General features: G+C 35.6%; 12 protein-coding genes across 28 annotated transcripts in view; 5 read left to right on the top strand and 7 right to left on the bottom strand.

The window, feature by feature from the left end:
• Window positions 1–6,048: 6,048 nt before the first annotated feature.
• Window positions 6,049–39,320, bottom strand: LOC101889828 (protein Malvolio). Of its 6 annotated transcripts, none has more exons than XM_059118116.1 (12): window positions 39,189–39,320; window positions 28,914–29,134; window positions 28,654–28,838; window positions 28,413–28,577; window positions 28,207–28,345; window positions 23,452–23,607; window positions 23,181–23,339; window positions 22,668–23,104; window positions 22,391–22,506; window positions 22,174–22,265; window positions 19,805–19,875; window positions 6,049–7,494 (listed from the first exon to the last, which is right to left on the bottom strand). In XM_059118116.1, the coding sequence occupies exons 2-12, from the start codon at window positions 29,115–29,117 to the stop codon at window positions 7,440–7,442; spliced, it is 1,779 nt and encodes a 592-aa protein (XP_058974099.1). In that variant the 5' UTR covers window positions 29,118–29,134; window positions 39,189–39,320; the 3' UTR covers window positions 6,049–7,439. The 6 variants fall into 6 exon arrangements, with proteins under 6 accessions (XP_058974099.1, XP_058974101.1, XP_058974098.1 ...); XM_059118118.1 differs by lacking the exon at window positions 6,049–7,494 and adding an exon at window positions 11,224–11,310; XM_059118115.1 differs by lacking the exon at window positions 6,049–7,494 and adding an exon at window positions 14,634–15,023.
• A 1,556-nt stretch (window positions 39,321–40,876) lies between these two features.
• On the bottom strand, window positions 40,877–43,942 carry LOC101890336 (hematopoietic lineage cell-specific protein). Of its 2 annotated transcripts, none has more exons than XM_005188175.4 (5): window positions 43,784–43,942; window positions 43,399–43,577; window positions 42,507–42,921; window positions 41,525–42,448; window positions 40,877–41,465 (listed from the first exon to the last, which is right to left on the bottom strand). In XM_005188175.4, exons 2-5 carry the CDS (start codon window positions 43,557–43,559, stop codon window positions 41,370–41,372), a joined length of 1,596 nt encoding a protein of 531 aa, XP_005188232.1. In that variant the 5' UTR covers window positions 43,560–43,577; window positions 43,784–43,942; the 3' UTR covers window positions 40,877–41,369. The 2 variants fall into 2 exon arrangements, with proteins under 2 accessions (XP_005188232.1, XP_019893999.1); XM_020038440.2 differs by having other exon boundaries at window positions 43,780–43,939.
• Window positions 43,943–46,116: 2,174 nt separating this feature from the next.
• LOC101890505 (large ribosomal subunit protein uL13) lies at window positions 46,117–48,052 on the top strand. Its single transcript, XM_005188176.4, has 3 exons — window positions 46,117–46,264; window positions 46,767–47,007; window positions 47,575–48,052. The coding sequence occupies exons 1-3, from the start codon at window positions 46,244–46,246 to the stop codon at window positions 47,928–47,930; spliced, it is 618 nt and encodes a 205-aa protein (XP_005188233.1). The 5' UTR covers window positions 46,117–46,243; the 3' UTR covers window positions 47,931–48,052.
• Window positions 48,053–49,855: 1,803 nt separating this feature from the next.
• On the bottom strand, window positions 49,856–50,821 carry LOC101890676 (3-oxoacyl-[acyl-carrier-protein] reductase FabG). Its single transcript, XM_005188177.4, has one exon. It carries the CDS (start codon window positions 50,785–50,787, stop codon window positions 49,948–49,950), a length of 840 nt encoding a protein of 279 aa, XP_005188234.2. The 5' UTR covers window positions 50,788–50,821; the 3' UTR covers window positions 49,856–49,947.
• Window positions 50,822–51,690: 869 nt separating this feature from the next.
• Window positions 51,691–52,601, top strand: LOC101890849 (meso-2,3-butanediol dehydrogenase). Its single transcript, XM_005188178.4, has one exon. It carries the CDS (start codon window positions 51,768–51,770, stop codon window positions 52,530–52,532), a length of 765 nt encoding a protein of 254 aa, XP_005188235.1. The 5' UTR covers window positions 51,691–51,767; the 3' UTR covers window positions 52,533–52,601.
• Window positions 52,602–55,859: 3,258 nt separating this feature from the next.
• On the top strand, window positions 55,860–58,030 carry LOC101891021 (3-oxoacyl-[acyl-carrier-protein] reductase FabG-like). Of its 3 annotated transcripts, none has more exons than XM_011296147.3 (5): window positions 55,860–56,014; window positions 56,321–56,416; window positions 56,489–56,536; window positions 56,599–56,937; window positions 57,030–58,030. In XM_011296147.3, the coding sequence occupies exon 5, from the start codon at window positions 57,037–57,039 to the stop codon at window positions 57,808–57,810; it is 774 nt and encodes a 257-aa protein (XP_011294449.3). In that variant the 5' UTR covers window positions 55,860–56,014; window positions 56,321–56,416; window positions 56,489–56,536; window positions 56,599–56,937; window positions 57,030–57,036; the 3' UTR covers window positions 57,811–58,030. The 3 variants fall into 3 exon arrangements, with proteins under 3 accessions (XP_011294449.3, XP_011294448.3, XP_058974097.1); XM_011296146.3 differs by having other exon boundaries at window positions 56,474–56,536; window positions 56,599–56,932; XM_059118114.1 differs by having other exon boundaries at window positions 56,474–56,536.
• A 2,333-nt stretch (window positions 58,031–60,363) lies between these two features.
• Window positions 60,364–132,612, bottom strand: LOC101891306 (transforming acidic coiled-coil-containing protein 1). 7 transcript variants are annotated; one of them, XM_011296150.3, is made up of 13 exons: window positions 112,979–113,923; window positions 101,848–102,118; window positions 101,705–101,770; window positions 99,970–100,035; window positions 98,603–99,904; window positions 97,853–98,533; window positions 69,713–70,155; window positions 69,532–69,614; window positions 69,380–69,451; window positions 65,880–65,984; window positions 65,650–65,811; window positions 65,438–65,587; window positions 60,364–64,041 (listed from the first exon to the last, which is right to left on the bottom strand). In XM_011296150.3, exons 1-13 carry the CDS (start codon window positions 113,345–113,347, stop codon window positions 63,858–63,860), a joined length of 3,954 nt encoding a protein of 1,317 aa, XP_011294452.2. In that variant the 5' UTR covers window positions 113,348–113,923; the 3' UTR covers window positions 60,364–63,857. The 7 variants fall into 7 exon arrangements, with proteins under 7 accessions (XP_011294452.2, XP_011294453.1, XP_058974093.1 ...); XM_011296151.3 differs by lacking the exon at window positions 112,979–113,923 and adding an exon at window positions 132,317–132,612 and having other exon boundaries at window positions 97,853–99,904; XM_059118110.1 differs by lacking the exon at window positions 112,979–113,923 and adding an exon at window positions 127,264–127,470 and having other exon boundaries at window positions 97,853–99,904.
• On the top strand, window positions 106,123–110,798 carry LOC131800621 (uncharacterized protein K02A2.6-like). The gene is made up of 2 exons (XM_059118113.1): window positions 106,123–106,914; window positions 106,991–110,798. Exons 1-2 carry the CDS (start codon window positions 106,860–106,862, stop codon window positions 110,641–110,643), a joined length of 3,708 nt encoding a protein of 1,235 aa, XP_058974096.1. The 5' UTR covers window positions 106,123–106,859; the 3' UTR covers window positions 110,644–110,798.
• A 6,539-nt stretch (window positions 132,613–139,151) lies between the features above and the next one.
• Window positions 139,152–238,379, bottom strand: LOC101891605 (organic cation transporter-like protein). Of its 3 annotated transcripts, XM_005188182.4 has the most exons (8): window positions 207,417–207,915; window positions 204,127–204,846; window positions 141,859–142,925; window positions 141,635–141,789; window positions 141,409–141,577; window positions 140,308–140,380; window positions 139,792–140,179; window positions 139,152–139,731 (listed from the first exon to the last, which is right to left on the bottom strand). In XM_005188182.4, exons 2-8 carry the CDS (start codon window positions 204,694–204,696, stop codon window positions 139,214–139,216), a joined length of 2,940 nt encoding a protein of 979 aa, XP_005188239.3. In that variant the 5' UTR covers window positions 204,697–204,846; window positions 207,417–207,915; the 3' UTR covers window positions 139,152–139,213. The 3 variants fall into 3 exon arrangements, with proteins under 3 accessions (XP_005188239.3, XP_058974091.1, XP_005188240.1); XM_059118108.1 differs by lacking the exons at window positions 204,127–204,846; window positions 207,417–207,915 and adding an exon at window positions 238,271–238,379; XM_005188183.4 differs by lacking the exons at window positions 204,127–204,846; window positions 207,417–207,915 and adding an exon at window positions 217,705–218,308.
• Window positions 238,380–240,501: 2,122 nt separating this feature from the next.
• Window positions 240,502–242,531, top strand: LOC101891885 (RNA polymerase II-associated factor 1 homolog). The gene is made up of 2 exons (XM_005188184.4): window positions 240,502–240,656; window positions 240,723–242,531. The coding sequence occupies exons 1-2, from the start codon at window positions 240,589–240,591 to the stop codon at window positions 242,431–242,433; spliced, it is 1,779 nt and encodes a 592-aa protein (XP_005188241.2). The 5' UTR covers window positions 240,502–240,588; the 3' UTR covers window positions 242,434–242,531.
• Window positions 242,442–247,442, bottom strand: LOC101896655 (coiled-coil domain-containing protein 39). The gene is made up of 9 exons (XM_005188213.4): window positions 247,141–247,442; window positions 246,936–247,083; window positions 246,302–246,873; window positions 245,711–246,040; window positions 245,543–245,644; window positions 243,360–244,158; window positions 243,139–243,304; window positions 242,715–243,079; window positions 242,442–242,644 (listed from the first exon to the last, which is right to left on the bottom strand). Exons 1-9 carry the CDS (start codon window positions 247,360–247,362, stop codon window positions 242,532–242,534), a joined length of 2,817 nt encoding a protein of 938 aa, XP_005188270.3. The 5' UTR covers window positions 247,363–247,442; the 3' UTR covers window positions 242,442–242,531.
• Window positions 247,443–249,528: 2,086 nt separating this feature from the next.
• LOC101896835 (zinc finger protein 271) overlaps window positions 249,529–249,636 on the bottom strand; it is a 4,441-nt gene continuing 4,333 nt past the window's right edge. Inside the window, exon 3 of the mRNA XM_059118106.1 lies at window positions 249,529–249,636. This exon is cut by the window's right edge and continues 668 nt beyond it. Coding sequence (XP_058974089.1) covers window positions 249,616–249,636 — 21 coding nt within the window. The 3' untranslated portion in view covers window positions 249,529–249,615.

The following is a 249,636-nucleotide window of genomic DNA, read 5'->3' as shown; positions in this document are numbered from 1 at the left end:
AATTCGGCAGTTCACCACTTTCGGCCAAGCGAAGCAACTCTTTAGCTCTTTTGAGTCTATTTTCTTTCTGTTGCGGTGTAAGTTCTTGCACTTTTGGAATTTCAATGGCTCATTTTTCAATATTTGCCGAATGGAATATTGGGATATGTTCAGCTCATGAGCCATTTTTCGGCAATTGCGACGTTTCGCGGGTTTCGATTAAATCGATTCTTTACTTTTCGAACTATTTCTGCGGATGTTGCTGTTTTCTTCCGTCCTCTTCCTTGACTTCGAGTGGCTTAGAAATGACAGCAGTCTGAAGTTGGTTGCAGTTTTTTCATCTCACCCAGAATTCACCGAAAATGTTTGGTATTTGAAATTCAATTTAATTTTTTTTTTCAAGTTTCGCATTTGACTTTGACATTTTTTAACAGATTTTATTTTGCCAGAATTGCCAAATTTGTTCGAAATCGTAGAGGGTATTCAAAGTTCTGTCCGACCAAACTTACAGCTTCTTTTTTTGTACTTCTGGTAATTTTAGCAAAACTCTGTAGTATTTCCATGGAATCTGAACACCAATATCATCACATTTCAGAAGCCCTATTTTTTAATGGTCTGGCTCCGCACATTGTTCCAATGGTACACGAATTTCACTCTATAAATGGAGAAAGTTCAGCATCTGTTTGTTCCAAATACTCTAATACCAGAGCTCACTTTTTTTCGATTTTACTCACGAGTGAATAATACTCCCGAACGGGTATTGCCAAAGAGTGTGAGTTTTATACAAAGTTTACTCCAGGTGACTTCTGTTTTAAAAACTGTAATGGGATTCGAAATGCTCGAAATAGAGTAAGCGTTTACTCCAGGAGTAAATTTGGCTTAACGTCTCTGTAGGAGATAGATACTTTACTTTAGGAATCACCCCAACCTTCCCACATCACATACAACTCTGGGTAGTTATTGTCGTTATTATCACTGTCGAAGCCCCCAAGTTAAAAAGTCTCCTTAATTAAGTAAAATGCACATTCCTACACATACTACAACGGTATGACAAAAAATAAAAAGAAGCTCGATAAGAGTAGAATCAGCTCGATTTCGGGAGAATTTCACTCCCAAAAGTTTTTTTCTCTGAATTCCAGCGATTTTCGCCCTCTACTCGAATTCGAGCAAGCATTTCGGAGCATGATTTGGATGCGATACTAACACCCATCACATTTACTATTGAAGCCGTAACAAGGAAATCATAAATAAAGCCAGAAGAACGATGCTTCATGTACGGATTTGAATGCTTATAAGGCAGTCTCCAATAAGCACAAGACTGAACTGACTGTTTAGCATGGGACTTAAGTTGAGAATACATAGAACAAGTTTTTGCTGCCTTCACCTTTAGGTTAGTTTCAGTGCATCTAATGATGTTGCCAGTTTTTTTTTTAATACTGCCCAAGATCCCCCAATACAGTATCAAGCAAGATGATGGTACTTGGACTTAATCCGGCCTTAAGGCTTAATCTTCTCTCTGGCATCCACTTTTCCAGCCAATTCCCCACAATAGAAGATACCATTTTGATCTCTCGCTGTCCTTTAGTAGGCTTGTCTTTTAGTAAACTCTTGGATCCATTCTCATTCTGAACTCTAATAGTTCGCTTAGCTGGGTAACTTTGTTACGCCGTTGTAGTTGTGTAAAAAGCCGATTGAATCTGTGCAATTAAGAATTAGTAAATTAATCTTATTAACTTCGAAGGAATGCTTAACCACCCAATTCAGATAGAAAATTAATGCATTCACTTAGTTTTCCGTTAAGATTGCAAAACGTGCATTGTGTTTTTTTTATTCTAAAGGGTTTTGAGTCACATTAAATGGGCGCCTTGTAGTTCCCGTGTAATATGTATTTTAAAAGGCGAAACTTTCTTCTCACATTCTTACATAGAGTTCGTGTTTTTCATAATCAATTCATTTGCAAAGAATTGCAATTCTCTCTTAATTGTACTCTTTGTTTTAGGATTGAGTTAGGGAGATTTATTTGAAATGAACGAAATTGTGTCGTACTACGAAAGAGTAATAGATCATATATATTTCCGCCAAGCTTAATATTTAATCAATGAATAACTCAAGACCTGATATATGATTATAAAAGATAATAAGATGATATAAGTTATTCATTATTAATTGCTGAATTATGATTTATATTTCCATTTGCAATCGCTTTAAACTGTTTACGTTTTGTTGCACGTGGAAATATTATTTTTTTTCAAATGAATGTTTACGAGAACAACTCCGCCAGATCGAAACGTGCCACCAGATAAATTCAATACAATTTGTATTTAATACAAAACAATGACTTTGGATCATTGAACATACTCTCAGTTGTTGTTCAGACATCATTGAAGAGTTACTTGTTTTTATTTATTAGAATTAATCAGAAAAGAGAACTGGCAGAGAAAATCTATTTTTTTGGATTCTCATCAGTGCCTTTAAACATTTCTTAAAAATATTTCCTTTAGGAGTTATTTAAGACATCTTTTTATACCCTCAGCTATATGGCTAGAGAGGGTATATATAATTTGATACGGCCAAAACATGCCTCATCGAAATTACGGTTTTAGGCCCTAGGTCTCTTTATACCAAATCCGTTTCAGGACATTTGGAGTTAATCTAGCGATATCCGTCCGCGGTCTGGCTGGCTGGTGCGCACTCTCGAAGGGAGTATGTGCTGTGGTCCAAACTTGTTACATCGTAATATTATTATCAAATTTAGATCGAGTTCGGAGATAGGTAATATCGGTCCATTCCTTTTGGTACCTCCCCCACAAAAGTTCAACATTTCCAAAAAGAAGAGAGAAGGAGAAAGAGTAGTCCGATTTTACTCCAACTTTGCCTATCCTAATATTTAATAAAATCAGTGCTAGGTCTGGTGTGAAAATGGACCATATCGGTCCACTCCACCAAGTACCTTCCCCAAAAAGGTTCAAAATTTTGAATAATTATAACTTTTATCAAATGTTATGTAAGTGTCCGATTGTCTTTAAATTACACACATCATAATATTTTTTATTAATCCAAGATCTGGTGTAAAGATGGAATATATCGGTCCACTCCTTTTGGTACCTCCTCCACAAAAGTGTCGAAATTTTGAATGTTCATGAAACTCATAAAACGCCTAATTAACATTTAATTCCATACAGACTTTGTACATTTCAGTATTTTCATCAACACAAGATCTGTTATAAAGATGGTAGAGATCGGACCATTTCTTCTGTTACCCACTATTTTCAATACTTTAACCTGTCATAACTTTCGAAACAAGTCAGCGATGCTTTACAACTTGCTATATCTTAATATTTCTAAATATCTTTTGTTTTTTTTATATTTTTTATTATTCGACGTTAGACTCCCATCGCAGAGCCCCTCTGGGCTAATCTCGTTTAAGATGTAAAAAATAAAATCATTATTTTTATAGATTCCTGTTTATTTACAAATACATGTTTATTTTATATATTCAAATATCCATTACAATTTAAAAACTTAAATAAAATCTATACTTAAAATTATTATTGATAAGAAATTATTAAAAGTTACAACAGATTATAGACTCAGTTAACCGCATAGCAGTTTTGATTAAATGTTTTCAGATGTTTTATTAATCGATAGGTAACTACAATAGAGGAATACAAACTTCAATATAGGGGAACTTTTTTGTCACAGCCTTTACTATGTTTGTCTGGTTAACCACAAATTCGTAAGAATTGTTGGAAATTGGAAAAATAGAAAGCTCTGCAAAGGAGAGCGACTCTAAAGATAAATTATGACAAATCTTTTTCTGAGAGTTTTTAAGTTCTTGCGGGACAAGTTCTTTCTTACAATAGGTGTGATATTACTCAGCAAGTTTACAGAGATGTATTTCCCTCTCACGTCCAAATATTGTAACAAGTTCTCGAAAAACATTCAGAAAATTTTGCAAATCAAGTACATTCATATGCACTTGACAGACATTCCGATGTTTTTTGGCTGTAATTAAGACATTAGAGGCCAACCGTAAAATTTGCAACATTTTCTGATAGGAGGATTACTTTTACGCCACCTTGTATAAATACTTTACGAAATAATCGTAAAATTTATGACATTTTCTGATATGGAGATTACTTTTGCGACACTTCCAACACTACATTGGAATGACACCTACAAACATTTTGCATTAAAAAAGTCACATAGTAACGAGTCAGTCCTGTAAAAAGCCAAAAGTCAAATACCTGACCTTTCGTACCAAGTAAAATAATGACGTTTGTACAGAGTGTACGCATCCGAAGGTTGAAAGTTCGTGATTCAGGATCACCAAACGAAGGAAAAATATAATAAAATACTATGACATGTAAAAAGGAAACTGTCATTCTTAAAACACAGACAATTTTTGCCACTCATGTGTCGCCTCTTTTTGGCCATAGAATTAAATTATGGGTTAAATTAAAACATAATGGGTTAATTGGATAATTTGTATTTAGTTACGCCTGCCATTACTTGGTAATGGCTGTTTATGCTGGGTACATTTATAGCAATCCTATGATGTTTATATGGATTCAAGTTTAGATGTAGGCACAATTTAATGGTTCTATCCTGATTTTACAGATTCCTGCTACAAGTTTCAAGTGTTTTTATTTGATGTTTACTAGGTATGTCCTCCCTTTGCAAAAACTTTTCATTGTAGCTTCACTATATAGACCGGTGACGGTCTGCATTTAATATATTTTACAGGTTTCAGATGCAGATTCAGACCAATTTAGTTCTTATTTGGCAATTACAGGATCTCAGAGAAGAGATTAACCCTTCCTGCAAAATATTTCCAATATAGATTAAATATTCGATTCTTATATTTCTGTATTTGGAAAGTTTCAACCACAAATCGGTTTTTATTTGGGATATCGTATTCCTATTAAGAGATAATTTAGCTGTTTAAAATGTCCTGATCAAATTTTCCAATTGCAGTTTGATATTTTGAAATCTTCGTAAAATTTGTCAAATGTAGATACAGATGTCGGGTTTTTGGGTGTTTCAGGCACAATTACAAACCGAATTTACTTCAAATCGGGATTATGTGTTCCCAGAGTATAAGAAACATCCTTTCAGAGAACTGTCCATATAGGTCCAAATTTTGGTATAGATTTGTTGTTGTTGATTTGTGTCACAATTTTCACTGGATTTTTTTCCAAATTTCTTGTTTGGAGTTTTTGATGGGTATTAGCTTCAATGCCAGAAAATTTCCGGCACAGATCCACGCCTTCATAAAGGCCCCAAATAACGGTACCTCCCAATATTCGGTAGTTTGATGATTTTAGCTACATTTTTCAACAGAATTATCACAAACTTGGAGATCGTAATAGGCATCACCTTTTCTGGCAGATAATTGCCTGTAGAGATCCACGTTGTCGTATAGCCCATAGAAAATTAAAGAGGAATTTTTTACATTGTGCAAGTGTTTTTCAAATGGTGGAGACCGAATTATGGTGCTTATATGTGTACTTTGCCAGAAGTTTGGCTAAGTTCGTAAATGGGCCATGTTGATTCACGTTTTCGTATAGCCCCCATATAACGGAACCTCCGAATATTCGGTATTTTGATGATTTTAACGACATCATTCACCCGAATTGTTTCAAATTTCGTACTCAAAGTTCGTAACGGATTCTACAGCATATGCTCAAAAATTTCGTTCATGTCTTCGTATAGCCCCCATGCGGGCTTTTTTTTAAATTTTTACAAGTTCCTTCTAAATGGTGGGGGAACTTAGCTGCTTTTTTCCTTGTTACTTTTTTAAATTGTAATATCGCTCATAGCAAATTCCAAATCTTAAGTATTTTGAAGCCAACGAATTTGAATTAATTGGTTTTCCTATGACAGAAAGTAAAAAAGCTCGATTGGGCCGTACATGCGCCCTCTACTTGTTTATAAAAATCAAGTGTCAATTTTCATTTAAATTATCGATTTATCGTCTAAACCCATTTCCTATAAGGAGTTTTTGTAGAACTTTATGGTGGGAATAAATCAAAAGTTTTTTTTTTTATAGAAAACAATTTTTTAAAATATTATAATGCAGCATTTTATTGAAGAACAATATTCGGAAAATGAGAAGAGTATTGAAAGTTAAAAGAAAAAAAAAATATTGTAAAAGTATACATACTCATAATATAAACAGAGAGCAAAAATAAACATTTTTTTTAGAAAAAAATAAAAACATATGATAAACTTTTAAAAAACATTTGCCTTGTTTGTACATTAGCTATTAAAAAATTGATCCATTGAATATTGCACATTTCAATTATAATTTCATAACAAAAAATATATAATTGTAGGCATTATTTTAAGATCATTTCGATAGATCCAATTATAATACAAAATGGTATGAGGAAACAAAAAAAAACAATGAATATAATGCAATAGACTCCAAAAGATTTTGAAAAATTATAATTTTAATAAGTAACTTGTGGCAGTAAATCCATTTCTTTGAAATGTAATTTGGTTAGGATCAGCTGATTAAAGAATCAGCTGTTTTGTTAATTATTAACAAATAACAGGAACATTAGATTACATCCCAAAAGAAACTCATTTTTTACAAAATAAAATGTTTTCATTTATGTGCATAAATTTAAATATAAATTTCAAATGAAATTATGGCCAAATAATACTTTTTAAGACAATTTTCAAAAATACTTTTTTTTATAATTTTTTCAATTTTTTTTCTCCTGATAACATTTTTAAAACATTTTACAAATTTTTCAAAATCCTTTTCAAATCCTAAATGTTTCAAATACTTTCAACAAAATTTTCAAAATACTTTTTTTAATAATAACATGGAGTCGTTTGCTATATTCATTGTATTTTTTCCCTAATTTTCAATTAGACTACTTAAGTATTTATTAAATTAATCCTCAAGTCAATGGGCGGTTTTCAAAACAAATGTACAATTTTTAAAACTCGAACCTTTTGATAAGTATATATAAAAATTACAATTTTTTCTTTATTCAACACCATCACCACCTCCGACTCCAATGGCTTAAGGATTAACATTTAACTCTTATTTATTCTATGTTTACATGAGAGCTGTTTCTGTGTGTGTGTATGTCTGTGTTTGTTTTTTTTTTTTAACTTTGGTGTATATGAAAATTCCTAACATGATTTCCGATCTACATAGATCTTCTTTCTATACAACAATGATATTTTCAAATAATAAAAAAACAAAAACTATGTCTTTCTACGAATTTTGATTGGAATATTTGTCTGAGTGTCAATTTCAGTTGATGTTAGCTAAGAACGCTGCAGTGGTCGTTGTCATCTCCATGGCTGGAATGGAAAATGGGATGGACCTCAACATCACATCTGTATTGGTTTTGATGGAAATTTTGAAAATCTTCATCATTTGAATCGCTGTTACTGCTGCTGCAATCTTCCATTTCGGCGGTGCCACCGAGTAATGGCTACGCATCCTCTTCGTTGTTGATGTCAACCTCGGTATCAGGATTGGTGGATATTCTGTAAGAACAACAAAAAGAAGGTGAATTTTAATTATGTTTTATAGCATTGAATTTTAAAAAGTATAATTTTAGGTTAAAATGAAAACTTTGTGTTGTTCGTAAACTGACTGAGCACATTGAAGAAGCTTTCACCGGGAAAATATGGTTTGTAAAGAATATATATTTTTTTGTGTTCAAGCTTTTTATGTGGTGTTAGTCATTGTTTACAATTTTATCCAAGTTCATCAGAAGCTTTATTTAGTATAATGGAGTTAGTATAAGGCAAGCTTTTTTTGTTGTGCTAATCAAAGCAGGGTTGCCGTTTAAATTTGTTGCTACCCCTATTTAAACTTAATGGCGACAATCGACCAAAATTGTAATATCTCTGGAAACAAGAACTGTCTAACGCCTTCTGACCATTTAAGGAAAGTTGTAACTACATACAAATCTAATAGGTCGATTTTACAAGGGTTTAATGTGAAATGAACGCACACCATGTGCTGTCGTCGTTACTCATGATTGGGTAATGATAAAGTTATTATTTTTTTTTCCATATGTTTTCAATGACAAAGCCAGTAGAATATTTAATTTTTTGAAATACACTCTGGGGGAAATGCTTTTTTCAGAAACGTTAAAGAAGTAAAAAGTAAAAATAAGATGGTAGTCTTGCAAATTCTGCATTATCTTATATCTATCTAAAATATTTGCTTCTTTATGGTTAACAGGCATGGATTTTCTGTTAAAAAATGTAAAAATTTATGTAAGCGTAGTTGATTCTCATTCGGGATCGAATATTTTTCTATGCTACTGGTAATGGAAAAGGTAGTTTGTTCACAAAACGTAGTAATGGGCAATTCGGTTTATGTGGCGCCCAAATGTTTGATGGATTATTATGTTGTACTTCATTACCTACGCCATAAGTGAAAAGTGAAAGTCCCTAAATAAGGATACTTAAGTCGAATTTCAACGCCTCTTTTTATTATATTCGAATATGGTACATGTAGCAAAGTCGACTTTTCGTAATAGATTGTGAAACCAATTGATTTGGTCATACATGTCAAAAAATGCAATGCTTTACCAAATTTCAAATTCAAATCTTCTTTGAAAATTCAAAATAAACAATCAATTCTAACTAAAACAAAATCCTCAGCTGTTGAAAACAGCAAAATTTAAGGTGTAGACGATTGGGTGTAGCCCCCATATAAGGATGCAGATTTTCGATATTTCCACATAAATGCGATGTTATAAGGCAGTTAGAGTATGTAAAACCTTATGCTGAAAAAAATGCTCAACATAGGTCTTTTTGGAAAATTCGTTTGGAAAATTGTACAGTATAAGTCAATTATTAGGTTTATAAGTCAGTGCGATTTAATAATTCGAAATCATAATAAATAGAATCCCTCTTTAAATTTAGGTCCAGGAATGGCTTCCATATAACGATATCGTAAAATTGTAGATTTTTCAAAGTTCCTACTCATAAAATTCACATAAAAGAACTGGTCGTTGACGACAATTTTTGGAAATTCTCAAAAAATAATCGGCCTATGCTTTTAAATGTTAACAAACTTGAAATAAATATGATAAAAAAATATTATTATAATCAAAGTTTTGGGCTAATAAGGATGTTCCCCTTGCCATTTAATCTCATAAATGGCTCCACTATTTTCCATAGGGAGAAAATCTGTATATCCCATCATTTGGACTAGATCTAATATTGAGAAAAATATTTGGATATGCGGAAATCGGATACTGATTTCACATTTCCAAAAGTTATTATTATTGATTATTCAGAAAATTTTTGAAAAGGTTTAGGTGGTCTAGAACGACTTCGTCCACCTACGCCCTGGTCTTTGCCTTATAGAAATGCTCTTCGCTTTACATGAGATATATGATTTTAATGAACTTTAGTCCCAAGCTTAGAACTCGATCTATGTTTACTAAAAATATTACAATGTCCAAGATAGAAACAAATAGCATACTCCTTTCTAATGTCGTAATCATAAATCCATTTCAGAACCGTTTTGGGTGTCATCTAGAAAAATTAACGTTTCCATGTAAAATACACGAGAATTTGCATAACGTAGTTATTTCGGAGATTGCACGGTCCACCAGAACCCCCCAACCCGCGTATATCCTGACTTCCTTCGGGAAAATTCGTGGATCGACTCTAATTGCTCTGAAATGGATTATTCCCAAAGAGACATAATTAGGCCTTGTGCAATGAGCCATATTTTTGGCGATATCAAAAAATCACCTTTTATATATGACTAAAGGGTAATTTTTTAGCTATTAACTTTTTGGCAACATTGCCTTAAACAGCATCACTCACGTGTTTTGCTTCAGTGTCAAATATCTTCAGTTTGGTCTATAATTTAACCTTTAATCGTCTTACAAATGAACAGCGATTACAAATCATTGAGTTGTAGTATAAAAATGCCTACTCCGTCAATAAACTTAATCGCGAGCTTCTTCCACATTAAGCTAGTCTAATTTTTGGCTCAATGGGTACGTAAAAAAGCAACATTGTCAATTTTGGAATGAAGAGCAAGCAGAAGCATTGCAAATGCTATGAATGAATTCCGAAAAAGCCACAGTTTTGTGTGGCAAAATGGCATCATTAGACCATACTTGTTTAAACATGCCGCGAATCGTAATGTAACTGTGAATGATGAGCGCTACTGTGAGATGATATCCATCTTTTTTGTCCAAAATTAAAGACCGGAGCCGCATGCCATGCAGTACGCCTAATAATGGACTTATTAAAAGCCTAGTTCGATAATCATCTTATTTGACGTTCGGCTCGTCTGCATAGACATGAGTTTTAACATAGCCCCACAAAATGGCCACCTAGATTGTGCGATTAGACTATTTTGTGGGGCTATGTTAAAACTCATGTCTATGCAGACGAGCCGGCTTGACTCATTGAAAGACGTCATTGAAACATTTATTCGCGAAAACCCGGTATAAGAGTTGGAAAAAGTCTGCCAAAATTGGGCTAAGTAGATGGACCATTTGAGGCGCAGTCGCGGGCAACATTTATGTATATGTATCTTCAAACATTAAATTACATGGATCATACTCTCAATTCAAATAAAGATGTTGTTTTTGTCTTCTTCTTTCGCCAAGCCCATGCAGCCATATATAGGGGTATCGGTGCAATTTTTGTAAAAAAGTAGCTTCGTTTAGAATTTATTTTTTTCCCTTATTCAAGGAAACAATAAATTAGACACCTGATGTTTCTTCCTTTCTAGGGGGAACGTTATGAGTCTTATTTATCTGATTTAAACTTTCTTTCATTCCAATATATATTTTTCCTATCCTAACAAAGTAGGTCTGTTTTGATATTATTAAAAGTAAACTGGTTTAGAGCCTAACTAATTTTGAAATATCAATAAAATTTCATCTAAAAAAATTTCATCTGATATTTTTTACTTTTATTCAATAAATAATAATCAGAATAATTTTCGCATAAATTCTTATTATAACAAAATTCCAAATCTCATTTAAATGTCTATCGACTCTCTTGCTGGTCATTACTGATATAAACCGTTCAACAATGTTGTTCAAATATAAAAGCATTACCTTAACGATCATACTTACGCTATTTTTAACAATAAAATATATACATATTTACCAAATTATACAAGACATTATACAGGACTACAAATCAAATAAAAACTACTAATCTATAGACAAATGTTTTTGCAAACTTACAATTCAAACTACAAAAGAAAATGAAAGACAACACTACAATACAACTAAAAAAATAGTATATTTATTTTTATTTCATTCAGCAATTGTTTACAAACTTTAATCAAATAATTCATAAGCAGGGCTATAAAAAAGGAACAAAAACAATTACATATCAACTTTTTGGATAAAAACAAATAACTCAAAAATTAAAAAAATACATTTAAATGAAAATTCAAAAATTTGTAAAAGCATAACAAATGGAACTACGTTTATCTTTTGGGGGAAAAAAGTTAAGAGATTGGAAAGACATAAATTGAAGCAAAAGAAGACAAAAAACAGAAAATGTGTGTGAACATATTTTTGGACAAAGTTACATGAATATATACATATGTGAGAATCACTCTATGAATAATTATAACCCAAATCCTATGTCTATTGTTTATCAATTTTTTTTTAATTTTTCATAATTTTCCAATGTAAAAGTGTAAATAAAAGTGTAAATTTTAAATCCGCGGCATAAGCTGAGCCTTAAAATGACCATGTGCCAAAAACCTATAAAAACAGTCAACTCATTGGCGAACCTGAATTTCATACTGATCCAAAATGACGTTAGCATTCAAAATCAAAGCCAAATATGATTAATTTTATTACATCCAGTCAGTTTCGGTTAACTCAAGTTTCAAAAAAAAAAAAAAAAGCCTTAAAGATTTTTGCAACTCACGGAAATTTTTTAAGGTCGTCGAATGAATAAAAATTTGCTATTTTTACATTTTACCCAGCATTTTTGCAAGTATATGTTCCACACATAAGTCTTACAAAAATCAAATTAAGAAAACCAGCTCGGTTACAAGTTGAAGCTTACGCTTAACAGCACTCTGCCTCGGTAGTTTCGCTTTATCGGCTACTGCCTAATAAGGAACTGGTGGATTTGAGATCTTCCCAAATTAGTTGTCTTAACTGTCCTCTTCAAATACTAATAGACTCAGTTTGACTTGCTTGGAGCGATAGTCGTCATCTGTGTGGCTGAAGTTCATGGAGGACAACCAGTTATATCGAGACTCTCCCACCAGATCTGCTGACTGTCCGCGACTGCTCCACTATTCTAATATATCTATTGGGCGCTCCACTATTCTCTACCTATGGACGTGTCCGTTAGCAATCAGCTATGCTCCCCGTTAAAAACTTGTCTAAAATTATCAGAATATCTTATCCTCAGATATCGCCAAATTATAGACATTCACTCAAAAGAATGTGAGCAGGACCTGACCAATAATTTATAGGATTTCATGGGGCGATTCCGAATACTAGATCTACATTCCACTTATTTCATAACCTATTATACGGCCAATTCTTTTGAAAAGTGGAACTGAAACTTTCGCTATAGGAGGGCTTTATCATAAAAGGGACCTACGCTTAACCTTTTCTGCAGCGGCGGTTAATATAATCATGGAAACTGGAAAATGTCAAATTAAAATTAATTTTGTTGGAAAATTAGTCTAAAAGCTTTGAAAAACTCCAAATCTGGGGGATCCGTTATATGGGGGCAATGCTATTTAGTGAATCCATTGTGAATACTTCATTGCTGAAAGATATCCTACATACTAAGAACCCAAATTACAGGCAATTATGTTGAAGAAATTAACCTGAAACTCTTGAAATACCGAATATGAAGAAGTGCAGCATTATGGTACCTATACCTAATAGTAGACCCATATTGAAAATTTCCTATAATAAAAGATTTATATCCTCTGAGAAGCTTACATGCCAAATAAACAATTATTTGTCTGGAAAATGATCATAAGAACTTCAAAATCATTCGAATTCAAAGATGCGACAGCTTCAAATAGTGAACCCATATTATTTTTTTTGGCAGAATAAGATTCAACATACTGAAAGGGAATCAGGAATATCAAATCACAGTTCCTTCTGATAAAAACTCCACAATTTCGGAATCGGACTGTTATATGGCGCCTGTACCGAAAAGTGTGTCAATAGGTCCCAATTTCAAATCTAATTAAAAAGCTCTGAATGAAATAATGTGGTATCCATCTTGATTTCAACTGACAGATAAGGCGGACATTGCTAAATCGAATTAGAATTCTATGCCGATCGTAGGTTAGGTTAGTATCAGACTCAAAACTCCAGGAAGTGCAAATGGAATGACAAATTCCATTTCCAATTTGTGGGTATAACAGAAATGCCCAACATTTGGATGTTATTTGCGGACAGAAGGAAACTTTCTACTTTAGAGTCGGGTACCGAATGTGTTCGCATCAGAGTTCCAAGATGCTGGTTGAAATCGAGTTGACATTGAAATTTGCCAGAATTCGAGTGTACTCCATTAAGCTCTGTCAATTAAATTTTTCTCGTATCGAGTGGAAGTAAAATGCACTCAAAAACGAGCTGCATTGTCGCCTATCCAAAAAGTACTGTTATTTTTCCTCTCGATTTCACTCTTTTTCGAACATTTTGACTCCCAATTCTACTTTTCACAATTACCCACAAAAAACAAAGGAGTGGAGAAAAAACTTGTTGCAAAACTCTTGGAGTACAACAGTAAAAGGTACTTCTATATTGATAGAGCTTACACCGGACCATATATTTTTCCAGTACAACATTCACGGAAAGCATTTTCCTCGAGAGACTATTCCTCCCATCAGGAAAAAAAATTAGTGAAGATGTCAATGCGAAGGGGGTTTCTTTCATACCTTTTGCAAACTATGCTGAGCTCTCGTGAAAAAAAATTCCGCACGGAACTCTAATTCATGGTTGGGTTGAATGTCATTTTATAAATACTGTATCAAATATAAGGATTATACCAATACGAATCGAATGTTGAGCTTTCGTGGAGAAAAATTCCGCATGGAACTCTTATTCATGGTTGGGTTGAATGTCATTATATAAAGACTACATCAAATGTAAGGACTACAAATGAAACAGATGGGGATTCACATGTGGGAATTATTGACACACAATTATCCCAGTTCGGATCGAATGTTGAGCTTTCGTGGAGAAAAATTCCGCACGGAATTCTTATTCATGATTGGGCCGAATGTCATTATATAAAGACTGCATCAATTATAACATATGAAACTAGAAGGGGATTCACATGTGGGGAATTGGTTTTGGTTTATATTTTATTAAGCACGTAGAGACTATATATAAAATAAAATTCAAATCGGAATGGCGATACTTCTTTAACTTGTCTCAATCTGTCGTAAATCTTCTAAGCCAGATACAAATGTACACATACACACTTATTTGCAGCTAAGTATAAATAATTTCGATATCACAAGTTTTGATTGTCCTAAGTATATTACCTACTCTATCTAATAGCTATGAAGATTTATAGACAGAATGCAAAATTTCTGCTCTGAGAGATACTAAAATTCCACTCAAAAAAATAAATCAAATCTCATTTAATGGCCGGGATGGGGTGGATGGGTGAATTAAAACCACATTAAACCAAATATTCAACTATTTATTAACAAAATGTAATAATAATTAGATTTTAAATAAAGTTACAACTAAAAAAAATAATAATTAAGTACCCCAATATTACAACTATGTATGTAAGTTTATGTATATTTATAATATGTGAAAGGACAAGGAACGGAAGCAAAGAGAGTGATTTTTTTTTGTAAAACAGAAAAGGAAATTCTCTAAGTATGTAGGTGCGAGTAAAACAACGTTTTTTATACAGAGAAAATATAAATTTGTGTTTTTTTTTGTAATAAATTATTAAATAAATAATCACAAGAAGAAAAAAGAATAATAAATAAAAAATATTTTTTTTAATAATTTCGATATGATAACGAGAATACCGGTATGCCGCTGTCATGTAACGACAATTCACTGTACAGACACACCAGATAAAGGCATTATTTTATGTCAGGATCCATGGAATTTGTTGGGTTTGGTATATGTTGCATTGATGAGGTTTATGAGTATTTTATTGCCATGTATGATGAGTGGTCGATAAAGCCATTATTGTTATTAACAAATTTAGCAATTTAGCATCCATGATGATTGATTCCGTTGTTAAGTCCCAGACAAAAAAATTATGTTTCAATGTTAGATTTCCATTTCGAATGATTTCATTTCACGTTTTAGAAAAAGCCCCAATTATATGTGTTTTTTTTTTTTTGTTGTTATAATTGATTTCAATTAAAATTTGAAATTAGTTGGGTTTTCCATCATCATTGTCATTACGATCCATTTGTTTTTCAATGGCACGTGGCAGCATCAAGTCCAGATGATTTATTAGCAATAAATGATGTTTTTTTTTTTTCGATATAACGACGATATTGAAAATATAGAAAAATCAATTTAAATCCACATAAGTTCTCTTTTTTGCTTTCAAAAGGGTTTAATTTGTTTCCAACAACAACATACATTGATTAGAGACACTTGTGTTTTTATTATTTCATCATCTGGCTACAGTTTTTGTTTTTGTTTTGACCATAAAATATTGTTGGTTAGATTAAAGTAGAATGATATCGGGACGTTCGACTAGCACTTTTGGAAACTTTGCAAATTGTAGGATATACTTTTTGTTGTTATTAAGTTTCCAACCAAAATGCCACAAAAACACAAATAACAATTTATATTTTTTTATTTTGTTGTTAATCAAAACAAATATTTTTTGGTGGGGTGGGGGAAATTTTGGCATTGTGAGTTTATCAATTTCGTAATTATTTAATTTCCAAGAATTGTGTTTGCCAAAAAATACCAGGTGTTGAGAGATTGGTTTGTCCATTTTCCAAAATGTTTTTTTTTTTCAATTCCATTGTGATTAGTGCAATTTTGAATTTTAATTTAGCAGTAGTTTGTTTGGCCAAATTATAACACCAATCAATTGGGTTGGGAAAGCACACACACACACCAAAATACCAACAGATACAGAACAGAAAAACAGCAGTACAGAAATTAAATTAAAAAAATTATAGATGACATGAAACGGAAAACAGAGAAATATGTTTTTAATTAATTCAAATTTTTTATATAAATATTATTACACACACACAAAATACAAATTTTAAACAAAACAACCAAAACCATTGCACAATTATTTCAAAACACAGCCAAATAATGTACATAAATAAAAAACACGGAAGAAATACTTAGAAATCAAAATATTTAAAACATAAAGTCTATTTACAAGTATCTGCCTTCATATGTTTCTCCAGTGCCCACTTGACTTTTCCAGTAAGACAGATTTTCAATAATTCTCATGCATAAACTTCATGTGTTTCACCGACTTATTTGCAACATGCATATCAAATTGAAAAAAACTTTACTGAATGGTCACATACAAAGAGGATGCCCAAGAGAGTATTACTTCATAACCACAGATTTTTTATATTATGTCAAGATCCAAAGTTATATAAATCTTCCTGATCGATCCTAGACCCATGTTCCAAATTAAAAAAATAAAAAAAAAAAAACAATGAATAGGGTTTATCGAATGGGGCAGATTCCGATATTAATTATTCAAAAGACAGTGATGCATGGAGAGACTAAAAGACAACGAAACGCGGTGCAAGGTATCAAAACAAATATGGCTAGACATCTCCTAGCGTGGAACCTCGCCTCTACTACTCATGAATAAATCAATGTTACGAATAACAACAGACTCTAACTCTAACGTCGAATATTGCAAGCTGTGTGAGCATGAGGAAGAGAATAAAACGATTTAACACCTTTTATGCCACTGCCTTGCTCCGTTAAAGCAAATACTACAAGCTAAGGAGGAACATTCGACTCATAAACTCAGTGGGCATTCAGACACGGATCCCTTCGACATCTATCCATCCTTTCTAATTCTCTACGAAGATCTATCTCGGTTCATTTTTCTCAAGTTTTATTACTTCTTCCTCTTCCTTTTCACGAAGGAAAAGGAAGGAACTTCAATTGTAACTTCACATCCTTTAACCATAACCTATCATATGTAATCAATTATCCAGGATTCTGTTCTTCTTATTTTGTGTAAAAAAAAATGTGGCCGACTCTATGGGTCTGCAGTATCGAATGGAAAACGATCCATTGAAATTTTCGTCATGTCAAAGGAGGTCTCTGTTGTGACCAACCACGGTGGCTTTGAGTAATATTTCTCGGGAAAAATAACAACTAACAACTAAGCTTCGACAATGGAAATGGAAATTGACAACCATTTCACAGCTACCTTTCACATGAGACTACTAATTCAGATGGAAAAAATGTAAATACATAAAAATGTTTAGGGGGCTCTTCTTTACATAGTCATAGCAGATTATTATTCGACCTTTCACGAAGGGTGTGCTCCTTGGAATAAGTCAGTAGAATGCTTCCAATATTCTGTGGAATAACACTGAAATTGTAGCTCTTGTCAATAAAACTTAAACCCCAAGTCAGAATTATATAGTAGAAACTATTTGTGAACAGAGAAAATATAAAAATTTTCCTTAAGGAGCTTGCAGATTACCCAGCGTCAATTTTTAAGAAAGTATTTACAAGGCTACTCTGATAGAAAAAAACATTTCTCAAAAAGGTTCACAACCGATACAGCCGCTGACCGAAACTGGGATGTTCTTGTTTCTTATCTATTCGGTATCGTAGAACCCACTGCCCTGAGTATCGTAGAACATCCAGACCTGTCAGAATGCTGTTCTGAGAACTACGACGGTTTGCCTATTCATAACACCCATTGAAGTTCATATACTTTCGTTGCAGTACCTAACCCGTGGTAGTCAACAAAACCATCTTATGGTGGCTGCAGCTCTTGCTGACACACAAAAGTCCCCAAAAGGACCAGAGACAAAAAGATTGTAAAGAAGCAAAGAAAGGCCATGATTTGCTGGTTGACCAATGAAATTAATATTCTATATATCATTTTAGGTCACAAATAGGTGAAGGAATCTAAAAGGAAATATCCTTTCCAACAAGTTGCCATCCAGAGCAGGAAAGCTGCTGCTCTTTTCTAATTTTTCCGACGGAGACTTTTTGAAATTGGAAAAAGCTTTAAGTCTCTGCTAAAGCTTGAATAATCTAAAAACTAAAAATCTAAAAAACTCCACGGTATTCCGCCAAATAGCCATTTGGAAAAAAATGGAAGTGCAAAAAACTTTAAAAATAAGAAAATTGTAAAAAAGCTTGAGGCAATTTAAAAAAAAAACCTTCTCTACCAACTATGGTACAAGAATACAGGAGAATGCATCTATAAGATGCCGTTAGATAATAATCTTTTTAGTCTTTTTTTCAACCTTTTTATACATTCAAAAATTTTCTATTCTTTCATAAAAAGCTGAACAATCTAACAACCAAAAAAGTAAATTTCTCAATAGGCTCATACTGAACTAATTGGTTATATTCAGAGGTTTTCTAAACGCACAGAACTATTCAGAACTAACTTCTGGAACTGCTAACTTTTTAATTTTAGTTATTCTCTTTGTAGACGCCAGTTTTGTTAAATAAAATATAATACATTTATATAAGGACCCTTAAGGACAGATGCGCTCCGTAAATTCTTATTTTATTATCCTTATTCATTATTTTAGGTAGAAGAATAAAGCGCAAAAACAGTCGAATTCAAATGTCACTCTAGCAGATCATTATTATTTTACCAAATGGCTAAAATAAGTATGACTCTGTCTTATCAACATTTCCCAACTTTTGTGAATTGTGTGTTAAAACTTTGATATCCGTAACCCATTTTTGTACTAAGGAAATTGAGACTTATTTATTTTTTCCAAAACATATGAAACCCATTACAAAAATAAAAGATATTAATAAAAAACACAACTCAAATGATGATACAGATGGTTAATTAAAATTACGATTATAATATTTTGTACTTAATTCCATATACATAAAGCACATTTATACAAAGCGGTTATAAATATATAAATTATCACAATATGATATTACCTAGAGGTTATTTACAATGCTACAGTACTTTTTTGTATATCTTTTTATATTCTTACATATGTATGTTGTATATAAATATTAGCATATTTTATTAAATATTAACAAAATTAAAAACAAATGAAACATAACATAAAATATAATAATTAACAATTGTTTGTTATTTACAACATTTTTTTTTATTAATTATGTGTATTTGGTTTATTGTCTATTACATTTGGGTGGTTATTTAGTGTTGTTTTCTAGGGCTAAATAAGCGTTGGAGTTTTATGTTTTTGTTATTATTGGGATTATTGGATTTTTTCCGATACGGTGATAATGGGAGGTGGTAGACTGTTAGGTATATTTGCATTTACAATTTCTATTGAAACACCACTGTTAGAAGAAATAAGGACGAAGGAAAATTCGGGGTAGGAAATTTTCCCGAAAGTTAAATTAAAATTAGTAAATATTAAAAAGAGGTTGATTAGGATACATTCAGAGAAAGCATCTGATAGAAAAGACATACCAAAACGGAAGAAGAAGATAGTTTGAAGGGAGTAAATATTTGATTTTAAGATAGTTGAGATTCTTGAGGATAGTTGAACAATGGTGCAAGGAATTTAAATAAAAATAAAAAAGTTGTGCATTGTTAGAGATTCAACAGGGGTGCATCATGCTCAGCCAGATTTGTTTTGTGTGCATAGTTTTTTTTAATAGAAGTTGTTTTGGTGTTTGGTGCATTTGAAACTTACCTTGCATATGTGGAATTGGCATTCTTTATTGAGAAACTATTCTGACTTGGAAGTACCCACTTTTGGACCCACTGTAATTAAGGGAAAAATAAATTAATAAACGCTTTTTTAAAAAGATGTTACAAAGCTGAATAAATTAAGGCCAGTCAAGTTCAAAAGAAAAATTCCCTGTAAAATTAAAACACTTTCTCAGTTGCCCTTCATGGTGTCGATGTTCGCCGTAATATAATACAAGCATATCGATAAAAACGTCACCGACCTCGACTTTATTGAGAGCTTATATTATGGCCTTTCAAAGGTTTGAAGAAATACATTGCCGTATAAATAAGTACAGGGTGAGATGAAGCCACGCGCGCGAAAGCTAAGCCAACTGTGCGAAAGCTGTTAAAATTACTCCAGTGACAGCTCATTATATTGTTTACAAGCGTACAAAAGTATTTTGGTGAGAATTTTCCAAAAAAAGTTATTCGTGATGGAGTTCAAGGGTAATTTCTTTATATTTGGCTGGAAAACCACAAGTGGCTATCGTTAGAGCACTCCAACATTTAAATGTGAATAAATCTTTTGTGTCTCGTACCATCGCTCGTTACCGTGGTTCTGGTAGCCCGACGTCAAGGAAGTGGACAGAAGAAAACAGCAACATCAGCAGAAATGGTTCGAAAAGTAAAGAAGCGACTTGATCGAAACCCGCATTGCAGTGGCCGAAAAAATGGCTCGTGAGCTGAACATATCGCAATATTCCATTCGGCAAATATTGAAAAATGAACTCGGGGTAAAGCCATTGAAATTCCAAAAGTGCAAGAACGGAAAGAAAATAGACTCAAAAGAACGAAAGAGTTGCTTCGCTTGGCCGAAAGTGGTGAACTGTCGAATTTGGTTTTCTCCGGTAGGTAAACAAACAAAATTATCGTGTATACTTGCCAAAGAGGTCAGCTGAAGATGTGCAACTTCGGCCACCAGAAATCAAGCGCCGGCCATGGTGTGGGCCGCCATAACAGCCGATGTTTGCTGTCCACTCGTATTAATCGATTAAATGCCGAAATTTATCGCGAAGAATGGTAACAAAATGAGGTTCCTCGCTTCATTTCCCGCGCACAATGGTCACCGAAATCTCCGTATACCAATCCGTTGGATAATTGTGTCCGGAGTATTTTGGAAAGCAAGGTTGGCACTAAAAAATACCAAAATGTCGATCACCTCAAGCAAGCGCTACGCCGAGAATAGGACAAAATACCGCAGAGCAACATTCGGGCAGCGTGTGACGGTTTCATTGGCCGTTTGAAGGCAATAATTCGTGCAAACGTGACCAATTCGAACAAATCTAAACTTATTCTAAAATTTGATGCTATTTCCGACATTTATTGCTTTCATTCAATAAAATTTAAAAAGATGTAAAAATTATGGCGTTTGACCTAGATGCAGTTTTTTTATCTCATCCTGTTTATCAAGTGCAAAGGAGTGGGGCAAACTTCTTCGCCGGAAATTTTATTTTTATTTATTTGATTGTCAATTAATGCAGTTACCTACCCAATGGACGGTTCCTAACTTCTATACATGACTACTTTATGTATTAGACTCTGGAAAAAAAATGTCTTTTCATTTCCTTTCTTTGATTATTTTACCTTGAAAGGTTAAATAAGCGCCAGATATTCCGTATCGCAAAGCTTTAAAACAAAGTAGCCAGCCCAAGCATTAAATCATAGATTTCTGCAATAAATATTCCTCACTTGAATTCTGATAACAATTTAAGTATTCATTCGTTGAAGTTTTTCTTTTCGAATAATTTTTTTATATACACCTGTCAATTTAAATGACAAATTTCAAATCTTCAATCTAAATACTTTGTAATGTTGTGATATACAACCGAAACGAGAAGATAAAGTTAAATTATAAAGAATTTGTTATCTGTCTACGTGATTGCTGGCCGGCAAATGTGCAAATGTGTAATACCAGAAATATGAAGGTTGTGCACATATTGATATCAATTAGCACGTTAGTTTAATCAACATTTCGAGACTGAACTTGTCAAATGGATTTAAAGTAGCTGATTTCTGACTAATATGTAGGAGTAGGAGGAAACCCCCTTGATGTGTTAAGAAGGAGGGTACTGATAAAAAGAACCCTTATAACATTTCATTTATTTTGCTTAGAAACAGTAAAAAATTAAAAAGAAGAAATTATTTAAGTTAATCAAACAATTTCGTTGAAGAATTAATCCGGCATAAATGTCATACAAAAAAGGATTTTTTTCGAGAGAATTATCAGGGGACTTTACAATACGTTTTCTTTTATGAAAAGTCTTATTTTTGTACTTCCGTCAGTTATTAAGTTAAGGAATATAAATGATATTTTTGTCGAAATAAACTTACCCGATTATTCATAAAGCATTTATTGCCCATACACGCTATCATATGTATCACAAGGTATAAATTAAATAATAAATATAAAATGGCAAATATACCTGTAATGAAAGAGAACAAAATTAATTTTTTGAAAAAAGTTTTCGAAATAAAATATAGATCACTTGGTACATTATATAGTATATCAAGCAAGGGCTACGTATTCAATTATTTCATTAATACTTACACACTACAGCTAAAACGCCTCCTTCAATACTTAAAGCTTCAACTTGATTTATAACAAAATATAAATTAACAGCTATAACAACTACAGTTAATAAAATCGAGATAATTTTATTGCCTCTGTAAAGAAAAAAATAATATATTATTAATGAATGCATCGATAATAATTAAATTTTCTAGTTAATTGTTGAAAAAATCCCCTCACGTTTTCAAATATTTAAAAAAAAAAACATTAACTATAAATTTTAATTTCGCAAACTGTTTCCCCCAACAACACTTACACTCCATTAACAAATTCACCCATAATTGCTGAACACGATGTAAATGCAATGGTTGGTATGGCAGCAAATGGCAATTGCAATGACATGACAGCATTCAAAATATCATTCATATTAGTTAGATCTTCCATGCGACTGAAGAATGCCAAAAAGAAGGTGGGTATGATGGCAATGAGACGGGTGAATAGAACACGACGCCATCTGGGCCATTGGAGATTGAGGAAACCTTCCATTGAAAACTGGCCAGCGTAGGTGCCAGTCATTGTGGAACTTTGACCGGCTGCCAAAATACCAACACCCCATATGTACATGGCTGCAGCACCAAATGTACAGCCCAAAAACAGACCACCTTTATACAAATCAGCATCAATGATTTCGGTGTTATTGCCAAATGAATGGACGGCATCCTCATACATGGGTTGGTTTTCGCAGACTTGTAACTGTTGGAAAATTGCATAGAAAAAAACAGAGACATTTAATTAAACAATTCCTGCAAATCATGTCGTTTGTACTTACCACATCAGCGTTGGTTTTACCAAACATACCATGGGCAAATACGGCCACAACAAACAAATTGATAATAAAGGAAACGAATAGAGCCACAGAGGCTTCAATGAAAAAATAAAAATTGGCTTCACGCACTTTGGTTGGCTGGCGACGATCAACATCACGAGACTGTAAAGAGCAATGAAATATAAAATTAGAATATTTATTTTTTTTAAAATAATCGTTGGGTATGGCATTAAAGCCACCATAATTTCGTGGCATTTATATTTGTCGTTCATACCTTAACCAAAGCGGAATGCAAGTAAAGATTATGTGGCATAATAACAGCACCCACTACGCCTACTGCCTGCAGCAAAACTTGTGAGTTGCAATCCGTACACCATGGTATAAACATACCCTCCAGGACTTCACCTTGATTGGGAGCCGATACAACGTACTGGAAAAGAAGTGAAGCGATATTAAACAATTAAAAAAATCCTAAAAATTATATATTAAGGAGTAAAAGCAAGTCCCATTTTTTAAATAAATCTATTGACACTATGAATGCGAAATAGAGACAGGTTTCTAGATCCCCAAATAATCAACATCTTCACAACACTAGCAAGTTCATTAGGGCCATATTAAGCTGTCTTTTTTAAATCAAATCTTATTCCTAAATTCAGGAAATGTCATAAATTATTTATTTAAAACTTTAAATTTTCCAGGCAATTTTTATATTTTCAAGTCATATAAAGCCCAAAAGTAAATATTCACGTTGACGGTAAATCCCGGTTTGTGACATTTATAAAATCAGTTAAAGAAAATATGTGACACAAGTGTCATAAATCAAACAAAACTACTGGCTAATTATCTCAAGTGTACTCTTCTTTGCCACGAGAAGAGGAAACAGTGTCGCCGTAAACAAAACATTCACACCCACTCTAAATATTTGAGCAATAAATGAAGATGATTGTGAGACACATATACATGATGATATAGTAGTGTACATGTTTACATTATATGCAGATAACTAATGTGATGAATTTAGAATTGTTTTTTTTATGGTGGAAAGGAAAAAAACGAAAACGAAGAATAACTGTAAATGAAGGTCAACATGACGCCAATGTAACCGTTAATATTCTTTAGAGGTTGTTTGGTTTGTTCATTGCAGTAATGATAGGCAAAAGACAAGCAGTAAATGGGGGTTGTATTTAGGCGTTAACGACAACTTTAGACCCTACAAACCGTTTGACCTGAATTTAAAGGTGCGCACTATAACTCTCGAAGGAAGTATCCGATTTGAACCAAACTTGGTGCATCGTAATATTATTGTGAAACTTAGATCGAGGTCGAAAATTGGCAATATCCGTCCATTCCTTCTGGTAAAAAATGTACAAGCTGTTTGGAATGTTTGTCCCAAACCATTGAGGGCCTTGGTCAGACAAATTACATTAATTAGATTAGATTAATCTAGATGCTTCAGATTGTTGTAATTTCTAAGCCACTCGTCCGGCAGCTGTTAAAATGATTCCAGTGACAGCTCATTATATTGTTTACCAGCGAACAAAAGCATTTTGGTGAGAATTTTGCAGAAAAAAAGTTATTCGTGAAGGAATTCAAGCGTGATAGTGTGATTTCTTTATATTTGGCTGGAAAACCACAAGTGGCTATCGCTAGAGCACACCAGCATTTAAATATGAACAAATCTTTTGTGTCTCGTACCATCGCTCGTTACCGTGATACTGGCGCCGTAGCCCGACGTCAAGGTATTGGACGAAAGAACTTACACCTCAACAGAAAGAAAATAGACTCAAAAGAGCTATGGAGTTGTTTCGCTTGGCCGAAAGTTGTGAACTGCCGAATTTGGTTTTCTCCGATGAAAAAACATTCGTTGTCCAGCAGTTTGTAAACAAACAAAATGATCGTGTTTACTTGCCAAAGAGGTTAGCTGAAAAAGTGCACCTTCGGTTGGCCACCAGAACTCAAGCGCCGGCCATGGTGATGGTGTGGGTTGCCATAACAGCCGATGGTCGTTCTCCGCTCGTATTAATCGACCGTGGCATCAGAATAAATGCCGAATATTATAGCGAAAATGTTCTGGAGGGTGTATTTAAGCCTTTGGCACGCAAACATTTTGGCCGCAGACCTTGGACATTCCAGCAAGACTCAGCACGCGCCACCCAAGAATGGTTACAAAATGAGATTCCTCGCTTCATTTCCAGCGCACAATGGCCACCAAAATCTCCGGATACCAATCCGTTGGACTATTGTGTCTGTATTGTTTTGGAAAGCAAGCTTGGCACTAAAAAATACCAAAGGGTCGTTCACCTCAAGCCAGCGCTTTGCCGGGAACGGGCCAAAATGCCGCAGGACAGCATTCGGCAGCGTGTGAAGGTTTCATTGGCCTTTTGAAGGCCATAATTCGTGCCAAAGGTGACCATCTAAACTTATTCTAAAATTTGATGCTATTTCCGACATTTTTCGATTTCATTTAATAAAAATTCAAAAACAAAATGTAAAAATAATGGTGTTTGACAGTTTTTTTATCTCACCCTGTAGTTAGTAAATTACTCACATGTTACATTTGTTTGACTAAAAGTAAATATTATCTGTACCGCAAAATGCTGTATAGTTTGTAAAAACAAACAATAGATAAGAGTGCTTCACATGTACGTACGTGTGATGAATATAAATTTAAATAAATATGTCGCATTCTGTGATATATATTTTTTTTGCTTTCACTGAGTCAACATAGCAAGAAGGCAAATATGAAAAATTCTGCAGTGAGTAAACAACAGCTTTTCCTGGAAATTTTCAAACAAGTGCAAGGTAAAACCCCTATGGGAAAAAAGTACAAGAGACAGACTAATGCAATATTTGCATTATTGAGAAGTGCGGCATAATTTAATTGACGGCTAATGAAAATGTGCGTGTAATCTGAGGCTAAACAAAATTAATATTTCGGATTAATTGCTTTAAAATATATATTAAAAATATCTTTACTTGGGACTTTCGACTAAAACAAGCATTCATGTATTACTTATAGTATTGAGCTCTGGACTCGATATTCCTTGATTTAGGGACTGTTTCTATATGACGATACTAAAGTAAACCGGTTAAAAATAATTGCTCTATTCCAGTACCTACAATAATCTTCTAGTTTTGTAATTTTCTCAGTTATCATAAAGGGAAAACCGTCAGGGTCATTGTGGTAGAAACTTTTACATTCTTGCAGTTCTGAAACAGGCCAATTTTCTTCGACATCATTATAGAAAAATCTGTTAACGTAGTAGAAAATTTACATGCATGCAGTTCTGGAACATAACATTTTTTTAATTTTAATTTAATAATTTTTTTTCTTTTGTGATGATTTCGGAATCGCCATACAAAAGCCAGTCATTAGTTTGGAATTAGTTTTGATAAAAACAAAATAAATTCGATTTTATTCTATTGTCTTGAGCTAAACTAAAACAATCGAATGCTCAAAGACCTTATATTTTCATTTGCTTTTGCAGGACCCAACCTAAGAAGCCTAAACACCCTTTTCTACGCAGAAACTATTTTTTAATATGTTTTTACTAAATAATTATATAGTTCTTATCTTTTCAATGATATGGTCAATACGGTATTCATTGTTCTCTGTATGTCTTACGTCGGGTTTTCATTCTCACCGCAATTCTTATCTATGTTTGCATCTAATCATAATTTATAATTCATCAAATAATTTACAACATTCATTAAATCAATTCTCAAGTGGTTCTGTCTAAGCGGAATTCGTTGCTTCTGTTGGAAAATAGAAAGTTCACACATTCAAGTATTTTTACTGAAATTGAAAACAATAACAGCATCGGCTGATATCATATCTATGCACTGGCATACAAATACAGTAAAACCTATCATGGTGTTGGGCCCCGGTGTTGATGGCATGTGCGTAAGGTAGGAATATGAAAATATCCGCCCTAAACGGCCACACTATTTCCCACATGGTCTGCGGAAATGAGAAAAGAGCTGAATGTGCAGGTCGAGGGAAATATATTTCCTAACACCAACTCCTCCAAAATCCTAAGGATCACATTCAACAGCATGGTCAAGTCGTCCGAGCAAGTCACAGCTATCTGCGACAAAATGAAAAGTGGGAACAAAGTCCTCGAGTCGCTAGCCATTTGCACTTGAGGTGCAGACAAGGAGAGCTTATTGACCTCTTATAACGCAAAAGGTCCATCTGTGGTAAGCAATGTGGCCCCAGTGTGGTCTGCGAATACAAGTGCCACGCAGTAAATAAAAGATAATCCAGACCTGTCAAAATGCGAACTGCAACAGGGTGCCTCCTCATGACACCAGTGGACCATCTACATGAGGAGGCAAACGTGCTTGGATTTTTTTATCGTTGGAGTCATCTAAACCATCATATGGTGTATAAACCCCCAGGCGTATCAGGAAGGACATACATGATCTAGACTGAGAGTCTCTAAATCAAGAAGCCTATCAGTGGCATTCATTCTGATGTAGTCACAGATGACTTAAAAAACTGCAGTATGAGACTACGAACCGGCTAGAAATTAAAAAATTTTCACGGTAATCCGAGTATACATTTATCTAATGATTTACGCATAAATGAAACTGTCCAAAATAGGAATTCATCTAGACAATATGACTTATGAGCCGCTTAACTAACGGCGGAAGGCTTCGAACATTTGTTAGAAGCTCGGGACTACGTTAGATTCCAATTTCCAATGCCATATACTCAGGTCTTTAGTAGCTCAACTCGAAAGAGAAATTATCAAATATCCATGCCCAAATGATCCTCATCCCAATAATCCATAAATATCAATAAAATAACTATCCAATGTTGAAAGATTCAATTCAAGACAGTTTTCACTGTATACACAAGTCATCACTAAATCTATGAAAAAGTCATAAATATAACGAAACGAGACCATCTCAAATAGACGGAACACCACCTGTATCAAGACAAACAAACAAACAAGCAAATTCACATCGAATATAAAATGCAATTTTTTTCACTTGATAAGAACAAGCCCCAATAAATACATACCTCATAACCAAATGTCACAGCCATGACGGTGATAAGCAGTCCAAATAGAAATTCAAGTTTGCGTAGACCATATTTATCTAAGAACAAAAATGTAAATGTGTCCACTATGGTTATCAATACACCGCCCCACAAAGGAATGCTGCACACAAGGGGGAGAGAATAGATGAGCATCGATCGATAGCAAAGAAATTAAGTTATACACTTACACTTTATTAGATAGCAAATAAATAGCAATGGCTGTGCCTATAACCTCCTGCATATCGGAGCCAACGATAGCGATTTCAATCATTATCCATAATATAAAACGCGGCACTTTTTTGTATTGGCGATAGCACATCTCGGCTAAATGTAGACCGGTTACAACACCCAATCTAGGCGGAGAGTGGGGAGGAAGAAAGATAATTTTCACAAATTGTTTGTTACTACAACAGCGATTCCGGTGCCTACCTTGCAGCCAAGCGTTGCATCAACAAACCCAACACGGTCGCCCACAATAGAACCCATAGAATTTTGTATTTTGCTGCAGCACCACTCTGTAGATCAGATTCAATGTTACCCGGATCAAGATAAGCAATTGACATTAGAAACCCTGGACCGGTGAACGCCCATAATTTGCGCCAACTGAAACCAATCTATAAAAATGAGAACAGAAAGAAATTAATTAGCATCACATAATAAAATTGAAAATAGCAAATTTCAAAACTTGCCGTTTCTGTCTCGGGTATGAGAACTTTTTCATCACTGAAATATGCCTGCTTGGATTGACCCTTCAGGTGTGTAGCCTCATTGGGTACTATCTGTGGTTGTAGCCGTGTGCTGGATGAAGGCATTCTGCTGCTGCCAATATCATCCGATGTGGAAATGCCATTATTTGGATCCTCATTTCGATTATATCCATCATTTGATGACATTCTTTTGGTGGAATAATCTAAAACAACAAAACAAAAGTAAATATAAGAAGGGCTGTAACTTAGGCTTGATTATTTTATAATTTGTATGAATAATGGGATCTGGCTGGCCCTTAGTTTTCTATAGCAAAGGAAATGCCGCGTTGATAAGAAGTGTTTCAGTTGTTTTTTATGACAGCTATTTTCTGTGTTACAACTGAACGGACGAACGAACGAACGTCTTAAGGCGCTGATAACAAGAAAATGTTTAATGTGCTCTGACTATAAAAATGAAGATTTGGTGGAGAATTTTCAACAAAAAAAATTAAAATATCAGACGTGTGCGACAAATACTAGAGATTTCGGGGAAGTTTTCTCGGCGATTATTTGAAATGAATTAGGCTTAAAATACAGGGTGAGATAAAAAAACTGCAACAAAGTCAAACGCCATAATTTTTACATTTTTTTAAGTTTAATTGATATCGGTATGTCGAAAATTGCATCAAATTTTAGAATAAGTTTAGATTTGTTCGAATTGGTCACCTTTGGCACGAATTGTGGCCTTCAAACGCCCAATTAAACCATTACACGCTGCCCGAATGTTGCTCTGCGGTATTTTGGCCTATTCCCGGCGAAGCGCTTGCCAGAGGTGATCGACACTTTGGCATTTTTTGTAGTGCCAACCTTGCTTTCCAAAATCCTCCAGACACAATAGTCCAACGGATTGGTATCCGGAGAGTTTTTTGGCCATTGTGCGCTGGAAATGAAGCGAGGAATCTCATTTTGGTGACCATTCTTGAGTGGCGCGTGCTGAGTGCGATCGTGCTGAGTCCTGTTGGAATGTCCAAGGTCTGCGGCCAAAATGTTTGCGTGACCAAGGCTTTAATACGCCCTCCAGAATATTTTCGCGATAATATTCGGCATTTATTCTGAGGCCACGGTCGATTAATACGAGCGAAGAGCGACCATCGGCTGTTATGGCGGCCCAAACCATCGCCATGGCCGACGCTTGAGTTCTGGTGGCCAACCGAACGTGCACATTTTCAGCTGACTTCTTTGGCAAGTAAACACGATCATTTTGTTTGTTTACAAACTGCTGAACAACGACTGTTTTCTCATCGGAGAAAACCGAATTCGGCAGTTCACCACTTTCGGCCAAGCGAAGCAACTCTTTAGCTCTTTTGAGTCTATTTTCTTTCCGTTGCGGTGTAAGTTCTTGCACTTCTTGGATTTCCAATGTATGTAATATTGCGATAAGTTAATTATGCGATAAGTTCAGCTCGTGAGCCATTTTCCGGGTTTCGATCAAGTCGCTTCTTTGCTTTTCGAACCATTTCTGCTTATGTTGCTGTTTTCTTCCGTCCACTTCCTTGCCGTCGAGCTACGCTACCAGTAGCACTGTAACGAGCGATGGTACGAGACAGAAGATTTATTCAGATTTAAATGCTGGAGTGCGCCTAACGATAGCCACTTGTGGTTTTCCAGCCAAAAATAAAAAATTGCACTATCATGCTTGAATTCCATCACGAATAACTTTTATTCTAGAAGATTCTTACCAAAATGCTTTTGTACGCTTGTAAACAATATAATGAGCTGTCACTGGAATAATTTTAACAGCTGTCGGACGAGTGGCTTAGAAATGACAGCAGTCTGAAGTTGGTTGCAGTTTTTTCATCTCACTCTGTATTTGATCTATCCTGCACGAGTTTAGAAGGAACATATATCATTTTATGGAGCTATATTTAAAATTGTTTGCAGGAGGATTCCTCCATTAAATCCAAATTTGCAAAGCTGTAAATTCTGTTGCCCTTTAGTCTGGTTAAGAAGTTCTATGCAATCCACTAAATGCCAATATATGCTGAGACTTTATTTCAATTTTCAACACATTTTGTTCAGGTGTTAAGATAATAATAATTATTGTTATTAATAAAAATTAATTAATTTACTTTACTGCCATAAACCTAGCTGTAATCTTTGTAAACACAATATTCTCATGTCAACGGAGAAAGATACTTTTAAAAATTTGTGGTTAATGACTAACAATCAACCGATCATAAAACCATCTATTGTTGACATAACGACGATCTACTATCTATTGTAGATTAACTTTTAAAATGCATATGGCGATAACCTACCCTGAGGTGAGTGTGGGGTAATTATTTCTGGCTAATAACTTTGAAATGTTTGGAATGTGATAACATTTGTTGTTGAAACTTGTGCAAATTGTTTTGGAGAGGATTCTTTGAAATTTAAATCGAACAAACAAATTATACTAGATAAGTTTGGACAGTTAATAAAAACTTTACAGTTAATTGTTATCTGCTGACAGCTGTAAAAACCACCAGATTTGCAGATTTTCGTCAATTTGAAAATTATATCAATATTTATTTGATACTGTGAATTGTCAAATCTTTATCATCTCAGTGTGATTGATATATTTTGAGTAAATATGTTGATTTTCAAAAATACTGAAACACATCCAATAACTTTATTGTCCCGATACTTTGAATTGCCAAATTGTTTATATCTCGTTGAATTGATTTCAACGTCGCTATTGCCATATCTGTGATTGTCTTTGAGCACATGTGCCAGTTTATTGTTGTTGTTATTATTATTATTGTTGGTGTCTTCCAAACTAGACATCATAATTTTTTTATATTCCTTCAGATATCAGTTACAGTCTTACATCAAAAAACAACAATAGCAACAGCAAACATATTCATTGTCAATGGCGTGGCTGCTGCTCGTTGCTATAAAGTAGAGTCGCTGTAAAAAGACACCTTTACAAACAATCGGTGGAAAAATATGTGTGTTTCGTCATTTTCCGTTATTTATCTATTATTTGATTTTAAACAATTTTATTTTTTTTTTGTCAGAAAAGTACACTTTTCGGCTTTTATATCTTGCGAAATGCAAAGGAAGGGAACATTTTCGAAACGGGTGTATTGACAAAATTCAATTTTTCAATAATTATAGGAAAATCCCCAGTAGATTATGAAAGTAGAGCTAAAAATTGAAGACATGTATATTGGAATTTTGAAAGTTTACAATCCTCCATGGAGGGGAAAAGTACTGTATTCTTTGGTCTCTGCGTGTCTTAAGTAGATTATTTACTGTCTTCGCAATTCCTATCTATGTTTGCATCTAATCAAAATTTATAATTCATCAAATGATTTACAACATTAATTAAATCCACTCAAGTGGTTCTATCTAAACGGAATTCGTTGCTTCTGTTGGAAAATAGAAAATATAATTCAAGTTCACACATTACAATATTTTACTGAAACTCAAACAATAAAAGCATTAACTGATATCATATCTATGTACTAGCATAGAAATACAATGAAACCTCTCACAAAAAAAATATGAAAATTTTCCAAAGTTGGGATGGAACAAATTTTTCACAGTATTTTTCATATACACAGGGTGAGATGAAAAAACTGCTATAATTTTTAAGCCACTCGTCCGACAGCTGTTAAAATTATTCCAGTGACAGCTTATTATATTGTTTACAAGCGTACAAAAGTATTTTGGTCAGAATTTTCCCAAAAAAAAGTTATTCGTGATGGAATTTAAGCATGATGGTGTGATTTCTTTGTATTTGGCTGGAAAACCACAAGTGGTTATCGTTAGAGCACTCCAGTATTTAAATGTGAATAAATCTCTTGTGTCTCCTACCATCTCTCGTTACCGTGATACTGGTAGCGTAGCGCGACGTCAAGGAAGTGAACGGAAGAAAACAGCAACATCAGCAGAAATGGTTCGAAAAGTAAAGAAGCTACTTGATCGAAACCCGCGTCGCGTTGGCCAAAAAATGGCTCGTGAGCTGAACATATCGCAATATTCCATTCGGCAAATATTGAAAAATTAGCTCGCAACAGAAAGAAAATAGACTCAAAAGAGCTAAAGACTTGCTTCGCTTGGCCGAAAGTGGTGAAAAGCCGAATTTGGTTTTCTCCGATGAGAAAACATTCGTTGTCTTGCAGTTTGTAAACAAACGAAATGATCGTGTTTACTTGCCAAAAAGGTTCAGCTGAAAATGTGCATCTTCGGTTGGCCACCAGAACTCATGCGCCGGCCAAAGTGATGGTGTGGCCGCCATAACAGCCGATGGTCGCTCTTCGTTCATATTAATCGACCGTGTCATCAGAATATATGACGAATATTATAACGAAAATATTCTGAAAGGTGTATTAAAGCCTTGGCCACGCAAACTTTTTGGCCGCAGACCTTGGCCAACAGGACTCAGCACCATCGCACTCAGCATGCGCCACCCAAGAATGGTTACAAAATGAGGTTCCTCGCTTCACAATGACCACCAAAATCTCCGGATACCAATTCATTGGACTATTGTGTACATTTTGTGGAAATGTTTTCTCAACTTAACATTCCACACTCATTTGCGATGATTTTGATGCTAATTTGTTCAATGATTTTGCTGTTATTGTTGTTTGTACTACCTCTTTTGAGTGCGTTTAATTGACACCTTTACACTCACATGTATTATACAAAAAATAATAGTATTCAAGTATCATATGTCAATTTCCACTGTTTCCATGCTGCTATCATTGATTGAAATCAAGTTCAAGGGATCATCCCTAAAACAAGAGGCTTCTTTGGATTTCGTTGGCGAAGAAAATGAGTAGCCCTCCAGAGTTGAGCAAACTTTCCTAATCATTCTCAGTATGCCAGACCCATAGTTTAAAACGATGAAATAGCTGTTTTAATTGCCTCAACTTTTCCAACCATCCTCGTCTAAGTTTGTTTTGTGAAACCACACTGTTAATTTTTTCAATGCTTTGGGTTTTATTATTTGTAGTCTCCGCCGTTGTATGCGTTAAATTGGCATCTTCAAACGCCAACAAAACACTTGTCAAAATATTTTGATTTTTGTTTTTATTTAGTTGCGTTTCTTGCTTTATTTGCAAGCTGCTGCTGGATGGAGGTTCTTGAAAAATGTCAATATCCGCCCATTGAATATTAAAAATACAATTTTTGTACATTTGTACCTACCACAAAATACCATTGCCACATCCACAACACCCCTCTAATCGCTCGATTGTATCGTAATTGATTTCACAAGAAAAATCAATGGCGACTGAGTGGCCACTTCAACAGCACTTCAGTTGAGTGTTGAACCGGCAAATTCTTTGGCCAAAGATGTAATAGACCACAACTTAAATGTAACTTGAAGGCAAACGTGATTTTATTCCCGAAATAGGCATAATATTAATTATGTGGCACATTAGCCAAGTTTTACGTCATGCATTCGATTAAACATTGGAAGATTTCAGATAAACTTTGCATTTATCATCAGCTAACAAATAAATCCTTTGCTTTTAACTTTTAACTCATAATAATTTCATAAAAATTGTAAATATGGCCATAAAGACTAGAACTATATCACAATATAATTAAATTTTATTCAAATATAAAAATTTTCAAATTAAGAGGAAAACGCAACCAAAGCAAGTCCAATTTGATTCGAGCCAGTTTAACAGTTTCATTTCCACAAAAATTAAAAAAAATTCATCATTAGAACGTGTCCTAAAATCGATTTCAAACCTCAAACTCGATTTCAATTTCAATAAGCCAATGGCTGCATACCTTCGAAAATATTAATTCCATATAAGTGATGCAAAACAAAAACAATTTATTTTTCGATTGGAGTCTGTCATTGTTTCAATGAGCGTGTTGCAAAAATTATGGGACAATAATAACTGGTCGAAAAAAATTGTTCGTCACCCCTTCTTTCATTGTTTTGAAATCTCAGATATTCGTATGCACTTGGTTTGTTATGAAACAAAATTGCCTTATAACGGAAATAAAAAACAATTGCAGAATTTTTTCGTAAAAGGTTATTTCCCTTACCAAATATTTTACGGCACGTAGCTAATATAGACATTTTGTCGGAATATTTTTTAATATAATAATAAGCAAAATATTAACAACAAAAAATCCACAATGTAACAATAATTTATACACCGAAAGAAAAGCGGGATCAAATAAAAACAAGTAAAAAAAAACTGTAAGTTCGGCCGGACCGATCATTTGGCATTTTTCAAAATAAATAAAATCCGTTTAAAATTCTGTTATAATCTTAAAAATACGGAATGTAGCCGTTATATTAGGATATATATTGTAGATATATTTAAAAAAAATTGCGTAAAAATCTAATTTTTTTCAGTTGGTCCCTTGCCCCGAAATGCATTTGAAATGCTTTTATGGCTCCGTCCGATTCAGATGTCCATAGAACTGTAAAATGGACATATAACAACATAAACTTATATTATTTTCCTTTTTTGGATAACTTGCCCTAACTTTTCCCCAGTGTAGCCGGCAGCAAAAAAGTCTCAATTTATGAAAAAAAAAATGTAAAATCTTGATGATTCGTGCGAAAAACATCGACAAAAATCCATTGCAAATTGTAGGTGTCCGTCCATTGACTTATTGATAAGACAATCAAACGAAACAATGCGATCAACACACACACCACACGGCACAAAAAACCCTTTCCATTGCGGGCTATAATCATTTTGTTGCCTGCCTGCCTCTTCCCCTTACATGTTGTTATTCGTTGTTGTTGGTATTCCTTGTTTTACTCATGAAACGGAAGACGAGGCTGTTTTGTTATTTTATTTATAGTCATCAAATCAATTAAAAATTGTTGAGTCCAAATCATTTGTAATTGTCAAATGAATTTTTTCCGTTTTTTTTTGCAATGGCTATTGTTTTTGACTGGAGATTGGAGTGCATGTGTTTTATAATACACCGACTAGCATAAATAATTTCGTCGGAAAAATCCACCAAAAAATATAAATTAAAAACTGAAAATTATTTAAACTAAAGACCCTGAAAAGAGCTAAATAATGTGACGTTAAATAAATGTTAAGCACGTGCTCTTTTTTTCCACAAAAGGTAATTCTTTTTCTACAACTTTTTTCAAACTTAATGTAAATAATTGCTCTGTTTCAGAACTACAAGAATGTAAAACTTTTTACTACGATAAGCGAAATTTCCTTTATGATATCGAAAAAAAATTGCAAAACTAGTCGATTCTTGCAGGTTCTGGAACAGACCAAATATTTACCCAAGATCTTTCCTTGGCAAAAGCTACCTATATTTTTTTTCGTTGCATATTTCAGACCATTAAGCTCGCCTCGAAAGGGAAACAAACTTGAAATTTTTATTGGCCGGATCTAATTTGGTACCGATGGACCACCCTAATATATATTTCTACACACACTATTACTGACATGCACATATTCTATATCAATTCCATTAAATAATTGTTTTGCAGTCAACTGTTTCGCCACTGTTTTTTTGTTTATAATGTCTATTCGATATTAAATTGAATTGTTTAGAAAATTATCATTTTCAAATTTATTGTTTAACGAAGTAATCTTCCATAAACGTGCAAAAAAAAAAAAGAAATCGCTTACGCTTAGATGTGTGCGTGTGTACTTTTTTGTGTCAAACAATACAATGTCAAAGTCAAAGCGGGGCTTAATTCAAATAAATGAAACTTCATATGACAAAATTAAGTTTTGTTAGGATATATGAAGAAACTTATGTATTAAAAACTCAAAAAACTAATAATAATAATAATTATAATAAATCTAATTATGGATATATAACTAAATATACAGGGTGAGATGAAAAAACTGAAACCTAATTCAGACTGCTGTCATTTCTAAGCCACTCGTTCGACAGCTGTTAAAGCGTACAAAAGCATTTTAGTGAGAATTTTCAAGAAAAAATTATTCAAGATGGAATTCAAGCGTGATAGTGTCATTTCTTTATATTTGGCTGGAAAACCACGAGTGGCTATCGTTAGAGCACTCCAGCATTTAAATGGGAATAAATCTTGTATAATCGCTCGTTACCGAGATTCTGGTAGCGTAAACATTTTGGCAGCAGACCTTGGACATTCCAACAGGACTCAGCACCATCGCACTCAGCACGCGCCACTCAAGAATGGTCAAAAATGAGATTCCTCGCTTCAAAATTATGGCGTTTGAATTTGTTGAATTTTTTTATCTCACCCTGTATATGCGTTAATCTATGCCGATTCTTCATCATCACATCATCTACGGTAGTCAAACCTTTTATCCCGTTTTGACAAGAGGACGAATAAAGCTAGCCCTAAAATATATAGTTTGCTTTTGGCTCACATGTTCTGTAAAATATATGCACATGAAACTTATTTGGATTCGTATTACCTAAAACTATTTCAGACTAGAAACTTATTTCCGTACCCAAAAATTATATCCAAAACGTGTAGTATTATTATCAGATTCTCATTAACTGATCAGTTTTTTTTTTTTTTCAAATTTTACTGTTATCTCCTTCCTGTACTTATTTGGCAATGTAGATATCTCAAAGTGATTTCTGCATTTCAATATTTTAACTAGTTTTATCATTTAAAATGTACGGGAACATAGCCTATATATTGATATTAATGTAGTGTAGAATTATCTTAGAGAATAACATCAAAACAATTGTGTACAAATTTTTATCAGACAATTACTGAACTATAAACTCAAAGCATGAAGTTTCAAGATATATTGTTTTATTTTAACAAAACTAGACTTATCACCTTTTCACTCTGAGTCACATAATTTGTTTACAAAAAAAAAAATATGCATCACGTTTACTATAAAGCTAAAAACCTGTTCCCAATATTTCAAAGATGACTTTAAAATGAAGCCACATCTTGACCATCTTCTTTAAGAGTTGTTTTACTTTCAATGACACAACAAACCATAGCCGTGTTTTATCATAATAACAGCATTTTTATTCATATTTTATGGGTAAATTATTTTAGAATCAATAACCTAAATTCAAATGCCATTTATAACCACAAATAACCTACACAAACTGTTATTTCAAGAGCAAAAGAATTATTAATTGATTATTTTAATTAAGTTGCCACACTCTTTTTCTTTAATTGTCAACAAATAAACATAACATATTCGTATGAATCGACAGCATACTATCATTTCGAAACAATGCAAAGCAAAACAAAAACATCAATTCTTATCAGACAAAATGAAACAAAAACAAAAGTGACAAGTTCACATTTGGCAGTTACGGAGAGAACAGATATTGGGAGAAAGAGAATAATAAGAAATAAGGGAATTTTGGTTGCTACAAAGAGAGAAGAACGCAACGTGGATATTTTTGTAAATAAGCAACAGCAAATGGAAAACTATTTTCATGGTTAATGAGTCTTCAATAAACAATTATTTTCGATAAGTAAAGCCAAATAACATATTCGGCATAATTTGTCATACATAATATTCAATGAAAACCAATTTTCGTGTTGCTTTTTAAACAAATATTTTTGATAAAAATACAACTTAACGGATGCACTACCGCCACAATGACATTACGTTAACATTTGTTTAACCAATTCACAACAAATCCAACTCTCGCAGAAGAGAAAGAAAGTATTCCACAATAGAACAGAAGGAAAACAAAAATCTCATAAGCTGTTGGCACATAACACAAACACACACACATCTACATGGAGATTTGCAAACACATTTCTAGTCACTTCATATTGAAAACATGATTAAAAAAAACTTATTAAATGGCACATATATTTATTAAATTCTTTTAATAATTCTTACACTCACGTTTAAAATTTGATTTGGAATATAGTTAAGACAAAGGTGCGGAGCGTAATCCCTGAGCAAATGGCGTTGGTCGGTAGATATGTAAATTAAGAATTTATTTTCCTTTGTAGAATTATGTTAACAAAGTTCAATGTTGTTGTCTAGCTTTTTATTTGTTACAAATTGTACAAGATACACGTTGGCGCTCCTTTGTTCCGTGTAACAAGATAGAAAAAAAGAGTGGACTTTTATTTCCTATTTGGGTTAAACAACCAACCAAAGGTGAGGGAATTTTTTTCTTTTACCACACTCACACACATCAATCAATGAATGTCAAAGGTATGGTAAAAACACTTGTTTCAATAACTATTTTGGTGTCTTAGAATTTTCACTTCCCATCCACATCAACACTTCTCATTGCATTGAATATTTAATTTATACTTTTATTGATACGAAACCAATTGCAATATCATACTTTTTGTAGAATTTTTGTGGCGATTTTTATTATAGAAATATAAATTTGATGGTAAATTCTCGCGCAACAAACAAAATAAATCACACTTCACCACCACCGACGACGACAAATGTCAAACTGAGAGTATGTATTGACTTTTTGTCGCTTATATATGTTTTCTCTTCATAAAATACTTTGGCTCTGCTGGGCGAGTAAATAACTCGGATTAAGAGTATTTTTGTGCAATTGTGCCGTGAGAGCTAATTAGGGTTGCCAATTGTTTTCAAATGCCACAAATATGTGTTTTAAGGGGAGACTGATAAAGAATCAAAATAAAACTATTTTTTTATTGGACTTTATTATTAATATATATGTTCACGTACGAATAAAATGCAGAACTTTTCAAACAAATAATAGAAAAAATTGCAGATTCCGGAACAGGGAAATAACAATAAAAATTGTTTATTTTCTTTGTTCTAATGAGTAAAGAAGAAATTGCAAATTTACATCTATGTGACAGTTATATTATATCTTAACCGATTCCGACAAAATTTGGTACATATATTAAAAATGTGATATTTCTTACCGACATGATTTATAAATGGAATAAAACATATACAGGGTGAGATAAAAAACTGCAACAAACTCAAACGCCATAATTTTTACATTTTTTTAATTTTATTGAATGAAAGTAAAAAATGTCGGAAATAGTATAAAATTGTAGAATAATTTTAGATTTGTTCCAAACAACCAAATTCGTCGGTTCACCACTTTCGGCCAAACGAAGCAACTCTTTAGCGCTTTTGAGTCTATTTTCTTTCTGTTGCGGTGTAAGTTCTTGCACTTTCTTGAATTTCAATGACTTTACCCCGATCTCATTTTTCAATATTTGCCGAATGGAATATTGCGATATGTTCAGCTCACGAGCCATATTTCGGCCACTGCGACGCGGGTTTCGATCAAGTCGCTCCCACACTTTTTGACACATTTCAGACACTGGAAACTTTTTAATAGCTGTCGGACGGGTGGCTGTGAAATGACAGCAGTCTGAAGTTGGTTGCAGTTTTTTCATCTCACCCTCTATATTTTATGTCCCATTTGCAATGGATTTCGGTATTCTTTACCGGATTTCGGTACAGCTTTTCAGATTTATGTATAGCTTCCGTATCTAATTCTCTCATTTTTTGAGCATGGAATTAAGTAAAGACTATAAGAAAGTTTTCCAAGTCGAGTAGATATTCGAATCGTTAATAGAAACATAGCTATAAGTTGGCAATTTCTACTTTACTCATCAGGACAAACAAATTAAACTCAGGTCGGTATTTTTTTTTTTTTTAATTTTGAAGGTTATATTTAATTAACAACAATTGCAGTGTATGTAAATACGTATGTCTGTACCATGTCAAATATTAACATTTTTGACAACATAATGCGCGATGGATTAAACTTTGATTTGACAACACTTTGAGTAGGTGCTGTTCACCGCCAGCATGTCGTCTAGTAGCACGCATTTCTTATCAATAATACTACCACTCATACTTGCATTTAGAGACTCATCAAAAGTGACTATTTGATAGGGAGTATAGATAAAACCAAACTTTTTATTCTTTTCTTTGTCTTCGAAGTCTGGCAATCAAAAATCATAGATATAATCTTAAAACAAAGCATAAAATCAGTCGGAGACAAAACCATGTTAATAATACACACAATTTCTTTTCACTTTTCAAAGAGAGAACAATGTATATTTATTTGATTTAAGTTTTGTGTAATTTCATACAGTCTGTAAGTTGTTTTATTTTTTTTATTGATGCATTCGCTTCAGGATTTTTCAACATTTTGAAATAATAATATTCATTTTTGTATAATCTTGTTTAACTTCTTAATGCCTTTTTTTGTTGTGAAATGTTGCAATGTAAAAAACAATGTTACTGTAAAATAGTAATAATTATATATATGCTATGTTTGAAACATAAAACAAATACGAATGTTGTCCACACTTATTTAAAAACACAATGAAATGCATGTCAGTTTTTCAAAAATACATAAATACATATGAAAATGTAATCGTTGTTTCGCTAAAATACTTTTTTGTTTCTCCAAAAAAATTGGCAATTTTGGTATTAATTAATTTAGATGTTAGTCACATGTCTTAATTTTCTTTCTTTTTCTCTTTTGATATGGGTAGAGGTACATATCAAAAACTTAGGAAACATTTTTGTTGTTTATGACTTGCACATAGTTTGCTGGGAAGAGACCATAACGATTTTTACATAGACCACGCCACCAACCTTCATCAATCTAAAAAAGTAAAGGGCACAATTATTAATAAAATTCCCCAATAACTGCTGCTTACATACCATTTCAATGTGGGTAATAACATCATCTGGATCAAATGAAATTTCATCATCATCATTTGCCTGATAATCGTACAATGCAATTGCATGAATATTTGTGTCTTCAATGTAATCGGCTAAATTCTCAGAAGTAGCGGCGACCACTTCCTGTGATTCTTCAGCATCAGACTTTTGAGGGGCTGCGGCTGTTTCTGTCACAGAATACTGTACCTCAGCTTGATTTTGATATAATGGCTCTTCGACAGCGACCGGAGATGCTGCTACAACTGTTTCTACAGGCTCTGGAGAATGTATTTGCGGTGGGGTCGCCACTGTGTCTATTTCAATGGAAGGTATTAGATCAGGTGGTGGAGCCACAGGAGCAGCAACTTTTTGTTCCACAGGAGCTACAACATCAGCCACTTTTTGTTCCACGGTCGGCTCCTTTTCCTCCGCTTTGGCCTCGCTTTCTTTTACCACGCTCTTAACTGGTTCTCTGGGAATGTGTATGGGCTCCTTACGAACTGCAGGGGGATCTTCTTTAGTTGGCGATTGCATTTGATTAAATGCACTTATGGCATTGCCAATTCCGCCTTCGCGTCCAGTGACTATAGTTGAACGGGCACCCTTTGGAGGTGGTTGTTTTGCTTCATCTGACTGAGGTAAGGGTTGATTTTCCACAACAACCTTTTTGGCCGCCTCTTCGCGATCGCGCTTGTCTTTAGCTTCCCGTAAACGTTTTTGTTCTTCCGCCTTTTTGCGGTTTTCTTCCTCAGTCATTTTGGCCAGATTTTCAAATTTGGCACGTAAATTGGATGGTTTAACGCCCTCAATAACGGGCTTAGTCTTGGTATAATTTGTGCCCACTTTTTGTTTTTCACCATCGTCATATGCTACTGCTGAAGCATCCATCCTATCCTTTTGAACGCCAAATTTACCTCCAAAGCCCTGTGAAAAAATTTTCATAACAATTATAATTTCTTAAAAAAAAATTATAAGTACATACAATTTTATGATCCACTTGACTTTCATGTTTCTGCGGAGCTTCCCGATAGTCCCAGCCAACGGCCGAAACGTCTTTACGATCTTCCTGCACACCAAATTTGCCACCAAAGCCTTTGGCGTAATCTTTCTGGGAAGCATGTTTTTCCACCTTTTCGATGTGATCCCAACCAGCAGCCGATTTATCAACACGATCTTGTTGGACACCGAATTTACCGCCGAACCCCTTGGCGTAATCTTTTTGGGATGCGTGTTTTTCCACCTTTTCGATGTGATCCCAGCCAGCAGCAGATTTATCCACACGATCCGTTTGTACACCAAATTTGCCACCATAGCCATAACCAGGGTTTATTTCTTCCAGCTCCTTCTTCTTTTTAGCTTGATCGGCCTGTTCTGTTTCGGATCGAAGTTTTTCCATGCTAAACAAAAAAGAGTATGAAATTACATTAGTGTAAATAAGTATATAAAAGTTTTTGTCAGATAAGTATATATGTATTTGAAAAGTCCGCTAAAATCTTTTGGAGGAATAGTTATCAAATTTGTATCATACGAAAAAATGGTTTGTTGTTGCTTTTAATTTATGATTCATAGCATTATGAATAATAAAATTTTGCAACAATTTAGTGTCCTATCGCATATTATGTATGGTAAGAACAAATAACATTTTTATAAATTCAGAAAAATATACATAATCTGAATAAGGTTAAGGGCCTCCATCCTATATGCTTGAAAAATAAAGTATATAAAATAACAGGTTTGTAGGCCTGGCTGGACCTGTTTATAGGTGAAAGTAGGAAATACCGGCCGGACACCCACTTGAATTTGTTTTAATGATAATATGGATAAACTCAAGTTTACTGAGAATCATCTTAATTGTATTCATATTGCGCTCTTACTCTATTGCACCTGCAGTGCGACCACTGCCTTCTATTGTTTTCGATCCCCATCTTTGTTCCTGCTCACTGACATCGTTTACAAAATCTGGATCAGTTTCCCAGTCATCGTCCTCGGCAGTGTTGTCATTTTGTATTTGAATACCGGTGGTGGCCTTCCACATTTTGTTTTGTTAACTGTTCTGTAAAGATAAATGAAATGCCGATTAATGGTCGATTTTATTGAAAAACTTTAAAAGATTACTCATCGTATAAATCATTTGTGGGTCACAATAAAAAACAAGAAAAGATAACAAAGGCAAGTTAATCACTTGTTTCATTCCCGATATATATGGGAGTGGTCCCAAGGAATCTGGGGTGATCTTGAGAAAAATTATTACATACTTACTTTTTGTTGTAACAACTGAATAAATATAACAACAAAGTAATATATTTCTTTTAAAAAAGCAAAATGTTTAGAATGTTTATTGTTTTAAAAGAAATAATTTCTCTTTCCGTGCTTTCTGTGTACTCTGTACACAAACACATTGACAACTTTGTACAAGTACGCAGAGAGTTGCGAATGAGGGAAGAGGCAACACGCCGAATACGACGAATGGCAACACGCCGAGTGTGTAGAAAACGGAAGAGGCAACATGCCGCAACAGCTGTTTGTTCACGTGAATAAAAAAAGGGGCAAGGAGTCGTAGAAGAACACGTTCATATTGTTCACAGTGGCAATTTAAATCATTAAAAGCTGATTGCAAAAATACGACATTTTCGTGGTTTTCCAATGAAGTTAGTTTAACATTGAAAGAGAAAATGAAAAATGCAACTCTGTACTAAAGCCTTATTGTGCCAGAAAGATTTTTAAATTATGCAACAATTGGGTTTGCTAAATTTACAATTCGAAATTAATTTAGAATAAAACATGGCACAATAATTTTAAGGTAGGGTAAGTTGACTAAATGTGAAAAATACAAATTTGTAGCTACAACCATAAGAAAGGTTGCTCAACTTCAAAGAAACTAGAAAAATGGAACTCTGTGCTGGAGTTTTATAGTGTCAAATAGACTTTCATATATGCAACAGATGGCTTTTTTAATTTTTTCTAAACAATATTCTTTTATTGGAAAAACCCAGCAGAACAAGAAGGGCATTTCGGGGTTATTCCACAAGATTGAATCTGAAATAGTAGGACAATAAATTTTTATTACAAAATTGAACAGTTGTACATTTACGTTTAGATGTATCGAATTTACTAATAAAAGTACAAAAAGTTATTCTGTTTATTTGAATCTTTATTAAAAACTTTTTTATTTAAAGAAAATTTGTGAAAATTAATGGAAAGTCACAGATTTTTCACGGTTCCGATTTCCTAACAATTAAGGTATTCAGATGCATGGTACAATGAAGACAAGGTAGGCCATGGTACAATGAAGAGAAGGTAGGCTAACTTTGAAAAAATTGCATGTATAGAGGTCTACCTGTTTGGCTTGTAATGTCAGAATTAGTATCAAAACAATAAAAAATCCAACAACTTGTTGCATTTATTTTGAACAAATAACTGAAAACCGCGAAAACTGAATGAAAGGTCAACAATTCTTTTCAAAATCATGTTCTATATATCTCTAAAGGTTTATTTCGCTACAAAAACTGTAGATATTGTCGAGGCATACGTCGAAATAAACATTTTGAAAACACCCGAATTTGAATATTTTCTGAACAATTATTTTTGTTTTTATTGAAAAGAATAAAATATATAAAAGAATAACTTATATAAACAAATATAGTTGACACATTAAGCCAAGAAAATGAAAAAATTTAAATCTTATGGTATCATAGCCCTACCTTGATTTTATTGTACCATGGTTCTATATACCTCTAAAGATTTTTTCGTTACAAAAACTGTAAATTTTGTCCATGCATACCTTGCCATAAGCATTTGGAAAGCAAGGAATTTAACTACGAATACATAAAGAAATTAGGTTGTCATACTGAGCCATGGAAATAAAAAAATTAAAATCATATGGTTTCATAGGCCTACAATGACGAACGAATAATACTGAAAAAATTGTAAACATATGATTGCATGACTTTACTTTACAGAATAAGATCAGGTACAATTATATCAGGGTTATATGGAACTTTTTCCGATATAGCTCAGACTGATACCGCATCAGACGGGTGGACGGACATGGCTAAATCGACTTATTATTCGAAATTAAAGCATTCATTTTTTCCGGTGTCATCTTAACTCAAGCTCTATGAAAAGTGAAGTTGTACACTAAGTTGTATCGTTTGTGACAAAAACACAAAATTTGAGAACTCTCCAAGTTGTACAACCAGTTGTATCGTGTGTGGCTTGCATTACCATTGTAATTGTGCCATGTTGCCAAATTTGTTGTATTATTCGTTTTTATTTTTAATTATGAAACGATTAAAGAATATAAAGTCATTCCAGGCATGCAGAAGCAACTCTGCTTGCCCATGCAAATGATTAAAATTTGACAAAAGAGAACCAAAAAAAATTGTTTACTTTTTAGTCTAAACTAAATTAAACATTATAAAGTTTTTTTTTATTTATTAACACGACTTTTGCTGATGCCACTTGAAAAAAAGTGCGTGGTGCTGTTTTGTATAAATGACTCAACTACCATCAAAACCTGAATGTTAACTAATGTAAACGCTTTTTCGACGCACATCATTAAATTTTCGATCGCAGTGCCCCCTACACTTCATTGTTCTAGGGCAAGAAACTAACGACATACGTTGTACGTTGTGCGCCGATAAATGTCAAAATGCTTATGTCAAATTTTCAAGATGGCCGTTTCCGTCCGATGAATTTCTTTCCGTGCGGTTCTTAAACATGACTGGTTTAACGAATAGGGTAAGTGGTGATAATTTTTATAAAAATCACCAATTTTTAACGAAAAATTGTAAACAATTACATACAAACACCGCCCTAACTAACAGAGAATGGATAAAGCCTCGAAAATATAAAATTTGTAAAGAAACTCGTCCTGAAAATGTGTAAATAATAGAGTTCCTTCACACGTGCCCGTTCGTTTCTTATAAATGACATCTGTCAAAAGTGTGGTGTGGTGGATCAAACAATGTGAAAAGTGAAGCTGAGAAAATAGTTATAAATGCTTTAAATTTAACTCAGAAGACAATTTGTACACGCTTCAATCAATTTTAAAGCACTGTGCTTCTGTGGATTTCAGAAATATGCATTTTTTGTGTATAAGAAAATGTTAGTTGGTTTGTTTGTTGAGTGTGTGTTTGTATGTGATGTTTATGATTTGCCATAACCTCACACGTTTTCTTTCAATAGTCAAAGAATTTACTATTGTGGACTTCTTTTAATATATATTTTTTTATTTTTTCAGGCCGTTGTTATTGATGGTCGTGGCCACTTGGTTGGTCGCTTGGCTTCCGTCGTTGCCAAATACCTGTTGCAAGGTGGCAAGGTCGCTGTTGTCCGTTGCGAAGAATTGAACCTTTCCGGTCATTTCTACAGAAACAAGATCAAGTACTTGGCTTACTTGCGCAAACGTTGCAATGTCAACCCTGCCCGTGGTCCATTCCACTTCCGTGCCCCTTCCAGAATTTTCTACAAGGCTGTTAGAGGTAAGATCCGGCAATGTTATTGTCCATAAAAGTATTTGAAGCTAAAGGCGATTGTTTATGTATATAACTCCGAATGTAAATCCTTAAAGAATCAGTTTTCTTCTGTTTTCAACCATAGCACAATTGACAAGTAATTTGTTTTGTTTTTGGAACGAAACAAATGCTAATGTTAGGTCAATAATCTTTTCTTTATTGTTTGAAAAAATACGGAGTTCTATTCATAAACATTGCCATCCATGATGACCAATTTTCTTACCTACATTATTTGAAACAAGATATGTAACAAACATTTATAACTGACAACAGTTTATGAAGCACAACTTTAGAATTGACTTTCTTGCTGGATATATATTAATGTATTTTTTCTCTCTTTCTTGCAGGTATGTTCCCCTGGATTATAAAAAATACAACTTGAATATTTTTGTGATGAACATCAATTTATCTTACCTACATTATTTGATTGAAACAATGAAAAGATTCTACTTAACTGATACAACAGTTGAAACTAACAATCATTAAGTTTACATTGGAATATTATACTAATGTTCTTTTTTTCGTCTATTCCAGGTATGATCCCACACAAAACCAAGCGCGGTCAAGCTGCTTTGGCACGTCTCCGTGTCTTCGATGGTATTCCATCGCCCTACGATAAGCGTCGTCGTGTCTGCGTACCCATCGCTATGCGTATTTTGACCTTGCGCTCTGACCGCAAATACTGTCAATTGGGTCGCTTGTCCAGCGAAGTCGGCTGGCATCACCAAGATGTCGTCAAGAGCTTGGAACGCAAACGCAAGGCTAAGTTGCAAGTCACCTTGAAACACAACAGACTCATGAAGAAGTTGACAGTCAAGGCTCGCGAAAACATTGCCAAGCAAGCCGAACCCTTCAACAAAATCATCAAGTCCTATGGTTACGAATGTTAATTTTCGTATCTAACATTTAGAATAGTTTGTGAAAGAACAGTGTTTTTTTATTTAAAAAAAACGTATGAAGAAAATAGGACGGCCTGAAATGTTTTTAATAAAAAATATAAGTTAAAACAGTATTTTGTGTTGTTTTAATAATTTAAATATAGTGGAGTAGTTTGAAGTGGGTAGAATCAATTACCGACGAATGTCATCATATCTCCGATTTTCGGGATAAGCGTCATCACTAGAAAAAATAGTGTTTAAAAAGGAATGTTTACATTTCTGCAAATTCAAAGCTGTGTTTAAGATCCAATATTTTTCCTAGGTTATCTACAGTTGCATATTGATTCTTGAAACTTCATTGCGTATATTTTCCAAATGAACATTTCATTTACAATACACTAGAGAACAGACTTGAGTCGTTAAGGGGGACCGGAGATTCGCGGCGCAAATCGAATCACCTTTTTCTATACGTATAGAAAATGCACTGAAATTTAATTTACTTGGGAAAATATTCAAAAAGCGAAGAAATTTATATTTTTGATAAAAAAAAACAAGTATGAATACATTTTTATTTACTCCATTTACTTCAAAAAATGTGGGCATCATTGCACTGTTGTCCAAAACTTGTTTATTATTAGGTACTTATTACAAAATGTTAAAAGTTAAGTAAATATTTATTCTGCTATATTTTCTACAAATGTTCAAAACCAAAAACGGTTAGAACTCTCCGAACAGGGCGGGCCGTCTCTATGAAGGGGCTCAAACAAAACTCCGTCCAATCTTAACATTTTTTAAGCAAATGTTAAAATACGTGAATAGCGTAAATCTTAAACAAACAGCTTGTTGTATATGCATTACTTATACACTATCAGAACTCTTAATATTAGTCCGCCTGACAAGGAGAAATTCATTTAAAAAATCGACTTAAATTTTCATAAATTTAAAAAATGTTGGGTAAAACAATCTGTTCTTCACATTCAGTTGATTTCAAAATGCTTATTTCAACGTAAGCAGGGGAAAACATCTCAATTTTTGTAGCGAAATAAACCTGTAGAGATATGTAGAACATGATTTTAAAAATAATGAAAAAAATTAATGCCACAAGTTACATTTGCTTTGATAGTAATTCAGACATTGCAATCTATACAGGTAGACCTCCTTACGAGCAACCTTGTCTTCATTGTGCCGTGAATAGTCATAATTTATTTTTGGTTTATTATTATTATTATTTTTTTTTTTTTTTTTGGAAAATACTTGTAATTCAATTCAGCGGACTAGAGGAATTCAAATTACAGATTTAATTTGAATTAATGCAGGCATAATTCAGCGGGAGTCTCTGCATGTCGTGCTCTTGTTAAAGGGTTTTTTATTTTATAGGCCTAATAAGAAATATTACTCTTTTTTGTTCAATAAATACCTACTACCATGGTACAATGAAGAGAAGGTAGGCCAACTTTGAAAAAATTGCAAGTATAGAGGTCTACCTGTCTGGCTGGTAATGTCAGAATTAGTATCAAAACAATAAAAAAATCAAACAACTTGTTGCATTTATTTTGAACAAATAACTGAAAACCGCGAAAACTGAATGAAAGGTCAACAATTCTTTTCAAAATCATGTTCTATATATCTCTAAAGGTTTATTTCGCTACAAAAACTGTAGATATTGTCGAGGCATACGTCGAAATAAACATTTTGAAAACACCCGAATTTGAATATTTTCTGAACAATTTTTTTGTTATTGAAAAGAAAACACATAAATACATAAACAAATAAAGATGACATATTAAGCCAAGAAAATAAAAAAAAATTAAATCATATGGTATCATAGCCCTACCTTGATATCGTTGTACCATGCCTACTACTACTTCAGACCAAATTTGTACTCAGTACCAGTATATATTGCAATGTTTCTAGAATAAAAAGTGTGCCAACAACAATTATCTTTTGACGAGTATTTTATTTTTACATGTTTTGATACACATATAAAATAGTTTAACAACAAGCAATACACAAATGCAATAACAATGTCTTATCTGGGACACATGGCATGACGTCCACCATCAACTGGCAAGCTGGCTCCCGTGATAAAGCTAGCCTTATCACTGGCCAAAAAAGCAATTACTCCGGACACTTCATCTACTTGTCCGGGGCGACCCAAGGCATGTGTTGTGCGGGAGTGTTCCAAAAACTTGGCATATGTCGCTTCATCCATGCCTCCCCTCTTATGAATTTCAGTGATAATAACACCTGGGTTAACACAATTGCAGCGAACGCCCTTTGGTGCCAGTTCAAGGGCAACGCAACGTGTAAACTGATCAACGGCTGCCTTGGATACGTTGTATGCTAGCACACCGGGAAAGGAACGAATGCCATTAACACTCGAAACATTAACAATGGAACCTTTGGTCTTGATCAATTCCGGAACAGCCAACATGGTCAGCTGATAAACAGCTCTAATGTTTGTGTTCATGACACGATCGTATTGCTCCAAACTGGTATTTTCAATGGTGCCGGTCTCAAGAACCCCAGCATTGTTGACTAAGACATCAATTTTACCATATTTTGCCAGGGTTTCGGTGACAATACGTTTTACGTCATCCTCGTTGTTCATATCGGCTTTTACCAGAAGAGGAGCCTGCCCCTTTGCAGCCGTTATTTTATTGGCTGTTTCCTGGAGTTTATCAGCATTGCGTCCAACAATGGTTAGCAGAGCTCCTAATTCGGCAAAGTGCACAGCTGCACCGGCTCCAATGCCGGAACTTGCTCCAGTTACAATGACTACCTTGCCGGAAAATTCCATGATACTAAAGTGGTGATCGTCTAATTGATTGTTATGTATGGAATGTATATCTGTCGGGGGCATATACATACATATACGACATACATATATGGTTGTATTCCACAGGCACTTGAACACAATCGACGAAATGTCAAAGACAAGTTTGACATTAAATCTTCTGCGATACAGCTGTTCTTATACACCCTACATTATGGGGGAGAATTTATTAAGTTCATCATTCCATTTATAACACCCATCTATATATAAAACATATATTTTAGATAAGTTGTGAAATGAGTCTAAAATATTGTGCTACAGAATTGCATGTCCTTTTGCATTTGTTCGAAGGTGAGGTGATGAGATATAGTTAATTTTAAAATCCTCATAGAACCACTTTCTGAGTCGTTCTATGAATGTCCTCCTGTCTTCTCATGTTCGTAACACATCAAAGATGAGGTGTAAGTATAGTTAATTTTAAACTCCTAATAGAATTACTTTATGAGAAAGTTTGTCAAATCTTGGTTTGAATGAAGGTATAGCCTCCATATATATTTTCATCCAAAGTAATGTAAATAATGTAACAATCCTTCATCAGTTGTTCAAAAATATGAATTTTGAGTCGTGTAATCAAGTTCCGACTAGAATAAATTATATTTGATATGAAAATCACCTACACCCAAAAATTGGCCGATTAAATGTAGAGGAAATAAATTTATTTTAAATTTAAACCACTCTTAAGTCTTGGTCAGTCGAATAGTTTATTTTAGCATCGCCTAATATGAGTTTTCAAAAATTTACTTCTGAACTCACAGTCGAAGCTTTTATTATATAAATGTTTCGTGTTTAGATTCCTCAAAGCCATGGCATACTAGGGCCAAAACTAAAAACACCCTTTCTAATCGAACATTTGTTGATTTTAATGTATGGTAGAGTGCATTCAAAGTTCGATGCGAATTTAACATCGCTTTTGCTTGTTTATTACGACGCCTGCTAAACAGCTGACAAACTCCATAAATTGACAACCGGCAACGTTAGTTCAAACCTGTTAACCATTTTCCTTCCAACACGACATGAATTTTTCTGGAAAAGTTGTTCTTATTACTGGAGCCAGCTCTGGAATTGGTGCTGCAACGGCACAAGAATTTTCCAAACTTGGAGCGCAGTTGGTTTTGGTTGGACGCAATGTGGAAAAACTTCAGGAGACAGCGGCAAAATGCCTCAATCCAGAAAGTCATTTGCAAATTAAGGCTGAAATGACCGATGAAAATGATGTCCAACGGATTATCAAGGAGACCCTGGAGAAGTTCCAGAGATTAGATGTTCTGGTCAATGCCGCAGGCATCATCGAAAATGGCACCATAGAAAATACTTCATTGGAGCAATTCGATCGTGTCATGAATACAAATGTACGTTCCCTCTATCATCTGACCATGCTGGCAGTGCCTGAACTGAAAAAGACCAAAGGAAATATTGTGAACATTTCCAGTGTCTGTGGTTTGCGTTCATTCCCCAATGTTTTGGCCTATAACATCTCCAAGAGTGCTGTTGATCAGTTTACTCGTTGTGTGGCACTGGAATTGGCTGCGGCTGGGGTGAGGTGTAACTCCGTGAATCCAGGTGTTATTGTCACAGAGCTACATAAACGTGGTGGTATGGACGAGGAAGCCTATCAAAAGTTCTTGGAACATTGTAAGGCCACACATGCCTTGGGTCGGGCCGGTGAAGTGGATGAAGTAGCCGGGGTTATATGTTTCTTGGCCAGTGATAAGGCTAGCTTTATAACCGGTGTTAATATGCCGGTGGATGGTGGTCGTCATGCCATGTGTCCAAGATAAATGAAAAGATTTTGTGTATTTGTTTGTAAATATGTATGTTTTGTCAAATAAACGCATGTTTGTATGTAAGATGGAAGTATTTTAATGATAGAAAACAAGTCTAATTTGGCAAACCTGCCCGCATGAAATTTGTGTTTGTTTTGGTGATTTATGAAAGGATATCGTTTATACCAAATAAGATCGTTTCAATTTGACATCGGTTGAAACATACACATACTTATAAAAGAATCGATTTAAACTAAATTTAATGGTAGTATATCTGGTTTGTGGTATGTATATGGGTTATATCTGAGGGAATTATTATAAACCATTTATTATTATTATTATTATTATTATTATTATTATTATTATTATTATTATTATTATTATTATTATTATTATTATTATTATTATTATTATTATTATAAACCATACAATATTATGTAAAAAATTGCAAAACTTGTAGATTCTTAAAAGTTCTGGAACAGTTCATATGTCTTGCATATATCAAATTGCAACATTTTTAGACGATTTAACCCTGTTCGTCCGTTGTAATCACGCTAGAGTCAAAACGAATATAGATAGGAAGCTAAATTTTGTTGTCTTTTGTCTGCAGGCAGGTCAAGTTCGAAGATGGGGTATATCGGTCCTCGATATCGTCCAGCCCCCATATAACGGAACCCCCAATATTAGGTCTTTTGACAATTGTAGCCAAATTTTTCAATGAAATTGTCTGAAAATTCACAAAAGGTGTTCCTTCTGAGTACTTTACCACCTGGACTAGTATTTTCTGTATAGGTCCACGATGTCGTATATCCCCCATATAACGATAACTATCTAAATTCGGCATTTTGATGATTGAAGCTACATTTTTAAATGGAATTGTCTAAAAATCCATGCTAGAATAATGTCTATATAGGTCTACGATATCGTATAGCCCACATACAGCGGTACCCCTCCGATATTTGACGATTTTAGGGACATTATTTACCGGAGTTGTTTCAAAATTCGTATTTAGAATTCGTAATGGGTACTTCAGCCTATGACAAAAAATTGAGTATGCAGACCCATGTCTTCATAGAGACTCCAATATAACTGCTATATTCGGTATTCATAAGATTGTAAGGATTTTTTTACAATTTTCAAAATTTTCAATTTTTTAATTGTTATACTTGAAATAGGTAAAGGAGAAGCTAAAGCTATATGTGCATCAATATATACTGTTTTTAACAGTCGGACTTCTTGTATTAACTCAACTCTACATGTAATAACAGAATCTGACTATGAAGATAATCAAAAGTTGCTATAACTCCATCTAGTCACCTTTTTGTTGGAAATCAGTGCAGTGTAAGGTGTAACAATAGTCAAAAAAAAAACTTTTCCTTCATTCTCATTTACTAAGCTCTTCGTAAAAAGAGGATTTTTTGAAATATTTTTGAGGGACTATCAAAACATTCCTATATATTGTCTTAGCAGAACTGCAAGAATGTAAAAAATTTTACCACTATAACCGATTATACCTTTATGAAAATTGTAAAACTAGCATGTTCTGGAACCGATCAAAAGGCAAACGAATTAATTCTTGGAATATATAATTTCTGTTTTGTTCGTGTTTTTTGCTCGACAAAAATTTTCCTCAAATTCTTCATAAACATAATTCCATGACTTCGAATGTTATTTGCATTTTTTCGATATGGTTTCGAATTTATTTCTTTTTTGCTATGGAATAAGATTTTAAAGGTGCTACCCAGATCCAAAACCGCAAATGTGTTGCGGTTGAGTATTTAGAAGAGCTCCTGTAACCAAAAAAGGTTATAGTGGCAGTTTATGTGAATGATATGACTTCGATACGGATTATATTAAAAACCAGTAAAGAAAGTCTTAACTTCGGACGTGGCCGACTTTATGATACCCTACATCACTTTGCTAATTTAGTAGAGCTGCGCATAACAACTAAAAGTTTTTATGGGAGAATTCAATCATACACGCCATGATTATAATTATAATTATAATTTAAAGTTCAAAGGACTAAATATGCCGAAGCATTTGTATCTTTTAAATTCGGAAATCGGATAAAAATATATATGGGAGCTATATCCAATTCAGAACCGATCTCGATAAAATTTGGCAAATATATTTCTGAGCTGTATTTGATATATTTCCCTGAATATCGTTGTTACGGAGTGCATACTACGGTTGTGGGTAACAAATATAATAAATCAGATATATAATATGTATTCAATTCGGTCGTAAGTACCAAATTTCATCCCATTTGGAGAAATATTAGACATTTTGTGCACAATAAAATGTAAATCGGACGAAGTTATATATGGAACCTATAGCCAAATCTGAACCGATCTCGATAAAATTTAGCAAATGTATTTCTGAGCTGTATTTTATATATTTCCCCAAATAATATTGTTACAGAGTGCATATTACGGCTGCGGAGGACAAAAATAACAAATCGGATGAACAATATATATGGGAGCTATAGCTATATCTGAACCGATTTCGATCAAATTTGGCATACATATTTTCAGGCCTAATATGGGTGTATATGCAAAATTCCATACAATTCTGATATTACACGTTTGGTGCACAATAAAAGGCAAATCGGGCGAAGATATATATGGGAGCTACATCTAAATTTTGACCGATTACCACCAATTTCAATAGGGTTCGTCCTTGGGCCAAACAAAAGATCTTTGCAAAATTTCATCTGGATCGGGCAATAAATGCGATCTGTACTTTGTTTACAAAAATACAAGGAAAGACGGACGGACGGACATGCATAAATCGACTCAGAATGTGATTCTATGCAGATCAGGAACTATGGGTCTATCTCGTTTCCTTCTGCTTGTTACAAACAAATGCACAAAGACATAATACCCTGACCACCTTGTGGTGTAGGGTATAAACACATAAAATGCATAAAATCTGTATTTGAATGTAGTATGGTCATATCATGCAAAATTTGATCGCGACTGCCTGCGTTTGTGCTCCCTACCTGTGACAAAAATCAAAAACCTAAATACCAACTCTGCGCATGTTCTGTGCATTAATTTTTACAATTTATTCAATTTTTATTAAATGAAAATCGTTCCTGCAATTCTGAAAATTAAAAAATTAGTAGATACATGCAGGTTCTGAAACAGACAAATAGACTTCTAACGTAAACAACAATTGGTCTTATTTATTTCACAATTTCACAGCACATATGTGCTGTCACGTTTATTATTAACTTATGTCAAAATTTTCATTTCAAATGTGCTTTTATATTTTTGCACACCAAAACAAAGAAGACTTTTCATTATATATTATTTTGAATGTTCTTGAAGAATTGGGCGATGGAGAAGAAAGACACACAATAGAATTGAAATCTTATAATGGTATGCAAACCAATATCCAGAAGACTACAATTGAATCCACAACGAAAACTTCTGTTGCCATTGTTCCACCCAACACATTGAATATTAATGTTAAACCACAATCCGTTTTAAAAGGTCTGAATGAAAACATAGCTATCATTTATTTAAAAAGTAAAAGACTATGCGGATCTTCTTTAAGCAGAATTATTGATTTTTTTTTTTTGAAAATCTGATAGAAGATCTCTATACCTAATCATAGAAGATATTCTTACGAAAGTCCTGAATATCTGTTTGTTGCATAGATTAAAATCTTCAAACTTTCCCACACAATGCATTTAGATTTCGCCCATAGAAGATCTGTAAATCAACTCTTAGAATGAAGATCTTAAGATCTTCCTTTATTCCATTGCAATAATAATAATTTCTCTCAAACCATCGTAGGCTGTGATGTTCGTGTAAATGAAAATCCCATCAAAAGACCAGCACAAAATGTTTTTAAACAAAACGATGAACCGACAACATCAAAACGTCCAAAAGGTATATCTTAAAATAATAACAAATACAAATTATTGATATTAAAATTTTATAACACAGTTGATGCATTTACAGGTCAGCAGGAGGTAAATGGCGAAAATAGAAATGCACACATTAGCAAAGGTAGGCATATTTAATTTGAACAATAGTTCATATGACAACATTTCTTATTTTTCACATTTCAGGTGGCAAAGAAAGCTGTGGGAAAATTCTCTTTGAAAATTTATACAACAAAAAGGTCAAGCTATGTCCCGTAACAATATCGGAATTTCGAAAATACACCAATGTTGATGCTGTAGCAAATGTGTTGCACAGTGTTATTGGATTTTAAACCGGCTACTTACCCCCCATGAGCGTTCAAATTGAGTAATCAAAACAAACATGAATAGGAGACGAGGTAAAAGACGATGATGATGGCGGCGATAAGAGACAATCTATAAAAAATTATAATAATATACACCAAGAAAAAAGAAGAAAAAAAAAATCAGACGATCTCAAACAATTGTGGAGAAACGCACGGTACGGTAAGTATTATAAAAAAGAAACAAACAAACATATTACGCAATTGTATAATTAATGGGCTTTTTGAAATTAATTGTAATTCCGGATTTTTTAGCGATAAGATGAATTTTGCTGGCAAAGTAGTTCTTATTACCGGCGCATCATCGGGTATTGGTGCTGCCACCGCTGTGAAATTTGCCCAACTTGGTGCCACATTGGCTTTGAACGGAAGAAATGTTGAGAATTTGGAAAAGGTAGCCAAATTGTGTGCCAACGAAGGAAAGAAACAAACACCCCAGCTGGTGGTGGGCGATATTTCCAAGGAAACTGACACTGAACGAATTTGGCAAGAAACTTTGAAGAAACATCAACGTCTGGATGTGTTGGTCAACAATGCCGGCATCATTGAAACGGGAACAATTGAAAACACCAGTTTGGAACAGTTTGATCGTGTCATGAATACAAATCTCAGATCTATATATCATTTGAGCATGTTGGCTGTACCGGAATTAGTTAAGACCAAGGGAAACATTGTCAATGTTTCCAGTGTGAATGGTATTCGTTCATTCCCCGGTGTCTTGGCATATAATATTTCCAAAATGGGTGTTGATCAATTTACTCGTTGCGCTGCCTTGGAATTGGCTGCCAAGGGGGTGCGCGTCAACTGTGTAAATCCTGGTGTGACTGTTACCAATCTTCACCAACGTGGTGGCATGGATGCGGAAACATATGCCAAATTTTTGGAACATTCGAAGACAACACATGCTTTGGGCCGCCCCGGTACGGCTGATGAGGTAGCCAATGCTATTTGTTTCTTGGCCAGTGATTTGGCTTCGTTTAGTACCGGAGTTAGTTTGGCTGTTGATGGTGGTCGTCATGCCATGTGTCCCAGATAAATTCGGCGGCTTTCGTTGCGTTTTTATATTGTTTTTGTTATTTAAAGTGCCAACACGTTTTGATTATTGGAGGACAGTCTCGTTAATAAATTTGTGTATATAAGAACAGTCTTATGCTGATGTCTGAATTTTGCATTTAATATATTGTATTTTTGATACATTGCGATTTTATTAAGCAATTTAAATAAACTACCTATAAATATATTGTTTTCTTCGATCATTTTAAATCTTTTATATATTCTACATCAATTTACAGATTTCAGGAACATAGCCTTAAGAAAATAATGTTATGTTGTAGTAACGGGCAAAACAAGGATTTAAAAAAAAAGTATTTTGGAGAGACAATCGAAACATTCACCGTTTATTACCGAAAAAAATCGGATCAGCAGATGTCGCCTATGTCGTTTTAGGAGTGAAAATATTAAAGTCACTCAAATCTTAAAATTATTAACAACGGCAAAATGTATGCCAGGTAAAAAGTTCCATAATAAAATATTACAAAATGACATCGAAAAATACGGGAATAATCAATTGAAATTGGTTTTCGAAGTCGAGTTAGTCGACTGGCTTCATCACCTTGTTGACTAGGCGAAAGCATGCTGACAGCCATAAGACAAAAGTAACATTCCGTTTTGCTATATATTCAATAGTCTATGGCTATCCTATATAACACCAATCGCAGATTTTAGTTTGAAATTTTAGTATTGATTTTGTTAAAGGGCATAACAAGTTCAGAATGAGATCTTCAAAGCCTTCATTGGGTTTGACCAGGGGTAATGAACGATATTCCTAGGGAAGGGATTCAAGATATGCCTCTTCTTTTTTTTTCTCAATTCGAGGTATGCCATTTAATGGCTTAAAATCTCCTTAAGTCTTTATTGGGTAAACTTAGCTCAATTGACCCAGACAGCTCTTATCGGTACGATCTCACAAACATATTTGTTTGTTTTCTCTATCGTCATCAATTTCATAGCTCAACACTAGGAGTAGGCAAATATAAAAAAAAACAATGCAAAATAAAACGCTTTTGAACAATGTTTTCTCATGAATACATGCTGAGATTTAAGGAGGTTTAAATATTAATTTTATATGTGGAAAGTTACCATTAAAGTCGAGACCGGGCGATGTCATATACTGGAAATATCTAAAATCTCTATATAGGACAGTGCCAAAAGACTATTAATACAGTGTTCTATATTGAAATGTCAAATTACCGAAACAGCAACACAGTGGAAAATGTGACTTAATACTCCAGGTAGGCTTAAATTCGGTGGCACTTGATGTGGGGTTCAATATATATATATCAATGTAAAACCATATTGCAAAATGTGATTTCAACTGACAGGCTGGGTTTAATTGCAGCCTAAAAATATGCTATAATTTGCTATGTCAAAGAAAAGACAATTATGAACACACTCCACCATCAGATTCGTGGTAATTTGAATTTTGGGGATCTTATTGAGAGAAAAGCTTACCTACAAAACAGTAATTAATACTTCACATTTCACATAGCTACCTTTTGTATCTTGAGTTTGTACCCGGTAGCGGATTATCGGGCAAAATTATTCAGTATTTACTGACCCTAAAACATTTGCCATGTTACGATGGTTGACGGCTTTGTTCACCACCTCCACCTTGAAAAGGAGGGTATATTAACTTTGTATGAAGAATATATATACATGATCAGCATAAAATTCTAAGTCGATTTAACAATGTCTCCCTGTCTGTTGAAATCAGGATAGAGTCCACATTATTTGACGTAGAGCTTAAAATTTTGGCAGAACAATTTGTATTGTGTCTAGGATGGTTGGTATTGAAAATGAGATATATATCGGTCCACGTTTTGGAATATCCACCATATAACGGTACCCCCCGATATTCGGTATTTAGATGATTTTTGTCATATTATTCCACAGACTTGTCTAAAAATTGGTATTTGTTGGTCATCACGGGTTCTAGCTTCGGTGGCGAAACATTGTATGTATAGGTCCACGTTTTTGCATAGCCCCTATATAACACTACCTCCCGATATTTGGTATTTTGATGATTTTTGCCATATTTTTTTACCATTTTTTTCTAAAAATTGGTATTTGTTGGTCATATGGATTCTAGCTCCGGTGGCGAAACATTGTATGTATAGGTAAACGCTTTGGTATAGCCCTCATATAACACTACCTCCCAATATTCGGTATTTTGAGTATTTTTGTCGCATTTTTGCACTGATTGTCCAAAAATTGGTATTTGTAATTCGTAATGGGTTCTAGCCCCTGTGGCATATAATTCCTGGCGCATATATAACAATACCTAACGATACTCGGCATTTTTATAATCCTAGCCACATTTACCCACGAAATTGTTTCAAATTTTGTATTTAAGAAGATTTGGTAGATGACAGGTATAAAATTGCCTATATAGGTTCCCGATTTGGTATGTCATACAACGGCACCACCCACTTTAAGGTTTTTGAAAAGTTCAAAGTTCGTCCAGGCCGAACTTAATGTCCATTTTTATATCCAAAGTTTTCCATCAAGTCTCCACAAATAATACATCTGGTTTTTAGTATATAATGTATTAATATTTATTATATTTAGTATTTCTTTTCTTTTTTTTTGTTCAATAAAGTGTCTCTTTTTTTCTGGAGTAATGATTTTCTTTTGCAACTTTTTATTATTTAGTTCATCTTTGTCTTCTTCTTATCAACTCATTGGATTTATTTAAAACTAAATCTCGTCTATATAAAACTATACCGATGCTGTGTTTTTGTTGTTGTTGTTATTATTATTATTTTCTTCATCATATGAGGGAGGAGGTGTGCACATCTCGAACGTTTCTCTTTAAATTCTGAAACAGCTCAAGTTGTGCAAAGTTTTAATATACGTGTATATATTTTAAGAATTTATTAAATAATATTAATACTAAATTACATTGGTTTTATTGGTTTCAAGTGTTAATAATGTTGAAGTATGTGTCTGTGTGTAGGTTTGTTATGCATTTAACAATTATTGTAACTTAAAATCCAACTAATATATAGTCATAGATTTTTCATTTATATATTACAAATACAAAACAAGCAGTTAACTTAAATGTATATATATATTTTTTTGTTATTTTTTTCCATAGTTTTAAAGCTTCCATTTTGCCATAAAACTATTGTTTCCAGAAGCAGTCATTATAATTTGTTTTTGTTTTGTTATAGGTTGATAATTGGTTCCTCTACAAATAGGCATAAATATTAAATTATACATACAAATAGGATATACATAGGAAATTTAAATAGGATTTGTTTCCTTTTCCCGTTTAGTTGTTTTTTTTTTTTCAAATGAAGGATGAGTTGGTTTTAATGATGATTTATAGTGGTTTAAAAAATAGATGTTTTTTTTTTAATTTCTTCAATTTTAACAATGCGTCGTTCAAAAGGAGATGTTTTTTTCTTTATTATACTCTTCTTGCAAAAGCCAAAATAAATTAAAAAACAGAAATAAAATCCAATGCAAAGGTATGCCAAAACAACATTAATGTGTATTCATTTAAAAAAAGTAATTTTGGAAACAGGGCCATGTATACTGCAAATTGGTGAAATGATTTTCGTCAGCAATTACCTCTTATTTCGATATTATTTTCCAAATCTTTTTCGCGTTTTTCTAAAGAACTTTTAAAAATAATAATCCGTATGTTCTACATAACAACATCAACTAACTTTTTTATTCCGAAAAAATTGTTGAAATTGCCATATTTCTTTGTGGGGAAGGAATTACTCATACTTTCATTTAATTCGTTGCTCAAATTATTGAAATGAAAGTGAAATTCCATTTAATAGAATTGCATGTAGAAATTGCCACCCGGTGACCCTTAAGTGGCGTGCATTTAATTGGTGTGGGTTTTACAAAATCGCACATACCGTGGGACTACAAAAGAAAGTAAATTGTAGAGAACGTATTCGAATAATTTGTAGGTCAAATTATGAAAATTACACATTTATTAAATTTGAAAACAATTTGATTTGGAAATGCAATTATATTCAATTTCTTTTTGCAAAATAAATGAAGATTTTAAATTATGCGGAAATAACAAAACAAATTCGGTATCCCAAGTAAAGGCCAACACTATTCTCAATTCAAATTATTTGTATTTCTTTGGGAACAGAACATCGAAATGCAATCTATAAACATTTTTGAAATGACATGTGTGGATAAAGAAACATAGAAATTATAAGAACTCCAGATTTTGGGTTGAGAACTCAAGACACCAAATTTAGGATAGCATATCTCTCTAACTCGTGCCTACGTATGTTCTTTTCAAATTCATAGGTGTTGCACAAGTACGTATGAGACAGAATACAACTTGATCATATTTTACAAGATTGATTGAACATTAAAAACCTATTAATGTCATTTATGTATCGGAAAAAACTGATATTTTCAGACAACTCTGGTCTTAATATCCCAAGATATTAACCATTTTACCTCTATTTAGGTATATTGTCTTTACATTTTTGCGTTAATGGCTAAAACAGACTTCTGAGTCTGGGTTAAGATAAGACATACAGGGTGAGATGAAAAAAACTGCAACCAACTCGTATTAATCGACCGTGGCATCAAAATAAATGCCGAATATTATCGCGAAAATATTCTGGAGGATGTATTAAAGCCTTGGGCACACAAACATTTTGGCCGCAGAACTTGGACATTCCAACAGGACTCAGCACCCGCCAACCAAGAATGGTTACAGAATCAGGTTCCTCGCTTCATTTCCAGCGCACCACCAAAATTTCCGGATACCAATCCGTTGGACTGTTGTGTTTGTAGTATTTTGGAAAGCAAGGTTGGCACTAAAAAATACAAAAGTGTCGATCACCTCAAGCAAGCGATTCGCCGGGAATGGGCCAAAATACAGCAGAGCAACATTCGGTCAGCGTATGACGGCTGCATTGGCCGCATGCATGAAGTCCATAATTCGTGGCAAAGGTGATCAATTCGAATAAATCTAAACAAATTCAAAAATTTGATGCTATTTCCGATATTTTTTGCTTTCATTCAATAAAATTAAAAAAATATATATGTAAACATTTTGGCGTTTGACTTTGTTGCAGTTTTATTTTTATCTCACCCTGTACAGGTTGAGTTCATCATGACCTAAGATATTTTCCTATGAAAATAGAAATTCCAAAATATTCATTGAATGTATTAGATCAATGTATTTTTTTTATTATTGATTCTTTTTTTAAACTTTTCATTTAGTATTTTAAAAATTATTGGCTGTCTGTATTGCAATGGAAATAAAAAACAATACACATAAATGCTAAACAAAAACTAAAATAGAATGTTAAAAAACAAATTTAAATGTTAAATTGTTTATAAAATAAAAATCAGTAGCTAAGGTTGTTGAGTATCAACTTTATGAGAGGATGAATTAAAAAAGACAGAAGAAACAAAAGTACACAATAAAAATCGCCGAGACTAGCTTAACAAAAGATTGAGATTAATAATAGACATGCTAAAAATAAGAATTGTTTGTTGATTGTTTTCGAGTAAACTCCAAAGTTCTCTTGAGTAAATGATGATGTTTGTTTTGGTAGTATTTTTTTATATTTTCATTTTTATAGTATTTTTTGTGTTACTTATAAAATAACTTTATATTTAATGAGTTGAGAGTTTTCATTGTTTTTTGCCAACTAAACAAAGTATAGGTTTTTGTTTATTTCTGTTTTAAAGCGCCTTTTACGTTCTTTTTTCAAGGATAGTGTGTGAAAGGGAGAAAAAAAAACAACAACCAGAAACTCTATCCATACAAAATAATAATAAAAAAACAATAAAAAGTTCTATGTGCGCTTTAGTTTAGATTTCTTATTATTCGTTTTTTTGTTTGTTTTGTTGTTGTTTGTTTTTTTTTTTTAGTTAAATCATCGCTTAGGCAACTAAAATACAAATTAGAAAACATTAAATAAATTAATTAGTATTATTATTATTATAATGTAAAAAATATCATCTCTCATTGCGGACTAGATTTCAATTCTGCTAGAAATTGAAATCGAATCCTCGTGATTCTCTTTAACTTCCTTGGCCCGATATTAATTCATCACATATCTTAACAAGCTCTGCATTTTCTTTAGATTTTTGGGCCAGTTGCTCGCTCATAGATGATCGCGCAATCTCTTCTTTTTTAAGTAAGGCTTTCAGTTTTGTTGTCTCCAATTGATGCTCTCGTGCCAGAGCTTCTAGTTTTTTATTGGCTCTGGAAAGGAAAAACGAAAAAATAAATGGAAACAATCGCATTAATAGAAGAACACAATATCATTAATAAAAGAAGCATCCCAAAGGAATATTTTGAGCCACTGCTCTCCCCCCTGATATGGCTTCTGGTGATCAATAAAATAATTATGAGTTTCGAATAAGTTCGAATAAAGCCAGCCGAATATGTCGAGGACGTTGTGAGTTAGCATCAGGTGATCAATCAAATACTTATGAGTTTCGAATAACTTCGAATAAAGCCAGTCGCATATGTCGTAGTGGGTTAGATAAGTGGTAGATTTCTTCAAACTATTTCAGATCAAATGCATAGTGCACTAATACAGCTGTCTCGCTGGTTTTGCCCTAAACAATGGTCTTGGGGTTAACCCTGCAAAGACTGTATCTGCAAACAAGGATCTTATTGTGCTTTACGTAGGAACGCCATAGGGAAGAGTTGGAGACATAGACCAAAGTCATACACTGGATGTACGTCACAGTGGTCTTACCTGTTCTGACCTATGGGAGTCTCGTCTGGTGGCATGCGTTTGAATTCAGAACGTTCCTGTTTGCCGGAGGATGGATACTAGGTGAAGGTTATACAATTGGCGATCGCATGTCCAACATTTTCGACTTCAGTTATATTGACTTAAGATAAGTTATAGGGACACCTGGGCTGATGGTGAACCTCCTCTGGAATCTGGCCAAGAACCAATGACTATGTCGATTATTATGCGGTCCTTTAGGCTATCTAGACTTTTAATCGAGAGCCACTCTTGACTGCAAAGAAGCCCTCATTGAAATACGTGGTGGCTGATGAATTAGCTCAAGGTGGTTCCCAGTCAATTAATCTACCGATTGATGAGACTGTTTAACCACCAAAAAGCTTTCATCTCATCGGCTTCAAAAAACCTCTTATCAAAATAGTTGGAAGAATATGGCAGTTAGATATCGGTTGTAGAGTACCTAAGGCCATCTGGCGTTAATCTAGAGAAGAAGAACAAGCTCCCTTCCATCATTTAGTGAGTCTGATCTAAGAATCGCGGTAGGCAGGTATCTGACCTTAAGATGGGATGACAGTGTTTCTGACTACTATAGAATATATGAAGATGAAGAAGAGATAGATGTCCCATGCTATCCACCAAGGGATATAGGCTATTATTTTCAAAAAAAATATACCCCATCACCATCCACAAGTTTGCCAAACATTTTTCCTGGCTAAGCAGTCCACCCTGTTAACTGTACTGTACTCTCCCTATAAACCCTTCATCCTCTTTTTTCTATCTTTCTTCGAGTGAAGTAGTTGCGGATTTCCGTACAGCTGTCCATCTTAAAATCAAACCAAAGATTTCCTGGGGTATTACCCAGACAACCAGTCCTTTTACTTCTTTAAAACTACTTACATTTCCAATTGTTGCATTGCATGATTTTTCATTTTATCATATCGTTGCTCCTGTAATCGCAGATTTTCGGCATTTTTACGATTTTCTGCTATTAAGTTTTCTTCATTTCCTTTTAATTGGCAGGTCATTTCTTTGCTCTTTTCATATTTTCTACAAAGAACAAAACATATTATATTACAAACAAAAAATGTTTAAATGTTCAATATACTTACACATGCAAATCGGAAAATGTGGTTTCCAGTGATGTTAAATGATGATAATTTGAATCACGATCGGCCTTTACTTCGGCCAATTGTTTTTCATAATTCTGTATTAACTGTTCCTTTTCGGCAATTAATTCAGCTATGGCTTTTTCATATGCTTCAATTACCCCACTGTACAAAAAAAAAAAAAAGAGATTTGATTAACACCATTAAAATTAATTAAAAAAAGAAAAACTTACGTCATTTTCGCCACAGTTTTGTCTTTTTCTGTGATACGTTTTATTAAAGCTTCTTCCCTTTGTTCAGCTTCTCTCAGTTTCTTTTCAATATCCTCAGTTTTGAGACTGAAAAAATAGAAATAAAATTAATTTTTAATTACAATATTGTGTGGCAATTTTTGGCAATCCGCAAGTGAGCTAATGTATTACAAATATCAACAAGTTGTATATTCCATTATGGAGTGTTTAATTTGCACCAAATATGTACTCAAACAAATTGCTAAAAAAAAGATACACGAACCAATAATGAGTCATTTACAAGCAACAGAACAAGAATAATGCGACAGCAAAGGTCAGATTGCCGCAAACACTGTTTCCAATTTTTTTAGTTGTAATTATTTTCGAAGGCCAATAGAATGGCACTGTTGTAAAGAAAATAATTAAAAACAAAGGTAAAGGAACAAAGACCGAATGGAACAAGCTACCACCACCAGCTGGAAGAAGATCAATCATCTCTACCACAATTTGTAGCCATGCCAAAAAATTATTGTCAAGCTACCAGACCAATTTGGGATCTCTTTTTCATACAAAACGAGAAAACAATTGAAGGGTTTCTTAATCTATGATGACAACAATTGTTTATTATACAAGTATAGCCTCTACATTTCTTTGACCCTTTGGACTATTCCCAAGTTTTCAAGGTTATGTGCCATTAGTAGCAGCAACATGTCGGAAACAGTGTGCAAAAAGAGTGTGTGCTGACAACATGTGGAGAACGAACATCTCTGTACATTCATTCATTCAATACAAACAAAAATGACAAAAAATGTTGATGACACAAAACGAGAAAAAAAGCCAGGAAGAGTTTGATACATACAGAAAATCGATAGGGATGCAATATAGAAGATAAAGCTTGTGGTTTAGCTGTTGTGGGGCAGATATTATTCTAAATTATCCGCGATAAATTTATAAAATGGGCGATACATTTCCTAATGGGATTTAAAGGAATAAATCTTATATTTGGTATTCCAAAAAGTACTTGGTTAGGGCTACAACAATCAAAATTAATCCAGATTGCATATAAAAGACACAGCCTGTACAACGTAAAGAAGAATTTTATCAACAGATATATTTCATACGAACGTTGTTGTTTTTAGTTTTGGTAATAGCCAAAGTGTTTCGACTTCCACGGTAACGTTGTGAGACAGAATCTGTTAGAAACGTTCGATAAGATTGAAAATAAACAGGAAAATAGTTTCCTAGGGAAGGTATCACAAAAATTGGAAGGTTATACTTCATTTTGGGTGTGACGTAAGCTGCACCAAAAGAACTTCTCTAAGTGTGAAAAAACGCAGAATATGACACTAAAATACTAAGGGAAATTATGGGAGGATTCTTTGGAAATATGGTCCAACTCTCTTAATTTGTCTGGGCCCTAGAGTAATTAAAAATTGCAGGCATATGGACTTTGAATATAAATATATATACTTTGTTGGGGTTTTTTTTATAACAGTTGGTACTTTGGCATTCTAAAGAAAATGCAATTTTTGAAACAAGTGACAAGATCACAATTTTTTGATTAACATTTGCAATACCAAATTGCAAAATGGTTACCCTATGTCCTCTATAGAAGAAGTCGCATGTTGGCGGACTATTGTGACTAACATTTCGAGGGATAAAACGGCCCGGAAACTTTTGCTGTAGAAAAACAAGTAAAAAACATTAAATTCGACCGGGCCGAACTTTTAATACCCGCCACCATTGGGTAAAGAAAACATTTTTATATAAAAGTATTTGAATTCAAACTTATTCCACTTTAAACTACAAATACCCGATAATGCTGTTAAATTTTTCAAAAAACCTTAAAGTGGGTTAGGCCGTTATATGGGGAACATTCCAAAACGGGAACATCTATAGAAAATTTTATATTTCGTGGGTAAATGTGACTAGGATTATAAAACCTATACATACAATGTTTCGCCACGGGAGCTAGAACCCATTATGACCAACAAGGACCAATTTCTAAACAAATCCGTTACAAAAATTGGCAAAAATCATCAAAATGTCGAATATTGGGAAGAACCATTAATGGGGGCTATACAAAAACGTGGACCGATAAATCCTATTTTCCATACCAACCATCCTAGACACTATACAAACTGTTCGGCCAAATTTTGAAGCTCTACGTCATATAATATGGGCTCTATCGTGATTTCAAGAGACAGACGGATATCGTTATATCGACTTAGAATTTTATGCTGATCATGAATATACATACTTTATGGGGTCTTCGACGAATATTTAGGGATGTTAAAAACGGAATGACAAATTTAATATACCCTCCTTCTCAAGGTGGAGGGCATAATGAAGGTTCCGTTGCTTATCTGGCACGTAGCACCGAGTTTTTGAATGTAAAATTCGCCAAGTTCAATGACATTCAGTTTCGTCCATAAAACAATTATTAATCATATCTCGATAGCGAAATTCATTCACGGTTACCGTTAGTCCAATGACCCTGCCTGATCATAGACCACACCACACAGTCACACAACAGTGAGGTTGGGGAGGCGGCTTCACAATAAAAAGTTTTGTGATGTGTCCACCGAGGTGGTACTGGGCCTCAATAGTCTAGTTGAGTTTTTCAGTGGAAATAGGGGGTAATATTCTTATTTTTTAAGGATGTCATCAACAAAAAATACGTCGTTGTTCTTGATCAGCCGGCTTCAGATCTTCTGTTAACTCAACTATATAGAACCGAACAAGATTCAAATATTTATGCACAAGGCGGTTTGTGGAATGCCCATAGAATGTACAGGTCCGGGTTTTCTTCAACACTTTGGGTTAGGGCAGAAATATTCTCAGTTGTTATTGAGCAATGTACCGGTGTTTTATTCCACGCATTTTAAACTAATTTCAGCAGCTCTATTTCTATTTTAACAATATCTGTATTGCAGTTCGAAAAGTGCTTCACCACAACCCAAAAAATGGAATGGAATGGTGGAAGATTCCGAAAGAACAAGTAATACAAAAAAGCTCATTTCGTTGGAAACCCTTGTGGAATCCAAAATGACTTTGGATAATATAAACCTTCTGACAAACGAAATATACTCTACATACTATGGTGGAATTGAAAAAAGAAGCATTGGTAGTTCTTTGCTTATATTTTGTGATTTAAACGTTCATGAAAATATAAAAGGAATTAATATTGACCTGAATTTTGCTTATGAATGTGATCAATGCGATGACTGTACCAAGGACAATGTTACAGAAAGTTACAAGATACTGATTCCAAAACAATGTGTATTTAAATTTCTTCAGCACAATGAATATTTAGATCAGGGGCATTTGTGTTTGAGATTTATTGAAGTTTAACTTTCATGTTGGCTGCCATAAATGCAGTGGCCTTCTGTGGACAAGTTATAAAATTCCAAATGCAATCACAACATGCATCAAAAATACAACCCACACCCACGCATTGAAATAATTTTTTTTATGGGGACATACAGGTCATGAATACTTACACTTCATTTTTGACTTTCTTTTCAAGTTCATCCATTTTATAGTTGATCTGTTTATCATCGGGTTGTGTGGAACTATATAAAAGGGGGGAAAAAGAATTTTACACAAGGTTAAGGCCACAACCAATAGAAACGGAAATTCAAACGCAACTTACTTGGAATTTTCAAAGGTTTTATTGCAATCGTTATTATCTAAACTCATATCCTTAATCACATCGACACTCATTGTGGCATTCTTCTGCGAAAAAAAAGTTGAAACAAATAACATACCAAGATTAGGAAATGAATCATGGGAATAAAAAATGATATTATTCATAAAACTAAGTTATACCATACCTTTGTTCCAGGTTGGGGTAATTGACGTTTATTCTGTTGTTGTTGTTGTAGTAACAACTGTTGTTTGACTTCTTGTGACCGTTCCTTTAGCAATTTGGCACTTGAGGATAATGCAGGTCCTGTTACCGATGACCGACCGAAACCACCAACACCACCACTGCTACCTAGCGATGTCCTGGCGTTATCTACAACAAATGAACGATTTGTACTTTCGTTAAGCTCGTCCTCTTCTATGGTTGGACTTAGACAAGGATTATTATTGAGATTAGTGGGTATTTGTAGGTGCAGTTGTTGCTGCTGCTGTTGCGTTTGTTGTCCTTGATTGACCGGCACAGGGCAGCCGAGTAATGGATCAAATTTCAATAGCAACGAACTGCGATCCACTGGTGTATTGTTATTGCCCTTGGTTAGCAGATAATCGAAATCGGATGGATTCAGAATAACTGCGTTGGTTAGAGAGGTGGTCACATCACACACAGGCACACACAAAGTAGATGGATGAATGGTGGGTGTTAAGTGCAACAGAAAAATAAAAACAAACATAGAAAATATTATTTAATTAATTAATGATTAGTGAAATTTGGTTAACAAAAATAGTAATATTTATAAGTACAATCTGTTTGTGTTTATATATATTATATAAGCTGGTGAACACTCATCAGAACACGAATGTTAGTAATTCTACTTTGAATGTATTTAAGAACTATCCCCATACACGGCGGTATGGGGATCGCAAACAAATGTTGTAATCTTCTTATTATTTTGGTGGAACTAATCTGATATTCGAAATGTGGGAGGAAGATATCAACTTAAAAATAATTCAGTACCAAAAGAACCAAAGTAGGGCACTGTTGGCTATGTGATACCCTATACAGAGTGAGATGAAAAAACTGCAACCAACTTCAGACTGCTGCCATTTTTAAGCCACTCGTCCGAGAGCTCTTAAAATTATTCCAGTGACAGTTCATTATATTGTTTACAAACCTACAAAAACTATTTGATTTTTAGATATTTAATTCGACCTTTATTATATATTTTTACAAATTCAAATTTAATAAAAAATGAGCTCGAGGTCTTTGTTGTTGTTTAATTATTTATTATTTTCGATATTTCGTCCTCCAACGGAAGACATCATCAGGAACAATACTGTTTAAACATATAACAAAATTTTACAAAATATCGCTGAGCTTCGACGCCGACCTTGTGTTGCTGCCATCTGTTTTGTCACTGCAGCATTCCCTTCTTATTGTATATCTTTGTTTATTTTTCTAATCAGATGTCTGTAACTGTTTGCTAGATTCTCTGTGTCTGTTTTGTAGTTTATTCGTTGTGATGTTGGAGTATTCATTATGTGTAGAGTTTCCAACATAAGTCGCTTTTGGTAGTTGTTCTCGCACTGTAGCACTCTCACTCTCTCTAATTCTGGAATTAGAGAGAGTGAGAGTGCTACAGAATTAGAGAGAGAGTCCAGAATTAGAGAGAGTGAGAGTGCTACAGTGCGAGAACAACTACCAAAAGCGACTTATGTTGGAAACTCTACACATAATGAATACTCCAACATCACAACCAAAAACATTTTGGTGAGAATTTTCCAGAAAAAAAGTGATTCGTGTTTCGTTAGAGCACACTCCAGCATTTAAATGTGAATGTCTCGTACCATCGTTATCGAGATACTGGTAGCGTAACCCGATTTCAAGGAAGTGGACGGAAAAAAACAGCAACATCAGCAGAAATGGTTCGAAAAATAAAGAAGAGACTTGATCGAAACCCGCGAAAATGGCTCGTGAGCTATACATATTCGGCAAATATTGATACAAGAGCTCGGGATAAAGCCATTAAAATTTCAGAGAGTGCAAGAACTTACACCGCAACGGAACAGAAAGAAAATAGACTCAAAAGAGCTAAGGAGTTGTTTCGCTTGGTCGAAAGTGGTGAACTGCCGAATTTGGTTTTCTCCGATGAAAAAACATTTGTTGTCCAGCAGTTTGGAAACAAACAAAATGATGGTGTTTACTTGCCAAAGAGGTCAGCTGAAAATGTGCAACTTCGGTTGACCACCAGAACTCAAGCGCAGGCCATGGTGATGGTGTGGGCCGCCATAACAGCCGATGGTCGATCAGAATAAATGCCGAATATTATCGCGAAAATATTCTGGAGGGTGTACTAAAGCCTTGGGCACGCAAACATTTTTGCCGCAGACCTTGGACATTCCAACAGGACTCGGCACCATCGCACTCAGCACGGCCCACCAAAAAAGGGTAACAAAATGAGTTTCCTCGCTTCATTCGCACAATGGCCACCAAAATCTCCGGATACCAATCCGTTGGACTATTGTGTCTGGGGTATTTTGGAAAGCAAGGTTTTCCCAAAAAAACCTCAAGCAAGCGCTTCGCCGGGAATGGGCCAAAATACCGCAGAGCAACATTCGGGCAGAGTTTGACGGTTTCTTTGCCCGTTTGAATGCCATAATTGGTGCCAAAGACGACCAATTCGAACAAATCTAAACTTATTTTAAAATTTGATGCTATTTCCGACATTTTTTGATTTCATTCAATAACATTTAAAAATTGTTTTTTTTTCAGTTTTTTTTACCTCACCCTGTATATTAAGCAGATAAAGGTTGAGGGTATCAATCTGTCGACAAACCCGACTGATACTCTTTAACTTGTTTCTGTATCAAACTTAGGTCATTCAGGTCTTCATCCCACAAGAGAACACTATTTTGAATAATCATTACTCATATAAAATGTAAAATTAATATCTAGTTTCCAGCAGACTTAGAACAGCCCCATATTTTTTAGTTGTTATGTCCCTCATCAATAAGACGTAGGGTATATTTATCATTCGGTTTGCAAAACTTTTAAATTTTCCTTGGAGGCACCATAAAATAAATTTAGCCATTTCCGTCTGTATCTCTGTTTGTCGGTGTAGAGCTCCACTATTAAATATAATTTTAGGCAGGCATTGAAAGAAATCGCAAAGATAAATATTGAATGAAGCTTCGCACTTTGGTACCATCTGATTTTCGACATTTTGACCCAAATCATCTGTAATTTGTTATTTCAAGCACTTTAAGAGTGGTTTAACGTCTCTTTAAAATATTCAATGCTGTTATATAAAAAGTATCAAAAGTTCGTTCTAGCCAAACGCCAAGCCAATTTCACTTATTTTAAAAATATAAATTTCACCGTTCGATTAAATAAAGCCGCCAAGAAAAGAATTCCAGAGTAAATTTTAATTAAAAATCAAACAGGTGCCAAGATGTGCACCTCCCTGTATTTCGTAAAAGTAAATGTGAAAAGAGATAACGTAAATAAAACGGTGCGGTTAGACAATTCATGTTTTTGGCAAACACTCCCCATGTGAAGTTCTCGCACGTTGACATTAAAAGAGTACATAGAATGTTCTCTCTTTCTCTTAGACATATGTTTCCGCATTAGTAACATACTCATCGATATCTAATGATTGTATGGCGAATGCAGAACAATAAAGAAATCGAAATAAAATACCTCTTAACCGGAAGGAACAAAGAAATATCTTGACACACAAACACACGTACACTCTTATACAAAAAAGAAAAAATCAATTTGAACATAAATTAATACGTAGTAACTGTAGTAGGTGTCGGGGTCTATACACGACACTACCGAAGATACATAAGTAGATTTAACACTTGGGTCATGGGTGTAAAGAGTAGAATGGCAATATTGGATTTTGTTTGAGACTGCTGACTTATCTCAATTTGAGGTGTTTGTTCAAATTGTTTACTTTGCCAGGGGGCGGACAGCAGAACAACAAACGAAAGGAGGGCGCTGTGACGAGATGTGGTTGATTGGTTGTTTAGTGGCTTTTGTTCGCTTTGGCTACCGACATTTCATTAACATTTCCGCATAATTGTATGTGAGTCACATACGAGCGAGCGAGCGGCAGTAATAAAGTGACTCAAATACATAAACAAAATAAGAAACCCTTGATTTAACAGTTTAACAGCGAAAGGTCTTATTGGTGAGTAGACCGAAAAAAGAAGTATGACAACCAGCAAAAGTAACTGGAGAGATAACTACTCCAAAAATATCTAAGAAAACAGAGTCAGCAATTTATGTACAAGTTCTTATGGTACTACATTATTATTGAAGAGAGGAGTACCTATATTCTCGTTCGTAAATGGTTTGACAGGAAATGTTTGACAAATCGGGCAAAAAAGGCACTCTAATGAAAATTAATATTTAAAGCCCAGCAAACATTTTAATATAAAATTAGCAGATTTAATTTTGTAAAAAAGTTGCAGTCATAAATGCGAGAATATGTAAAACTTGGTTCATGAAATTTATAAAACCTCAAAATGTTTCTTTCTTTCTCATCTCTATTGAAAATAAGTTCTGCATTGAGAAAATTAAAAATCCCAATAAGCCACCTACTAACAGATGTAAAATGATGTAAAAATATAGCCGTTATACTGGGGTCTATACGACGACGTGGACCTGCAGAGGTAAGTTTTTCGTAAGACATTACAATATTCAAATACGAAACTAAAAAAAATCTGGTGAATAATGTAGTTATACGAAGACGTGGACCTGCATAAGCAAATCTGTCATAGACCATTAGGAATTCTAAATACGAAATTTTAAACAACTCAGGTGAATAATGTCTCTAAAATCATAAAAAATTATCGAATTTCTGGGGTAGTGTTGGGATATACGATATCGTGGACAATTCGAATACACCGAATATAGGGAGGTACCGGTATATAGGGGATATATGAGGACCTATATATAAACAATACTCTTCCAGGGGGTAAAGTAATCAGAAACTTAAAAACGGAATGACGAACTGGAGGGTATAGCCATACCAATTATGGTGGATGGTATAAAAAACATTCTCCCTACATTATTGGTTTAACGTACCCAATATTATGGTGTTTGAACCAACTCGATTGACGGACATCGCTATATTGAATCCAAATACTCTCAAACGAATATCATCCAAAAAGACCAAAACCGAAATAAGACTTTTAGGTTAGGTTAAAGGATACGTGGTTATTTGAACAACTATTCCACTTGGTGACCTGCTGGTCCATTGTGTTCATCCTACTTGAAGTAAAATTATTTAAGAAAGGAAAGAAGGAAAGGTAAGAAAATAGAAAAGAAAGAAGGAGTTGTGATCAGCGTGTTATCTTTAGCCATTTTAGTCTTTTTGGCTAACCGAAATATAACTGCTGGTTCGGGCAGAATTTGCTTACACAGTAGCCTCTGTCTAACTCCAAAGAGATTTGGACAGTGGCAGAGTAAGTGCTCCACCGTCTCGGTTTTCTCCTATAATTAGAGTCACCATAACCACCGATAATTAGAGCCACCATAAGCTCTGCTTCTTGGAGACATTACATCCCCTTATAATCAGCCAGTTCTGATTGAATCTCCCAAGGTAGTGGTTGTGTAATACTTTGAAGAATGGTGGTTTCACTGAGCTGTTGATCTCTAGATCTACTGACTCAGATCCGCGTCTGGCCAACTCATCTGCTGATTCATTACCATATATGTTATTATGACCAGGAACCCAACAAAGTTTACAAACGACTTTTCCAGAGCATTACGGTATTTCAGAACAGCCATAGATTTGATTTTAAAAGAATTAAGAGCCTTTGAGGCCGCCTGACTATCGACATATATAGTCAGCGGGTCTATTCAACTCATTGATTATTTTGTCCAGCATCTCCATGGCTTTCTTGATACCAAAGATTTCTGCCTGAAAAACGCAGCAATCACTGTTTAATTTAAAGGATCTCCGGATATTCATGTATTCACAGAAGACCCCAGCCCCCGTTCCACTTTCCATCTCTGAACCATCGGTATAGACGGCTATACCGTAAAAGGTGGAGTGGTCCGGGTCCAGGTGTCTCTGTTGGGTATATGGATCTCCAGTGATTCGAAACTTTGCGTAGGTGATATATAATCACTGGTTACAGCCCGACCTTCCAATGTTCTCCACATACTCAAGAATGGCAGAGTGTCCAAAGGACTGACTCCGTCATTTACCCAGTGCATTGAGCCGCAGGGCACATCTAACACATAAGGATTTTATATATTATCCTTATCTCAATGAAGCATGATGTAGCCATAATAATAAGAGCAACAATTACTGTTCTGAAATAATTGCTAATATTTGAACATATTGTTTGACTATACTAACCCATTTTCTAGTTAAGCTAATGACATACACGATAATTTCAATACCAATTACAAAGCGCTTATTGTATTGAATTTATCATCCAATCGATTAGATTTATTGAAATTGATTTGAATAAATTACTCAGTTTATTTCACACGATTTATATGCGTCTAACGACGACTTTTCTGTTTGAACTGTGTCCATGAAGGGAATATATTAAAAATTGTCATTATCATTACGAGAATAAACAATATAAACAAACAAATGCACCCAACCCTCATAAAATGAGTAAATCAAAAATAAATGAAAGCACACTCGCAGCAGATACATAAATTCAAATTCATTATTTTTTGTTTTATTTTCATTATTACAAATCGATATTTTTCATTTGTTTTTTTCTGGCTGTAATGACAAAAAATGATTCGCCATTCATTCCGAGTTGTGGTATTTGCTAGGCCACAACAAATATGTCAGCCAGCCAGCAATGGTAGCGGTGGTTCGTATTCAATAGATAAATGCATGCAGCACATGTCTGATTTGCAAAGGGCGGAAAACAAGGTTGGATAACAGAGACCAACGACGCAGAGATGGACGGTGTGGGGGTTGTTACAAATCTGTGTTATTCCCTTTATCTAACAGTTGGAATCGCCAACCCGGTTTACACATTTCAAATACACATGTAATTCCTAACACATATGGTGTACAGTAGGAGGCAATAATTTTCATCGAATGGGGAAAGTCTTATCTAAATGTAAATATATGAGTCAAGTGATGACTGTATGGTTTCGAGACGAAACGACTAAAATGTACTAAAAATGCAATACTTTTTATTGGACAAACGGAATCAGCTAGAGTTCTTAAATATGGAATGAGAGTCACTAATTAAGTTCAGGATAGATGTAGTAAAGGCTTTTTGGAAATTTCAACTTTAAGGTTACGAAAAGTTCTAAAATGGTACTAAATTCTTAAATTTTAATATTTGGTATTATGTGCACGAATAGAGCTAAAAACTTGAAATTAGATATGAGAATCAAGTTTGATATATGAAGGTGGTTTGGAAATGGATACCATATGTGCGAACTGTACAAAATGGTACTAAATTTGGAACAGTTTGATTTAGGGTGAACGGATGTAGCTGGAATTTTGAAATTTTGTATTGGGTCCCTGTTGGTGGTAGTTTTGCGACAAAGTGAACAGATATTGAGTCCCTGTTGGTGTTGGGTTTGTTATAAAGAGATTGTTTTGGAAAGAGGTGACTTGTAGTACAAGTGTATGAAAAGCACTAAATAGTACAAAATTTGGTTCAATTTAGTATTGGGTGAAAAGATAGTACTTGAAATCTGAAGTCTGTGTAGCCTGAACATATGGAGGTGGTTTCGGAATTGTGTACTATAAATTTGGTTTTGAGTGACGGTGGCTTTTCAAATAAGAACTATATTAGTACGAAAAGTACTTAATGGTATTATATTTGGTATTGTGTGAAGAGAGAGAGAGATAGTTGGAATCCAGCAATTTGACATGCCGGTCTCTGTTGTTGTATGGAATTGAGATTGAAATTGTGCAAAAAGTACTAAATTGTACTAAATTTGTTATTGGATGAAGAAAAACAGCTGAAATCCTGATGTCACTATTGCAGTCTGCAGTTGAGATATGGAGTTGGTCTGGAACTGTGCTCCATAATTGTACGAAAAGTACCAAATGGTACTAAAATGGGTATTGAGTGAAGAGAGAGAGAGAGAGAGAGAGAGAGCTTAAATCCTTAAATTTAACAATGAGGTATCTGATGTTATCTGGAATCGGGATATGAAGTTGGATTAGGAAATGTGTACTAAAATTGTACGAAAAGTACTAAATGGAACTAAATTTGGTATTGGGTGAAGGGTAGAGCTGAAATCCTGACATTTGATATAAATGTCACTATTGCTGTCAATGGTTAATATATGGAGGTGGTTTTGATATGTGCACCATAATTGTACGAAAAGTTATATGTGTTACTAAAATGGTTATTGGGAGAAGAGAGAGCTGAAATCCTTCAATTTTACATTCAGGTCTCTCTTGGTATGTGGAATTGAGATATGTAGGTGGTTTAACAAATACAATTGTACAAAAAGTACTAAATTGAACTAAATTTGGTATTGGGTAAACAAATAGAACTGAATTCCTGACATTTGATAAAGATGTCACTATTGTTGTCTGTGGTTGAGATATGGACTTTGTTTTGTAAATGTGCCCCATAATTGTACGAAAAGTTTTAAATGGTACGAAATTGAGAATTGGGTAAAGGGATACAGCTAGGATCCCGAAATTTTTTACTGAGGTCTATCTTGATATCTGGGATTGAGGTGGTTTTGAAAAAGCTGTACTATAAGTATAAGTAAAAGTACCAAAGAGTACTAAATTTGAATCACTGTTCTGGTATCTTCCCCAAAAGAGTAAAACGTTTCAAAAAAAAAAAAAAAACTCTAACTTGGTCCGTCGTATTATTTATTCCAGATTTAGCTGAGAAGCAAACATGGAAAATATTGGACCATTGATTCTCACATGTGAAATCAGTGTGCGTTTTTATTCAAACTTCGCATGAAAATGTAATGTGTCGGTCCATTTCTTCCGATACCTCTCCCAAAAAGGGTCAACATTTCAATCATCAAAACTCTCATAAATGTAGATCCAATCAGTATGGTACTTCCCCCACAAAAGGAAACTGTTCTTCTGCCTACAGGAAGAAACTGACCATGGCAACATTCTGATTTTGTTTTTAAGTTGTATACATATATCTATATGCTTTCTAGTATGTATATTTCAAAACTTGTATGTCTAACAACACTCATTTATGACTGCCACTGTATGTGAATGTTTACATTGAAAATCTCAAGATTATTTCTCTTGCCCTGCTCCCACGAAACTCAAACTCAGAACAGCTCTTTCCATCGTGGCATAAATCGATGACAGAGGCTGGTGATGCATTCCCAGAATACATTCATTCAACACACACAAATAAACAACTATCTTCCAATTAAAATTTGTTCCCATTTTGGGGAAGTTGATTTTATTATCCAAATTTAGTCGGGAGTTTCATTCACAATATTTCAGAGATTAATGAACTTCATTTTATGGTGCATTTTTTTGTTTATTTATTTTCTACCAAAAATTTTATTTTATTAACAAAACAATAAACATTTTTTGGATTTTTTTCTGTTAAATATTTTTAATTTTGGATAGCACATATACCTAATTGTTATGAATTTCTCTTGGGGGGAAGAAAGAAGGCGGGTTTTTGTTATTTACTCAAAAGATTTATTAAATCCCCAAGCATTTTGTTTTTGTTGTTGTTCTTTTACGTATGACATCATTGTCTAGTTTTGTCTTTTTTTTTGCGAATAATTTTTATATGCGAATGATGGCAGTAAGTTTGTCCACACGCCGCCGTCTTTGTGTAGCGGTGCGTGGAAGTAATAAAAAAAGGGAAGACATCAAATGCGGGTTGAGCAACATTCGTAGGGTTGCGGCGGGTGGTAAAGTCGTGGCGATATTCCATTGTGTGGATGAATGAATGAATGTTGGCTTGGTGGTTGTTTTGCGGGAAAGTGGATTTGTGATGGTGGTCTTAAAAATAAATAAGACAACTAATTTGTCAAATTTTTAATTTCAAACAAATATTTCATGGGCTATGAATGTATGGAAAAACAACAAATGCAAAATGGATGACGAAATCTATTAAAAAGGGAACATTTGAATGCTTTTTGATAGAAAAAATGTAAAACCTACCAGACCTACGAAAATATATTAACCATCAAGTAGTGAAGACGTTCCTTGGGAAGACGAAAGGATTAGATTTTTTCAATGACTAATTTTCAAAATTGTTTGCTAGCTTTACTAAGAATATCAAAAGCAAAACAAATTCTCTTATTTTTAAGAAACACCTCCATTTATATATTTATATCTATAAAACTGTGGTTTTCATACAATTTTAGATTTATGTAAAATCCATTTATTATAAAATGCGATTGCTAGACCAATGCCCTCTAAACCACAATATTTTTTTAGAAAAATTGATTTATTTTTTTTAGCATTGCAGATCTATTAATGTGAGGATGTGGATTATAACTGAACTTCATCATGGCAAGAATTGATTTTTGAAAATTATTTTTAAATACTTAATCATTTTGCAGACTAATTAGCAACGAATTCTATTAATAACCGTGTGCTGATATATCGAAAACAAAGCGGAAATATTTCTTGACAAGCAAATGCATTTTATTTATAGATGTTCTAGAACCAATGTTTATTCTGCTTTTTTGATACCCAATTTTCAGCAGCAGTGATTATTAATTAGACAGAATACAATTTTGAAAGAAATAGAAAATGATGGGTGATATGTCCTTAACCAAAATGGTATATTGCTTTTCAAACCCCTCAAGACTCAAATATAATCTAATCAGACCGATTTTTTTAAACATTTATTAAGAATTAAAACAAGAAGCAAAAACGAGGTTAAGTTCGACCTGAAAACTTGACTTGTAACCAAACCGACTGTCCTAAAAATACTAGCTAGTTATATTTTTTGTGAGGAGGAGTTGATATAGCCATAATGAATAACGTACAGCTAAATTGATAGGAAATTGGCGCCGGGGGCCATACCAAAAGTGTATCCAATTTGAAAAAAATAGGGCAGTTTAATTCTCTAATGAGAGGTGGAAATGTTAATTATAGTTGATTTAACTTAAAATTGGAAGCGGCTCCTTTAATATACCAAAAATCTTGAGGACTGGTATGTGGGGCTGGCTATTCCCAACTAGGACCTACACTGGATTTTTTTGCCAAGGAGTAAATTTACTCACCAAGAACTTACAATGCCAAATTACGGCTGATTTGGTAGGAAATCGGTAAATCAGGCGGGACTAGTATCAAAAAGTACACCTACATTAAATATTTTATGCAAGGAGTAAATCTATAAAAGCCACTGCACAATGGACCACATTATATTTTTCTGTCCAACGTCTCTATATCTCAATATTACATTTCAGAATAAACATAGTACAAATTTGGAAAACGGTTCCATGTCTCAATCCAAGACACCAACAGAGATCTCAATATCAAATTTTAAGATTCTAGCTTTTTCCTTCACCCAATACCAAATATAGTACCATTTTGTACTTTTCGTTTAACTATAGTACACATTTCCGAAACCACCTCCATATGTCAAGCCTACACGGGAAAAGCGACGATACCAAATTTCAGATTTAAGCACCATCTGTTAATCCAATACCAAATTGTATCAAAAAAGTACTATTTAGTACTTTTCGTGCACTTGGAATACCCATTTCCAAAACCAATTCTTTATCACAAACCTACCACCAACGGGGAACCAACACCAAAAATTTGAAATTCCACTTCCATCTGTTCACCCTAAACCTGTCTGTTCCAAATTAAGTACTATTTACGGCAGATTCGCACACTTAGTACATATTTTCAAGACCACCTTCATATATCAAAAATAGTTTCCAACTTTGATATTCATATCAAATTTCAAGTTTTTATCTATGTCCGTTCAAATGGTAACATTTTAGAAGTTTAGTACCATTTTTGAACATTTCGTAACCTTAAAGTTCGAATTGCCAAAAACCCTTTGGTACATTTATTCTGCACTCCATCGGTGATTTTCATTCCCCTTCAGCTACCCCATTCTTTTTATTTAAAGTCTTCAATTTTTTGTACATTTTAGTACTTTTCGTCCCTCTTTGTACGAATTTCCAACTTTGTACGAAGGCCCAACCTTCGATGGATTTACCACTGCAAAATCGGTTGAGATTTAGATATAGGTCTCATACATTTTTATATAACAACAAAAATAATCATTTGTCTAAACAAAAAGGGAGCCTATACGTTTTAGTTCCGGCTCCAATAAATGGTATTTAGTACAAGAGAACAGATACAGCCTGGGAATGCTTTTGTCAAATTTGGTAGAAATCGAATCTTCCATCAGACTTGAAATGTAAACAATCACAGTTGGTATAATTTACTTGACACAAATCCCCACTAGAAACATATATCTGCTACGGGAAGCTGTACAAACTTTTCAGAGTAGGAAATCATATGGACGGTTTCAGACTTGTCTCTTCTTTCCATACTGGTTATTTAGGACTTGGAACAAAAACTCTCTATTTTAAGTAGACCGTTTTTGTTTCTATCTGAAAAGAGGGTAGAAGTCTTTTAATCAGATTTTCAGAAAAATAATTCAGATGCAATATCCAACCACCCTTTTTTCCATTACGAATACCATATCCCAGCATTGTTAAAAAGAAATTCCCTCATACAAAGCAGCCTCTAGTTATGAGAGGAAAATACACAATAATAAGATAGGTAGCAAAACAAAAATATAACATTTGAGAATGGGCCACGAAGAGGAGATAGGTAAAAGAGTAAACAAAAAATACATAATCAAAGAAAGAATAGAATAGTGTGTATTTTGCTATAAAACACATTAAGAAAAGAGGTGGAAAAATTCTTAAGATTTTTCAAGTTTCAACACATTTGTTTTTTCTTTTCTTCATTTGCAATCTAAACATGGATGTCGTGGTATTAAAACTTTTATGAATCATGTTTTCATTCGAAGTGCAATTGCCTTTGTTGTTATTTTTGTTTGTTTGCCTTTGACACGCACATTACACTGAAGAGTATAAAGATACTCGATTCTCTCAATTTTATTTCTCATGTAATGAGGTTTGATTTTCATGTCACACACACACACTTCTCTATCGTTGTTGTTGCTGTTGTTTCTTTTTTGTATTACAAGAAGTTATTTTTTCCTTTCTTCTTTAATCAAATCGCCCACTTTAGTTTTTATTTTTCCTCGCGGTTGTTGTTGTTATTTAATTGAGATGAAAAGAAGCTACAACTTTCCGGGGAAAAAGATTAGTTTGAAATTTTAATCACAAAACATCAGCGGCCGAAAGACAAAAACACACACGCACATATACATTATCGTTCACTTTAAGAAAAGAGAAGCTTGGTGGTTCTTCTTCCGTAAGACTTCTATTTTTTGTTGATTTATTTTCCTTAATTTTTCCATAATACAAGAGAGATAAACTCATATGTGTGGCGAGCGAACGAGCCAGAGGAGAGCACACCAAGAAAAGTGGATTGGAGCAATACACACACATATAAACACCGAGGCAAACATAGCCATGCATACGTCACATAGATTTTGGGGGCCCCGACCGAGGAAGAGAAAGGGGAGTGGAGCAGTAGACTGCTGATGAAGATTAAAGTGTCACGACGACGTTGCGATTGTATGACGAGTTTTGTTGTAGTCACATTGAAAAAAAAAGACTGCTGGAATATTTTTTTTCCTTTACACAACAACGACGACGATACACCTGCATTAAATTTCTCAAATAATTTTTTGATTTTGGGTGCAAACTATGCATTTTTAATTCACAAAACCACAAACAATTGTAAAATAAACATTTTGTAATTATTTTCTAAATTGGTAAAATTACATTTCTTGAGGATTTCGAGACACTTTTTCTCTTTTTTTCTTGGTAAAGCACAAAAAGAAGAAATAGAAACGCACCACGGCGACGACGACGTCGAGACAACGGCCGTATGACAATTTTACTGCGACAACAAAAATTTACGAGCCAAACGATGACCACGAAAGTTGAAACTAACTAAAGTACAACGACGACGACGACTATTCTCGCGTTGATTCAATTCTCCAACCAATACTCCAAAAGCAGAAAATAGCCAGCCAACTAAATGGCTGGCAACAAACAGTCACTCATTCAGTATTGCATGACTATGAAATAAAGGGAACAAGAAGAAGAAGATTATCAGACAGAGCGAGAGAGCAATCAGCCACTGGAGTCGTTCAATGTTGGCAATTGCTCTGTTGTGCCCTGCTCTCAGAGAATTGGGGGGAGCAGCCCAATGACACCACCACGACTACGACTGCTGGCTGGCAATCCATCCACTCAATGCAACATTGCTGTGCGCATGGAAACAGAAACTCGGCACAAGAGAAACCCTTTCCACAACACGTCACAAAAGAGAAACGAAGAACTTGTTTCTTTTACCGTGCCCACACATCTTCCACCATACATCCACAGTCCATCCATCAATTATTTTATGTTTGGAGATGGAGGCCGTGACTAAGGTCGTACGTATAGTTATTTCATGTCATATTGGTGTTGTTGCTTTCACAAGACTGACGGTGGTGGTGGTTTCGTTTGTGTCGTTAAGAGATGTTTACATCTCTCTGAGAATAGGAAAACAAAAGAGAAAATCTCCGACACAATGCGCCAAAGTATGGGTTTTGTTTATTTTTGGAGACTATGGGGATGGACGGACGGACGGAATGTGTTGGAGAATATTTGCTTGCATTGCCAACAATGGCAACGGACTGACAAGCCCCAAAAAGAAACAGGGTTGCATATTGCCGTAGAAAAAGAGCAATAAATATATACATTATTTCGTTCAGTTTTTTTAAAAGACAGTAAAAATAGTGAATGAAAATTATGGCAAGGCAATTTTTTGAAAATAATAATATGTTTCTCGAGGAGCAAGAATCTACCACTTTTAACACTGACAACAGGTCTGTACGACAATTTATCTACTAAAAATTAGTGCCTTATCCGTCGATATTATTTGAGATGCACTTGGCGCTTTGATAAGGTTGGCATATTATGTGAAAAAAGTCCTTGAAAGAGAACTGTAACGAGCGACATCTATATTTTGCGGGCCTAGATATTAAAAAAAATAACATACTTTCATGCGAAAAAAATTTAGCAGTATTTGGATTCTAGCGTACCTTTAGAGGTTCTTTGAATTAAAAATAAACAACTTAATATACTTATCATATCAATGTGGTAAACGTATGTTATATAATATACTTTATATAGAATACCTTTTCTTTAATGGTTAAATATAGTTGTTAACACTGAAAAGTATGCTATAAAAATGCTAACATATAACTTTTAGAGAAAATGTAAACGGGTGTAAACATACGCCAAATTCAGGCTACTAATTTCGCTTAACTGTTTATGGGTTCAACGATAAGTAAAAAAAAGTATACTTTCAGGCAAAATGTATATAATATCGTGAAATTTAACACGAGGGTCAGTCTTGGTGCATAGGCGTGTAATAAGGCTGGTAATTGTACTAAAAGGGAACGAAATGTACTAAAATGTACTTATAATTGAATACTGTGTATTGAAGAGACTGAATGAGTTAGATTTCTGAAATTTGGAATGAAAACCACTGATGGATTGCAGGATAGATGCACCAAAGGGTTTTTTTGAAAATAGAACTTTAAGATTACGAAAAGTCCTAAACTAAACTACTAAACTTCCAAAATGGTATCATTTTGGTATTATGTGAACGGATAGAGCTAAAAATTTGAAAACTGGTATGTGAATCAAGGTAGAAAATTAAGTTTGATATATGAAAGTGTGTACTAAGTGTGCGAACTGTACTAAATGGTACGAAATTTCGAAATATGGGCGTTTCGGTTGAACGGATGAAGCTGGCATTTTGAAATTTTGTATTGAGGTCCCTGTTGGTGATAGGTTTGTGATAAAAAAGGTTGTTTTGGAAATGTGTACTAAAAGTGCATTAAAAGTACTAAATAGTAAGAAAGTACTAAATAGTATTATATTTAGTACAATTTTATATTGGATGAACAGATAGAGGTTAAAATCTAAAATTTGGTATTAGGATCGCCATTCATGTGTAGCCTGGACATATGGAGGTGATTTCGAAAAGTACTGAATGGTACTAAATTTGATATTGCGGAAGGGATAGGGCTGGAATTTTCTTTTGGAATTTAGAAATGAAATATGGAGGTGGTTTTGGAAATGTGTACTACACTACAAGTGCACGAAAAGTACTAAATAGTACTAATAGTACTAATTGGTACCATTTGGTATTGGACGAAGAGATAGTGCTTAAAATCTGAAATTTGGTATTAGGGTAACTGCTTATATGTAGCCTGGGCATATGTAGGTGGTTTTGGGAAATGTGTACTATAATTGTACGAAAAGTCCTAAATGGTACTTAATTTGGTATTGGATAAAGCGATAGAGACATAGAGGCTCACGAGGCCACTGGGCCACTGCGACGCGGGTTTCGCTTCCTTACTTTTCGAAGCTTTCTGCTGATGTTGCTGTTTTCTTTCGTCCACTTCCTTGACGTCGGGCTACACTACCAGTATCACTGTAACGAGCGATGGGACGAGACATAAAAGATTTATTCACATTTAAATGCTGGAGTGCTCTAACGAAAGCCACTTGTGGTTTTTCAGCCAAATATAAAGAAATCACACTCCTTAAAATGCTTTTGTATGCTTGTAAACAATATAATGAGCTGTCAGTGTAATAATTTTAACAGCTGTCGGACGAGTGACTTAGAAATGACAGCAGTCTGAAGTTGGTTGCAGTTTTTTCATCTCACCCTGTACGTATTTTTCTTAGAATATGTAAATTTAAATAAGAAGCTTTCAGATCGGAATTTTGGGTTTTCCTTTTTTTAAAATTTGGTTTTTTCAGAGCTTATTTCTTTGATTTCTGATTTCGGCTATCTATTCTAATGGAAGTCTTAATTAGACAATTATATATTGACTAAAGATGAAAATATTTTTACAAAATACGTCAGCATACGTTTTCAAATAAATTTAAATTATAAATATATATTTCAATCTATCGCGTGTTAATAATTTTCAATTATGAAAACGAGGTTGGCGTGACATGTCATGTGCTGTGAACGACAGTAGTGGAATTTCGCATGTTTCAATCTTTCCATCAAACGTCACAATGTCTTGGCAGCTCCATGCATGCATGGGCTTTACTTTTTGAAACAAATTAATAGCACTAAAGTAATTTTAGGAAAGGGTAAATTGGTATATATTTAATAGAATAAATATGACATAATTCGGCGTATAACCAATTGAATATGGTCAATCCTAATCCAATTATTCATATTTCTTTGGATACATAAATTGTTACTCAATCATAAAATTGATACAACTCCAAACTTAAGCACCAATAATAGAATTAAAACTGATATTTTAAATTCAATCAAAGGTATCGATGAACTTTCTGCTTGAGTAATGTTTGAAAATTTCACAGCTGAGTTCACTTTGTAACAACAACAATAACATTGCTTTTGAAAATTCTTATTGTAAATTTATCCTACTTCTACTTCTTCAATCGTTTACGCGCAGTGGAAAAATCGTTGAGCATTTAATAGATCATGGATAAATGTTATGTTTGCTACAAGAACATACACTCACACATATCTACAAACATACACACGTATTTTGTCTGGGGGAAAATGTTTGTAATGTAAAATAAATGAAATCAAAATAAAGTTTCCCCCTCTATTTTATTTTTGTTTTGATATATCAAAGGTCTGTTGGATTTTTTTACAAAAAGACAACAACGCTTTTTGGCCATTAAAATTGGCAGTGCCCTTACTTTTCCAAAAAAATAAAGGATACCAAAATATTGAACAATGTAACCCACCCATCCACCTTAATATTGAAATTTAATATATTACCTTACATGCAAATACGTATGGCCTCAGTGGATTTTGGATGTAAAGTGGGGGGAAAAACTTTGGGGACATTAGGTCAAGCGAGGATATGTCACTATATGGAACAGAGGTATGTGTTCGAAAATAAATAAATAAACGGATAAATAAACAAATAATAAACAACGTTTTTTTCTGAAAAAAATGCGAATTTTAGTAAAAAAAACATTAAGTTCGGCCGGGTCGAATTTTTAATACCCTCCACCTTTGGGTAAATAAAACATTTTTATATAAAAGTACCTGTAACGTAAAGTACTATTTGGATAATGCTGTTACAAAACGTGGGTGAGGCCGTTATATTCCAAAACGGGAACCTCTATAGGCAATTTTATACTTGAAGGATTGTGATGTACCACATCTTCTCAAATACCAAATTTTAAAAAATTGCATGTAAATGTGACTAGGATTATCAAAATTCCGGGTTTCGGCGCGGTATAGGGAAACATGGACCTGAATATTCAATATTCTGCCACCGAAGCTAGAGTCCATTATGAACTACAAAAGCTATTTTTGGACAAATACCGAATATCGGGAGGTACGCTTATATGTGAGCTATGTCAAACGTGAATCTATACATACAATGTTTCCCCTACCAATATCCAAATTTTAGACAAATCCGTGGAAAAATGTGGCAAAAATCATAAAAAATACCGAATATCAGGAGGTACCATTATATGGCGGCTATTCCAAAACGTGGACCGATATATTTCATTTTAAAAACCAAGCATCCTACCAACACAATAAAAATAGTTGTGCCCAATTTTGAAGGTCTACGTCAAATAATGAGAGCTTTATCGTGATTTCAACAGACAGGCGGACATCGTTATATCGACTTAGAATTTTATGCCAATTATGAACATATACAAGGTGAGATAAAAAAACTGCAACAATGTCAAACGCCATAATTTTTACATTTTTTTTTAATTTTAATGAATGAAAGCCAAAAATATCGGAAATAGCTACAAATTTTAGAATACATTTAGATTTGTTCGAATTGGTGACCTTTGGCACTAATTATGGCCTTCAAACTTCCAACGAAACCGTCATATGCTGTCCGAATCGCGGTATTTTGGCCCATTCCCGGCGAAGCGCTTGCTTGAATGGATCGACATTTTGGTATTTTTTAGTGCCAATCTTGCTTTCCAAAATACTCTAGACACAATAGCTTAACGGATTGGTATCCGGAGATTTTGGTGGCTCTTTTGAGTCTATTTTGTTTCTGTTGCGGTGTAAGTTCTTGCACTTTGTGGAATTTCAATGGCTTTACCCCGAGCTCATTTTTCAATATTTCCCGAATGGAATATTGCGATATGTTCAGCTCACGAGCTATTTTTCAGCCAGTGCGACGCGGGTTTCGATCAAGTCGCTTCTTTACTTTTCGAACCATTTTTGCTGATGTGGCTGTTTTCTTCCGTTGCAGTTTTTTCATCTTCCCTTTCCCAAGATTTTTCTGGGCATAAAAGACTTTCTTTCATTTTAGAAATAAAATTTTCATTTTTGATTATTGTTAAAATATTTTCTAAAACCAACAGCTACCTAAATTTTGTTTTTACCTCCCCACACATTTACCACTCACTGTAAATACTGCAATGCGGTCACCACTGGCATTAGCCATTACATATTTGGTAATGCAAAAAACAACAAAGCAAACAAACAACAACTACCATCAATAATATTGGCGGGTGTGGAGGTGGGGGGAGCTTTGTTGGAAGCACATTGCAAAAAAGCCTCCTTTAGGCGGAATGTTTACCATAGATGTTCATTCGCTAACAAACACACACACATTCCCGGTGCAGTAAGACAACAACAATAATAAATTATATTCAACCCCAATACCCAAATTCAAATCATAAATGTAAAGAACAAAAAAAGAAATATGTTTTCATAGGGTATCGCTTACAACAACAATACTGATTATGATTATGAAAGAAAAAGGGAGCAGCAGCCTATTTTTGTTTTCCTACAGCTGTGGAGAGTGCAGTGACTTCCAAGCGATGGTTTCTTTTGTTAAAAAGGAAATGGATAAATGAAAAATGGGATTTTAAAGTGAACTCAGAAAGCAGTGAGTTTCTTATTTCTATGGTATTTTGTGCGGCTTGAATTAATTAAATCAAAAACAAGTAAAAATAAAGTTAAATTTGGCCGGGTCAAACTTATGTTACCAGGGCCTATCAAAAAATCAGACAAGTGGTAAGTATATGAGAAAAAGATAATGACAGAAATCAATCCATGTGTTCCTCTTTGATATATCCCTAAAAGTTGAAAATGTGGTTAGGACATTGGTTGGTTTAAGAATGCGCAGCTGCAGGAGGGTCGGCAACTGCTACACTCGGAGACCTTTGGTCCGTCCATTGTGTTCATCCTAGAAGAATAAAGTTGTTGTTGACAGGAGAGATAGAGAAAGATGAGGAATGGCTTATAGAGAGAAGTGCATTAAGCTGGGTGGTCTGCTTAGACAGGGAATGTTTTTGGCAAACTTTCAGATGATAATGTTTGTAAAGAACATAAGATTTTCCATCTCCCAATTGCCAAATAGACTTTGTCTCTTGTTGGATGACATGGGACATCTGCAAAATCTATCTCTTCTAAATCTTCACATAGTCTACAATGGTCAGGAAAACTATTACTCCATCTTAGGGTCGGATATCTGATGCTGCAGAGGCCAGGCAGTAGGTATACCGCGATTCTTGGATCACACCTACTAAGTGAAAGAAGGGAGCTTTATTTTCCTATCGGGATTACCTTCCAGATGGCCTTAGATACCTTACAACCGGTCTCTAAATGCCAGCTTCTTCGATGAGAAAATGTTTGAAGCAGCTGGCATAATAGATTTCTGTTGGTTTAACAGTTTCTTCAATCTTTAGATTAACCGACTGGGAACCTCCTGGAGCTAATTCATCAGCCACCTCATTCTCCACTGTGTTAAAATGTCATGTAACTTAAGAGAGCTTAGTGCAACCACGCATTTCAATGAGGGCGTTCTTTCAGTCATGAGTGGCTCTCGATTTAGAGCCCGACTAACGACATATACAGGGTGAGATGAAAAAACTGCAACCAACTTCAGACTGCTATCACTTCTAAGCCACTCGCCCGACAGCTGTTAAAATTATTCCAGTGACAGCTCGTTATATTATTTACATGCGAAGAAAATCATTTTGGTGAGAATTGTCCAGAAAAAAAGTTATTCGTGACGGAATTCAAGCGTGATAGTGTGATTTCTTTATATTTGGCTGGAAAACCACAAGTGGCTATCGTTAGAGCCCTCCAGTATTTAAATGTGAATAAATCTGTTGTGTCTCGTACCATCGCTCGTTATCGTGATGCTGGTAGTGTTGCCCGACATGTGTCAAGAAGTGGAAAATATTCTGTAGGGTGTATTAAAACCTCGGGCACGAAAACATTTTGAGCCATCTAAAAATGGTTACAAATTGAGGTTCCTCGCTTCATTTCCAGCGCACAATGGCCACCAAAATCTCCGGATACCAATCCGTTGGACTATTGTGTCGGTAGTATTTTGGAAAGCAAGGTTAGCACTAAAAAATACCAAAGTTTCAATCGCCTCAAGCAAGCGCTTCGCCGGGAATGGACCAAAATACCGCAGAGCAACATTCGGTCAGCGTGTGACGGTTTCATTGGCGTTTGACTTTGTTGCAGTTTTTTTATCTCCCTTGTATTGAAGATATTCGGCAACTAGTTAATGTCCTCTGATAACTCGAAAGGCGCGTTTGAATTTAACAAATTCCTTAAACTGTTCTAATTGTTCTAAGGGTCGTTTTCCGATAAACGATCGAATGGAGCATTTCCATTATTTCAATCCGAGGTCGATGGAAAACAATGTGGTCCCATTGACTCTTTGTGTGTGCCTTGGTGTATCCATGTTGATGATTCCCATGCAAGCATGTGCAGCCCATTTTCCAAGGTAAGCTATTTCTTATTTGGAACACCTACAAATTAATTTAGTTCATGTCTTAATCCATGGTGGCAATGTGACAGCAGACAAGTTATACCACCTTCCATCTCCATTCAAGTCCATAAAAAACCCACATATCTACACATGTAGAAGAACGGTAACATTCTCAGTCGCCTGTATTGTTAAATAGACATCAGAGAAACCGCGCAAACACACACACACACTAACTAACCCTACCAGAGATTATTTATCCAATCCATGTAAAAGAAATAATTGCATTGTGGTTGTCTGTCTAGTTTTAAGTTGTTGTTGTTGTTGTTGTCGTCGTCAGCTAGACAGTTTGCTTTGACTGTCTGCCTTGTCTGTCTTTTATCCCCCAGTTACTGCTGATTGTAAGAGCGCTCATAATAAACACCCACTTTTTTCTGCCGTTTTTTTTTAATTCAAAATAGCGCGTGCTATATTTGTTGTTGTTGTTGTCGTTATTATTCCAGGGTGCGATTGCAATTTTCCTGACAACGTGTTTGAAACTTTTATTTGTTGTCTTTTTGAATTTGAATGGAGGAAGGAGTTCCTTTGCATAAACACATTTCAAAACAATAACAAACCAGTGACGCCAGAAATGGAATGCCGGTTATTGTTGAGACGAGAGGAGCAATCTATTTTTGCGATACGCAGTGTTAATGAAAACAAAAAAATCTCGAAATCGAATTTTGATCCCTAGAAAAAAAGACTTCTTTGGCAGAATCGATTTGGATGACTCGGGGAAGGTAGAATGGGATTCTGTTTTTGTAAAACCCAGTACCAGAAATCTGAAAGATTTTTATAATCTCTTATAAATTTTATGTAAAATTACCCTGCGACTTCTTATCCCGACCCTCGTAGCAAAATATACTTTTTATAAATCTATTTTTAAACTTCTTTGTTTTCTATCTCTAGATCATATTGCAGACCTTGAGGAGTGAAAGAATGCCAAAGCAATATGGTGCAATAAATATAACACCACCAACAGCAAAAAGCAAGTCCATGGTACTGTCTTCCTGTTTGGGGTTATCCATTCTAGCTGTTTTACAAACAATGTATGTCTGTGTGGTAATAACAATAAACATTTTCGCCTTCGTTGGTGGCAATTAGAGTTGGAAAGGTATTCAATGGGAAACCGGGTTTGAATATTGCCTGCATTGAAGCTAAACAATGGTGGATGAATTAATGATCCTTAAAGTTGGATAAATGATCTATGAAAGTGGATAAATTATCACAAAAGTTGGAAAATAAATAATACATAAACAATTTACACGATTGTAGAAAAATTGCCCAACATGACCAATTTATTGTTTATATCAATCCCTGAGCAGACTGGACAAAGATGAAATTGGGAAACCGGCCTGAGGGTATTCAGAAATATCGGGCAAAATCATCTTGCTGGGAAATTACAATGATGGCCAGACATGGATACCAGTAGAATATACTATGTAAAGATGAGAAGAAACTAGAAATGTTTGAACCCCTGCTTTGTAGTTGGCAGATACATAGTAGATCTTCAAAAAGTCCCTCATCGAAGAAGCCAGAAGAAGATGACACTTGGACACCGGTTGTAAGGTATCTAAGTCCATCTGGCCGGCAATCTCGAAATTACAAAGATGACCAGGCATGGATTGCAAGGTATCAATTAAGCTGAGTTTAATCTCAAATTTCGCAGAAAAAATTAGAACAAAGACTCACAGCGGGTTTGATTTCTAACTTCAAAATTGGACACCAGTGGAATATACTATGTAAAGATGAGAAGGAACCAGAGACGTTTGAACACTAGCTTTGTAGTTGGCCCAAACACAACATCACCTTTTCGGCAGAAACATAGCAAATCTTCAAAAAGTCTCCCATAGAAGAAGCCGAAAAACGGCACTTGGAAACCGGTTGCAAAGTATCTAAGATCATCTGGCCGGCAATCTCGAAAAGAAAAACAAGCTTCCTCCTATTATTTCGGAGGTCTGATCTAGGAATCGCGGTAGACAAACGGACTGGCCACTACAGTATCAGATATCTGACATAAACATGAAATAATAGTGTTCCTGACTACTGTAGACTATGTGAAGATGTAGAAGAGGTAGAGTCGATTAAACCCGTACTATTTGGGACGTTCTCTAACGTTCTTCTCAGACATAGATCCCAACATTATTTTCAACCAAACCAAAGATATGGGATATATAACTAAAGTCATGTGCATTTGCTGATCGGGTCCTTGAAATGGATTAAATCCAAACAAAATTGTCGTATTTGGGGCTCGGAAAACTCAACAGTTATTATGGATAAGCCTCCTCCTTCGAAAATGTGACTGATTGGTTCAGTTTCCACATCCTCAAGGATGGAGCTTACTTGGTCGTATCAATAGTTAGGTGAATGGAAAGCCCTGACTATCTAACGTAATCATAAGACTATCATTCGAAATCATAAAAAACATATTTTATTACTTCCCTATTTCATTATTTGTAAGACCTACTCTCCTCATCTTCACTCAAAGCTCTCTCTCTCACTCTCTCTCCATTATAAAATTTTCTCTATATAACATAGAATAAACACAATGGACCTCAGAGAGGAGCCATTGCGATCAAAGGCAACACTGTGTCCCTAAACCTTGATACGAGGAATCTTTTCACCTTTTCCTCTTTTTTTCTCTTATAAAGACTAGTTAGACTACCGCGATAAACACAATGGACAAGAGAGAAGATGCTATTCGGCAGATATGGGATATATAACTCAAGCCCCCCGATCATCAACAATGTCGTGTTTTTTTGATAAGAACTAACTCCATAATTTCGCTGACTCTAAAAATCATAGTGGGTTTGATTACAGGCCATTTTATGGTTAGAAACTTGAGACGGTTTACCATTCGCTTTGTCGATGTCTTGCAGCAAGAGTCTGGTTCGCTGTTTTTTTTTTATTAAATTTTTTGATTATTCCATTGTTGTCAGATATTTGAAATCTCATAGAGTATTCGGTTTAAGTGCAGCACAAAAAGAAAACAACAACAATAAACCCTTTATTGTCCAACAACTTCCATCCACATTGGATCAGTGACATTTGAACTTGAATTTTACAATGAAGCGGGGATCCTGATGACTTTTCACAAGCAGCAGTAACTGCCACATGGATTCACAATACGACAACAACAACAATAACAACACTTACACTTCATTTGCATTTTTATGAGAAATGTTACAACGTCACGTAATAGAATGAACTAAATGTACACGATACGGTGCTGTAAGTTGTTCTTGCCAGAACATGATTCTAAAAAGGTATATACAAACAAACATACCTACGATATAGGTATACATTTACATAAGTGAGAAGAAGAAGAAGGAAAAAAGCGTGGCACTCCATGAACAACTGAGGCCAACAGCAGGCGGTATTGGTGTTATGAAGGCTGCATTCAGCTTTTGTTAGACTGCATTTCCAATGGCGAGGATAATAAGCAATGGGGGAAAGTGGCAAAACACACAAAAATACTAGCCAAACTTAAAGCAAGATATGAGTTTATAATCCCAAAGATATTGAATTCATGTTCTATTGGGGAAATTTGTTTATTTTATGCCCCCTTATGTTTTTTTCTGTTTAAACTTTAGTTGTCGAGGTCATTACACTCCATGTGGAGTGGGGCATTGGCCAAACAGAGAGAGAGAGACAATAAAGTAAATCGGAAACAAAATGATTTTCCCCAAGAACAAAAGACATATGTTATGTGTATGGGTATGTCTGTCTGTCTGTTCATTCCCGCCGAGTGTCAACAGAACTGCATTGTAATGTTTACAATCAATTTGTCTTCTTCTATCTGTGTCACATGAAGAGTTTAGGCAAACACAACAAACCTACATTGAGCATTCGAGTTGCCTACAAAACACAAACGTCACATACATTGATCCCTATTTGATGTGGATAGCAGCAGCAGCAGCGGCAGCGGCACATTAAATACTCGTTATGTGTGACGTCATAGATGAAGTTTAAATTGTTGTGTTACAAAAAGAAACCCCCTTCCTATTTTGTTTCTAGGGCTGTTTCATGAAAGAATTTCCTTTTGTCATTGAATTGTGTGGCCAGGTCCATTTCCACTTCAGTTATTTTTTTTTTAATTAATGATCAACATGAGGGTCTTTCGATGTTTTTGTTGGGTATTTATGGTGACATAATCAGCTTTATTTTTTTAAGAGATTATTTCAATTGAATGACTGCGCACAATACAAATCAATTGGTTTTAAATTTCTTAAAAGCAAAAGTATGTTAACAAGATAGAAGAAATCAGTTGCTTTTTTACCTCATTTTTTTACTAATAATATTGCGAAGTTCGGAATTTATTAAAAATGTTGGACCCCTATGGGGTAGATGCTGGAAGATATGGGCTGATGCTGACGATTTTTACTTGATCTAATTTTATAGAAATATAGTGAGATGCGTGGTTTGATGAAAATCTCCCACTAATTTCTATTTTTATGAGAGTAGAATTTTTTAACATTTTAATCCGCTTGAGGATGATTAATATACAGGGTTTTCCAATAAAAGATTTGCACGTCGTTCAGGTACAATTTTATTTCTGTAGCCTTAAATGTTGACGACTGACTGTCCATTCTTCCTAGTTATTTGAAATATGTCATTCCACTGTGTATATGGCAGAATTGGGCCTTGAGGCTTTTAAAGTTAATCTAACACAAGAACCCTAATCCCCCGATCATCAAACAACGTCGTGTCTTTGCTGATCTTAAAATTCATGAAATTTATCCGGAATTCTTTCACATTGGGCCCTGCGGGAATATGCAAAATCATTACACATCATCATTACATCATTACATCTGGTGCTCTAAAACCCCAAGAGTTATTATTGAGAAGCCTTCCAATTCTCAACGTGTGACTGTTCGGTGAGGTATATGAACGGCGGAAACATTAGACCCTCTTAAAAAAATAAGGATGGATCAACAATTCCGTAAATTGGACTATAGTGACATAATTAATGATTCCTTATATCCGGAGTTGGCTGGAATTGATCTAAACAACTTCGCCACACAATTTGAGGACGGTGAGAATACTACCATCCGACCAAGTTTATAACGTGTGTATGGACGCCTGTCGTACAAGGAATTTCGAAACAAGAAGTCGAAACCACGTAGAGCAAAACATTGCGTTCCCCAAGTTGGGGTGAAATTTTCGAAATTTCTTAACCACAGATTGCATTGAGATCGGATAAGTTTTTTGATGACATATGTGTAAGACTGACCACATATCTCGATGAGCTTGCCGCCTTCTTTCAAGCGAGGAATATGAAAATATCCGTCACTACGTTAACGTTTATACATACACTGTTTAGTACGTGGGAAGATGAGAACACAGCTAAATGTACGTCTCGAGAGACTTTTAATTCCGTTTAAAAACTCCCTAAGATCTTAGGCGTCACATTCCGGTGCATCTTCAAGTCGTAAAGAACAATGTCCGTTAGGCACTAACACGCAGCACTTGTGGCGCAGACAAGGAGACCTTGATGACCTCTTGTAACACGAAAGGCCAATCTATAGTGCTTCGCAGTAGCAGAATATCCAGACCTGCCAAAAATGCTACCTTGTTAACAGAAAAAGGGTGACTTCACATGACACTATTGGACAATCTATATGAGAAACAGAACCTACTTGGGTATCAACATGGAAGTCATCCAAACAATCAAAGCTCCTCAGCACAGGCGTATCAGGAAGGACTTGCACGACCTAGAAAGGAAAGTCCAACGCTAGAATACTGATGCAGTCAACCGATGCCATTAAGAATTACAGCATGAAGTAGTCCCACTTATTTATTGCAGCTGAGGAACGACGGGTGCCTAGACGAATAGGGTATAATTGGCCCAAATACGATTTGGGCGGTGCAGCCGTCTTAATTCGAATTGAGAGCCAATTGATGAAGATGTGCAAAACGCTTGCCCAGCGTATGATACATAGCCACACACTACGCTGCACCTCTTTAGTTGCTCTGTCCGACCTATCCAACTCAATACTGGACATTTTTTGGCTACAGCGTCTGAAGGTAGCCGAATTTTTAAATTTGGAGTTAGAACCTGATTGAGAGAAATCGGTGCGTAACATGCCTTTTTGGTACAACTCGGAGTGTCCAACGGACATCACTAGATTGACCCCGATTGAGACTTATATTGTCTTAAATTACCCCAAAAATTTACCTATTTATTGAGATCCATAGCAAATATGAGTTCTTAAAGATTATTCATAGCTAGAAAAAAACATTTGGATTATTCCTTTAAACCATCTAGTTATAATGATGATGCTTTTAATTACAAAACCAATTGATAAACAATTTCTCCCCTTAACACAAATTGATGATTGCACAGAAGATTAATAACTCAATATCAAAAAAACCCGAATGAATACCTTATAAACACAAAACATGTAAAATGATTTAAACGTTAAAGAAAAAGGTGCGATTTTACTTACGATTACTATTGCCTTGGAACTCATCATCGGGTATCTGTTGACCCAAACTTTTATTTTGGGCTGATGTTGTGGGTGAGCTTTGATCGAAGGCCGAGAAACCCGATGTGTTGGTCAAAGTTGTAGAGGTAGCCGAGACAGCGGTGAACACTTCTTCCATGGGAGAAGGTGTTGACTTTTCATAATAAATATCTTTTTCATCTTTCATTTTGATGTTGGATTGTTCCTTTTCGGAGAGTACTTCTGCGTGAATGGATGGACGCTTTTGTATGAAATTTAGGGATTCGGAACTTTGATTAGCAATGAACTTGTTCTTCATACTAGCAGCGGGTAATGGTGGTGATTGTGAACGATTTTGCATTGTGGGTAGGGGTGGAGAATTGGATATTTTTTGCATAGTAGGCAAGGGCGGTGAATTGGCCAGGGCTTGATTTTGCAAAGCACGAGCTTGTAATGTAGGCAGGGAAGGTGATTGTGATCGAGTTTCATTGAATGCAGATGTCATCGCTTTGGTGACATCCAAAGCTGGAGAGTTGGATCTCGCCTCAATTGCCATTGTGGCATTTTGGGGCAAATTATCATCAACATCCATGGGTGCATAACTTGTGTCCATTGGTGTTGGCTCTTCACTGGATATATTAAATGTGCGCCTTGTCTTTGCCTCCTCCGTTTTGTTGGATTGTTCTGAAACATCATTAAGACAAAAAGTACGTCTAGTATTTTCCGATTTTTCTTTTGTAGGGAATGTAGTACCCAATTGTGGTGGAACTTCCTCGCCTTGTACATTGAAGGTTAAACGTTTGTTTTCTGCCGGCACATTATTAGAAGATTCATCCATATTAAATGTGAGACGCTTATTCTCTTCACGAACGGGCAGAACACTAGCCTGATCCACACCAAAAGTACGACGATTTGTATTCTTCCCTGGTGGTGCTGGGTGCACAAATGTTCCATTCATATCACCATTTCCACTAGCATCTTCACAGGCCTTACTTTCCAGGTTTGCTGTGTAGTCAGACTTCTCCAAAAACGTTGGTTTTGGAGAATCTATTTTTAATTTTGGAGACTGGGGGAAGGAGCTGTCACTTGTCGTTTTTTTAATGGGAAACGATGGCGAATTGGGGGCCGAGGATTTAAGGCTGCCCGTAGAAGTACTTAGAGATGTAGTTACATTTAATTTGGATGTTGGACTTTTGCATGAGACACTACTGGAGTTGCTGGTGTTCATAACATTAATGGTCAAATTCTTTTGATCCATGGAATTAGATGCTGTCGATTCTTTGGTAGTATCAAGATTTTCTTTTTCTCCAGCCTCCACTGTCGCACCACTTTCATTGTTGACTGTTGATATAACACATTCGGAACTCAATGTTTTGGATTTATTCAAAGGTAGTTCAATACTTTTATTCAAAGAAATATCATGATTGGATTTCTCCATTTCCAAATGTTGGACGACGTCTTTTGGTTTGTTTGGAATATTGGCTGGATTTATGACAAAGGTCATTTTTGAAGATTCCGTTGGCTTGGCAATGGAACCAATTATTTTTATTTCTACCTCCTCCTCCTTGTTCTCCGCTTTAGCTTCCATTTTGCTTGCAATTGGCTGGGTTGGTCCCTCCAGGTTTTGCAATATATTCTCGGCATGTTGTATGGCCTTTTCCACGTTTTCAATATTTTGGGCGGAATTTTGTATCATTTCCATGGTGGCATTCATATCCACATCCATGGGTTCCTCCTCATAGTCAAGTGAGGCAGGAATTTCTTGTTGTGGATGTGAGGCAATAGCTTCTTCGATAGCATGTGTTTGATAACCTCCTACATCCATTGTTGCATCTGCATCACCATCATCCAGCAAGGCACTTTCATAACATTCACCATCTCCAACTTCCACTGTGGTATTCAATGCAGGCTGTTCAGCGAATGTTGTGGCCAAGGGATCTCTATCTTCTACGCCATTTCCATCCTGACAATCGGCAAATGTCTCATTTGCCGATGACATGGAAGTGTTATCCCCTTCATTTGGCAATGAAAGGCGTACCTTTTTTGTTTGTAATTCTGTGAAGATGGTCAAAATGTATGTTTTTATTATTTGCAATTTTGGAAAGGAGAGAAAATGTTACCTTTTGCTTTCAGACTAGCTGTCAATGTTGGTATAAAACATTCTTCGAATGTTACATTGTATTGATCTATGAAAAATGCATAAGAAATAATTTGTCAAAAAGAAGCCTTTCGCTGCAATAATTTTGAAAAATCAAAGTTGTGTACCAATTACTAATCATGCTTTAGAAAAAGGGGGTTCATGTGCTTATACTGCAAAGCATTGAGTTGCCAATGCAAAAGCAGCATTCTATATAGTAAGCTATTTTTATGTTCTATATGATATCCCTAAGTTATGTGAAAAAAAGTAAGCTGGCTGAGGATGTAAGGATGAGGATGAGGATGGCCCCCACTTTGAAGTCCTGGCCCTTATGTTGCAGTGACCTACCATATGCTATTAGAGACTAGATCTACCACCTCTGGCCAATTCATTTGCTGATTCATTGCCTAATTGCCGAAGGTAGCTTTGTCCAAGCTTGCCACCATACTAGTCCCCCATAAATTAGTATTGGCCGAACAACTGATTCGTAAAACCATTTTATTATATGTGGCTTAATCCGATAGATTCAAACAAAAATGGCTAGATGAGAGGTGATGTAATGACCCTAAGAAAATCTGGTCTATAATCTCCGAGAAGAGAACAAGATCACTCATCTCCATGGAGGAATATGACCTAAAACTTGTGGTGGGTATCATGACGGTAACCAACACAGACCTTGCAGTATTTTTATACCCTCCACCATTCTATGGAGGGTATATTAACTTTGTCATTCCGTTTGTAACTCCTCGAAATATTCATAATAGACCCTACAAAGTATATATATTCTAGATCAGTGTAAAATTCTAAAACGATCTAGCCATGCCGTCTGTCTGTCTGTTGCAATCACGATATTTATCTATCACGATATAGAAGGCTTGAATTGAGATAGAAGGCTAAAATTTTGCATATATGAATAGTTTACCCGTAGGCAGGTTAAGTTCGTAAATGGGCCATGTCGGTCCACGTTTTCGTATAGCCCCCATATAATGGTACCTCCCGATATTCGGTATTTTCATGATTTTTGCGACATTATTTACCGGAATTATTTAAAATTTCTTATTTGAAGTTCGTAACGGGTACTGCAGCCTATGAAAACAATTTTTATATGTAGGTCCAGGTTAATGTTCGCATTGGGCACATGACAAAAAAAATTTCGTATGCAGGTCCACGTCTTCGTAAAGTCCCCATACAACGGTTTTCATTTAAGTGGTAGTTTTCGGGATTTCTTTTTTAAATTTCCTTCGAAATAGTGGAGGGTATTAAAAGTGCGGCTTAGATGATTTCTTACTTGTTTTAATTAGAAAGAAGATTAAAGTGGCTAAAGACGAAAAGATGATTTTTTTAGTCGTGGATTGCCATTTTCTTTAACTAACAGATCTCCGAGAACCCTAGGACGACCTCGTACAACGCGTCTACTGAATTTCGAAAAATCTTGTTAGCCAGATATGTATTTATTATACTTTATTTATTTGATATTTGATCATTTCCAAAATGCCGTCTGGTTTAAATTAAATCCAGCTGGACGAATTATGTCCTTCTAATTATAGTAATAATTAAGTGTTATTTATTCGGTATAGTAATTGTTAGGAGTTGACCAGTCGTCTTGTTATATACCAGGTTTAATAACTTTTTTGTTAATAACCATCAACATTTCGCGACCCCCATGATTAGTAACAGGTACATAAGTTACATTATGAGAAATTCAATAATCTACTTACCTTCAATATTAGGATTTAAATCTCCTGGTAATTCTGGTATTTTTGCCTCATCGAATTCCGTTAGACCTGTGTTGGAGAGCAGTTAAATATGTCAATTTAGTAAATTATTAAAAGACCAATTTGCCGCAGACAAAACAACATACCCACAAACTTATTTGATGATTTATTAGCAGCAACGCCCGATGTATTTTGCGATTCCATTGCGGCTGTCTGTTGTTGGTGGTCATCAAAGAGACCAGTTGCCAAATCTGGATCGACATGAAATTTATGCAAAGTTGAATTGGCCTCAAAGACGGCAGGCGATGTAGCAGCTGGACCAGCAGCTGTCGTTTGTTGTGGGGCTCCATTGTTGGTGGGAGTTTTTGGTGTGGTTTTAGAGTTGTTCAATGAGTTCTTTGAGGATAGGGGGCTGTGCTGTAAATACAAAGGGGAGAATATTTGTAAATATTGTTATTTAAGGTTTAAATAAAGAGGTATTTATAGTGGTTTCGGCAATTGTTTATGTATTAATATTGGCAAAATTTCGTTTTAAAATACAAAATAAATTCCTTTAAAACGAAAAATATTTCTCTTGTGAATCTCTTGGTTTGCATGTTGTTGTGGTGGGTTAAATCCGTTTATATTTAATATATTCAAAATCAATGTCATGTTCAGATATGCTTGCATGTTTGTTGTAGTTTATCCACCGTCTGGTAAAGAAAATCTTTTTTTCTTTCTCTTCAAACAACTAAATTTTCACAAATGAAAATGGAAAAAGGCAAACTTATCATCGTTGGTCCCTCCCGACTTCGACTTGGTGGTGCAGCATGGCCATGCAAACGAACGAACCAACTTTTTACAAAAAAAAAAAAAAAAATCTTAACGGCACGTAAATGCACATCAAATCACAAACATATATAATATACCCCCCAGAGGAACGAACAAACGTATGTACGGTACGGTACATATTAAGCAAATTATTTTTTTCTTTACAAATTTTGTTGTTAATTTTGCAAACATGACAAAACTAGAAATGCCACGATAAAGCAAATAAAATGTGGCTCTGCAACAGACCATTTCACAACGGATTGCTTTTCTGCCTAATAATCATGGGAATGTATTTGGACGTTGAAAAAAAGGGTTCATCTCATCGCGTCATGCAATCAGAATAAAATTAGATGACAAATTCTCAGAGGCACAACATGGGCCAACTACAGATTAATAAATTTATTTGAAATACATTCAACATTATATTATTAATTATATGTGACGTTGATTATTTTAGCAGCAAATGTTTTGTGGTGCCGTTATGAATAATGCGATTGCATTTGCAGTCGTTTCGTCCATAAACAAAAGGGATATTGTGGAAAGGTTTCAAGAAGAAGTGATAGAGATAATAGGGAAAGGTGCAAAATTTGAGGAAATACAATGAAATTAAAATAAATACTTTTTATAGTCAGGGATATTTTCAATTTTTTAGACATTCTTTACACCCGATGTTTTTATCCACATATGTACTTGACAGGGACGTATAGACTCGTAAGAAACGAGTATAGTATAGCGGCCTATACTGACGGTTCTAAGAAGGAATGTGGGACTAGTGCTGGTGTCTTCTGTGATAACCTTAGCATTAAAAATCCTATTCCCGATTGTAGGGGATTTCAGGCAGAAACCTTTGCGGCTAAAAAATCAAACAGGAACTGTGAAGATGACGGTCCGGCGACTATACAGGTTGAGATAAAAAAAAAACTGCAACAAAGTCGCAAAAATGTTTACATTTTTTTAAATTTTATTGAATGAAAACGAAAAACGTCGGAAATAGAATCAAATTTTAGAATGAGTTTAGATTTGTTCGAATTGGTCACCTTTGACACAAATTATTTCCTTCAAACGGCCAATGAAACCGTCACACTCTGCCCAAATGTAGCTCTGCGTCATTTTGGCCCATTGCCGGCGAAGCGTTTGCTTGAGGTGATCGACACTTTGGTATTTTGGTGGCCATTGTGCGCTGGAAATGAAGCAAGGAACCTCGTTTTGTAACTATTCCTGGAGAGCGACCCTCGGCTGTTATGGCGGCCCACACCTTTAAATTCTTCTACCATTAAATCTATGGCGGTTTTGAAGTGTTGAGAAGAAGAAGGAAAAAAACTAGGTTGTGCATCAAGTTCTTTTGATTTCCAGGCCATTGCAATACTCCAGGCAATAAGGCAGCAGTGTGATACACAAACACTACTCCGGGAGATTTTAACAAAAATGACTAGATGAAAGAGGATTTAATGTGCCTAAGAAGATCTGGCCTGTAAACCCTTAGAAAAAAATAAGGTCGCTCATTTTCATGGCAAAACCTGATCTGAAACTAGTGGTGGGTAGTATCGTCAGAGATCAATATATCGTAAGAACAATAACTTCTAAATGGTGTAGCGATGATACTGCATGCTGTAGTTTCTGCCAAAATGAGGAGGAAACTCCGACAGTCTCATCAATGTGAGACACAGGATTGTGGAAGGGCAAATAATACGCGATTTGTCCCTAACACAGAAGCAGCACAAATTCTTCAGTTAGCCAGAAGATTAAAGTGGCTAAAGCCGACACAATAAATTCTTGTTCGTGGATTACAATTTACGATTATTATTTTTTCATAGTTTTTTCTTTTCGATTGGAGCGTCCTTAAAACTAACTTTCAACCCGACCCGACGGCTTGGAAATTATTCATCACAAGAATTAAATAAATGTACAGAAATACGTGCAACGAGCAGATTTTGACGCTGATAGCAGCCACATTTAACGACGTAACGGTCACTGCTCCGAAGAGGTGCTGGAAAGTGATAGGGCGAAGCGAGGAGTACGGGAGTCGAATATCTTAGCAAAGTCCCAAAACCTGTCGTTAGCCACCCACAACACGGTTTCCGTCTACAGCACAGTACCACAACTGCATTGCACGCCACACCCACACATATTAGTCGAGGACTCAACCAGAACAGAGAGCAACGCAATGCAAAAGTACTAAGACCTGCCAGAATACCGCTCTGAAAACAGCAGAGCTGCCTGTTCATGTTTCCAGGGGACCATTTACATGCGAAGACTAAGGTTCTTACCTTAAGTCAGCATAAGCATAGGCTTTCGTTGCAGTACTTACTTGGGTATTACAGTGTGGATCATCATAACTATTATATGGTGGATAGAACTCCCTTACCCAGGCGTGTCAGGAATCACATACATGATCTAGAGAGGGAGGTGCAACGCTGTAAGAGAAAGCCTCAAGGTCAGTAATCCCATCAGGCAGGTCTGAGTAGCATTCATATTAATGCAGTCGCCGATGTAGTTAATCATTCAATCATCTATTGCAGCCGAAGAAAGTCGGCTGCTTAGATAAAGCAGGGAAGTTTTGGCGCAATTACGTTCAGTATGGTGCAGTCGTCTCAATTCGTATTAGGCGCGAATTGATCGAATTTAATCCAGAGGATTTTTAGCTACAGCCCATAAGAGTAGTTAACTACCTTAAACTGGACATTGAATCAGAACCCGATTAGCAGTTCATTAAACTCAACATATATTACTGCAACAAGAACAACAGCCACAACGAATACTCTTAATTACGCCATTGGGCAAGATTGACGAAGCTCTCTTAATCTATCTAAGCTTTAAAATCAAAGATCGACCGTACAATCGTCCACCTTAAATTCAGTCTACTCTCACTCTTTATGCTCTCAATGCTTAAAAAACGACAGACCACACAAAACAAGCCTGGTCTGCATATCCTTAAATTTAAATGAATTTTCGTATGCATTCCGTTGCATATGAACTTTCATGATAGTCTCTACCAAAACACATTCCAATGTGTTTCCTTGCCTTTCCACACATTAACCTTATAATTCTATAAACAAACAGGCTTTTGTTTGTTTACATTCTTTCAGCAGGGATACCATTGCCCGCTGCAGGTCAGTTGCCGGTGGTATGGTACTACTTTGTTGAATAATTTAGTTATTCGTTGTTGATGCTTTGCTCTCCACCAGCCAGAGTAGAGGTCATTGTGTTATTTAACAACATTAACATGGAAATAAATAAGGTAGCCACAGCTAGCCAGCCAGCCTATGCACCAGCAGCACAGCTGTTCCGTCCGATCGCCCACATTAGTCGTACGCCTTTCATTGTGTTTTTGCTCTGGAGTGCGGCAACATATTGCGGTGGCTGCTGAATGTTTAAACTTTGTTTTGTTTTCTAATTAAATTACGGAGGAAATTTGATTTAAAATGGCATTTAAACAATTAAAAAGCATGAGAGTGAGAGCACGAGTTGGGAGAAGTGAAAAAAAAATTGGAACATAAGAATATTGTCTACATAGAAATTGCCAGTTGCAGTCCGAGAAATAATTCAAATTTATAATTCAAATTCAAAACGGTATATAACTGTTGGGGCAACCCACATTAACAATATGGCATCTCATATTGCAACATCCTATACGGCAACGCCCATATAATAGGACGCCGTGCTACCGCCATTTTAGCTTGCTCAGTCTTGTTTTGTCTGTCACTCGAGTCTGACTCACTACATTGTAACTTCGACATTCTTTTTAAATTAGTAGCTGTGAACGCTCATCATCCAATAAATCTTTACACCTTTAGTATTAACAAACATTGGCTTTTATTTCAAACCATAAAAGCACAACAAAAGTGGCGACGAGGATAGTGGAAATTGATCAATAATTGCACACACAACAATCCGCAAAAATGTCTCAAGACATAATTCTACAATTGTTAACAGAGCAACAAAAAGCAATGTCGCAACAAACGCAACTGCTAAAGCATATGGCTGATCTTCTTCAAGCACAAGGAGCACCAAATTCACCACACTCACCACAAACATCAAATTCATCCAAAGCAGCACTAATGGAATCACTAGCACAGTCAATGACAGCATTCGTATACGAGCCAGAGAGCGGTCTGATATTTCAAGCGTGGTACAACAGGTTTGTGCATGTTTTCGAAAAAGAAGCAAGCTCACTCGAAGAACATGACAAAGTGGCCTTGTTATGGAGAAAAATGTCGAACCAAGTACATGAAAGATTTGCCAACTACGTATTACCAGCAAAACCTGAAGACATGACTCTAAAGGATACAGTAGAGAAACTCAAGAAACTCTTTGGTAAAACAGAAACACAAGTCTCACAAAGATACAAATGCCTTCAGCTAGCAAAAGGCGACAGCGAAGATTTCAGAGAATACGCAAGCAGAGTAAACCTACAATGCGAACTATTCAAAATGAAAGAAATGAAAATCGACCAATTCAAATGTCTCATTTTCGTCTTAGGACTCAAGTCAGCAAAGGACAACGACATAAGACTTCGCTTACTAAAGGTACTGGATGATGAAAACACTACAATGAACCTAGATCAACTAGTAGACGAAACACAACGAATTCTAGATCTCAAATCGGACAACATTCTCATTGAACATCAATCAAAAATCGTCTGTTCACTCAACAAGCACGCAAAAGACTTTAAGAAGCACAAAACACCCAATTCACCCTGTTGGTATTGCGGAGACCTTCACTACGTCAAATTTTGTCCTTTCCAGAAACATAAATGCACAACATGCAATCAAGTGGGTCATAAAAATAACTTTTGCAACATCGCTAAGACTGGTAAGAATTTCAAATCATCGTCTGAAAACAACCAGAACGAATTCAAGAAATACAGCAATTCAAGGAAATCATCCAAAACTAAGGCAGTTTTCAAAACACACAACATTAATTTCCGCGACTTAAGGAAATACACAACTGTCCTAATTAACAACAATCCTGTAAAACTTCAAATTGATACTGCATCAGACATATCAATTGTATCTATCAACACATGGAAAGCTATAGGTAAGCCTGAAGCCTACGAAACTTTTGACAACGCTAGCGACGCAAACGCAAACTCAATCAAGCTCCTAGCAGAATTTCAATGTGACGTCACAATCGACAAAACATCAAAAACATTAAAATGTTATATAACAGATATAGAAAAACTCAATATCATGGGAATCGATTGGATTCAAGCATTCAATCTATGGCAGAAACCAATAACCTCATGGTGTCATCAAATAAACTTCGTTGATGAAATAGCAGAATTGAAAACGAATTATCAATCAGTTTTTGATAACAGTACCCCAGGTCTGTGCAAAACAAAAGTCAACATACAATTATTGCCAAACACAAAAGAAATATTCGTTCCCAAACGACCAGTTCCTTTCGCAGCAAGAATGGAAATTGAAACAGAACTCCTCAGATTAGAAAACGCAGGAATAATCACACCGGTAGATTCATCGAGGTACGCAGCGCCGATAGTGGTCAGCAAACGTAATGGAAAAATTCGAATATGTGCAGACTATTCAACAGGACTAAACTCAATAGTAGAACCTAATCAGTATCCATTACCAACACCGGAAGAAATCATGTCTGATTGCCACAACTGTGTAATCTTTAGTCACTTAGATCTCTCAGACGCATACTTACAAGTCGAAGTTGACGACGAAAGTAAAGAGCTTCTCACCATCAATACACACAAAGGTCTATATAAGTTCAACCGTCTAACCCCAGGTATAAAATCAGCTCCGGGAGCATTTCAAAGGATCATGGATAAGCTATGCGCAGGCATAGAAGGAGCAAAAGCATATATAGACGACATCATGTTATCAAGTCCATCTATTCCGGAACATAAATTAAATTTAAACAAGCTTTTACAAAGAATTCAAGATCACGGATTCAAGCTGAAATTTGAAAAATGCCAATTCTTTCAAAAACAAATCAAATATCTAGGACACATAATAAGCAAAGATGGAATCAAACCTGACCCAATCAAAATAGCAGCCGTTCAAAATCTTAAAACACCAGAAAACGTCTCGGAAGTAAGATCGTTATTAGGCTCTATTAATCATTACGGGAAATTTGTAAACAACATGAGAACACTACGTAAACCTCTTGACGATCTACTAAAAAAGGACGCCAAGTTCGAGTGGACGTCACAGTGTCAAAAATCATTAAACGACTTTAAGAACATCTTGACATCAGATCTTCTTTTAACGCATTACAATCCGAACTTGCCTATACATGTAGCAGCCGATGCATCATCTCACGGAATCGGCGCGGTTATCTATCATATGTTTCCAGACAACACTATGAAGGCAATACATCATATTTCCAGATCACTCACACAAGCGGAAAAGAATTACAGCCAAATAGAAAAAGAAGGCCTAGCCCTTATATTCGCCGTTCAACGGTTTCACAAAATGTTATTCGGACGCAAATTTACTTTACACACCGATCACAAACCCTTACTCGCAATATTTGGTTCAAAGAAGGGAGTTCCAATTTACACAGCAAATCGTTTACAACGATGGGCCCTTATATTACTGGCTTACAACTTCGAAATTAAATACACAAACACAAAGGACTTTGGTCACGCTGATGTATTATCAAGATTAGTCAACAATCACGAAAAACCAGCAGATGACTTTATAGTGGCTTCAATATCATTCGAAGAAGACATACGTAACGAGATAAATGAAACTATGTCAGTTCTCCCAGTATCATTTAAAATGATCGTCGATGCAACAACAAAAGACACGGATTTACAAATGGTCCTCAAATACATTCAAACAGAATGGCCAGAAAGCAAGAAAAATATTAACCCATCAATTATTCAATTTTTCAACCGCAAGGAAAATCTTTCAACCTTCGATGGTTGTATTCTCTTCAATAATCGTATAGTAATTCCTAAATCATATCAGAGACAAATCTTACAACAACTTCACAGAGGACACTTATCAGCAGAACGCAGCAAAGCCATCGCCAGAAGTTATGTTTATTGGCCAAACATCGACAAACAAATTGAAGACTTTGTTCGGAAATGCAAAAATTGTCAACATGCGGCAAAAAGTCCAGTAAAAACAAATCTTTGCCCATGGCCATTAACTTCACACCCTCTTGAAAGGATACATATAGACTATGCTGGTCCAGAAAAAGGTAAATATTATCTTCTTATCATCGACTCGTATTCAAAATACCCTGTTATATACGAGACAACAACGACAACCACATATGCAACATTAAAAATGTTAAACGAATATTGTGCACTCTTCGGAAATCCTGAACAATTGGTCTCGGACAACGGAACACAGTTCTGTTCAGAACAATTTGAGAAGTGGTGCAGCAAAAAAGGCATTAAACACACAAGGACTGTTCGTTTTCATCCAAGTTCAAATGGACAAGCCGAGCGTTTCGTTGATACACTTAAACGTGCATTAAAAAAACTAGAAGGGGAAGAAACGCCTACGGAATCTCTCCAAACCTTCCTAGAAGTCTACAGATCCACACCAAATCCAAATGCACCAGAAGGTAAGTCTCCAGCAGAATCCTTCATCGGAAGAAAAATGAGAACGGTCTTCGACGTTCTAAGGAAGCAACAATCGCCTGAGTATAACGTCAATCACAAAATGGAACAGCAGTACAATACCAAACACGGTACCAAAAACAGAGAGTTTAGCAACGGAGAATTGGTCTATGCCAGAAACTTCAAAGGAAACAAAAGTTACTGGACAACAGGCGAAATAGTCGAGCGTAAAGGGAAAGTCATTTACAACACTCTAATCGACGTTGGGGACAGGAAAATTCTAGTACGAGCTCATACTGATCAACTTCGACATAGAGAATCGGTAGAGTCAAGCAGTCAAGAACGACAAAAACTACCATTGGACGTACTACTTGAAGAATTCGAAATCGCTTTGCCTAACCATCAAGAACATTTTGCAACTCCAACAGGTTCACCAAACTGGACACCTCAAAGAATAACAAGTCGCAGACAACCAGTCGAACCTATTTCAAGATCACCTTCTCATCTTAAGGAGGGAGATGTTGGGGCAACCCACATTAACAATATGGCATCTCATATTGCAACATCCTATACGGCAACGCCCATATAATAGGACGCCGTGCTACCGCCATTTTAGCTTGCTCAGTCTTGTTTTGTCTGTCACTCGAGTCTGACTCACTACATTGTAACTTCGACATTCTTTTTAAATTAGTAGCTGTGAACGCTCATCATCCAATAAATCTTTACACCTTTAGTATTAACAAACATTGGCTTTTATTTCAAACCATAAAAGCACAACAATAACAGTGAATAAAAATGAAAAAAATCAAACATTTGGGAGGGATGTTCACTCCTTCAAAAGCATCCGAGAGTAGATATACACACTTGATGTAATATTACCCCAAAGAATTGAGTGTTGTGGAATGGTAGTGCAAGGAGTGCTCGAAAAATTTCACCTGAGATAAGTTACATAAAAAACAAGTAAAACAGTATTAGGCGGTTTTGCCGACAGATTTATACCCACAGACAATGTTCGATTAATTGAATATATTTCCGCTTTTGTTATGATTATTTAAACTGCTGACCCTTTATGAGGAAAGTTCCGAAGCAGTTGGCCAATACTGACCAATTCGTAGTTGACCTAAGACTGATAAAAAAAAATTACATCGTGCCAGATTTGGACTAATTAGTATACTTTATATGAGATATGTAGGTGCAAATTTTCGGAAAATATGGAATATGCGTGAGGTAACAGATGTAGGGGACCATAACAGATCTTATGTTGAGGGAAATATTGAGAAGTACCCAGTCTGAATGGAACGAATGTTAATTTCGCGTTTTATGAGCTTTATGAATACTTAAAACTTTGACCCTTTGTGGGGGAGGTACCAGAAGGGGTTCGTAGATATATTCCATTTTTACACCAGGCCTTGGTTTTATAAAAATATTGTGATGTGTGTAATTTTTAGAGAAACGGGTGTTTATTTCGGATTTTATGATGGTTTTGGTTATTCAAAATTTTGACCCTTTATGTGGGAGGTACCAGAAGAAATGGTCCGATCTCTACCATCTTTATAACAGATATTGCGTTGATGGAAATATGGAGATGTGCCAAGTCGGAATAGATTTCGTGTTTTATGAGCTTAATGAATATTCAAAATTTTGACCCTTTGTGCCAGAAGGAGTGAACATATATATTTCACCTTCACACCAGACCACGGGTTTATAAAAATATTGCGATCACTGTAATTTGAAGACAATTGGATGCTTACACCACATGTTATAAGAGCTAAAATTATTCAAAATTTTGAACGTTTGTGGGAAAGGTACTTGATGGAGTGTACCGATATTGTCCATTTTCACACCTCACTTAGCACTGATGTAAATATTAGAATTTGCAAAGTTGAACCAAAATCGAATTATCCTTTCTCTTTATGTGCAGTAAATTAATTTCTTTGAAAATGTTGACATTTTGTGGGGGAAGGTACCAGAAGGAGTGGACCGATATTGCCCATCTCCGAAATCGATCTAAGTTTGACAATAATATTTCGATGTACCAAGTTTGGATCAAATCGGATACTCCCTTCGAGAGATATCGTGCGCACCAGCCAGCGAGACAGACGGACGGACGGACATCGCTAGACCGACTCCAAATGACCTGAAATGGATTTGGTCCAAAGAGACCTAGGGTCTAAAACCTTTATTTCGATGAGGCACTTTATACCAGAAGAAGTTGACCGATATTGGTAAACGTATTGCAATGAACCATGTTTGCTTCAAACCGCATAACGTACGCTATAGACAGACAGACAAATTGGCCTCAAATCGAACTCAAATTTCCAAAACCGGATATCGTTCAAATACACAATACTGGCGTCTCTTGATCTCTGTAGCAATAATGTTAAGGGTATAAACATACATATGTTTCCCATTGCAAATATCAAAACGTTTCCTTAATATTTGCCTCCCAAACAAATGCCGACCACACAACAAATCTGAAATTGCGTAGCATTTAAATTATATAAATATATATTATTTTATCAGATGAAAAATTAGAACAAAAGAGAATAGAAACAAAAACAAGAGGAGAAAAACTGAAATGAAAATTTGCATATTTCTGTTAATTTAATTGAAAGTGACAAATGGTTGTGAATGAAACGACGGACGGGACGACACACAAAAATAAGAACATTGACAATTAGAAGAAATGAATACACGACTGAAACAATTGCAAACAAAATGAGGCGCGAATGGCTGCCTAGCTAGCTAGCCATAGAAAAAACCATGGTCAATAGGCCAACGTCCAAGCAATTTGGCGAAAAGTGGACACACACCAAAATGCCCATTTTTCAAATTGTTGTGCACATCTACACTTTGGTTACAATGGTGCTAAAGGGGGAGAAGCGAGAGGTGCATTTTGTTAAAAACTAATTGCGTAAATTTACCTCAGATTTTTGAGGAGGCGATGCAATGGCCAAAACTTCATCATTAATACCGGCCAATGTGAGATTATCTGTAATTTCCGATAAAAGTTCATCAATGGTCTGTGACGCCGTCATTGATGAGGTGAGCACTGGGGGAGGTGGTGGTGGTGAAGGAGTCTGCGATTGCATACTGCTATCATCATCGGGTGGCAGAAGTAATGGCGGCGGTGGTGGTGGCAAATATTCTTCGTCGAATTCTTTTAGTATTTCCTCGGGAACTCCAATGAAATCGGTAATATTGCCATTCAACGAAGAGGTTAGGGATGTTATGGGACGTTCAGTGGCTTCTTGATGTTCATAGTAGGATATCTCTATTTGTGGTTTCGGCATTTCATCGCAACTGTTTGGAAGATCTTTATTGGTTTGTTGAAGTTCCTGTGGTTCGGCATTTGAATTGTTTTCAGATTGATTTTCTTGTGAACCGCGGTTAGGCTCAGATGATCCTTTTGAATTATCCTGAAGATTTAAGGGAATTTCCTCTGCTTTCTTCTCTTTGTCATTGGACTTTACTTCTGTTTGAGATTCTTCCAAAGTATTTTGGGTGAGAATATTTCCTTGTGCCTCATTTTCCTTTTGCTTGTTAATGTTTTCTTGAATTTGAGATTGTTGATGAGGACTGTTCAGATTCTGACAAGATTCTTGGTTATTTATAGCCGAAATATCTTCCAATTTTAGCTGCTGGGGAATTTCTTGTTCTCCTGCACCAGGTGAATTTATTATGTCCTCCTGTTTTTCTGAAGAGGCTTCTTGGGAATTTGGTAACTCTCGTTCAATAATCTTTACATTTGAAGGTATTTGAGAAATGCCTACAGCAGCTTTAGCTTCAACTTCTTCAGTTACATCTAGAACTTCTTTTTCTTCAGTGTTACTAGATGGAGCATCGGATTTTCGATTTTCAATATTTTGAGAATTTTTCGAATTGTTACTTTCTTCATTTTCTGTAGGAGTTTGCACGGACATTTGCCCTTGCTCCTCAGAGGCTGCACATTTTTTGAATTCCTCATTTGTATTGTCAATTTCCGTTGCTTTTTCTTCAGCTCTTTCCTGAGTAATATCTTCAACATTTATCTGGGGGTTTTCAGGATTGGTTTGGTTTTCCGATTCTTGATCTTTACTTTCTGTGCTCTGACAAATTTTATGCAACATATCCTTGTTAATTTCTTCCTGACTTATATTTTGTCCTTCAATGACCTTATCCTTATTATTCAAATCTGTACATTTCTCTTCCATAACATTATTTTGAAGATTTTCAGGATTATTTAGATTTTTAAATTCTGAATCTCTATTGTCTGTGTCCTCACAATTTTTGTCCGGAATATCATTTTTAAGATCTCCCTGTTTAACATCACTCACATTTTGACCTTCAAGGACTTGATCTTCATTTTTTAAATTCTCAGTTTTTCCTTGTTCAACATTCTTTTGAAGGGTTTCGAGATGTTTTTGTTGCTCATCACAGCTGCCACTATCCTTGGCGTGATTATTTAAATCAGGAGATTTTTCTTTTGTGACATTCTTATCCCCAGTTTCATTTTGGTTTAAATCACAGCCAATTGGATCTTGATTTTGATTTTGTGTTCTATTTGAATTTTCAACCACACAATTTTTCTGAGTAAACGCAATTTCTTCATGTTTACCATTCGTTTTGATTTGCTGCTTATTTTCCATTGGAACAACTCCTCCTCCTGCCTTTTGATGTACTTCCATATTTTCCATTTCCTGAACTCCCTTTACGAATGAATTTAACTCTTCCTGAGAGATTTCCATATTTTCCAAGGAATTAATTTTATTTTGAAGAATTTCCACATCTTCCAAGCTACCAATTGTGGTTGGACGGGATGTGGAATTGGGTCTTGGTGTACTATCATCAGCTGTAGTCTGTTGTTGTTCTTTTTCCATTTTTAAATCCTTTTCCTTATTTTCTTCATTCTCAAAGCTACCAATTGTTGTGGGTCGAGATGTGGGTGATTCCTGTGGCTTATCCGTGACCTCACCACCACCGCTGACTAAACTTACTGGTCGTTTGATTAAATTTGAAATGAATTCCATTTTTTTTAATATTCAAAAAGGGTGTGGAGTCTCCTCCTCAAGACTTTGAAAGATATGCTTGAATGCCCGTCTTTTTTGTTTTATTGCCGATTTTTTTCTAAGTTTGGAAAAATCAATTTCACTTTTTTTTTTGCTAAGAATTAAAAAACTTGAAAAATCACGTAATTATTTTACGCTTCACACACACACGCACATGTATTTTTTTCGTGATTTAAATTGATTACGCCGCTTTCTTAAATGATTTTAATATTCGGAACGAAGATGTGAGAACACTTATTTGTTTTGCTTGATTTACAACATTGACAATTGAATATTTTCTTTTCCAAATTAAAACATTTTGAGGAAAATTTGTTTTTTTTTTCTTGGATTCCCTTTCCTTTTTAATATTCCTTAATTATGCCACGATTTAAACGATTAGTTTGCTATTTTGGCTTGCCGATCTGCCAACCGCCGTATCCACACACGTTTCTCGGGCGTTTGAAATTCACATTCGATTCAATTTTTTGGTTGCTTTTCTTTTGGTTTTCAGAAATTTTGACTTTTCCCTCTTTTTCAAGTGTTTTCTCTGTTGCATGAGGCACTCGCTCTCACCCATATGTTTTCATTCCTCAGCTAGAGGCGGGGCGGCAGGCAAGTGAGGGTGGATGAATGGGTGGCAAGGAGCAAAGACTTGATCATTTCTTTCTCTCTACATATGAATGAATGCAACCAGAAACAAAAACAACAATAACAACCGCAAGTAAAATACTCTCATCAATGCCGGGAAAATTTAGTTTCATTTTTTCTTTTTGTTTAGATTCGAATCATATGGGGTTTGTTTTTGTGTTTATTTGAGCTATTTTGAATTTGCTCTTGATCTCATTGAACACACAGCACAACACGGTGCTGGCTGCTCATGTCTAATGATGGGTGTCGTCGGTCCTGTAGTTGGCGGCTGTTGTTTTTTTGCTGTGTCTGGCCTAATCTAAAATGTCTCGAATCTCCCTCAGGTTTCTTTGGGTGTTTTCTTTGAGAGGGGGTAGAGGAAGCATAACCTTTAAACATTTTTTTTGCTTATTTTTTTCTTAAAATGTTTTGGTGTCAAAAATATTTCGTTTTTGTTTAGAACATTTTTTTTTTGAGATTAGTGTCGTTTGGAGGATGATTATTCGAATAAATCTAAATCATCAATCTATTTTGTCCAATATTCCGGTTTTACTGTTTCCTTCTGTATTTTTATACCCTACAACACATAGTGGTAAGGGTATTATGTCTTTGTCCACTTGTTTGAGGATCTTCATAGAATCACTTTCTAAGTAGATTTATGCATGTCAGTCCGTCTGTCCATGTATTTTTGTGAAATAAATGCAGTTCGCATTTATTATCCGATTGAGATGAAATTTTCCAAAAAAATTTGTTTGGCCCAAGGACGAAACCTATTGAAATTAATGAGAATCGGTTCAAATTTAGATATAGCTCTCATATATATCTTCAACCGATTTCGGGTTAACTGTGCTCCAATGGGCCAATTCAGTCCAAATGGCCTAAATTTTGGCACATCCCAATAAATTCAATCTAGAAGCAAGTACATCAAAATCGGTTCAGGTATAACTATAGCTCCCATATATATGTTTTATTCGATTTGGAGTTTTAAGTCCCTCACATGCGTAATATGGCTTCCACAACAATGATATTTGGTACTTGATATCAGATACAGCTCAGAAATAAGTACCTAACATGTTGTCACGATCGGTTCAGATTTGGATATAGCTACCTTATATATCTTCAAACGATGTCGGGTTAATTGTGCACCAAATGGCAAATATCAGTTCAAATGACCTGCATTTTGGCACATCTGACCGAATTCTGCCTAGAAGCAAGTACGTTAAATTTAATGAAAATCGGTTCAGATATAGCTATACTCCCACATATATGTTTCATACGATTTGGGGTTATAAGTCCCTTACATGCGTAATATGCACTCCACAAGAATAATATTTGAAACCAGATATCAGATATAGCGCAGAAATACCTCTGTCAAATTTTATTGAGATCGGATCAGATTTGGATATACCTCCCATATGTATCTTTATCCGATATCAGATTTATTGTGCATCAAATGGCTAATGTCAGGCCAAATGGAATGGAATTTGGCACTTCCAACGGAATATTTGATACCGGACATCAGATACAGCTCGAAAAAACCTCTGCCAAATTTTATCGAGATCGGTTCAGATTTTTATATACCTGATAATGCACTATGCAACAATGTTATTTGTTGCTTTATATAATAGACAATTTTGTTCTCTACCTTCCGGCAATTATTCCCTTTGTAATTTTTAACAAAATATGTAGATTGATGTAAGGTACCATAAAGTGAGGATTTGCAGCTGCTTTACAAAACCATCTGATACGTTCTAGCTTGTTTCAAAATTCTAAACAGTTTTTCTTAAAATAAAACATCAACAGTAGAAATGAAAAATTCAACAGCTTCATTTTATCAAAACAAAATTTGAAAGCCAACAAAAAACCAAGAAGAAATGATCAAGTATAATCGTTTTCAATTGCACAATATTTTTTCAATCCCAATAAATGTCGTGATAAAACCAAAAGGAATTTCCATTTTTTTTTAAATAATTACAAATAATTTTAATAACGTTTTAGTGTTTTCTTTTCTAATTGGATTTAATTTAATTGTCGAACAGACAAAAGAAAAACAGCGGCACACACACGACCGGTAAATATAACCGGCTAAACAAAACTGAAACAAATTCAAACTAATGCCAATCGACAGACAACAAGAACAGCCAGCACCTTCACCATTAGATAGTCGCCGAGAAGCGGCTGTGGAAGAATGGTGGAGGAGCTCAATGGCAGATCTCTTATGCATAAAAAGTGCACAGCGTTATTTCCCAACCCCCTCCCCTCCCTCCTTGCTATCCAATATTCACAGTGCACCCAACACTGTTGGCTTGCAGCTGGAGCAATAAATTCGTTGTAAGACACCACCACAACCATGCCTGCATGCATCGGCAATAAAGTTATGCCCACAAGACCTACTCTGGATGTCTTGCAACACTGTTCATCATCATCATCAACAAAGACTAAAAAATGTAGGGAGCGAGAGATAGAAGGCTTCGCAGCTACAGACAGGCAGTATGGACATGGAGACATACTATTTATAAGAGAAAACGACATCAGCAGCAACACCGACTACAACAACTGACTGACTACTGCTGCAACAATAACCTATCACAAGTAATTAGAATTTTAAACTAGAACACGCTTAAAACACATGGAGGTGGGAGGTGGCAGCAGTGAGAGAGAACGAGGGGGAGGATGTGACTTAGAAATTACCTTATTAGATCATGTGGAAATAGAACAGAATGGGGATGGGTATAATAAGTTTGATCTAAATAGAAATGCGGTATAGTCACCACCACCTAGTCTATCTGGTGATTCTTTAATTTTCATCGAAGGATAAATCTGGAAGGCGGAAGCCGAAAAGTACTGGCGTCGAGTTTGTTTTCACCTTTGAATCCAAATATCAACACATTATACTACTGCAAATATAGGAAGCTCGACTTAATAGACTCACTAGGAGTCCAAGAGACTCTAAGATTAAAATCTCATTTTTCCTCTGATCTGGAAGGCCCCCAGTGATCAACCAGGCGGTATGCAAACCTAATCTGAGTCAATCGGCGGGCTCAGAACCATAATTCCAACGTAAAAGGATATGGAAATATGACACAATTTATTTTTCACTTCGGTTGGCGGTCATCATCTCATAAGCAGGCTTTACACGCATATGTAATTCGGCAGGCAAGCCTTTACAAGAACGTCAAGCTCATTTGTGGCGAAAAAAACCAGTAAGTGACCTTGGTGGCTTTAGGGAAGCTAATGAAATGGAAACTTTGTTACTAAGGGAAATGAAGAAAGAATCACTTTGATCTGGGATTGATACGACGACAGATTTCATATTTTTCCGTGATGAAGAGTAACAATGACAGAGCGGTATCAAAATCCAATCTGAGCCAAACGGCAGCTTCAACGTCACAACCACAAGACCAAAAGAAGTGGAAATATTATCGGATATATCTACACACTTTGGTTGGTGGTCATTATCCCGAGGCAAAGATTATTACTAGTTGGTATCTGTTGATTGAGGATGATGAGTAGGCTTCTTATAAATATGTAGCTCGGCTGTGCAAACCTTTGCAAGAAAGTCGAGGTCGTTTGTTGTGAAAATGGGGACCAAAATACCGCAGAGCAACATTCGGGCAGCGTGTGACGGTTTCATTGACCTTTGAAGACCATAATTCGTGCCAAAGGAGACCAATTCGAACACATTTAAACTTATTCTAAAATTTGATGCTATTTCCAACATTTTTTTTTTTTGTTTTCATTCAATAAAATTTAAAAAAAAAGTGTAGAAATTATGGCGTATGACTTTGTTGCGGTTTTTTTCACGCCTTGTACTTAATACCTTACAATTTAAATATGATACGGCTAAGGTTTTTTCATCAGGTCATAACATTTCGTGTTATACCATTTCATTGCACCCCTCCCTCGTACAACTTCCACATAAGAAAACTTAACCAAAAAGTAACAGAAGGAGGAAATCATTGTCAGAGAAGACAAGAAACAAGCACAAGAAAAGACAACATTTAGGAAGTCTACCTTTTTAAATAGCTAACACAAAAAATGAGGCGAACAACAAAAACAACACCAATACCCCAACATCCAAGAAAATGCATGCCGATGATGTGTGAATGGGGGAAATAATAGAGTAAAGAAATGTGGAGAAGGGAAATCTGCCCAGCTGTGTAACAAAGAGTGTCACACCACACAGCCCAAGACTGGTGGCGCTGTTTTGCGCCTTCGACTGACTGACTCGGTGTCTTGTTAAGGTTGAATAAATATTTTGCATAATTTTTATACGAGGCTTAACTAGGTTGCGTTTTTTTTTCTTTTGTGGGGTTCTTTTAGATTTCAGGTTTCTTTTATTTGCCATTTTCTAGGTCTCCCTTTTCTTGATTGTAAGAAATACCAACATCTTCGATTTCCATGTGGATTGTGAAATGTTGATTCACCACAACACAAATAGTGAATGATTGTAAGCAAATGGCGTAGCCGGGGCCTCGTTTGCTATGGGTGATAATATTCTGCAGAGCATACACAAAATCGTTCAGAAAGTGACTAATGGGTTTCAAATCCTTAAAGCAATTTTTGGTTTGTTTGATGCACTACTCCCCACAAAGTTTTTGTGGTCCACGTCCCTGATAGCTAGTCATTTGAATTGCACTTTTATTTTTTCATTTTACCTTTGTTTTAACTTGTTGTAAATACGTAGCTACATGTGTATTGCAACAATGAGCTAGATATGTTTGCCATTCACGATATTGAGTGGCATTTATGATGGACAAAGAATCGATTCGAATCGAATGTTGTTGGTCTTAATCGAATGTAGACTGACTATTGAGTGGTTTACATTAATGCACCGCCACCTCATACGGGCATTAACATGGAAATACCATTGCGTTACACAAATTAAGATATCAAAGAACGGAAATCTGAGCAATCCATTGAGGTAGGGTTGCCAATTGGCGAATGGCAGGATAGGGATTTAGTAAACGGAACTCAAAAAATGAAAAAAAAACAAGTTTTTTCCCACAGATGTATACCCCCAGCCTTGAGTTATGATTATCAAACTGTTGATCCTTTATGGGGGAGGTTTCCAAGCAGTTGGCCAATATTGACCAATTCGTATCTGACCTAAGACTGATATAAATATTACCACTTGCCATATTTTTACTATACTCGACTACTTCCTATACTTTATATGAGATTTTTGGAAAACGTGGAATATGCGTGAGGTGACAGATATAGCCGACCGATATTTCATCTAATACGGATAAAAATATTGGGAGGTAGCAGAAGGAATGGTCCAATCTATACCATCTTTATAACATATCTTTTGTTGATGTAAATATTGAGATGTAGAAAGCCTGAATAGAATCGGATGTTAATTTCGTGTTTTATGAGTTTTATGGATACTCAAAATTTTGACCTTTTGTGAAGGAGGTACCAGAAGGAGTGGACCGATATATCTCATCTTCACACCAGACCCTGGGTTAATAAAAATATTGTGATGTGTGTAATTTGAAAAGAACCGGATACTTATTTCGGATTTTATGATCGTTTTGTCTATTCGAAACTTTGACTTTTTGTGGGGAAGGTACCAGAAGGGATGGTCCGATCTCTACAATCTTTATAACACATGTTGTGTTTAGGTAAATATTGGGATGTGCCAAGTCTGAATGGAATCGGATGTTAATTTCTTGTTTTATGACCGTCACGATTATACAAAATTTTGACCCTTTGTGGGAAGTTACCAGAAGGAGTGGACCGTTATATTCCATCTTTACTCCAGACCTTGGGCCAATAAAAATATTGTGGTTTGTGTAATTTGAAGACAATCGGACACTTACATCACATTTTATAAAAGTTATAATTATTCAAAATTTTGACCCTTCGTGGGGTAGATGCTTGACGGACTTGACCGATATTGTCAAATTTCGCACCTAACCTATTACAGATGCAAATATTAGGATTCGCAAAGTTGGAGCAAAATCGGAGTATGTTTTCTCTTTCTGTGCAACAATTTGGGTGGGAGGTATCAGAAGGAGTGGACCGATATTGTTTATCTCCAAACTCGCTCTAGGTTTGACAATAATATTACAATGTACTACGTTGAGGTCAAATCGGGTACTCCCTTCGAGAGTTATCATGCGCACCATCCAGCCAGACAGACAGAGGGACGGACGGACGGACATCGCTAGATCGACTCCAAATGTCCTGAAATGGATTTGGTCCAAAGAGACCTAGGCTCTTAAACCATTATTTCCATAAGACACGTTTTGGCCTATCAAGTGATATATACCCTCTGTAGCCATATGGCTGAGGGTCTAAAAATACATAAAATGTGGCCTTTATGATAATTTGTATTCACTGAGGACCTGAAATGTTGAAATGAAGATGCAAAAGAACAAATAAGAGCTATTTCAATGAGAAATATGCTTGCCTTTCCACTGTCTGACGTCTGGTGTTCCAAGCGATATTAGTAGCCTCAAATAACATCAAACAGAATTAAATTACCTCATACATGCACACACAATACCTCAAGAACAAACAAGCTGAAAGATGCGAACGGTTAATTGAATTTATTCTCGTTTAAGTAAAAAGTAGCCAATCTCTTCCTTCTGGAACTCAAGCGTGCTCACACACCCCCAACCTCATCTAGACGAGATACACACATTTAAAATTAAAGGCAAATTAAATTTATGTTTTTCTTTTCCTTGGATCTCATTTATGGGGTAGAATGTGCACCCCCCTTCACCCTCCGCCTTCCCCGAGAATGTTTAAATTGCGGGGCTGTAGAGAGAAATTATTTACCCCCAAAAAACACACAACACATGTTGGCTTTTTGTGACCACTCTAACACACGCACATATCTCTAGAGCGAGTGAGTGGGGGAAACACAAGCAGAAAAATCAAATAACAGCCTAAAAATAGACCATTATTTTCTTTTATGAAAGAAAGCATAGTTCGACAGATACTTAAAGTTTTACGCATTCAATTGTGCAATGTGTTATGGGATGGTCTGTTGTTTGGCAGCTCAGTTTGGAGCAGACAAGTGGAAAAGCTATAATTGTTGTAATGAAAGGGTGGTGATGAATTGGCTTTAAAGATACTATAACACTTATTAACGACAAATTAAGAAAAATGATTAGGAAGAAAAATGCTAGTTGAATCGAAATTTCTGATGGCAAGTACGATTAAGTATATAATATAAGGATATTTTAATATATAAATAATTAAAAATTTAAATATAGTCTCAACATAGGACAAACTTTTGTAAAGGGCACATAGGTATAATGGTTTAGTAGCCAACTTTACGTTTGTAATTGTAAAGTTAATGCCTTGTCTGTAGACTTTTTAAACCCCCATTTATTAAAACCACTAGAAATGTACCTTGACGTATTTTCCAAGAACCTCTATTCCTTTCTCAAAATTGGTTTTTGCAAAAATACTATCAGTCAGTCGGTTTTGCCGACAGATGTATACCCCCAGCCTTAAGTTATGAATATTCACACCGTTAACCCTTTATGGGGGAGGTTCCGAAGCAGTTGACTAATATTGTCCAATTTGTAGCTGACCTAAGTCTGATATAAATATTACAACGTGCCACATTTGGACTATACCGTCTGCTTGCCACACTTTATATGAGATATGTGCGAATTTTTTGGAAAATGTTGAAATAGGAGGATTGAAATATTCCACTTCATCTAATAGAGATAAAAATATTGAAATGTGCAAAAATTTAAAGGAAATCGAACATTTATATCCAATTTTATACGAAATCATAAATTCCGATAAATTACATATTCATATCAGATTTCTGATAGAGAGAAATATTTAGATATAGCAAGTTGTAAAGAATCGCTGACTTGTTTCGCAAGTTATTACAGCTAAAAGTATTGAAAATTGTGAACCTTTGTGGGGAAGGTACAATGAGGGGCTGGCAGATATCTATCATCATTACAACAGATTTTGGATTAGCTAAACATTGAATGTTTGAAATTTGAAGAGAGTTGCATGCGTTTTGTTTTTCAAAATTTTAAACCCTTTTGGGGGAGGTACAAGAAGGAGTGCGCCGATATATCCCATTTTAACAGCAGTAGCAGTTAGTAGAAATAATGTCATGTTTGAAATATGAAGAGAACAGGGGTCTTATTTCGGATTTTATAACTGTTTTGGTTATTCAAAAATTTGACCCTTTGTGGGGAAGGTACCAGAAGGAATGGTCCGATCTCTACCATCTTTATAACAGATCTTGTGTAGATGGAAATATTAGATCCGCCAAGTCTGAATGGAATCGGATGTTAATTTCGTGTTTTATGAGGTTCATGGATATTCAAATTTTGACCCTTTGTGGGGGAGGTAACAAGAGGAATGGACCGATATATCCCATCTTCACACCCAACCTTGCGCTAATAAAAGTATTCTGATGTGTGTATTTTGAAGACACTCGGATTCTTACATCACATTTTATAAGAGTTATAATTATTCAAAATGTGGACACTTTGTGTGAAAGGTACTTGATGGTGTTGTCATCCATTTTCGCACCTGACCTAACACTGATGAAAATACTAGGATTTGAAAAGTTAGAGCAAAATAACTCCCTTCGAGAGTTATTGTGCGCCGACGGACACCCCTAGATCGACTCCAAATGTCCTGAAACGTATTCGGTCCAAAGAGACCTAGGGTCTCAAACCGTTATTTCAATGAGTGATGAATATATAATCTACCCTCTCTAGCCATATGGCTGAAGGTATAAAAATACAGAACATTCCCTATTTGCGACACCCTTTCGACAACATTGTAGTAAGTTTTATGATTTTTTCGGCAGTAAATTCATTTATATTTTTGTTTTTCCTCTCGGGATCGTTTTGTTTGGTATTTTGTTTTGGAGTATTGTGAACTTTCTGTGACTTTTCCGTAGGAAGTAAACAATTTCCTTCTCCTTTTGCATGCACGAATGAATGAATGAATGGAATATGGCAGTGAGGTCCATGAATTGTGTCTCAGTGTGTTAACAGACAAAGAAAACGATGACTACACACACACGGAGGACAGCAGTATCGCCTATTTTTTCTGCCTTTCTTTTTTGCGTCAGATATGGTGGCACTGTTGTTGTATTCCTTGGTGAGTGCAAAAGTAATTCAAATGTTCATGTACCATCGTCATCTACATGCGAACGGCACACATATGTGCGTGAGGACATTAGAGTGGGTAACACAACATGTTAAAAAAATATATTTGAGATAATGCAATACACGAAGTAGGAGTTGTTTATATTTCCTAATCGATTTTCAGAAATGGTACACAATTTCGAATTATTGATGATTATGTATGGGGGCTTCTGGGACTCAACTCTTGTTCTATGAAGTGAAATCAATGTCAAATTTATACAGGAAGTACTTTTCATTTCATAATTTCACAAAACAAAAATTGTCATCCAGTTTTATAATTTTTGTCGGCAGTAAATTCATCTATAATTTTGTTTTTACTCTCTGGATCGTTTTGTTTGGTATTCTATTTAGGATATATTTTCTTTGGAGTATTGTGAACTTTCAGTGACTTTTTCGTAAAATTCTAGTCCCTGGGCAGTTTGAAACTTTCTCTGAATGTGATTGTGTTACTCCCCAGGACAACGATGTGTCCAGTTAAATAGTATTATTTTCCTTGTCTTTTATAGTTTGGCAGAATATTGACCCTGATTCCTGACCCACTCTACCATCACACTTATACCATATAAATCTACTATATGCGAATATTGTTCATATGGAATTCGTTTTTTTCCTTTTTCCATAAAACATTTTATTGTTTATTATTTACGTTCCAATTTTAAAGTTGATGCACTGCTGGTGCGTTGTAAACAATCTGCCAAAATAATTCGGCATCATGTCAGAATTATGTGTGTCGTATACATATTTTGAGAATCGACACATTTTGGCCAAAAGAAAATTTCACAGATCTTAAGAAAAACAATTGCAATGTTTAAATTTTAAAGAATTTAAGGCTAAAGCGGAAAGAAATTAAAACAAGTTAAAAAGTATCAATCGGTTGCCGACGTATGTATACCCTCAGCTATTGTCGTTTTATTTAAACATATTTAAATATATTTTATTTCGCATTTTTAGGGCGTTTTGTTATTAAAAATGTGATCTCTCTGTGAGGGAGGTACCAGAAGGAGCAGATCGATATATCTCATTTTCACACCAGATATTCTGCTAACAGAAATAATAAGATGTGTGAAATTTTAAGACAGTCGGTTGCTTGTTTCACCTTTTATGAGATATAATTATTCAAAATTTTGATCCGTTGTGGGGGAGGTACCTGAAGGTGTGGTCCAATATCTACCTTCTTTATAAAAGACATTGTGTTAATGAAAATATTGATAATTTCGCGTTTTATGAACTCCATGTATTTTCAAAATTTTGACCCTTTGTGGTGGAGGTACCAGAAGGAAAGGTCCAATCTTTACAAATTTTATAACAAATTTTGTGTTGATGGAAGTATTGAGATGTGCTAAGTCTGAATGGAATCGGATGTTAATTTCGTTTTTTATGAGCTTCATTAATATTTTGACCCTTCGTAGGGGAGGTACCAGAAGGGGTGGACCGATGGATTAATAAAAATATTGTGATGTGTGTAATTTGAAGACAATCGGTCTCTTACAACACATTTTATAAGATTTCAATTTAATCAAAAATTTGACCCTTTGTGGGAGAGGTACCATAAGGAGTGAAACGATATTGTCCATTTTCGCACCTGAAGTAGCAATGATACAAATATTAAGATTTGCAAAAATGTTGACATTTTGTGGGGTATGTACCAGAAGTCGAGGACCTATATTGCCCATCTCTGAACTCAATCTGAGTTTGACAATAATATTACTATGTACCAAGTTTGAATAAAATGGGATACTCCCTTGGAGAGTTATCGTGCGTACCAGCCAGCCAGACAGATGGACGGACCAACATCGCTAGATCGACTCCAAATGTCCTGAAACGGATTTGGTCCAAAGAGACCTAGGGTCTAAAACCTTAATTTCGATAAAACAAATCATATACACCCTCTGTAGCCATATGGCTGAGGGTATAAAAAATATTAGTTTGTTCCACGTTTGGCCATAGCGGCTTCCGCGATTTGTTGTATTTGCCGGGTGCCTTTAGATCGTAAGTATGTAGGGTTTGCGAAAAAAAAACTTCGTCACCACGTGAACCTTCTGGTCGACCCTGATCTAAGCTCAATGTTTCAATGAGGAACTACTCCTTTCATGTGGAGAAACTACGGTGACGTGTTATTTTTTTTTTTTAATTCTCCTTTAAAATATGTTTCAAAATGAAAGAATGCATCAAAATTTTAACTTTTTTCAGAAGTTAGAACTTGAAAGATAATATTCAACCAAATCATCTTGCAACAACTTAACTTAATAGTTAGGGGTTTCACAACAATTTTTATATAGTGCACGTACTCTTATCGATTAATCACTAATTTATTTAAGTAAAAAATATACATTCACTTTCATAAAACCGATTAGTTTATTTTTACAATAAAAAACACACAACTACAAGTGATTGTTGTTGCCCTACCTTTTCATCGTTGGATTTTTGTTTTCCACCAGAATTTCCCATGGTCGGTTAGTTGGTTTATTGATGAGGCAGCAGATTTTGTTTTTATTTTTAATTGAATCGAAGACACTTTCAATTGCATTTAATTTGTGGGAGACTTCATTAAACCGAATTGCACTGCTACTATTCACAACACACGCCCACCGCTGATCACTTTGACAAGTGAAATTGAAAACACATCAACGAATTTTGAAAACATAGCACTCTCCCAAGGTAAAGAGAATAAAAATTACAATATTTTTCAATTGCAAATGGGACAAATTTTTTTCAATAGTTTTTTTATAATTTGAAATATAAAATATTTATAAATTTTTTTCTAACAAGTTGTGCGAAAACCCGGCGAATTTTTAATGATTTTTATCAGCCATTGTTTTGGTCAAAAGAAAATTATCGGCAGCGCCAACGATCGACAAAATGCAACGACGACGACGAAATAACGTCAACTAACAAATTTCAATTTGCTGAGCAAATTTCAAAAAATGATCGACGACGACTCACTGACTGACTAACTGAATGGCTGGACGTCAATAAACAATAGCCATAATTACAGAACTCAAAAAACAAGAGAAAGAAATGAAAGAAAACATCAACTGAAAATACACAAAAACCACAGATGGCCTGCTGGCTAGCGGGCTGGCTCTGCTTTTTAATCGATCGTCGTTGTAGTTTATTTTTCTGTTTTGGCTGAGCAAGTCCACGCCATAGAGCAGCAGAGGTTTCCACACCCCTAAAAAGAATAGCTCCCTAGAAGCTTTCTCTTGAGCTCTATGCTATGGGTTTTGTTTTCTTCCCGTCTATTTGAAATTATTTTAATGCTTTAGTTTTATTTGCGATATTTGAAGACAAAAAAAGAACACATTCTTGAGGAGGAGGTTAATTTTTTAATTAATAATTATTTGTCGACGACTCTCTGAGTGATAGACAGTTACTGTGAAGTACATGTCATTCCATCCAATGATGGTCAGGGATAGATCACACAGGAAGCGGGAACAACAAAAGTGCACACACAACACACGCAGTATTATATGGCATTGTTGCTGTTTTTGGAAAGTACAAAAACAAAAAAGTAATTAAATTATGAACAATCATTAAAGCGCTGCAAAGCACATTGAATATGGACAACAACAAAAATGAAGAAAAAAAAACAAAAAGAAAAGGAAAAACAACACAATATAGATAAATGTTTGTTGGTGTGTCTTTTCATTTCACCATTTAGCGATTTGTGCCAAAACCTAAATACGTCAGTGTTATGCTGCTCTAACTCAGATGAGTAGTAAGGCAAGCAATCCGTCATATAAAAACTAAACGATAAGCAAAGGTAATTGACAGAAAAAAATATTATGTTTGCCTGGGAGTACAATTGCTTTTAGGAGGTGTTGGCCGCGATTTGCCAAAAAAAAAGCAAAGATATCTCCCAAACCAATTTAAAACGATCTCACAGAAGAGAATGGTATATTGAAGATCTCTTGCACATATCTCTTCTAGGAAAACAATGATCATAGGAAACTTTTGTAAATAAAAATGTCTTCGTTAGTCAAATTTTATCAAATAGTATTTTTGTTTCGCTATAAAAATTTAAATATTTTTTTGAATGCCATTAGGCTGTTTTAATAAATTTTCTCATATATAAAAATAATCTGTGGGATCTATGTCTAATGAAAACCAAACCAGTAAAGAAAGTCTTAAAGCCGAGAAAGTCTTAGAGATGAGAATTAAATCATACCAAATATGAGTTATAATTTAAGGCCGAAAGGAACTAATATATGGGAGGAATATCCTCCTATGAATCGATATCTACCAAATTTGCAGAGGCATTTGTGCCTTTCAATTCGGGCTTGTATTACCAATTTGGTGCACAACTAACTTGAAATCGAATAAAGATATATATACTAAGCTATATAAAAGTCTGAACCGATCTCGATCAAATTTTGCAAAGGTATTTCTGAGCTATATTTGATATATTTTCCCGATTATCGTTGATACGAAGTGCATATTACGGCTGTGGAGAACAAATACAACAAATCAGATGAACAATATATATGGGAGCTATAGCTATACCTGAACCGATTTTCACAAAATTTGACATACTTGTTTCTAGATTCAATTTGGTCGTAAGTGCCAAATTCCATCCCATTTGGAGTAATATTACACGTTTGGTGTACAATAAAAGCCAAATCGGACGAAGATATGAGAGCTATATCCAAATTTGAACCGAACACGCTAAAATTTAGCAAAGGTCTTTCTGAGTTGTATTTAATATATTCCCTCAAATATTATTGTTACAGAGTGCATATTACTGCTGCGGAGGACAAAAATAACAAATCGGTTGGACAATATACATGGGAGCTATAGTTATATCTGAACCGAGTTCACAAAATTTGACACACTTGTTACTAGACTCAATTTGGTCGTAAGTGCCAAATTACATCCCATTTGGCTATTATTACACGTTTGATGCACAATGAAAGCCAAACCAGACGAAGATATGGAAGCTATATCCAAATCTGAACCAACCTCGCTAAAATTTAATATAGGTATTTCTGAGTTATATTTGATATATTTAAAATCATTTGATGGAAAATTGATTATTTCCTTGGACTATCCAAAAAATCAACAATGGAAATGGTGTAAAGTTGCTGCTAACAATAGCACACATTTCTTTCCTTTTAAAAATTTTCGATTAGTCATTAGCATACGCACCCAAACGCCGTGAGCCACATATTTTTTTTATAATTGCAATCGATGACCATTCAATAACTTAAAAACGTAAGTCCTACTATTTTTATTGTATTTTTATTTCTTTTCTCTTTTCTGTTATCATAATGAATGATTAATTGAAGACAGAAGAAAGTGAGTACCGATAATAGAATTGACCAATTCAATATTTGTTTATCAATCAATTTGGCAATTGATAAAATGGTTATGGGTGATAACCAAATTTGAGATTATTTGATTAGTTCTCACTCAAAATTTTCATAATACCTTGTACAAAAAGATAAAATTGTTTAATATTTTCAGTGCCAACATTCAGCAAATATTGAAAAATGAGCTCGGGGTAAAGCCATTGAAATTGCAAAAAGTGCAAGAACTTAAACCGCAACAGAAAGAAAATAGACTCAAAAGAGCTAAAGAGTTGCTTCGCTTGGCCGAAAGTGCTGAACTGCCGAATTTGGTTTTCTCCGATGAAAAACCATACGTTGTCCAGCAATTTGTAAGCAGAAAAAATTAACGTGTTTACTGGCCAAAGAAGTCAAATAAAAATCAGCATTTTGGCCGCAGACATTGGACATTCCAACAGGACTCAGCACCATCTCACTCAGGACGCGTCACCCAAGAATGTTTACAAAATGAGGTTCCTCGCTTAATTTCCAGCGCACAATGGCTACCAAAATCTCTGGATACGAATCCGTTGGACTGGAGTGTCGATCACCTCATCAAAGCGCTTCGCCGGGAATGGGCCAAAATACCACAGAGCAATATTCGGGCAGCGTGTGACGGGTTCATTGGTCATTTGAAGGCCACAATTCGTGCCAAAGGTGACCAATTCGAACAAATCTGGACTTATTCTAAAATTAGATGCTATTTCCGACATTTTTTGCTTTCATGCAATAAAATTTAAAAAAAAAAGTAAAAATTATGGCGTCTGACTTTGTTGCAGTTTTTTATCTCACCGTGTATATATTCTTGATCAGCTTAAAATTCTAAGTCGATTAAGTGATGTTCGTCTGTCTGTTGTAATCACGCTATCTTTCGAACGAATTGTGTCGATCCACGTTTTCGTATATCCAACATAAAACTTTAAATCCCGATATTCTGTATTTTGACGATTTAGATAACATGTTCAAACAAAATTTGTTAAAAAATTCGCCACATAGATTTTGTAACGGAATCTAGCTTCTGTGACGGAGCATTATCTGTATAGGTCCATGTTTTCCTATAGACGCCATAAAACGGTACCTTGCTATATTAGGTATTTTAGGAATTTAAATCACATATTTAAACGAAATTGTTTCAAACGTCATCTTAAACATTTTAAATAGGTTTTATTCTCCTACAGATTACTTGAAATAATAACATTCAGTACATTTACATGGAATATGATGCAAAGGGTTTGGGCTTAGCTTCAGGATGCATCCCACGAAATCCTGCTGCTAAAACTTAATGCTTATATTTTGAAATTATTTCTTTTCATTTCATCGTTGAAGATAAGATCGTGTTGTAGAATAGGTTCAAATCTGGATTTTTTAATTTTTAATTCTAACCTGTGGTAAAAATGTCGAGACTATTCGAGATTGGTTATTGGATAAACTCTGATTGATCCTAGCAGCCAACAAAAGGTATTGAAGTTGTTCGTTGTGGATTGGGTTTGGATTTAGGATGGATAGGGAATCAAAAATAATCAATTCGATACCCTACTGCTAAAACTTAATGTTTATATTTTGAAATAATTTCTTTTTATTTCATTATTGAAGATAACATCGTGATGTAGAATCGGTTCCGATATGGATTTTTATTGTGCTTTGGGTCTTAAAAATTCATTCCCGTAATCCAACAAAAGGTATTGATGTTGTTCGCTGTTGATTGGCCATCAGGGTAAAACTGTAAATCTGATATATGAAACATCAGCAAATGAAACCGTTTTCTTGGAATATGATAGCTCCCTAGTGAAAATATTTCATTTAATGAAATTATCGAAATTTATTTGTTTAGGCATCGCAAATCTATGCATACCACAGAGAAAGTGCGCGGGAACAGCCAAGGAAGGACATTTCATCATTTCGAGTCGATTTATTAGATTAGATTGCATGTAACGCTTTCTAGACACGCATCATTAAAAATTTTGTTTCCAATAATTTGCATTTAAGTAGCAAATTTCATTTCACATATTCCCTACAGGACATCTTTGCTATCGACAGATGAACTACTATGGCTGCAGCACATGATCATTTGGTGTTAACTTTAAGTAAATGCTTTTAAAAATACATTTTCCGTAAATGCACACACAATTACTTACCAAACCCTTATTATCGATGCTATTCAACTCCTTGAGGACGGATCTATTGGCAAATAATGAATTTGCTGTTGGTGTGACATTTGAGGAGGCTTCATTGCCGGCAGAACTACCAGCACCACTCACATTGAAGTCATTTGCCGCGGAAAAACTCATTGTTCTTTATTTACGATCTTTCACTGCAAAACACCAAACTTTTTCCAACACTAAGCTCCCTTTTGCTTTACTTCTCTGCAATTGTTTGTGTGTATACGAAGATTTTGCAAATTTCAGGTAATTTATTGAATAAATTGGCAATAAATTGGCTTCCTCATAAATTCCTATGCTGTTAGGATTTGAAAATGTAGTTTATGTGTTGGTTTGGTGTCGTTGATTCCCTTTTGTGTTCTATTCGTTTGATTTCAATGCATTGGCATGATTTTTGTGGTTTCTTTTTGTTTGCAAGTTATTGGCAGCATTTTTGTGAACAGGCATCACTTTAAAATAAGTGCAGGCCAGCCAATGTCAGAGGGCAAAAATAACTTGACGAAATGAAAATGGAGCACATGAGGTGTAGATGGCGCTGGATAGTGAAATATATAACTATTTAATACAAACTGTATATTTAGTAAAACCTTTTGTTGTGTAAGCAATACACATTTTGTAAACAACTAAATGTATTTTTGTTGTTTTCTGATCTTACTTTGGTAATAATTTTACAAAAATGTACTGTTCTTCATTAATACCACAGCTAGATGTCGCTGTAGCAATAAATAAAAATGGAGCCAAGTTTATATTTGCTAACCCAAAATGCATCACTGCAATGCTATTTGACGTCTACTCGACAGTCGTTGCAATAATTTTGTGCGGGAAATATTTGCCAAGTGCTTGCTGGCAGTAATAACGTTATTTAAGTCTGTAAAATTAACAAATAAAAAATAAAATGTTGTTATTAATGTTCCACATAAGTTGAGTGTCAAGAAATTTGTAAAAAATAAGTTGTGGAAATAGAAAAAATACGTAAAAATCATGTTAGTTAAAAATACATCGGCTACCGGCCGTTGTGTTTGCGTTCATGTATGTGTTAGTGAAGTTGTTTCGATGAGATTGAAAAACTCAAAGAGAGAATGATGTGCCATCTAAAGCGACAATAATAGCTGTAACGGCCAGTTAAGGAGATTTTGAATTTAAAATGAATAAAATATAAGTAAATCGTGAAATAAAAAAAAAAATGAAAAAATGAAAAACGAAAAATACCGATTCTATGTGTTTCATCAAATTTTTGAGTTTTATTTTACAAAAGAAAAAATTAATTAATAAAAAAAAACACCCACTTAGTGTTGCGAGCAAGCTGTGAGGCTGGATTTAATGTTTTATGGCAAATCATGGTAAATTAAAAGGGATTTAGCACATAAATCGAGAAAACGATTTAATAAAGGTATGTAAACGTACTCGAAATGTATTTTTATACACTCCACCCATAGTAGAAGAATACAGGTAGTCGCATAGACACAGTTGATGGGACAATGAACTGTCAAACCCATTTTGTAATTGAAATTTTTGAATGAAAAATTATTGAAATTTGTAAAATTTGAAAAAAAAAATGTATATCACTATTTATATACACTTTTCACCGAAATGTTTTTAATTTTAAATGTCTTATTTGAAGTTCGAAATCTGGTGCAGGTCCTCGTTTGCGTGTAGCGGTATTTTTCGACTAATTATACCCTCCACCTAGAAAAAAAGGGTATGGGTCCATCGGTCTGTTGAAATTACGATAAAGCCAAGAAGAGACATAGATCTTCAAAATTTAGGCAGAACAATTTGTATTGTGTCTAGGACGGTTGGTATTGAAAATGAGATATATCGGTCTACGTTTTGGTATAGCCACCATATAACGGCACTTCCCGACATTCGGCATTTTGATGATTTTTGCCACATTTTTTTACGGATTTGTCCAATTTGTTATAGGTCATAATAGATTCTAGCACCGGTTTTATCACCTGTTGCGGAACATATTATCTACAGGTCCACGTTTTTGTATAGCCTCCATATTACGGTACCTTCCGATATTCAATATTTTGATGGTTTTAGCCACATTTCCCTCGGATTTGTTTAAAAATTGGTATTTGTAGTTCGCTATGGGTTCCAGCTCCGGTTTTGGATTATTGTATATATAGGTCAACGATTTCGTATAACTCAATATAACGGTCCTGATATTCGGTATTTTGATGATTGTTGCAAAAATTTTTCTAACGGATTTGTCTAAAAAAAAGGTATTTGTAGTACGAAATGGGTTCTAGCTCCGATGGAGGAGCATTTTACAAATAGGTACACGTTTTCGTATAACCCCCGTATAACAATGACTCCCGATATTCGGTATTTTGATAGTTTTACCCACATTTTTCTACGGATTCGTCTAAAAGTTTGTACTTGTAGTTCGTAGTGGGTTCCAGCTCAGGTGGGGTCCAAGGTCCAAGTTTTCCTATAGCTCACATATATCGATTCCCGGAGATTCGGTATTTTGACGATTTAAGCCACATTTTCTAATAGATTTGTGTGAAATTTGGTATTTGTGCTTCATAATGGGTTCTACAACCGGCGTCAAAATATTGTCCGTTAAAATATTTGTCCCAGTCATCCTGTTTTAGTATGGCTCTCTATATAACGGCTCCCACCATTCTCCTACCTGGAGTTTGTAGTTTAAGGTAGAACACGTTTGAATCCAAATACTTTTCCATAAAAATGTTTTCTTTACCCAGTGTTGGGGGGTATTAGAAGATCGTCCCGAACTTAATGTATTTTTACTTGTTATAATATTATAGACATTATAAACCGGAATTGTTTCAAATTTGGTATTTAAAGCTCGTAATGGATACTTATGACAAACAATTGCGTATGAAGGTCCAGGTCTTCGCATAGCCCCAATATAACGATACCTCCCGATATTCAGTATTTTGTTGATATAAGCGATATTATACACCGGAATTATTCCAAATTTTGTAGTTGAAGTTCGTAATGGATACTTCAACATAGGACAAAAAGTTTTCTTTGCAGGTCCACGACTTTGTATAACCCACATATAAAAGTACCTGCCATTATTCGGATTTTTGGTGTTATAAGCGACAATATTTACCGGAATTCTTTTAAATTCCGTATTTGAAGTTCGGAATCTATACTACAGCCTATGACAAAAAATTACTTATGCAGGTCCTTGGTTTTTTTATTTTTTATTTTTTTTATTATTTTTTTTTTTTTATTTTCAAGTTCCTTCCAAATGGTGGAGGGTATTAAAAGCTGAACTTAGTCCCTATTTTTCCCCTTACCTTCTTGTATCCACATTTAACAAAAATTCACTTCTTTTTTCGCAAAAAATAACAATTTAAAAGTTTTATTTATTTATTTAACAATATTCGTCTATATTTTGTGTTTGTTTATTTGCTTTTGGTTTTAATTTACATTGAAAGTAATTAAAAACTTATTTTGTTTTTATTTTAAACGAGCGTCTTTTTTGGTTTTAGTTTTACTTTGTTTCAGTTAACCTTAAGTGAGGGGCTGTATAAACAATTGAACAAATATTCATGAGTTTTTTTCTCTTTACATAATTTGAATGTTTACAAATTAACTAAACTACTTAAAAATAATGTAATAGAGATGAACTGGGGCAATGTTTTAAAGAAAATTTTAAAACAAAATTTATAAAAAGAAAAATTATATAAAAATTAATAATTTGTTCATGTTGCTGTTATGTTAAAAAGGTCCCACGAGGACATAACGTAAAACTTTGTAAAAAAAGTCGAAGACTTAGCTATATAGGATTAACATTCCAGATCTCGATTCAAATGCTCGCATTCAATATGGAAAAAAATTCGATTGAAATGAATTCCTGTATGCCTATTTTAAATTAAAAAATGAAAATGTTGTTAAAAAAATTATACCATATTTTTAAAGCATATATTGACATATTAAAATTAATTTCGATCGATATTTTTTCGAAATCGAATTTGAGATTTTGGCCCCTGATCTTTCATGAAATAAAGTATTACGTATGTAGGTCCTCATGGGTCCTGTATACCTAGATATAAAACTGAATGACTGATGATTTGAAAGTTTACATGTATATTACAAATATTAATTGACAAAGCATTTAATTCTCAATGACTCTATAAGATTATAAGCAAATTGAGCATACTATGGTTTTGAAATCATTTTCATTTGTAGTTTTGAAGTGCTTGAGAAATTTTGAGATATTGTTTGAAGATTCACAATTCATTGGAAGAAATATTATCCTAATAAACATTTAAAAATTAGTTCGGATTGGGTGTGGAAGTGCTTCACAGGCGGGAAATCTTAGAAAATTTTCGACTGTGTGTGAATTTATATTTGGGAAATGATATTTAAGTTTGTGTCTCCTTTAAGGGTTTGATAGTATCTGAAAAAAACATTTTAAAATTAGTTCTGATAGGTATGGAAGTTTCCACTGACGGGAAATCTTAGACAATCTCTACTTGTTTGAATTTATATTGGGTAAATGATATTTGAGTTGATGTCTCCTTTAAGGGTTGGATCTCCACTACTCGGGGCCGATTAATATTTTATATTTTCAAATTTTGAAGCCCAATAAAATATTTCAAATTAAACATGTAAAATGGCGTTAAGGTCGTCCGGACCGAATTTTTAATATGTTCCTTTATAAATAAAATAATCGGTATAAAATATTGGGTCTACTTCCATTTTTGCCAGTGAAATCGGTTGGTAACCATGCCATAAAGTCGATTGTGACGATTTCCTGCTATAGTGATAGTTCTCTATTGCGAGATTTAAATATCAGACGTCTAAATCGACTTGGAATTTTACGCTGGTCAAGAATATATATACTTTGTTGGGTCTAACATCCTTCTTAATGTTCATTGGGCTCCAAATTTGGCTAACACATAAAAATTACCTCCAAAAATCTCAACATTTATATTTTTTCAAAAACCTTATTTTGTTTGGATGATAATGGAAATCCAAACGTATCTCAAATTCGGGATACGTAACTCGACTTCCTATTATCACCTCAAATTCCATTATAACATATTGGGCGCCATTCATGTTCCATAAAGGATTCCCAGAGATACGTATATATAATTAATCACCAAAAACGCCCAAATTGAAGATCCTCAAAAATCGAAGGACTTAAGATCTTTAAAATCCTTTAGTTTTCGTTGCACCCACAGTAGTACCACAAAAAGACACTTCAGGTGAGGGTACATAAGAAGCTTGGCATCATGGCTAGGCATATTAATGTCAAATTATAAAGGAAAACGACGGCAGAATTTGAGTGCGGCTCTGGCATCCCTTTACAATATGTCACAAAATATGCCATGCGAAGACTTCAAGCTGTTTATGTACTCTCACCTTTACATCATTTCTCAAATTAGGGATACGTAACTCGACTTTAGAATTAGCGATTGATCGATTTTTGGTAAGTCGACTTTTGTTGGTGATAAAAATCGCAAAGTCGATTTTCGACTATCGTTCATATATTTTTAAGAAGTCAAAAATATGTTACGAATAAAGGATTTATACTTGTGATCCTTTACTCCTAATAACACTCACAAAATAATTTATAAAATCGATTGTATCATCTTTTGATAGACTTAGGGGAGACACAAATCGAAAATCGATTTTTAGCCGATCGGAGAGAAAAGGTAGTCAGATAAGTCGATTTTGCCCTCAAAACTGTTCCCTAATCAGGAGTTTGATCATAAATGGAACACTTTTTTTTCCAAATTCCTCATTTTCAATTGCCATAGAGGAAATCCAGATTTTTATATCGTTTCTCAAATTCTGTATACATAAGTCGACTTTGGATTTGGCAACGGATCGACTATTCATAATCTACTGTCGATTCGCCATCATTTACTTTTGGAAGCCAAAAAGTATGCAATGATTTCAGATTTTCTACTCTTTACTATGCTCCCAAAATCGATAACATGATGTGTTATCCGTGGGTAAAAATAAAGATTAAATAAAAATTGATTTATGTCGACTTTGTTGGTCTGTTCTAGAATATAAAAGTTTTTAGAACGATAACCGATTTTCCCTCTATGATATCGAATAAAATTGCAAAAACAGTAGATTCTTGCAGCTACTAGAACAGAACAGGGTTAGGAAGTAAAATTCGACAATCGAATTTGAGTTGATCGTAGAAAATCGATAGACCGAAAAGTCGATTTTTTTGTTAAAGGCAAAAGTCGAAAGTTTCTCAACTACGTATCCATATTTCTCTCTTTATCAACGTTAAAACACATTTCTACGCTACATCTATGGAAGTTTGTTGTATTCTAAAAATTTCTTATTCCATTTCATAATTATTAAAAATTTCGATTTTCAAACTAAAACTCTAATGGAACAAAGGGAAATATTTCTCATATGTATATATATGTATGTAAGTACATATTTAAGCTTAATTCCTAATTATATATATTTAAAAAAGAATTTTGAAAAGCTTAGGTAAATCTGTAATTCCATAGTATTTGTCTATCACTACTAATTCCATTTTAATAATAATAAGGGGTTATGAAAAAATATTCTCTCTTGCTCTCTCAGTTTCTCTAACGTGACTCCTTACAATTCCTATAGGTTTTTGCGATTCGTTGACTTTCAATATCATCATCATCGTCATCATCTTGATTGGCTACCTTGTTTCTTTTCTTTTGATTTTTTATAGATCTCTAGTCTTCTAGCTTATTAAATTGGTGAGGGGAAGGGAAGGGGGGAAATTGCTTTTCATTTCATTTTCTTGGTATGAATTTCGAAGGTTGTCTTAATTGTTTTTCTTTTGTTATTGTTGCGCGTGTGTGTGTGCAATATTTTGTGTTTTTTGTTCTAAATTCGAGTTTAAAACACTCGAGATTCCAAAAAAAAAGTTGGCTATTATGCTGGCGGTAAGCTTGTATTTGTGATGCCATCCTCCAGACTTTTGGTCGTCCAAATACCAGGCATCATTGGTGGAGGTAGATTCGATTGAGATTTATTAAATTTACTGCTAATACTACTAAATATGGGTCCCTTGGAGAAGGCTTTGTTGTCGATGCCACCCTCGTTGTTGAGCTGTGTGGCTGTGGCCATGTTGTTGAGACCATGTGAGGCCCGCTTCTTGGGTATTGTGCGTGGACTAGAGATAAGGGAACTGAGCAGGCCACCCGTAATGGCCAGAGAGGCGAACGCGGTCTGGGGCACCAATTGACCAAAGACCACAGTGGCACCAATAAACGGTGCACCCAACAGCCAAAAACGGGCCCAGCAAATGGTGGAGAAAGCGCAGATTTTCTTCTTCTCATTGCTGACCAACTCCACGGTACAGGTGGTCAGAATGGCCAGCGTACAGGATATTGCTATTTTGGAAATCATAGCCGTCAGCATCAGCAAAGCGACTCGTGCATTGAAGGGAACTGCAAAGAAACCCCAAAATGTTTTAAGTACTTCTTGTATTAAGAACCTTTCCTACTTACTATCTTGCGGCACCAGCCATGCCGTGTATGCAATACAGCCCGCCAAAATGTTAAACAGCCCCGTCCATATCCATTTTCGGGTTGTCTTTAAAATTAGAAACAGACCAATAAATGTGCCGATGATTTCTGAAATACCGGCTATCACAGTGTTGACTTGTAAGTGTTCTCGACTAAAGGAACGAATGTTCAAAAGCATGCCATAGTAGACCACAATGTAGATGGACCAGCACAGGTGGACACACACCATGTGACGCACAGCCTTTTCGCCCTTCCACAGTGACCACCAGCCGGCTGGCGGTGGTGCATCCATGGCCGTTTGGGCCTGTAGCTCCAATTGTTGATCGATGTCATGGGGAAGACTGTGACGAGTGCCGTTGTATTCGGCGCACTGGTGAAGAGAAACAGATGAAGAAGAAAAAGAAGACGAAGAAGAAGTAAATAAAGAGAGAAAAGAAGTAGAAGAATACGAAAAAAATTAAGTTCTGATTTTCAATTTTGTTAAGCCATAATTATTACCTCTATTAAAATTTGTTTGGCTTCCATAACTCGGCCTCTGGCCACCATCCATCTGGGAGAATCTGGAATCCATCTGGAAGAAAAAAGGAGGTTGTAGCAAAATCGGACCCAAATTTGGCAGATACCTGGCTGAATGGGGGTTTCCATAGGGAAACCTCAATTCAGCCTGGTTGAATGGGGGTTTCAATGAGAAACTTCAATTAAGCCTGGCTGAATGGGGGTTTCCGTAAGAAATCTTCAATTCAGCCCTGCTAAATGGGGGTTGCCATACAAACTTCAATTCAGCCCGGCTGAATGGGGGTTTCCATAGGAAAACTTCAATTCAGCCCGGCTGAATGGGGGTTTCCATAGGAAATCTTCAATTCAGCCCGGCTGAATGGGGGTTTCCATAGGAAAACTTCAATTCAGCCCGGCTGAATGGGGGTTTCCATAGGAAAACTTCAATTCAGCCCTGCTGAATGGGGGTTTCCATAGGAAAACATCAATTCAGCCCGGCTGAATTGGGGTTTCCATAGGAAAACTTCAATTCAGCCCGGCTGAATGGGGGTTTCCATAGGAAAACTTCAATTCAGCCCGGCTGAATTGGGGTTTCCATAGGAAAACTTCAATTCAGCCTGGTTGAATGGGGGTTTTCAATAGGAAAACTTCAAGTCAGCCTGGTTGAATGGGGGTTTTCAATAGGAAAACTTCAAGTCAGCCTGGCTAAATAGAGGTTTCCATAGGAGAGCTTTAATTCAGCCCGGCTGAATGAGGGTTTCTATAAGAAATCTTCAACTCAGCCACAGAAAAATGGGGGTTTCCATAGGAAAACTTCAAGTCAGCCTGGCTGAATGGGGGTTTCCATAGGAAAACTTCAATTCAGCCTGGCTGAATGGGGGTTTCCATAGGAAAACTTCAATTCAGCCTGGCTGAATGGGTGTTTCCATAGGGAAACTTCAATTTAGCCTGGCTGAATGGGGGTTTCCATAGGAAAACTTCAATTCAGCCTGGCTGAATGGGGGTGTCCATAGGAAATCTTCAATTCACTTCGGCTAAATGGGGATTCCCATAGGAAACCTTCAATTTAAATCGGCTTGATTAAGTTTTTTAATCCTGTCTTACCTCCACAGGTAAATGAGTATCACAGTGGGCCATGATATGGCCATATACAAATAGGTCCAGCTATCGAAGAAACTTGCCACACCGGGCAACATTATGACTCCAATGGACCAGAATTGTTCAAACAGAGTGGAAACACAGGTCTTGTAGGTTCCACCCGTTATGTCGGCCACTGCAATGAAAATTATGTAGTTTTATTTTTTCTGATTTTTATTGCGGATTCACTTACTAATCATTCCACCCGCCGTGTACATTTGGGCACAACAAACAGCCGAGAGGCAACGGAAGAAAACATGCAACTCATACGAGGATACGTGACCCGTTAAATTGCCACATAAAATTTGGGTGATCATGCCGAACAGCATTACATTGCGCGGACTGAAACTATTTCGAAAAAAGAAGCAACGTATTATTCACTTCCTTTCCCAGAAGTAGTGTTCCACCAATACTTACTACTTCAGCAAATGATTCGCCAGAATGCCTCCCGTCAGCACACCGAACAAATGGAAGAATTGCGTGACCGACACCAGAATATCTCGCGAACACACCAAATCATATTGCGTAATCACCGAATGGAACTCAGCCTCATGTTGGAACTCCTTGCAGGGAATAATATCGGACTTGATGGACTCGGGCTCCTCCCACACCCTCGGCTCATCTTCCTGATGGGCATAGTTAAAGTAGTGATGAGCATGTTCCTGAGCATCTTTGTAGACATTACAGAAATCTATGGCAAATTCCTGATCTTGCACCTCCTCCTTTTGTGGATGTGAGACTTTTATCCAGGCCGTTTGATTTTTAGCTCCAATCGTGGGTGGTGGCTTGCAGAAGAACTCACCATGTCTGGGTGCGGGTGCCGTGAAAATAATACAAGCCATAAACCAGGAGGAGGGAATTTTACACAGGAATATCAAAAGGACTGTGCGCAGCTGCCACCTGCCCCATTCGCCGGTGACGCGACCAACTGCATCCACTTTTGTGTCCATTTTGCACGACTGCCTTGGGGCCTTACCTTCTAAATTGTAAAACGAATCCTTCGGATAGAGATTGTAGTTGTGCGAATGTTTGCGTGAGGGGGATTTTGAATAGAATTGGCGGGATTGACGTCGATTATCGAGACTGTAATTTGAATCAGTTCTACTACGAAATCTTCTAAGGTTGGGTTGGGAATTCCTTCGTCGACATTGCTCCTCACTGATGCCCAAGAGAGATTGAATGGGATGGGTGATATTTTCTATGCTAAGTTTGCGCCGACTGCCGCTGCTGGGTAGCAGATTTGGTATGGAGAACCGTTTGCGACTCGGATACTGGGGTGAGGGTGTGTACTCGGAGGGCGTGGCAGGTAGTTCGGGTATCAATAACGGTGATATGTTTCTTGAGGTATTCAATTGACCGGTTGCTGTGGTTATAAGGGTGGGCGGGGTTACTGTTGGAGTGGTGGGCGAGGGTGTGCTGTTGTTTGTTGCGGTCACCTCCCGAACGAAATTCTCTCTGGTGGAAGGCAACAGAGGCGATTCGGCCTGCAAGAGAAATGGAAGAATGAAAAACAAAATTAAAAGAAATACAGAAGAACTTATATTTAGATCAGCTTAGTTGGGGTTTCCATAAAAAAAATTCAATTCCAAGGGAAAACTTCAATTCAGCCTGGCTGAATGGGGGTTTCCACAGGAAACCATCAATTCCGCACCGCTGAATGGGGGTTTCCATAGGAAATCTTCAATTCAGCCCGGCTGAATGGGGGTTTCCATAGGAAATCTTCAATTCAGCCCGGCTGAATGGGGGTTTCCATAGGAAATCTTCAATTCAGCCCGGCTGAATGGGGGTTTCCATAGGAAATCTTCAATTCAGCCCGGCTGAATGGGGGTTTCCATAGGAAATCTTCAATTCAGCCCGGCTGAATGGGGGTTTCCATAGGAAATCTTCAATTCAGCCCGGCTGAATGGGGGTTTCCATAGGAAATCTTCAATTCAGCCCGGCTGAATGGGGGTTTCCATAGGAAATCTTCAATTCAGCCCGGCTGAATGGGGGTTTCCATAGGAAATCTTCAATTCAGCCCGGCTGAATGGGGGCTTCCATAGGAAATCTTCAATTCAGCCCGGCTGAATGGGATTTTCCATAGCAAAACTTTAATTCAGCCCGGCTGAATGGGGGTTTCCATAGGAAATCTTCAATTCAGCCCGGCTGAATGGGGGTTTCCATAGGAAATCTTCAATTCAGCCCGGCTGAATGGGGGTTTCCATAGGAAATCTTCAATTCAGCCCGGCTGAATGGGGGTTTCCATAGGAAATCTTCAATTCAGCCCGGCTGAATGGGGGTTTCCATAGGAAATCTTCAATTCAGCCCGGCTGAATGGGGGTTTCCATAGGAAATCTTCAATTCAGCCTGGCTGAATGGGGGTTTCCGCAGGAAAACTTTTATTCAGATGGGCCAAATGAGGTTTTCCATTGCCAATTATGTAAAAACTACCACGCTATTTATTTGTTTAAAATCCCAAGCACTTTGTTTAACCCACGGTCTAATTTTCATTTAGATTTTTGCTTCAATTAAATCCGCATCGCAGCGGCTTAACAACGATTCTGATACGGAGTTTTTTTTTTGGTTTATTGTCTTAAAGTTTTTCGTGGAAAGGATAATTGAACAAAAACACGACTTGCATAGAATTTATTTTTTTGTGTTTCTTTTTTCTCCTTAAAACAAACACGAAGAGGAAGAAACAAAACAATACGTCACGTACCATTATTAACCACATTAGGCCTACTTCAGAAAATTGGCCTGAGAATACAAAGGAAATTTGTTGTTTCCTCTCTTTTATTTTCCGCAACATTTCAAGGATGCTAATAAAAGTCACTCATCAGATTGAAAAGGCAAAAGACAAAAAAACAATTAACTTGGCACCCTCAGACGGGGAAAGGGTCTAATGTTGTGGTGACAATTGAAATTGTAGATGCCACGCAGCAACTGTCTATGACGGGCCTACACACGAGTCAAGGTCAGAATAAAGGGAATGAACAAGAAATTAAAATAGATTTGTAACCAAAATAGATAAAAAAGGGAATAAATACTGAAGAGAAAGAAAAAGTATACAACGCAATTATTTTTAATTTAGCAAAAAAAATCTAAATGTACTCAAGATTTTAATTATTTTTCCATGGGTCCATTGTCCAACGAATGGAAATTATTGAGGTTATTTTAAGGACAAAGCAATATAGAAATAGAAAATAAAGAGGTTGTTTTTGAGAAAATTTAAAATGTTTTTTTAAGAAGAAAACTTTTTTCCTTAATTGAGAAAAATCTCGCACTCACAAAATTGATTTCATCGTAAACTTGCCACCCAACGCATAATTGATTTAAACAAAGTTTGCTTTGGGGGTTACCAAAACAATTTTCCAATCAATGCCGACTTGCAAAGGATTAAGTTTTATTAGTTTATTTTTATTTTTCGTTTCGTTTCGTCTATCAGTCTCTGCAAAGTAATAACTTCGAGATGCCATTCAAGTTTTGTGCCAAACAATATGTCAGTGGTTGTGGTTATTTGGTTCAAGGACAGTGTCCTTTCTCATCATCCTCCCTAAACAAATCTCACCAAGTGTCTCTGACATAGTTTTACAATGTTTTGTGATTTTATGTCGAACCAGTTTTTTTTTTCTATTCAAAACGTTTGCAAATATTTCGTTTTATTTACAAATATCAGTTTCATGGTGTAGGAGGGGGGTGGAAGTGTGTGGGGGGTGATGTTTATTCAAAATCATCAACAGAGGCGAGAACACAACAATAAATGAGTCATGGCCATTAAATCCGATATGACCCATAACTTTGTTAAACGCCCGGCGACAATACGAAAGCAGCAGACATTCTCAGACTCAGACTCATAAAGGTATTAGCAATGGTTCGAATAATTGTCCAAGTCTATTGAACCTAAGGCAATGGACTTTGACGATAAAGCTGAAGGTAATAGCATATTAACAGGGATATTTAATAAAAAATAAGGATTTTCTTGGTGCTTTTTGTAAGGCTCAATAATAGTAAAGGATGTAAAAGCTCCTAATCGCATCTAGGGAAGTTTAGAATATTCTTTAACACCCAGGATTATTGAAAAAAAAGTTAAATATTTCGAGGACTAATGGGGTGAGAATAAAAATTAAAAATTATGCAACCAACTTCAGACTGCTGTCATTTCTAAGCCACTCGTCCGACAGCTGTTAAAATTATTCCAGTGACAGCTCATTATATTGTTTACAAGCGTACAAAAGCATTTTGGTGAGAATTTTCCAGAAAAAAAGTTATTCGTGATGGAATTCAAGCGTGATAGTGTGATCTCTTTATATTCGGCTGGAAACCAACAAGTGGCTATCGTTAGAGCACTACAATATTTAAACGTGAATAAATCTTTTGTGTCTCGTACCATCGCTCGTTAGCCCGAAGTCAAGGTGGAGGTCAAGTGGACGTAAGAAAACAGCAACATCAGCAGAAATGGTTCGAAACGTAAAGAACCCGCATCGCAGTGGCCGAAAAATGACCGGTGAGCTGAACATATTGTAATATTCCATTCGGCAAATATTGAAAACTGAGCTCGGGGTAAAGCCATTGAAATTGCAAAAAGTGCAAGAACTTTCACCGCAACAGAAAGAAAATAGACTCAAAAAAGCTAAAGAGTTGCTTCGCTTGGCCGAAAGTGGTGAACTGCCGAATTTGAGTTTCTCCGATGAAAAAAACATTCGTTGTCTATCAGTTTGTAAACAAACAAAATTATCGAGTTTACTTGCCAAAGAGATCAGCTGGAAATGTGCACCCTCGGATGGCCACCAGAACTCAAGCGCCGGCCATGGTGATGGAGTGGACCGCCATAACAGCCGATGGTCGCTCTCCGCTCATATTAATCGACTGTGATATCAGAATAAATGCCGAATATTATAGCGAAAATATTTTGGAGGGTGTATTAAAGCCTTGGACACGCAAACATTGTGGCCGCAGACCTTGGACATTCCAACAGGACTCAGCATCATCGCACTCAGCACTCACCATCCATGAATGGTTAGAAAATGAGGTTCCTCTCTTCATTCCCAGCGCAAAATGGCCACCAAAATTTCCGGAATCCAATCCGTTGGACTATTGTGTCTGGACTGTTTTGGAAAGCAAGGTTGCTCTAAAAAATTCCAAAGTGTCGATCACCTCAAGCAAGCCCTTCGCCGGGAATGGGTCAAATTACCGCAGAGGGACATTGGGGCAGCATGTGACGGTTTTATTGGCCGTTTGAAGGCCATAATTTGTGCTAAAGTTGACCAATTCGAACAAATCTAAACTTATTCTAAAATTTGATGCTATTTTCGACATTTTTTGCTTTCATTCAATAAAATAGAAAAAAATTAACAATTTTTATATTAAAAATTATATTAATTATTTTTTATCTCAATTTCAATTCCATAATTTTCCCTCTGATTCGATTACGCGAAGATGATCAAATAATTATCTAATCCTATTTTATGTCACTTCCTACAGATAAATCCCCATTTGACTTTACAATTAACAATCTGTATTTGTTTAATCTATTCATTACTTCAATACAAAAAATAAAAGGAAAATTTAATAAAATGAAGCTACTAATTAACTTAGACGCTCATTATTAGCCAAAGCGAAATCGTGGGAAATGCTACGACGACGACAACAACAAAAACTAGTAATTATTTTAATTAGCGAAACATAGAAACGAGACGAGACTAGAGTGGGGAGACGTTTATTTTCAGTCGGGGTTTTCTCTCCTCCGATGTCTAAATATGGGGGAGGGGAGGGAGGTGTCAAATCAAATATGTCTGCATTTAACCTTTCATACATTGGTTATGTCTGTTATTGTCTGCTTATCATCACCAATGTTAGGTTGTCATTGTCAAGGCTACTGCCATTATCCCTCACCACACATTCCCCCTCCATCACCATGGATGAACAAAGGAGCAACAAACAAAACAGAAAATAATTTCATTTAAATGCCTTGACATTCTGTGAATTCCATTCCATTCATAATTTTGAAACAATACCCCCACAGTTGGATGTGTATTTGATCACCCAATTTAACATGATTTTTCCATGAAAAGCCCCACATCCCCCCAAAAAAAAGGAAAACTAAGTGAAAACATATCATTGCACGTGTTGCTGTTCTTTTTGGACAAATGTTTTATTAAACAACCCCCCTTTCCAAAGAAAAGAACAAAATCAATCATTCATTCGTGTCTGCATCGCAATTTCATATTTTTTTTTTTTCATTGAACGTAAATGGACTGGTCGGGAATCGAATCGAATTGAATTGTGTTTACAGATTGTCAGACTCACTAAGTAGTTTCGTCAACATGGTCGCTCGTTCGAAAACACACACACACAACAACAACACACAATATTCTGGAGAAATTGTAATTTGTAATTGTCACCTTAGGGCCTATTATGTAGTAATCAGATGTTGTCATAACATGATCATGTGCTTGGCTTTGTAATATTTGTTGTTATTGTTCAAAATTATTGAGAATTGTACTTGTTTTGAACAAAAAAAAAAAAAAAAAAAAAAAAAAAAAAAAAACCAATCAAAACAAAATGATTAAAACAACTTATGGGGGAATAAACCGAACAACAAATGAAACTAATTTAAAACGAACTTTAAAGAAAATATTTAATATAGAATTTAGAATTTTTTGATTTAAATTTCATGATTTGTTTTTTTTTTTTTCAGAAATTCTCAGGAGCTATAAGTGAGGATTTTTAAGTACACGAAAAGTACTAAATAGTACTATATTTGGTACAATTTGGTATTGGGTGAAGAGATAATACTTGAAATCTGAAATTTGGCATTAGGGTAATTTTTCATGTGTGCGAGGTGGTTACGAAAATGTGTACTATAATTTTACGAAAAGTACTAAGTGGTATTAAATTTGGTTGTGGATGAAGAGATAGATAGATAGGATAGAGCTGAGTACTAAAATTATACGAAAAGTACTGGATGGTACTAAATTTGCCGTTGAGTTAATGGATAGAGCTTGAATCCCAAATTAGATATTTAGACCACAGTTGGTTTTTAGGATTTAGATTTGGAGGTGGTTTTGGAAATGTGTACCATAATTGTACGAAAAGTACCAAATTTGGTAATGGGTTAGGGAATAGAACTGAAATCCTGAATTTTGATATAGATGTCACTCTTAGTGCCCGTTGTTAAGATATGGAGGTGGCTTTGAAAATGTATACTATACAGGGTGAGCTAAAGAAAACTGCAACAAAGTCAAACGCCATAATGTTTACATTTTTTTTTAAATTTTATTGAATGAAAGCAAAAAATGTCGGAAATAACATCAAATATTAGAATAAATTTAGATTTGTTCGAATTGGTCACTTTGGCACGAATTATGTCCTTCAAACGGCCAATGAAACCGCCACAAGCTGCCCGAATGTTGCTCTGCGGTATTTTTTGGCCCATTCCCGGCGAAGCGCTTGCTTGAGGATCGACACTTTGGTATATCTTAGTAGCAACCTTGCTTTCCAAAATTCTCCAGACACAATAGACCAACGGATTGGTATCCGGAGATTTTGGTGGTCATCGTGCGCTGGAAATGAAGCGAGGAATCTCACTTTGTAACAATTCTTGGGTGGCGCGTTCTAAGTGCGTTGGTGCTGAGTCCTGTTGGAATGTCCAAGGAATCCATGGCCGACGCTTGAGGTCAGGTGGCCCACCGAAGGTGCACATTTTCAGCTGACCTCTTTGGCATGTAAACACGATCATTTTGTTTGTTTACAAACTGCTGGACAACGAATGTTTTCTCATCGGAGAAAAACCAAATTCGGCAGTTCACCACTTTCGGCCAAGCGAAGCAACTCTTTAGTTCTTTTGAGTCTATTTTCTCACTGTTGCGGTGTAAGTTCTTGCACTTTTTGGAATTTCAATGGATTTACACCGAGCTCATTTTTCAATATTTACCGAATGAAATATTGCGATATGTTCAGCTCACGAGCCATTTTTTGGCCACTGCGTCGCGGGTTTCGATCAAGTAGCTTCTTTACTTTTCCAACCATTTCTGCTGATGTTAATGTTTTCTTCCGTCCACTTCCTTGACGTCGGGCTACGCTACCAGTATCACGGTGACGAGCAATGGTACAAGACACAAAAGATTTATTCACATTTAAATACTCAAGTTCTCCCACGATAGCCACTTGCGGTTTCCAGCCAAATATAAAGAAATGACATCACGCTTGAACTCCATGACGAATAACTTTTTTTCTGGAAAATATTCACCAAAATGCTTTTGTACTGGAATAATTTTAGCAGCTGTCGGACGAGTGGCTTAAAAATGACAGCAGTCTGCAGTTGGTTGCAGTTTTTTCATCTCACCCTTTGTAGGGTCTCTTATGAATATTTCGAGGAGTTACGAACGGAATGATAAAGCTGAAATAACCTCGATAGAATGGTGGACTCGTTTAAAGCCATCTATCTCTTCGCTAACTCGGCAAAAGTCCATTCATCCTCTTCCCTCTTCTCATTGCCAAACTAATATCAATGTCAGTTGAGCGACAGATAGATTGTTCAACTGACAACAGTCACTTAACTAGCATTCAGCCACTATATGTCTTCATATTGTTCCTCCATACATATACACATACATACATACATACATCTGTATGTATGTCAACAAGCAAAGTCATTAAGTATTCAAACATTCAACACATGACATGACAAACAGATACCTTTAATGCCGAAGCTGTCAACACAACAAAACGATGAATGGACGCGTCGTGTCAAACAAAAAAACACAATAGTTATGTGTGTGTATGTATGTTTGTGTGTGTGTCTGTGTCCTGACAGGAAGTAAGTACAATTTCCATGATATCTGTAATTGTGTATATCATCATCTTCGTCCATTCGTTGGAGGGAGGGCAGTCAGGACAATATCAATGGCTTGTTATGTGTCATGATATGGGAATTGAAAAAAAAAATGGTCAGTTTTTTTGCATTTGGGTATCCCTGAGCTGTGTGGTTTGTATCATCTGAGTGTGTGTGTGTTGCGGGCCTATGTTTTCCAAGGAACAAATATGTTTCAAGGCCAATTAGGTTTCGCACAATTCCCAGCATTGCAATTATATTTTAATTTACAGGATTATTTGCAATTTAAATTACATTTTCATTTTCATTGTTTACAACATTTTCCCTTTCGGATAAAAGAATTTTCAAATCAATGGAAAAGATAGCTGAAAATTTTGTTTATATTTAAAATTTTATTTTTTGTCAATATTTTCCCATAAAAATGGCCGTAACACTAAGTTCTAAATTACTCATCTTTAAAGATATAAACTATATAATTGTATACCCTGCATCTTGAAAAGGAGGGTATATTAACTTTGCCATTCCTTTTGTAACATCCCTAAATATTCATCGACCCCATAAAGTATATACAGGGTGAGATAAAAAACCTGCAACAAAGTCAAAAGCCATAATTTTTACATTTTTTTCTTAAATTTTATTGAATGAAAGCAAAATATGTCGGAAATAGCATCAAATTTTAGAATAAGTTTAGATTTGTTCGAATTGGTCACCTTTGTCACGAATTATGGCCTTCAAACGGCCATGAAATCGTCACACGCGGCCTGAATGTTGCTCTGCGGTATTTTGGCCCATTCCCGGCGAAGCGCTTACTTGAGGTGATGGACACTTTGGTATTTTTTAGTGCCAACCTTGCTTTCCAAAATACTCTAGACACAATAGTCCAACGGATTGGTATCCGGAGATTTTGGTGGCTATTGTGCGCTGGAAATGAAGCGAGGAACCTCATTTTGTAAAACTTCTTCGGTGGCGCATGCTGAGTGCGATCGTGCTGAGTCCTGTTATAACGTCCAAGGTCTGCGGCCAAAATGTTTTGCGTGCCCAAGGATTTAATACACACTCCAGAATATTTTCGCGATAATATTCGACATTTATTCTGTTGCCACGGTTGATTAATACGAGCGGAGAGCGACCATCGGCTGTTATGGCGGCCCACACCATCACCATGGCCGGCGCTTGAGTTCTGGTGGCCAACCGAAGGTGCACATTTTCAGCTGACCTCTTTGGCAAGTAAACACGATCATTTTGTTTGTTTACAAACTGCTGGACAACGAATGTTTTCTCATCAGAGAAAGCCAAATTCGGCGCTTCAACAAAAAATCTTTTATCGCATTTTTTTGTCTACCCATCTTCTTAAAGTCACCCAATCCCCCTTTCCTTTGAATATCCATTTTAGACGTCACCATAAATCATTCCCTGGTAAGGTCCATTGCCCCGTCTACATTCTAGCTATAAATCATAGTTCGATTCTATTTTCGGTTATTGATTGAACTTGAAAAAAACTTGTTGTATTCCAAAGGCAATAACAAAAGAGTTCATTACTGTTGTTGCTCTTTCGCTAACCAAGTTCGAAAAGTTTGGTCTATTATTGTTTTATTAATGTAAAAGTTAAGTATTGTTTACAGATTAGTTTGGAAAACTTTAACCTCTAATTTGTTGATAATTAACCTTAACTATTTTTTTTTGGGAAGAACAAAAGTTAACCAACCATGGACTGAGGAGATGGTGTAGAAATAGAAAATTTTGTTATTGAATTTCTTAAGTCTGGTGTATTCCCCAATTGGCTTATGTTAACAGGGTGAGATGATAAAACTGCAACCAACTTCAAAATGCTGTCATTTCCAAGTCACTCGCCCGACATCCGTTGAAATTATTCCAGTGACAGCATTTTGGTGAGAATTTTCCAGAAAAAAAGTTATTCGTGATGGAATTCAAGTGTGATTTCTTTATATTTGGATGGATAACAACAAGTGGCTATCGTTAGAGCACTCCAGCATTTAAATGTGAATAAATCTTTTGTGTCTCGTACCATCGCTCGTTACCATGATACTGGTAGCGTAGCCCGACATATGCCAAGGAAGTGGAAGAAACAGCAACATCAGCAGAAATAGTTCGAAAAGTAAACAAGCGACTTGATTGAAACCTACGTTGCAGTGGCCAAAAAATGGCTCATGAGCTGAACAGATCGCAATATTCCATTCGGCAAATATTGAAAAATCTGCTCGGGGTAAAACCATTGAAATTCCAAAAAGTGCAGGAACTTACACCGAATATAGACTCAAAAGAGCTAAAAGAGTTGCTTCGCTTGGCCGAAAGTAGTGAACTGCCGAATTTGGTTTTCTCCGATGGGAAAACATTCGTTGTTCAGCAGTTTGTAAACAAACAAAATGATAGTGTTTGCTTGCCAAAGAGGTCAGCTGAAAATGTGCGCCTTCGGTTGGCCACCAGAACTCAAGGGCTGGCCATGGTGATGGCATGAGCCACCACAACGCCGATGATTGTGGCATCAGATAAATGCGGAATATTATCGCGAAAATATTCTGGAGGGTGTATTAAAGCCTTGGGCACGCAAACATTTTGGCCGCAGACCGAGGACATCCCAACAGAACTCAGCACGCGCCACCCAAGAATGGTTACGAAATGACGTTCCTCGCTCCATTTCCAGTGCACAATGGCCACCAAAATCTCCGGATATCAATCCTTTGAGCTATTGTGCATGGAGTATTTTGGAAAGCAAGGTTGGCACTAACAAATACCAAATTATCAATCACCTCAAGCATGCGATTGGCCGGGAATGGACCAAAATACCGCAGAGCAACATTCGGGCAGCGTGTGAAGTTTTCATTGGCCGTTTGAAGGCCATAATTCGTGCCAAAGGTGAATAATTCGAACAAATCTAAACTTATTCTAAAATCTGATTCTATTTCCGACTTTTCTCCTTCATTTAATAAAATTGAGAAAAAATGAAAAAAATTATGGCGTTGACTTTGTTGTAGTTTTTTATCTCACCTTGTATTCAATACTGTGACTTAATATATCTTGGTAGAGGACCGAGCTTTACTCCATTGTTCCTCTTTTTTTTTCTTTTTTTTTGAAAAATCTCTTTAAGAGAGAAAAAAGTCCACTACTGATTGTCTCCTCGTGTACAAGCTCCTTAGGGCATACAAATATCATTCTCTCCGGTTGTTAACTTTCTTGGAACCCCTAGTTTCTCCTTGCCAATTACAAATTCATTACGGATTGATTGTCTCACAACTTCCCAAACATGTTTACATCTATACCAAAATAGAATATTTTGTCGTGGCATAATTCCCATGGGACATGTAAAATCGGGTTTCATGGCTTCTGGTGACTTGGGAGTAATCAGAAATTGGCATATTTATAAACACACAAATACTCTTATGTGTTATTGATGATTGCTTTCCCCTTTATATGTGTATTTGGTTTTGAATATAAACGGTTTATTTTAAGCTTCGCCATTGTAATTGTAAATTAATTTTTGCCTGGCCTACAGTACAACCTCCTTGAATACGCTGGTTACAAAATAATAAATACTTAGAAATAGAAAGCAGTAAACACAGAATCTTTTTCTGTAACTCCCGTATATATCGATTACAACCTCCCCACCACCTCTCTTGCCAAGGTTAGGCGGGTGGGCTACATGTCGAGAAATAAAACAAATAAACGATTTAATTTAATGTCCCAACCGTAAAGAAGGGCATTAACAGTTCGTGGCACGTAAGAAAATTTGAACATCGGAATGTCCACTGGAGGAGCTTTGCGAGGATATTCCTTGGAAAAAATGGCATACATCCAGTTAAATGGTTGACCACCTACGACCCCTCCAGAAGGGGGAAATTAAGAAGCCTAAAACAAGTATTTTTTCTTCTACCCCCATCACCATCGCAAAATAGGCTTACGTAGTAGAATCTTAATATAAAGACAGACATACACATATACATGTGTTTATGTGTATGCTAATCTTGTTTTGTCGTAATTGAATTGTTTGTTTATTGCTGGGGAATGAAAAAACAACAACGAACGAAAATATAGTACTATTTTCGGAAAAAGTTGTATCTGTCAGATAATGTCATTGAGTATTAATTACGTTGTTTTGTAATACTTGATCAGTATTCAATATTCAATTATATTGAGGAGCATTCGAAGAAAAAGGGATTTCACTGAGGAGTATTTGGAAGTAATTTTAAATGGTCGGAAGCGAAAATTTGATTTAACCACACCAAAGACAGTGTGTGAAAGGCGTTTAAAATATGTTATATTACAATTGTAAGTGACTGCTACTTCGCCAGAGAAAAGCCCACCTTAAAATTTTAGATTCGTTTCAACAGACCTTTTTAGTACTCAAAATGCACAATTTTTTAAGTTTAGCAAAAATTTGTTAATCAAAACTCCATACATCGTAATAAATTTTCAGATTTTCAAGGTTTTATATATTATTTAAGTTTTGATAAAAAGTCTTCAATTTGAAGTTAAGATATTAGTAAAGCTCTTGCACCATGGAACCACATCCAATTTTTTTTATCCAAAACCAAAACAGTCACGTCAATACTAAGTTTCGGTATTTGAGATCTATCCTTCACCCAATACCCAATTTAGTAACATTTAGTAAGCATATCAAAACAATCTACATCTCTCCATCCTTGACACCAAACAAACAAAACCACCACCAGATCTAAACAGCAAAAGCCAACAGAGACCTCAATATCAAATTTCATGATTCCAGCTCTATGAGTTCACCGAATACTAAATTTAGTACCTTTTAGTAATTTTCGTATAATTTTAGTATTCATTTGCAAAACTTACACCAGATCTCAATTTCAGACACCAACATTGACAGGACATTCAGGATTTCAGTTTTGTAATTTCCCCCATTACCCACTTTAGTACCATTAAGTACAATTATTGTACGCATATCCAAACCAGTTCCTTCTCTCAATCCCAGACGCCAACAGAGATCTCGATACCAAATTTCAGGATTTCAGCTCTATCCCTTCACCCAATACCCAATTTAGTACATTTCGTACGATTATAGTACACTTTTCCAAAACCACCTCAATATATTGACCACACACCAGCAGAGACTACAACATCAAATTTTAGTACACATATCCAAAACCGGCTCCTTTTCTCAACTACAGACACCAACAGTGACATCTACACTAAATTTCAAGATCACAGCTCAATCTCTTCACCAAATACTAAATGTTCTAACATTTAATACTTTTCCTACAATTATAGTACACATTTTCAAAACCATCTACATATCTCAATTCAATATACCAGTAGGGACTTCAATATCAAATTTGGGGATTACAGCTCTATTCCTGCACCCAATACCAAATTTAGTACCACCTAGAATTTTTCGGACAATTTTAGTACACATTTACAAAATCAACTCCATTCCTTACTAACTGACGCCTACAATGACATTTTTATTAAATTTTAGGATTTCAGCTCTGTCTCTTTATCCAATAACAAATGTAGTACCATTTAGTACTTTTCATACAAATATAGGGGGCATTTCCTTACCCACCTCCAAAGTTTAACCTTAGATTCCAACAGTTATCTAAATATCAAATATCAGAATTTTATCTCTATGTCTTCATCGAACACCAAATTTAGTACCATTTAGTACATTTCGTACAATTATAGTACACATTTCCTACAACTAAATATCTCAATTCCAGCTTTATATCTCAATTCCAGATAGTTACAGATACCTGAATGTCAAATTGGAGGATTCCAGCTCTCTCTCTTTCTCTCTTCCTCTCTCTCTCTTTACCCGATATCAAATTAAGTGCCATTTAGTACTTTCAAATACTACAAATACAAATACAGTTCGCATTTGCAAAACCGCCGTCGGATCTCAACCTCAGATTCCAACAGAGACCTCAATATACAATTTCAGAATTTTTTCTCTATCTCTTCATCAAACACCAAATTTAGTACCATTAAGTACTTTTCGTGCAATTATAGTACACATTTCCGAAACCACCTCCATATACTCAGGCTACACATGAACAGCGACCCTAATACCAAATTTCAGATTTCAAACACTATCTGTTCAACCAATGAAACATTGTACCAAGTATAGTTCTTTTTAGTACATTTCGTGCACTTGTCGTACACATTTCCAAAAACACCTCTTTATCACAAACCAACCGTCAAATTTTCAGCTTCAACCGTTCACCCTAAACCATACTGCTTAATATTTAGTATCATTTAGTACAGTTCTCAAACTTAGTACACATTTCCAAACCCAACTTCATACACCAAACTTATTTTCCAACCTTGATTCTCATGCCAAATGTTAAGTTTTTAGCTCAATCCGTTTACATAATACCAAATGGTACCATTTTATAAGTTTAGTACCTTTTTCTTACTTTTTGTAACCTTAAAGTTCGTATTTCCAAAAACCCTTTGGCAAATCTATCCTGCACTTCATCAGTGACTGTCATTGCAAATTTCAGAATTCTAGCTCATTCCGTCTTTCCAATAAAAAGTATTCAATTATTTAGTACATTTTAATACTTTTCGTACTATTTTAGTACGAATTTTAAAATAATCAGCCTTATCACACACATACACACCAAGACTGATCCTTTCGCCAAATTTCAAGATTCTAGCTTCAGTCGTTTCGTCTGGGCCCTGATTCTCAGTCAGTCAGTTATTTGACTACTCTTTTATATAGATAGATAGATAGATATTACATTAGACTTTTTGCTACAACCGTTTTGTCACAACCTCCTTTAACCTCTCTGGTATTCCAGATATCATTGATATTGCCATAATTCATTTAATTGAGTATGGTTTGTATTTATTATTATTTATATTGCAATTGAATTTATTGTATTGTGATGGGTATGTGTTTGTGTTATTTAAATTCCAAATAAAATTCCAATTACACATATATCAAATCCGATTACAGCACACCCCACACACTTCCATATGCAATACAATTAAACAAACATCCGTTATCTTTGTGAAAAACGAAAAAAAAAATAATCTTCCTCCTTTGTCAATCAATGAAAACACTTCAAATCGATTTGAATGATTTGCTACGCAGGCAAGCAGCTCACAACTCGTGTAACGTGAACGCGCAAGAGATCGGATGTGTTCAAGAATATTCTGTTGAAATAATTTATTGTCTATTTGGACAGTAATTTTAACAGCTGTCAAAAAAGAGGATTTCAAATATTTTTCAACAAATATGAAAAAAATTCAATAATTAAAATGGAAAAAGTGTAATGGCTATTAATGGAAGATTTATTATTTATTTGAGTCAATTTTGAAAATTAGTTCCGAGGTATTCAGATGTATTGAGGTGGTAATATTGAGGAGGTTTAAGTCGATTGCCAAATGGGTACTCTTTTTTTACTACATTTTGTATATTTTTGTTTGTATTTTTTCTCATCTTCCATTTAAAGGTATTTGTAAAAATAAACACACACCCCGCATACCCATCAAATTGGCCTAATTTTAAAATTTATGCACTCCATATTCATGGCCCATTAATGGCCGAATTTCACGCAATTCCCATAACATTTGTATCAAATTAAAAAAAAAGAATATTCAAAATTGTAAATTTTCGCAAAAACAAAAATCGCCAATGGACACATACTGGACTGTCTCCAAGGGAGTTCAAAATGAAAAAAAATGAAAAAAAAATATGGCCATAAACTTGATATAGTTTCACATACATGACAACAACATAATAATTGTTTAACAAACAAATTACACGGCAATAAAACAATTGTCATTACTATAGAAATGATAATAACATTCCACGCCTCGTTCCCCAACACCACCATGAAAAGAAAGAAATCCGTGACGAAACAGGATACTCAAATGAAAAATAATCGAATCTAAATTGAATTTATTGGGTCATAAATATTTTACACCACCCACCGTCTGTCGTTTCAAGTGCGGAGGTGTGTCTTTCATAATTACCCGGGTAATTGATATATTTGGGTAATAACATGTAACAGCCATGGCTTACAGTGGCTCAAGGCAGAGAAATCTAGAGTAGTCAAATAACTGACTGACTGACCGAGAATCAACGCCCACACGAATCAGCTGAGGTTAGAATCTTGAAAAGGGTCAGTATTTGTGCATAGGAGTGTGATAAGGCTGGGTTTTTGGAAATTCGTACTAAAAGTGTACGGAAAGTACTAAAATTTACTAAAAATTGAATACTTTATACTGGACAAACAGAATGAGTTAGAATGAATTTGAAAGGAGAAGTACTGATAAGATGGGTGCAGGATATATGTACAAAGGGGTTTTGGTAATTCGAACTTTAAGGTTACGAAAAGTTCTAAAATGATATTAAACTTCTAAAATGATACCAATAGGTTTTATGTGAACGGATAGAGCTAAAAACTTGCAATTTGGTATGAGAATCAAGGTTGGAAAATAAGTTTAATATATATGAAGGTGGTTTTTGGAAATTGATATTAAGCGTGCCAACTGTACTAAATGGTACTAAATTTGAAATGATGGAATTTTGAAATTTTGTATTAGGGTGCCTGTTGATGTTAAGTTTGCGATAATGAGGTGGTTTTCGAAATGTGTACTACTAGTGCACGAAAAGTACTAAATAGTACTGTGGTTGGTACAATTCTGTGCTGGGTGAACAAGCATGGCTCCAAATCTAAAATTTGGTATTAGGATCGCTGTTCATGGGTAGCCTGGACATATGGAGGTGGTTTCATAAATATCTACTATAATTATACGAATAGTACTAAATAGTACTTAATTTGGTATTGGTTGAAGGTATATGGATAAACTTCTGAAATGTGGAGTATCGGCTTAAATGCAGAAGGGACAATGACCTTATACTGACGAGGCGATATTTCGGCGCCACTAAAAAAGACAAACCCCTGTGCTGGTCCCCACATAAAGAGGTGCCACTAACGCTGACATTTAATTGTTTTAATTTACTGCCAAACCTACCCACTCACTCCAGAAGACCTCTGGTTACAGCCCGTAAAAGGAGCCGACTTCAACAAATATCAGGTTTAGTTACCGAGTGATTGCCATGGTATAAAGGCTATGTCAGTGCCTTCCAAATTATGGAACCGAAGGACAACAGGGCGACCAAAATCCAAATCCAAGGCAACTAGGGACAATAAAACATATCGGCGAACAGTAAACTACGGTCGCCGCTATGTTTATGTGGATATTTCAAAGCTAACTGGAAAGAAGTTTCTGCTTATCAGGATGAACCTGAAGTTTGAGAAGTCGTACCCTAACACAACACTTAACGAACTCCCGTTAAGCAGGATACCCGCATCCAGAACAGTGATACAAAGCGAAAAGCCTTCAAAAAAAGCCCTATGATGTGCTAGAGCCGGTAGGTACAGCTCTTCAAAGCAGGGTTTAAATCTAAAGCCACAAAAAAGCTGCGAGGAGGAAAGGGAAATCGAAATCTGCTTAATTCTCAAAATTGGCTCTGTCAAGTCCATCAATGAATTCATACCGCAATCCGTTACAACGGAGAAGGTAGTGAACCAATAGGTGGACAGGGCAGACACAACTGCAACTTATACTACAGCAGACAGTGGAAATGAAGGTATCTTGTCTGCTAAGTGCAAATCTCACTAGGAGAAGCAGCATCAAATGCGACCAAATCCCCCTCTCAGCCAGTGGCTGTGAAGAAGAGCAACACATCCGTCCCATATGCATGCATAAATGACAGTGCATTCGTCCCATATGCATGCCCAAGTTGTATGAGTATTGACGTTTATCATACGCTCTGAAGGAAGTTCTTTGGGGAACCTGGTGTCGTATAACTGCTATCAGCACTTATACGCTGCATATATATGTTTTAATTGCAACAGTCCGATTAAGTAAAGTCCAGTTCTAAGACGATTTACCGATGTCCCTCTGTCCGTCTGTTGAGCCCCCATTATTTGACATAGAGCTTCAAAATTTGGCAGAACAATTTGTATTATGTTTAGGATGGTTGGTTTTGAACATGAGATACATCGGTCCAGGTTTTGGTATAGCCAAAATTCAAAATTCGATATTTTGATGATTTTCGGCATATTTTTCGTCGGATTTGTGGAAAAATTTGATTTTTGTAGTTCGTAATGGACTGAGGCCTGGCCGAACTTTATGTTTTTTTAATTATATTCTCCGACATTAGGTGTATTGAAGGTTTAAAACACATTTTTAACTAATTGGTTAAAATTTTGGAATTATTAGATCTCGGTGAGCAGATCTTTCGAGTTAGAATCGTATTTCTTTGTATTGAAAGCATTTGTTTCTTTACATAGTGAAATTTTCAATTTCTTTACAAAAATGGAATTAAATGGAAAAACAACATGGAATGGAGAAGCTCTCCTTGAAAAAGCTTAAGTAGAAGATATTTACATTTGTATCGTTTTCAATTCTCTAAAATAAGTTATCTGCAGAAATGGTTTTTTGAAAGGCAGACTTGCATTCAAATTCATTGCATTACCCTCCCCATGGTCTTAATTTTGTTTTCCCCAAATTGAGACTCCATATCATATCAATAACCAAAAGAAGATTATTTACTGTGCACATGATTATGTGAAAAAATCAGCTGTAGAAAGGTGTTTGATTTATTTTTGAGTTTGACAGAGTGTTACCCACATAAATTTGAATTTTTTCTCCCACCAAATTCAAAGGAAAAACGACCCACATTTTGTTTTGTATGGCTCATCAATAAAATTTATTGGCACTACACAATTCACCTCAAGAAAGGTGGGAGATTTTTTTCTTACATTTTGAGTGGGTATCACTTTAAGGTAACAAGTGTAAATTTATACTTTTTACGATTTGTGCGTGTGTGTGTGGTTTCAAGAGAAAATATTTTATTTTGGTTACCCAAAAAAAGTTATTCCGAAGAAGTTGAATTTGTAAATAATTTCAAATAGATGCTTAAGGACTTGAAGATAAAATAATATTTTAAAACAAGTAAGCAAAGGCTACAGTCGAGCGGGGCCGACCGTTGAATACCCTACAACACTATAATAAACGATACAGTTTATATAGGCGAGATACTCGAAAGAATTCCACAAGATATTGTGACAAATAATAAAAGAAAACCATCAGGTTTCGTTCTCTAATTTTAGAATAAGAACAACTTAAACTAATTTGCTCATTTCCAATTTATTGGTAGATGTTGCACGTAAATGGTCTTCCTAGATCTGGAACCAATATTTCCCAAAGACCTATAATCTCTCAGAAGTGGCAAAAGATTAACATTTATTATTGGTTTTTGACTGAAACGCATCTATATGAGATACAGACATTTGACTATATTCTTCAACGAAATCAGCGTTAACGAAATAATCAGAAGTGCGTCTTTCCTCTATTTGTGAATTCTCCAAAAAGTCACTGGAATGGACATTTTCTTATTTTGTCTACAAAAGTTGGCAAACTATTTCACACATTGAATATTTTTTGATGGCCATCCAAAAGTGCTTGGCTTTTGCAATGTCCGGTAACCCCTTTTCAAATGTGCGTGAGGATCGGGCAATAATTACGACCTGCTGACAAATTTGCAGTTTTTTGGTCCATTTCAACCCCTAAATATATGGCGATTATCTCCAAAAAGAGAAGGCTTCTATTCTGACCCTCTTCTTATCCCCATGCAAAATTTCGTAAGGATCGGACCATAAATGCGATCTGTATATGATATCCTGATATCCTAACTACTTAGTTTTGTAAGCTGTAGAAATATTACCAAATGTTTAATTCAAAATGAAAATATGCCAAAAATGTGACAAAATTGAAAAAAATATGAGAAAATTTTACAAAATCAATATTTTCATCTTTAGAGAGATATTTTTATGCGATTTTTTTAGACGTTTTTTCTTTCCTGCCAAGAGGCCATTCTGAATTAATGAGAACTGTCGAAATCAGTTCAGCCGTTTTCGACATATAAGAGATTTTTCAAGCATATCTTCTTTGATAAACATACATATCGCACATATTTTGCTATATATCCGTTTTGTTGGATGTTAATATCAATGTAATGATCAGAAGTAACCTTGCCATGGCTTTGTGATTTCGCAGGGATTTAAAATATTCACGGTTTAATGAAAAATTTTGAATTTTTTCAACACAAAAGATATGGTCTATTTTACCCGCTAAATATTATCCGATGACCACCCAAATTGGTAGGCTTTTTCCCCGCCCTTAACTCTAGCTACATGCGAAATTCCGCGTCGATTGGTCTATAATTGCGACCTGTATAGCTACTGCAAAATCCGACATTTTTTCAGTATTTGGTCCATTTCAACCCCTAAACATTTGGCGATCATCTCCAAAAGAAATAGGCTTCTATTCTGAACCTAACCCCACCTTCGTGCAAAATTTCGTAAGAATCGGGCCATAATTGCGACCTGTAGCGTGATTACAAATTAACATGGACAGACGGACAGACGGACGGACGGACATACATAGCTAGATCGACTCAGCTCGGCGAGCTAGGAAGATCCATATATACTTTCCTATATGGGAAACCAATATTTCGAGGTGTTACATAAATTCTGGCCCAATCAAACTTATAATACCCCCAACACATAGTGTTGTAGGGTATAAATATTCATAGATTATTTATCTTCGAAAGTCTCGAAAGTCTATTTACAAACATGTTACGAACACCCCTAAAAGTATGCATTTAGCACATAAAATTGTTACTTAAAGCTTTTCTGTTGTAAAGTCTTCTTATGGGACAAATAGGTAATATAACAACGTCGAATTCTCAATTTTGGGTAAAATCGTGAATAGAAGTTTGTAAAAAAGGGATGGAAGGTTGCATCTCCTCAAAATATTGTAATTTATGGAATAGAGCACTGCTTTAATACCTTTATTACAAATCTTCCAAACTTTTATGGAAAACTGAACTTAAAGTTAAAATCCTCTCATTCTCTCTCTTTCTCTCTCATGTTCATTAATTACATAAAATCCGGTGGCTTTCATTCCCATTAATTTTCAGTCATAGCAAAATATTCCTCTTGTTTTATTGTCTATATTATAATTTGCCATTCTGGCTGCACATAATTTACCATAAATCCCCTTGTTAAAAAACGCAATTATCAAAAACTTAAACTCCACGTAATTGCAGAAGTTTTATTTGTTAAATTATTATTTTTATGATAATTTGTTTATGAAACAACAATTTGTTTTGTTATTCGAAATAATAGGAAGTTTTTATTGTTCAGCCCAAAGAAGTAAGAAGTGGCATGGCCCACAGAGAGAGAGAGACTTAATAAAGCAATGGAACACGTGACAGCCGCTGTCTGACAAAGGAAAACAAATGCAAATGGGGAGTACAATTGTTTGTTTTTATTGTTGTGGTTTGGGGGGAGGGGGTTTTGTCTAGATTTTAATGAACTTATTGTGGCAAGGAACTCTTCTATGAACCAGAAGGTGCTCTAAATGTTTGAATACATTTTTTTGATGAATAATGTATAAGATTCACCAAAAATGAAAAAGGTTCACTCCCCCAACCAAAAAAACTTCCATTTTCAGGACATTTGGAGTATCTGATCATTTATTCTAATAATTATTCCAAATCTGTTACATTTTTGAAAAATTAAAAAAAGTATCCAATACTGGAAAATTCCCGCTACATCGTCAGCGAAAAGTCCGGCTTAAAGTTTTAGATTCGTTCCACCAGTTAATTTCAGTACTCTAAATTCACAATTTGTTCATTATTCCTTGGACAACATGTCCAAAAAAAAAAAAAAAAAACTGCAAACTTTTCAGCTGCACCAGTTCGACACGACTTTATTCATTGTCAATTTTTTTATTTATCGAAAGGATAATCGAAAAATGATTACTTTTTGCAACAAAAAGTCTTCAAGTCTTTCGTTGTGAAGTTTACCGAGGAGGTTATTAATAAACCCATAGCACAATGGAACCACATCAAATTTTTCTGTCCAAAACTATTTCAAGGTCTCCATATGTAAACCATAGAAACCAGCAGTGACCTCAACATCAAATTTCAGAATTTCAGCTCTTTTTCTCCATTCAATACTAAATTTAATAAAATTTGGTACGCATATCCAAAACAATCTACATCTCTCCATCCTAGACACTAACAGTGATCCACAATTTTTACTCTTATGTACGTTTCGTACTTTTTCAACCTCAGAAACCAATCAATTTTATATACTCCAGCCCTATATCTTCAACCAAGACCAAATTTAGTACTTTTCATAATGCGCACAATGGCCACCAAAATCTCCGGATATCAATCCTTTAGACTATTTCAAAAATGCATCTCTATTCCTTCTACCAAGATCAAATTAAGTACGGCTTAGTACATTTTGTTATAATACACTCTTCTAAAACCACACCCACATCTCAATCGCAGATACTAACAGAGACCTCAATTTCAAATTTGAGGATTGCACAAATATAATATCCCTTCACCCAATACCAAATATAGTACCATTTAGTACTTTTCGCGCAATTGAAGTACACATTTCCGAAACCACCTCCATATGTGCAGGCTATACATGAACCGCGACCTAGTATCAAGTTTCGAATTTTAAAGTTTTATCTCTTTCCCTTCACCCAATACCAAATATAGTACCATTTAGTGCTTTTAGTACAATTTTAGTACACATTTTCGAAACCACCTCCATATGTCCAAAATACTCATGAACAGCGGCCCTAATACAAAATTCCTGATTTCAAGCACTATCTGCTCAGCCAATATCGAATTATACCACATATAGTACTATTTAGTACCTTTCTTTCACTTGTAGTACACATATCCAAAACAACCTCTTTATCATAAACCTACCACCAACAGGGACCCCAGTACAAAATTTAAAAATTCCAGCTTCATCCGTTAACCAAACTCTTCCAAATTTAGTGCAAATATAGGACGCATTTTCAAAACCCCCGCCAAATTTCAAACACAGATACCACCATTAATTGAAATATCAAATTTTAGAATTTTATCTCAATCCTTTCAACCAACACCAAACATAGTACCATTCAGTACTTTTCGTACAATTGAAGTACACATTTTCGAAACCACCTCAATATGTCCAGACTACACATGAACAGCGGCCCTAATACCAGATTTCTGATTTCAAGCACTATCTGTTCGCCCAATACCAAATTGTACCAAAATAAGTACTGTTTAGTACTTTCCGTACATTTATTCCAAAACCACATCTTTATCACAAACCATTACAAAATTTCAAAATTCCAGCTTTTTTCTTCACCCTAAATCAAATTGTTCAAAATTTAGTACCATTTAGTAGTTTTCGTACAATTATGCGACATACCTCCTTCATATCTCAAACTTCCTTTCCAACCTTGATTTTCGTACCAAATTTTAAGTTTTAGCTCAATCCGCTCACATAATACCAAATGGTACTATTTTAGAAGTTTAGTACCATTTTAGATCTTTTCGCAAACTTAAACTTCGAATTTCCAAAAGCCCTTTGGTACATCTATCCTGTACCCATACCATTAGTGACTCTCATTCCAAATTGAAGAATTTTAGCTCATTTCGTTTATCCAATACAAGGTGTTAAATATTTAGTACTTTTCGTACAATTTTTGGACGAAATTGCCTATAAGTACGAAAAACCCAGCCTTATAAAACGCCTACCCACAAAGACGGACAATATAGCAAAATTTCCTCTGGGCGTTGATTCTCAGCAGTCAGTTGAATTTTTTTGGGAGGTGGTAACATTTTCAACCTCGGTGCAAGTCTGATAAAAATATTTCGATCTGCCAAGTGTGGAACAAATTTCCTACTTCTTTTGAGATTTATAGCATTCGCCAGCCAGCTAGGCATAAAGATGGGTGGAAATCTGTAGATCGACTCCATATGTTCTGAAACATATTTCGTCCGAATAGATTTAGGAGGTCTATGGCGATAAGGCACATATTGCATGATGTATAACCTCTCTGTAGCCATACGGCTAAGCCTTTAAAAATGTTCCATTGATAATGCATTTATTATTCCGGAAATTTAAATCAGCAGGTGTTAAAGTTGATGTTTACAAAACAACCTAGCTGACGTTAATAACCCATAAATATGCAATACCTTAGAGAAAAGCTATCATAACAGCTATCATATCCATTTCCGTTTCAAAATAACCACACAATACATTATACTCACACATTCCACCCCGGGGGGAGGGGAAAACCATTCAAGCCATTATTCAACAGCTATTCTTACCTGAAAGGATAGAGAGAAAAAAACAAAAACAAAACAATGAATTGGAAATTTTCATAAATATGCGCAAATCAAATAAGGATCGTATTCTAGCAACCAATAACCAACCACACATACACATATGAACTACATACACACACACTTCTGTCGACACATAAAAGCACCGCAGATACGAATATCAATTCCACTCAACATCAAATCATTTGTGACATTTAACCTTGAAACTATGAGACAGCACAACAACAAAACACAAAGAAGGATAAAAAACAACAACAACATGCCACATCTTTGGTTTCTTGGTAAATGTTCACACACAATAACAATGGCAACAAGCATTTCCCGGTACCATCGCTGGTACTTCCAGCTTTTTGTGGAATGCGAATATTAAGTACACGTAACTCTTTCTCTCTCTCTCCCTCTTTTTCCCCTCGCTCCTTCCTCTCGTGCTGTTGCCACAACTTTTATTGTGGTTATGAATATTAAGTGAGTTCTAACCCTTTTCCGGATAAATGCACGCGTGTTCTGTTTGCTGTTGTGGCATGCAGCAGGATATATGCGGTGCGAGTATTCGTCCTTGGGGTCCATCACCAGGTTATACGATTTAGAATTTTTAAGTATTGCGGAACAAATTATATTTTTTTATTATTGTTATTTCCATGGAATTAACGAGTTTTGGATGCGTGCGGTATGACTTTTTCCCGGTTTGACTTGAAGCGTAGAAAATGGTTTGTGGTAAATGTGTGTGAGCACGTGGAGAATGAAATTGCATTTTCCATTGTTGGTCCCATTGGGAAAAGGTCATATTTGTAAATAATGAAAGAGTTCCTGTTTGTAATTATTTATATTTTAATGAAAATGTGAGGGAATGAAATTAACACTTCTAAGCGTAAAATGTGGCTCTTTTTCTGCTGAGGAAGATAATTAGTATTTTTTTGCAGCATTACCTTGCAAAATACACATACATTCACATATAGTTTCCAACAAGGTTACTAACAACACCGTATGATATGCTATTCTCAATGAGACCGATACAAGGTAAGGAAAGGGTTTTAGAATATCAAGGTTGAAAATAATGGAATGTCAGAAGTTACCCCATTGCTAAGGGCAGAAAGAGTTAATCATCTAGTATAAAAGGTTAAGGTGTTTATTTACTTGTCATGGGCACAGTCATAGGGGGTCTCAGATAAGAAATCGTCGAATCTTTAACAAACGGCTTAAGTCCGATGGGAAAGTTGCGAAAGTTGTAAAGCTATAAAATGGTATTCTTTTCAATTCCGCAAAAATTAGACTGAAATCGGCCACGTTCTAGTATAGTCGATTTTAGGTCTTTTGAAGATTTTGACCTGTTTGGAGTTAGTTACGATTAGGAATTTTGGTTCCCCATTGTGTAGAATAATTTCAAGGACAAACGTAGGTAGGGTTCACTGAGGTCCAGGGCCCCCAAAAGTTTTATTATTCGAATATTTTTTGTACATTTTGCATGAAAATGTTCTTTTTGTTGTTGCATTTTTACCAGTTGGCTATTTCGGAAATAAGAAAAATTTGATCGTTTTACGGTTTAATATAGCCCACTCTCCACTCCTCCCGATAATCGGTATTTTCAGGGGTTGAAATAAATTTGACAAATGTATTGGCAATAAGTATTCTTAGCAATCAAAAAACCCCTTGTAAACAAAATGGAAAGCAGGGCTATGGGATATATTTTCAAATATTTAATTAAATAATATTTTACACTCTGCTCTGTGTCCTTCTCTATTAGAATTCTAAAAACCATAGCTCATTTTACACTCTACTCTATTCCCTCCTCAACTTGAATTCGTGCGGTAGTACTCCTTTTTTTATTCCGTGTATGCTTTACTCGTTTACGAGAGAGAGAGAGAGAGAGTGTAAAAATTACTCGAATTAATCGATCTGATTCAATTCTTGCAGAGTACTCTTTTAGTTTTTTTCATTCCAGTTTAGTATTGGTTAAATGTATTTTTTCATCCCACAGCTTCAAACTACTCAAATACGTAAAAGGTCATTGTAGCCAATTTCAACTAACAAAGCATATGATAGTGTTGTTGCTTTTCATGTTTTTCTACACAAAATACACCGATCTTCTTGTAATACATACTGCCATTTTTCTTCGCTTTTTATACAGTCTCTCACTAATCCCAGAAATATAAAAAAACGTTTGCTTCCACAACCAACACTAATCCCCTCATCAAACAATAAAATGGAGAGTAATTTTCTAAAGTTTGAACTCTGCGAGTCGTCCTGCTGCGAATATATTTCCCTCGCGGGTAAAAACGAACTCTGCTAAAAACAAAACAAAATGCAAAAATAAAATTCCTAACAAATACCGCCACTCTTCGCCGACTTCATTATCTGAACGGCAACCTCAAGTAATATTCCAAATCCTTATTCTGCCTTATTGAGAAAGGATTGCACCAACAATGAAGGGGGGAGATCAGCTTTCCTTTTGCACTATTACTACATACCTATCTGGTTTGAACTAGTTACTGGCTGGATGTTCCGAATTAAGTGGTAAAATATGATAAGATTGGAGGGGCAACAGTCATACAGCATACAGTTTTTATTATACTTTCGGCCATATGGCTAAAGAGGGTATATATCATTTGATACGACCAAAACAGGACTCTTCAAACCGCCCGTCTGCCTGTCTGGTGCGCACGATAACTCTCGAAGGGAGTATCCGATTTGGTCCAAACTTCGTACGCCGTAATATTTTTATCAAAGTTAGATCGAGTTCGTAGATGGACAATACCGGTCCCCTCCTTCTGGTACGCAACCCACAGAAGATAGAATTTTTCAAAACAAAAAAAAATTTAATTTAATTTAAAAAAATTTAGGTTCATCTTTGCAAATTATAATTTTTGCATCAGCTAGGTTAGGTGCGAAAATGGACAATATCGGTCCACTCCATCAAATACCTCCAAACCATCAAGTACCTCAAATTTTTTAATAATTATAACTGTGATAAAATGTGATGCAAGAGTCCGATTGTCTTCAAATTACACACATCACAATATTTTTATCAACCCAAGGTCTGGAGTGAAGTTGGAATATATGGGTTCACTCCTTCCGGTACCTCCCCCACAAAGGGTCAAAGTTTTGAATAGCCATGAAGCTTAATAAAACGCGATTCCATTCAGACTTGGTGCATCTCAATATTCTCATCAAAACAAGATCTGTAATAATGATGATAGAGATCGAACCAGTCCTTCTGGTACCTCCCCCACAAAAGGTTTAAAGTTTTTAATAATCAAAACGGTCAAAAAATCCGTAAAAAGCATCCGGTTTTCTTAATATTTCACACATCTCATTATTTCTACTAACACAAAATTTGCTGTGAAGTTGGGATATATCGATCCATTCGTTTTGGTACCTCCCCCACGAAGGTTCAAAATTTTGAAAATCCATGAAGGTCATAAAACACGAATTTAACATTCGATTCCCTTCAGACTTGGTATATCTTAATATTTTTTTTTACAATGATTATAGAGATCGGACCATTTCTTCTGGCTCCCCACCTACATAGGGTTCAAGATTTTGAAAAATAAAACGCTTAAAGAAAGCGGAATAAGCATCAAAAATGTTTGTTAACACAAGGTTTGTTGGGAGTTTTAAATACCTAAAATCGGGTAGAATACCAAATATCGGGAAACTCCAAAATATGGGGGCTATGGGCAAACGTGAACCCATATAAAGTATATTCGGCCATAGGAGACGGAACCCATTACGAACCCTTAGTACCAAATTTTAAACAATCCCCTTACAAAATTTGATTTAAATCTTCGTAATACCGAATATCAAGAGCAACCGCTACATGGGGGTTATAGGAAAACGTGAATAATTATTTGCTTCAAGAGGTAAAAAATTAAAAATGAATGTATAGGACACTTTTAGAAATCGCACACACCCACTCTTGGAGTACTTAATATGACACCAATTTATATCCAGAGAATTGTTCTTCCTGAAATCATTTAGCAAATATCTACCTTATGGAACATAAAAAACTTCGCCCATAATTTACTTTCATTTACAATGAGATACGACTCCCATATAAACATAAAACTCTAAAAACCTTTTAAAAGGACATGTTTTCATTCTTAGACAAAGTTCAGCTAAAGCTCCAACACAAGTTGTCAAATAAAAAAAAAACCCAAAAGTGAAACGCACCGCATAAATGGTTTATTTTAATTAAAAAGAAAGAAAAGTTGCCTTTTAATGGTGGTTTCCTTGTCATGAGCGACTTTCCATTGTCGACTGTGTTTTTTTGGGTAAGGTCATGTACTTTGACCCACCAACCCAAACAACCAAAAAAGAACAAAACGGGGTTCTGCAGTTTGTAATTAGTTTAATGACATTCCATGGTAGATGTCTTTACTTGTCAATGTTCCTAAGGCTTTTTGTTTTCATTTTTGCATATGAGGTCCGTTGTCCTTGCTAACCACAAAAAAAAAAAACAGACGTAGGATAATGACCCATAGTTTGACAAATTCCCACACTAGAAGGACTAAAAAATAATATTTGTTTAACAAAAAGCTATTATTAAATTGATTTTTTCCAATCAAAGTTTTTGCCTTAATCCTTGTATTTATTAACTTGCAAGGACATAATCCACAATGAGTGTTTGATTTTCATTCAATCTCCGCTTGAAAGGTATGTTATGAAATATTTAAAAAAACCTTTTCAATTTTTCTGCAAACTCATAATCCTGAATGGGCCGATGAGTCAAATCTAAATTGTGAATGGAAACAAAGGACTTTTTGTTGACTTACATATATCCTTTTATTAGGGATTTTGTGTGTTATTTAAAGTTGACGCTTTGATGATGACATTTTCTTTCATTTCCCAACGGAGCCTGTTTTAATATTCGCCACTCATCCCCCTTTTTTTCCGGCCGCAATGTTTGTGTCATTTATTATGGAAACGTACGCGTGTGTGTGCGTGAGTGTGAACGTGGGTGTGCATTAGCTGGATGGGTGGGTGCGTTTTTTGTCTGACAGACACTACGGGACATAAAAAAGTGACTTAATATTCCAGGCCAATTTAAACTGGGAATGACAAAATCCTAACCCAAACCAATAGCCATTTAAATTTCAAAATTTTTGCAAATCTTGAAATCCTCTGCGACAAAAACCTAAAGAGAAACAATTGAGGAAAATCAATTTAAAGGGGTGTTACCCAATTCTTGGAAAATTTTGCAGTCATTGTCTATGCGAAGTTAGTTAGGCACGTGTGTGTATTAGGAAAGTTAGGATTTTGGGAGATTTAAATTATATTTTTATTCCTGAAATTCAATTGATTTGGTTAATAAAAAAAATAAAAAAACAATTGTCCAAAGTGAACACAACATGAATTAAGGGATAATGACTCATGGATTTTACTTGATTCCTGGAAAATGCTGAACTTTTCATGGAGTTGGAAAGAGACTTTGAAGGGTTCTGACATTTGAATTGGGAAAGTGTATGCAGCTGATAGCTTCAAGCTGATTTCCAATGGTGTTCGGCCAAACATGTCCTTATCCGACTGTATGACCATCCGTTATTCCATCTGCTTGAAATATGCGAAAGACGTTTCCGATATGGTCCAATTTTCGTATCGTAAAAATATCGTATTCTTTTTATTACATCTTAATCGAGTAGGACAATATGCTATATCGCTAGTCCAAACCTAGCCTGTCATAATTAGACTTAGAAAAAGACCGGGTCACTCATTTTGGTGAGATTTTTCCAGAAAATAAGTTATTGGTGATGGAATTCAAGCGTGATAGTGTGATTTCTTTATATTTTGCTGGAAAACCACAAGTGTGTATCTTCAGTTGGCCACCAGAACTCATGCGCCGACCATGGTGATGATGTGGGCCGAAATAACAGGCGATGATCGCTCTCCGCTCGTATTAATCGACCGTGGCATTAGAATAAATGCCGAATATTATCTCGAAAATATTCTGGAGGGGGTATTAAAGCCTTGGGCACGCACATCTTTCGGCCACAGACCTTGGACATTCCAAAAGAATTCAGCACCATCGCACTCAGCACGCGCCACCCAAGAATGGTTACAAAATGAGGTTCCTCGCTTCATTTCCAGCACACCATGGCCACCAAAATCTCCGGATACCAATCCGTTGGACTATTGTGTCTGGGGTCTTCTGGAGAGCAGGGTTGAGGTGTCGATCACCTCAAGCAATCGCTTCGCCGGGAATGGGCCAAAATACTGCAGAGCAACATTCGAGCAGCGTGTGATGGTTTCATTGGCCGTTTGAAGGCCATAATTCGTGCCAACGATGATCAATTCGAACAAATCTAAACGTGTCCTAAAATTTGATGCTATTCCGACATTATTTTGATTTTATTCAATAAAATTTAAAAAAATATAAAAATTATGGCGTTTGAATTTGTTGCAGTTTTTTTATCTCACCCTGTACTGCGAAATTCAGGATTTTCGCCATATTTTTTCACGGAGTTGTCTAAAAATTGACATTTGTAACATAATAGGCGCTAGCTCCAATGGCAAAACATTATATGTGTAGGTCTACGTTTTGGTATAACCCCCATATAACGTTACCTCCCGATATTGTTGGCCATATTTTTCCACGGATTTGTCCAACAATTTGTATTTGTAGTTCATAATGGGTTCTAGTTCCGTTTTCCTATAGCGCACCGATATTCGGTATTTTGATAATCCTAGTCACATTTCCAACGAAATTGTTAAAAGTTTCGTATTTCAGAAGATTTGGTGGATGACAATCCTTGAAGTATAAAATTGTCTATAGAGATTTCCTTTTTGGTAAGGCCCCTATATAACTGCCTCACTCATTTTATGGTTTTTTGAAAAGTTTAACAGCATTATCAAACGGAATTGAACTCTTTTATATAAAATGTTTTCTTTACCCAAAGGTAGAGGTTATTAAAAGTTCGGTCCGGCCGACAATAATTTTTTATAACTCGTTTAATTTTTAAAGAAGTTTATTAAAAATTCCCTCTGATTCCCTCATTTTATCCCAAGGCACCTATTTATAGTGATTTGTTTCTCCATTTGGTTTGCAAATACCTCAAGAAGACGAAGGAGAAGAAGCTTAAAACATTGTTTATTTATCATTTTATTGCTGCCGTTGTTCTTGTTTGCTTTGCATTTGCAATGTCGTTGTTCCTACTGTTGTTGTTGTTATTTTTCTTGCTTATGTATTTGCTTTGCAGTCGTTGTCCTTTAACCTGATTAATTCATGTTTGCTTTCTGTTGTTTTTGCTCGGTTTTTTCTGCCTCCCTCTCCCTCTCTCCCCCTCAGCTTTTCTGATATCAGCTGGGCAGATGTTGATTTCACTCCAAACAGCAATCACTTTGCCAATGCATTCCTGCTGCCGTCTGGCTGCTCCGCATGCAGCGGTTCTTCGGCTCTTGAGGCCAAAGTCATTAAAAATCCATTAAAAGTTTTTTTTTTCGTTTTTTGTTTTGCAGACTTTCCCAGCTCCGCAAGTTTTGTTTTTGTAGAGAAGAGCCAGCATGTTTTTGCAAGACAACTTGTTGCAACATAGTTTCGTTATAGTTTAATGGGAGAATACGTCGAGAGAGAGAGAGAGAGAGAGAGAAAGAGGAAAAACAAATAAATTACGAATTCTTAAGGAAAGTAGAACAATTCCCAAAAGCGACAAAGGTAATGAAAGATTCCTTAAAGAAAATAATTTAAAAGAAGGGGTTAGAGTTAAGTGTCAGGCAGAATTGGAAAAAAGAAATTGCGGTCTTGTCAAATTTGAAAGTAATGGCTGAATTAAAAATAAATTTGAAAATTTTACCCTATTAATACGAAAAGCATTTGTTAGTGGATATTTGATCATTTTCTCTTTCGAGTTGACCTTATAATGACCTAAGGAGATGACCCTGAAAATTGGAATATGGCGAGATCCTATGCATTACCAGAATCTCATCGGCTTACCAGATATATTAGACGGTATTTTAGTGGTTATATGGAGATCAATTTTGGAAAGTTGCATTAATGCATAAATCGTTGATGCATAAATGCATATCGGAATTGATATGAAACATTGTTATACCCTGAGCCATATGTGGCTACAGAGGATATACAAACGCCACAATTTTTACATTTTTTTTTAATTTTATTGAATGAAAGCAAAAAATGTCGGAAATAGCACCAACTTCTAAAATAAGTTTAGATTTGTTCGAATTGGTCAACTTTGGCACGAATTATGGCCTTCAAACGACCAATGAAACAGTCACACGCTGCCCGATTGTTGCTCTGCGGTATTTTGGCCCATTCCCGGCAAAGCGCTTGCTTGAGGTGATCGACACTTTGGTATTTTTTAGTGCCAACCTTGCTTTCCAAAATACTCCAGTCACAATAGTCCAACGGATTGGTATCCGGAGATTTTGGTGGTCATTGTGCGCTGGAAATGAAGCGAGGAACATCATTTTGTAACCATTCTTGGTTGGCGCGTGCTGAGTGCGATGGTGCTGATTCCTGTTGGAGTGTCCAAGGTGTGCGGCCAAAATGTTTGCGTGACCAAGGCTTTAATACACCCTCCAGAATATTTTCGCAATAATATTCGAGCGGAGAGCGACCATCGGCTGTTTTGGCGGCCCGCACCATCACCATGACCGGGGTTTGAGTTCTGGTGGCCAACCGAAGGTGCACATTTTCAGCTGACCTCTTTGGCAAGTAAACATCGATCAAGTAGCTTCTTTACTTTTTGAACGATTTCTGCTGATGTTGCTGTCTTCTTCTGTCCCCTTCCTTGACATATGTCGGGCTACGCTACCAGTATCACGGTAACGATCGATGGTACGAGACAGAAAAGATTTATTCACATTTAAATGCTGGAGTGCCCTAACGATAGTCCCTTGTAGTTTTCCAGCCAAAAATAAATAAATCACACCACCATCACGCTTGAATTCCATCACGCATAACTTTTTTTCTAGAAAATTCTCACCAAAATGCTTTTGTACGCTTGTAAACAATATAATGAGCTGTCACTGGAATAATTTTAACAGCTGTCGGACGAGTGACTTAAAAACGACAGCAGTCTGAAGTTGGTTGCAGTTTTTTCATCTCACCCTGTATATCATTTGATAGGCCAAAACGTGTCTCTTCGAAATAGCGGTTTTAGACCCTAGGTCTCTTTGGACCACAAATATAATATATTATAATATTGCCCATCTCCGAACCCGATTTAAGTTTGTCAATTATATTACGATGTACCAAGTTTGGATCAAATCGGATACTCCCTTCGAGAGTCATCGCGCGGACATCGCTAGATCGACTCCTAAAGTCCTAAAACCTATTAGGTACAAAGAGACCAAGGGTCTAAAGCCGTTATTTCGATGAGGCACGTTTTGGCCGTATCAAACGATATATACCCTCTGTAGCCATGTGGCTGAGGGTATAATAATCGAACATTGGCTGAAGGTATAGATCTCTCGGCAAAGCCGACTAATACTTTTTAACTTCTTTTGTTCTCCTTTGGTAATTAGTTTTGGGCTGGCCATGGCAATGTAATCTGGTAAAGTAACCCCAAAGTGCGCAGTGCATTCAATTGGGCGCCATCATGCTAAAGAGTAATTACGACGTAAAAAATTGAAATTTGAATTTAATTGAAATTGGTGCGGGAGGTTCTTTCATCTTGATGTTATTTTAAGTTTTTAATTCAGTAATTCTGCGTAGTATTCAATATTCCTTTACAATACGCAATTTCAATTTCAATTTCCTTTCATCATTTCCTTGAAGAAAAAACTTTCTTTGGAGACATTGTGTGTTTTTTTTCTGGCCTGGCTTAGTAAATAGCGATTACAATCGAATTGAGCTAATGCCTTTCAATTTATTTGAGTACACCTTGAGTAAATTGAATTAGATTTTAAAATGTCCTGTTTTTTTTTTTTTTTTTTTTTTGTTTTCAAATAATGCCTACACGCTTACAATTTCCTGGAGATACTGTTCAATTTTGTTTCGTTCATACAATTATTTAATTAAATTTATGAAATTCTTGAGAAATGGTATTTCGATGATAAGAAAAAAAAAAAGAAGAACAATTCAAGTTATCTCAATAACGTTATGAAAGGATGACAGGAATTTTTAGAAAAAGTAATAATATTTTAAACTGCTCAAGGGACACTTGACTTATATCCTCAAAAAAGAAAAAAATAAAAACATGGATGTTGTTTACAAAAGATTAAAAGGTCAGTCATGAAGTTATATTCCAACAATTTATAGGCCTAAATCCAAAAAAAGACATCCAACCCTAGAAAGTTGACAAAAAAACGTCGAGCAGTTGAATGGATACTCCTTATCCAATTGTTGGCCATTTGCTGTTTTGTTCCCAACAATAAACATGGAAACAAATAGACAACAAAATATAAATAAAAGGTCAAGCACCTATTGTTGTTGTTGTTGGTTGGAAATGAAAGGAAAATATTTTATAATGGATGACATGACAGCAAACGTAAATATTTTATAGAATGATGTGTGTGAATGAAAAAGTCGGGGGAAAAATAACAAACATTAGTAACTAAATAACAAAAGCAAGGAGATTCAAGGCTAAGGGTAAAGGAAGTTATTCGATTTTCCAAAACGTTAAAAAATATACTGGAGTAGCATAGAAAAGTGTGCAAGCCATGAATAATCATCATAAATTCGAGGTGGATATTAGGCTCTCTTAGAAAAAAGGCAGTTTTTTATTTACGAAGATGGTGCAAACAAATCGTTTTTGCAATCGAACAAATACATATGTGCATAGAGAAAACATTTAATGATTTTTTTCGCAACTTCATTTATATTTCGCATTTACACGCTCAGTCTTAATCCTGCAGCCACTTTGTATTTAATATGGCCGAAATCCTCCCAATAAATACTTATTTATTTAGCAAAGGCATGAACCAAACGAGTTTTTCGAATTTAGAAAGGATTAATAAAACGAAAGAGAATAAGAGAGACAGAAAGAGAGAGAGGGAGAGAGAGGGAGAGGGAGAGGAAGAGAAAGATCTTATATGTCCCTCACGGGTCTATAGCTTGTCGATTCAGACACCCGGGCCTTCAGATATTCTATGGAGATTGTCAGGCTTACCGCTCTTCTACTGAGACTCCCTTTAGCTGGCCTACTGAGACTTCCTAGACTTCAGCTCGTGTACTGAGACTCCCTGGACTACAGCCCATCTATGAGTCTAAATGACCTTCAGCTCTCCTACACTAAGACTCCCTAGTCATCAACTAATCTACTGAGACTCCCTGGACCTCAACTCTTCTACTGGGTCTTTCTGGCATTCAGTTCTCCTACTAAGACTGTCTAGCCATCAATTCGACTACTTAGACTCCCTGGCCTTCAAATCGTCTACCCCTGGACCACAACTCGGTTACTGAGTCTTTCCGTCATTCAGCTCTCCTCTCCATAAACACTTCTACTGAGACTTCCTGGACCTCAACTCGCCTACTGAGTCTTTCTGGCATTCAGCTCTCTTACTAAAACTCCCTGGTCTTCAGATCGTCTATAAAGACTCTCTGGCCTTCAGGTCGTCTATAAATACTCCTGGCCTTCAGCTTGTCTACTGAGACTCAATGACCTTCAGCTCGTTTATAAAGACACCCTAGCCTTCAACTCGTCTATTAAGCTCGTTTCAGCTCGTTTATAAGGACTACCTGGCCTTCAACTCGTTTATAAAGACTCCCCGGCCTTCAGCTCGTCTATAAAGACTTCCTGCCCTTCAGCTCGTCTATAAGGCTCCCTGGCCTTCAACTCGTCTATATAGAAACCCTGGGCTTCAACTCATCTATAAAAGCTCCCTGGCCTTCAGCTCGTCTATAAAGACAACCTGACCTTCAGCTCGTCTATAAGGACTCCCTGGCCTCCAGCTCGTCGGTAAGGACTCCCTGGACTTCAGATCATCTATAAGGACTCCCAGGCCTTCAGCTCGTCTATAAAGACTCCCTGACCTACAGTTCATCTATAAAGACAACCTGACCTTCAGCTCGTCTATAAAGACTTTCTAGACTTCAGCTCGTATGTAAAGACTCCCTGACGTTCAGTTCGTCTATAAGGACTGTTTAGCCTTCATCTCGTCTATAAAGACTGCCTGGCCTTCAGCTCATCTATAAAGACTGCCTGACCCTCTTCTATAAAGACTCCCTGGTCTTAAGCTCTCCTACCGACATATCCCATTTTCACACAAGACCTTGGGGTAATAAAAATATTGTGTTGTGTATAGACTGAAGAGAACCGGATGATTATTTTAGGATTTTATGATCGTTTTGGTTATTCAAAACTTTGACCCTTTGTGGGGGAGGTACCAGAAGGAGTGGACCGATATATTCCAACTTCACACCAGACCTTGGGTTAGTAAAAAATTATTATGTTTGTAATTTGAGGACAATCGGACTCTCACATCACATTTTATAAGAGTTATAATTACTCAAAATTTTCTGCCTTTGTTGGGGAGGTACTTGATGGAGTGGACCGATATTGTTCATATTCTCACCTGACCTAGCACTGATGCAAATATTAAGATTGGCAAAGTTCGAGCAAAATTGGATTATTATTTTTCTTTCTGTGCAGAAAATATCTTTTTTGAATATTTAGATCTTTTGTGGGGGAGGTACAAGAAGGAGTGGTCCGATACTGCCCATCTCCGAACTCGATCTAAGTTTGACAAAAATATTACGATAAACCATGTTTGGACCGAATCGGATACTCCATTCGAGAGTTATCGTGTGCACCAGCTAGCCAGACAGATAGACGGACGGACGGACGGACATCGCTAGATCGACTCCAAATGTCCTGAAGCGGATTTGGTCCAAAGAGACCGAAGGTCTAAAAGTTATTTCAATGAGGCAGATTTTGGCCGCATCAAATGACATATACCCTCTCTATCCAAAATAATCATGTATCAAAATAATACAAATTGTATTTTGTTAACTGATTACCCGCATAAAGTATTATCCAAATAAATCTTGGTTTTTCAATTCAACTTTATATCCTCGGTCAACCTTGAGATTCTGTGACACATATTTGTGTTAAAAATAAAAAAATATTCGGCAAAAAAGATGGGGAGCAACAATCCGATTTAAGATCAAGTTCGATTTCAAATACACACCCCTTTTCATTATTAATCACAGAACAACTGGTAGAAATCACATTCAGAACAACTGGTAGTAATCAACATCCACTTGACTGCTGCTAAAAAAAATCTACAACTCTCTGCCAACTTTCAACTCCTCTTAAATGTCTCAAAAATGTTCAACAAATTCAATTTTCCTTTAAATTGTTTTCTTGTTTTCGAAAAAAAAGAATCCAGAAATAATCTTTAATTTCCTTTTAAAGGACAAAAAAAAAAAACAAAAGGGGGAGCCACACCCTCCCTCCGCGCATAAAGTAAACGACAACAGCAAAACATGCTTGGTTTTTGTTTGTTGTGTATTTCTTTTCCTCAAACTTTTCACACAACAACAGCTGGCTGGATAAGCCCAGACCTGGTGAATGAAACTCCATTTGTGTTGCCCATATTTTCCTAAGCTGATTAGATTTGCACGCGTTGTTCCATTCCCCTCTCTTTTTTTCGGGTGGACACAATCGCTTTTCTAATCCCAGCAGGAGGGCTTTTTGGCTGCTGTTTGTGAGACTTGCGATGATGTCCCCAGCCGCAATCTTATCAAAAAAATAAAAGAAAGGAAAACAACAACAACAACTGATTGGAAAACTGTCGTAAAAAACATAAATGCATTGTTTTGTTTATTTAAAAGATTTTCATGGATTTTTTTTACCTTCTCCTTTACCTGCCTCACTGCTGGTTTGTCTGCCCTAGGGTGACATCTTTTTCGACATCTTGTTGCAAAGACAAGCAGCTAAAAGGTGTGGGAAGGGGAAAGGAGGTATAATACAGATGGAATATGAAAATGTAATAGTTTTTCTTCAATTTTCTTCCAAATCAATCACCCGCCCTGATTGAAGACGTATCAATGACAGTTTTCGATTTGCCCAACTGATTTTCGGAAATTATCCTGCGGCCAGCTTCGAAATGAGTCGAATTGAAATCAAAGATAAGAAATTACCAACGATGGATGCAGAAGATGCCTTCTTCTTTTGGTAGTGAATTTTATGGTTAAAAAAATAATTACAATTTGATAAAGAGGACAAAATTCCGGAATTATTTTTAAGTTGAGAAAATGTGTTTTTGGCGAAACAGACCAACGACATTGAAACCAAATTTCAAATTGAAGCCAGTCAGAAATAATGTACGCCTTCTTGAGGCCTCCTATGGGATATCTTAGATAACTTTGAGATTCTCAAAATATTAAATTCAAAAAAAAATTTAGAATTTTAATTCGATTAAAATAAATGTTTTTAAGGGGCTTCGAAATTTAGCGGCTTAAGTTGAGGTACCACGCCCAAATAATTTTGATGGAGTTTCTTCAATTTCCAACCGAATTATTCGTATTTTGTTTTTTTTGGCCCCGTTGCATGAGAACTCGCCCTAGAATGAATGATTCATATAGGCCTCGAATATTTATAGATTTAGTGTTTAAAATTATATTTCGAAGATATCTATTTTTAAAGCAACTGTGCTGCTTCAATTTTAGAGATTTTGGAGAGAACTTATTTTACACTCAGCCATATGGCTAGAGAGGGTAGCAAAGGGTCAACATTTTGAATAATTATAACTCTTATAAAATGTGATGTAAGAGTCCGATTGTCTTCAAATTACTCGCATCACAATACTTTTATTAATCCAAATTCTGGTTTGAAGATGTTATCGGATGAAGATATATCGGTCCACTCCTTCTGGTACCTCCCCCACAAAGGCTGAAAATTTTGAATATCCATGAAGCTCATAAAAAGCGAAATTAACATCCTATTCCATTCAAGACTTGGTATATCTCAATTTTTCCATCAAAGCAAAATCTGTTGCAAAGATGGTTGAGATCGGACCATTCCTTCTGGTACCTCTCCCACAAAGGATCAAAGTTTTGAACAAATAAAACGATTATAAAATTCTAAATAAGGTTTCGGTTCTCCTCAAATTTAACTTGTCACAATAATTTTATTAACCCAAGGTCTGGTGTGAGGATGGGATATATCGGATCACTCCTTGTGGTACTTCATCCACAAGGGTCAACATTTTGAATATCCATGAAGCTCATAAATTGCAAAAATAATGTCTTGTAATTTTGCCCATATCAAAGTAACCAATATAGTCGAAACCCAGGATGTCGCAATATTTATATCATATTTCAGGTCAAATACGAAATGGACAATATTGGTCCATTCCATTCGGAGCCAAATCCATAGAGGGTCAGCAATTTGAATTTCCAAACATTTGCACATATCTCATAAAACAAATTTAGGAAGTAGTCGATATAGTCCATATCTGGCCCGTTGCAATATTTTTATCAGTCTTAGGTCAGATACGAATTGGTCCAACTGCTGGAATATTGACCAACTGCTTTGGAACCTCCCCGATAAAGGATCAACAGTTTGAATAATCCTAACTCAAGTCTGGGGGTATAAATCTTTCGACAAATCGACTGATACTTTTTAACTTGATTTTTTTATTATTAAGCTCACCAATAAGTCATTATGTGTTCAAATCAAATGTAGCTTACCTGAAAATAAAAAAGTAATATTATTAATGATAGAAAAAAAATATTGTGAAATATTTATAAAAATGTATATAATTGAAAATATATTTGGTAGGGTATTTTTCCTATTTCCAGACATTTTTTCACAATTTCGAACAACAAACAAAACCCCCTTTCATAATCAGATTTTAATAATCCCATCATCAGTTATGTCATCACATGATTTTATTAACTCTTGTCCCCATTTTTTTTTTGCTGCTGTCTACGACAAATATGCAACCTAAGTCCTTGTCCTTCAAATGTTTATGAAATGGAAGCTATTCACAAATTTACGTCATCAGTCCAAAGAAAATAACAAAGAGATAAAAGATACAACAAAATTATGACACTGATATAAAATCTCCTTCCCAAAAAAATTAAATAAATCTCATCAACAAACAATGCCGCAGACAATTAAGAAATTATGACTGAAGGGTATTTTGCTGTTGTTGTTGCCGTGTTTTCGGTGAAATAAAATATTCATAAAACAGTCATAAAAATAAGTTACCAAAAATGAGATTCTGGCTAAATAAAATTAATTATCAGATTGTAAAAAAGCCAGAAAAAGAGAAGAGAGAAAAATATTTAACGGTGTGTGAGTGTCAAATTTGAGAAGGAGGAGGAGCCTGTTTTCTCTACTGAGAATTTAGCGGGATTTTTTAAAAACTCCTTTCAACAGGATCTCCATTAAAAGATTTGAGTCTTGAATTTAAAGACTCATATGGGAACTGTCATAAAAAATAAACAGTTCATGTAATAACATATACGAAACAATATAAACGTGCCCCTTTTCTCGGTATTAATTTTCAATATTTCAATTTCTTAAAGAAAATTTAGTAATCCACCCCACCACTTACTTAGTCATACTTTTCCATATATTTCTTTCTTCGCCTAATTCAATTTGTTGAACATGCTAGCGTATGATTGATGTATACATCATACGCCGCATGTTACGTCGTTCATATGTCAACACAAGAAATTGCTTTAGCCCAGGCAGAGGTGTCATTCCTTGTTGTTATTTTCGTTTGAGCAAAACTTTACGAACAATTAGGGAAGACAAATAATAGTAGGCGTCAAAGAAAATTGTAAAAGAACAAATTAGGAAATTTAAGGCAGAACAAAAGGTTAATAAGATAAGATAAAGCAATTCCTGGTGGAGGAGAAAATGAGTTGGCAAAATAGATCTTCATCGAATAGGAAATGAGAATTAAATCATAAAAATAAGAAAAAATAGGAGTTTCTTCACATAAAGGGTTAAACCGAAGAGTGGGCCAACACTGGCGATTTTCTTGAAGAGACAGATTTTATCTTGGTTAATTTTCTATAATAAAAGGATTCCTAGAGATAAATTACTAAAAGAGAACTCAAAAACTCCAACAGAGCAATTGGGGATAGAGGACCTGTAAAAGGTTTCCAGTTTTAATATCATTCCAAAATGTGTTTCATTCCTAGAAGAACTCCAAAAGGTCCTTTAAAAATATAATAGATCAGAAAAATCTTTAAAAAATAAAAAAAAAACTTCAAGAAGGCCTCCAAAAGGTCTTCTTTTGTCTGTGGACCCAAACCTTCCTCAAAGCTTCTATCAAATGAAGTCCTCTAAAAAAATCTACCTTAAAACGGGGTTCAAAAGGTCTCCTAGGTAAAGAATACATCCAAAACTTGGTCTAGAGGTAACAGACACCTTCTTCAAATAGTCAAACTTCTATAAATTTAAGATCTTCAAAAGGCTTTCTATAAATCCCGGATGTACAAAAGCTCCTCTGGACAAAGAAGAGCCTAAGAAGCTCTTTCAAAAATAATAGACTTCTGAAAGGACTCATATCAATGTCTACTTTAGATTGAAAACTCTGAGACTTTCCGGAGAAAGTGAGATAAAGAACTCTCAATGGGTTATTAGAGGTGGAAGGTCTTCAAATTTTTTTCTGGAAATAGAAGATCTCCAAACTGTTTTCAGAAGATAGACGAACTTCTCAAAAATCCCTCTGTAGATATTAGACCTTTAGTGAGTATTTTAGAGATAGAAAAATATTAAGAGTCTTCTTAACTTAAAAAGATCTCCATCTCTAAGAGGCCGTCTGGAAATAACGGCCCCCATAAGGTATTCTAGGGACTGAAACCTTGAAATATAAGTCATCTGCATGGTCCTCTAGAGAATATCTTCCAAAGTACCTTTATTGAAGGAAATCCTCAAAAAGGCTTTTGTAGATAAAAGAATTTCCAAGGGTTTCTGTTCTCCTAAATCTCTTATGGAGATAGAATGCCTTTTAAGAGGTAGAATATTAAAAAGGGACTTCTTCCAGAGAGAGGATCTACAAAAGAAATTCCACAGATAGAATACCTCAAAAAAGTAACTTGGAAAAAGGAGACCACCCAAAGGTCTTTAAGAGACTTTGCTGGGTTTTTTACATTTGGTTGGCATCCATAAGATTAGAAGTGGAAGACCTTCGAAAAAAAATTCTTTGTAAAGGAGACCTCCAGCATCAAGGTTTCCAAAGAGTGGTCTAAAATGATAGATAGAAGACTCCTTTAAGATCTTCAGAGGTATAAAACCTTCAAAAGGACTTTTCTGGCCACGTCGTTACTGGTCTACAAAATATAAGAGATAACCTTAAAATTATTCAGATAGATAGAAGTTATACTAATGCCAAAGGGTCCCCTTAAGGTCTTCAGTTCCCAGAGGGCTTAGGAAAGGACTTCCATCAATAGCAGATCTTCAAAGGACTCATAAAAATTAACTATCCGCTATGCAAATAAGGCTCATAGCATAAAGGTACACAAGTCAAGTCATTGAATGCAGATACCCAAAAATGACAATTTTTACGATTTTTTTAAATTATTACCTGACATTTTACCATTAGCATGGGACACTAAAATTATTCCAAAATGAATTTAAGGCGTCATGCATAAAATTTCAAAAATTTTCAAAAAAATAATTTAATTAAAAAATCTAACTTTTTTAAAAATATTTAAAATATCGAATTTTTTAATAAATTAAAAAAAAAATTAAAAAAAATATTTAAAATATCGATTTTTTAAAAAAAAATTCAAAAAATTTAAGATTTAAAAAATGTTTTTGAATATTTATTAAAATCAATAAACTGTTTATCATGTTAGCCAACTTTAACAAATCTACAACCAAAAATTTACTTCGACTTTCTGCAGTAGATTTCAATTAATTCCTTCTCAAAAATCTAAAGCAGACAACGACCAGAATAATTTTGTCTCAGTCTTTGTCTTTGTCTATATTTCGAGTTGTTTATTCTTTTATAGCTCAATAAAATGTCTACCATACTAAGTACCCCAAAATACAGTTACCACTTAGAAACCACAATTCGTAACCATAACCTCTCTATTCGCCACCTCAAGTAAGCTCCCTTTCTAACATTCCCACACACACACACGCAAATGAAAAAAATGTGTTGACAAAACAAGAACTTATTCTGGACCCAAACAACAATTCATTGTCGAATACCGAGAGGGCCACTCATAAAGAAACCAAAAATATGTGCTTTTTATGTTTCAGGTCTTTAATACGGCCAAGTATTTTGGGGTACAAAATGTGTCCATAATCTTGTCCGTTTTATTGAAATTTACAGCGAGACGGCATGAAATCAAGGACATTTTTTTTTAGAAAAACCCCAAATTCCTTTTGAAGAATAAAAAATATATATCGAAAAGAAAACCACCTTCACTAAACACTCCGTTTAAATACGAAAATAATGTTCTTTTGGCTTGAATTAAATTAGACTGGTATTTGCTTTTCAAAATAAATTTATTCAATTTGGGTTTGTTTTTTCTTTCGTTTTCTTCTGCTGATGCTCATAAAATTTTCAATGGCCATTTTTCTTAGTCCACAATAAATTTTTTGTTGGCAATGTTTTTAATGCCAAGGATCTTCCTTTGAAGTTGTTTGCATGTTTATTCCTTGCGAAACATCGCAAAAACTGCCCAGGGGTTGGGTTGCAAAACATTTTCGCATGAATTAAGCGTTAACACAAGCCCTAATCACTGAAGAGAGCTTAATCTCATTTTTCTTAAAATTCAGGAGAATTTATTTCGTTTACATGAAACGATGCATGTGACGTATAATTTATGTTGTCAATCATACGCCACCTGTCAAAACATAATTTTCTTTTTGAATATCTTAATATTAAATTAGCTTGAATGAGGGCTATTTTACAGTTCACTGAGCTGAATCGACATGATTGTGTTCCGCCATTATAAAATTATGTTGCGTTAATTTGGTGAAAAAAAAAAAAAATAAGTGTGAATCTTATAATGGGTCTTTGAAAATAAATTTAACTAGTTTGAAAATGTTTTTCGGTTTGCACAAATCCGTAAATTTTTGTTTATTAAAAAATCTAGTTTTTGAAAATATTTTAAGGATCAACATTTTCGCTAACAAGTCTTGAAAAAAATTCACAAGTTCTGTAGGTCATTTAAAAAATTTATTAAAAAAATATTTTTCAACCAAAAGCCTTTTCAAAACAGCTTTTAATCCTTTGATATCCTTAGACCAACAAGGCCCTAGAAATTTTAGCTTGGAAGTCCTTAAAACTATTATACGCTCTGCCATATGACTACAGAGGGATATATCTTAGGATACGGCCAAAACGTGCCTCATCGACAAATCCATCTCAGGACATAATGAGTCTATCTAGGTCTGTCAATCTGGCTGGTGCACAATATATTTCTAAAAGGGAATATTCAATTTGGTCCACACTTGGTACATCGTAATATTATTATAAGGAACAAACTTGAACAAGTCTTGAAAAAAATTCAGAAGTTCTATAGGTCATTTTAATTTATTTATTAAAAAATATTTTTCAACCAAAAGTCTTTTTAAAACATCCTTTAGTCCTTTATCCTTTGATATCTTTAGACCAGCAATGCCTCAGAAATTTATGGAATTTTAGCTTGGAAATCCTTAAAATTATTATACGCTCCGCTCTGCAAAAGGATATATGATTTGATGCGACCAAAATGTACCTTATCAAAAGGTCTCTTTGGACCAAATCCGTTTCAGGACATAAGGAGTCAAGCTAGCGATGTCCGTCCGTCAATCTGGCTGCTGCGCACGATAACTCTCGAAGAGAGTATCCAATTTGTTCCACACTTGCCACATCGTAACATTATTATAAAATTTAGATCGAATTCGGAGATGGGCAATATAGGTCCATTCCTTCTGGAACATCCCAAAAAAAAAAACCATTTAAAAAAGAGAGAAATATTCGGGCAGCGTGTGATGGTTTCATTGGCCGTTTGAAGGCCATAATTCGTGATAAAGGTGATCAAGCTATGTGAATTATGGCCTTCAAACGGCCAATGAAACCGTCACACGCTGCCCGAATGTTGCTCTTCGGTATTTTGGCCCATTCCCGGCGAAGCACTTGCTTGAGTTGATCGACACTTTGGTATTTTTTTTAGTGCCAACCTTGCTTTCCAAAATACTCCAGACCCAATAGTCCAACGGATTGGTATCCGGAGATTTTGGTGGCCATTGTGAGCTGGAATGAAGCGAGGAACCTCATTGTGTGACCACTCTTGGGTGGCACGAGCTGAGTCCTGTTGAAATGTCCAGGGTCTGTGGCCTAAAGGTTTGCGTGCCCAAGGGTTGAATACACCCTCCAGAATATTTTTGCGATAATATTCGGCAGTTTATCTGATGCAACGGTCGATTAATACGATCTGAAATTGGTTGCAGTTTTTTCATCTCACCCTGTATATATACATATACTTTATGGAGTCTACGACGAATATTTAGAGATGTTACAAACGGAATGACAATGTTAATATACCCTCCTTTTCAAGGTGGAGGGTATAAAAGGGCCTAACACAAACTGTTCGAACGAATCAAGAATTCTAAGGTCCATTTTTCGCTGACGAATTAGCTGGAACTTGATAGTCCCTTTAAAAATTGTTTAGTAGAACATATGAAGGTATATCAATTCTCAAACAGATGTATAATCTTTTATGCCTTGAAGAAGAATCCTCCTTCAATTTTCAATAAAACCCTAATTCCGAACGTCTAGAAACTAAACAAAAGTCCATATTTCTTAAGGTAATTGTTATCTAAAATCCAATTATGCCCCAAACACTACAAATTACGTTGATTATTCCCGCTTCCCAGACACGATTTCAAAATATTCTTTCTTTGATTGCGTTAATTCCTCTTTATACCTTATGGCATTGCTTTCGATTCTCTTTTAGACACAGCAAATATTACGTATTTCCCACATTGTCACCCCAACCATTATCTCACCCTCCTCTTAGCATATCAACATTGTATTAAGTGGTACTAAACATAGCCATCTATCCCATCCGTCGGTTTGTCTTTCCCTCTGTTCGTTTCGAGTATTTATTTTATTTTTGGCCATTTAGGAATTGTAGTTACCATCCAACTATTTGCCTACTCGTTCTGGCTGTCTATGATTTTAGTTTTCGTTTTTTGGTTTTTTGTTGAACAATGAAATTTTAGCCAGACAATGCTCGGCAGCTTGCTAGCTATGTGGCTGCTTGGTTGGCTGGCAGGCTGGTTTGCTTGCTAGCCCGTTTTGTTGGGTATTTATGTAGTAAATATTGGCAGAATATCAAAAAACGACACTGACGACAATGACGGCGGCGGAAGCAAAGAACAATGGGTACACTGACACTGCACCACTGAGAATAGAGGGGGCGTGTGATAGCACCTCCCTTCGTTTTCCCATTCTCCTACAACATCCTGGGTTGTTGGTATTGACATTAGAACAAAATCAAAGGTTTACCGCAGACATTGGGTTTTGTCTGCATAAATATTAGAGAAGATGTCAATGGGTACAGTGGGGCGAAATTGGTTTTAAATTTATTTTGAGGAAATTAATTTTATATCCGGATTTCAAATAGAAAATAATTTTAAAACAAATGTGGAATTTGGCGTATGAGCGATATTAATTCCCATATGCATACATTAATTATACGCCACATGTCCCATTTGGTGACACATCAAAAATTTCCTCCATTCCCCCCACTGTGCCTCGTATTTGCACAAGTAATCCCAAACATTTGTCGTCTATTACACGTGCATTATTACAACACTCGACATTGATAATGAATTTTGAATTTCGAATCTTTGCAAATTGTGACAAATTTCATTAAAATGACATAAGTCTGGGAAAATATTTACACATACAGACATACATATATGTGACTTACATACAAATAAGAAATGTAAATTCTCAATATTTTGTTTTTATTTTTATACTCAAGATGTGGGAAGTTTTTATGTTGCTCGCATGAATTCTTTGCTGTTTTAGTCACCATGACTATAATATTTGTCATTACAAACACATCAGCTGAAAAGTCCCAGAGGGTAGGTGACAATTATGAACGTCTATGAGGGTTGCACAAAGGCAGATTTGGGTTTATAAAAGACCATACTGGAATTTCAGGTACCAAATTTTGGCAGACTTAGGGTATAAGTACATAAGATGCTTGAAGTCATGGCTAGGCATATTTTGTGACTTTTCATAATGAGATTACAGAGTCGAACTAAAATCCTGCCGTCGTTTTCCATCATAATTTGACATTAATATGCCTAGCCATGACTTCAAGCTTTTTATGTACCTGCACCTTTAGTTATAGTCGTATAAACGACATCAAAGAGGTTTCCTATAGATTCAAGACCTCTTCCTTTAAAGATCAAGAGCTTCCAGTATTTTAGACACTTTGCAACTTTGGAGGTAGAATACCTTCGAAAATAATTCTATGTAAAGAAGACCTCCAAAATCAAGAAATTAGCTCTTGTATAGATATAAGACTCCCTAAAGGTCTTCAGAGATATATAACCTTCAAAAGGACTTTCAAAGAAGACCACCGAAAACTCTTTCAGAATAGGGATACATTTAAAATATATCCTTGAGATTAAGATGAAGATATGGCTGTGGCCGGCCCTCTTTGAAATTGTTTTGAAGGGCTTTTCTGTTAACGTTAGTGCTGGAGATACATGATCTCATATTGACCACGAAGGAGTGGACCGATATCTACTATCTTTACACCAGATCTTGTGTTAATAAAAATATTGCGATGTATGAAATTTTAGATTTGAATATTGACCCCTTTAACGGTGAGGTACCGGAAGAACTGGTCCAAAATCTACTATAGTATTAATCAACCGTGACATCAGAATAAATGCCGAATATTAGCACGCGTCACCCAAAAATGTTTACAAAATGAGGCGCCTCGCTTAATTTCCAGCGTACAATGGCCATTAAAATCTTCGGATACAAATCCGTTGGACTATTGTGTCTGGAGTTTCTTGGAAGGCACTAAAAAATACCAAAGTGTTGATCACCTCAAGCAAGCGCTTCGCCGGGAATGGGCCAAAATAACGCAGAGGATCATTCGGGCAGGGTGTTACCGTTTCCTTTGGCCGTTTGAAGGCCATTATGCGTGCCAAAGGTGATTTCACAAACCCAGCCTTATTCCACACTTACGCTCTAAGACTGACTCTCGTCCAAAAATTTCAAAATTCTGACCCGAGACATATTGTTTAGCCGTTGATTCTCATTCAGTTATTTCCCTACTTTTTTTATATATATGGATAGATTACTTCTACATTACCGTCAAATGATTTATATATAACTTTAGCCATTAATTATTTAATATCAAATAATTCCCCTCCCCCACTCAATAATCCCTTCATTAAAGTGCTTCTGATGACATTCCCGCAAAAACTTTTAATGCCAGAGGTTAATTTTCCACTTCATTAAGGGCACGTTTGTTTGAAATCTTCACAACAAAGGTGACACTATTTCCGTCAAATACTCCCACCACTTCAATCATTCCCCTTCCCCCTTCCCTCCCCACACCAAATACCTGTTACTTTATGCGACTCATTAAAGAAACTAGAGACAAACTTCCATAACTATCCATCTATGTACGTGTATCCTGCCTGTCCTGCTAAAAATAATGGATGCTGCGGTGGATGGTTTTTTCCTTGGCACAGAAAAATGCCAAAGCAGCCGATGATAACCTTCAAGTAGCACTAACGTCATCCCCATCCTCATCATCATTTCGGAAACCCCAAGAACCATAAAAACCTCGCAGCCAATCGTAAAATAGTACTTAAGTTTTTGTTGTAGTTTCCAACTAGCTTCCAACTAAACCGCAGCATAGTCATTTACATTGCAATGATAAGATGTTAACATTATCCTTGGGACAAATGTCACAGCAAGGATAGGGAGCGAGAAAGCAAGAGAGAGAGAGAGAGAGTGAGAGAGAGGAGGGAATGATGGAATGGGGGCATGGTAGATTTTATATTTCATCAAATTTTATCAGTCTGGAGCAGCAGCAACGAACCGTAAAAAGGAATATGTTTATTTTGTTATAATTGATGGGAAGAGATATTTTTTGCACCATGGGGAGATTTGGAGATTAATATCAAAGAGAGTGGGAATTAAGCAAACAAATATCTTCATAAATTTAAAGAGAACCAAAGTTTTTCATGTACATAGAGAACTCAAAGAAGGCATTCTGTCTAGAGAATACCTGTAATGGTTCTTCTGCCTCTAGAAGTCCCGCAAAGGATCTTTTGTCTATGGCAGTTCTTCTGCCAATAGAAGAGCTGGTGCGGAAGAAGCGGTGCAGATCTTCTCCCTGTGAATGATCTGGTGGAGCGTTTTCGGCAGCTTTTGCAGAACTTCATCCTGTAGAAAAGGTGATGTAAGACTTCTGTCTGCAGAAGAAGACTTCTAACTGTAGAATAGCTGGTACACCTTTATGAGGCATTTTATTTATAGAAGACCGTTAAAATGTCCTCTCTTTGGCCTGTGATAAGTCTGCTGTTTTTTTTTTTTTTGCATGCCTGTAAGAGGTCTTTTGTCTGTATAGGAACTGTAACATGTCTACTGTCTATAGAAGACCTATAAGTGGACTCATGCGCATTAAAGAACTTTATAAGGTCTCCTTTTTATCCTTCCCCTGTTAGTGGTTTTCTTTTGAACAACAGAAGAGGATGTTTGAAGTTTTGATAGCTTTTTTTACACGGAAGACCTTTCGAAGGTATCTTCTATATAGAAGACTTTTTGACCTTTTGTTGAGAGGACATTTTCATGATCTTCTGTTTCTAGAAGGTCATCTGCGAATGAAAGGCTCTTTGGGGGTCTTCTCCTAACTTTCAAAGTACTTTTCTATATGGAAAGAAAATTTTTCTCCGTATAGAAGAGTTTCAAAAGCACTTTCCTGCATATAACAGCTTTCGAGAGTCTCTTCCTGAGGGGACCATATGAAGACATTTGAATATATTCTCCGGAAGAACTTCAAATCTGTATGGAAGACGTTTCGAAGGTCTTCCTGTTTTAGAAACATTTTGGAGCTCGTCTCTTTAAAAATTTGATTTTGAATAAATGACGCTTTGTAGGTCTTCTATCTTTGAGTGACTTTTTGAAGATCCTCTTTGTGTGAAAGATCTTTTTCTATAAGGATAGAATATCTTTCCCCTTATAGAGGATTTTTCAAAGCACTTTCCCGCATAGAACACCTTTCGGGAGTCTCTTCAATAGAAAGAGGATATGAATACTTTTCCATATCGAATATATTTTCCATAAGAACTTAACCTCAGTATGGAAGATATTTCGAAGGTTTTCCTTTTACAGAAACATTTTAAAGGTCGTCTCGCTAAAAATTTAATTTTGAATAAATGACCCTTTGGAGGTCTTCTATGTGTGGGTGACTTTCCGAAGATCCACTATCTGTGAAAGATCTCTTGAAAAGAATTTCCGTAAGGAAGACCTTTCGCATGTATCCCGGTATAGGAGGTTTGAGAATCTTCAGTACTGAAGATCTTTTTCAAGTGTGCTCTGCATTGAAGAACATTTAAAGGCCTTCTTTTTTCGTTAGATAAAAAACAGCTCGGAGATCTACAAATTATAAAATTTTTAGTACTTTTCGTAGCATTTAGTACAAATTTTCAAAGCCCAGCCAAGACTGGCTTGTGCGAAATTTCAAGATTCTAGCTTCAGCCATTTCGCCTGGCCTCAGTCAATCAGTTATTTCAAGAAGAGACAATCAGAAGACAGCTTGGAATTCTCTCAAATCTGGAATACCTTTTGGATCTCTTTTATGCAGAGACGACCTTTTCAAGGCCTGTCCTGTTTAGAGTCCCTTTTGTTTGACTTTTAGCTGCAGAAGCCCCATCTCTCTAAACAATACTTTCCTGAATCTCTTTCAGGTATTTTATTTCTTTTTTTTTTTTCAATTTCCCAACCCATTGTTTCATTTCTTCACTCCATTATTAGCTACTTTCGGCTCATTAAAGTCTCAACTGCTTATGGCAGCAAATAATCTCGTGAGTTTATGGCAGGAATAAAAACTTCAGCCGGCTGCTTGCATACGGTCGCACGGAAGTAACTGCCAATAACGTGATGTGCTTCCGCAACGTTAGCTGTTGTTGTTATGACATGGATATGGATTTCCGTTTGTTTTTTGTTCTTGTAAAGAAAGTTTGTTTACCAATTTACCATATAACCCCACCCCCGGCACCACCACACCCGCCAACTCATCAGCCAGGCAATTTCAATGGCAAATTGGTATACATTTTCCTCAATCATGGCACCTTTTGTTCTTAGAAGAAGAGAACTTCCAATTTTGTGGTGTGGTGGTAGAAAACAAACACCATTAACCTTGAAATATCTCGAAAGGATTTGAGTGATTTCCCCCAAAAATAGTTATCGATTTAACATTTCACGAGCGATCAATTCGTGTTGGGCAAATGAAGTTTTTTTCTTCTTCATCGTCTTTTATAGTTTCCATTTCCATGGGAAAAATGTGTGGGTGTTTTCTGGTTCGCCTTTCGATGATTGTTTCGGTGCGTGACAAAATTAACGAAACACAGATTTTAATCAACATTATTCGTTTCATAGTTGGTTTTCTTTTTTTTCGGTAATAACTATTAACCAAGTCGCCGTGGAAAATTGAAATGCGGGAAATGGCAAATCGTTGCCGTTTGCCACATTGGCGTATGATTAATGTGTACCATGTAGCGTATGATTTATTTGCAGCAATCATACGCCCTAATGGCTTGTTTTGTCAAACATGAATTATTCGAAGATTTCTTTTATTCCTACGGAAATGCCACACGTTTTGCAAAACAACATTTATTGGCGGAACTATGGAAAACTATGAAATAAATGTTTACATTTATTTTAATAACCGGTTAAAGGTTTTACGGCTATTTACAAGGTTGCTGTTACAAAACAATTAACAAAAAAATTCGGAGATGGGCAACATCGCTCCACTCCTTCTGATACCTTCCCCATTAAATGTCAACATTTTAAAAGAAAATAATTTACTGCACAGAAAGAGAAAGGATAATCCGATTTTGCTCCAACTTTGCAAATCCTAATATTTGCATCAGTGCTACGTCATGTGCGAAAATGGACAATATCGGTACCCTCCATCAAGTACCTCCCCCACAGAGGATCAAAATTTTGATCTTTGAAAAGAATGATGTAAGTGTCTGATTGTCCTCAACTTACACAAATCACGATATTTTTATTATATCAAGGTCTGGTGTGAAGATGGAATATATCGATACACTCATTATAGTGCCTCCCCTACAAAGGGTCAAAATTTCGAAAACCCATGAAGCTTATAAAACACGTAATTAACATCGGACGCCATTCAGACTTGGTACATCTTACTATTTCCATCAACATAAGATCTGTTATAAATGTGGTAGAGATCGGACGATTTCTTCTGGTACCTCCCCCACAAAGGGTCAAAGTTTTAAATAACTAAAAAGATCATAAAATCCGAAATAAGCATTCGGTTCTCTTCAAATTACACACATTACAATATTTTTATTAATCCATGGTCTGGTGTGAAATTGGGATATATCGGTCCACTCCTTCTGGTACCTCCCTCACAAAGGGTCAAAAATTGGAATATTCATTGAGGTCAAAAAACACGAAATTAACATCCGATTCCATTCAGACTTCTTACATTTCAATATTTGCATTAACACAAGATCTGTTATAAGGATGGTAGAAATCGAAGTATTCATTCTGGTACTTCCCCCACAAAGGGTCAAAATTTTGAATATTCATGAAGCTCATAAAACACGAAATTTCCATCCGACCCCATTCAGACTTGGTACATCTCAATATTTCCATCAACACAAGATCTGTTATAAAGATTGTACAGATCGGACCATTTCTTCTGGTACCTCCCCCACAAAGGGCTAAAGCCTTAAATAACCGAAACGTTTATAAAATCCGAAATAAGCATCCGATTCTCTTCAAATTACAAACATATCCCAATATTTTTATTAAGCCAAAGTCTGGTGTGAAAATGGAATATTTCGGTCCACTCCTTCTGGTACCTCCCCCACAAAGGGTCAAAATTTTGAATATCCATGAACATCCGATTCCATTCACATCTCAATATTTCCATCAACACAAGATCTGTTATACACATGGTAAAGATCGAACCATTCCTTCTGGTACCTCCCTCACATAGGGTTCAATATTTTGAAAAAAAAAACCAAAACGCTCAAAGAGAGCGAAATAAGCCTCCAACTCTCTTCAAATTTCACACATCCAAATATTTTTGCAAACGCAAGATCTGTTTTGAAGATGATTTATAACTGTGAACCCCTTCTCGTACCTCACCCGCAAAAAGTCGCAATTTTCAATATTTTTATCTATCACAACTTTTATCTATCACAATTTTATCTCAGCCAGAATCCTGACACCAATATGGTATCTGTGATTTCGCATAAAACTGGATATAAATGTTCGAATTCCCTCAAATTTTGCCCATACCAATATATTTATCTGCATTAGATGAAGTATAAAAATGGAATACTTTGATCAGCTATATCTGTTACCTTACGCATATTTCTACATTATCCAAACATTTGCACCTATCTCATATAAAGTATAGGAAATAGTCTATATTGTCCAAATCTGGCACTTTGTACGGATGGGCGGCCATCGCTAGTTCAACTCCAAATGTCCTTAAACAGATTTGGTCCAAAGAGACCTAGGGTCTAAAACCGTTATTCGGATAAGGCAACTTTTGCTCGTAGTGACACATACCCCCTTTAGCCATATGGCTGTGGAGTTGTAGTGGGAATGTGAGTTGTTATTCGATATCCATTTCGAAACCAAATTCAAAATTCTTGAATTTCAAACCCCAATGTCTTTTAGCATTTCATAGAATCTACAATAGAAAAAAAAAATGAATCTCCAATATTTTTTCTCTTTCAGCCTCAAATAAAACTAAACAAAAGTAAGACAAGATGTTCGTTCATTCATCTGTGTAAGTCATAAAAATAAATTTTACGATTTTGATGGTTTATTGAAAGAAAGCATTCCGGCGGTTTGAGAGATGGTGAGATGTTGAATCGATAATTGAATAATAAACATTTTTTTTTTAAATATTTGAGGCGGCTCTATCGCCTTGTAAACATTATTGGATTTGTGGTAAAGAGCAAAAAAAAAGCCATAAACATTTGGGGACTGATAGGTTGGATATTTGAAATAACATTAAAAATTAATTGTGTGAAGAATATGTGTTTATCGGGGAAATTGGCACTTATTGATGGCTTATTGTTCTGTAGAATAAATTACAAAAATTTTTGTTGGGGTGGGAGAATCAAGTAGATCGACAAAAATTTATTGGGAATATAAGAAGTTCCTAAAGATAATTATTGGAAATAAAAGTTGTCCCTTGAACTTGTAACTCTACAGCTGTTTATATTTCGCCAACCGATGATTTGTACAAAACGGAGACTCATCCATCTCCTGAACTAAAAATAATCTACGTCAATAATCACAGGCTAAAAATAACATACATTTGCCATAATTGAAAAACAAAAGAATTTCTCACACAATGTCTCCTTCATTTTTGTTCCTAGAAAACTGTGACTGATTGTTTTCCCAGCCAGTCAGCCAGCCAGCCTATTTATCGAAAGGGGCCCAGAGTTACGTCAAACAACATTAATTGAGTCTACGTCAAACGTTCTCACAATTTAAGATTGAGTTTCCTTTTCGGGCCGCAAAATGAATTTCTTATTAAAGACCAAACCAACACTTTATTCTTTTCCCTTTTCTTACGGAGGAGGAGGAGGGCGTGGTAGGCCAAAGACAACTGTGGTGCTTTCGGCAAATGCTGTTGACAATGATATGGGTTTTGTATTTAGTTTTGCTTTTAATTATGAGCTTGTAAATATCGTTTTCTCCTTTCTGGAGGCAGCTGGCATTTTTTGTCGCCAATTTCTGGAAGAAAATGAATTAAGGAATCATGGAAATATAAAAAAGCAAGAAATTGGGGAAAAGGAAATTTGAAAAGGGATTTTCGTTTGTCTTTGGTGAAAGTTTTCTTGTCCTCCATAATGAGGCGGGGAAAAGAAAACTTTATGTTGAGAAACTAAGGAGGGATATAATAAAATGAAGGGATCTAAAAAACCAAAATCTTTCTGTAGCAGACCAAAAACGCCTCACTTTTGTCCTTCAGGCATTTATGTTCTTCTAAGTATCAATAAGAACTTCAAAAAATTTTAGAGTGATGTAAAGAGTTTTAGGGACGTTTCAGGGAATTTTCGCTTTACAAAATACTTTAAGGTGTTTAAAGCCATTTACGACTCATTAAAACCCTCAGTGGGGTCTAAGGATCTTTAATAATTTCTTAGTACACATAGAGCCGCCTTAAGATATAGTTTGTTTTAAACCCCTTTAAAATCCTCCAAGAGATTTAAAGACTTCTATAGACATGAAAACCTTTTGGGTCTTACAAATTTCCTCTTTTTTAGATTCTTTTTAGACTCGATTTTGTGACTTATATATATCTCACTATGGGTTCCAACCCTCTCAAGGCCCCTCTAAAATCTTTTAAAGTTTCTTTGACGTCTCTCAATGTATTCTAATAATATATAATACGAATAAATATTTTTAAGGACCTATGGGACCTTTCAAAGATATTTTTGAACCTTCATCGCCATTGAAAGGTATTGAGCAATATAAAACTCCTTCAAGACTCTTTAAAAATTTGAGAACATCTACACACCTTCAAGCCCCCCTTATAACCGTAAGAAATTCTAAAGGACCCTTAAATTTCCAAAAGGTCCTATAGGACCTTCTGAAGGTATATGAGGATGTTTTTGCCCCTTCATAGCCATTGAAAGGCCTTTGAGCCTTCTGAAGTTCCTTCAAGCCTATATAAAGGCATTTTAGGACTTCTAAATATCTTCAAGTCCGCCTAATGCCCTTAAGAATTTCTAAAGCATCCTTAAATTTCCCAAAGTGGAAGGTGGATCTTCTAACGATTGAAAAATGTAGGATCTTCAAAAACCAAAAAACTTCTAGAGGCTGACGTGGCCTTCTATTGGTCCTTTGAGACATAGAAATAAATCAAGTCCTTTAAAAACCTTTGATTTAAAGACTTCCAATGACCTTTGCCCTTTCAGGCGTATTTTGCATTTCCTAAAGTTCCTAAAGAAGATCGATTGAAAACCATTCGTGTCTCTTTTACACCAATAGGGTAACTTGGAGGTCTCCTGAAGTCACAAATATAATGAAGATCGCCAAGGTTTCTAAGTGCTCTCGCAACGTTTAAGGAACTTCAGAGCCTTCTAAGACCTTTAGGGTCTCATAAAGATATTAAGCGGCCTCTTCACATCTTTAGGTGTAGGGAAAACCATAAGGGTCATTTAAAGTCATTTAGAGGGGTATCCTATTCGGTCCTCTGAAAATGTTGGGTCTTTTAGAAGCAATTAAGAGTTCCTATAGAGGTTGGGTCCCCGACAGATCTTTGTTGGCAAATGGGATACTGGCAGAATACTGGAGAGGCATTCGATCATATTGAACTCTATTTCTATGGATTATAATTTCATATTGATCCTCTCGAGATTGAGGGTCTTCTAGAAACCATAAGGAGATCCTAAGACTATGGTTCTTCCACAGACCCGACGGACGGACGTCCTGAAACGCATTAGGTTCCTAAGAGTTAAAAGGCCACATAGCTCATTGTATAGAATTTTTTTTATACATTTAAAGATAATCGAAATTTTGAGTACTTTTACGAACCTTCGAGGATATTTCCATTCCACAAAATATCCGCAGAACATTCCAATTGAGTTTTTAAAATAGTAAGGGACTCTTACTCATACTAAGACATTCAGCTTCTTCCAAAGATTTTTAGCGTCTTATGAATATCTGAAACTATAACAAATCCGTGCTTAGGCATCGGAAGTTTTGAGCAGAAACTGAATCTGAAAATTTTTCTAAATTAAAGCTCTCCCATAGAATTTGTAGATACTGTTGAGATTACTTCTTATTCCATGAAACAACTCATTGGCGACTCCTTTCACAGAAGTCGATAGACATCGTACACGTGCCTTCCCAGAATTTTGACAAAAGTCGCCTAAACGGAATTCCGGCAATTTTCAGTTACTGCCAGAGCTTCTATGTAAACCTAATTTAAGATCAAATTTCCGCAAACCAAAATTAGCCTTTTTAATTTGCCATGGACCTTGGAGACCTTCCCAACCACATTAATAACCACTTTCTCTTCATTCTCAGTATTACAATAACGCCAACCACAAGTAAGTTCCTCATAATATTTTTCCATTTATCTGTCGTCGGCTTCCGCATAGAAGCGGCCGGCCGGTGTGTTTTACTGCCGCTGTGTCTGCATTTAAAAAAAATTTCCATCTCATGAAATGATTTCCCCAGCGCAGCAGCAGCAGTAGCTACTGGTGCTGTTGTTGTTGTAATTTTACATAACCAGGACAAAGTCATGATAACACACTTATGTTTACAAATGTTATCTGGCAAACATATAAACATGTGTTGGTGTGGTTGGGGGGAGAGGGGAGTAAGAATTATTTGCTTCATGTAAGAGAGCGAGTAAAGACGCTCTACTTGGTAATGTAGATAGGTACATGTATGTTTGTATATATGTAAATATGTATGTATGTTAAATCGGAATGTATGTAAATTAGTTTCCTTAATACATAATATTTATAGGGTTATTTGAGTGTACGTGTGTGTGAGAGCAAACCTCCCTTGGTTTGGTGTGATGCCAATATTTCTCACAAAAACTGAGGAATGTCAATGACCCCTTAGAGCCTTTTGCCTTTTTCTAGGCTTAACATCACTGACTGACTGACAAAGGAATTTTGAATTTTGCCAACAGAGAATGGGAGGAATAACAAAACATCGATTGAATTTGTCCAAACAAAAGACAACAAAAGTGAAGATGTTTATCCTCGATTTTTTTGCTTTTTGGTGAGTTTTGGTTCGACACCATAGCCCTTTTGTTTGACATCTGCCGGAAAAAGGATGTGCCATTGAAAATGGTTTAGTTTATTTATTAGAAAAAGGTTTTTTTATTGATATCTTGTTTTAATGAATTTATGGAGTTCTCGACATCAGAAAGAAAAACGATGATAAAACGAGATAAAATGTTAGGAACGGGAAAGGGAAGTAATTTCATAATTAGTTTTTGGGACAATAAAAATTTTATAAAATATATATATTTAAATAAAGTAAGTAAGTTATGTGTTAAAATACCTTAATTAAATTTACAGTATCTTGAAAATATCCTATGGGCCTTGTATATATGCACATAACACTATAACCTATAACATCCAGTATGTAGGATCTTATCAAAGAGATCTTCTGTAAATCTTCTTTGAGGGCCCTCTATAAATTAAAAAAATTTCTAGCTCTCATAGACTGTTCCTCCATAAAATCTTCTGTAGATAGAGAATTAGCTAAAGGTAGGCTATACTTTATAGGTATAGGCAGAATGTCAGATGTTTCGGAAATCTGCAAGAATATTAAATAATAAGGCCAGTAATACAAACATTTCAATACTGACTTAGATAAGAATTTTAAACAAACAGCGATATCAAATTATCCTAATTGGACATTTCATACCCTCCATTCTGAAAAAATTTTAGTTTAAACAAAATCTACTGTTTTCAAATTTTTTTAAATTTAGAGGAATAAAACCTTTGAAATATCATTCCGAAATAGTAGACATAATAAAATAAATTTATGTACATTAGAACTTCTTTGCGAAGATACGTTTTACTTATTCAGATTTCTAAATATGAAATTTAAGTCACTTTGGTATAAAAAATTCAGCTAGGACCTTTTAAACTCTTAAATTCTAACAAAATCGCAATATGGGACTCAGGCCAAAACATGGTCCGAAATTAAAAAAATGGAAAATCGAAGTTTCTTTGAACCACAATCCAAAGTGACAAAATACAGCCTTTTCGGTTAAAAATTGAGATACTCTTTGAATACCTAAAATCAAGAGGTACCACTGTATGCGGGGCATATTAAAAATTGTATATTTTTTGCAGGGCGATTTTGTACCCTCTGAGAAACTGACTCGTTAAATCGGAAAAATTAATTTGATACTTTAAATATATTTCAAATCAGGAGAGGTGGCAATTTAAAGGAAGGCATTGAAGCAAGTGAGTCGGAGCTGTCTTTCTTGGAACTAGAACCAAGATAGACAAAAATACTACAATTTATAGATTTGGAAACCGTGACAATACTTAGTCCACAGGTTTATTATTTAGCCCTTTGTAGGGGTACTGGCAAGTGCCCAATACTTTATCAGCGAAAAGTCCACCTTAAAATTTTAGATTCCTTCCCACAATACGTTTTAGCTCTTTTTATACCCTCAGCCATATGGCTCATCATTTGATATGGCCAAAACGTGCCTCTTCGAAATAATGGTTTTAGACGTTAGGTCTCTTTGAATCAAATCCGTTTCAGGACATTTGGAGTCGATCTAGCGATGTCCGTCCGTCTGTCTGGCTGATGCGCACGATAACTCTCGAAAAGAATATTCCATTTTATCCAAACTTGGTACATCGTAATGTTATTGTCAAACTTAGATCGAGTTCGTAGATGGACATTATCGGTTCACTCCTTCTGGTACCTCCCCCACAAAAATTGAAATTTTCAAAAAAAAAAAAAAAAATATTTTCTGCGCAGAAAGAGGAAGGATAATCCGATTTTGCTCAAGCTTTACGAATCCAAATATTTGCATCAGTTCTAGGTCAGGTGCGAAAATGGACAATATCGGTTCACTCCATCAAGTACCTCCCCCACAAACGGTCAACATTTGGAAAAATTATAACCCTTATAAATATGTGATGCAAGAGTCCGATTGTCTTCGAACTACACACAATATTTTCATTTATCCAAATTCTGGTGTAAAGATGGAAAATATCGGTTCACTCCTTCGGGTATCTCCCCCACAAAGGGTCAAAATTTTAAATATGCATGTAGCTCATAAAACACGAAATTTATATCCGATTCCATTCAGATTTGGCACATCTTCAACACAAGATCTGTTATGAAGATAATAGAGATCGGACAATTTCTTCTGGTTCCTTCCCCACAAAAAGTCAAAGTTTTAAATAACCAAAACGATCAGAAAATTCCGTATAAGCATTCGGTTCTCTTCAATTTACACACATCTCAATATTTTTATTAGCCCAAGATCTGGTATGAAATTGGGATATATCGGTCCCCTCATTCTAGTACCTCCCCCACAAAGGGTCGAAATTTTGAGTATCCATGAAGCTCATAAAACGCGAAATTAGCATCCGTTTCCATTCAGACATGGAACATCTCAATATTTCCATAAACACAAGATATGTTATATAGATGATAGAGATCGGACCATTTCTTCTGGTACCTCCCCCACGGGTTCCAGATTTTTGAAAAACAAAATTCTCAAAGAAAGCGAGATAAGCATCCAACTCTCTTCAAATTTCTAACATTCAAATATTTTTGCTAACGCAAGATCTCTTGTGAAGATGATATACATCTGCAAACCCTTCTGGTACCTCACCTACAAGGGTTCAGAATTTTTAATACATATATCTGTCATAACTTGGAAAACAAGTCGGCGATTCTTTACAACTTACTATATGTAACTATTTCTCTTAACCAGAATATGAACATATAATTTATCGAAATCTATGATTTCGCATAAAATTGGATATAATTGTTCGATTCCCTTAAAATGCAACATATTTTTATCTGTATTGCATGAAGTATGAATATGGAATATCTCGGCCTGCTATATATGTTACCTCTCGCATATTTCCTCATTTTTCAAAAATTTGCACATATCTTATATAATGTATAGGAAGTAGTCGATATAGTTCAAATCTGGCACGTTGTAATGGTTTTTTTCAGGCTTAGATCAGATACGTACTGGTCAATATTGGCCAACTGCTACGAAACCTCCCCCATATAGGGCCAACAGTTTTTAATATTCATAACTCAAGGCTGGGGGTAAAAATCTTTCGTCAAAACCGACTGAAACTGTTTTACTTGTTTTAGATAATATAAAAGATTTTCTAAAAATTGAAGACCTTCTAAAGGTCGCCTTGACACGAAAGATAGATTACAGATGGAAAGCCCATAAGCCTTCCACGGCCTGAACATTTTCTATAGGTCTTATAAAATAAAATATGTGGCATAGGTATTCTTTGGAGAAAAGCCGTTTTCTTAAACACAGATCTATACATCTTCTATCGCAAAATAAAACCTTCTGTTGTCGTTCTATGGAGTGAAGACATTCTATAGAAAAAAGTATTGGTTGTGTTTATTTGAATTTGTTGTTATACCCATCTCCCTTTAAGCTTCTCCCATTGTATAAATCACAAGCATTTCATAGCTCTTCCAGTAGAAAATGATTAGTTTTTATCCCCCTCCCCCTTTTTACTCCTATATTTGTATAAATCGAAGGCATTTTATAGCTCATCAAGTAGCAAATGTCCTTTTTTATTTATCTTATACTCCATTATGAAGGTACTACCTTTGGAGCTACCAAAAAGTCAATGCAAACGAAAACAATTGAAAAATATCTTAATTTTTAATCTTCGTTAAAATATTCAAATTCTAAGTATTTATGCCTAAGTGCTTATAATTTGATTTATTTAACCAAAAACAAAAAAGAAGCTGTTAACATGATTGGTCAGCCTCAAGGTATGCTATGAATAAACAACAACTTTACAAGGGCATTTACCGTGGCAATATTGTCATCCTCATCATAGTAGTCGTCATCGTCCTCCTCCTCTGCTCTTAGGCCACGTAGCAGACTGCTTGTTTCTTCTTCTTCCATATACTCTTCTTCCTCCTCCTCCTCCTCATCATCCTCGTCGCTTTCGTCCTCATCTTCTCGTACATCACTATCGATGGCTAAATGTTTATTAATTTTTTCGGGCCGTAGGTTTTGTTTATTATCTCGCCGTTCGTTATTGTCTTTCCCTACTTCCTCATCATTATCGTTATCTTTGTTATTTCGATTTTCTTTGTTGTGGTCATGGCGGGCATAATCATCTTTACACGCCATTGAGACAGTTATTGTGTCACCACCTCCTCCACTGCCTCCGCCACCAGCGCAGCCAGCGGCTCTACAGCTGCCATTTGGTGTAACTTTGTTGCCCCGCAGACCGCCAACAATGTGACCAATAACGCGACCGTTAATGTTGTTGTTATGACCCGAACTGAGTTTTACATTATTATTGTTGTTGTTGATGTTGTTATTATTGCCACTGTCACCGCCACTGCTGCTGTTGGTTTTGTCCATCAGCATGGCGAGATTTGTTTGCTTCTTCTTTGTTGACCACTTCTCTACTTTTGCCGTTTTTCTCGATTATCTGTTGATTTTAATGACAATCGTTAGAAAGCAAAAGCAACAACAAATGTTTGGCCACACACCATGATAACAAAAAACGCTCACACTCTGCCCTTAACAAAAAAACAATTAAAAATAATTGTCTGCCATTGCTTCACTTTGCCGTTATTGTTTTTGGATGTTACTCCTCCATTGAGCTTCCTTTTGTTTCACGATTTTTTCGGTTGGTTTTGCTCCCCTAGGAACCTAAATTCATAACACACTTGTCCTGGGCCCACTCGCTGTTTTATATGCATGCGCATATATTTTGCTAACTGATTTAATTTATTGGCATCATAAATACTGTCGTTACATCTCCCCGCCACGGCCGATGTGTGATTAGCCGAAAGAGATCCCGCAGAAAAAAGAACGGTGCGTGTTTCACATTAGTTATGGTCTATATGACCTTAAGGATAACACCATAACACGGATAAGAGACCTTTAACACTGGGTAACAAATCTGATAGAAGAAGGATACCTTCTGCAAATTTTCTTTTGGCAGGAGATAATTTATGGATATTTTAGAAGCCCTATAAGCAGAATATATTCTATAGGTCTTTATTTTGGATAGAAGACCCTCTATAGGGCTTCTATAGACTTAGGACCTTCCGTAGGACTTCTGAAGAAAAAAAAGAGCATCTATAGGTTGTTATTGACAGAATATCTTCTACGGGTCTTTTATAGACAGAAAATCTTCTATAGGTCTTCTGTGGACAGAAGAACTTTTATAGGCCTTCTGTAGATAGGAGATCTCAGGTAGGTTTTCTGTAAAAAGAGGACCTGCTATAGGTCTTCTATGGATAGAATCCAATCTCTAGACTTTTTGGAGATGGAAGACGTTCTGCAGGTCTTCTAAAGACAAAATAGAAGACCTCTACAGGGCTTCTCTAGACTTACGACCTTCCGTAGGGGTTCTAAAGAAAAAAAGACCTTCTATACATCATTTATTGAAAGAATATCATCTACGGGTCGTTTATAGATAGAAGATCTTATATAGGTCTTCTAGGGACAGAAGATCTTCCCAACGTCCTCGGAAAGCAAAAGATCTTTTGTAGAGCTTCTGTAGGTCTTCTGTATAAAGAAGACCTGCTATAGGTCTGCTATGGACAGAAAACCATCTCTAGATATTTTGGAGAAGGAAGACGTTCTGAAGGTCTTCTGTATATAGAATATCTTCTATTGGTCCTCTATAGACAGAATTCTCTTCAATAGACAGAGGACTTTCTTCTATGGGTGGTTTATAGACAGAAGTCCTTTGATAAGTTTTCTTCAGATATAAGACCTTCCACAATACTTCTGTAGACGGAAGACCTTCTATAAGTCTTCTAAAGAGAGAAGGCCATTTATGGTTCTTTTTAAGGCAGAAGTCCTTTAAGTGGTCTTCTACAGAAAGAAGGTTTTCTACAGACCTGCTAAGGGTTTTCTGTAGGGTGAAAACGTTTTAAAGGTTTTTTATGGACAGAAGAGATCTGCAGACCGTAGAACTTTTATCAGTCTTCCATCAACAGTAGACCTTCTGTATGAGCAGGACCTGCTATATGTCTTCTTTGGTCAGAAGACCTTCTCAAGATCTTTATTAGACGGAAGAGCTTCTATAAGTCTTCTAAAAACAGAAGGCCTTCTATGGGTCTTTTTAAGGCAGAAGACCTTATATCGGTCTTCTACAGACCTACTAAAGATTTTCTGTAAGAACTTTTGAAGGTTTTTTATGGACAGAAGACTGTCCATAGGTCTTCTTCAGACACATGCCTTTCCAAGTATCTTCTGTAGACAGAAGAGCTTCTACAGTTCTTCTGTAGATCGAAGACCTTCAATGGGTTTTCTGTAGACAAAAGTCGTTATACAGGTCTTTTATATACAGGAGAGTTTATATAATTCTTGTATAGGCAAAACACCTTCTTAAGCCTGATATAGCAGAAGATCGTCTATTAACCTTCTGTAGACAAAAGACTTTATATATGTATTTTAGTCAGAAGAAAGAGAGAGAGGGATAGAAAAGTCTGTAGACTTTCCATACGTTTTCAATAAAGAGAATAACTTATGTATAGGTCTTCTCTAGACAGAATACCTCTTATATCCAGAAGACCCACTATAGGTCTCTCGCAGACGGAAGACTTTCCATAATTCTTTTATAGGCAGGAAAACCTTATATGGGTCTTCTGTAGACATAAGGCCATCAAGTGATCTTCCACAGACAGAAGATCTCACCTTTATAAGTCTCCTCTATAGTTCTTCTTATCAGGGTAAGGGACAAAAAAATCGGTTCTACATCTATCTACATTCATAGGCAAAAAACCTTATTTGGCCTTACATAGTCGTAATACCTTATATAGACTCTCTAAAGGCCAAAAGCTTATAGAAAAATTATGTTCATTGGTTTTTTATTGGGATAAGAGGTGGGTCTTCCTAAATACAGGTCTTGCCTCAATTTTTTTTTTAATTTTTTTCTTAAAAATAGTTTTTCGTTTTTTTTTTTTTAATTTCTGTATTCCAAAATGACCGCTTATGTTGCCCGGTGTAATGCAAAAAAAGAAAAAAAAAAGCCGAAGCCTATGTCACTGATGGCGGTGATAACGACAGTCGGCGTTGTCCAAAAACCCGTGGATGGAGTGATATTTGTCTTGTTATGATATTCCTACGTTTTCATATTGGCACGTTTGAAACAGGTCATTTAGCAAAATTGATGTTCCGTTTTGGGGGGTGAGCTTCATGGGAAAAGGTTAATTTTCTTAAGTGCAACGAAAAAAGCCGCACTCTCAATATATTTTTAAAGATATTTGTGTATTGAAACAATTTTAAAGCATTTTTAATTTTTAATGGTTACACTTTTTTAAGTACAACACTTCATTTTTCGAATTTTAATTTTTGATATTTTTCATTTTTATTTTACTTTTTTTTTATTTTTTTTTAAAAAATTTTGTATTTTTTTTCGTTACATTTCAATTATTTATAGGTCACCCTATTTTGAGAAGATTATTTTCCTTTCTTGTATTTTTTCTTTTCAAACGGGTCACATTTTTATCGGTTTCTTCTTCGTTTCGAACAACATTTCCGTTTAGCAGCCCTTGGGCAACTGATGGCTACGTGAGAGCTTCAACAACACTGAAGTTGTTTCAGTTCGTCCGTTTTTTGTGTTAAGAAAGGACCTCCAAAAAGCTCTTTTTTCAAATGCTTTCACTTTCCTCCAAGAGTTTGACATTTGTTAAAGCTACAATAAAAACAACAACAAGAAACGAGAAGTATAGAAGAGGATTTCGCTTCCATTTACCGCCAAAAAAAAAAATATTCAAAACAAAAGTGAAAGTTTTTCGTTTCCGATTTCAATGGTGCGAAGTCGGGGGTGGGACAATAGCGAAACATATGTTCTATTCTCGCTCTAGGACAATAATTTTTGTGTGGATGATGGTTGTGAGTGGGCACTGTGGTTTCAAAGGACTGTTCTTAGCGTGATTTCTTCAGGATAGAATATTATAGAGGGGATAATATGGAAACATATAAAGATGATTTTATTTATTAAAATCGGAAATATTAAAATATTAATAATTAATATTAAATTAAACCAGGGGAACCGTGGTCTGGCATTTCGACTCCTCGTCGAATTCTTTTCCACCAGCGCCAAAGTCAGGGGCGAACTCTGTGAATATAACCGAATTCGGAAAATAGCATTTTTTGAACGGCAAAAACCAAACCTACGTAAAACTCTCTCGAATTTGTTCAAAGAATGAAACTCTCCCGAATTCAAGCGACTGTGTTTCTGGGATCAGAAAAAAAATTGAGTAAACATAATTTTCCGATGTCGCCCGAATAGAAGTAAGCATATTTTCCTCGTTTTCGAGTTTTAGCAAAATTCGTTCAAAATCGAGCATATTCTACTCTTGCCGAGAACTTTTTTAGTACAGTTTTTGTATTTCAAAATCATAAAATTTGAAAGATCCTCAAGTTCGATTTTTTCCCGTTATTGTCCTTATATTCGTAAATTATTACTCAAGACTTTTCATTTGAAGGCCGCCTTAGGTCCACTTCTTAGTGTAGCGCTTACATATCGCTAGTTTCCGATTTTCGATATTTTGAAGTTGTTAGCCAATAGTTGTAATTAGGCAACATAGATTTTCATAGAATAAAAATTCGTTCCATGTTTCGATATAAGTAAGAATGACTGATTTTAAAATTTTTGAAGACCCTGGAAAATGGCAATAATTTAGAGTAATAGTATTTAAAAAAATCCACTCAAATTATTTCAATTTTTTAAGGCCATGTGACTATAGACGGAAGACCTGATCTGTTGGTCTATAGCTTTGATTAGGCAACGTAGGTTTTATAGAACAATATAACAATGGCAACATTTGTCAATTGTTTTAAAGTCTAGGTTTTGGAATATCTTCAATTTAACGGATGGATAGGCAATAGACAGAAAGCTTGTTTTAGTTTTTTTAATAAACAGAAGTCCAAAGACCTTCTAATATTGAGATGTACCAAGTCTGAATGAAATCGGATGTTAATTTCGTTTTACGAGCTTCATGTATATTCAAAATTTTGACCCTTTGTGGGGGAGTTACCATAAGGAGTGGACCGACATATCCCATCTTCAGAGCAGTTCTTGTGTTAGTATAAATAATGGGATGCGTGAAATATGAAGAGAACCGGATGCTTATTTCGGATTTTATAATAGTTTTGGTTACTCAAAACGTTGACCCTTTGTGGGGGAGTCACTAGAAGGAATGGTCCGATCTTTACCATCTTTTTAAAAGAAATCATAGAAATATTGAGATATGCCAAGTCTGTATGGATTCGGATGTTAATTTCGCGTTATATGAACTTCATGGATATTCAAAATTTTGACCCTTTGTTGGGGAGGTAGAAGAAGGAGTGGACTGACACATTCCATCTTTACACCAGACCTTGGGTTGTGTGTTGTGTGGTGGAGGTACTTGATGGAGTGGGCCGATATTAGCTCTGAAAGCTCTGATATTAGAATTCGCAGAGTTGGAACAGAATCGGATCATACTTTCTCTTTCTCTGCAGTAAAATATTTTTTTTGTGGGGAGCTACCAGTAGGAGTGGACCGATATTGCCCACACTCGAACTCGATCTAGGATTGACAAAAATATTACGATGTACCAAGTTTTGACCAAATCAGATACTCCCTTCGACTCCGAATGTCCTGAAATGGATTTGGTCCAAAGAGACGTAGGGTCTAAAATGATATATACTTTCCATGAGGATATGAAAACCTCTACGCAAAATATGGTTATATCGCAAATATATCATATATCAGGGTGAAAGCATAGAAAATTAGATTAGGCCGATTTAAGTTCTTATTTTACTTGTGCCTCTAAAGTGACTTCTAATGTACAGTCAATTTCTAAAAGTGATTCTATTCTATATGTGAGGTCTTCCACATTTGTCCATTCTATAGAAGACCTCAATTATATTTTATACAACACCTCCATAACGGGTTATATTCCTAGAAAACAATATTTAATGATATGTTTTGTGTACTCTGGTAAACCTCTGAAAAAGGTGTATCTTCCCGTTTAAAGTTACCCTTTTTATGGAAGATCTTTAAAATATTCTTCAGGGCTGTAAAAGGCCTTTAAAAGGGCTTCTCTTTTAATTGGAAAATCTAAGAGGTCTTCATTTCTATGGAAAAGCCATTTGATAATACAGAAGACTAAGAACTTTATTAATTTTTAAAATTATTTTTATTAAGCTTTTTCTACTCTCAACATTGTAGGGAACTATTCTTCAACAAACTACCCCCTCTAGTTGTTTATCCTCCCTTAAAAATGTTTTCCTTTTCATGCTCTCTTTCATACATTGCAGAAAACAAAACAAAGAGCTTTGACTCCTTTGTTATGGGAGGTTACTTTCATACCCACAGAACAGCTGTTTTTGTTATGAAACAAGGAAAAGCTTTTTTTTCGTCCGGAGCTTCGACACAATTCGGCTAAAGGTTAATGTCACTTGATGTGCTCGTTAGTGTTTTTCTTTTAAAATTTTTCACTTTTGTTTGTTTGTTTTTCCTTTATAATTGTGTATACATACACACATGGATGGGTGTATGAGTGTTTGACACGCATACACACACCCGCAACTACATAAGAAAATCAAATCATATGGTCATATTTATGTTTCCTCCGCACTTATTCATTTTCATGCTATTGTTATTTATGACGTATGTATGTATGAATGGGATGTAGATGTGGGTGTGTTGGTGTCTCCACCACATATGGCATTTTATGATATTCCGGGTTTTATATTTCATATTTCAATTGTTGTTGAATAATGTTATTAAAGTTTGTCTGTGTGTATCTCGTCGACTCGTCGTCACAACTACAATTTAAAGCTTAAACTTAATAGCATTTTGTTTTTGTAAAGAGGTATTTTGTTGTTGGTTGCACAGGTGCAACCATTGCATCATTAAGATGGAAATGAATGGTATCTTTATGACGTCATTAATATTAATTGCAAATAATGGGTTTGGTTTTCTGCGTGTGTGTGGGAAGATGTTAAAGTTCAGGGGAAAGAGTATTAACCCTACTCTTTGACGTGAATTGTACCTAAAAAAATCTGTACTGAATTGAACATATGTTCAGAGCTTAATTAAAAAAAAAAGTTTTTCTTTCAGGTGCTTTAATTCCAATAATCTCCCAATAAATATTTTGACCTTCTAAGCTATATTAGACATATTTTCTCAACTTCTCAAAACTTTACTTTGGAAAACTATAATTAGGCATTAAATTGCAGCCAACTTTTATCATCCATTAATTTTTAAGCTATTCAAAAGGGGATTAACATTTTATTTATGGAATTGTAAAATTCAAATCACATTTCAAAAAATAATTCACAATCAATTAGGTCGCTGTTAAATGCTAATTCGAGAGAAATAAACTGATAAAATAACCACAAAGATAATTAACGAATTTCAATTCAAATCTCACGTGAATTATTCAACAAAGGTACTAATTAAAACACATCGTGATTAGACCTACACATGTCTCGTAGTTTAGAGTTAAATCCTGTGGAGAGACTCTCTGGTCTTTTATAGAAAGACTTTTGGATTGCTAGCTTTTTGTAAGAAACCCTTCTGGCTTGCTGCTAAAAGACCTTCAACTCTTCTGATAAAAAACCTTTTCTTTTGCGAGAATACCTTCTGGTCTTCTGATAAATTACCTTAAGGTCTTCTTTCAGGTGGCCAAAAAGTCCTTTATCAGAAGACCCTAAGGTAATTTATCAGAAGACCAGAAGGTCTTTTCACAAAAGACTGGAAGAGCTTCTGGTCTTCTGAAAAATGACTTTAAGGTTTTCTGAGAGATGACTACTGCTACTGATAGAGGACATTAAGATATTCAGAGAGAAGTCATTCTGGTCCTCTAAGAGAAAACCTTCTGGTCTACTGGAAAAGATCTTCTGATCTTCTGAGAAAAGACCTTCTGGTCTTCTAAGAGAAGACCTTCTTATCTTCTGAGAGAAGACCTTCTGGTCTTCTGAAAGAAGACATTCTGGTCTTCTGTAAAGGTTTTCTGGTCTCCTGGTAAAGGATCTTAAGGTCTTCTAAAAGAAGACCTACTGGTCTTCTGAGAGTAGGACTATTGGTCTTCTTAGAGACGACCTTTTGGTCTTCCGAAAAAGACTTTATTGTCCTATGAAAAGGACCTTGTGGTCTTCTAAAAATGACCTTCTGATAAATTACCTTAGGGTCTTCTATGAGTAGATCTTCTGGTCTTCTATGAGGAGATCTTCTGGTCTTCTAAGAGAAGATCTTCCGGTCTTCTGAGTCTGGTCTTGTGATAAATGACCTTAAGGACTTCTAAAAGACGAATTTCCGGTTTTCTGCTAGAAGGCATGTTGTTTTTCTGAGAGAAGACCTACTGGTCCTCTGAGAAAAGGTCTTCTGGTCTCCTAATAGAAGACGTACTGGTCTTTTGAAAGAGAAATTCCGGTCTTCGGAGAGAAGACCTACTGGTCTTTTAATATAGGACCTTCTGAATCTTCTGATATAGGATCTTCTGGTCTTCTGATAAAGGACCTTCTGGTCTTCTGATAAACGACCTTAAGGTCTTCTGGTCTTCTGATAAAGGACCTTTAGGTCTTCTGAGAGAAGTCCTTATGGTCTACTGAAAGAAGGCTTTGTGGTCTACTGAAAGAAGGCCTTCTGGTCTTCTGATATAGGACCTTCTGGTCTTCTAATAAACGACCTTAAGGTCTTCTGAAAGAAGACATTCTGGTCTACTGATAGAATACATTAAGTTTTTCGGAGAGAAGACCTTTTGGTCTTCTGGTCGTCTGATAGAGGATCTTTAGTTCTTCTAAAAGAAAACCTACAAGTCTTCTGAGAGAATACCATTTGGTCTTCTGAAAAAGACTTTCTGTTCTTATAAAAATACCTTCTGCTATTCTAAAAAAGACCTTCTGGTCTTCTAGAAAAGACCTACTGGTGTTCCGAAAAATTACCTTAAGGTGTTTTGATAAATTAACTTAAAGTCTTCTAAGTGAATATCTTCTGGTCTTCTAAGATAGGATCTTCTGGTTTTCTAAGAGAAGATTTTCTGGTCTTCTAAGATAAATCTTCTGGTCTCTAAGAAGTCCTTCTGGGCTTTTATAAAAACTCCTATTGGTTTTATATAAAAAAAAAATCTATTCTACTTTTGAAAATAGCTTTTGGTCATTTTTAGAAGACCTTCCTTCCTATTTCTGAGAAGAACTTTTGGCCTTCTTTGTGTAGGCTTCCTTGTCTTTCATGGCAAGACCTTCTGATCTTCTTTCGCGAATTAATTTTAAATAAAAAGGAAATTTCTAAGAAAATGTTTGATTTTGGACTTCCAAGGGAAGATCTTCATCCCTTCAATGATGAGAACTTCGGGCCGTCTAATAGAAAAACTTTTGGGCTTCCATAGATGACTTTCTGGCCTCCTATAGAAGACTTTCTGACCTTTTTAAGAAGACTTTCTGGACATTTTAGTAGACCCTCTGGCCTTTTATGAGCCGTCTCGTTTTCTATAAGAAGACTTGGAAAACCCCAACTTATTCTCTTCCAAATTTATTTAATTTCCAAGAGCAAGTTAAGGATGCTACTTTTCTTGAGCTTTGCTAACAAAGTCAAATTTGATTTGTAATAAATTCTCAGATTTTTGATGTACTCTTAAATATTTAAACAATAAAATTTTATTGCCAAAGCTACCAAACACGTATCCCACACTCACACACACGCTCACTGAACCTTAACTCAAGAATAATAACAACAGCAACAAATATAAAATTGAAGGCAGCAACAAAAATGCTTCAGCCATTTGAGAAACTCACTGAAGGAGTTTGGCTCACACACAAACATGGCACACACAACTGAAGAGCTCTCGCAAGAAAAAGAAAGGGAGCCTGAACCAATTACAGCGTTATTTGTCATCAGCAGTTTTCCTTCAACGTTATCGTTTGTCACTTAAGCAACATTCGCATTGTGGACCGGCACGGTGAATAACCTTTCGTTTTTGATGACATTGGCGGGGGGAGGGAGAGAGGAGGTGGCTGGCTGGCTGATTTGGAGGAGACAGCCAAAGACGACAAATGAGACAGATGTTTGAGAAATCAAATCCCCCGTTTGAAGAAGCTATCAGATGCTGTGGGTAAGCGGATTATATTCCTTTGTTATTGAGACCAATTAAATCTGTGATTCCCTGCCCGCAGCTGCTGTTGCTGGTAAAGAATCACCTTACTTTTTGTCTGTCGGTCTGTCTCTCTATAAATATCTCCCCAAAGAGGTGTGTAATTCTATGAAATCCACGAGCTGTGGAAAATAATTCCTTGTGAGCAAATTATGAAGCTTAACATTTGACTCTTTAGGGAATAAAATCGCTTTTTAATGGTATTAATATGGGTGGGAGGGATGAGGTGTTGGGGAAGGGGGCAAATAATTAGGAAAGTTTTAATTGTTATAGAATGAAATATTAAAGAGAAGTTATTAACTCTTAAACTCTATCATTAGTATCGGCATAATAGTGCTCAGTATAAAGAGGTATACTCGTATTTCATATGTTGGGTACGGACATTTTTCCATAATAACATCTACTGGCCTCTATTAGTAGGCTCTCCGCTGGTATATGAGCAAACTAATTGGTCCTCAAAGAGAAGACCTTCCCCTTTGCTTTCAAAAACCTTCTCTGTCTTCCAAAAGAATATATTTATGTCTCATATGGGACGATCTTTTCTTGTTCTTTTCCATGCGAAGCCCCCTAGTCTTCTATGGCAGGATCTGCTGACTTAGTATAGTGAGACAGGTGTTATTCTTCTAGGTCTTATTCTTTTACTGGTTGACTGTCAACTTGACTTGTAGTTTTCTATGATAAAGCTTTGTGATGTTCTACAAAAAGAACTTTTTGTTTGAAAAGACCTTTAGACCTTATTCTACGAAAATTTTCTAGTCTTCGTAGAGGAGAACTTCTGGTCTTCTGAGAGATAACCTTTTGGTCCTTTGAGAGATAACCATTTGGTATTCTGAGAGGATACCTTCGGTTCTATAATGAGAAGGCCATTCCATGGTCTTTTGTTGAGAAGTTCTTCTAGGCTTCTATGAGAACACTTTATGATATTTTAGGGAAGACGTTCTGGTCTTCTTTGAGAGCACCTTCTGTTTTTCTAAGATAGAATTTTTTCCTTTGTAAGAAGACTTTCTGATCCCATCTAAAAAGACTTCCTAGTTCTCTATGAGAAGACCCTTGGCTCTTCTATGAGAAGACCTTCGGCTCTTCTATGAGAAGAGACCTTCGGCTCTTCTTTGAGAAGAGACCTTCGGCTCTTCTATGAGAAGAGACCTTCGGCTCTTCTTTGAGAAGAGACCTTCGGCTCTTCTATTAGAAGAGACCTTCGGCTCTTTTATGAGAAGAGACCTTCGGCTCTTTTATGAGAAGAGACCTTCGGCTCTTCTATGAGAAGAGGCCTTCGGCTCTTCCATGAGAAGACCTTCGGTTCTTCTATAAGAAGACCTTCGGCTCTTCTATGAGAAGACCTTCGGCTCTTCTATGAGAAGACCTTCGGCTCTTCTATGAGAAGACCTTCGACTCTTCTATGAGAAGACCTTCGGCTCTTCTATGAGAAGACCTTCGGCTCTTCTATGAGAAGACCTTCGGCTCTTCTATGAGAAGACCTTCGGCTCTTCTATGAGAAGACCTTCGGCTCTTCTATGAGAAGACCTTCGGCTCTTCTATGAGAAGACCTTCTGCTCTTCTATGAGAAAACCTTTTGCTCTTCTATGAGAAGACCTTCGGCTCTTCTATGAGAAGACCTTCTGCTCTTCTATGAGAAAACCTTTTGCTCTTCTATGAGAAGACATTCTGCTCTTCTGTGAGAATAAGAACTTCTGCTCTTCTATGAGAATAAGAACTTCTGCTCTTCTATGAGACGAAGAACTTCTGCTCTTCTGTGATAAGACCTTTTGCTCTTCTATGAGAAGACATTCAGCTCTTCTATGAGAAGACCTTCGGCTCTTCTATGAGAAGACCTTCGGCTCCTCTATGAGAAGACCTTCTGGTCTTCTATACGCAGACTTTCTGCTCTTCTATAAGAAGACCTTCTGCTCTTCTTTGAGAAGACCTTCTTCTTTTCTTTAAGAAGACCTTCTCTTCTTTGAGAATACTTTCTGCTCTCCTTGAGAAGACCTACTGGCCTTTTAAAAGAATACCTTCTGGGCTTCTACAAGAAGACCTTCTGCTCTTCTATGAGAAGACCTTCTGCACTCCTATGAGAAGACCTTCTGCTCTGTTATAGGAAGACTTTCAGTCTTAAATAAGAAGATTGATTGTCTTCTTTCAAGTGTGCTTCTGGGCTTCTCTGTAAGGACCATCAGCGAGGAATTTCTGTGCTCACACGAGAAGACTCTCCGGCTCTCTCTGACAAAACTCTCTGAACTTTCAGGATTGAAGCAACCCTTCTGTTCTTCTCTTGAGAAAAATGCTTTTTTTATTTGATAAAATCATCGGATCTACTCTTAAGGTCTGCTAGGGGAGGATATTGTATTCTTCTTTTGGTAGAACATCTGGGTGTTCTTTTAAGAACACTTTATATTATTTTTCATTCAGACATTCTCGTGTTGTCGAAGATCTTCTGAAATCCGGTCGGTAAGACCATCTGGCTTTTATAGGGGACTTCGTGGTTTTCTTTCTCACCCCCCCCCCCCCCCCTCTCCTTTGTCTTCTATGCGAAAAACCGTTGGTCTTCTTTTCAATGAATTTCTTGTCTTCTATGAAAAGTCCTTTTTGTTTCCATGGCAAGACTTTTCAGAGGAGGACTTTCAAACTTCAATGGGAACACTTTCAGTTTTTCTATGGAACTACCTATTGGTCTTCCATTAAATGTTATAATGAGAAAAACTCGATCTGGTAGAATATTTCTTGATTTTCTCCGTTTCTGGCCTGCTAAAATCGACTTTTGGCCTTATCTTCTTCTAGAGAAATGTCTTCGAATTTTTTATGGAAGACTTTATGATGTCCTTTGAGAAATTATTCGTAAATCGATAAGGACAAGGTTTTTAGGACAAGTCTAAGACCTTGTGGTCTTCAAAAAGAAGGTCTTTTAATTTCGTGTAATGAGAAAACTTCTGGACATTTTTAGATTTTTTGGTCTTTTATGGTACGTTTCAAGCCCTTTATGAGAAAATATACTGGTCTTCTTTTGAACCTTATGTTCTTCTTTTGAGTTTCCTACTGCTGTTATTTTTTATAAAATCTGTTAAATCTCTTTTTAAAGATCTTTTGTTTTTTTTTTTAAGAAAATAATAATTTTGTTCTCCCTGTCTTTCTATGAAAACCCTTCCTCTTTCTTTCTTATCTCTGAAGATTTGATATATGTCCAATATTTTATTTAAAGAAAATTCCACACAGATGTTTTCATTTGTTGGCCACATCGAAATTCATTTCAATACCCAAAACGAAAATTTACCTCAACTTTTTTCATTGTAATTTTGATATCCAAACGTTGGCGCCTTTTTTCCGTTCCATCTTCGATGTCTGGTATGGGCGGCAAGGTGGTTTTTATTACTGGAGACAATTCGTAGTAATCCTCTTCCTCCTCCTCCTCTTCTTCTTCGATGATATCGTCATCGTCCGCATAGTCGGGACCGTACATCCAAATTTCACTCATTTTGGTGTAATAATTTAATTATTATTTTCAAAATTAGATATTTCTAAATTTTTATAAATTCTTTTGGTTTTAAATATTTTTTTAAGGAAAAATATATTTTTCTCAATACGATCACATAATCGCCTTTCTTTGGTTATAACAAAATATTTTCAATATTTTTTGTATTTTTTCTTTTCTTTTTTTTTTCTTATTTTGGGATAAAACTCATTATGAAAAATTGATCACAATGACAACACTTTGTGAAGCCATTCACAGCCAGGCCATTATCTCTTGAAGCAACTGGTCAAAAATTCCGCAAAAGACAACACAAATCGAGATTTTTGGTTTGCCGTTAACGCACGGAAATCGACATTATTTTAACACGACCGCACCGATAGAAACACTCAAAAATACTTGATGTACTCGCAATTGTTACCCCTAACTGAACGGCCAACATTCGGCTGATCATATAAGAATATCAAAACAGACAACAACAGCAACTACAACAATAATAACATTAGTAGCAGCAACAACCACAACACAACAGAATAATCGCAGCGACGTTAGCCATGCAGTAGCAACTACATGAAATTGCTGGCAAATAAAAATAAAACCTCATTCGGTGATTGGCATTCCTTTTATTTTGGTTACGCTTTTCGGGCATAACTGCCAAAGAGGGGAGGAGAGGGATGGGAAGGGAATGCCAAGATCTATGAAAATTTTGGCATTCTTAGCAGACAAGCCATCGAGAAGTGGCAAAGCATCCCAAGAAAATATAAAGCCAATGAACATCGGCGGCAGAAGACAGCCGAAGCAGCACCAGCCGCACCAACGGCATCAAGTATGGCCAACATCCTTCGCGGCAAAGAAAAGCAATCATTCATCTGTGGAAAGGTAAGGCGAACGTCATCGCCAGCATCACCAACATCACCACTACCACCACCCTCATTATCATTATTTTTATGGGCGTCATCGTCGTCATAGGGAAGCCAACAATTGTTTGTTTCATCTGCTTGTCTTGAACATAAGCATGCAATTGTTGTTGCCGCAAAACAATCGCCCCCTCCTCCTTTCTTCTCACTTTGCTTTTGCTGTTACTGAATGAATATTTAAATGTAGCCAAAAAGACGAAGCAGAAGTCGGAAAACCAAACAAAACATTCTCAGGCACATTGGTGGAAAACCCCATTGTTTTTTTTTTCTTTCTGCCCGCCGTACAGCCGAAAAATATCCAAAGAATGTATTTTCCCATTCGGGCATAAATCAAAATTTCATTTTTCATTGTCATCGTCCCCTGATTGTAAGCAAAAGAGACTAAGTCATATTTTTACCATTACACAGGGTAACAAAAATTTGTGGAATGGAAAATGAAAATAAATGGGTTTGTCTTCTGAATTTTATGGCTAGTTTACACATCATGTTAGAGTCATGTGAAAAGTGACTTTTCCATATTTATATTTAGAATTTTCTGGGCGTTCTCAACAAATTTTAAACTTAAAACGATGGCTATTCTATATAAACTATATCCCAGACCATACTGTATGATGTCAAAAAATTCGGGTAAACGCTATTTTATTCCCAAATGGCATTCGCATGAAGTACACAAGCGTTCATATAGATTCCGAATCCTACAGAGCTTTATTCCATGATTCACAACCACTTTACACTTGAAATACAGCTTTACTTGACCTCTTTACAAATCATAGTTTACATATTGCGATTTAATACTGAACTGATTGGATTTCTTCCCACTCGTATTTATAGGTCCTCACCTTTAAATGGATGTTTGGAGACCCCCAAACCAGGGTGTTCTATAATAGTCCAACAAGATGGCATCCGCGTTATTTCGTCAAAGCACAAACACACATTTTCATAAAAACGAGTGCATGTAAACAACAAATGGGACAGTAATTATAATTACGAGAGAGTAAGAGAGGCCAACTAATGACGTAAGAAGAGGAAGCTAAAATTGATACACAGAGAGAGAAAATACAACAATAACAATAGCAAAACAAGTAAAATCGTAGCAGTCGGGTTTGCCTACAGAGCTACCAGAAGAAATGGTCCGATCTGGACCATTTTTATGACAAATCTTGTGTTGATGGAAATATTGGGATGCGTCAAGTCTGAATGGAATCGCGTTATTATTTTCGCGTTTTTGAGCTTCATGGATACTCAAAATGTTGGCCCTTTGTGGTGGAGGTACATGAAGGAGTGGACCGATGTATCACATCTTTACACCAGACCTTTAGTTAATAAAAATATTGTGATGAGTGTAATTTGAAGAGAGCTGGATGCTTATTTCGGATCAAAACTTTAGACCTTTATGGGGGAGGTTCCAGAAGGAATGGTCCGATCTCAACTTTCTTCATAACAGATCTTGTGTTTATGGAAATATTGAGATTTACCAAGTCTGAATGGAATCTGACGTTTTTTTTCGCGTTTTACGTGCTTCATGAATATTAAAAAAGGTTGACCCTTTGTGGGGGGAAGTACCAGAAGGAGTGGACCGATATATTCCATGTTCCCATCAGACCTTGGGTTAATAAAAATATTGTGTTATGTGTAATTTGAAGAGAACTGGATGCTTATTTCAGATTTTGTAATAATTTTTTTTTTATTCAAAACATTGACCATTTGTGGGGGAGGTACCAGAAGGAATGGTCCGATCTCTACGATCTTTATAACAGATCTTGTGTTGATAAAAAATATAGAGATTTACCAAGTCTGAATGGAATCTGACCTTTTTTTGCCTCTTACGTGCTTCATAAATATTAAAAATTTTGACCCTTTGTGGGGGTGGTACTGGATGGAGTGGACCGATTTATTCCATCTTCACCCCATACCTTGGGTTAATAAAAATATTGTAATGTGTGTAATTTGAATACAATCGGACACTTTCATCACATTTAATAAGAGTTAAAATTTTTCAAAAATTTTGACCCTTTGTGGAGGAGGAACTGGATGGAGTGGACGATCTCACCTGACCCAGCACTCATATAAATATTGGGATTTACAATGTTCGCACAAAAACGAATAATCTTTTATCTTTCTATGAGAAAAATTATTTTCTTTGAAAATGTTGATCTTTAGTGGGGGAGGTGCCAGAAGGAGTGAACCGATATTGCCCTTCGTGCGCACCAGCTGGCGAAACAGACAGACGGGCGGACGGACACCCCTAGATCTCCTCCGAAAGCCCTAAAACGGATTTGGTTCAAGAGACCTAGGGTCTAACACGTTTTGGCCGTGTCAAATGACATATACCCATAGTCATATGGTTGAGAGCTTAAAAAAAAGATTACCATCTGTATTATGTACACATCCTCGAAGGTATAGGCTCTTCTAGACACCCTAACTAGTTCGGTGACAGAAATACATTCATACAAATGTTTTGATATTATTTTATATGGGGAAAATCGAACATAGGTTGTATTTGATTCGATTTAGTTCGCAACACACAATTGCTTTTAGATCCTGCAAGAATCTACTAGTTTTGCCATTTTTTTCGAGGGGGACAAAAGGTTATCGCAGTGAAAACTTTTACAATCTTGCAGGCTTGAAACGGTCCAACAAAGTGTAAATTTTGCATTAAATCAGATACTTCCTTCGAGAACAATCTTGAGCACCAAACGGGCAAAGGCTTCACAATATAAAAAATATTCCACTATTTTAGTTTTACACATTTTTTTCTTTGAGTGTATGATGTACATTTTTCATCTGTCAAGTGGTTGTTGTTGTTGTTTTGTTAGTATTTATCTAATGCCAAGAGAAAATCTTTATAATTTCATTTTCTTACATCAAAAAAAAAATCAAGTTCAAGTTGAATGTCGGGGGATTTTATTTTAAAACGATAGACAGAATTGTAGGTAGTATTAGCGTGGGAAGGTGTCCCAGCTGTTATTTTTGTGCAAATGGTTATAATAATAAAAATAATAAAACATCGGAATATTATAATAACAAATGCTTCTTTGAGATCATAGAATCAAGAAATCGTAGAATAAAGTTTGCCTGAAATTTAATTTTACTATACCTCTAAAATTGACACGACAAAATGCTTACGCCACATTTTCTCGAAAATATGTAAGATTTTCTTATATTCCAAAATTGTCTTCATAATTTGGACTTCAGAAGTTTCCGGTTGCTAGGTCATTTTCATACCTACCACAACATTGCTGGCCATACTTATAAATTATTCATTCCCTAACAAATATATTTTAATGGTTATTTCAAAAAAAAATGTGGCCATTGTATTTTTTTCTCTCCACCTCTCTCTCTCTCTCTCTCTCTCTCTTTCTACCCACTTTGAGGTTATGTATTTGTTTTCTTTGATCCGATTTATTTATTTAACAATGCAACAACAACAAAATGAGAAAGTGAGCGCCTATACAACATAAATTTATATTTATTGTTTATAAATAATAATATTAACATGAAGTATTTCTTTTTTCATTCGTTTTTTTCTTTTCGCTTCGTAACACACAACAAAGCATGCCGTTTAATGGATAAAATAAACAAATAAATGGAAATTGAAAATTGAAAATAACAACGTCGGAGATCATAATCGAAAATGGCCAACAAAACAAAATCATTAGCAAAATGCGAACTGTGAAATATTTTTGAGAATTTCTATTGTTTGTGGTTTCTTTGAGAAAAAAGAACAGATTTTTTACAGCCAAACTCTGGCGCCCAATTGAAATATTTTAATGCGAAGGGGTGGTGAGATATTACTTTAAATGTGAATATGTATGAATAAACATATGTTCGTGTGAAGGTATGATATCCAAAAAAATTGCCATATCACCTTACACATGATCGATCGTTGTCAAATATGATTGATGTAACTTCAATTCATTTGCCTCAACAATTTTTGGGGGTTTATCAATTAGACTTAGATTAGATTTAAAAATAGAGGAACCAGTCATTTGACTCGTCAATGATTAGTGGCTAAAACGTGCCCAGTAACATGTTGGTGGTTCGCTTTGATTGCCTTGTGGGTAATTTTCTTAAAACCTCTACCTCATGGCTAGAGGATGTCTAACTCATCCTCAGCATTTTAAAATATCGGTTTTAGGTCCCGTATAAGTTTAAAAAATATAAGATACAAACATTTCGAACCTGGGTTAACATTAAAATATGATATTTTTATTTTCCTACTCTTTACTATAAAATGGAGGGTACAGTGAGTTTGTCACTCCGTTTGTGGCCCCCATAGAACGAAACCATATTCGGTATTTGAATGAACTCGATTGAAATGACTCCAATTTTTATACCCTCAGCCATATGGCTAGAGAGGGTATATATCATTTGATAGGCAAAATGTGCCTCATCGAAATAACGATTTTAGACCCTAGGTCTCTTTGGACCAAATCCGTTTCAGGACATTTGGAATCGATCTAGCGATGACCGTCCGTCTGTCTGGCTGGTTGGTGCGCACGATAACTCTCGAAGAGAATATCCGATTTGATCGAAACTTGGTACATCGTAATATTATTATCAAACTTAGATCGAATTCGGAGATTTGCAATAACGGTTCACTCCTTTGGGTACATCACCAACAATTTTCAAAAAATATTTTGCTGCACAGAAAGAGAAAGGATAATCCAATTTTACTCCAACTGTGCAGATCCTAATATTTGCATCAGTGCCAGGTCAAAACGATATCGGTCCACTCCATCAAGTACCTCCCCCACAAAGGGTCAACATTTTGAATAATTATAACTCTTATAAAATGCAATGTAAGTCCGATTGTCTTCAAATTACACACATCACAATATTTTTATTCACCAAAGGTCTGGTGTGAATGGAATACATTGGACAACTCCTTCTGGTACGTCCCCCACATAGGATCAAAATTTTGAATATTCGTTAAGCTCAATAAACACGAAATTAATATCCGATTTTATTCAGACTTTGCACATCTCAATATTTCCACGAAAACAAGATCTATTATAAAGATGGTAAAGATCGGACCATTTCTTCTGGTACCTCCCCCACAACGATTCAAAGTTTTGAATAACAAAAACGGTCATAGAATCCGAAATAAGCATCCAGTTCTCTTCAAATTACACACATTACAATATTTTTATTAACACAAGGTCTGCTGCGAAGATGGGATATATCTGTCCACTCCTTCTGGTAGCTCCCCCACAAAGGATGAAAATTTTGATTATCCATGAACCTCATAAAACGGAAAATAATATCCGATTCTATTCAGACTTGGTACATCTCAATATTTCCATCAACACAAGATTTTTTATAAAGATGGTAGAGATCGGACCATTTCTTCTGGTACCTCCCCCACATAGGATTCAAGCTTTTGAAAAAAACAAAACGCTCAAAGAAAGCGAAAAAAGCATTCAACTCTCTTCAAATTTCACACATCCAAATATTTTTGCTGGCGCAAGATCGCTTTTGAAGATGATATATATCTGCCAACCCCTTCTGGTACCTCACCCACAAAGGGTCACAATTTCCTCTGCTTATATCTGTGATAACTTGCGAAACAAGTCGGCGATGCTTTACAATTTGCTATACCTAAATATTTCTCTTAACCAGAAACGTGGGATGAATATGGATTTTATGATGAGGTTACCAATGTAGACCAAACCTGGGTCGTCGCAATATTTATATAGTATTTATTTAGTTTCCATACGAAAAGGACAATATGGGTCCATTCCTTCGAATCCTACTCTACAGAGGCTGAACAATTTGAATAATCATAACAGAAGTTAAAATATATTTAATTGATCGAACATTGTCTGAGGGTATAGGTCTGTCGGCAGAACTTTTTAACTGTTTTTTTTTTTTTTGAAAATTTCCAAGTTCCTTCCATTTCGTGGAAGGTATTCATTCGGGCCGAACTTACTGTTTTTTTACTTTTTATATTCTACACCACAACATGGAGGATATACTGAGTTTGTCCTTCCACTTGTAGCCGCCATACAACGAATGAATGAATTCAATTAAAATGGCTCCAATTTGCCATTTCTCGTTTTAACAGGTGCTCTACGCTTGACATTTGAAGTCAAAAGACTACAACTCATTGCACTCAATTTTAATTTAATTAAAAAGACAATTATCATAAATTATTGTTGATTTTCTAATAATTTCTAATTTTTTGAAATGGAGAAAAAAATAATTATCAAACATCAAAACTGTGTGCCGGTTATAGCACGTGATTTCCGATTAATAATCCATATTGTGAGGCGTCAAACAATTACCAGCTGTTATATTTCAAAATTGAATTTCACAGGCCAACATTGGCAACAAGCAGCTCTATACAGTCGAACCTGAATAAAATTGATAAATTGGATTGAAAACTAAAAACTGGTTTAAAATGGAATTTGAAGGTGAATTTCGATATTAATATAACAATATAGGTCATTTTCAGTCATACACACTAAATTTGTCGGATGAACTATTGTCTAAGTCGTTAGGGCTTTCCCATTTTCACTGCAAATTTCCTACTTCGAGTCCAAACTCCAAAAATGAATTGACAAATAAAATACGTCTTTTGGACCAATTTCTTATACATTTAAACCTCAGATCCCTGTTCACCATAACCATATTCCACTGTCCTCACAATTTATTTCATTTCGTGTCATCGTTTTTTTTTTTTTTTTTAATTATTTAAATTTAAAACGTGACACTCATTAATATTTCATCTCGGCAGCGAATCACCAGCATCTTCCAAAATTTATGACGTGTCACGCGAATGGACCAATAAACCATTGGGAAATGGAAAATTCACACACATGCCCAAATGTAATGTTGGGGGAAAAGGTGTTGAGACAGTTATGACTGATGTCGATAAAAATACATATTTTTTCGCCGAAAACAGAAATCTGAAATAAAATGTTTATTCGAATACAAAAATTGTTTATTTTTTGTCGCAACAAAAATATGTGATTTTCTTCTTTGCTGCCGTTTTGTTGTTTTCTTCGACGACGACGCAAACATAAATCTCATTAGCGGAACTTGTTAAGGTGACAACGACAAATGCAGAATGGGATTTTTCAGAATTGCCATGAAAACAAATGATATTGGGTGGGTTTTGTTATTATTTTTGTTGGATTTTCTTTTTTCATAAACATTCATAAACGTAATATGACAAATTCGTAAACAATATTAGAGAACAAAGGTCAGTCCTATATCGCTTCAGATTTTTAAGTGGCCTACAATTGAATCAAAATAATGATAATTAAAAAGAAAAATAAAGTCCGCAGGAGCATTTTGAACTGGAATATCTTTTGCATAAAAAAGATGTGGAAGCTCTTCCACTTACAATAAGGATCTAAAAAGGTAAAGGCATTTTAACAACTGAACGCTCTGGAAGATCTTTTGTCTCACAACTTTAGAAGACTTGCAGAAGTCGCATGGAATACCTGTGGAAGTTTTCATAACCTCCACCATAGTATGGAGGGTATATTAAGTTTGTCATTCCGTTTGTAACACCACAAAATATACATTTTAGACCCCAAAAAGTATGTATATTCTTGATCAGCATAAAATTCTATGTCGATTTAGCGATGTCGGTCCGAGGTAGATTGATGAAATTGTGATGTAGGACTTTTGGCATTGAAAATGGACCATACGTGGAACTGGTTTTGGTATAGCCCCCATATAACGGTACCTTCCGATATTCGGTATTTTGATGGTTTTAGCGACATTATTCACCGGAATTGTTTCAAATTTTGTATTTGAAGTTTCGAAATGGATACTACAGCCTATGACAGAACTTTGTTTGTGTGGGTCCACGCTTTCGTATAGCCCCCATATAACGGTACCTCCCGATATTCGGTATTTTGATGCTTTTTGCGACATTTTTCTCCGGAATTGTTCCAAATTTTGTATTTGAAGTTCGTAATGAATACTACAGGCTATGACAGAACTTTGTCTGTGTGGGTCCGCGCCTTCGTATAGCCCCCATATAACGGTACCTCCCTATATTTGGTATTTTGATGATTTTAGCGACATTATTCATCGGAATTGTTTAAAATTTTGTATTTGAAGTTCGAAATGGATACTGCAGCCTATGGCTGGAAGATGTCTGTGCAGGTTCACGACTTCGTAAAGCCCCCATATAACGGCACCTACCGATATTCGGTACTTTGATGATTTTACCGATATTATTCACCGGAATTGTTTCAAATTTGGTATTTGAAGTTCGTAATGGATACTGCATCCTATGACAGGAGATTGTCTGTGCAGGTCCACGTCTTCGTACAACCTCCCTATACCGTTTCCTCCCTATATTCGGTATTTTGATGATTTTAGCGACATTTTTCTCCGGAATTGTTTCAAAGTTGGTATTTGAAGTTCGTTATAGATATCACAGCCTAAGACAGAAAATTGTCTGTGCCCTATATTCGTTATTTTGATGATTTTAGCTACATTATTTCAAATTTGAAAAGTTGCCTATGCAGGTCTACGTAATCGTATACATACGGCTACATTCCTTATTTTTAAGATTTTAACAGAATTTTTAACGGAGGGTGGAGGATGTTCAAAGTTCGGCCCGGCCGAATTTACAGCTTTTTTACTTGTTTTTCTTTTTTTTTTTTTTTTGGAAATTTCGTATATCAATTTGGAATACATAAAAAGGATTAAGAACCCTAAGAACCGAATTTTAAACAAATTCGTGTAAAGCCATCTCCATATCGTCCTAGAATTTTTTGCTGATTAGAAATATATATGAGTCTAACATGGTGTTGGGTATATGGAAAAAAAAAACAAAGAAAATTAATAAACAACAACAAAGTAAGAAGAAAAAAAATAAACTATTATCTCCTATAAGACACCAGCATTTATCATAAAGGAGTTTTTAGAATGCAGGAATCCTAAAATTTTCAATACAGTTCATATTATGAATTAAATTTTTTTCCTGAGCATAGGACCCTATTAAGGTCTTTTCTTTGTAAACCCCTTCAGAAAAAATTTGAACTAAAACACCACCATTATGAAAACAAAATGATGAATACCTCAATAAATGTTGAAGATGCGATTCCTCATTTATTCATATCAAAGATACTTATTCAGTCATAATTTCTAAAAATAAGTGAATCACTTTGAATGTAAAATACTATAAAAATAAACAATATTGTAATTTTATTCAAACATCATAACCTGTTCGGATTGACAGAAATTTGTAAGTGCGAACACAACTAATTGGTGATTTGAAAACATAAATTTAAATGAACAATTTCGTAATAAGGGGTATTTTTGTCAAAAAAAAAAAATCCCTCGTTGAAATTGATTTCAAAAGGATGTCCAGGAAAATCTTTAGGAATAGGAAAAAATCTTTAGGAAAAGAAACGCTTTCTCATCGGAAAAAGGAATCTGTAAAGGACAAAAATTCTTTAGTTACTGATGTCTAAAATGTTAAAAGTAGTAATATTTATATATTACTGAACGGCCCTTGGGCCTCACTTCTTTTTCTAAGAAAATGTGAAATGAAAATTTTTATAAAAGACTCTTTTTTTAATTTCATATTTTCATAAAACAAGAATAGATTCATATAAACTATACAAAACATGATGACATTAATAAATGAAATTTTAGAAAAATTAATATTTATTTTTTAAAGTAAGTAGGCTGCTTGCTACATGGATGTGAAAAATCGTTGTGACGCCCTCTTGTTGAGAGTTCAAATGCCACTCTCTCTCTCTCTCTCTCTCTCTCTCTCTCTCTGTCAACTGTTTGTCTTAATTAATATACCATTACCTCTCATCGCTCTCCCTTTCTCTTAACGCCTCTCTCTTTTTTCATTTATAATAAAACACCATTTCCAACACCTACTCCTTTCCATGTCCTTGCCTTGGCGGCGCATAACAACAGCAAATCTTTCATAATCCCCACAAAAAAATTAACTCGAAATTTAAAAATATTGACATGTGTTTATATCACACAATTTGATATTTACAAATTCAATTAACACCCCACCTCCCACAATGCTTCCCCCCTCTCACCCACATTTTCAATGCCATACCCTATTGTAGATCAAGATCAACAACACAAAATAATTGCACATTGCTTTCCGATTGGATCTTCGTGTTTGCTAAGGTATTTTCTCTTGTCTGTTGTGTCAACACCAGCGATTCCCGAATAGCCAAAAAAAAAAAAAAAACGCAGCGACCACATGACCACAATGTGGGGACAGCAAACAAAACATTTGTTCATAATTCGTTTAGCCAACATCGCTGAGGACACCTGTTTCAGCTAGTTAGCTAGCTGTTAAGAAGTGTTGGGGGCAAATTTCAATTGGTGGGGGGTGGGGTAAGACTATTTTGCAAAGTATCGAAGGAAATGTTTGAAAAAACTATTTTCGTTTACAAGAAATGTCGCAGACAAATAGGCACTTCTAAGAAGCAGCAACAACAACAAGAACAAAGTATTTTCCCCAGACATGGGGATAACAATTTTAATTTGGTTATGCATATGCAAATTAAACAACTACAATTGAGAAGGTATATTTATTAAATGTCATATAGAATCCATCTAAGAAATCTTGAACATTCTCTGCTGAGTAGATATTTAGAAAGTTTTTATACCCTCAACCATACTATGGAGGGTATATTAATTTTGTCATTCCGTTTGTAACTCCTCGAAATACTCATGTCAGACCCAACAAAGTATATATATTCTTGATCAGCGTAAAATTCTAAGCCGATTTAGTCATGTCCGTCTGTGTGTCTGTCTGTCTGTCCGTCTGTCTGTTGTAATCACGCTATCTTTCGAACAAATTGAGATAGAAGGCAGAATTTTTGCAGACGTGTATATTTTGCCAGTAGGCAGGTTAAGTTCGTAAATCATATAGCCCCATATAACGGTACCTCCCGATATTCGGTATTTTGATGAATTTAGCGACATTATTTAACGGAATTGCTTGAAATTTGGCATTTGAAGTTCGTAATGGATACTACCGCCTACCCCCCGATATTCGGTATTTTGATGATTTTAGCGACATTATTTACCGGAATCGTTTCAAATTTGGTACTTGAAGTTCGTAATGGATGCTACATCCTAAGTCAAAAAATGAGCCATGTAGGTCCACGTCTTCATATAGCCCCCATATAATTTTCAACGGATTTTAGTATTTTTTTTTTTTTTTTTTTTTTTTTGGAAATTGCCAAATTTGTACCGAATGGTGGAGGGTATTAAAAGGCCGAACTTACATCTTTTTTACTTGTTACTCATAGAAGGCATATAAAGGTCTCCTACTTTTTAGCAAGAATTGAAAAAAAAATATGAACAGTTTATTCACTCATTAATGACGAACTATTCGGATATTTTATGCTACACTACAAAAGAAGGACACCAAATTGGCATACACCCAAGTCCTTGTATATCGATCGCCAATTTTTTGTTAGACTCCGACTCCAGCAAAATGGTGACATTCGCTCAGATTTTAAGATACAATACTTTTAAAAAATACATTCGAAATACATTTTTATATATTAAAAGCGAAGATTATGTTTAGTTTTTTTATACCCTCCAACTTGGAAAGTATATTAACTTTGTCATTCGTCGTCATATTCAGCATAAAATTCTAAGTCGATTTAACGATGTCCCTGTATCGATGAAATTACGATACAGCCCACATTATTTTATGTAAGGCTTTAAAATTTGGCAGAACAATTTGTATTGTGTCTAGGCTAGTCCCTGTGTCTAGGATATTCCCTATATAACGGTATGTTCCGACATTTGTTATTTTGATAATTTTTGCCACATTTTTTTACGGATTTGTCTAAAAATAGATACCTGTAGTTCGTACTGGGTTCTAACTCTAGTGGCGGAACATTGTATGTATAAATCCACGTTTTGGTACTGCCCCCATATAACGGTACCTCCTGATATTCGGTATTTTGATGATTTTTGCCACATTTTTTTTTCACGGATTTGTCTAAAACTTGGTATTTGCTTGTCATAATGGGTTCTAGCTTTGGTGGCGATACATTGTATGTTTAGGTTCACGTTTTTGTATAGCGGTACCTCCCAATATTCCGTATTTTGATGATTTTTGCAACATTTTCCAGGAATTTGTCTAGAAATTGATTTTTGTACGTCATAATGGGTTCTAGCTCCGTTGGCGAAACATTGTATGTCTAGGTCCACATAGCCCCAAATAAAACTATCTCCAGATATTCGGTATTTTGATAATTGTTGCCGCATTTTTTTCCACGAATTGATTTAAAAATTTATGTTTGTAATTCTTATTGGGTTCTCGCTCCGATGCCAAACATTGAATATCTATCCACGTTTTCCTATAGCGCACATATAACGGTACCCACCGATATTCAGTATTTTGATAATCCTAGTCACATTTACCCACGAAATTGTTTCAAAGTTGATATTTTACAAGATTTCGTAGATGACAATCCTTGAAGTATAAAATTCTCTATAGAGATTCCCGTTTTGGGATGGCCCCCATACAATGGCTTCACTCACTTTATATAGTTTATTCTTTTTTTGTTCTAGGACTCATAAAAAAATTTTGTACCAAAAAATATCGATTTAGGTGTATAAAACCCCCTTTTTCATTCTAGACTAATTTAGCAGTTTTTTCAAATTTTTATGGCCCCTTAACGTTTTTTCTTAGCCATACATAAAGGGATCCGAATATTTTGAGCCATATTCCGCAAGATTTAATGTCAAGATTCATTGGTTTACAAAATGTGTCATGTCGATGGTCATGCTATAGCTCCTTTATAAGGCAGAGAACCCATTTCCAAAAATTTATAAATATATGATCTGTTCCAGAACTCCTATAATGTAAAAGTTTTTACTTTATAATATCGAGAAAGTCACAAGATTCGAGAGACGTGGGCATATTTGTAAAAATATCTATAGACATTACCAACTAAAGATGGCGATTGAATTATATGCAAAACATAGCATAACTCGATGAAATTTTTGTCGAGTACTCATTTCAGATGTCCTTTAAATGGTGCATACCGCCCAGTTGCAGTTTTACATTCCCAAGCATATATCTACACACAGCAAATTTTTGAAAGGACATGTGACTTTTTCGCTTATATTTCACTAAACACAAATTAGAGCAAATCCAATTATGAACTGAGGACTTCATTCCTTCACTTCTTGTATATGTTTCAATACACATTTCAACTTACCTTATTATTTAATTATTAATATATTTTGTTGTAGAATATAAAAATAAAATTTATTTTAATATAAAATAAATTTGTTTATTTTTAAAAAGTTTGCTATGAATATCCCATTCGCCGGCACTGATCTGTTTTTCTTAACCGAAATCGAAATCACAACTCGTTCTTGCGGCCTTTTTTAATATAAAACACAATTTATAAAGTATTCCAATCGACTTATAATTTATTTTCTATGTAACACCTATTTAAAGCTATTGCTTCGTTTTCTTAAGGATTCGTAAGGATATGTGAGAGCGCGAATGTCTTAACTGATTTTTAAATTTCTTTTTTCTTTTAATTTAAATCATGGCACGGCGGGTTTGAGTGTGAATTTGATACTGTTTCGAATAATTACAGCAGGTTTTCACTTCAACAGCGCATCGGGGCTTCCTCAGTCAGTCACTTGAGAAAAGTGCGAATTAAAGTTGACGATTTGTAGCCGCTGCTGTTGTTGTTGTTAAAATTATTATTATTTTTGTTGCCAATTTAATTTAGTTTAAATTGAGAAGTCAAACAGAAATGTGGATGTTGATCAACACCACCACCATCACCAACAACCGGCCAAATACAAAAATGTGTTAATCAACCGGGACAAAGAATGGAAGCGAGGAAATGTCACACGCTTTTGGAGAAGAAGAAGGAAGACAAAATGGGTTCTAAAAGGGGGAGAGAAGGTAATTCGTGTGAACATATAGGCTTCTTGGTGTTCTTCAATTCCTGGCATTGCTGTTCCCAATGATTTTTAATACTTTGGTGATTCTGATAAAAAAAGCATGTATGCAAGTAGGTCTATAGTTAGAATGACCTCCATACCATTTTGAAAATTGTTTGATTTCAGGTGGAAAACAAAAATACTGCCGTGTTAAACGGAGTTCGGAGAAGGTTTGATGCCAACTGAACACCAAACAACACAACACTAGCTTCAATTTTATTAAGCTTCGAGTTTAAGTGAAATCACTTCATTTTTTTTCTGAGAAAAATATTATTTAAATTGTACAGTATTGAAACATGACATTTTAAGCCGAACAGTGGGATCAGTGAATAAAAACTACCATTTGTTTTAGTTTGGAAAAACAAGTAAAAAACATTAAATTCGGCCGCGCCATACTTCTAATAACCTCCTCCTTTGGGTAGAGAAAACATTTTATATGTAAAAGTATCTGAATTCAAACGTGTTCTACTTTAAACTACAAATACCTATAAAACCGTTTGGATAATGCTGTTAAACATTTCAAAAACTCATAAAGTGGGTGAGGCCGTTATATAGGGGCCATACCAAACCAGGATACTCTATAGACAATTTTATACTTCAAGGATTTTCATCTACCGAATCTTCTTAAATACCAAATTTGAAACAATTTCGTGTGTAAATGTGACTAGGATTATCAAAATGCCGAATACCGGTGGGTATCGTTATATGCGTGCTATAGAAAAACATGGAATTAAATATTCAATATTCTGCCACCGGTGCTAGAACCCATTATGAACTACAAATACCAATTTGTAGACAACTTCGTAGAAAAATGTGACAAAAATCATCAAAATACTTAATATTGGAAAGTACCGTTATATGGGGCCTGTACAAAAAGGTAGACCTATACACAGAATATTCCTCCACCGGAGCTAGAACTTATAGCGAACCAAAACTACCAAGTTTTAAACAAATTCGTGAAAAAATGTGGCAAAAATCATCAGAATACCGAATATCGAATATCGGAGCTATACAAAAAGTTGACCTATACACACAATTGTGCGCTACCGGAGCTAGAGCCCGCTATCACCAAGAAATACCAATTTTTTAAACAATTCCGTGAAAAAATGTGGAGAAAATCAATCAAAACACCGGCTATAGGGAGGTACCTTTACATGAGAGCTATACAAAAAACGTGGACCCATTGCGAACTACAAATGCCAATTTTTAGTCAAATCCAAGAAAAAATGTGGTAAAAACTTTCAAAATACCAAATATCGGGAGGTACCGTTACATGAGAACTATACAAAAGCGTAGACCTGTACATATAATGTTTCGCCACATCAGTTAGGACCCATTGCGAACTACAAATACCAATTTTTAGAAAAATCGGTGAAAAATGTGGCAAACATCATCAAAATACCGATATATCTCATTTTCCAACTATCCTAGACACAATGCAAATTGTTCTGCCAAAATTTTGAAACTCTACGTCAAATAATTTCGGCTTTAAATCGACATAGAATTTTATGCTAATTATGAATATATATACTTTATGGGGTCTACGACGAATATTCAATGATGTTGCAAACGGAATGACAAAGTTAATATACCCTACTTTTCCAGTTAGAGGGTATAAAAATACCTTCAGATCCAATGTATTTAAATATGTTTGTTGAATCCACAAACATACATACCTGTGCCATTTGACCAACATTGTTTGCCGAAACTTTACTTTTGTATTCAGAAAAAACCAAATGATTTCAACTTAAAGGAATTATTTTTAAACTCGTTAAAAACGACTCAATAACCGGTTCGCAGAAAGCTATACAGGTTTCAGACAAAAGAAAAAACTTTGTTAAACCATTATTGCAAGCCAATACTTTTATTAGATATCAAACGTATAAATGTTTATTTTATTCAAAAGAATTACACAGGACTACAGGAACAATACAAACTCTTTATGAAAAGAACCAAATTACCGACGATAATCGATAACATCAAATTTTCATGTGCCTATACTTTCGAAAATTAACGAAATTTTTCAGTAAGTTATCAACAAAAATAAAGTAGTCGCCAAGACTCACCTATAGAAACAATTGTTATCCTTAATTACACCCTTTACATGAAAATGTTGAGTTATCGATAATTGTCGGTGACTACAAAAAAGGTTACAGTGGATTGTCATCTATTTTTGACATTTTACTAATCTTCCTTTAACGCACTTTCCTAAACCGCAGCTCTCTTAGAAGAAATTTATCACATATCTCTCCCCCTCCCTCTCTCGCTCTTTTACTATTAAAAAATGTGATAACACAAAAACAGTAATTTATTGTTTCATTTCTGTGAGTTTTCTTGGACTCACCAAATGAGAACCATATGTCCCCACTACAAACAAAACTGCAACGGTCGTAAATGTTTGTTTATAGAAAATCCCCGCAAACAATAAATGTTAATAATATTGTGATGAGGATAAGGCATTGTTATTTGAAATATATACATATGTAAAGCTTTCATTAAATACAACGAATATGAGGGTAGAACGGAACACCTCCAATAAGCTACTTTGTAATAAAAACATTTATAAACTAGTACTTCCTCTGGTAATTCACTCACCCGTTAGATTTATTGTTTATGAATTATGCTTCCCACTGAAACTAATTCCCGTCTCGCCTAGCTCACGTGAATAAAAAAAACAACTTAATTAGCAAGACGTTAACAAAGTCGAACATTGACATGTTTATCAACAACAACGAGACAAACGTAATTGACATGATTTGGTTTTTGATCAATGAGAACTCATTAGTTAGGTAAATATGTAGCTAAAAACATTTTTTTTAATTTAATCATTTCCAAAAACTTTAATACTAATACAAAAATTAAACAACAACTAGCTAGGAGCCGGAATGAGAATTACAATTGTAACCAGAGGCCAATGAACTGCTCATAGATAGCTGAAAATGTCATTGGAACCATACAGGCTGAGATGAATGAACTGCAATCAACTTCAGACTGCTGCCAGTTCTAAGTCATCGTCCAACAGCTGTTAAAATTATTCCAGTGACAGCTCATTATTTTGTTTACAAGCGTACAAAAGCATTTTGGTGAGAATTTCACAGAAAAAAAAGTAATTCGTAATGGAATTCAAGAGTGATAGTGTGATTTCTTTATATTTGGTTGGCTATCTTTAGACCATAAGTGGCTATCTTTAGACCACTCCAGCATTTAAATGTGAATAAATCTTTGGTGTCTTGTACCATTGCTCGTTACCGTGATACTGGTAGCGTAGCCCGACGTCTAGAAAGTGTACGGAAGAAAACAGCAACATCAGCAGAAATGGTTCGAAAAGTAAAGAAGCGATTTGATCGAAACCCGCGTCGCAGTGGCCACAAAAAGGTTCGTGAGCTGAACATATCGCAATATTCCATTCGGCAAATATTGAAGAATGAGCTCGGGGTAAAGCCACTGAAATTCCATAAACTGCAAGAACTTACACCGCAACAGAAAGAAAATAGACTCAAAAGAGCTAAAGAGTTGCTTCGCTTGGCCGAAAGTGGTGAACTGCCGAATTTGGTTTTATTCGATGAGAAAACATTCGTTGTCCAGCAGTTTGTAAACTAACAACATGATCGCAATTAGCACGCGCCATCCAAGAATTGTTTCAAAACGAGGTTCCTCGCTTCATTTCCAGCGCACAATGGCCACCAAAATCTCCGGATACCAATCCGGACCTGTGCGGACAATTTTTCCTCATAGGCTGTAGTATCCATTACGAACTTCAAATGCCAAATTTGAAACATTTCCGGTGAATATAGTCAATAAAATCTCCAAAATACCGAAAATAGGGAGGTACCATTATATGGGGCTATAACAACACGTGGACCTACATGGCCCATTTTCAAAAATAATAACAATAAGAAATATACATTTGTTAAAAATGTTATCAACCTACTTCATATCGTTCAGAAGCAAGAGTGATTTCCACACATGGCCCATTTTCAAAAATAATAACAATAAGAAATATACATTTGTTAAAAATGTTATCAACCTACTTCATATCGTTCAGAAGCAAGAGTGATTTCCACAGAAAGATCATGCTGATCAAGAATATATAGTTTGTGCGGTCTAAAATGTATATCTCGAGGTGTTACAACGAAATGACAAACTTTATATACCCTCCATACTATGGTAAAGGGTATAAAAATAGTAAACGATATAAGGGGAGGGGTTTTAGTCATGGTAGAAGAACACAGGTAGATGCAACAACGCTAAAATCATTGATATGTTAAAAAAATTAAATGTCTTTTCAAATATGAGTAGATTTTTTTATTTTTTTTATACGACGTCATTTGGAGGTTATTATAATTCGCGTTTTTCAACAATTTTTACAAATTTAAATAATTTTTCATTCAACATTTTCAATTCCAAAATTGGTTTGACAGTTCATTGTCCCAGCAGCTGTGTCGATGCGTCTACCTATATTATCCTACCATGAATACAACATTATGTAAATCTCTTACTTTATAATTTAAATTATCAATTGATTGATTAATCGAGACGCGCAGTTATCATACCCCGTCAAGCAACGCAGCCACCAATTTTCTCTAACCTTCCACAATGTTCTTTAAAAAAAAATAAACCTACACACCTTTTTCCCACATAACAACTCGGTTGATTAACACATATAAATCATACAACAACAACCCCCAATTTTATTATTTATTAAGTTATCTTCGAAGAAAACGCAGCAGCAGCAACAACAACAACGGCTTTGTGATTGATCATAAAAATATTGATTTTCCAAATTAGCGGATTTTTTTTGTTTACAACAAAGAATTCATCAAATACCTACATAAATATGTTGTTTAAGGAAGTTGTCAAGTAAACTTCAAATACTTTCCAACGCTGTGTTGACATTTGGGCTACCTTGCCAATGGAATTGACAAAATGTATTAGATAAATTATTAATAATTGCCAAAGTAAATAGATATTTTATGAAAATTCCATATTTTCGAAGAAAATAAGTTCAGCATGTACGCGCAGTGTTTAAATACTTTAGATGGCGCCATGGCAGAAGAATACAGGTAGATGCATCAACGCTTGGGAGCATTGATATGTCAAAAATATTTAAATGTTTTTTCAAATATAAGTAGATTTTCATATACTTTCACATACTACGCCATTCGGAGGCTATTATAATTCGCGTTTTTCAACAATTTTTACAAATTTAAATAATTTTTCATTCAACATTTTCAATTCCAAAATTGGTTTGACAGTTCATTGTCCAAGCAGCTGTGTCGACGCGTCTACCTATATTCTTCTACCATGGATGGCGCTATAAAAAAGTGATCATTAATGATTTATTAAACGTTTTTGCAACGTCATGTAATATTTTAAGTCGATTATTAAACAATGATATTTGCGGATGTGTTGTTGTCACGAGAGCATCGATCATTAAGGAGTCGGTGAGAAGAAGGCTACCTCATTACGGAGTAGAACAGATTGCTTAAATTTAAAAAACAATCAAACATTACCTCATTGAAGCTGCTGTCCGTTTCTCCTGCCGCCGCCATATTGCTGAAGTCACTTGAGCTGTCACTGGTGTGTGTTCATTAATCCTTTAACAGCTGATGAAATCAATACAAATTGCATTATAAACACAAGAGCTTTTAAATATTTAATATTTTGAACTCATTTCCTTGGCACATTCCAAAATGATTCATTAATATTAACTGATAATATTCATAATTTTCACACATTTTTTTCAAAGATTTTCATTTCGCTTTGAGATTTTCTTCCCCTTAACCCATCCGGCAATGGGTTATTTCGGACTCACTTTCCCGTTTCACTTAAAATTCATAACTGAATTTTAAAGTAATTTTTTCTTTTTTTTTCTGCTTCTAACAAAAGAATGCCACAAACATACATACTCATGCTCATGTATATGCACACGATTTTCAATTCATTTCAAATTCTCCACAAATCGATCAGTATTAAAAACAAATTGAATATAATATTTTTTTCGGCAATACGTCATAAATAAATGGTTGTTTTTTACGGTACGTAATTGTTTAGAGAGCGAACAAAAAAGAAAACAACAAACAAAGATAAACCTCAAAAACAACAATTCGCCAGTTCGACCACTTAAAATTGTTTAAACAAAAATAGGATCTAAACAAATGAAGACCGGCATTCAGTTCATCTGGGGGCAATTTTAATATATTCTGGGGCATAAAAAAATTTTTTTTCGTATTTCAAGTTAAATATTTTTTGCAAAGTAGTAAAACATCTTGTAGAAATTGGATATATCCCAATTCCACCAGCAAATCGAAAGGCAATTATCAGCTATTTGGGGACGTGGACTTGGACCAAAGCTAATATATCTTTGTAATAGCGCATTTACTCTACTGAAGGTTAACCCAATGGGTTAAATAGATCGAGTGGGTTAAATTTGTGTGTTTAGATACGCCCTAAGGAGGATTTAAATGTATTTAAATGTCGCTCAGCTGATGTTTGTTTACATATACATACACAACCAAAAGAGAATGCAAAAAACAGGCAAAAATTATTGGTATTTTCCAGAACAGCAAAAATGTAAAAGTTTTTACTACGATAACCGATTTTCTCTTGATGATATCGAAAAATTGCAAAAATAGTAGATTATTGCAGGTTTTGGACAGAGCATAATTGTTTATTCAATATTGCCAACAATATTCAATTGGTTTTCTTTCTCATATTTTCAAAGTGTCAAAATTTTTTAGAATGTATTACCTTTAAAGAAATCTTGGCTGTGACGAAAATATTGGAACCCTGGTACAAAAAAAGGTGAAATATACTTCCCAGCTGATTAATTTTTTTAAGTGTGACCGACTTCTGACAATTTTGTGTATGTATTTGTTGTTTTGAAAAATAAAAACAAAATATTTCAAAAATCAATGATTGGAAGAAACTTAAATATTAACCAGATTTGCTATGGAATTGAAAAATTGAACACTTAGGATCATAATTTTGAGAGAACATTCAGGCATTTTATTCATCTTTCGCCCTATTTGACTCATTTTAGAAATGAACAAAAAATATTAAATAAATAAAAACCACTTGTTGCCTATAATTTTGAATAATTCTGACAGGAAGCTGGCATAGACTCAGAGCTGCATTTCTGTAGTTTTACGCAGCTTTTCTACCTCCTTGTTGTACCATAAATGGAACATGTGCCTATGGGGGATTTAAATACAACTCAGATTCAAGACAATTTGAATCATGTAAATACCAGGTTACACGTCTAGACGTGAGGAGTTTAAATATATTCCCGTGTAAATGTAGACTTCGCATATCATATACAATTTTTGGTGTAAAGGCGCTATTAAGGTGAGAATACATAAAAGGCTTTTATTTTGGAGTTTTAGGTTGAATTAGTTCTATTTTGGTCCATAATTTATACTTGTTCACCGTACGCTTCTTTGTTCTGTGTAATGTTTATCGTATTTTGCCACGGAAGAAATGTTTTTCTTTTTCTATCAAAAGAATTTGCAGTAGAAATTGAACGGGAAACGAATTATTCGCTCTTTTATCTCATTTTATTTTGCAAGCGCAATTCTACGATTAAAAAATCGATATCCTTCCCATTTTTCACAAATTTATACACAATCGATTAATTTATAAACGATTTGGACAACCCTACTAACATTCAACCTATAGAGCCCTAACGTAATCGTGCAACGGCGTTAAAAACTACATCGGATTGTATTTTTGTGCGTGGTGTCGGAAAAAATTGTGTAGAATCGAAAACATTTTTATATTAATTACAAAAAAAGTACTTTTCCACGTTTTAATGCTTAGAATATAAACAAAAATGCCGCCAACAATCAATGGAGCTCCACCGCCAAGCGATAAAAGACCTCAAAGGCCAACAGAGCGAAAGTAAGTTTGTGTTGTTATTCTCTGCACTGACATTTTCTATAATGCCTCATTTTTGCCACTTTCTAGATCGGAAATTATATGCCGCGTAAAATACGGGAATAACCTACCCGATATACCTTTCGATTTGAAATTCCTGCAATATCCCTTCGACAGCAATCGTTTCGTTCAATACAATCCCACCTCGTTGGAGCGGAACTACAAATATGATGTTTTAACTGAACACGACTTGGGTGTCACCATAGATCTCATCAATCGAGATTTATATCAAGCCGATCCATATGCTCAATTGGACCCCGCCGATGAAAAGTTATTAGAAGAAGATGTTCATACACCTCACGATTCGGTGCGTTCCAAACAGCATTCACGCAGTGTCTCCTGGTTGCGTAAATCCGAATATATTTCCACGGAACAAACGCGTTTCCAACCGCAGAACTTGGAAAATATTGAAGCTAAAGTGGGTTACAATGTCAAGAAATCATTGCGCGAGGAGACATTGTATTTGGATCGTGATGCCCAGATCAATGCAATTCAAAAGACATTCAGTGATACCAAGAACGAGATCACCAAACATTACTCCAAACCGAATGTGGTGCCAGTGGAAATTATTCCATTGTATCCAGATTTCAAGAACTGGAAGTATCCCTGTGCCCAGGTTATATTCGACAGCGATCCGGCACCGGCTGGCAAAAATATTCCCGCCCAGTTGGAGGAAATGTCTCAGGCTATGATTCGTGGTGTCATGGACGAGAGTGGAGAACAGTTTGTGGCCTATTTCTTACCCACTGAATCGACACTGGAGAAGAGACGTGTTGACTTTGCCGATCAAGTGCTGTACAAGGATGATGAAGAGTATGAATACAAAATTGCCCGTGAATACAATTGGAATGTCAAGAGCAAGGCTTCAAAGGGCTACGAGGAAAACTATTTCTTTGTTATGCGCCAAGATGGTGTCTACTATAATGAACTGGAGACACGTGTACGTTTGAACAAACGTCGTATGAAGGTTGGCCAACAACCAAGCAATACGAAATTGGTTGTGAAACATCGTCCTTTGGAGGCGAATGAACATCGTATGCAACGCTATCGTGAACGTCAATTGGAACCACCGGGTGATGACGATGATGAAGAAGAGATGGAAGAGGAGGAGGAAGAAGAAGAGGAAGAGGAGATTCAACAAACCCCAGCTCCCGATGATGGCAAGGACAAAGAGGAGGAACAAATACAACGTGAGAGGAAATCTCGTTCACGTTCCAAATCGGCAAAATCGCAATCACGTTCCAGATCAAGGTCACGTTCAGGTTCTGGATCCTCAGATAGGTCGCGTTCAAGATCGAAATCTGGATCAAGATCCGGTTCTGGTTCTGAGGGGTCACGGGCTTCCTCACGATCCCGGTCTAAATCACGTAGCAGATCAAAATCCAAGTCAAAATCGAGATCAAGATCACGTTCCGCCTCGGGATCGCGTTCTCGTTCAAGATCTCGCTCACATTCGGGCTCTCGTTCACGTTCGGCCAGCCGCTCACGTTCACGCTCCAAATCTGCTTCTAAGTCACCATCCAGGTCCCGTTCGGGCACTCCCCATAGTAAAGCCGGCTCCAATAAATCTGGATCTAGATCACGTTCTAATACACGGTCACGATCCCGTTCTAAGAGTGGCTCGCGTTCTCGTTCACGCAGTGCTTCGGGCTCAAGATCGCCATCACGTTCGCGCAGTAACACACCATCAGGCTCGGGAACAGCATCAGGCAGTGGAAGTGGTTCAGAAGCCGAGGATTGAGGGAGAAATTATACAATCGGATAATGGTAATTTTATTGTAGACTCTTATAATTTTATGATTTTGAAATTTCAATATAAATCTTTCAAATTAAATGTAATTATTTTGATTTATTTTTGTCGGGCAATTCAATGGAGACGACACTCAATCGGGCTGAAGATGTTTGCTTTAACTCGGACATTTCCGATTGGGATGATCGTGAAGTAAACATCTCTGAAAGAAACGCAATTTTTGTTCTCAATAAATAAAACAAAATATTTTGAATGTGAAGAAGCTAGCTTACCCTTGGATGAAGAGTAAGACATCATGTCGAAGGATGTATCGCTGCGCCAAGAGACAGAGCTGCGTGTCTTTTGCATCATATGAGGCATTTTAAGGCCCCGATCTAAAATTTGGCGAGCTACCTTGGGTCCAAGTTCAAAATCTCCATAGGCAATTTCACCCAATTGATTGAGGACGTTTAGATTACGTTTTTCCATTTCCCTTAGGTCCAAGTCTTGATCAAATAACCTCAAGAATTCCTCGCTAATGGCCCTTTGTTTTATGGCCTTTAGGGCAGTTTTCAGTTCACGTTCTGCCCTTGTTAATTTGTTTGCTTGGTCCTGTAACTCTTTTTGCAATTTAGCAAGGAAGTCTGCATTTTCACATCTAGGAGGAAATACTTATATTGTATTGAAGTTGCATTTTAATAGAAAATGTGGGATTACCTCTTATTAGTTTCTTTTGTTAGTAGTTTCTCCAGTTCATCCCTCTCCTTGTAAGCTTCCTGTATCTTTTGTTCCAAATCTTGGAATTCTTGTCGCAGATTTCTCAGGGTATTCAGTGATGCACAGTAGTTGACTTGCAATAATTTTAACTCTGCACTGGCCTCCTCTAAACGAAATTATAAATCACTTTATATTTTTTGCCTAAAAAATGGTGTATTTACCTCCATCTTGAATTTTTTGCATTTGTTTTCGATAGACATCGTTGCTGTTGTTCAACAAGGCCAGGGTATTTTGTAAGGCCTCTATTTCTCGTTCCGCCTTGAGAACTCTTTCATTGAGCTCATTGCCCTCATCTAAAAGCATTTGTTTTTCCTGAGCTGTTTCCACTCGCAATTGGGTTGCCGTAACCATCGTACCATCCTCATTGACGCCCAGCAACTTTGTTGTCAACTCAAAACGGGCCTTGACTGCATCAATGTGCTTCCGTCTCTCGGCTATATCCGCCTTTAGAGTACTCACTTCTTCCAGCTGATGCTTACGTTTCAAATTCAGTACATCCATTTGGCTTTTTATCTCCACCATACGATCTCGAATGGTTCGATTCAAATGCATACGATGTTTAGCCAAATTATAGGCACTATCTTCACATTTGTTAATTTCTTCCTCGAATTCATTTGCCCGCATCTTCAGAATACTCAGTTCAACAATTAACTCCTGATTACGTTTGTTTTCTTCTTTGATCCGCTTCAGACCACCTTCGCAGTAGACCTGAGCCTCTTTGATTTTAAAATTAACCGCGTCCAGTTGGGCCATATCTTTGTTGTAAGTTATGGTAAGTTTCCGCATATCATCTTCAAGTTTTTTATTCTGCTGTTGAGTGGCCTGAACGCCTTTTTGTAGTTTGCTGTTACGTTCTTCAAGTTCGGATAAATAGAATTGATTGCGTTGCTCGATTTCGGGATCAATGCAACTGCCTTGTAAATGTAGAATTCGACGTTCTAATTGCAGGATTTTGAAGGACTAAAAGGAAAAACATTGGCAAAAAGTGGAATTTTCGTACTCGTATCGGTTATGCTACGAGTGGACATTTTTTGTGAAAATATTGGAGGGACTTTAAAAATGTTTTGCAATTGAAAACCAGTAAGGAAAGGTCAAAAGTCTGGCAGGGCCGACTATGTGCGTATTTAGTAGAGCTCACGTAACAAAAACGTATATACAGGGTGAGATAAAAAAACTGCAACAATGTCAAATGCCATCATTTTTTAATTTTATTGAATAAAAGCAAAAATGTCGGAAATAGCATTAAATTTTAGTATAAGTTGAGATTTGTTCGAATTGGTCTCCTTTGGCACGAATTATGGCCTTAAAACGGCCAATGAAACCGTCACACGCTGTACGAATGTTGCTCTGCGGTATTTTGGCCCATTCCCCGCGAAGCGCTTGCTTGAGGTGATCGACACTTTAGTATTTTTTAGTGCCAACCTTGCTTTTCAAAATACTCCAGACACAATAGTCCAACGGATTGGTATCCGGAGATTTTGGTGGCCATTGTGAGCTGGAAATGAAGCGAGAATATTGCGATATGTTCAGCTCACGAGCCAATTTTTCGCCACTGCGACGCGTCGCTTCTTTTACTTTTCGAACCATTTCTGCTGATGTTTCTGTTTTCTTCCGCCCACTTCCTTGACGTCGGGCTGCGCTACCAGTATCACGGTAACGAGCGATGGTACGAGACACAAAAGATTTATTCACATTTAAATGCTCTAACGATAGCCTCTTGAGGTTTTACAGTCAAATATTTTAACAGCTGTCGGACTTGGAAATGACAGCTGTCTGAAATTGGTTACAGTTTTTTCATATCACCCTGTAATTCCGTTCGAGAACTACCTCAACATCCTGGGGGTCAGATCCGATAAAATGAAAAGTACGAACAAGGTCCTCAAGGAGCTAGCCGGCAACACTTGGGTGCGGACAATGAGATCTTGTTTACCTCTTATAGCGCTATATGCCAATCATCTATGTGTCCCCAGTGTGGTCTACGAATAAAATTTCTACGCAGTGAAAGAGCATCCAGACCTGCCAGAGTATTGCCGTGAGAACTGCAAGTGACGAAGGTCCGTCCTTCTCGTACCATCATGTGGTGTATAAAACTTCTTCATCCAGGCGTGTTAGGAAGGACTTTTTTGATCTAAATCTTGTTTAATTGCCCTGCCAATCCTACCCCATAAAAGAAGATCTTTGATTACAGGCCACGAAAATAGCCGATTTTTTGAACCTGGACTTAGAACCAGATTAGCAGTAATCATGTAGAGAATGTGTAGCTGTTACAACAACAACATAAGGCGACCAACTTCCAATTTAACGATATCTGTCATCAATCAAGAAGGAGTTTCTTCCTACTTACCAATTCATAGTTGCACTCCGTTTGTTTTCTCAATTCCTTTTCGGTGGCATCCATGCTTTTTACAATAGCCGACGTTGTTGATAAAATACCACGATTATCCACCTAAAACCAATGGCAAATTATAATTACCACCACTTTTATAAATATTATAGAACTCAAAGTCCATACCGTCAATGCCAAACCTTCTTCGCGGAATTTAACCAATTGTAATTGTGAACGATAGATCAAACCATTGATGCGATCTGTTTCTTTATTGACGGCCTTTTGGGCACGATCTTCGACATCCATTAAATCCTCCAGTGTTTGTAAACGTTGTTGGGCACTCATATTCTTATCGGACATAGAACGCAGACGTTCTTCTAATTTTGTCACAATTTTCTCGGCATTGTCCAATTCGATAATGCGATCTTCTTTTGTTTTCATCGTACGGCGATTTTCCATGCGTTGCTGTTGCACCCGATTGGCAAGGTTTTGCAGCTCTTTTTGGATGAGATCCACCTGTTAAAGAAGTACAAGAAAAATAATTAAAAAAACATCAGGTGAAATTAAAGAAATTTCGGAATACAGATCTAAGTGTTGTTATTATTCTATTTTTCGAAAATCGTTCTTTCCTACTTATGTAAGAAAAAAAGGATCAATATTTAAATGAAGGAAGAGTTATATTCTCAACCTTCCGTATATTTGATTAAACTATTTGTCTTCTGCTATTATTCGAATATATTTTAATTCCATATTTTATTTCTTCTTCTTAGCACTAACCTCATTAGTTTTCAATGCCACAGCATCGATGAGTCTCTGCATCTCCTCCTTCATATCAGATGTCTCAGAATTCAGCTGTTCTATAGCAGCCTCGACTTCACGATTATTTTCGATGATTCCATTTAATTTTGTATCCATGTCCTTTAGATCTCTTGCCGTCTTGTGGGCCTGATTGCGCAAATCTATCAATGCCATTTCACTATTGCGTATATCCTTTTCACGTTGTGACATTTGACCTGCTGCCAATTTCCATGTATCCACCATGGCACGGCGTTCTGCATGTGCGGTACGATACAAATTGGCAGTACACTCCAAATTACATTCCAGGGTCTTTTGCTCGTCATACATGTGTATGAGCTTTTGACGACACTTGTCGATTTCGGCATTTAATTTTTCACGTTTTTGATTCTGCTGTTTGGCTCGCATCTGATCGTCCTTGTAGTACATTTCGATGAGCTGATAACCCTTACTACCATCCTCCGTGGCTTTGCGCCATTCGATCAGGGCTGTTTTGGCCCATTTAATGCGATTCGTTAAATTGTCAATGTTCTGTTTGCAGGTACACATTTCCTCTGGAGAGCATAAAATGATGAATGAAATCGTTTTAAATGAACGCTCCTTGTGTGCAACTTACTTTCTGTATGTTCAATATGTTTCCTGGACTTCTTCCATTCCTTGTCCGAATTTCTAAGATCCACTTTGAGTTTGGAATGTTCTCTCACAGCAAGTTTGTATAGATGAGCCTCTGTCCTTACATCAGTTTGATAGGCATTCAGAAGTTTCTGAAAGTGATTTAATTTTGCAAAATGGGGCTAGGAATATGGGTCCGCAAATCTTACCAAATTATGATTAATTGTGATTTCGGCATTTTTCGAATGTTCATGAAGCTTCTTAAGACGTTCTTCGGTTTGCTGTTGATATTCCAACGTTTCCTCTTTCTTCTCCTCTAGCAGACGTATTTCATTCAAAAGCAGGCGATTTTCCTCATTGGCCATGGGAATTTCAGACAGTGAATTCCAATTCATTGCCTGCATGGCCTTGCGAATCATTTCATCATCCATGTTTGCGGGTTTTGGGGAAAATATTTTGAAATTATTTCGATTTCTTTTTTATATTTTCAATGTTTTGAAGCAAGGTAGATAGATGCCTTGGTTTGAAGTGTTGCTAGCTGTCGACAAAATTCCTTCGTTACAATGTCCATAAACAAAACTTAATGGCCAAACAAACTATAGTAACGGTTAAGTTGGTAATAACGGTTAACACATAGCGACAGTTTAAAGCCAAGTGTCATTTAATTAAAACAAATAGTAATGCGCAAGCGTTGATACTCAGATTTGAAAATAACCGCGTACATATCCTAAAACGTGTATCAAACTAAGGTCGGGAATAAAAATGCAAACTATGAGTCTTCAACTTTTGAAAGTTTCGAAGTATATAAAACATGTGCCAAATTCTACCCTTAGCCACGTGGCTATGTATCATTTGATGCGACCAAAATGTGCCTGATGGATAAACGTATTTTAGACCTCCGTTGCTGGACATTTGGAGTCGATCTAGCTCTGTACGTCCGTTTGTCTGTCTGGCTAATTTGAAAAAATCTTGAACCCTATGTGGGGGAGGTACCTGAAGAAATGGTCCGATCTGTACCGTCTTTATAACAGATGAAATAAAGATGTGCCTAGTCTGAACGGAATCGGGTATTAATTTCCCGTTTTATGAGCTTCATGGTTATTCAAAATGTTGACCCTTTGTGGGGGAGGTACCAGAAGGAGTGGACCGATTTATTCCATCTTAACACCTGACCTTGGGTCAATAAAAATATTGGGATGTGGGTAATTGGAAGAGAACATGATGCTTATTTTGGATTTTATGATCGTTTTGGTTATTCAAAACTTTGACCCTTTGTGGGGGAGGTATCAAAAGGATAGTCCGACCTCTACCATCTTTAAAACAGATCTTGTGTTGATGAAAATATTGAGATGAGCCAAGTCTGAATGGAATCTGATATTAATTTCGTGTTTTATGAGCTTCATGAATATCCAAAATTTTGACCCTTTGTGGAGGAGGTACCAGAAGAAGTGGACCTATATATTCCATCTTCACACCAGACCTTGGTTCAATAAAAATATTGTTATGTGTGCAATTTGAAGAGAACATGATGCTTGTTTTGGATTTTATGATCGTTTTGGTTATTCAAAATTTTAACCCTTTAGCCAGGAAAAAATATCCGATCTCTACCATCTTTATAACAGACCTTGTCTTGATGAAAATATTAAGATGTACCAAGTCTGAATGGAATTGGACATGTATTTCGTATCTTTTGAGCTTCATCAATATTCAAAATTTTGACCCTTGGTGGGGGAGGTACCAGAAGCAGTGGACCTATATATTCCATCTTCACCCCAGACCTTGGATTATTAAAAATATTGCGATATGTGTAATTTGAAGACAGCCGAACGCTTTCATCGCATTTAATAAGAGTTATAATAAATCAAAATTTTGACCCTTTGTGGGGAAGGTACTGGATGGAGTGAACCGATATTGTCCATTTTCGCACCTGACCTAGCACTGATGCAAATATTAGGAAAAAGTTGACATTTTGTGGGGGGGGGGGGGGGGGGTGTACCAGAAAGAGTGTGCCGATTTTGTCCATCTCCGAACTCGTTCTGAGTTTGAAAATAATATCAAGTTTGGATCAAATCGGATACTCTCTTCGAGAGTTGTCGTGTGCACCAGCCAGACAGACAGACGAACGGACATCGCTAGATCGACTCCGATAGTCCTGAAACGGATTTGGTCCAAAGAGACCTAGGGCCTAAAACCGTTATTTCGATGAGGCACGTTTTAGCCGCGACAAATGATATATACCCTCTTTAGCCATATGGGTGAGGGTATAAATATCCATGATAATATCCCTAGCCTCATTGCTACAGAGGATATATGTCACCCTATCAAAGGGCATATATCACAATACACAAAATCAGTTTCGATCTAACGATGTCCGTCAGTTTTTCACAAACCATCAAATTACTTAAAACAATCAAAAAAAGTATAGAAAGAGTGGGGGTTTCCGATTGTTTGGCACAACACAATATTACCGCCAGGCTGAGGTCATGGGTTGTGTATTTTCCGGCAAATCGACCGATACTTCCTAACTTGTTAAATAAGAAAAATTAAATTTAAATTGTATCAACATAAATTTTTTTGCAATAAATCTATAAATTATTAACAAATTCTTAATAAAACATTTATTTAATATCACTTGAACTGCAAAATGAAAACTAACACAAAACATTTAAACCATCCTATTTTTGCTATAAAATATTCTGTTCCAC

Source organism: Musca domestica, unplaced genomic scaffold, assembly GCF_030504385.1.
Source record: "Musca domestica strain aabys unplaced genomic scaffold, Musca_domestica.polishedcontigs.V.1.1 12, whole genome shotgun sequence".
NCBI lineage: Eukaryota > Metazoa > Arthropoda > Insecta > Diptera > Muscidae > Musca > Musca domestica.
Note: the sequence above shows the minus strand (reverse complement) of the source record. Positions and strands in the feature narration are given on the sequence as shown.

What these genes read in the sequence shown, in the direction of transcription:
- LOC101889828 (XM_011296144.3), bottom strand. Translation starts at nt 29,117, where the DNA reads ATGTCATCAAATGATGGATATAATCGAAATGAGGATCCAAATAATGGC. An exon ending in TCATACCCGAGACAGAAACG is followed by an intron (nt 28,839 to 28,913) that starts GCAAGTTTTGAA and finishes TCATTTTTATAG; the next exon opens with ATTGGTTTCAGTTGGCGCAA. An exon ending in GGTGAATTTGTTAATGGAGT is followed by an intron (nt 22,507 to 22,667) that starts GTAAGTGTTGTT and finishes TTTTCTTTACAG; the next exon opens with AGGCAATAAAATTATCTCGA.
- LOC101890336 (XM_005188175.4), bottom strand. Translation starts at nt 43,559, where the DNA reads ATGTGGAAGGCCACCACCGGTATTCAAATACAAAATGACAACACTGCC. An exon ending in CGCACTGCAGGTGCAATAGA is followed by an intron (nt 42,922 to 43,398) that starts GTAAGAGCGCAA and finishes TTTTTTGTTTAG; the next exon opens with CATGGAAAAACTTCGATCCG. An exon ending in GTCAAGTGGATCATAAAATT is followed by an intron (nt 42,449 to 42,506) that starts GTATGTACTTAT and finishes ATTTTTTCACAG; the next exon opens with GGCTTTGGAGGTAAATTTGG.
- LOC101890505 (XM_005188176.4), top strand. Translation starts at nt 46,244, where the DNA reads ATGACTGGTTTAACGAATAGG. An exon ending in TGACTGGTTTAACGAATAGG is followed by an intron (nt 46,265 to 46,766) that starts GTAAGTGGTGAT and finishes TTATTTTTTCAG; the next exon opens with GCCGTTGTTATTGATGGTCG. An exon ending in TTTCTACAAGGCTGTTAGAG is followed by an intron (nt 47,008 to 47,574) that starts GTAAGATCCGGC and finishes CGTCTATTCCAG; the next exon opens with GTATGATCCCACACAAAACC.
- LOC101890676 (XM_005188177.4), bottom strand. Translation starts at nt 50,787, where the DNA reads ATGTATATGCCCCCGACAGATATACATTCCATACATAACAATCAATTA.
- LOC101890849 (XM_005188178.4), top strand. Translation starts at nt 51,768, where the DNA reads ATGAATTTTTCTGGAAAAGTTGTTCTTATTACTGGAGCCAGCTCTGGA.
- LOC101891021 (XM_011296147.3), top strand. Translation starts at nt 57,037, where the DNA reads ATGAATTTTGCTGGCAAAGTAGTTCTTATTACCGGCGCATCATCGGGT.
- LOC131800621 (XM_059118113.1), top strand. Translation starts at nt 106,860, where the DNA reads ATGCCTTCAGCTAGCAAAAGGCGACAGCGAAGATTTCAGAGAATACGC. An exon ending in TCAGAGAATACGCAAGCAGA is followed by an intron (nt 106,915 to 106,990) that starts GTAAACCTACAA and finishes TTTTCGTCTTAG; the next exon opens with GACTCAAGTCAGCAAAGGAC.
- LOC101891306 (XM_011296149.3), bottom strand. Translation starts at nt 113,347, where the DNA reads ATGCCGAAACCACAAATAGAGATATCCTACTATGAACATCAAGAAGCC. An exon ending in TACCCCAACCTGGAACAAAG is followed by an intron (nt 69,615 to 69,712) that starts GTATGGTATAAC and finishes TTTTTTTCGCAG; the next exon opens with AAGAATGCCACAATGAGTGT. An exon ending in AAAACTGTGGCGAAAATGAC is followed by an intron (nt 65,812 to 65,879) that starts GTAAGTTTTTCT and finishes TTTTTTGTACAG; the next exon opens with TGGGGTAATTGAAGCATATG.
- LOC101891605 (XM_005188182.4), bottom strand. Translation starts at nt 204,696, where the DNA reads ATGCTGATGGACAAAACCAACAGCAGCAGTGGCGGTGACAGTGGCAAT. An exon ending in CACGGCGGGTGGAATGATTA is followed by an intron (nt 141,578 to 141,634) that starts GTAAGTGAATCC and finishes TTTTCATTGCAG; the next exon opens with TGGCCGACATAACGGGTGGA. An exon ending in ATACTCATTTACCTGTGGAG is followed by an intron (nt 140,381 to 141,408) that starts GTAAGACAGGAT and finishes TTTTTCTTCCAG; the next exon opens with ATGGATTCCAGATTCTCCCA.
- LOC101891885 (XM_005188184.4), top strand. Translation starts at nt 240,589, where the DNA reads ATGCCGCCAACAATCAATGGAGCTCCACCGCCAAGCGATAAAAGACCT. An exon ending in CAAAGGCCAACAGAGCGAAA is followed by an intron (nt 240,657 to 240,722) that starts GTAAGTTTGTGT and finishes GCCACTTTCTAG; the next exon opens with ATCGGAAATTATATGCCGCG.
- LOC101896655 (XM_005188213.4), bottom strand. Translation starts at nt 247,362, where the DNA reads ATGGATGATGAAATGATTCGCAAGGCCATGCAGGCAATGAATTGGAAT. An exon ending in ACATATTGAACATACAGAAA is followed by an intron (nt 246,874 to 246,935) that starts GTAAGTTGCACA and finishes TATGCTCTCCAG; the next exon opens with AGGAAATGTGTACCTGCAAA. An exon ending in GCAAAAAATTCAAGATGGAG is followed by an intron (nt 243,305 to 243,359) that starts GTAAATACACCA and finishes AATTTCGTTTAG; the next exon opens with AGGAGGCCAGTGCAGAGTTA.